General features: G+C 40.8%; 5 protein-coding genes and 1 long non-coding RNA gene across 12 annotated transcripts in view; 4 read left to right on the forward strand and 2 right to left on the reverse strand.

Moving 5' to 3' along the window:
- Nucleotides 1–15,582: 15,582 nt before the first annotated feature.
- Nucleotides 15,583–117,855, forward strand: dlgap4a (discs, large (Drosophila) homolog-associated protein 4a). 2 transcript variants are annotated; one of them, XM_034295916.1, is made up of 12 exons: nt 15,583–15,917; nt 91,440–92,728; nt 93,007–93,245; nt 93,641–93,727; nt 94,357–94,522; nt 96,862–97,078; nt 111,301–111,725; nt 111,833–111,924; nt 113,047–113,492; nt 113,914–114,005; nt 114,755–114,898; nt 115,054–117,855. In XM_034295916.1, exons 2-12 carry the CDS (start codon nt 91,520–91,522, stop codon nt 115,273–115,275), a joined length of 3,339 nt encoding a protein of 1,112 aa, XP_034151807.1. In that variant the 5' UTR covers nt 15,583–15,917; nt 91,440–91,519; the 3' UTR covers nt 115,276–117,855. The 2 variants fall into 2 exon arrangements, with proteins under 2 accessions (XP_034151807.1, XP_010889751.2); XM_010891449.4 differs by lacking the exon at nt 93,641–93,727 and having other exon boundaries at nt 15,584–15,917.
- LOC105022760 lies at nt 26,458–27,827 on the reverse strand. The gene is made up of 3 exons (XR_828920.1): nt 27,797–27,827; nt 26,787–26,909; nt 26,458–26,675 (listed from the first exon to the last, which is right to left on the reverse strand). It is a non-coding gene; the product is annotated as an uncharacterized LOC105022760 (long non-coding RNA).
- A 2,699-nt stretch (nt 117,856–120,554) lies between the features above and the next one.
- pfkfb2a (6-phosphofructo-2-kinase/fructose-2,6-biphosphatase 2a) lies at nt 120,555–145,711 on the forward strand. Of its 3 annotated transcripts, none has more exons than XM_010891448.4 (16): nt 120,555–120,817; nt 123,591–123,769; nt 124,397–124,522; nt 126,301–126,397; nt 129,155–129,221; nt 129,346–129,420; nt 129,529–129,585; nt 129,686–129,810; nt 135,098–135,305; nt 141,199–141,345; nt 141,457–141,561; nt 141,645–141,774; nt 143,561–143,623; nt 143,729–143,793; nt 144,387–144,587; nt 144,949–145,711. In XM_010891448.4, exons 2-16 carry the CDS (start codon nt 123,673–123,675, stop codon nt 144,997–144,999), a joined length of 1,614 nt encoding a protein of 537 aa, XP_010889750.1. In that variant the 5' UTR covers nt 120,555–120,817; nt 123,591–123,672; the 3' UTR covers nt 145,000–145,711. The 3 variants fall into 3 exon arrangements, with proteins under 3 accessions (XP_010889750.1, XP_010889749.1, XP_010889748.1); XM_010891447.5 differs by lacking the exon at nt 120,555–120,817 and adding an exon at nt 121,847–121,948; XM_010891446.5 differs by lacking the exon at nt 120,555–120,817 and adding an exon at nt 121,981–122,324.
- A 9,914-nt stretch (nt 145,712–155,625) lies between these two features.
- Nucleotides 155,626–162,066, forward strand: si:ch73-217n20.1 (CUB and sushi domain-containing protein 1). The gene is made up of 13 exons (XM_010891443.5): nt 155,626–155,780; nt 155,914–156,111; nt 157,456–157,552; nt 157,626–157,699; nt 157,966–158,187; nt 158,473–158,661; nt 158,770–158,943; nt 159,165–159,350; nt 159,665–159,761; nt 159,882–159,955; nt 160,565–160,744; nt 161,507–161,686; nt 161,813–162,066. Coding segments are annotated over exons 1-13 (1,728 nt in total). The 5' UTR covers nt 155,626–155,725; the 3' UTR covers nt 161,815–162,066.
- Nucleotides 162,067–178,935: 16,869 nt separating this feature from the next.
- Nucleotides 178,936–281,549, forward strand: scube3 (signal peptide, CUB domain, EGF-like 3). 4 transcript variants are annotated; one of them, XM_010891441.5, is made up of 23 exons: nt 178,936–179,393; nt 210,907–211,029; nt 218,691–218,816; nt 227,262–227,396; nt 240,642–240,788; nt 241,442–241,558; nt 246,744–246,791; nt 251,179–251,295; nt 254,375–254,497; nt 270,497–270,613; nt 273,646–273,768; nt 273,880–273,996; nt 274,090–274,185; nt 274,432–274,584; nt 274,879–275,040; nt 275,259–275,462; nt 275,733–275,894; nt 276,437–276,604; nt 276,719–276,880; nt 277,113–277,310; nt 277,630–277,782; nt 277,883–277,962; nt 278,109–281,549. In XM_010891441.5, the coding sequence occupies exons 1-23, from the start codon at nt 179,288–179,290 to the stop codon at nt 278,259–278,261; spliced, it is 3,090 nt and encodes a 1,029-aa protein (XP_010889743.3). In that variant the 5' UTR covers nt 178,936–179,287; the 3' UTR covers nt 278,262–281,549. The 4 variants fall into 4 exon arrangements, with proteins under 4 accessions (XP_010889743.3, XP_010889744.3, XP_019907462.2 ...); XM_010891442.5 differs by having other exon boundaries at nt 274,432–274,548; XM_020051903.3 differs by lacking the exon at nt 246,744–246,791.
- Nucleotides 280,468–288,358, reverse strand: part of LOC105022754 (specifically androgen-regulated gene protein) — a 14,506-nt gene continuing 6,615 nt past the window's right edge. The window contains exons 2-4 of the mRNA XM_010891439.3: nt 288,221–288,358; nt 285,587–285,764; nt 280,468–285,439 (exon numbers count right to left, since the gene is read on the reverse strand). The exon at nt 288,221–288,358 is cut by the window's right edge and continues 58 nt beyond it. Coding sequence (XP_010889741.2) covers nt 283,626–285,439; nt 285,587–285,764; nt 288,221–288,325 — 2,097 coding nt within the window. The 5' untranslated portion in view covers nt 288,326–288,358 and the 3' untranslated portion in view covers nt 280,468–283,625. The remainder of the gene's footprint in view (nt 285,440–285,586; nt 285,765–288,220) is intronic.

Below are 288,358 nucleotides of genomic sequence, written 5' to 3' on the forward strand. Positions count from 1 at the left end.
TGGCCAATATACCACAGCTAAGAACTGTTCTTAGTCTAAACACACAGCGCTTGGCAATATACCACAACCCCCAGAGATGCTCTTTTTGCATTGGTAACCTGTCTAACAAACTGGTTACCAACGCAATTAGAACAGCAAAAGGTTATGTCATACCTGTGGTATACATACACAACGTATTTAAACAGTTTACAGTACATCAGTGGGGATACATTTACAAAAGCTCAGGCAATGTATGGAACTAACAATGTGAAGAAAAATTGAAGTTAATCGTTGGTACCAATATCCATTTATGTTCGGTCCATACAGCAGCACATCATTAGAAGGTAGCCACTGTGAAGAATTCGATATTTGACCTGCAGACCAAAAATGATCCATCTCCACTCTGTTCACATGGTCTACCAAAGGCCATTGTCTCATTTACTGACTGCATGATTAATGCCTTTACTTTTCATGATGGATTCATTTTATTTCTGTGTAGGTGTTGATTTTTTCTTTTTTTCTTTTCAAAATGATTGATGTGGGTAATTAACATAATGAATTGTGTATACAGTTTTGTACATCAGGATTAAGGTCTTGAAGATAACCTATGCACCACATGCTCATTACTCCTCATGTTGCTGAGCAACTATTTTTTTTAAAATCATTTAATGAATAGACAGAGTAGCTTTTTCTGTCACACTTACAAAATAAATGCTACAATCCCATCAGCTGCTGGGTAAAACCCGAACCTCAAGATACTTTCTACAACTACAGAGACAGCACAGGTCATATCTAGACCACAGGGACAAATGGGCAGATGGGGAACAGGTTTTTTTTTTTTTTCCCAGCACGACCAAATCAGACACAGACATGAATGATAATTAAAAAGGCCATATCCTTGGATCATAGATCTGTATTTCACAGACATGATGGGACATGGTACAACTAATTCCTTGGAATGATTCAGGAAAACATAGCTGCACAATATTCATGTTGGTGAGATTGAGCGCCAATCTTAGTAAACATGCAATCTCAGTAAGCTAACTGTGACAATCCCTGCCCATCCTTATGAAACAGGAGGCCTATTTAATTAGGTTAAAAGATTCCCAATCTGAGTGAAAGAGCAATCAGTGAAAGGCAGATTATAGAGTCAGTCAGGGCCAGTGTGGCGTGGGCTCAGGTCTTCCCAGCCTAGCTAAATGCTACATGGCCTCTTTCCATATTTTATGTCTCTTCCTGTCAACCAATATCTTACATAATCATCTGTTCACTTCAATCTCTATCCCTTTCTCACTGGCATTTTGGCTGTTTTGAATGTTCCTGTGTCCGGTGGGCTGAGGTTGATCAGCTGGCCATCATGTTGTCCCTGTCTTTCCTTCACGGTTCCTGCATTACACTGGATTCCATGACAACATTTATTGTACCCATCTACCCTAACAACCTCTTGACAACTGCTTCTGGCTTCTCATCTCTGTCTTTTAATTAACTGTCTTACCTTGTGAAATTGTTCCAGGCGTTGTAAAATCTATCTGTGACCCTGGTAGCCCTGATCATTTGCTCCTGTTTTATAGTTTTGTATAGGGGTAAATGTTCCACAAACTACAGAATAGGTAATCAGCTTCTTCTTCTTCTATACGGTATTAAAGTAATTTGACAGTGAAAGCCTTTAGATTGCTTGCTACCACATGTTTAGCTCTAACACAAGTACAGCCAACTGGTAACAGGAAACATCAAATGTGTTTAAAATTAAATGCCCCCACTGGCAAAGGAGTGGGCGTCTTGATATTTGACAGAGTTGGGTTATAAGGTAAAATATCAGTTTGAAAATATCCAAAATTGAGCAGCAAAGAAGCTCAGGACTGCAACAATTCTGACACGGCAGCTCTGAGAGTGGAATAAATTGGTTGTGGCTCACATGCTCTGTGATGTCACAACAACCATGTCATGACTCTGGTAAGCCAACCCTATAGGGCCCACAGTGAGAGAAGACATGTGGCATGCCTGTCTGTCCACTGAGGAGCAGGAGATGATACGGAGACACTGTGGCTTCCTGCTCTTCTTTTAACAAACTCATCCACAAATAGGCTGCTCCCACAGAGACAGATAATTGGCGTGACATCTTGGGGGCACTAGCATGAGGAGGAGTCCATATTTTAATGCCAGCCCTCCACATGAAGAAGAGAGATACACGCCAATGGCACATTTTGTCCGGGCTGTGTTTAGAGGAACACTGAATCCAGTCAGGAATGAACTCAGAGGGGGTATCATTGTGGACTAAATGTCTCGATCTTTTATCAAAGGGTCTGATGTAAGGCTTGTTGACCCCTCTCCACATAAAGCTCTATTTTAGTCTCGTCATTATTACATTGTGGTGTTGTGGGTAGTCTAGCTAGGATATAAGGGCTTTTTGAGAGGTGTTTATCATATGAAAAATGAAGTATTGGCCGTAAAAAATAAATATTTTAAATACATTGCATTTATAAAATACATTTTACTGATTGATTGATCAATTAACTCCAGACTCTTCTCAACATCCCCTTAGTGAAATGATTGCATCCCGCTTTGACCAAGAGAACGTGGCCTTACTTATTCTACGCATGAATGTAGTATTTTATCATACTAACAGATATCCACAAGGGAGCATCATGGTGAAATGCAACCAGGCTCCAGGCTCTCCTGCCTTATTTCCATACTCCATGTGTGGCTGTGTCTCTGAACCAAAGCAAATCAATTCATTCTGACAGGCGAGGAAATCTAAGCTGGCACTTTGCAAATTACGTGACAGATTTTGCACACTTCGTCCTAGCTCCTCACAGATAGGACAGAAGGAATGGGGAGAGCTGGGTCAGCGTAATGGAATTGATGTTACACTATTTACAGTGCGTTGCCGTGACAGTCGGATGATCTGGAACTCCTACAAGGTCTCCAAAGTTGGATGATTTTTTTGATCAAAGTGGTGATATTAACTTTGCTGACCCGTCCCACCTCTGTTAATTCATTGTTCCAGTTCCTCAGTAGGTGTAGGGCAAGCGGGCAGTGCAGGTCAACTGTGACCAAAAAAATCCTGCCACGAAGAACAGTTTCTTTCCCTGTGCTGTAGCCCTCAGCACCCGGCCATCTGTTCAACAGAGACTAACAACACTGTGCATCAAGACACCTCCAGACTGTTAACTATATATCTGCACTAAACCGCACTCAAACCTCTGCTATCTACATGCATCTACAAATGTGCACATACTGGAACTGTAGATGTGTAAATTAGGATCAACAGTAAATTCATGTATATGATTTACCCATCCCCTCATATCCCGTTAGACCATAATGCTCATCACCTGCCGATGCTGTTTTTTTATTTATTTGTATGTCAACTTAATTGTAATTACATTTGCCTTCGTTGCACATCTATTCCACTTGTAACATACATAATACTTAATACTTGTTTTCTCTGACTCTGACACTGCTTGCTACATGTCTGGTTAGGACATTTTCAGTTGCTACATGTACACATCTACATCAGGAACCTCATTGCTTCTATTCCTGCATTTCAGTTGCACATGCACCTTCAATTTGCCTTCTTGCACATTTAGTATAGCCATTTGTACTTGCATTTGCCTTTATTTGCACATCTATACATCCCACTTGCAGCATACATTATACTGTCAAAGTGTTTGATTGTATACTTGTTATGTTAACCAAAGAACATCAGTTAATCCATTCACAGGAAGTCACATTCAGTCAAAGGGCGACAGTTGTCAACCAATGGGCTTGCAGTACTGTGTTGTGTATTCTGTCCTGCGATGTCTATAAAGTAGAGGGCAACCGGAAGTTTCTTTGAGATGAGATTGAAGTGTTTGCAAGACCGAGTAAGATCGACTCTGCAACATCATGAACAATAGACTATCAAATTCTACAATAAATAACTAAATGACTCTCTCCCTTGACGACCGGATACGTGATCATTATTTCACCACTATATAAACGGCTGATTTCTAACACTACTTAATACTTGTACATTTCGTCCCTCTTCCATTTGCACTTCTTTTGTTCAATGACAATAAAGTATTTTCTAATTTAATCTAACTTTGCTTATATGTATTATTTGCATATATGTATTATGTTTCCATATGTTGTCTATCACTACCAGCATCTGCTGAAATAAACAAACACATCTTCAGTACTGGCCTTTATCATTTTCTTACCAATTCTTCAATACTGTGTATGTGGTAGGGAGTGCTTGATTTTCAGTTTGTCAAATAAAGTACTGTGTCGTTAAAAAGGCAAACTATGATTGAAAACACAAAGTTGGTCACCAGAATGATGTTATACACCGATCAGGCATAACATTATGAAACGTGAAGTGAATAACATTGATTATCTTGTTATCATGGCACCTGTCAGTGGGTGGGAAATATTAGGCAGCAGTATTCTGTCCTCAAAGTAAATGTGTTAGAAGAAGGAAAAATGGGCAAGCGTAAGGATCTGAGCGACTTTGACAAGGGACAAATTGTGATGGCTAGATGACCATCAGAGCATCTCCAAAACTGCAGCCCTTGTGGGGTGTTCCTGGTCTGCAGGGGTCAGTACCTATCAAAAGTGGTCTAAGTAAGGAATAGTAGTGAACCGGTGACAGGGTCATGGGTGGCCAAGGCACATTGATGCCGTGATGAGTGAAGGCTGGCCCGTGTAGTCCGAACCAACAGACAAGCTACTGTAGCTCAAATTGCTGAAAAAGTTAAAGCTGGTACTGATAAAAAAAGTGTCAGAACACACAGTGCATCGCAGTTTGTTGTGTATGGGGCTGTATAGCTGCAGGCAACATGTCAGATGCTAGCTAGCAAATGGCGTCACTAGCCCACCACAACTACAGTGGATATAAAAAGTATGTGGTAAAATGCCAGGTTCTTGTGATGTAAAAGAACCTGACTTTTTATATTCACTGTATTCATCGTTCATGCACATGGGGGGCAACTTTTTGTCTTGCCACCCTACACCATAGCCCATTTCAAATAAGAGTACGGGAGATTGTTGTCACATGTAGCACACAGCCAGTACTTGCCAGAAATTCCTACAGTTCCTTTAATGTTGTTGTAGGCCTCTTGGAAGCCTCCCTGACCAGTTTTCTTCTAGTCTTTTCATCAATTTTGGAGGGAGATCCAGTTCTTGGTAATGTCTCTGTTGTGCCATATTTTCTCCACTTGATGATGACTGTCTTCACTGTGTTCCATGGTATATCTAATGCTTTGGAAATTATTTTGTACCCTTCTCCTGACTGATATTTTTCAACAATGAGATCCCTCTGATGCTTTGGAAGCTCTCTGCGAACCATGGCTTTTGCTCTGAGATGCAACTAAGAAAAGGTTCTGACATGATTTCTCTTTGTCTCATTCTTTTACATCACAAGAACCTGGCATTTTAACAGGGGTGTGTAGACTTTTATATCCACCGTATTATCACATAGTTGATAACAGAAATCACCCAAATGGCCCTGATCAAAAGTTTACATACCCTTGAATGTTTGGCCTTGTTACAGACACACAAGGTGACACACACAGGTGAAAATGGCAATTAAAGGTGAATTTCCCATGCCTGTGGCTTTTTAAATTGCAATCAGTGTATAAACAGTCAATGAGTTTGTTAGCTCTCACGTAGATGCACTGAGCAGGCTAGACACTGAGCTATGGGGAGCAGAAAAGAACTGTCAAAAGACCTGCATAACAAGGTAATGGAAAAGGATATAAAAAGATATCCAAAGCCTTGCAAATGCCAGTCAGCACTGTTCAATCACTTTCACAACCATAAGCACTATGTTTGGAGAGGGGTCAACAAGGCAGAATACCATCCCCACTGTGAAGCATGGTGGTGGCTCACTGATGTTTTGGGGGTGTGTGAGCTCTAAATGCACAGGGAATCTTGTGAAAATTGATTGCAAGATGAATGCAGCATGTTATCAAAACATACTGGCAGACAATATGCATTATTCTGCACGAAAGCTGCGCATGGTACGCTCTTGGACTTTCCAGCATGACAATGACCCTAAGTACAAGGCCAAGTTGACCCTCCAGTGGTTACAGCAGAAACATTTGAGGGTTCTGGGGTGACCATCACATTCTCCTGACCTTAATATCATTGAGACATTCTGGGGAGGCCGCAAACGTATGGTACATGCAAGACGATCAAAGCATGACCTGGAGGCATTTTGCCAAGACTATCCACCTGCAAGAATTTGGGGCCTCATAGACAACTATTACAAAAGACTGCACACTGTTATTGATGCTAATGGGGGCAATACACGGTATTAAGAACTAAGGGTATGCAGACTTTTGAACAGAGGTCAGTCCATTTTTTTCTTTGTTGCCATGTTTTGTTTTATGATTGTGCCATTCTGTTATGACCTACAGTTGAATGTGAATCCCATAAGTAATAAAAGACATGTGTTTTCCCTGCTCACTCATGTTTTCTTTACAAATGGTACATATATTACCAATTCTCCAAGGGTATGCAAACGTTTGAGCATGACTTTATGTTCGTTAGTCTTGCTACGCTATTACACATAGGGTGACAATATTCTGTTTTCTGTCCAACATTGGATTTCATTTCACACAGCTTCATCATAATCATGTCTGTAGCCTGCAGCAAAACGATTACAACTTAACCTAGCACATTATTGATTTGGATAACTTTCATTGAGGTGACATCATAAAGGTTTTCTGTGAATGTATTGACTAGGTCCTGTGCTGAGTAAGGGGAATTTCCAATGCTATAGGCTGACTTAAAAGATGTTTATATTATGCTGATATTTTGTATCTTTTGTGATATATTGACTCTTCTGAGGTGTCTTATGCCTATAATTTGCCAAGGAGGTTGTATTGTTCTTTTGGTTCCTATTCTGAAAGTTTGATCAATTGTGCATGAAGATTTAAATGTCTAACAAATGTATTTAGTGCTAACTTTATTGAAAAGTAATTTGTAATCTCTCATATTTTTACAGTTAAAAGTAAGCATCAAAGCTGTGCATCAACATAACAGAAGATTAACATTTGTTGGTCATATATCAAGTATATGCAAAATACATACATTGTAGTACAGTATATGCTTTACTATATTGTTTGTGGGCCTTCTGATAGACAGCTTATTAGTACTGGACTGGGTCCTGTATAAACTTATTAAGAAGTGCATAGAGGGAACAGCTTTTCAAAGACGAGAATGGCTAATTAGATTTTCTCAGAGCAGAATCTGGCAAGGAACAGGAACACAGCTTCTCCCCAGGTATTATGTCTCAACATCCTCCATTGTTCTCGTCTATCCTCAACTGTCCTAAAAATCCCTGTGTAGATGCACAAAACTTACAGTAAGAATGCACAGAGAATAATGTATCTTATCAAAAAAGACTATTGTGGAGAATAGAATATCTTGAGCAGTATATGTTAATCCAAAATGTTTTGACAAATTGACATAAGTTAAAGCTTCTGTTTAAGTGAGCCATAGCCATATTTATCAACATATCCAACAGTCTTCAACAATCACTTCAAAGCATATACAGCATGAAGCTTTTTAGAGTACATTGCAAAATTCTAGATGTGAGAATATTCTGGAATTTTAATGAATTACATGCTGCCTTATGAAGTAACTATGCTGAGAATGTTTGTGTTAGTAAGGCATTGGCAAGAAAAATGCAACAATGACTAATTTACTTTACAAACACTCAGGTATACTGAAGCATAAATCTATCTTGACTTTCAAAGGCTCTTGGTGCAATGTAATTAATGAGGGTCTGCTTGTCCCTTTGTAGGCATGTCAGGTCCACACTGGCTGCAGGTAGTTGTATAACTCCTATTGGAGAGGAAGATTCCTGGGATCAGTGCAAATAACCATTCCTCTATATCCTTTACAGTGTCTCACAAAAACACTGAGTGTTTTTGTGCTCAGGGAAAGGTCTTCAAAAAGCAGCCTAGCAAATCATTGCTTCTGTTAGTGAACAAGTGTAATAACTGTAGATCATTGACCACTAAAGGTTAATTAATCCTCAGTCATTTTGTAGAGGTAGGGCAGGCAATTGTAGAACCATGCAGTACGACTACTTAATTCTCTATGAACATGCGTGTCATGCCAGGGTTTCCTGAGCAACCAAAGGAGAGATTTGATAAGAGGAGAGATTTTGACCAGCGCTCAGCCATGGATAAAGATAAATCTATACTCATGTGCATAGCCAACTACTTCTTTGTATAGCCACTCAGATTGTGAGAGGGAGTTGGTCTGTTTAACAAGTTCAAGGTATCAGAAGGAGGGTTGTATTCTTTCTGTACATGACCCTGGGTGCACAAATCGGGATAATAAAGCCGTGGAGAGAAGCGGGCAGGCTACGCCATTCCTTGTCAAATTAGCCAACGTTCCGCATCACCCCTTTAAGGGAAAACAACTCTCCCTTTCTTATTCGCCAACTCGTCATCCCCAACATTATTAAAACAGTCATTTTTCCCCAACCAAAATGAGTGGTAACTGAACTGTTGAAGCCAAAAGTTGAAACCTTAACTATGTCGGACATCATCCTGAATCAGCGTCAGGCCAGTGCCCCAGGGAGAACCACCTGGCCCAGGGTTGCAAAATGGAGTGTCTGAACGCAGCCTGGATGCCAACCCTTGACAAGCCACACCTGCACCAAATCAGGCTTCATCTGCACCAAATCAGGGGAGGATAAAAGGGACCCAGAACAGCAGCTGTGTGTAGCAGAGAAAGAAGAAAGTGATGGCATACATGCAGAACCGCCGGCGGATGGTCACCCAGGTGATCCTGCCTCACCACTGGCTCTGGCAATGTATGAAGAAACTGGAAGTGTTGACCTATGATTGATTTTAGTGGCTACGGATGAAGGTTAAATAATAGAGAACCTACACAAATCAAGGGAGAAAATACGTTCTGTGTTTATTGGAATAATCCGGCAGAGTTGTCCTATTTCAATGACTGTCCAAAATGTTTTCACTGTAATGCTGGTTACAAGCTGATATATAGATTGAAGGGCGTGTCTACCTAGCAAAGATCCTGTTTCCAAGACGATAACCCCCCAGGCAGATGGTCAGTGTAAACATTCCTGTGGTCATCGGAACACAACCTACTGAAAGAGAGAATCTAAACACAGATGTTCCTGTTGCTCTCTTACCTAGGCTCATCTAACTTTCAATGAAACATACCTTCATAATACATTTAAAATATTTCATTATTATGCAGATTCCACACTTACTCGTTACTCTAAAAATGAGGCAAGGTATGAAGTGCTAGGAGATTAAAACAAGATCACCAGTTTGAGTTTTTTTTACTGGCCTCCCTTATTTTTTATTCTTTGAACCACCTCCTTTTCCAAGGATAACGACACTGAACCAGTTCTTCTCTGTATCATCCTGTGTGCCATCAGTCTAAATAAAGCATTGATTAGTGAAGTGGAATTCCACCAAATATATTCTCTATAAGCCCTTAATATATTTATGTTATAAACCATTTTCATGTTTTAACATCCATTAAAACCTTGCTTTATATAATACCCTTAAACCTGATCCAATCCCTAACCTTAACACTCAAACCTTTCCCTAATATTTGTTCTAAATCCAGCCCAAACCCTAAACTTAACCTTGGCAAGCATTTATTTGGTCTTTGATTGTGTGATGGTTGTATTACCCAGTCCAGGTGTTTACATTCAAATTTTACAGTGAAGCATACTGATCAGTCAGCATCACTGTTTATGCAAGCTGCTGAAACCTCCACCTCTCCTTCCCATCCTGACTCTGTAGGCCAGTAGTCCTTTGAAATGCTAATTGCATCCATCTACGATGTACAACTCAATTTTCAGAAGTCATGCAGAGATAATGTAGCAACAACATGGGACATGATGGACTAACATTCATGCAATTTTGCTACAGCTGTGCATGTGTCTACCTCTCTCACTAAAAGACTGCATCAATTATTCTCCAGCTATGCAGAAAGGGATAATAATGATGTGTCTTTATAAGGGATGTGGCAAAAATGTTTCTGATTACTCCTTAGTGCAAGTGAATCTTGTACAAAATGGTAGGTGTTTAACTTTAGCTATGGACTATCTGCTTTTTTGGCCAATCTACATCTACATTTACCCTAAGACTAGAAATGCTGAGATATTTGTCATGGTCTTATCCCATCAAGCATCATTAATGTTCCTCCCATTTCTCAGGAATGGACAGAAAGTTGTTTTTGTCAGTTCAATTTAAAACTGGAGATTACTCACACAGCAGGCAAATGGTGCAAGCTAACATTGCCCCTCTGTGTGTGTCAGGATTTATAAAACTGTTCAAAGCATGGAAAATGCAATCACATAAACAACCTATAAAACATTGATAAGTATTTCACTGAAAAATAATTTCACCTACATAGCATTTCCCAGGGACACAAAAAAGAATGATGCTTGACAGAAAACATAAAGTAACTTCTTTTTATGTAAGTGAAGGATTATTTGAAAATGGGCCATTGCAAGTTGTAGTAAACTTCGAATAGGTCAAATAAGTTATTGTCATTAGAACAATGGCCCACAGAGAGTGTCAGAACCTAAATGTTTTTTTGAAGCTAGGGTCAGGGTGACAGTGCAACAGGCTGTGTAGGTACGGTATGCCTTACATAAGGCCACATATGGGATTTGTGTTTTCAAACATATTGTGGAAACATGAAATATACCATAGAAAATTAAGGGGAGCACAAACTGCCCCAGATGATGAAAGGAAACATCTTTAGGCAGGGAATCCGGAACACACGCACACACAACACACACATCTGGCACCCCTAAGGCAAGCCTGCTGTTGCTTAATGAAACATGCCATCTTGTAACCCAGATTGTCCAGGGGACATTTCTTTTTCAGCCTAAATTCAATAAAACGACATAATAGAATCAGGAATGAATCAATGGCCTACATGTTGCAAATAATATTTGCATCTTCAAGGAGAAATGACCTGCTTACTGAGATATGTATGTAATAACTTTGAGAACTGACCACAGCAAAACAGCCAACTTTTATTAGATGCACCGTATAGGAAACAACAAGATGTCAGTGATTAGACCAGAAGAAATACAATTTCAGATATCTTGGATGCTTAAGTGCAATATCTGATTCCATGGCAGTTTTCAAATGCCTGCTTTTTGGATAACTGCCACCCTAGTGTGTAAAAGGTTAAATGTGCATTTTGTATTACAGCTGAACATCTATATTTAGATATGTTTTGTCTTTTTGTTAATGTATTGTTTCCTGATGAAGGCATTTCATAAAATGTTTATGTATCTCTGCTGGACATAATGCATTCCTATGGGATTTTACATAGTGACACGCAAAAGCCAAGTTTAAAGTTATATTTCTTAAAGGTTGCACAATATAACAGGGTTATTCGACTTTATATAGCATAAGAGTGAAATAGGGATAAATAAGAGTACAATAAGGCACATCACAAGCTACACACAATTTCCAGGTTTTTATTTTTTACCAAGGTGTCTTTGAGAGCTCTGCCCTGTATTACAACAATAAAAATACAAGAAATCACTTGTTCAAAAGAGGGAGCCAAAGCACATAGTACTGTTTAATCGGCATAAAAATTAAATGTACAATGTCTTACAGAGTTACAGATTTCATTACTATACAGTTTGAACAATATTGGACTGAAAAATGAATTCCATCAGTTCTAATTGCCTGGGTTCTGTCATTGTAATTTTGATACCAGAGGAAAGTTTCCTTGGCCAGGCCCAATGAAGACCACTAATTGTCAGTAAGATCCACTGTATTGAACACTTTCAACAGGTCAACAGAGCAACACTGCTTAATTTCTCACCCAAGAGAAGTTGCTATAATAGGACTGCGCCCTAGTCTGTATTTACAAATACCTTCAGGATTTTAGGAAGGAAACAGTTGATTGAGGTGTTTCCTCCACCATTTGAACAATCCTTCGCCGCGATGTTCCCTCAAGTTTATTCTTGTGGCCATATACACAGAAGTTGGCTTAACGTCTTTAACATTACTTGCAGTGCAAACAGGAAAAATAATGAATCTGGAGACAGACTTGGACTTGTATATGCTTGGCTATAATCTTGTGTCTGACAATTCATAGACAATTCTCTGTTTTCTTCCCCATTCTCATTCCGGGACAGACAGTAACACAAAATAAAATAATCAGTCCTTTTCTCTATTCAAACTGGTCACATTTGTGATGTTCATACTGCAAACAATTGCAACTCCTCACAGGTGAGTTAATTTACAACATTAAGATGAATCAACTGTGCAACAACAAATTCTAACTTTCTAGTAGGTGCCAATATTATTGGATTTTTAGGATTTCTTTGTGGAAATACCTAAGATTTAGTAAATAATTAGGATTTTGGGGTTTTGTTAAACTGCAAACCAAAGAAATGCATATAGTATGTGAATACAATTCAGTTTCAACAGTGTTCCAGAGGAAATAGTGCATTATTTGAATAGTGCCACTACTGTTTGCCATGACTATACTACTATAATTTTGTCAGGGAAAGCACTGTGTGTGTCTGCATATATAATAAAAGTTTTGCAAAGAAACAAAAAATAGCATGCACACAAACATAGTCAAAACCATTTAAAAACCATTCCCCTCACCCACAGCTTTTTGGTTGAATGCATTTATTGTTTTACAGTAAATATGCTGAAATTGATTTGAGAGTTGCCTTTCAGTCAGTATAACTTTATTCATGGAGTTGATCTGAAAGTGTAGATGTAGGACTACAACTTAACCAGTAGATGGCAAGGTGTAAGCCTGTTAAAATCACGGAAAATAAAATTATTTGATGTTGATACTGTGATTTTTGGATCTGATCCTGATTATTTTCTGACAAAAAAGTCTCATTAACAGCCAGATTGATATGATCCTGGGTAGCAAAATAAAAATTACAGGATCCAACTTATTCCCATCCCCAAAAGAGGACACCTGGACTTTGGAAGATTTGAATGAACTAATCATAAAAATTGGTTTATCTTTCAGGAATAAACACATCTTTCCATGCACATCCCAAATATATCATCATTCAGTATTTATGATGTTTATAGTAAAAAGAAGAGATCCTCTCTACTTTACATAAAGCACACCCATCTGTTTTTCTCTCACTCACACACGAGACCTAAACAAACACACATATATTTGTTTTAATATCCTAGTGTTTTTTTTCTCATAACCCTAAACCTACCCCTACTCTTACATTTAATCTAACCCTTATCTTGACTAAACCTTACCTGGTACTAATGCCTAACTATGATCCTAAATCTAAATCCTAATGCCTGAATCTAAAACCTACATCAATTCTAACTCTAATTGTCGCTTTTTAACCTCACTTCTAAACCAGAAAAAAAATACTTTTTGCTAGTGGCATCTAACTCTAAACCTTGTGGAGTGTCAGATTATACCATCTGTGTGGGACATTTGAGTGGTGTGTTCAGGAGTGTACCTCTGTGTATCTCTGCCAAGACAAAAAGAAATACAACAGCAACCCTGTGTTCAGTGCAGTGGTAACATACACAAGCAGAACTACTAAGAAGTCAATTTTCACCAACAACTAAAGGTATTCTATATTTAAATATCACTTGTTATATTCTCATATAAACACATAATAAATTCTCTCCCGTGTGTATATAATATATTGCCAAATGATGGTCATCGTATGGGCTACAGTTATTCCTGTGTGAAATACAGGTAGTCTTTGTTGTAAAGGACAGCCCACTCTTTATCAGGGACCTGTGTTACCCATGGCTGCATTGGTGTTTCTAGAATTTAAAGACACTTGGGGCTTAGCCAAGATGTAGCTGTACTCCTGACATGAAGAAATGAATCAAAATGCATTAATTTGTTGCACAGACCAGTGAAGGAATACATCTTTTTAGTTTGTTATTTTAAGATACATTTGTTTATGTATTCAGATTCATATAGGTACACTGAGTAGGAGATTCCAGTGAATAAAGCAATAAAACACATACTTGATCATTTAAGCCTCTCATATTGTAAATATGTATTTTATATAAGATACATTTAGTATTCAACAGATGTATTAAAGGTATTCTCTTAGTAGTAAAGTTGAAATATAGTAGTAATTTACTGCGTTAGTATACAATTTTAAAACTCTAAAATGACTGAAACAGGCAAAAATGACAATCATTGTATTGCATATACAAGACAAGATAAGTAAAGATTTTCTTAAGGTAACTCACATTGGCCCAACCCCAAGTTTGGGGACCCCTGGAATTGTTGCTTGCTTCTTGTTACTTCAGCTCTTCCTCAGCATGACAACAGAGTGCAACTCTATTGTCGGTCTTAGTACAAGACACCTCTCTGTAAAGCAAAGTATTAGGAACTTCTGGTAGCCACTTTTGGACATGGTGAAGTCCGGCTCTGTTTATGTTATTTTCTTAATTTCTTAATTCTTGCTGGCGAATATGGTCAGAGCACTTCCATGGGTTATTGCTATAGCAGTCTCTGCCAGCAGGTATGCTACCATGACATCTTATTATATGTGCTTACCAGCCTTGAATGGCGAAAAAAACAACAAATATTTCCACTTATCAAAAACTGTGTAATTTAGCCAACTGCAGGAAGGTGATAATAACTTGAGATTATATTCAATGTTTATAAACAATGCACTATTTTAATTTGCGTAATTTGCATAGTGTATATTAACCCCAAACCGTATCTCTTGAACTGTTTATAGAGATAAAATCAACTCTGGCTGACATGTTTAGGCTATCTCAAATTAAAATGATGAAACGTTTATGAACTCTGACTATAATAATTAGCCTAATTTGCATGATTAATGCTAATCATCCCTAAACGCCTATAACCGTTCAAGTTATTTCACATGTCAAGGCTATTCCCATCTTAAACTTGTTTTTCGAACATTTCTCTTAAACCTTTTTACGTAAAGAGAACAAACCAATTTTGTTCCAAATGTTTAGTGTATCCCAACTTATCCTTCTTAAACTTGTATGACAATGACTATGTTAATCACCGGTATTTGCATAATTACCGTTAATTTACCCTAAAACAGAATCTCTTGGGCCGTTGAAGCTAGAGGGATCAAACCAACACTGTTTCAAGTGGTTTGGCTATCCAAACTTCAAAGTAATACGCCTGGTTAATGTAAACAAGCAGGTAAGGACAACATTTACTTAGTAAACGTCTTTCTAGTTATTCGTGAACTGCTTCTCCAGTAGGGTTTTGCGTGTTTGGGAATTGACCACAGCAGGTGTCGCCATAACGTTTTTAAATAGCCGTTTGCTGGCATCCCGAAAAAACACCGCCAGCCATCCTTTTGTCGGCTGAGCCTCAATCCGAGCTGGGGTAGTTCGTTTCAGGTCTCACGTCAGGGTCTCTGACTGTGGGGCGACAGTGCTGATAAGTCCAGACCTCGGTGTCCTCATAGTAAAAACCCTGTCTGTAAGGCATAAATCATTACACAAACTCAAAATAAAAATAGTACATCAAAAACAGGGGCTATAGCCCCAGAAGCCCGGGCCTAACGACACCCCCACCTCTCATTTCATGTCTCAATGGACCAAACGCCGCAGCATCACCGCTCACCGGTTGCCACAGAACTGCATCTTCACTGCAAACGTGAATGAGCCACTGTAATGGGAAGTCTACGGCAGTGAGCCGGCGAGCTCCACTTTAGCCTCGTTTATCCTTCGACACTCAGGGGGAGGGGAAGGGGGGCAATACCGCGGACCAGTAAACGATGTTTATTCGATTCGTTTGAGAAGGACCTCCATTCTAAACCAGTGTGATATTTTAGACCAACGCGATTTTCTTCTTATCAGTCATATTACTGACTGACAAGATAAAACGGACATATCTTTCGGACATGTAGACCAACAGGATAGCAAGTATTGTGCGACCGACACCCATATAGAATTCAAGGATGAAATAAGGTAGGGTATTGAATGCTTGTCTCTATCTGTGTGAGAAATGTTCGATGTGCGAAATGTGGTCAATGTTGCAGTCGAGTTTAGCCTACATGGATTGACAGTGTGCTGGTTTTCTCATGTTCCGTTTAGTTGTCTACATTTCACGTAACTTTACGCTCCGTTAGGGAGTAATGTATGTTACCTGCAGTATGTAAATACATTTGCACGCCTGTACGTGTTGTCATTGCTTTTGTTGCCGAAACCATTCAGATCTTTACAATTGCCATGGATTTTGACGATTGATATGGTTAGGGTATACTGGAAGTGTGAGACAGTTGTGGTAATGGAGAGAGGTACTGACCTTTGGTGGTGATTATACAATTGTATCCAACTCAAGGCTATAACCTACTCAGGGAAATCATGAGAGTGTTTTTGTTTGGATGTCCTATAGCCTACAGTTATCACCGACGCCAGTTTGTCTCTACACTGATATATAAGTGCTTTGTAACACATAAACTAGTCGCAACTGAGCTGCCACCAACACTAAGGAGACAACATGTTAACATTGTCAGTGTTGAAGCATATTATCTTGAGCTATTTTAAAACATGTACATCATTTGCACATGCTACCCTACTCCAATTTGCTTGGATTGCAAATTCAGAATGCCATTGAGGATTGCTACAACTATTTATCTCACTTGTACATACATTATACCTAATACCTGTACATTTTCTGTACATTTGTGAATTTTCCACTGCACATTTAGAATTGCCATATGTAATGCATTTGCATTAAGTGCACACCTATACATTCCACTTGTACATACATATACTTAATACTTGTAAATACATATACTTAATACTTGTACATACATATACTTAATACTTGTAAATACATATACTTAATACTTGTACATACATATACTTAATACTTGTACATACATATACTTAATACTTACTACATTTTTCAGCACTTATATTTGCACTTCTGGTTAGATGCTAACTGCATTTCGTTGTACTGTACTTGTACTGTTCAATGACAATAAAGTTGAATCTAATCTAATAATTTTTTGTAATGTTAATAATTTGTTGTACAACACCTTACTGGGGGCATTTCTGGAAAAGGTTGAAGAATGTTTGATGTTTCAAGCTTTGATTATTGCAGAATTAGATACTTTCTCCTTTTGTGTTATTTTTTCTCTAAAGATTTCTGACACTTATGATGTTTCAAATTCTTACTAGTACAAAACATCTGGAGTATTTTAATCATGTTTGTAGAGTCGAAAAAACGAATTAAAAAACAATAAATTGAATGCAAACTATACATCAGTAGTACATTTAAAATATTATGTTTTCTTTGAGTGATTTTATTATTAATTAGTTTTACCATCTGAGTGCAATTAGTCCTTTGGCAGGATTGACTATTATGTGCAGGCAGGAAAATAGTTCATGCTTCAGATAGCATGTAGACAACATTTTACACTTGGAATGTATGTACATGCAACTGGCTAATGATATTAGGACAGTCAAGCCTCCATCAAGGTATTACGCCATAGCCTGGTTGCAGCTACTACTAGATTTGGTTTTAAAGAAAGTATCTTATTTGTTTGCTTAGCAGTCACAAAAAAATATTTAAAGCACACTTTTACAAGTCATACTCACATATGACAGCTCCAGTGAGTGTACAAGACGTGAACAAAAGCCTTGTAGAATCCCAACTCTTGAGTTTTCAGTTTCACGGGTAAGTGGCTGTAAGGTTACTGACTGAACAATCAAGGTTTATTTTTTGGTGATTTGTTCAATTTTACTAGTTTGTTGGACAGCCTGTCAGCAATGATTTATACAGCAAAGGTCTAGCGTTTTACCAATTATACTATGTATAATTACTATGTAGCAGACACTAGCTTAGTTGTTGGAGAATGAAATGTTGCCATATCAAATCCATAAACTGTCAAGGTAAAAAATTAAATGTTTTACTTTAAAAGCATTGGCACCTGTAAGGATTTGTACAATCAAAATCATAAAAACTTAAATCAGCATTCTGCAGTTTGGATTCAACTTTTTTTTATTACAGTACATCTCAGTCTTAAGGAACTGTATTATGGCCTTCCATGGCGTCCTGTTTTACTGGGGTATAGAAATGAAATAACACACATGTAAAATATTTTTTTCATCTACCATTGGAAAGGCGAATAAATCACAAATTAAATAAGACAAAATGTTGATGACATTCATAAGGCAGGCAGTGGGTACAATTAGATCAGCTCCATGCCAGCCGCCTATTTGGAAAGGTTGCCATAACAAGTCCTTAATTAAGAGCAACTGACAAAATTTAAGTCAATGGAGTGTGCTACATGGCATTGACACTTGGATTGGAATCAGGTACCATGCTCAGGAAATGAAAAATGTGCTCTTTGGCCATGCCCATGAGTGGTGGTTTTGGCACTGAAACTTGAGTAGGCAGAAAATAAGCTCATACCAACTGTACAGAATATTTGGTGGGGGTTCTGAATGTTATTGGACTGTTTACTTCCACTGGTCCTGAGTCCTTGTTTAGGCCTGCTGTATAACACATTCTTCAGTGTACCTGAAAACATTTGCCTCTGCCAGGTTGAAACTTGTGATACCAAGCACACATTGAAATCCCCAGAGAAATAATAGCCATCTCAGTCTCTGGACTTGAATGCATTGAATACCCAAATTGGATAGCCCATAAGCACAGAAGAAAAGATTTCAATGACCTGGAAAGATTATTTTTGAAGAAACAGTCTAAGATTCCTTCCAATATGTTCTCAAATTTAAACTAAAAAATATTAGGCTATTATCTTTGCAAGGGAGTGGTGCACCCAGTACGAAAAACAAGAGTGCCGATAATTTTGACATGCTATTTAACATCTCATGATTTGAGAAAAGTGTCATTTTCGATTATTCCCCTAAATTATTCAGATATATTTCACCTGTTGGAAAATTATAATACAGTTAATTACCAGTATACAGATGTATTTTGTGCACACTCTTAAACTAATACTTTGTTGAAGCACCTTTTAGTTTTTTTACAGCACTCAGTCTTTTTGGGTAGGAGTCTATTAGCATGGGACATCTCTTCTTTGCAAAAGTGCACCAAATCTGTCAGATTGCGAGGACATCTTCAGTGCACAGCCCTCTTCATATCACACCACAGAATACTTCTATATTTATACATTTTGTTGTGTTTTTAATTTTAGTGTTTTATCATTTATTTTTTATTATAAAATAAATGAGTATAATATACAGTAGACTTTCCTCAATGTGTTCACCTGACAGCGATGGTATTGAGGAGGTAACAGTGTGGCAGCCTAGTGGTGCTCAACTCTCCTCTGCACCCGGCTGGTGCTGGCAGGCCTTCGATGAGCTCTGGGCAACTGTTAGCCTTGATAGTTCTGGGACCACTAATCAGAGACCCGCTCTGACAACTCAGAAGGAAATGCGGCTTATGCATGTTTTAACTCTATGAAATAGTGCTGGCGTAATAACTGATTAATGTTTGAATGAATCGTTTGAACTTATTGTGAGTAGGTCATATCATGTCTGTAAGTCAGATAAAGAAGCTAGCTAAATTACCTCAATTACAATTGGGCTGAGCAATTTTCTAATTTGTTTTTCTTTCAACTACCGTACCTGCAGTTTCAGGCAAATGTAACATAAATCGAGCCAACACCATATACATAAAATGCTGTCTGTTGAGAAGTCACTGGAAGTTTGAAGGCTCCTCCATCAGGTTGAAGTGACACTAATTAAAACCTCCCTCTCTGCTGAAGGTTCTCTCTGCTTAGTCAGTGGAGTGCCAGTGTTCTATCTGCTGCCAGGGAGCCCACAGCACTGATGCAACTGCTAGTGGGCTTTAAGGAAACTTGAACTGGCGCTTAGCCAGAATGGTTATGATTATGAAACTGAGCTGGCTTGTATCCAGAAAGATGGGTGTTCTCTAGGCAGTTGTCTTTGGATGAATGCAGTTAAGAACAGTTTATTCCAAATAATGTTATCACTGACTCCTATGACTTTAGAGTGATAATTATAGGGACTAAGGTTTTATTAGCAATTGCTACATGTGACAGCATTGTTATTTACTATGAGATCCATGACCTTGAGTTTCACCTCTTTTCCTTCTGTTTATGGATATTCCATTCAACTTTATTGTGAGCTGCATTTAACCATAATGAATGAGCCTAGGGGCCATTTTTTAGAAATTGCAAAACAACTAAAAGCAAGGTTGCTATACAATAACGTGCCAGGACTTTCAAACAGAAGACAGAAAAAACTGTGTGTTGGGCTATCTACTTCTTAAGATACCCAGTCAAGTCTGTCAACGGTTGTTGAAGTGAAAAACAATTGTAATCCAATTTTTTCAACAAGGAAATGATGCATGAAAATATGGTGGGGCTGACTTCTGTTGACTGCGCTGCTTATTGGGGAAAGAGGAAAACAGAAGAGGAATGAGGGAACAGACACGGTCCCGATCTCAGTCTCACTAATGCAAAGAGCAAGTCATGTTCCTGTCTTCTCTCTCTGTCACATCATCCGGCAGACTCCCAACAGAGGGACTGTTTGCTAAGCTGCTGGGCAATCTAATTGTATCGAGAGACAGAGCAACGATGTCATGACTCACAAAGCGTTTAGCCTTGAACCGTGCACGGCCATGTATCTCTTCTCATGTCCTCTAACCAGAACTATTACATACAGTACAAGTGACAATCTTTATCCTGAACTTTGAAAAACAGATTTTATATGCATTTCTCCATGTGCTATATACTTAAATCAATGAATCAATGAATCCATTCGCCTTGATTTGAGTACTTTTTGCTGTATCTACAAATCTGAATATGTTTTTGCAATACCTACATATCTGGCTGCTTTCAGGAGTACAGTAACATTTATAGTGGGTGTTGGTGGGCTGATGGTACACAGGGGTTTGACAGGACAGAGCCTCTCTCCTCCTGTGGCCCTACATGGTGTCACTGGCTACGTCCACTGTTTGGCCTCGCCAAAGTTACTGTGTAATGTGACACTCGTATGGTCCCGGGATTGCTAAATTCTCTGCGCTGTTATGAATACTGATGCATGAAGCGCACTTCGTCATAACAAGGCTTGCCTGCCGTGTGGCGGCACCACCTCAATGCTTAACTCTTCAGGTCTTTTCTGGATGTCTTGACATAAACGTGTCCGACCATGAACATGTCTCTCACAACCTGCAGTTTCTAGACCCTTGATCCAATGTGTTTTTCCAGCAGTTTTTTGTTGTTCAACAAACGTTTGGAAGCCAATTGAAATTATGAATCTGTAGGAGGGAGAAGCACTGTGCTGGAGGATTGACAGGTCAGACTTTGAGGACATTCTCAGCTAAGATTCTTTATTTTTTCCGATGCGTTTCAGGGTCCCATCAGTTTTGTGCATTTCAATCACCTAATTTAATGGTTTGTTTGAGTCAATATCCTTGTCGGGAAAACTCCATGGTCATGCTATCTGTTTGCGCTGTCGCTCCTTCATTTTCAAGAAGACGGTCTCTTATCTAGCTATGCACCAGCGCTCCACTCCCTAAAACCATTGGATAAAGGAGACTCAAAAGTGGTGTAATTTAATCTTGGAGAGTTGTTCCCTCTGAAGCATGATGACCTTCCAGATGTCCCTGTCTATACGTCCCTTGTAAGAGCTGATGAAGTGGATGAGGCGAGGTGATTGAGGGCTGGGCTGCTCGCTCCGTTGACACTGTAGCACCCTGTCCCTGTGACGTTCTCTGCTGAGTCAATGACATCTCCTGCCAGCAGGGTAGTGGATAGTACAACAATCCTCTTGTCCTTCAGCATTCTGTTCACTTTCCGGCACTCTCCTCCATTCAAGACTCGGCAGTCTGTTCACTGCGTCAAAGAAATAGAAAAGAAAACGGCCTGGAAAAAATGGCATACTTAATACACTAGCTATCTGCTTGTCTCATTGTCAACTGCAAGTCACAGGGACCTCTACTTGTCGTTAACTCAGACCCTGTTTATTCATAGCTTTCTACTTTAAATTCAGTGTCTACTTTTTAACTTAAGTGGAAATAGCTTTCCTATGTCTTAGCTGTTATCTTGCCCGTTGTGTCCTGTCTGTCTCCAGTATGTCCCTGCTGCCTCTCTACTCTGGCAGAATGGGTCCTCTGACACAGATTTGCATGTTGAGTTGAACATCATTCACAAAGGACGATTAATCAGCAGCAGAGCAATTAATGAGTCTGTGTCCCTGGGTGATTCATTCACGTCTCCTGCATCCAACACTGCGAAGACACTGGACCAGCTGTTAGTTACATTTAGTGTGTATTCGTAATATTTACTCAACTTTGAATGAATAATTATGTTTTTCTGAGGCTGTACTTTACAATTTCATGCAAGCGGATTATAAAAATTATTATTTCAAATAGAACTGTTAGTTATTCATGCACTGGTTCACATTTTATTTAGTTAACTTATAGTCAGCCATATTAGAAAGTCTGCTAGGTAAATCATTTACAGTTACAGCACTGTTAAGGAAGCAAACGAACCAAGAGTGCAAACCCTCCAAGCAAAGCACTTCATTACATTATAGATATGTTGTTTGTTAGGAAGAGAGGCAGCAATAGTGGGAGAAAAAATCCAGTACTGTGGATGAGTTCTGCAGGGCTGTTTCCTACAGTTATTCTCTTTGATTTCTCCATTGCTGGGTGATTGTGTGTCTCTGGATCTTCTGCAGACAATATGTTGTTATAGAAAGCTGAAACACACGCACACACACAAAGTAACATTAATCAGTGACTTTAAACATGCTAAACAAGAAAAATTCCATATCCATGACTTCTTAGCAAAGACTACTTGTTTGAGGTAAACCACACAGGGGTTCTCAACCAGGCTTCTGTATATGTATATATCCCAGGGATTTACCTTGGACATGTACTGTATACAGACTTTCTCTGGGGCTCCCTTGCTGCGCTTGAGTTCACCAATACGTTCACTCAATACTAGCCTCTAATGCTGTGGATAGAATTCACCCCACATGATCAGTTAAGCGATGTCAGTCGATAAACACATACACTAGGTCTACAGTTCGATTTACCGAAATGAAAAACAATACGAGCCAAACAACTTGACACAAATTGTGAACTAGAAGCTTGGATAGAAAATGTTCTGCTCAAAAGGCATCTATTAACATTAAACAATATAGGCTGCTGAGTCCAGTGACATTCCATGAGGTCTGTGCACATCTCTTTACGTAGTGCTGGATGTGATATATTTCACTGGAGACTGGGCACAACTGAGTGAAATCACGAGGACCCATAGTGGTGGCATGCCTTTACATTTTCTGCGTACTTTCACACGTCATTTCAGCGCAGCTGGAATCCGTCAATAGAACAGGAAATTAGCAGCCAAGCCTCTTGGTAGGTTAACTTGACTTGTTACAAAATTACAGAAACAAGTTGGAAAAAAGTAAACTGACAAAAAATGTTGCTATGTTTAAAAACATTTTTATTCTCTGTTGAATTAAAGTAGGCCAATAAATATGAAAATGTTAAGGGGCTGGTTCAAGTATTACCTGAATGAAACATTTTCTGTTGGCCTAAATATCATACCATCCAATTAAAAATTATTTTGAGGTGTTTCTTATGTTTATTCTACTAAACATTTTAGTTGAGTAACTTAACAAAACATAGAGCTGTGGAATTAGCTATAATTTTATGTTGGGGCTACTAACAATACATTCTTAATTAGTCTAGTTAAAATTATCTTTGTCATCATAATTAAGATTCAACTACCTGAAGTATTTTTAATTTGCAACCAAACCAGTGCAATTATTTTATGTAATTGTGAGTAGTTTTTTTCATAATGCGGGAATTTTTCCACACAAGTGCTATGCACTTAATAAGTATTCTACACAAGTCTATGAACAAACAACAAAGATGACACATCCAGAAGATGTCCAGGGGCTTTCAACAACCAACATTTCAGATTAAGTTATCTTGTGCATGGGCCAACAGAAACTATATATAATTAGATGAGGCTACACACACAGACCAAAATGTATCTGTTCTTATTTGTTCTCTAGGTGTCTCATTACAGACCATTCACAGACAGTGTGTGTGACATATGCCATATGCCTTGTGTCTTCATTCTCAGGTCGCACCTGACTGCTGACATCAGATCCCTGGTGGAGTGCCAAGAACTGTATCAACCTTGTTTTGTCAAACACACCGTCTCTAATAGGGATTCAGTTAGATTAACTATGGTGGCTCTCAAAAGTATTCACTCCCCCTGGAGTTCAACACATTTTATTGTGTTTTTACAAGATTTAATTAGGAGGTTTTGCCACTGATCAGCAAAAAAGAATCCATAATGTCAAAGTGAAAAATGTAATCTACAAATTGTTCTAAATGAATGACAGACACAAACAAGATAATAATTGATTGCATAAGTACTCACCCCTTTCAGTTACATTTTGGTAGAGGCACCTTTGGCAGCAATTACAGCCATTAGTCTATTTCAATGTCTTCTGGTTTTACACATCTGGACACTAGAGTTTTTGCCCCTTCTTTTTGAAAAATTTATTATGCTCCGTCTAGTAGGATGAGGACCTTAACAGCAATTTTCAACTGTTTCCACATATTCTCAGTTGGACTGCAGTCTGGGCTTTGACTGGGCCACGCCAGGACTTTGATCTCTTTGTTTTTAAGCCGCTGTAGTGAGTTTTGGCTGTATAATTAGGGTCACTGTCTTGCTAGGAAAATAATCTCCCAATTCTAAGGTCTCAAGCAGACTTCAGCAGGGTTTCTTCCAGGATTTCTCTATACTTTGCTGCATCCATTTTGCCCTCTATCTTCACAGGCCCTGACACCGAGAAGCATCCTCATAGCATGTTGCGGCTACCACCATGGTCACAGCTTGCACCAAACATAGCACTTAGCATTAAGGTCAAAAAGCAATATTTTGTGCTCATCAGACTATATAATCTTATTCCATATCTCAGAGACTCCCACATGCCTTCTGGAAAACTCTTGTCAAGATTTAATATGAGTTGTTTTCTTTTTGTCATTCTGCAGTATATCCTACAGCAGGGGTATTCAAATCAGCTGGTTTTCGGTTCTACCTTATCATATATTGGACCCACCTGGTGTTTTAGGTCTGTATAAGTCCCTGATTACAGGGTTGCAATGAAAAAATGGAGTAGAACCTGCTTTCAATGGCCAGATTTGAATACCTCTGGCCTACCGTGTCTCCCAGCTCAGACTGTAACCAACCATTGGTAGCACCACAGCTCATTTAGGCGTGTCATAGCAAAGGGGGTGAATACTAATGCAAGCAATTTTTTTACACTAAAATGTGGAGAAGTCCAGTGGAGGTGAATACTTTTCAGTGTATAGTCATGCCACACTACAGTTGCACTTATTCATTGGAAAATTGGTTTTCATGAAAATTCTTAATGTCGGTTGCTTTATTCTTTGTATGTATCATCATTCTTGAATTGCGCCAGTTTATGATGTCCCTTGACTTCTGATTTAAAAATGTTTAAATAATAAACTATTATTTCTTACACAATATACCAGATATGTAAGACCTTGACACTCTAGTTGTATTCATTATAGAATTTCTCTTTTTTCCCTGTCTAACAATTTCTCATAGCTATTTCATTCACTGTATTTAAATGTACTGCACTATTTGTTGAAATCTTGTAGAAATGGGAAATATATTTAGCCTGAGAGCTGCAGTTAGCTAGCCCATGTTGGTTCATTCGAACCACTGTCACAGAATTGTTGGGTCAAAATTTTGAGTCTTGTATGGTGACATAAATTTACATGGCTATCTATTGTTTTTGCAGAGGAGGTTTTTTAATAGTTAATTAGTAATCATATGCTAAAATCTGATATTTCAAGGCAATGTGCGGTATAGTGGATTCACTACAAAAACAGGTGCACATTGATTTCTAGGGTACATTTTCCAATTGAAGTAATTAAGCTGTCATGCTTGTCTATCTAGAATGAGGAGATCTACTTTCAAACTGCCATCCCCAAGTGCAGGTGTTCTTTGAAAACAACCCATACCCTGGTGTAGTCTTAGTTCTACTGATAACACGTTACAATATTTCTACTCAACAGAGATCACCTTAAGAACCTACTTGGGAACATTGGTATGCCGTCGCCTTGATTTTCTCTTCTTATCCCTAATCCCAAAGCTCATCGAACTGAAAGTGCTTTGCATAGTGTAATTAAACAGGCAAGGAAAAGCCTATTTTACTCACACACAGTTCTCCCCGCTCAGTTAGAGAAGCGTTGGGTTGATCATTGTCCATGAAACCTATGGTGGAGTTTTTGACTAGGAGTCAAGAAATCCTCTTCCCCTTCCTGAACCACTAGATTAAGTCAAACTTGAGTATGAGGGTTGAAAATCACACCCAAAGCTTCAATTTGACTTAATCCTGTCTTTGAAGGACTTTAAGGTCTTACGCAATGAAATGAACATCAATGTGTTAGTTGAAGATACATTTTAATATGAATACATTTTCCATGAACAGTAAACTTTTGGAAGGCAGGAAGTGTCAGTATGAACTGTCCCAAAGAGTGACGGTGGCTCATGGAAATGTTCCCCGCTGCATTTACATCTCACTGGCTTTATGGGCTGTTGATTGATATACATTTGTAGAGTTATAGGTGTGATGTCGCTGCGAGACTCCAGATGATATTCATAGGTTGTCACTGAGGCCTCTCTGCATGTCCTGCTGCTTGAGATTGGATCAGGAGGCATGCAAAGGCTGAGGAAAGTCACTTACATGCTAACACAGCTGCAGCCTATGGAAAGCATTAAGACCCTTTGATTTCCTCCACATTTTGTTGTATGATTGATACATTTTTGAACTGCTTACATAAATATTGTTTGCTACCAATCTACACACGATACTCCATCATGACACAGTATCCCATCATGTGAAAACCCGCTTTAGAAAATGTCATCCTGGAGATGTCTCTTGTACTTGGTTGGAGTCCACCTGCGGCAAATTAAATTCCAGGACATGACACAAATCTAAGAAAAAGCAATCACTAAAGTCTAAGCAACTTTCTGTAGACCTCAGAGAACTGTGATGAGGCATAAACGGATGAAGGTTATAAAAAATTACAAAAGCAATTTTAGAAAGTTCCCAGGAATACATTGGTCTCCATCATGGTGAAATGGAAGAAGTCTGGAACCACCAAGAATCATCAAAATATTAGGCATTTGAAAGCGAAGTGCTACACCTGGCAAAAACAAGGTACCACTCAGCACCAGGCTAATACCATCCCTACAGTGAAGCATGGTGGTGGGAGAATCTTGCTTTGGGGATGCTCCTCAGTGGCAGAGACTGTTAGACTAGTCAGGATTGAGGGAAGGATGAACAAAGCAAAAGGTCCTTTTTGCCGAGAGGTCCTGGAAGATAACCCAATTCAGAAAGCACAGGATCTCAGACTTGGGCAAAGAGTCATCTTTGTAATGAACACCGAGACCGGAGTGGTGTGGATCCAATTGCAGAAGTGCAGGTAGTTTCAGTAACCAGGAGATCAGTCCTCGAAGGCGAAGGCACAGGCAGGAATTGACAGAGAGGAGAAAACAAGAAGCAGGCAGGCAGGTCAGGATTCCGGGTGATCAGTCCGGAAAGGCAACAGTACAGGCAGGGATAGACGATAAGAGAATCCAGGGGCAGGCAGATAGGTTGGAATTCCGGGTGATCAGTCCGCGAGGGCAACAATACAGGCAGGGTTAGGCGGGAGGAGAATCCAAGGGGCAGGTAGACAGGTCAGGACGCAGGTTTCTGGATAAGGTGATAGGACGGGAACGGGAAGGAAGAAAGAAAGAAAGAAAGAAAGAAAACAACAGGCTGGGAGTCAAAAAAGCAAATACCTACAAAGGCTTGGCAGGTCCACTACGAGCAATACCTCACACTGGAATGGAGGCAGAGCCCAGGTTAAATAGGGAAGGAAACTGGACACAGGTGTTTAGTATGCTGGTGATTGGGATCTGGATTGCTGGATGCGTTCATGCGTATCGGGGAGTGGGAGCGTAACGGTGGTAGGTGAGGAACGTGACGGGGAGGAGTTGGAACCGGAATGGCGTGAGAACCTCACAATTGTTCATCACAACAACCTGAAGAACATAGTAAAGACAACTCTTGATTGGCTTTGGGACCAGTCTGTGAATGTCCTTGAGTGGACCAACTACAACCCCACTGAACATCTGTCTTCAATCTGACTGAGTTTGAGATGATCTATAAGAATGGCAGAAACTCCCCAAATCCAGGTGTGCAAAGCCAGTTGCGGTAGACCTAAGATGACTCAAAGTTCACTGCCAAAAAATGATATTTTTTTAATTTCAATAAAATGACACATATTTTTAGAAATGTGTTTTAGCTTTGTCATTATGTGGTATTATGTTCAGATTTATTGTAAAATTAAATGTGAACATAAGAATTTAATCAATTAGAAATTAAGTCAATAACACAACAGAAGTTTAGGGGTCTGAATACATACCAAAGTTACAGTTAAATAATGAATATGGGCTTAATATGCAATCTCTTAGCTTTAATTTAAGGGTATTCACATCCAAATTGGAAGAAGGGTTATATAATTACAGCTCTTTAATATGTAGCTCCTTTTTTTTCAAGGGACCAAAAGTCATTAGACAATTGACTCAAAAGCTGTTTCATGAACAGGTGTGGGCTTTTCCTTCATTATTTCTTTATGAGTTAAGCAGGTAAAAGGTCTCGAGTTGATTCCAGGTGTGGCATTTGTATTTGGAAGCTGTTGCTGTGTACCCACAACATGCGGTCAAAGGAGCTCTCAGTGCAAGTGAAACAGGCCGTCCTTAGACTGCAAAAAAGAATCCATCAGCCAAATCAACAAAATATATCTGCCAAATCAACAGTTTGGTACATTCTGAGAATGAAATAACCCATTGGTGAGCACAAAATGGCCTGGACGTCCACGGAAGACAACAGTGGTGGATGATCGTAGGATATTTTCCATGGTAAAAAAAAAAAAACCTTCACAACATCCAGACAAGTGAAGAACACTCTCCAGTAGGTTGGTATATCATTATCCAAGTCTACCATGAAGAGAAGACTTCACGAGAGTAAAAACTGAGGGTTCTCTCTACAAGGTGCAAACCATTCATTAACGTCAAGAATAGAAATGCTAGATTAGACTTTGCCAAAAAAAAAGACAGCCAGGTTCTGGAGCAGTATTCTTGGACAGATGAAACTAAGACCAACATCTACCAGAATGATGGGAAGAGAAAAGTATGGCTTGGAACAGCTCATGATCTGCAGCATACCACATCATCTGTAAAACACGGTGGAGGCAGTGTGATGGCATGGGCATGCATGGCTTCCAATGGCACTGGGTCACTATTGTTTATTGATGATGTGACAGAAGACAGAAGCAGCCAGATGACTTCTGAAGTGTATAGGGATATGTTGTCTGCTCAGATTCAGCCACATTCAGCAAAGTTGATTGGACAGCACTTCATCTTACACACCCAAAACATACCGTGAATGCAACCCAGGAGTTTTAAGTGGAATCTTCTGCAATGGCCAAGTCAAAAACCTGATCTCAACCCAATCAAGCATGCATTTCAGTTGTTGAAGACAAAACTTAAGGCAGAAAGACCCACGAACAAACAACAACTGAAGACAACTGCAGTAAAGGCCTGTATCACAAAGGAGGAAACCCAACGTTTGGTGATATCCATGTTTTCCGGACTTCAAGCAGTCATTGCCTGCAAAGGATTCTCGACAAATTATAAAAAGTTTACATTTTATTTATGATTGTGTTAATCTTTCCAATTACCTTTGAGCCCCTGAAATAAGGGGACTGTGTAAGAAAATGGTTGCAATTCCTAAACGTTAAATATGCTATTTTTGTTCAACCCCTTGAATTAAAGCTGAAAGTCTTCACTTCAGTTGCTTCTTGGTTGTTTCATTTCAAATCCATTGTGGTGGCGTACAGAGCTAAAATAATAATAAAATAATAATAAAAATGTGATCAGTGCCCAAATATTTCGAGACCTAACTGTACGTATTGTATGTTTGACTGCTGAATTATTAATTAATTATTATTATGCCTACAGTGATATTCTCCAAAATGTGAGGTTCGATGCATTTCATAAACATGAGAGTGGGACAGATCCACCCCATGGATGTTTGATGTCTCAAGTGCTGTTAACTGAAACTGTACGATTGTTACTACCAGTCACTGGGCACCGCGGTTGGGTCGCCATTCCCAATAACTTACACACATAAATTCACGGGGAGGTTCAAAGAATAATAGCTTAGAATTATGGGTTTTACCCCTTTTGAAATGTATGTATGTACTGTATAATATTGCTTAATTTTCCATTTGGAATAGGACTGTATAATTGAGTATAGAATATAATTATTAGAATAGTATTACTGGTCCAAGGGCAGTACTGTTCAGATTGACCAATAGCACTGACCAGAATTTTAATAAGTAGGGTGGGGAAGTTTTACATATCACGCCCATATTGTGAACATCACTCTTTTGTTGGCAGAACCGAGTTCCGGATCTCAAGGCTTGCTGAGATTGAACAACTGCCTCAGTGGAGCAATAGATTGCAATGTTTATGGAACTATGCTTTCTAAGTAGAGCATGGGATTGCTTCTTGTCATGATATATATAGTACATTTGATTGTTTCTGCACTAAACTTATCTTAACATGTATGTTCATTTTAAATGTATGGAGTTTATTACAGTTAGGTCATTTTTAATGTATGTAGTATATTCATGTTCTCTTATTTTAAATGTGTCTAGTTCTGTCCTCGTACTGTGTTTGTCTTGATGTTCTGTGTTTTGTCTTGTTATATGCTGTGGGCCACCAGTTGGACACCAGTTGGACAATGGAATGATACGTTACATTTAAATCAATCAGATATGAACTGAATTTTAGTACATACAAGAGTGGCTGGTATGTTTATCCTGTTGATATATGACTTCTGTATTCCAAAGCACACATTGCTAAGATATTCTTTTACATCTCTCACTGCTCACTCAACCAGGATGTATTTCCCAGCACATCCACACTTGCTGGAGAATGCAGTCTCTGGTCAACAACCACAACTGAGCTTGCAGGCATCTGACCTAGCAAAGGGAGTGGCTGGAGAGCGAAATGGCAAGGCAGCATTGTCTGACATCTTATCTGTCCACACCCGACCATGCTGAGCCAATTTGTACGGTTCTCTGCTGGACTCATGGACACTGTCAGTATTTTATAGTGGTAGATGTTAGTGCAGCATTTCTTTCCAGACAAAGGAAATGCCCGTTCAGTGCACTCGTATCTCCGGAGAAGGTTTTCTGTCTGCATTTAAAAAGCTGGTGTGCTCTTGCTGATAAACAAATGTCATAAACTAAGCGATTTCAAGGCATTGTAGACTTTACTCTGACGGAGTGACGGACACTGCTACACCAACAAACTCTTATATGGTGCAGGTTCTGTATAATATGAGAGTTCATTACAAATGACACATAAAGTGATATTTACCCATTGGACACATATCGAATTGTTACTGCTTTTCAGTGTAATTACTTCAGTCCAATCCCAAATTCATCCCTAATCCCTACATTCTATGCACATTTTGAGATATGAGAGGATTTTACAGGATTAAGTAATCTGGTAATAGCTCCAGTTTGTTGTTGAATGTGCAAGGTACAACCGTGTTGGCGAAAACGTTGGGACGCTGTGTAAAATGGAAATAAAAACAGAATGCAAAGATGTGCGGTTCATTTAAACCCAATATTCAATTAAAATAGTACAAAGACAACTTATCAAATATTGAAACTGAGAAATATTCTTGTTCCTTCAAAAATATATCCCCACTATGAATTTGATGCCAACAACATGTTTTAGAAAAGCTGGGACATGGGCAACAAAATACTGGTAACATTGTGTAATAAAAGTAAATAAATAAAGATACAAGCATGTGTAGGAAAGACTGACCAGAGTAAAATGAAAAGCAGTCAACCCAACAAGATTTAAGTGGCAAGTGGATTTTGTGCAAGGACAGATCTTCTGGGTAAGTGGGGCTTGTACATTACTTGGGTTACAGTATCGTCTTTTGGCATGCTCCAAGGGCAGGTGCCTGTTTCTTTTCCAATTTGTGTTATAATGGGGATTTTCATCATGTCTGGCAAAAAAGTTAGTAAACCTGATATCAAGGGTCAAGCATGGCGATGGTAGTGTGTTGTTTTGAATATATCTTGCTGCCTCAGTACCTGGACAAATTGGCATCATTCAAAGAAAATGTATTTCTGCTGTATCAGGAGAAAGTCAGATCGTCCGTCCGTGATATGAAGCTGAAGCACTCCTGTGTCATCCAGCAAGACAATGATACACAAGCAAGTTTATATCAGAACACTAAACCCAGTTGAGAGGTTGTGACAGGACCTGTAATGAGCAGTTCAAATGAAAACAAATTATATTTATCGTGCAGTTTGTCAGAGTTATCTAAGATTAAGACATCCAGTGGAGAAACTTGATGTCACATTAAATAAATGACTTATAAAAATGTTGTATTATTTGTTCACTCAGGTTCCTTTATTTAATATAACATTTTGGGTCAAGATTTGACAACAGTCAATGTCAAAATATGCAAAGAAATTGAAAAAACAATTACACAGACAACATATTTTTTCACAGCCTTGTAGTTTGCATAGGAATTAGTTGTTATTTGGATTTCCACCAGTAACATGGATGTCTAATCATTCAAACCATAAAATTGTGAAGTTAGGTGATCCTACATAATGCGAATGGGTTATATAAATGGACTGCAGTATTTATTGATGCGCATTGATTTGCACCAAACAAGAAAATAAGTTGCAAGCAGAAATTAGTAGCACTTATAAATTCTCCCTAAGGATGTTTGTCTCTATTCTCTACTCAGTTATCGCTGTGGTTTATATAAATTTAATATGCTGTGAAAATACCCCATTAGAAGCTGAACATTTTTATGAAAGACCTCTCTCTGATCAAGTGCACAGACTGTTCTGTTTGTGAGAATATATTCTTCTTTCTGGAGGCTGTTTGAATTTGCTCTACAACAAAAACATTTTCTTTACTAATCCCTGAGGTAGAAGTCGTACAAAAATGTAGTGGATACAGTCACAGCACTAGCCAAGCTCACAGCCAGAGTTCTCTTGAGTTTTTGCAAGACTACAAAATGTCGTTTTATTGTCATATTTATAATGTCAATGAAAGCATTAGTACATAATTGCTTCCCCTACTTTTATGATACTATGGTACATTGTACATTCATTGTACATTTACAAGTACATTCATGCATACACACATACACACACACCTAGTAATACTGAAACAGAGAAAGCCTCTTAAAGTCATGGAAAGCATACTTTATCACATGCAAGCATCTGAACAACTCATGATTGCTCAGTCTTTATCATTTTGCACCACTGCATTGATAGAGATTGTAATTTATTTGCTCCGCTTAAAGATGTGGAATGCAAGTGGGAGCCACTAATCCAGTGAAAATGTTATGCTATACTGTACCTTTCATTCAATTAACATGTACCTCAACTCCATGGGATTGATAGTAATACATTGTGTTGTGTAATACATTAATACATTAACTCATGTAATATAGTTCTGTACTGATGTAAAGTGAAGTGCATTGTGTAATACACTAACTCATGTAATATTGTTCTGTACAGATCTAGTTCTGTACAGATCTATAGTAAAGGGAATCACTGCTTGACTTATTCCCTCTACACTGACACTTCTAATTTTTGAGGAACGGCTTATCGGTTCCTTTTTCTGTGAGGGAATTGTCCCAGATCTGTCCAGAGCACTGTACCGACACATCTATTTTTTAAGGCTACCAGCTCCTTGACTTAAAGTTATAAAATAGCTCTATGAAACACGTAGCCTATAATATCACCTGCCCAGTCAAAACAGGAAAAAAGGTTGCTTGAATTGGCACCAAGGCAGGGTCTGCAATGAAAAAACCCACTTCTTTAAAATCAGCCTTGACAGAGCTGCTGCTCTTCCTGGGGGAAGGCCCATCTGAAAGACGGCACCCTACAAATGGCAGTCTCTTCTTCACTGCTCTGGGGCATTGGGATTTGATCTATAAACATATGGCGCACTAACCAAGACTGACCCTGCTAAGTTACTGAAGCAAGCCAATAGGATCCAGGGTGGTATGCTGCTGACAGATCCGGCACCACTTTCCTCCCAGGTGGAGAACTGAAGGGCATGCTGTAATGCATCGACTAATGTAGCACTGCAGCGATACCTGCAACCAAGGAAAGGAAATCAGTTTTCCTCTACAGAAGAATTGTTTGGGTTGGCGCTGTTGAAAACATGGATTTATGAACACACAAACGCACACACACACACACACACACACACACGTGTCAGGCCGTCAGCTGAACTGTGTTGCACCACATTGTTCCATCTTCATGTGTACTCCCCGGACTTCCTCTGTTCACATGACCTTAGCCCGAGGTCAGCTTGAGTAATGACTGTTTGATATCCCTATCCACGGCAGGACAAGGAAGTCCAGACCCAGGCGTCCTTTGGGATTCGATGCACTTGTTTGTGTTTACCCAAGCAATACAATCTTTATTGTAACCAGAAAAACAGGTGTTGCATAATTCACGGTAAGAAGGAGCAACACAGCTGTTCCCTTCTTGAAACAGGCAGGTAATGGGACAGAACATTTGGGCTTTAGCCCCACTGATAAACTGATGGTTTTGTGAAGAGCAGGTAGTGCAAACATACAGACTCTACACACCCACCCCATGTCAGTTTCCTCAAATAGATTTTATGGCTGACTCTTAGACTGCAGCGCTGTATAAAATGTATTTCTTCTATAAAGTGATAAAATATATACGATTATCCCAGACTCTTATGCATAGTACTTCAAGTGTGTTTTTACCAGGGGGTGGAATCGGGAGTTAATTTGATAAATCAGCCAATGTCAGTCAATCAGTGGCTCCCTCCCTACATGGAAAGCATCTGTCTGTCATCATAAGGCAATGCTGCTCTTTATTAAACCGTTGGGGATTGTAATGAATTTCGTCTGGTGGTTTTCAAGGGCTCTCAAAGGTTGCTGACTGACTCACCTATTTGCATTTCTCACACATGTATGCACACGCACACATGCTGATAATTGCCAAAATGAGGACATCATAAATTATTTGAGAGCTGTCACTCAGGATTAAAGTTCAGGTCTTAGCTACATTGCAGGTTGCAATGAGCACCTACATTAGCTAGCTAGAAGAGGTATGATCTACAATCTAACATCCGGTGTTTTTCCCTGCGTCATCGGGGTTCATGAACATCATCTGTCGTAAGATCAGAGCACAGCGGTTGATCCATGGAAATGTCATTACAGTTTCTCAAGAAACTGATTGTAGCGGTGCAAATAGGTTGTTCTGAATGGCTGCGAGGAGGGATTTCATTTAGCGATAATGGCCGTCTCATAGAGATCTGATTGTTTTTGTGGTCATTGCTCCCATGCAATGTGGTGGGTCAGTGACCGTAGTGTCTGCTCATTAGTATGTCTGCCCATGCCTCTCCTCTGCTTCAGCTGGACCTGCCATGCCAGACCCTGTTACTGTAATGGAGCTACTGCTGCTGCCGCATTTGTCCCCGGACAGCCCCAACACACATCCTCTAGTCCCAAGGACATAAGAATCTGAGGTTGTGTGTGCGAGTGTGAGTGCATACTTCCATCCATGTGTGCTTTTCTGTGTGTGTGTGTGTGTGTGGATGTGTGTGTTTTCGTGCATGTGCGAGAAATGCTTCTGTCGACGTGTTTGAAGTTGGATCCGTTTTATGTTTACAGTACACTACGATTGGGCTGTCTACATTTCATATTGTTTGCCTGGATATTTACAAATGTTATGATTTTCAATACGGCCATACATAAAAATGTGTTATTTTAATTAAAATGAGTACTTTCATTAAAATGATACATTATGTTTGGAGATACAACTGCCAGAAAGTACGGTTTGGCCTGCGCCTCCAACAGGGTGCCATGGTGGCTTACTGGTTAGGGAATCTGACTAGTGTTGTATAGGTCCCAGGTTCTAACTCCCCTAACACGAAATCTATATTGTTCTGTCCTTGAGCAACACAGTTAATCTTAATAGCTTCTTCTCCTCCATAACATTCCCAACCTGTCGTTGCTGTAAATAACAATTAGTTCCTAACCAATTTGCCTGGTTAAATAACGGTAAAATGAAACAATAAAATGTAGGCCTAATCTTGGCACAGTTTAACTGGGTATAGCCCAGAAAGACATTTCACAGACATAATCATCTCTATTACAGTTCTATTTTAGTATTCCCAATAAGACAGTCATTAATAGTCATCAGCAAAACTTCCATTGAATTATTCAGATAATTGTCGCTGAGATAATTATTTTGCCAAATGCTTTTAGATCTCTGCCATGTTTATGGGCGATGCAATGCTTGTGCTGGCATTGCGTGCTAGTGTGCAGACAGAGTGGTCACATACAGAGTGGTCAGAGTTAACAAATGAATCCTGGATAATGAATATTGTTATGCAACTTTGCGTAGATTAGATTAGATTCAAATGTATTGTCATTGCACAGAGTACTTGGACAATGAAATGTAGTACATCATCTAACCCAGAAAGTTCAAATAGCTGTAATAGTCAATGCAAATACAATAATAGGCAGTGCAAATAGTCATCAACGGTGCATATTTTTTGCTGTAATTATAGCAAGAGTGCAAATAGAAGTGTAAGGTGCATATATGAGCATTAATAATTTAATATATACACACTGCTCAAAAAAATATGGGAATACATAATCATCACAGTATAACACCAAGTCAATAAAACTTTAGGGGTATCAATCTGTCCAGGAAGGATAAGTGATTGTGAATCAATGTCACCTGTTTTGGTGCAAATGAAAGTGACAACAGGTGCACTGAAGCAACAGCAAGACAAGCCCCAAAAAGGGAATGGTTTTGCAGGTGGTGGCCACAGACAATTACACTCTCCTTATCCTTCCTGACTGATTCCTCTTAAGTTTAGCATTTTGCTATTTTCCTTGTCACTACTGGTAGCATGAGGCGGTATCTGCTCCTTTGTGCGAGGAGGAACTCGCAGAGCCCTAAAAAATGACCTTCAGCGGGCTACTGGTGTGCATGTTTCTGACCAAACTTTCAGAAACAGACTCCATGAGGGTGGCGTGAGGGCCCGACGTCCTCAAGTGGGACCTGTGCTCCCAGCCCAGCACCGTGCAGCTCGATCGGCATTCACCAGAGAACACCAATTGGCAGGTCTGCCACTAGCTCCCCATTCTCTTCATAGATGAGGTTCACACTGAGCACATGTGACAGATGCAAAAGAGTCTGGAGACGCAGTGGTGAACGTTATGCTGCCTGCAACATCATCCAACATGACCGGTTTGGCGGTGGGTCAATCATGGCCTGGGGAGGCATATCCTGGGAGGGTTTCACAAACCTCCATGTAGTGGCAAAAGGTACCCTGACAGCTGTTAGGTCCCGGGATGAAATCTTCAGACCCATCGTCTGGTGCGGTGCAGAAAAAATTTGGTTTTCCTGCACCAGGTGTCCAGAGTGTGTAAGCAGTTCTTGGATGATGAAGGCATTGATGCCATTGACTGGCACTCACATTCCCCAGATCGGAATCCAATTGACAACCTCTGGGATGTGATGTATCAAGGCATCCATTGTCGCCAAGTCGCACCACAGTCTGTTCAATAACTCACTGATGCCCTGATGCAGGCCTGGATGAGATCCCCCAGGACATCATCTGCTGTCTGATCAGGAGCATACCCAGATGTTGTCGAGGAGTGCATAGAGGCACATGGGCTCCATAAACACTACTGAGTCACATTATGAGTTGCTGTGATGAAATTCATGCAAGCTGGAACAGCCTGTGATTTCAGTCGTTTACCTTGATTGTCATTGTGAGTTTGAATCGAAAATGATGAACAGCATCCTCACATACATACTGTTATTGTCCAGATGGGTCAGGGCAGAGTGTAATGCTATGGAGATGGCATCTTCTGTTGACCTGTACTGGCGGTAGGAAACTGATAGGGTTCCAGTGTGGGTGGTAGGCACACTGAGTTGGGCCAAGAACAGTGGTTGTGGGGGATATCTGTTTAGATTTGTAGCCTGTGATGGCCTGTATGCCAGGGGGATGGCTTTGTAAGCTTCTGCAATGTTTGTATAAACAACGTCCAATATTTTGTCTCCTCTAGTGGGGCACAAGACATTTTGGTGGAATTTAGGGAGAACAGTTTTTAGGTTTAAAAGGTTAAACTCTCCTGCCACTATACATGCTCCATCCGGGTGTACGATTTGTTATTTAGTTTAGCATTAGCATCCGGAGGAATGTAGACCTCAGTAAATGATTGATGAAAACTCCCTCGGCAGATAAAAGGACCTGCACTTAATCATAATGTATTCCAGATTGACAAGAGAAGGGACCCTTGGTATTTACAATATCAGTACACCAATCTTTATTTACATAGATGAACAGTCCACCGCCTTTAGTCTTACCAAAGCTAAAGACACTGCGCCCCATCCTAAAGACGCTGCGCCCCTCAGCGCTCAATGGCGTTGTCCAGAATGCTGTTGTTTAGTCACGATTCAGTCAAAGTCATGGACATTGCAGTCCAAAAACTGTTTTTGGGAAGTAATTCTTATCCAAACCTCATTCATTTTGTTAACCAAAGACAGAACTTTACAAGAAAGAGGCTTGATGGATATAGTCGGTGAGGTGTAACATTACCCTAGCCCAATGGTCACCTCGCTTCCCCTGTTTTTGTTTATGGTCCCGACACCAGCCACTTCCTGTCGGCTCAGCTGACTTGGTAAAGATTGGTGTTTTTTTTATCTTGTGTAGATCGTCAAATACACTATCTGTGCATTGAGCATTGATGTCTAGAAGTTCTTCAGCTGTATGAGATGTTTGCATGGATGTTTTGAATGAACGTACATGACAGGGGTAGCTAAATGACTACTATTTTGCATGTTCTAGACTGATGATAAGCCATGCAATGTGCATGCGCCGCCATGTTGGATATCAGCCATTGTTGACTTTGTCTACAATTCATCTATAGCTCAATGCACATATGCAGGTGGCTTAAGAACACACCTTGCTTAAAGCCTTATATGTAAATTGTTCTGTATACAGCCCAATCTTTTGAAATACATTTTAAAAGGTGGTAGTCCTGATTTCAGATACAGTGTCTTTCAGACCACACTGATTATATTGGAGGGGACTTCAACTGCCTGATAGAGTAATGCCTAGATAGATCCTAAACCCATCAGGCTCCTTCCAGTTGAAGTGAATTTTTAAATACTTATTCACCCTCTTTACTATGGAACATGCTTAACACATATGTGAGACGATTTGTAATATTACTCCATGTATCCATAAAGAAGGAAAGTAAGGTCAAATTAGTACTGCTGGACATTTATTGGACAGAGAAAACACCTATCACATCCAACTATTGAGAAACCTTCTGTTCAAAGCACACTCAACCATGCACAACAGAGGTTAAGTTAGGGGGGTAATACCATGTAAATGCAAGGTCTGTGTTTAGAATGTCATTGTATCACAGGTGTTTAGATAGGGATATATAGACACGTCTTGAAAAGGTCTCTTATTAAAATACATACATGGTATTTACTGTCAAATTTAGACCCCGCCTTCAATTTCTGCCTATTACCTGTTGTATTGCTGTATATGTAAAATTTCTCCAGTTTTGTTGCACAAAATAAAGCAGAAAAACAGCTCCCTCATGGCATAATTAAGACAGCTGGCTGGTCTTTGATCATGCCCTTTACTAACACCTCAGGTTTAGACTTGATGACAGTGCTGCCAGTTAAATCTGACATCTATTTGCCTTTTAAGCTGTTACTGTCCGATGACCATTTACTTTCACATTACTAAAGTCGCTTATCTGATTAAAGGATGTACTTTTAAATTAATGGAAAGATGGATGGATGGATGAGAGAATGGATGGATGGAATAATCGCCTGGGTAAAGTTAATGAGTGAGAGGAGTGTCATGTGTTCTCTCTCTGGGCAGGCTGATGCATCACTGTCTCCAAGGCTAGAGGATAAATCATCGTTCTTTCTCCCTTGCTTTCACCTATACTCTTTCTTTCTATTTCCTCATCCATGGCCTCTCTTCAATCAGCCCTTGTCTCCATGGCAATTGGATGAGGGTTCACTGCATTTTCGATGTCACCTCAGTGAAGAGCAGTGTCTTTTGTAAGCAGTTACAACAGTGGTTTATTTTTAGCCTGTATTTTCTATAATTATACAACCAGAGGCATTCACAAAACATTTCACTAGTAATTCAAATGCCACAGCATAAATTGGTATATGAACTCAATCACTACAAGCAAAGACTTATGTAACTAAGCCAAAATAGCCCCACTAGCAGTCATTTCCAAGGGATGACTTTTCCAATGGAAGGCAGATTGGGCAGTACCTAGAAAGGAAGCTGAGCTTGAGCATGTGAAATCCAGTTGGTCAATATTGATGCATTCTAGCATGTTCACTTAGGAAATGCCTATTCTGCGAAGTGCAAATGTGCTTTCATTCAATTTACTACGCAACCCAGTTGTTTTAAAGTTTAACAAAGTGAAACATAAAAAAAAAAAAATCCTAAAATATTATGCTTTAGGGTTTTCTGACATTCCATTGTACTGCAATCTCCTTACCCCATTCTTTTATCCCCAGTGCAATACTTATCTCCTATATCGCCTCCCAGGCAATACACAATGGCAATACACAATGCAATATATCACAATATAGGACTGAGAAACCAGACCTCCATCTTTTGTTGCTTACTCTGTTCATCCTGCACCACTGTTGCTATCCATCTTTCCTTCTCTGGTGGTCCTCCCTGTCTCCACCTCTTCTCGTTGTTCTCTGGGTTCATAGAACATTTTAGACATTTAGCAGATGCTATTAGTGCATGCACTTTAAGCTAGGTGGGGCAACCACACAACCAAGTAATAGTAACACCATTCTCAATAAAGTAGCTGTTAGCAATGTCAGTAATAAAAGAAAGAAAAATATGTACAAATTGCAATTTAAAAAAAATCTACATTCATGGCACATCCTTCCTTTCCTTCATGTCTCTCTCCTTGTTGGTCTATTGTTTTTAAATCCTGTTCTTTCTCTGATGCACTCTCTCTCTTTCTCTTTCATAGTACCCCTTTCTCCCTGTCTACTTTAATCCTTTGATCCCACTTAACTTTGATCAGAATTAAAACTAATATGTCCTTATTTCTGCTGATCCCATCCTTTTACCCCTCACCGCTGATGCATGGTGCTTAGGCAGAGATGAGAATGTATTGTTCAGATAGTTGCTGGGGACAGTCTCCTCACATGGGGCCATGCAGGGTCAGGGCCAGGGTCAGCTGCTCAGATCCTCAGAGGCAGACAGGTCAGGACAGGTTCATCTGTTACCAGCTGGAGCTCCATACCAGGGTTGAACAGGATGATACAGTGGATGGGACAAGGATGCAATATGAGGATACAGTGGGACGAATAAGGCTGGAGGAGGAGGAAGAGGGCAGACTACAGAGCATGCCAGACTACACAGGAAGGCTCTGTGGGAGTCATCATGATGATGATCAATGATACTACTCGCTTGGTTATTTCAGGCCAAGTTTATGCTTCTCTAAATTTGTAGTGACTGAAGCCTCTTTCTCTTTTTGTTGCTGGCCACAGCCTACCTGTTCCCACCTGTATTTATTGACCTACTGTTCATCACTGGTCATCTTGGTGAACGATGTGGCCTTAAAAGGTCATGTACTCTTATAATCTCCACACAGTTTTCTTAGCCACTGTGCTTAAAAATCGTATGGCTCCCTAAATACACTGCTCCAAAAAATTAAGGAAACACGTAATCATCACAGTATAATACCATATCCATTAAACTTTAGTGATATCAATCTGTCCAGTTAGGAAGGATAAGCGATTGTGAATCAATGTCACCTGTTTTGGTGACAACAGGTACAATGGAGAGGCAACAGCAAGACAACACCGAAAAAGGGAATGGTTTTTCAGGTGGTGGCCGCAGACAATTGCTCTGTCCTTATCTTCCTACTGTCCTTGTCACTACTGGTAGCATGAGGCGGTACCTGCAGTCCATTCAGGTTGCACAGGCAGTCCAGCTCCTCCAGGATGACACATACATACGTGCCATAGCAAGAAAGTTTACTGTGTCTTCCAGTACAGACTTACGAGCATGGAGGAGGCACCAGGAGATGGGCCGTTACATCAGGACAGCTGGACAGGGCCATAGAAGGGCATCAACCCAGCAACAGGACCAGTATCTGCTCCATTGTGCAAGGAGGAACAGGAGGAACACTGCCAGAGTCCTACACAATGACCTCCAGTGGGCTACTGGTGTGCATGTTTCTGACTAAACTGTCAGAAACAGACACCATGAGGGTGGCATGAGGGCCTCATGCTCATAGCCCAGCACTGTGCAGCTTGACTGACATTTGGCAGAGAACACTAGAATTGACAGGTCCGCCAGTGGTGCCCCATTCTCTTCACAGATGAGAGCAGGTTCACACTGAGCACATGTTACAGAAGTGAAAGAGTCTGGAGACTCTGTGGTGAACATTATGCAGCCTGCAACATCATCCAGCATGACCGGTTTGGTGGTAGGTCAGTGATGGGGAGGCATGTCCTTGGAGGGTTACACAGACCTCCATGTGTTAGCCAACTGTACCATGACTGCTGTTAGGTACCGGGATGAAATCCTCAGACACATCGTCAGACCTTACGCTGGTGCACTTGGCCCTGGGTTCCTCCTGGTGCAGGACAATGCCAGGCCTCATGTGGCCAGGGTGTGTAGGCAGTTCCTGGATGACGAAGGCATTGATGCCATTGACTGGCCCTCACATTCCCCAGACTTGAATCCAATTGAGAACCTCTGAGACGTTATGTATCTCCAAGTAGCGCCACAGATTGTTCAGGAGCTGACTCATGGCCTTATTTCACTTAATCCTCTTCATCCCCTTTAGGCCAATAACCAGGGAACTATAATCTTCTACTACTTGGCTATTCAAACTTATTATGATATTTATATGCCTCAAAATAGGCTGCTGAGAAAAGTTGAGAGGACTGAACATACTGTACTGTAAATCAGCCTTAGTTCTTTTGGGACATGTTCACTTCTATTAATTTTGCCAGGACACTTTATTCCACTGATCAAGACCTTCAAAGTGGTTAGAATTGACATACCCTGTTTCCTCATCCAAGTCTTTACGTGGGCATGGCATACTGGAACCAAAAACTGCTGATCTCTAACTATGACTCAGCCTTGAAAGAGAAAGTGTAATATGCATTATTTATGTGCTTAGTGTTTAGTATGCCAATAATGAGCTTTCTCTGTTCCCTTGACATATGGTCATATTCCCACAGGACAAAGAGGTGGAGGAATTACAGCTCATAAGGACCTCTAGCTGGTTGAAGAGTCATTGATACTGGAAGACAGTCATGGAGGACAAAAGGATACTTAGTGACACTCTTTGACCATAGTAGAAGTTAAGTCACCTTCCTAGACTACATACTTTTCATAATTTACTGTTTACTGTAACTGAATGTCCATGAAAGGTTGGCTGTCATTGCCAGGTGTCTTGTAAAGCAAAGCATTAGGGTTCTGTCTGGTCTATTTATACCACTTTGAAAAACACACTAAATGTAGTGTATGACTTTATAGCTTTGGCATGTTAACTGAAGAGACAGCTGTCAAATAAAATACAAGCCAGTCAGGCAAGAATGAGAGCAATTCATACAACCAAGTCACTGTGCAATTCAGTTGGAGCATGTTGGAGCGCTTGCGTAGCGGGGTGGAAGCTGTTGTATGTCACATTGCGATCGTCCCACTGAAACACATTATAAAAGTCAAAATATAAACAATAACTAATGACGGAGGCAGAGCACGGGCCCACCGCGGGCCCTGATGCATCCGCACCCCCTGCACCCCCCATAGCTACGTCAGTGTGTTGGAGTAATGCTCTTAAACTCAGGGACCTCTGCATTTGAGTTATCTTTGGCTTTATTCACTGTCATGTAAAATAGCAATGGAGTTCATATCAACAGGTTGTCATTAGTGCTGCAATTTGAATTTGGTGCGGATTTCATTTGGTGGCCTGACTTAAGTTACATATGATTGATTATTGCAGCCAAATGTATTTACAGTGGCTAATGAAATTATACACACCCTTTCCAAAATCTTCATGTTATTCTGACATAAAATGTAATTCAAAAGGGGAACAGTTTACTTCATACAAATCTGTAAAACCTACTTCTCATTCTCAAAGTAACCCATTTTCCAAATTATAAAAATAAATAAAACAAAGATGTCTTGATTGCTTGGTTGAACCTCGTTTGGCAGCTGTTACGGCTGTGCATCATTTTGAATACGAGTCTACAAACTTTGCACCACTGTTAGGGGAATCTATTGTTTTTGTCAAGATTGCTCAAACTCAGTAAATGTATACTCTTTTCAGAGCTACAATGTTGCTTTAGCAACGTGACGATGGCGGCAACAGATAACCATTCAGATCATTTAAAAGAGTGGCACAATAGAAGCGGTTGTCCCCTTTCAGACTTGAGAATTATTCTCAAGCAAAGAACATCACTATTTTTCCCCTTACAATGATAAATGTTGAAGATTGATGTGCTACATCAGTTTTTCATTTGTTTATGGTATGGTAGCAAGATGGCTTTTTTTTTTACTAAATGTTGCAAGTTATGTTACAACCGTAATGTACTTTTTTAAAGAGAGAGCGGTCTACACAAAGGCAGCAGACAGGCTGCGCTAGAGATTATTTGATTGACAATTCTGGTTGCCTAGTGACGAACATTATTCCCAGTTTAGGCCCGGCTTTTCTTTACATGCTATGCAAATGCTGGAACGGTAGCGGTTCGAAACCATCCCCAGTGAAGGATTGTTGCTGGTACACAAAAGCAGTAGTGTAGCCTTTCAGATATACTACTATGCCTTAATCAAAGCCCTTCCACTGCGGTATAAGTTAGGAGTAACTGATGAACAGCAACATTTAAAGCTTGTCTCTGCAAGTAATACTATGACTGAGACCACTCTGGAACATTCTAGTCCTTTTAGAAAGTTTTTATAGTTATTTGTCCTCATTAACTGTAAAAAACTCAGAAGAAGGTTTTCAGAAGATTGATACGTTTGAACTTCTTACATTCTATTTCTGCCTTGTTGTCATGTAGTATGACTTCATAGTCTTGCTTTAAACAGATTAAACAGATTAAAAAGATTAAAGAGTGTGAGATGTCTTAATAAACATTGTTTTCACATTTTCATAAGCTGTAGTATAATGTTTCTGGACCCATTTTATTGTAAAGTGGTTTACAAAATTGGTTTCTGTACTGTTCCCATCAATCTCCCTGTTTAGCGCTGGACTAAGTAACTCTCTGAGCATCCTTGTGAGGATTAGAGACAGGTCATGTTTTAATGCACTATAGCCTACAGCATTGATTGTCTGGGAGTGTACCTGTATTTCCAAATGAAAATATGACTTGTTGCCGGGAAGCCACGTCTCAGTTTAGGTCAAGAGCTGTGGAAATATTTTCTTGTGGATATGTGTGTCATGATTCAGGTCGAGAGTACATTGTACTGATTGCAGGTAGTGACCTGGGCGAAATAATGTGGAGAACAGTGGTATCTGATATCAGTGGTATCCGATATCCAACATTATACCCTGTTCTCTATTTATTGCTCTTTTTTTGACTAGAGCCCTATTTCTTCCTTCAAACAATAGTATAATTAATGGGTTTGAGAGGTGCAGCCATATCAATTCTGTAATCAACATTTACAAGTGTTTAGACCCTTTAATAAGACACTCAAAATTGAGCATCCTGTTTCTCCTTGAGATGTTTCTACAAAATGATTGGAATTTACTTGTGTTGCATTGGTCATGGAGGTGACCAAGAACTCGATGGTCTCTCTGACAGAGCTCTAGAGTTCCTGTGTGGGGATAAGAGGACCTTCCAGAAGGACAACCATGCAGCACTACACCAATCTGACCTTGATGGTGGAGACGTTCCCACTTTTCATTAAAGGCACATGAATAACTCACAGACCATGAGAAACAAGACGCTCTGGTCTGTTGCTGGTCTTGGCAACGGGCACACATCGTACGTCTGTAATAGTTTTACTTAAATACCTGGACAAATTTTGTTTAAATACTTGATTGATTTTCAGTGTTAGTTTGAGTTAACACAGCAACTGGTATCAAAGATGTCTGCTTCAAGCTAGCAAGTGGCACCAAGATATTGTCCCACATACACAACAGCAGTTTCGCCCTCAATGTCGCTGCCTACCGACATTCTTCACTTGGGAAAGAATATACCTCAAGGGTTGAGAAATTTTGCCTAACTAGCTATGGCGCCGGCACAAACATAGCAAAGGACATTGCATTAAATGTGTAGTTACAACCAATAGTTAATCGTTTTTTGACATGCACCTGCACCTTCAAATTGGAAGTTGTGTAGAATTTTTCAAAAACACTGAACTTTAACTAAATTTATATTCAGTTTAATACCACACTATGTCGGCTATGATCTAAATGTTTAAGTGAGATTATCTATGCTGTCGACACCCATGTTTGAAAATCGCAAATCAACTGTAATTGCAATGTTGGTCAAAGAAATCCTGATTGAATATTTTACCCACATTGTGCAGCTTTACATGTTTGTTTGAAGTTAGCATTCTAAATGTTATTCTCTATTATGTAACAGTACACTCATTATATTATGTATATATGATTAACTCAAATTATTAACAATAAAGATTAGCTAAAATTGCAAAAACTATTTAGTCAAACCTACAGTGACTCTCATGTATTCACCCTCTTTGACTTTTCCATATTTTACTGTTACAACACAATTTTTTTTAAATTTAATTAGGGGTTTTTGCTACCGATCAATGCAAAATCTACTATCAGAGTGAAAAATACAATCTAGAAATGTTCCTAAATTCGTTATAAATTACAAAATGGAAAATAATGTATCACTACGGAGCCCTGGAGGTGACATGGAGGCAAAGAAAATTGTAAAGCATGTGTTTTATAACTTGCACACACTTTACTAAGCTTATTGCAGTTCAATGCACCTAACAGCATTTCAGTGCTCAGTTAGCGCTTAGAATATTATACTTCTGTATTACATATTACAAATAAAGAATGTCTAGTCATCTAGCTATTATATTACACTTGTGAACTTTTTTACTCATTGAAAGTACCGAAAGCTTTGCAATTGACGTCTTACACATTTTTTGTCACCTCCGGGGCTCCATAGATTGCCTAAATAAGAAAATAAGAAAATACTTGGTTGATAATAATTGTGCACTTTGGGTCGACCACAACCTAAAGTGACAGCCAAGACAATGCTGGAGTGGCTTCAATACAAATCTGGGACAATGATTTAGTATGGCCCAGTCAAACCTCAAACTTGAACAGACCAAAATTCACAGTTCACCAATGCTCCCCATTCATTTTGACAAGGCTTGAAAGGATCTACAAGGAAGAATGTGAGAAACTGCCGAAATCCAGGGAAAGTTGGTAGAGACATACCCATACTCGCTTTTCCAGAGTAATTAATAAAGGGTCTGAACACTGAATAATTATGAGATATTTCCCTTCTTATTTTCAATAAATTGGCACCAATGTCTAAAACCTTGTTTTCGCTTTGTCATTATGGAGTAGATTTATTACCAAAAAAATTATAAATTACAATTAAAGTCACAACAATACAAAAATATGTGGAGAAATTGAAGGGGTTTGAATACTTTCCAAAGGAATGTCAGTTTTCATCAGCAGCAGAAATGGATTGCTCTTTTCTCTGCGCATGCATTGATTTACCATGTGATTATACTTTACCATACTCTAACCAACACAAAGTAAAGCAGTTTGAATGTTTTCCGTACATTCTCTCTGCCTCACTGTTGGCATGTTGTTACTGTCTCAGCCTTTTTGGGTTGGACATTTCTGCTGAAACTTTTCATTCTGATATTGACTTTAGGGTTAACATGTGGATACTATTTTTAATTAGCTAGCAACTGAGGTGAAAATGTACCTAGTCATTCAGAGCCTGTCTACTGCATGGGTTTTATAGTCAACATTAATCTGTCCAGATTTGTTGAATTTCACTTCTGGTTGCTGAGTTATTATAACACAGCACAGATTGTCTTGCTGGAAGATCCACTGCTGGCAGAGGGAACTAGATTTTAGGCTACAAATATCCTGGCTGGTACTGAGTAAAGTTCATGATGCTATTGATTTAACAAGGGCGCAAGGACCAATAGAAGCAAAATAGAATTAAATATATCACTATTTACTGTAGGGGAGGTCTCTTTTTCTGCCCATACATTTTAATTTTGACTGCAAACTTACAACTTAAACAAAAGCTTAACCAGGCCATAATGGATGGCATGGTTTGAAAGATGACTATCAGTCAATATAACATTTGTACAGTATATCACATAGCTTTTACAGTCCAACTGGATAACAGTGACTCTTATTTCTAATCGCTAATTATTGCTTCCATTGCTTCTAGGGCCCTTATTAAGACATAATTTTACTGTTCTAACCATACAGTTTGTTGATTTATTGCTGATAATAAGGGCAGAATGCTGCAATCTTAGAAAAGTTGGTTATAATGATCTGATTGTTATAATGAGGACATTTCAAACAGCTTTGCCCCGAAGAAAGTTGATTATGAATGGACAGTTTGTTTCAGAGCTTTTACATTTTAGATACAATTATGGAGGACAAAAATGAATTGCTGAACCTCTGTGGAAAGGTAATGAAAGTCTTGCGGGTTGCTACATTAATATGTTATTTTAGGATTATCTGTAGAAGGTGAGATTTAGTGTCCTTTATCAGAAATACTTCTTACCATCCCTTAACAGTGGGAGGCAGATTGTACAGTCAACCTTCCTTCAAGTACTTGACTATGGTGACACCATCTATCAGAATGCTGCAGCCACTGCTCTTAAACCCTTGGATGTGCAGTTTACCACAATGCTAGTCGCTTTATCACACACGACAGGTTTTATACTCATCCGTTAATCTTGTATCAGAAGGTCGACAGGACCTCACTAAAGTCCCATATATCTTTTCATTTTTCCCTTTTTGTTTGCAAAGCTCAGCTACACAAACTCCCACCATACCATACTTGCTGTCAAGGTCTACAAGTATGAAGAAAGAAAACATTGGCAGGGTTGATTAAATCCCTCTAGTACCTACTGATGTACATTGAGCTCCAAAAGTATTTGGGCAGTAACACGTTTTAGTGTTTTATGGACACTGGATTTATAATAATACAATGACTACAGGGTTCAAGTGCACAGACAGCTTTCATTTTAAGGTGTTTTCATCCAGAACTGATTAACAAATTTACCCATACAGTAGTCCCCCATTGTATTCAGGGCATTTTTGTCTTGTCTTTGTCTTGTCTTCAACATGTGCAAGGCAGTTAGATTTAGATCAGATGATTGACTTTGCCAGTCAAGAAAATAACATTTTTTGCCCTGAAAAACCCCTTTGCCAACAGTGTGTTTAGAGTCATTGTCCAGCATTTGGTTGTATATGAGCAGAAAAAATGTATCTGTACATCTCAGAATTAATGATGTTGCTGCCATCAGTAGTTATATAATCAATGAAGACAAGTGAGCCAGTCCCTTGGCAGCCATACATGTGCAAACATAACCCCCTTCAGCATATTTCACAGACAAGGTGGCATCCCAGTCGCTGCACTTTCCTCTTGCCATCAGTCTGGTACATGTTAATATTCATCTCATCTGTCTACGATACTTTTTTCCAAACTTCTGCAGGCCTCTTTTATGTACATTGTAAGTCAACATGTTTTGAGGTTGACTGTATGTTTTTGCACCTTGCAGTTCAGCTTCTCTACTTCGGCTATTGAATTCATCTGTGGTTGCTATTGTAGAAGGTTCCTGATCTGTCTGACATCAGCATTTTTGTATTTGTTATGTTAAGCATTCTTTTGTCATACACTATAGATGTCTTTCTTTGTCGGTCAGGTCTTTTGCTGTGCTCACCTATGCATGTTATGTCTATGATCATTTTATTCTCATTTACCTGCCTCATGATGATCAGCTTGACTTGTGTTGATGCTCCTGTGGAGATTGAGTGTGGAGATTTGGTGCGGTGTTAAGATTTTGATTGTAAATTAATTGTTGTGTTTTATATATACTTGGACACTTGATTAGGTCCTGGTCTTGATGCACCCCACCACAGTTTATATTATTTTTAGAAATACAGTAGTATTTGCTGATTCACTGTGTCATATATTAATTTTGCGTATTTTAATGGAGTAATTCTTGCCAGACTGCTGAGTCTGCTGTCCTCCTGTTTCTCCGGCTGGTGTGTCTGACAGGGAGAGTGTAACACGTCTTTAAGCTTCACCACAGTCTGTGACTCAGCCCTTGCCACTGGCCAACTACTACGTCAAGGAGAGGGAAAGGCGTTAAGTCATAAAATTGTTGCATGAATTCACGTGTTCAGCAGTGGATGGATTTGTGTCATTTAGTTTGATCACCCTCAGTTAGCTTCAGGAGTTGTAGCCAGATTGTGTATGGCTTCAAGCTGAGTTTTCTTTTCCTTGGTCCATGCCAACAGGGCCAGCTCCAGGCATAAGCGATATAAGCGCTCGCCTAGGGCCCCGACCGCCAGGGGGCCTACAACTTCTAGGGAGCCCCCGACCGTTGGGGAGAAGGGGCCCCAATTCAATTTTGCTTAGGGCCCCCAAAAGGCTAGAGCTTGCACTGCATGCCAAGAACGCCTAGTGAGATTTTCTTCCTATCTTGCTGCATCAGGACTCTGTGGCTGAGTCATACTTTGAGAAAAAGATACAATTTGAGAGTATTTCACTAGAGCTGTCACTTAAAAGAGAAAATAAATGAGAGTGCTTCTGCCTTCTGACTGGGTTAACCCAGTTGAATTCAAATGGAGACTGAAATCATTTAACTGCTGCACAAGATGCACACAAACACATGCGCACATACACACAGAACAAACAAGCAAACAAATCAATTTATTCTTACATTATTATTGTATTGGGAAGGTTTCAACACCAGTGCATATTACTCCCTGATTAACACCAGTGACGTTTCTTGCGTAGTTCACAATCATCACAGACATTTTAATCTCTCAGCTCCTCTCCCTGACGTATGCGTTTAGTGGTGTTTGGCAGTGCGATCTCCCCTCCTCTTGGTTCAGCTCACAGGGCCAAATGATTCAGATATTGCTACCGCCACATCACAGAGCGTAACAGGCAACATCACACCAAGGCTCTCCGTAAAAATGCACTGCAGCAAAGTGCTGTCTGCCTGGCAATACAAGGAGAGTGCTTTGTCACTTGATGGACTTTTATGCCAGTAATATATGCAGTATCCAATAGTGTTATGAAATCCTTAGCAATACTGTCTTAATGATTCTCTTCAGCCTCAAGAATATTGTTTGGGATGTGTTTAAGGAAATATATTATGTGCTTTATCTGGACCTCAAAAAACAAATATGCCGTAGTTTCCTTTTCCAAAGCTTAAGGGATGGCATGGTAGCCGAAGACGCAGATTTGCCTGGTCCTGCACAAATAAACTCAATGGAAAACTCCTTATCAGATGAATATGATGAAACGACTGTTTGAATCACATTACCAGGTGAGTGTTTCCCTCTTATTGTAATAATGCTGCGCCCTGCCGCTGCTAAAATGTGATGCACCGCCACAGAAAACCGGAAATATTTTTTTCTCCAAGCTGAGTGCAGTTTAACAATGCACGCGGTTTACTATCGCACGAGGATCAGAGCAGCGGAATACCGTCTTGCATCCGTCTTGTTGGGAGTATCAAGCCTTCTAAAGAGGTCAGAGAAATGTAACTGGCTGTGTCTGTGCACGCGCCCATTAAGTGTTGAACTGTCAGTAGGTGGCAGTCACATTGATTTTAAGAGGGTAGCCATCGTCTGAGCGACAACCAAAAGTAAGAAGCAAGCTAGCTAACTGACAGTCACAACATCGATAGCTACAATTGGCTAAAATAAATTAGCATCATGCAGGCAACATTAGAGATTCGGCAGCAACAATAAGACTTCCGGTTTTCATATTTTCCACCACTGTTGGGGAAAAAAGTAGGGGAAGCGCTGGTATTTTCATTCACACAGCAGGACAGAGTTCTTACAAAAACATGGGCATGGGGCATGCGGCAAGGGACATTTGATGACATTCATAAAATTTCAAATCTTTCAAATAATGTTTTTATGCAGTTATACTTTATAATATACTGGCAATTAATTTCCTTGAGACAGTAAGCTGATAATAAACTTAATCAGCCTAGTCAATCAGTCATGGGATGTCATGCCTGGACAAGCTTTGTAATATTAAACTCCCTGAAACAAACTGGAGAATCTTTAGTCTATATTTTGTTTTTATTATATCATTAATTTAATTTAAGTGAATAATCACATAATCATAAAAAACTAAAGGACAATGTCTCCAGCTTTTTATCATGCAATGGTAAGCAATGCTATAATCCACTTTTTGATGACACTGCACAGCCAGGCTCAGTTTATCCTGATTTCTACTACTGGTGTTTTCAAAGTATGCGGCTTATTTTGTGTAGCTTTAATCTGCCTCTTAATTTTTTTTTTTTGTTGCATCTTTAAAACTATTGAATAATTGTATTTTCAGAGAAACATTTTACAGTTCAGCAAGCCAATTATGCTATTTAAGTACCACTGGTATTTCCAACTACAGAATTAATCTGGTAATTATTAGCTAACTATGAAATTAGGATTTGCTAGAATTTACATTAGTGTAGAGCTCTTTGCCAGACTGACATTCCTTTACAGTGAGTCAACATCACTATCCATTTGTCTGTATGTGTCTCATCCAACGCACCACTGAACTTTGAAATTGGTGTTGGTCCATGATGATTTAAGGGTTCTTTTGTTCTCTTCTTTGTGTGTTGTGTGTAGTGACAATAATGTAATAATTAAGGTGTTGAAATGCCGGATGTAAATGACGAGCAAGCAACTTCTACATTTATATGGTCTAATAGACAAAGACAATATGCATACAGGAGATTGTAAATGTCCCCCCTTCAATATCTCACTGTGTTCCTTAAAAACAAATTATTTTGAACTGTTCTGCCTTTAACAGTTATCCTTTTCTTTAGTATGTAATACTGTCAATAAAGACACACACATTGAGTTCTGCCGGTTCACATGCGACCAGAAAGGGAACAAGACACCGTTCTTTAGCTTATATACATTATATTATCTATGTTTTTAACTTTTGTTTATCTTACTATTCTATATTTTATTAACACATAGATCTACAATATGTACTGTAGGTATATCCATATTCATCAAGGTATATTAGCTGTTTAAATTTTGAATAAGATAGGAATTCAACATGCTTTATTTCCTCTGTGATCTAAAAATATTGTTTGTCTACTTTAAGCTCTGACTTTCCTATACTACCAGTGTCTAAACTGTTCCCTTGATTGATTGTTGAGTGCTAAAAAACTAATTTTGCCTGATGTTATCTCTTTCTAAGATACACAAGGCATCAATTAATCAGTTATTTCTCACATTTTTTTTGAACCATTATCTGTTCATACTAGGGCAATAGCAAAACTTCCCTGAGATTCCTCAAGCATTGGGGGAATAAGATGGAGCTAAAACAATTATGGTTTTGGTTGTAAATAATCGTATAATATAGCATCAATGTACTTGTCACGGTGTAGGGGAAAAAGCCGAAGGCAGATGCAGGAACAAAATCACGTTTATTAGCCAAGGGTTAACATTCGTGGAAACACCACCAACACAAAGACTGTTAACAGGCTCTTCTACCTAAGCAGACAAAAAGAAGCTGGTACTCGGAAAAGGGGCATAAGGCCAAAATAGATATCGTAGTTGAACAGGTGCACAGCGATAGACGCGGCTAGAAACAAATGAACACTCTACCAGCTAACAGACAGCGTGACGTTGAGACAATACTAGATAATGAACTGGGGTGCTGAGGGAACATACATACATACACCCACTAATGGGGAACGGGAATCAGGTGTGTGTGATAGAACAAGACAGTCCGCTACATTCAAGAGCGACCCGTTGAGAGGGATAAAGAACGATGGTGACTAAAAGGCAGGTGACGTGGACCTGCGCAGGGGAGGCGGTGTTGGAGGCACATAAAGATGTACTGCACACAACCAAGTATGTTAAATTCACTCTAAACCACATTACAAAAAATGGTAGTAACACATAATATAGCAATCTATACAAAGACTGTAAATCTGTATATATGCTTACATAAATACAAATATACAGTATGTAAGTGCTGGCAAACAATCAAAATTATTAACCACCATTTATCGCAAAGAAACTTGTAGTTAATTGGTTAATTGCTATTTTAAAATGTGTTCAAATTTGTATAAATAAACGCTATTCTGTTTCGCATAAAGCAGTGCATTATGTTAAATACATTTTGTTTTATTGTACACTATGGACAGTGCTTGATTTGATATTAAATAAGTGCAGGAGCTTTTTTCAAGTTGGTCCATTAGAACAGTTTATATCACCGCCCTTAAATTTCTACCCGCAAATTACCACAATGACTGGCAGAATCAATTTGTAGCCCATGTAAATTGAAATACAAAGTTGCTGGTGTCTGATCCAGTAGCTCTACCATCTTCTACCATTGTGCTCTTGATCAAGGCACCAAGTACAATAATAATTATGTTAGGATTCTGTATAAAACACCCATCAGCCCCTCTGTCTAGAAAGCTGCAGGCATGTTATCCAACACTGAATCATACCTGTTTTTTTGTGGTTTTGGAGTGATTAATAAAAAATGCTTAAAACCCTTCATTTTCTTGTCACCATTAACAAACGTTTCTTGTTTGAGCCTCAGAATCATCCATAGTTTTTGCTTGACTTGGGCGGGAGCTTTCACTTGCTGATTTGCAACAATGTCCTGGTCACTTTATAGGCACTTGACTTGTGTTGGAGTTATCTAGAGCACTTCACATTAACTTTTTTCAATGCAACAATTGATAGTAGTCCAAGTTGTTGGAAACTGGAATATCTATGAGGACAGCCGTGCCACTTACAGATCTCTCCGGTTTATGTTTGTGGATAAACATCTCTAGCTACCTTGCCTCTCTTTTGCCTTTGCCAATTTAAGTAACCTATCTTATTGACAATTACACAGGGGCTTAGTAATTGAGTATTTTAAAAATGAGAACTTATAACATAACCTTATAACTCTGAAGTCATTAAAATCGACTATTTTCTTAACCCACCCCCCCACGTATTTGTCAAGCTCCCCCTTAGCCCCAGGAGAGAAAAGATCCTGGCGTAGTGCATGCCTTTTGCATTTGGTTGAATTGGGGATTTGTTTATTGCAAAACCATTCCGTTTGTATTGGTTGTCCTGCTGTTGCCTCTCCAGTGCACCTGTTGTCACTTTCATTTGCACCAAAACAGGTGACATTGATTCCCAATCGCTTATGCTTCCTAACTGGAAAAATGTATATCCCTTGAAGTTTAATTGACTTGGTGTTATACTGTGATGATTACGTGTTCCCTTAATTTTTTGGAGCAGTGTATGTGTGTTGACCTTTGTCCTTACAAGGAGAGCCGGTGCAACTTTATGAAATTCATGTAAATGTTTGAATAATGTCAAAAGCACTTCCAACTCTTTCTGTAGTCAAGGTATCGTCATGATGTTTCTATCTTGGTCGGGCCTTTAAATGAACAACCATCATTAATAAATAAAAGTCTATAGTGTGGGAATGCTGAATAGACAAGACAAGTCAGAACAAACTGTACTTATCAAAGCACCTAAACATTAAGTACTTTCTCTTATCAGTCAGTCCTCCTGGAGTTTGTAGCCTTGAAAGACCTCTGTTAGGTCAGTGCACTGAAGACACACCAGAACGTTCTGCTTTACAAGGAAGGACCTTCTGATATGATATCTTTTTCCGGTGACCCCTAATATTACAGGGAGTACCAAAAGAGGTCACTAGAGAATACCACTGTCAACTTAATGTGTATGTGTGTAATCTCAGCAGAATGTGTGCATGTGTGCGTGTATGTTTGGATGTGAATGTACTGCCTCAGTCTTTTCTACCACAGACCAGGAAAAAGATCATTGTCACCACTCAAGTGTATTCAGGCAGAGGGAATGACAGCCTGGTGCATTATGTACTTTAGTGAGTTCTTTTCCCTCCATTCATAAATACCATGCAAAATTAACCGGTCTGCTCCACAGAGGCGGCCAATGCAACAATTCATCATATTCATCTGCACGCCAACACACACATATACACACATGAACACACAAACACATAGTCTGTGCAGGTCCTCATCATGAATATGAATGGTAATGAGCTTTTCCTCTGTATCACTGGGTTCACGGCTGCTGTTAGGAGGAAGAAGAAGATTGTCCCTCATGGCAGCAAAGGCTCTGTCACCAAATGGGGATGTGCAGTCCATCTAAAATTTAATATCACAGAGGCAGGCTGGGATCCATAATTCATTATCTAAGTGAAGGCGTGACTCTCAAGAAGTGGATAAGATCGAAATGCTCATCAGGAGGTTATAAAACTATGGACCCCACATTTAAAACAGCTGCACAAATCACTTTTTAGTCTTTAATTCTCTGTTGTGCTTAAGGAATGGCCCCTCCTTTGCAAATGATAACTCTTGGCCAAAACCCACCGTGTGCTGCTTTTACACATGTTAATAATTGTATGTTCTTTTAGTACGTTTTCACATTCTAGACAAATTTGACTTTGTGCCTGTGGAATGTAGTAAATCACTTATCATCTGCACACGTTTTAAATCACTGTCCCAGTTTAAGCATTGCCTCTGTACAGTACCGATTCGTCCCAATAATGAATGACCCAAACCCAAAACCAAGAACTAATTCTCGGTGGGTCTTGATTCTCCCAATTAGATCTGTACATAAGAATCTGCCTGTGAGAGATTAGTATTTTACAGTTACCTCTGGAAGGTCAGTTTATGCCTCATTATGAGTTGCTTTTCACAGGTTTTTTTTGTCTCTCTTCTGAGGGCTACCCTCAACCTGCCATTCAGTATCTAATGCTTTGGCAAACGTTCCATTTGTGATTTCTGACAGTGCTACTCTAACTGTAAGCTTTACACTCTTTATAAGAATGTTCTCAGGAATGTATGAGAGTATAAAATATGCTCAATGACCTGTTTCCATCTGTATCAATATAGCTTGGAAACTATCCTAAATTTGTACTAATGAATTGAATTTAAAGCAGTCGCACTAAAAACGTGTGATTCATCAAACAGTCGTACACACCAGTAGGAGATCACTGTTGATGAATATCAGTTGTTCATTGGCTCAGATTCTCACATGGAGTTTGCTATTTGCATTTCCAAACAGCCCAAATTAACCATACATGGTCAAAATCTGTGGTGAATACACAGTGCCATAGCATAAAATACAAAAAAGTAATCAATGAATCAAAGAACATTATATTTCACATATTTAAATAAAGGTATGCATGTCATAATTTCACATGTGGAGTGCATGACAAAATAATTAATTTATCTCAATCTGTTGCTGCTCTTTTACTAACATTGCTAAATAGATGATAATTAGGACAACTGGAGAGAATTTAGCATTGGCAAAATATGTTTTTCTCAAAATATGCTTTTCTTAAATTGGTGTCAAACTATCACCAATAGGCTTCACATATTCAACACCAGTCTCAAGTAGCCACAGTACAAATGTCATTGTTGTGGTTCGGCAGTGAACAAGGCATTAGTTCAACCTGACACCATCACATTACGCAGTGTATCTTACACATCACATAAAACCTGCAAATTAACTGAATGGAAGGCTGTTATGTTCACATGGTCAAGAGGTGAGTTCTAATTATTATAATTTTTACGCCAATATGATAACTGCCCAGCTATCTTCTTTTCCTGAAAAAAATGCCTGTCTGTATTTTCTGCAAAAATCTGTCCCTATTAATGTCCTCTATAAAATACAGCTTGTGTTATTTTCATCTTCCATTGAATTATCAGCCATCTCCCATAACATTTCCAATTATCTCAGTCTGTTATATCCCACACTTCGCGTTGAAATGGTAGCATGCATGGTTTACGCACAGTTTTGTGCACACTTGATAAATCAGCCCCCATGAGTTTATTGACAGAATATTCATGACATGTCATTTATGAAGAATATGTCTAAATATTTGCTGTAAATGTGCTTATTTAATGTATCCTGTCACCCATTACTTTTCTGGCATTTGCTATTAGTTTTACAGAATGCATTCATCTTGTCAAATGATGAGGGTTTTTGGTAAAGTTTACATTAGCCAATCATGTCAACATCCTATTTAATGTGTTCATGATTGGCCTGTAATTCAGTAGTTATGAGTGTATGACTGTCATTCTGATAATTGTGCCTAACTTCCTTCTTAAAGCTGCAGCAGTGTAGCCACAGTTTACCCTCATCATGAATTATTCAGACAACATAAGACTGCTTTTCATTTAGATATTCAAAGCAGCTATTCTCAACATGTCATTCTTTTTTCAGACAGCAAATATTGTCATTTTCAGGTCATTTTGCGTTTCACTTAGAAGGAAAGGGAGAAAGGCAAATGGAGAGATCTGGCAGTACCAGGGCGTCGTTGAGATCAGTTTGAATCTTGATCGTAGCAAATTGACAATGTCTGGTGGGAATTGGCTGAGCACCTTACAGGCTGGGTGAGTTTGTGTTAGTAATGTGAGGAAGGGTTCTCTTATGGGTGATTGAGCTCGTTTGTGGTCTTTGGCTGGAGAATGTGCTGTCCTTCAAGCATATACAGTGGATATTAAAAGTCTAGACACCCCTGTTAAAATGCCAGGTTTTTGTGATGTAAAAGAATGAGACAAAGATAAATCATGTCAGAACTTTTTCCACTTTTAATGTAACCTATAACTTGAACAATTCAATTGAAAAACCAACTGAAATCTTCAAGGGGGAAAAATGAAAAATAAAAACCTTACAATAACCTGGTTGCATAAGTGTGCACACCCTACAACTAATACTTTGTTGAAGCACCTTTTGATTTTATTACAGCACTCAGTCTTTTTGGGTAGGAGTCTACGTTCATTAAAATAACGTTAAAGCAACCTTCCGCATCCCAGACCCACTGCTCCAGTGAGGAACCTGTAACCAGTGAAGGCAAGTGGTGGTGTCACAACATAAATATGTTTAAAGTGATTTTCTATGTAATCCTAACCCAAACCATAATCCTAACCTTAACCCCAGTGCTGTGATACCTAACCTTAACCCAAACCCTAACCTGAACCCTAGAGCTGTGAGACCTAACCCTAACCAAACCTTAACCTAACCTTTTTTGTTTCCTAACCGTAGCCCAAACCTTAACCCTAACCTTAACCCCAGTGCAGTGATGCCTATCGTTAACCTAACGTTAACGATAAAATGCTTTTATCACATATAATTGTGACTTTGGTGTTGCTGTTATTCATCCTAAATCTACATATCCAGTGTGGGGCAATGGGTAGGGAGACTGTGTTCGTAAGATATGTTACGTTTTAATAATTTTGTTATGTATCATACATTTTGGTGGCGGATTATAATGTAACCTAATGTAACGTCACATATAATACAGACCTAAGATGTTCTGATCGACTTTCCCAAAACAGGTGGGAGTTGATGGAACAAGGCATGGCTGTAATCACTTTTTAGAGGATATAAACAAGAAATCAAACCTTCATTTTTTGGGACTAGAAACTCCAATAGTGAGAGAGCACGATTGAGTTGCAACGCTTATGTTTTCACTTGGTGTTTTCTGTTTGTGTTTAGTTGTGTGTGCGTGTATGTATGTGTCTCTGTGTGTGCACGTAAACATATTGCTGTGTGTTCAGCAGTCCTCTTTATCTTTTCTACGCACATAGACGTTTCTCCCTCAGTTCCTTCAGTAGCATGCAAATGAACAGACAGAGGTGTGGCAAGAGCTGACAGAAACATGTTTCCCCACATGATGAAAGTGCTGCTGCAGTCTCTGCACCCGTCACTGTATGTAATTAACATAACTTCTCCTGTCCTGCTCTCCTCCCTGGAGTCGCATGCTGCAGTGTGATTGGCTGGGTGTAATTCACAGGGTCACCCACCGCTAAATTAGACCATTAATTATCCCCATTCTTTTTTTGTCCAAGTTAACTGATGTGTGCAGTCAAAGGTTCCATAACATCAACGGGATGTTGAATTAGGTTAAGTCTTTAATTAATAGAATTATGTTTATTTGTGACTGAATCATTCGACCTAGACATTATCGCTGTAATTTCTGAGAGTGACTGTTAAGGTGCTTTATAACTGGCAGTGCTACTGTCTCACCTAGGGAAGGTATGTTCTGATCCGCTCTCCTGCGCCCGGGGGGAGGTTTTGTGACGAGGCATGGCCATAATCACAAATTGGGACAACAGAAAATTGCAATGCGATGAAAATGGAGGTGAAATCACACCAAAAAGAATTTGCATGTAGAGAGAGCATGTCTGAGTTTGTGCATTTGTGCATCTACGGATGTGTTCAGCAGTCCTCTTATTTCTACCCACATAGAAGGTTCTACAACATCTCCCTCACTAGTTTCCATATCTAATACAGTGTTTCTCTTGGGGCCGTGGGTTGTTATAACACAAGGTGGCCTTGATAGATATCTAAAGGCAAATTTCATTTGACTCTGTGCTTACAAACAGAACAGGCTGAGCAACAAGGGATGCATGGGGTTGGCTAAGTAGCAGGACTATGGAGCCAGCCTGCCAGACAGACAGGCAGTGCGGACAGGCATTCCACTGTGAGCATTCACCTCACTGCAGGAAAACATCAGCCTCAGACTCAAAGCTCTAATTACCCAGAAACACAGCCCGCTGACTTGCTAGCCTGTCGATCAGCCCAGTAGGGGAAGATATGTTTGGGCAGCTTTTTCAGTGTTCATTCACTATGATCAAAGATGCCCATTGGTTTCTAATGCATCCAGATGGACTGTGGTTCACTCACTGCATTCAGGTAGGCAGGTCCTAGAAAAATGCTCCCCAGTCAAGTCCAGATGATGTCATGTCATTTGGTTTTCTACTATATTTTTGTTTCTGTGAACTAGTTACCTGTTATCATTATGCGTGACTCAAAGCAGGCCTTTTTGGGAGAAAATAAAACTGTGCGGAAAACCCAGCGCAAATGCACTTTTCGGTCAAATATACAGTACCTCAGTGACATGCTGTGGCCCTGGTTGTGCTTCTCACCACTCTGGTTTGGCTGTCCTCTCAGATCAACCTTCCATTCATCATTTACAGACACAAACATAACATAAAAAGAACGCACATCCATTGAATAATGGATGGCAAATTGCCTCGTTTGTCAGACAACAGAAATAGTCCAAAGCATGCTGGGTTAAGAAGTCCAAGGACGAAGGGTTTATCACAGGCTACTTTACTAAAGCGTTTATTCCTTTCTCTACTGCTGATCTATCTCAGTGCCCTCTGGATCAGATTGAAGCTGGCTGTCTGTCCAGCAGTTTTCATTGACACGTTAAAATGGAGGAATCTGGCACCGTTGCCCTCGGCCCTAGAATTCTAACAGGAGCATAACTGATGAGGTCCATCTCTGCTTCTGACCAGCGAGTCCTGATCCTGTCCAGAGCATGTGCGCTCAGCCCACCCAGTGTCCAAACAGCAGGGTCAGAGCGTCAGGCCAGATCTCCATACATACAGTGCACGTCTGCATCCTCTCCCTAGAGGTCAGCCTGTGCTTCTTCTTCTCACTGATTGAACTCTGACCATGCAACACGCAGGGGGCGGCCTCCATGTTGCTGTAGAATGCTGCGTAATGACAAAAAAAAGATGAGAAATACTGTAAATTACTTTTCTTATTACCATAATCTATCTTGTTAATGTGGTAATGCTTTCAATTTTGTTAGTACCAGTAGCAATCAGTGTCTGAGGAGGACAGTGCAGAGTGGACTTTCCTAAAGGCAAAGGAGCAGCACAATGTTTCCCAGCTTAACCAGGGTTTCCCACTCTACCACAGTTTCTGCCTCTTCCACTGTCTCTGTCTGTGTGCCACTCAGTGACCATGCAGGATGTTACCTTTCCCTGGCTCAGTGGGCAATTACATTTAAAGCGGAAGTATGTATGTTTTTTGCATTAAAACATCGCCATTCTATTAATCTGGATCGTGGATTAATTCCTACCATATCAGATGGTCCTGGGCCCGCACCCGAAAAAACCTCTGTATACGCTGTACTGCTCCTAAGGAAAAAAAGTGGTCGGCTCTCGCGCTGGCGGGAAATGTTATCCTGCGCACCGGAAGTGATGCGTTTGATGTATCAAGCAACGAGCTGAGGCTGGACAAAATAAGGAAGTGGCTACTCTCATTTTGTGGATCAAGCAGTGAGAGACGCTAGCCAATTTTAGAAAAAAATTCAGAATGTAACAGTACCAAACAAAATACGGTTTAGACCAAAGAAAGGAAATCTGGTAAAAGAGAGGCAGATAAACGTATTTCGGAGTGAACATTGGTGCAGCTGCCTATTCACCATGGATGGAACTCATGGAGCAAAATTATAAATGGAAAGAATTAAACTTCAACGCTGATGTAACAATTCTTCTGTTAAATAAGTAAGTAAAGTAAGCTAAAACGCTAGCTACGTAGTTAACCTCATGCTGTTGTTAATAATTTCCCTATTGGTGTTAATGTGGCTATCTATACAGACAGAGCAAACATGGCTATAGTTACTGACGGTGTCTATCCTGCAGACATTGTTCACAAGTTTTGCTACTACTACCAGCTTCTAATAACGTCAGCTTGCCTAGCATGACAATGTTAGCTGCCTAGAATAACCTCATACTGTTGTTAGTAATTGGCTATAACTAATTACCTGGCAAAAACGATTGGCCAATTTGGTTAACCAGCTAACTTTCTGTGAATAAAGAGGCGAGCTGCTGTCTGTACATGCTGTTTGTTTTGTTTATTAGCCCAGCTAGTAGTACTGTAATTGGAAAGCATTACCAGGGCGAGTTTAGACAAGTATGTTCAGTAGCTATTCTTACGTTTCCGTATGTATGCAACATCAGATACACTTCGCTTGATTCATTTTAATATACACTCACCTAAAGGATTATTAGGAACACCTGTTCAATTTCTCATTAATGCAATTATCTAATCAAACAATCACATGGCAGTTGCTTCAATGCATTTAGGGGTGTGGTCCTGGTCAAGACAATCTCCTGAACTCCAAACTTAATGTCAGAATGGGAAAGAAAGGTGATTTAAGCAATTTTGAGCGTGGCATGGTTGTTGGTGCCAGACGGGCCAGTCTGAGTATTTCACAATCTGCTCAGTTACTGGGATTTTCACGCACAACCATTTCTAGGGTTTACAAAGAATAGTGTGAAAAGGGAAAAACATCCAGTATGCAGCAGTCCTGTGGGCGAAAATGCCTTGTTGATGCTAGAGGTCAGAGGAGAATGGGCCGACTGATTCAAGCTGATAGAAGAGCAACTTTGACTGAAATAACCACTCGTTACAACCGAGGTATGCAACAAAGCATTTGTGAAGCCACAACACGCACAACTTTGAGGCGGATGGGCTAAAACAGCAGAAGACCCCACAAATAGGAAAAAGAGGCTACAATTTGCACGAGCTCACCAAAATTGGACAGTTGAAGACTGGAAGAATGTTGCTTGGTCTGATGTGTCTCGATTTCTGTTAAGACATTCAGATGGTAGAGTCAGAATTTGGCGTAAACAGAATGAGAACATGGATCCATCATGCCTTGTTACCACTGTGCAGGTTGGTGGTTGTGGTGTAATGGTGTGGGGGATGTTTTCTTGGCACACTTTAGGCCCCTTAGTGCCAATTGGGCATCGTTTAAATGCCACGGCCTACCTGAGCATTGTTTCTGATCATGTCCATCCCTTTATGACCACCATGTACCCATCCTCTGATGGCTACTTCCAGCAGGATAATGCACTATGTCACAAAGCTCGAATCATTTCAAATTGGTTTCTTGAACATGACAATGAGTTCACTGTACTGAAATGGCCCCCACAGTCACCAGATCTCAACCCAATAGAGCATCTTTGGGATGTGTGGAACGGGAGCTTCGTGCCCTGGATGTGCATCCCACAAATCTCCATCAACTGCAAGATGCTATCCTATCAATATGGGCCAACATTTCTAAAGAATGCTTTCAGCACCTTGTTGAATCAATGCCACGTAGAATTAAGGCAGTTCTGAAGACGAAAGGGGGTCAAACACAGTATTAGTATGGTGTTCCTAATAATCCTTTAGGTGACTGTATAATAAAAATAATCGTATGTCAACTCACCTGGCCGGATGAAGATTTTTTTATTTTTATGTGAGCAGAATAAAGTGTACATATAACTTGTGGGGCTTTAAGAGTGAATTGGCGTCACACCAGCGACTGCCGACATTTCTGGGAATATGAGGCGGAAATACTTCCTGTTTTGAAAGTTACGTCCTTCAGCTTTAACGTGTGCACCTCAACAACCATCGTGCTCTTGTTTCTGTGGTTCTGAACCCTCTCTTGTGGATCCCCAGCCATTCAATGCATTAGATGTATTCCAAAGCTAGCACACTAGAATTAACTAGTCTACTCCTTATCAAGCTGTTGATCAGTTGAGTAAGATGAGCTTGTTCAGGACCACAACAACGTTGGAATGTGACTGGGGGTCCCCAGTAGATGTTCAGGAACCCCTGCTGTGGTTAACCTGGCTCAGAGTTCAGCTAATTATGGTATGTCACACAGCTGGAATGTTTTCACATTTAGTGAAAACAGTCCATTTATAATGCTGATAAGCTATGTATACATGCTTTAGTTTGTATTTTATGAGGTGTCATTCTCAAATCTTAAAAGGCTGAATAAAATACACCCTGGATGTGAATTTTGTCGGTGTTTGTTGGTGAGAAAATTCCCTAGTGTTTCTAGATAATTGATTTGCAGTCTCATGCATAACCAACAGATTGCATCACCCACCCACTCGCTGATCAGTTATAATTTGATGCAATCATCATGCTTCTTTAGTCTGTTGTTCCCCCTCCCACATCTTTCTGTTATCGGGTGCCTTACATTATTATCTGTTATCAAGCAGAGAGAGAAATGGCGCTTAAAACCTGTGGAGCATTGTCGGCTCCTTGTAACAGTTGCCCTTTATGAAAGTCAAACTGTTTAGAAAACCGTTTCCATGGCATGACCCCACTCACAGACCCGTTGTGTCAGCCACAAATTGACACAATCAACTGTGTTAAATTTTTGGGGAGCTTTCTCAAATCAAAACCATTCTTCTGCATGAATTTATTATTTAACATTTTCTCTGGAATTTAGTAAAGTTACAAATCTCCTTAATTAGTTTCTTCATCTCGCTCCGGCCCAGATCTATTCTTTGAAGAAGGGTTGAATGGGAATGGCCTCCATTTCTCGGAGGCCTTTGAAACACTTTCACGTGGAGAGAAGTAATAAGCCCTGGCTCCCTGTCACAACCTGGGCTGTGCTCATTTTACTGCAAGGCTGAAAGCTGCTTTTATACACAGTAGTAGGCTATAATCCACTAGCCTACTCCCTGCCGTCTCCTCCTCACTCCTTTTAGTTTATGTTTAACTATACGGGGCTATGTTTAGAGATTGGTGTGCTACTTCTTTTATATAATTCCTTATCTCAACTGACTTGAATAATTCATTCTAGGATGGTTTGAGATTTGAGAGGAGCCACAGAGCTGTAGTTCTGGAGAGGGCTTAGGGTTGAAGGTCTGTATATTTCCTTTGTGTTTTGTGATATGTATTTGATGTGCAGTAAAAATGGATGTGAACACCAAACTGCCAATAACATCTTTAAAATTATTCTTTCCATTTATAGTAGAGATTATGTGATTTGTTAACCATTTTGAGTGAATATTTAGTTTTTTGCATCATTAGAAATGATTTAATCTATTTTAAGCTTGTTATGTAAACACAACTATGACACAGCCTCATGCACCTTTTTAAATCTCATTCTCTGTCTCTCATTCGTTATCTGTCTCACTGTTTTCTCTCACTCTGTCTCTCGCTCGCTCTCTCTGCTCTCCTCTGTTGTCTTGAAGGCAATCGATACTCCAATAGTGAGTTTTCTCAGTCTTAAAGTCAGGCGGGTTGATGGGGACTTTGGTTGAGATACTGAGGTGTTGATGACAGGAGGTCCATGGTGACAAATAACCAATTAATACCATTTAACTGACGAGTGTCATATGGTCAATATATGGTACACTTTATATCACAGTACATTATCATTATATCTCTTACAGTTTGAACAACAACAGACAGGCATGTCTGTTTTGTAAATCCATGTCTGTTGTATCTATGGCTTTGGACAGTAGTTGTGGAAGTTTGGAAATACAGCAGCGGAGGTGCCTGGCGTGCTAATGTTTTTATTTCATGAACAGTCATTTCAAGAGCTGCTTGAAGATTTATCACTGAGCCGTAACTTTTGTTAAAGTAAATATTGCAATTCAGATATTAAAATCTCATCACAAGAAAAAGGCCTGTATCATCAGGAGACTAGCCTACATTACATAACGATTTCTCTGTGTAGTATAAGCAACCCATTAGTTTATTAGTCAAATCAATAGACTCATTATTATTCATTAGTGAATCCATTTCAAAAGGTAATGGACGCCATGAGTGGACATAGTGTACTCCTCCTTGGCTATGTGATGAATTTTCTTCATCTCTGCTGACTAAAATTCTTAAAAATCTTCTTAGCACAGATTTCCTGAAACATTTCATAAAGATTCATATCTGAAGTGCTAGGCACAGAAAGGTGAAGATTTATGTCTGTAAAAAGTTATTTAGTGTGATGAAGTTGACTTCTGATCCACTGACAAAGATTAAAGGCAAGGCAAGGCAATTTTATTTATATAGCACATTTCATACACAATGGTCATTCAAAGTGCTTTACATAAAAACAATTTAAATATCCATTTGACAGAGGTACTGTTACAGAAATAAGAAAAAATAAAAACCATTAAGAATATAAAATCAAATACAGAACAGTGAAGAAATAAGAAAAATTAAAACCGTTAAGAATATAAAGTCAAATACAGTTTAGAATAAAAAATATAATAAAATAAAGGACAGTGAAAACAGTCGGACGGACAGTGGCACAGTGCTCATTCATTAAATGCAAAGTAAAATAGATGTGTTTTGAGTCTGGATTTGAATGTGACTACTGTAGGAGCACATCTGATCTCTTCTGGAAGCTGGTTCCAGCTGCGACTGGCATAATAGCTAAAAGCAGACTCTCCTTGCTTAGAGTGAACCCTTGGTATTTCTAGCTGATGTGATCCTAATGATCTGAGTGTTCGTTTGGGTTTATATTCATTGAGCATATCTGCAATGTATTGAGGTCCTAGGCCTTTGAACGATTTATATACCAGTAATAATACTTTAAAATCGATCCTATATGTAACTGGCAGCCAGTGTAAAGACCTGAGGACTGGTGTGATATGATCATATTAAATACATATCAACAATAAAGGATTAGTGGCACATCCAGGCCAAGAGGGCTGATCCCATAGAGTGCAGATCTACTGTATGCCCTCTAATACTAAACCTAAAAGCCCTACTGCTAGGCTGTGTGTTGAACTGACTGACTGCAGATTCATCTGGATCTGATACTCAGTAAAGCAGAATCAGATTGAGCAGCTGTGAGTTGAGAGTGCTGTCCAAGGACCTGTCCTCTGGTGCTGCTGAAGAGACAGCTGGATTCTCTATAGACAGCCTGGTGCTATGGCTCTGGGTCTATGGCTTGGCTTTGGGTCAATGGCTCAACTACTTTTTTGGGTGTGAGAAATATTTCTGGAAATGTTAAATTAATTTATGGGCGGAGGGTAAAGAAAAGGAAGAGAGGAAGTCATAGAAGATGGAGCTGCAGTGCTACAGAACAGAAGGAGAGGTTAGTGGAGAATTGAGGAAAGGAAAGGAGAGTGAAGAATAAAGGAGAGAGGAGAGGGGACTGGAGGATATTTGTGATGCTGCATTAAACCCTCCAATATGTAAAAGGTGATAAATTATACTGTAACTCCCAGGTGGAAATCAATGATGATTGCCTTCCTATTAATGGTCTTAGAGCAGAAGGACCATCTGTCCATGTAGAGGCAAGACCTCACAAACAGGATACTAGGTCTAATTTAGTACAAACTCAGTATCAGCTGATTCCTATTGCATCAGTCACAAGGGATTGTCTTAAAGCTACTCTTCCTTTACGAAGATATATATATATATAATTCACTGCTCAAAAAAATTAAGGGAACACGTAATCATCACAGTATAACATCAAGTCTATTAAACTTCAGGGATCTCAATCTGTCCATTTAGGAAGCATAAGTGATTGTGAATCAATATCACCTGTTTTGGTGCAAATGAAAGTGACAACAGGTACACTGGAGAGGCAACAGCACGACAACCCCGAAAAAGGGAATGGTTTTGCAGGTGGTGGCCGCAGACAATTGCTCTCTCCTTCCTGACTGATTCTTCTCTAGTTTTGCTAGAGTCCTTGTTACTACTGGTAGCATGAGGCGGTACCTGCAGCCCATTCAGGTGGCACAGGTAATCAAGCTCCTCCAGGATGACACATCCATACATGCCATCGCAAGGTCTGATTTGTTTTCCAGTACAGTCTCAAGGGCATGGAGGAGATACCAGGACATGGGCCGTTACACGAGGAGAGCTGGACAGGGCTGTAGAAGGGCGTCAACCCAGCAGCAGGACTAGTATCTTAAATAGGACTAGTATTCCCTTAAATATTTTGAACAGTGTATTTTGTTCATCAAGACCCATTGTGTGATTTAAATGTTCCCTTAATTTTTTTGAGCAGTGTATATAGTTGTGCATTTGGTATGATGGTACTGCCTCTTCCTTTTATCTCTGCTAAGTGACATTAACTGACATTAAGAAGGAGCAAGTAATAAATAAATTAATTCAGGCTATTTATTTCTTTTTCGTGTGGCCTACATACTGTGGAGCACAGAAAGGCCTGAATATTACAGTACATGTTACTATAGTACCTGGGTACTGTATTACAACCAGGCCCTAAGGGCGACAACATACAGTACGAGTCTGTCACTTCTCCCCATCCGTCAACTCTCACCCAGAGCACCGTCAGCCCCTAAAGGTCAAGGAGGCATTGAGCTCTGTGGCATTGAATACCAAGTCACTGGCACGCATGAGTCCTCCCCACCACCACCACCACTCACATCTCCTGGGGATTAAATGCATATGTCAGTGGCAATTTATGTTCAGCTCCTGGTGGCATTCTCACTTGAATAAGTTATGCATGTGGACACTGCATAGCATTTGTGTGTGTGTGTGTGTGTGTGTGTGTGTGGAGGGCGATCAGGTGTGGCAGACAAGGCCCAGAAGGTGGTCTTAAATTATGCATGGAATTAAAAAATTCCAGCTGATCTCTATTTTGATCTTTGTTGCTTTTCGAAAGGGTTGTTTGAAAATATTTGCAGAAATGTATTGCATAGGCCTACTATTACCTCCATAGTTTTGAGTGTTTACAAAGATCTGTCAATAATCAAGTCACTTAGATTCCATTAAAAAAGGCCTAACTCCCTGTGCTAACGGTGGTGTGCATGTCTTCTCTTTGGCTGTTATGCTTACTGATGAGCAGGTCTCAGCGCCTGGGGATGGGTGCAGAGCCAAGCGTCCTTTTGGAAGCAATCACAAGCCTTAGTTCGAGAGAGGGTAGAGAGAGAGAAGGTGGGGTGCCAATAAAGTGCCCCATCAATCTCATAAATGAGTGTCCTTCCTACCAGAAGGTACTCTGGGAAATGCTGCATGCTCCTTGTTCATCACTTTCTTTGTTGTGGTAAAGTATTGCATCTATGTTACACCCTAGCACAATCACATCATTAGAAAGGGACTTGGCTTGGATGTAACAATCAACTTAGGATTTAGGAAATGTATCTGCCATGCTTCACCTTGTCAACCCTCACAATAGTTGCTTGGTGATAGTAGAATTGATATTTGAAACTGAGTTTGTATAAGCGTCAATCATGGACAGGGGTTTTACGTTTTGCATGGAGTTTTATTGAAAGGAAGATGTCAGTCATTTCCACGGCTTCCTCAAATATATTTTTGTCATTACACAGGAGATTAAAATGTTCTTACAGTATGGCATTGGGCTCTTATTACTGAATGACATGGACCTAGCTTTAGTGGATTGGAATACAAGGTGTTAGCTTGGATATGAGTTGTTCAAACATTATGATGGAAAATTGCTATATTGAAGAACCAAACTGACAGTTATTGTTTTTTTTACCTTAATTTAATAAGGCAAGCTATTAACAAGTACTTTTTCACAGTATCAACCTGTGCATAAAATACAAATCGATAAACAAAAAAATATGATGAAAACACAAAAGTTATATATATATAGTAACCCTCCATTGTTAAGATTTCACAAGGCGGAAAATATGGTGTTCTCTTTTTGTCTCTGTCCAAGATGGTAGTTTGGAATCGTTAGTTAAAGGAATTTAAATGAATTAAAAGAAGAGCCCTGTTATCTGATCTACATGAAGTAGTTCACTCCCTGTTACCAGTATTTTTACTGTAGCCATTAGTCAGAATAAGAAATGCTGTTGTATGATTCTGCTCACTCTTTTAAAGTCAGTTGTATGCTGAAACAGAAGGAGCGCCAACACAAATGAAAAGGATTCCTGCTCTTGTGTACTGTCTGTCTCTTACCACTGCAGTCAGGATGACAACTCTGTTCAGTGTTTCTGGTACCAGCTGAAGTTTGCGGTATGTTCTACAGCAGAACTTCTATACAGTCTCTTCAGCGACTGTCTCTTATGCTCTCTTAGAGCTAGCTACAGTACCTGTGTCACAATTGTGTTCCTTCTAATCCGACTGGCCAGACAGGAGGAGGACAAGGCATGTTCCCTTAAGTCCTGAGTGACTTCCAACAGTATTGGAGGGAATGGAATAAAAAGGCTGTCATTACAAATCTGCGTCTCTGTGGTGACCTGTACTGATGTATGCTCTCTAAAGTGCAAGGAAGACCTTACAGTGAGAGAGGGGGACATCAAATTTATTATGCATTGCATTTTGACATCAGAGCTTAACATTGATAGGGCTGTCTCAGGTATTTTAAAATGTGAGTCAGATGCCTCCGCAATGTTCAGCACTCTCAGGATTGATAGATTGAATAATCATTTGGTATTTATTTACAGTTTGTTATTACTCTTGTGTAAAATTTGCACCATTCATCCGCTGTACCTTACATGTGCTGTGTTGGGGGGCATATTGTGACTATAATGGGGATAAAAGAGGAGTCAAGCTGTTAGATTGTCAGACAAAGCTTTGGTACAGTAGGGCTAAGCACAGTAATTGTGTGTGGGGAATTACTATTGGTGAGGATTATGGTGCAGGCAGGCTCTCCTCACTGCTGGGACTACTGATGCATGTCTCCAGTGGGGCCTTCATTATGGAACACATTATCATGCGAATTATGACAGAAGGTAGGTTTCTTAGTGTTTGCTTACCATTAGACTAAATAAGTGTGTTGTTCATCTATCTGATAATGGAGCGGATGACAACTTATTCCTGAGTGTTGATCACCTAACTGAAGGGTTGTTGGTTTGAATCCCAGAGACAAGTTTTTTTTGTGTGTGTGCTTTGCTACTCAACTGTAAATGTTAGGGTAAGAATTTCTGTACTGTCCAACTGAACTGGCTGGATTGTTTCTCCTTCCACAGCACCAAAAGCCACATCATGTTGTGCTGTAACTAGAAAACCGTGGTTGTTTATCTGTGCTGGGTAACAACAATATCTAAATCCAGACTCTGAAACCCCGGAAAAGGCTGCCGGTTATCAGCCTTTCTTTCACTGCATCAGGCTGTACAGAAAAACTGCTGGTGGCGTCCCAGTGTTGTTCAGTGTCTCTAAAGGTTAGTCTCCTCTTTTCAGACCAGCTGCTCTTTCCTCCTGCCTTCACTGGCACTGTCATTAATTGAAATCTTTGAGCATGATTTACTCTCAGGTCTCTCAGACATCTTCCGCTTGTATTTTACTACACTGAGGGGGGAAATGGTCCTGTGCAGTGTGCACATTTGCTAACTGTCTGTGAAAAGCAGGTGTTGGAACATTCTGTCCTCCCAGCTTTGGTAAGTGCTGTACACTCTGCCCTTGTCATGCACCTTTTGTTTGATGGTCATAGGAGGCAGCAGCATGTAGGTATGCTAATGGGAATGGTAATTCCTTGTAAACTGATAAACACTGGAAGTAATTTGGCATTGAAATAATTTTATGAATACTGTAAAATCCTTAATTTCCTTGTCATGTATCTGTATTATTTCTTTGACCATGATATAATTGTCCTGTCATAAGACACTGGCATCTTTGTGACTGAACATACAAAAAGACAGGACAGTCAGCACACCACTATGTCTGACCAGCTGTTAACCAGAGGTCCCTGCCCCTCCCATACTGGCTGCATGTATCCAGATATAATACACTAATCCCTTTGCACAAGAGGCAAGCAAAACGCCATATTAATTTCATCTCGTTTCCGCTGTCTGGGCCAATGGGACTGGGGTGGGACAGATGCTGTGGGGCGATACTGATCTGTGTTCTGGGATATACAGTGGGCTGGTCAGGATGATGCTGCCACTTCTGCTGCTGGGAAATCCACTTAATGGAAGACCCTGGACTGGGAGAGGTTATTACACTGTTACATACACGCTCCCTCCAGATTGAAAGCCTTTTAGGTAGCAATAAAACAGAGGTGCTTCTTGGTTGGATTTGGACCTGAGGGCTAATTACCCTGTTTTAGTATTTTGTTTTAAGTAAATGGTGTGTCAGTGGTCATATTAGCATTGCTAATCAGGCATAAGAGAGCGAGTAAATGGTAATGATGAAACAGACTGGTGTACTATGACTAGCTAGTACTCAGGATTTGCCTTAGTTAGCCATACATTTCAGCTCAGGCTTCATCCAAGTTACAAATGATTGAACAGGCTTGAATATGCACTCAAAGCAAAAATCTGCCAAAATCAAAGTACAATAAAATGTAACTTGCAAATGTAGCTCTCTTTGGTGTGACATTCTTAATTATGTTTTTTGTGTGGTTGGTGTGCCTTTTTTCCCAATCCTATGAATAGATTGTAAAGTGTCACATAAAAGCTTTGCGTGAAGTTGTAATGTTTTACTGGGGTTACATATGGAATGTGATATTAACATTACAATTTTTGACACAAAACAGATTGCAATTCTCATTTTAAGAGGATGATGAAACAATCTTTGCAAATGTTCAAGTGATGAAAACTGATCAAACTGGTCAACCTGTGCATCACAGTGCTGGATAAATACAACCAGCCCCGAGTTAACATGGCCTGGTTGGTTCTGAAGGATTGGTTGCCATGGAAACACACCTTGCAAGATTAAAAGTTATGCCAATTTGACCAACGTTACTTCACTTATTCCTGAAAAACCATTCCACCTCAGAACTGAAGGCGAATGTTTATATTTGACTTGGAAGAAGTCTAAACCAAAGGGCATGGCCAGTCAGAATTAGAAGTGATAAACAGCTCAATCTGTGGATAATCTGTGGACAAACCTAATCAGACCACGAATTAATGAATCTAAATTGTTTGGTAAAATGGGTCAGGGATGCAGAGGAACTCAATTAAGATGTTGTTGTGGCAGGGCAGTATTTAGTTCAGATCTGATTAAAAGTCTCAAAACTGTAGTATACATACAGACAAAACCTTTTTGCTTTGTCCTTTGCTTTCCCTTCTCTGCTCTACAGTAGATCCTGCTTGCTACTTTTATCTCCTGATTTTTCTTCTACTAAAAAAAATGAAGTGTTTTTTTTGTCTCTAAGCTCCAGCCCTTGGGACTTTTAAACTCCAAGGCACTGACAGCATTTTAAATGGATGCGGGCAGAGGATTCACACTGCCAACTACTAACCAATAGCATGCAATAGCTCCCCTGGGCGCAAAGGCCAGGCACGGATGGTGTAGGGATAGTAGAGGGTCTCAGGCCTGGCTTAACATGCCTCTCACAGCACAGTAGCACATTTCTCCATAGTTTAATACATGTGGTCTCTACCGAACAGGGTTAGTCTTGTTTCACCTTGATACCATTTGGGTTTAATTCAGTTAGTGTGGTGACTCCCTGCTCACAGCTCTTTCTCTCAGCACTCCTCTTCACTGTGTCTTGCCTGTTCTGCTGTTGGTCCAGACTGTGACAGTCCTTATTACATAGGTCCCAGAAACTACTGTAGAAATAGAGACTTTAACTTTGCTCCTGTGGAATTATCTTTACAGTTCTAATAGATGTACGCTTTGATCTCTGGCGATTGTGACCTCTACAATATTTGTGAATGCACGGTGTGAATGTTATAATGTAACATGAAACATCTTTACTCTGCCTGGCCTCGAGCCTCATCTGATTCTGTTCCTATTTTCTATTTGTTTTTCCATTTTCCATTGGTCCCACCAAATGTTAGCCCATACACACAATAGTGCTGTAGTAAGATTGGATCTTTGTAGTCAGGCAATGTTCAGTGGCTGCCATGAGATGACAGAATTAAAACAAGCAGTAGAAGAATGGGAAAAAAGCCTGCATCAGCCCAGTGAGCATTTTAAGTAACTTGCCATGGGGGAACACACAGCCTTTTCCTCTAATTATACTTCAGTGCATGTAATGCAATGCAAGGGAGATGGTAGAACTGCATGTGCATGTAAATAGCTTTAATGGGCAAAGCATTGGTGACCATTCTATGAACGGTCTATTGCTTGGAATATTGCAATATGGCCGTTGGATTTGAATGAAGAGCTATGTGCCACCGCATAGACCCCATAGTTTCTAATTTCAGTATGCAATTGCGTTATACCTTAAAGAAACAACCGAAGCCAGATTTGTAAAGTAACTTAAAATAACTCGTGCCAGTGAGTAGGTTGCCCTGGCTGGCTATCTTTCTGCACCGTTAATCAACTCTGTTGTTCTCTAACTGCCTATGTTTAGACAATATCTAGATATTCATGATGGGCCTTGAAGCCCTTTCACACTAACTTTATACAATCTATTAACTGCCATTGTCTTTAAGGAGTATCTGTACCATATGGGTAATGTTCTACCAGCCTGAGGGTCCTGTCCCACTATTTTAAATAATGTTTATGTTGATCCGTATACAGATTTCCAGTTCTTTCTAAAAGGGAGTGTACTTTGGTGAACAGCAAAGATTAAGCATCATGACAGCAAAGGACAATCTATTTTCACCGAAAAAGTCAACAAGCAGAGTCAAACAGAAACATCAGCTCACAAGTGACCAAAATAGCTAATATATACACCAATCAGCCATAACATTATGACCACTGACAGGTGAAGTGAATTACACTGATTATCTTGTTATCATGGCACCTGTCAGTGGGTGGGATATATTAGGCAGCAAGTGAACATTCGGTCCTCAAAGTTGATTTGTTAGAAGCAGGAAAAATGGGCAAGCGTAAGGATCTGAGCAAATTTGACAAGGGCCAAATCGTGATGGCTAGACGACTAGGTCAGAGCATCTCCAAAACTACACTCCTTGTGGGGTGTTCCCGGTCTGCAGTGGTCAGTACCTATCAAAAGTGGCCCAAGGAAGGAAAAGCGACAGGATCGTGGGCGGCCAAGGCTCAATGATGCACGTGGAGTGTGAAGGCTGGCCCGTATGGTCCGATCCAACAGACAAGCTACTGTAGCTCAAATTGCTGAAAATTTTTATTCTGGTACTGATAGAAAGGTGTCAGACAACACAGTGCATTGCAATTTTGAAAGTGTTGTCCGATTCTTACTTGATTTCAGCTGCTCAACAGTTCGGGTTCTCCTTTGCTGTATTTGTCATTTCATAATGATGATAAATGTCAATACGGGACAGGTCAGGATGGTTTAGCACCCAAACTCTTTTGCTACAGAGCCATGCTGTTGTGATACATACAGAATGTGGTTTGACATAGTCCTGCTGAAATAAGCAAGGCCTTCCCTGAAAGCATATGTTGCTCCATATATTGTTGAGCATTTAGGGTGCCTTCACAGAAGCCGAGGGTGCGGCGTCCATGATTCCCAAAAATAATCTAAAATGTTGATTTGTCAGACCACAGGATAATTTTCCCCTTCGCCTAAATCCATCTAAAATGTGCATGGGCCCAGAGAAGGTGCTTGCTGGATCTAATGTATGTTTTTTTCCTTTGCAGAGTAGAGTTTTAACTTGCATTTGTGGACGCTGTGACATACTGTCATTCAGATGTGTTCCTGAGCCCATGCAGTGATGTCCATTACAGAATCGTGTCTGTTTTTAATGCAGTGCCGCCTGAGGGCCTGAAGATCACAGCCATCCAATATTGGTTTTCATCCTTTTCCCTTGCGTATAGATTTCTCCAGATTCTCTGAATCTTTTAATGATATTGTGTACCACAGATGAGATCCCCAAACTCTTTGCAATTTTACGTTGTGATACGTTATCCTTGAATTGTGCCATTACTAGCCCGTGCAGTCCTTCAGAGAGTGGGGAACTTTCCCACTCACTTTGCAGAGCATAGTGCCAGAGAACCAATGGAAAGCAACAAACTACTAACTAACATTAGACAAGCCTGGGTATAACCCAGAGAAAAGCCTGGCATGACCTGCTTCACCTGCTAATTGATGGTATGGTGCCATGGGAGGGCGCAAGTAAGAATGCCCTCCCATGAGTAACAGTGCAAGCCCCCATGCATTGTCATTCACCTTCACAAACTCAACGCTTTGTCACTGCCTTCTAGGCAGCCTCGACTAGTCTTCAATCCAGGCCATCAACCATTGACTCAGCCCATCAGTCTTGATCCCCAACTACTGACCCAACTTATGACACCTCTGCAGCCTTTGACTTGCCTTGGATGCATCCTCCAAAGACACCTACCTGGTCCATGCTCCAACAGACCACAGGTATATACCATGTATTGCCTACATTGCTGAATCACCAAGCCTCTCCCAGAAGCCACTCTCCCAGTTTGGAAAAAAAACTAAATAAAACACTGTCTCAGTTCATGAAAAAGTGCTGTCTGCGGGTGGAAGCTGGGACATTGTAATAAAAATGTGTTGCTTTGTGCCATTTTCATCACCATCAACGACCCGTACCCCATGACACAGTCAGTAAAAAAGAAAAAACACTATCCAATATAATCCAAGGCAAGCTAGTTAATTACTTCTTGTATCTAATAGACTCAGTGCCAAACAAATAGTCAAGTGTAGCTTGTATACAGCTCCAATCTGAAATAGGTCTTCTAATCATCAAATCTGAGCTAGAGGTGCGGCTTGAATCATGCTAATGGTTGTCTTCTGATTAGCGTTGTCATCCTCAGCCTTATCTGGGTCTCTGCTGCTCTGTCAGCCCACCCTAGGGCATACAGCTTGGACTGATTCTAACAAAAGCAGGCAGTTGTGACATAACGGTTTTACAGAAACAGGCGACTGGGAGCTACTTGTCAGACAATGGGGCTAATGGCGTGTGTGCTGTATGTAAAGTGTCAATCCTGGGTGAACGCAGGCTTCAGTTATGGAAACATGATGCATTTTTAAGTGAAATGCGAATGTGTTTGTGTTAAGTTGTTGGTCTTTACATTCTCATGTAATTAAAGTATTGTATTTAACTGTAACTCGTAGCTAGTTGTTGTCAGTATTTTAAATAAAAACAGAAGTTGTTACCACCTTGTCCACTTAAGTCACAAACTAAGTTGTACTATGCTACAATCGAATAAATAAGAACTGATCAAAATATATCTCCAGTAAACATTGTTGCTAGAACTTACCCAGAATATTTAGTACTGACAACCTCATTGACATAATTCTGCAATACATTTTTAGTTTAAGTTTTCCCAATGTAGGCTGCTAACTTCAGCAATTGCATTTGAAATAATTATACTGCCAATTAGTGTACAGCATTAGCCTACACATTTTTTCAAAATGTACATGCACACGTGCACATAATTTTTCGGACATTTCAGGATAGTCTAAACAACACAACAAATTAAGTATTACCAGAGAGTCAGTTTAAATAAAAATACTTTGACAGCATGGCATAACAGCCAAATTAAAAACAGCCACATTTATGATGTAAATAAAGCCTTAGGCCTACTCACCAGAATGTCTACATAGGCCTAATTAAACACTCATTAGTAATCAGCTTGCCTCACACAGTGCAAAGTGGGCTTATAATTTTTGAATTATGTAAATAATTAAACAAAAACCTGAAATTTATTTTATTGATAGGGTAGTGGATAATGTTCGCAATTAAGAACAGATGCTGAATTTAGCTTGTTGTTTATGTGGTTGTCAGTGGTACACCACACACATACAGTGCATTTCTTATTCACATCCTTCTTATGATTATTATTCACTTGTATTGTAGCAGACTGTATATCAAGGTAAGTACAGGTAGGCCACATGCATATGTGGTAAGAAAATTGCAGGGAAGGCCCATTTAGCGAGAATTATTTTGGCACAAAAAAAGATTTTACTAATAAACATTTCATAATTGTTTCTGACATTGAAGTTTGCCAATGACCATCTGGATGATCCAGAGGAGGAATGGGAGAAGGTCATGCGGTCTAAACTCCACTCGCCGTGTTTGGAGGAAGAAGGATGAGTACTACCCCAAGAACACCATCCCAACCGTGAAGCATGGAGGTGGAAACATCATTCTTTGGGGATGTGTTTCTGCAAAGGGGACAGGACAACTGCACCGTATTGACGGGAGGATGGATGGGGCCATGTATCGTGATACCTTGGCCAACAACCTCCTTCCCTCAGTAAGAGCATTGAAGATGGGTCATGGCTGGGTCTTCCAGCATGACAACGACCTGAAACACACAGCCAGGACAACTAAGGAGTGGCTCTGTAAGAAGCATCTCAAGGTCCTGGAGTGGCCTAGCCAGTCTCCAGACCTGAACCCAATAGAAAATCTTTGGAGGGAGCTGAAAGTCCATATTGCCCAGCGGCAGCCCTGAAACCTGAAGGATCTGGAGAAGGTCTGTATGGAGGAGTGGACCAAAATCCCTGCTGCAGTGTGTGCAAACCTTGTCAAGAACTACAGGAAACGTATGATCTCTGTAATTGCAAACAAAGGTTTCTGTACCAAATATTAAGTTCTGCTTTTCTGATGTATCAAATACTTATATCATGCAATAAAATGCAAATAAATTATTTAAAAATCATACAATGTGATTTTCTAGATTTTTGTACCTATGATAAAAATTACAGACCTCTACATGCTTTGTAAGTAGGAAAACCTGCAAAATCGGCAGTGTATCAAATACTTGTTCTCCCCACTGTATTTGTTCCCTCAATTCATAAACAACAATTAGACTACACACTCCCAATCTGTGTGTAAGGAAATCACAATGCATTCCAGTCATTCACACACACACTATATGCTAATAACCTGCGAATGAGAAAGAAGGAAAGAGGAAGGCAAGTGATAGTTTCTGAAATGTTTTCTAAAGCTAGTGCCCAGCAGACTCCTGTATATTTACCCCTGAACAAGGAGCTGTCCCTGGATCAATACCATTCAGCCTGTGTTGAGGAGGACCGAGGAGGTGCACTGCCTTCGAGCACATTTATTACAGCCCTGGTTAATGGCACAGCACCTTGGGGTTTGGCTGGGCAGCCGGTCTTTGGATCCATAGGCTAATAGTCTCTCTGCAAAATAAAGGTAAATTCTTGTTTTATGTGTAACTTCCAAAAAATATATTGCCCTGAAATTTTGAATGAGGATTTTGTTGCTTAACTGCATGAACCAGGATAAATCAAAATGTTCTAAATACTCAGTAAGAATAAAACATATCATGGTTCTTTTAGTCCATCACCAAAATATAAGAACTCTATAACAACCATGTGGAAAGATGTCTCCAATTGTTAAGGCCAGTCTAATAGCCAATTTGCACTCTGCTAAGTCTGAGGAGCTGTATCTTTTGTTGAGGGCCAACCTTTTATTAACATCGTCAAAGGTGAGGACACAACATTTTACCTGACACAGAATTAGATCTAAAAATACACTTTAGGTATTATGTGAATTTTACATTTACTGTACATTTTGGTGCATTTGTTTTTTAGAATCAGTAAATATTCTGAGGTTTTTCAATAATGTAAAAATAAGAAAATGTGGAATAGTAGCAAACCAGTACAAGATCTTGTGTTTGAGTTTGATGTCTTCAAGTGGCCATACACCTCTCCAAAGTGGGTCCAATAATAAAATAAATTAAATGTATCTAATAATTATTTAAAAAATGATTTATCTAGAGGATGATTTTCAAAGCTATTTTAGCAGTGGCGTTAAAGAAATACAGCAAAAACACAGTAGTTATTTTATTTGGAACACAACCAAAGAACTGGGTTTCCAGTAGATTCCACCCCTACAAAGTACATACTTAATGTTTTAACCTTGAGTCTCTCTTTGGTGACTGTACAGTAACTTGTTTTCTCCAGTATCTTCAATGTCAGTCAATATTTTAGCATCTGTTATATTCAATTTTACGATATAATACCTTAAAATATTAAGGAACTATTAAAGTATGAGCCCAACAATGCCCATAAGGGAGGCTTTTCCCAAATGTTCCAAATGGCATCTTATGGAAACACACTGCTAAAGCATAGGGTATTGTGAAACATTTTAATGTTTAAAGTAGTACCTTTTTATGATCTGGCAAGGTTGACTCCCTTCCCCATCCAGTCCATTTATAATGGTCCCTTCAGTGTTCAGTATTATTAAGGGTAGGCTATATTTATGATAAAGTTTTGAGCCAATGCAGAATTTCAAAACGTTTTATATGTAGGAATGTAAATTATACAAGATCTCTCTTAAACAAAAATGTCCCCTGCCTTTTTCATGTTCTTTTTACAATTGTTCTGCACCAAAATAGCAACACCAACAGCACATACTCCTCTTCTTGGTTAATGTTTGTACTTTAAGACATGCATGTTTTTCCCACTTTAACTTGTCACTCCTGCACAGCCTGAAGAATTTCCACTAACATGAATGTCACCCAGGCACTTTTATCACTGGCACGCTCTGGGTGCTCACTGCATGTCCATTCTACCGTATTTCATATTGATTATTGTGCCTTTGGCTTACACCATAAAGACCTGCAAGATTTCATTCTTTCAACAGCCATAAATCAGCCATTATACAATGCATAAAGCACCATGCTATTAACTTAAAGTAATAAAATGTGAAATTCCCAAATGTCTTCACAGATGCTATACACTTCAGATCAGGATTTCCAATAGCAGCATCATTTCTATCAATTAGCAGTCAGACAGTTTAAAGGCTGCATAGAACATAGTCATGAGACATATGCTGGGGTCCTAACATAATAGTAAACAGGCTGGAAATAAGAGCTTTACTAACAGGTAAATGTCAGCCAGCGGTGGTTTGAAAGCTGCTGATTAGGTTTGGAACTGTCTCTGTTTTCATTATTGAAAACTCCACCGCTGAATAGTGTTACTTTCCACTATACCTGACTTTCATCCTTTACAAATAGACATAGCGAGTAAATTACACTAGCAAATTACTCTGATCAACATGTTTACTTACACACATGCCCATACAAACAGGTAAACTGTCGTGGTTTGGTGGCAGGATGCAAGGCACAGAGCAGAAGTATGAAGCCATTCCTTTTATTTTATTTTATATTCGCAAAACAAAGGCAAGCCCCCAACCACAAACTGAAAGCATATAGCACAAACAATAATGCACAACTTAGAAAAGAAAAAGGCAATTTAAATAGGATCCCCAATCAGAGACAGCACTTGGCAGCTGCCTCTAATTGGGGACCAACAAAACTAAACATAGAGATGCCTAGAGGGCATCCCTACAGTCAGGCCCTGACAGAACAGCTTGCTGATGAAGTCTTGTCACCGAGAGGACATGTTACATCTCTGTTAAAAGGCAGGCCATCGTTCCCATGCTAACGCTATGCCTGTGCCTCCCCACTGTGGGAGCTGGTGATGGGATTTAAAGCAGCCTCACCCCAGGGGATCCTTTACTTGATAGTTAACTCTGAGCGTGTGGTCCATGTTTCATAGCCAGACGGACTCAGGGAACAGAAGATGCATGTATCCAGAGAGGCTGCAGCATTTCTCACCATATCTCCATAGAGCACTGTGTGGGTGGGTGTTAACTTTGTTTTAGTTAACAACAACTGAAACTAAAATTGAAAAACTTAATCAAACTGAGATAAAGTGAAGAAAAACATTACAAAAACAAACTATTAAAGTAATATCTTGGTCTGCAAAAATGAATAAAAATGATCTTCAGTTTTAGTGTTTTCTTCTTCAAATCCTTGGGCAAACATCTGTTGTCAGTTGATGCCTATGTTTCAAATTGACCTTGATTGTGCATTGTTATCTCTAGCTATTGCCAGAGAGGAAGAGGTGAAGGGATTACTGATGCCCAGAATCTGTCCATGTGAAATAAGACAACTTTTTTCTTGGGTGTTTGTGAGAGTGAGTGTTGAACTGCAGCTTATTTGATCAAATCAAATTTAGGTTGTTACAAATGTACTGTTAGTTATAATGGGAACACACCTATCATTCGAGCTACTTTGAGAAAATACAGCATAGTTTTGCCTGTCAATTATCTGATCTCTCATCTGTCCCACTTGATCTGGAATCTTGTGTTGGACTAAGATAGGGAAAAACAATTAACATTCCTCTGAACAGCAGCCATGTAACATCATAAAACAAGGTTTCCCTGTATCACTATTCCTATTTATTACACCTACTGTAATGAATTGCTAACATTCAAGTGTGAAGCTAAAAATAACCTTGAGTGGTTTTATTGAAGATAGAGAGATTTTCTCCAGCTCCTCTGGACTTAAACCCAACTATGTTAAATGTACATTATAACAAAGCTCTAAAAGATACATATTTAAATGTTTCATGTACAACACTGTTTATCAAAAATGTGGGATGCTGCATAAAGTGCAAATAAAAGCTGACTGCAAATAATTTTATTCCTATATTTAATTGAAAGCAGTACAAAGACAACATATAATTTGTATTGAATATAGCATTTAAATGATTTGCACATCTTTGCATTCTGATGTCATTTCCATTTTACACATCAAATGTTGTAACTGCAAAGTTGCTGTGTTTGGCACATGCAATTTCTATGTTTCTGATAATCTAATATATTATATACAGCTACAATTAAGCGAAGGAGTCAAGACTGGCAGTGGCTGGCAAATCATAATAGTGGGGTGCCATTAGACCTGTGGACTATCCTGTTGGGGGACCCTGGGGGACCATCGTCAGACAATAGCAAACATTGTCATGCTTATGTGATTTTGAATGTTAGGAGGGAGATATGATACAGATAGGGAGGTTCAGTTCTCTTATGAGAAACCATTATAAAAGGGAGGAATGTTTTGGAAAAGTAAACAATAACTTGATGAAATATTTTGAAATACTACTTTTTTGGTGGAGTTAAGCATTTGGTTCTTATGTGTACCACTAGTTTCCATCCATCGTATTTCTTGCAGCGGTCCGTGTGCTTATACTTTTAAATTCAAGTTCTAAACAAAAACCTCTCACTATAAAGCGCCATAAGCTACTAGGAACACTTTTCTGATGACGGTCAACCAGATGATGTAACCCACGTCTATGCTTCATATTTCTGAACATCAGCAATAAAATGGCTGAAATAAAAACCCAGCAGCTGTTTCAAACAGCATTCCAAAAATAAATATATTGCCTTTGTTGTGTAGGCTGATAGAGGATGAAGGTTAAGACCTTCCTTCTCTTTGTTGTGAGGACATGAAGCATGGGTGCAATATAAACAGGACCATATCCATCATTGAGGACACCAAAGTCATTTTTTTAATGTAGTGAACAAAAAAAAATCTAGAGATGTTGTAGAATCGCGACACATGACCTCAGAGCGTCTGTAATGCTAGAGACGGCCTTAAATGTATACATTGTATTAGGGCAAACTAGTCTGTACACATGTAAGGTAATTGTGCTGCCAAAGTATAGGGTCAGGTTGCTGTAAAATAACTGTTATTTTCAAGCTAATCTCCTGTTTTGCCAGTGTTTGTTATGATGATAACATCATTTATAATTAAATCACTATTTACAATGTCTGGGTCTTGCATGTGGCTGATTAGCTGGCAGTTGGGGCAAAGGTCAATGGTCACCAAAGATCCTGCCCGGCAAATCTGTATGTAAATACTCATAGCATATTATAAGTTATATGTGGCATGCAAACATTTTGGCAAAGTGCCACAGGTGGATTCAAAAAGCATTTACTTACATTGTCCCAGTCACATTTGCAATCAAATGTTTTGTTTTCTTTATTATTACATTCTGTGAATTTGATTAGGCCTATACTTGCAAAGATGGTGTGACAGAAATTGGCGGTGAGCAAAAATGACCATAGATGGAAATTTGTGTAATGATTTAACTTGAAAGAAATTATCAGATTTTCGTTTAGAGTGCTTTCGCATAACTTAATTATTGCATGTAATATATATGTTTGAGGTATAGATTTATGATTTTGTCTGTTTTCTAAGGCCTGGTATTGGTACGTGTTTTAGATGTGTGGCCTTTATAAATGCATGCTGTTTGTTAGCACCATATTGAAGCTACTGTATATATAACACTGGTCTGAACGCACAGACTGCCCACTGCTCTTTTTCATATAGTTTCCTGATTAAAAGAGAATGGACTGTCTGCCTCTTTAGCCATTGTTAGCAATGAAGATAAAGACATTTCATTCAATCACTATATACGATGCCTATGTCTTTCTCATGTTTTATATGCAGCCTAAATATCTTGCCAAAATATATGGACTTCATTGCTGCTTTGGGGAGAAAGGAGAGAAACTAAATAAAAAGGTCAATAAAGTTACTGATTTTCAAATAAATATATATAAAACTAAAATAGCCTTGCATGTGAGTACATGTTGAAATGTGTGTTTGTGTGTATCTGTCTCTGTGTACGTGTGTGTTTCTGTCACCCATATGGTTGTATTGCCTGCTGTATTTGTTACAGCATTCAGTATTTGTTACTGTATTTGTTACTGATTCAGCTGAGAGACTGACTGAGATAAGTGATAACTGTCTTACAGCAGTGGGGGTACATAAGTTTAGATAAAGGAAATAAACCCCAAACTGGGATGTGAATGGCAATGCAGTTATTATGCATTCAATTGTGGAGTAACTACTCTAAGCAGCAGCTTACTTGGTAAGCGTTTTTTCTGACAGAAATGTTTTTATACATACAATATATGCACATATTTACAGTATGTAGGAATCTGCTCCTGCTTTAAGTCCTGTAAAAACATTTGATTAAAAAGTATATATTGTATATATACAGCTCCGGAAAACATGAAAAGACCACTGCACCTTTTTCTTTCCAAAAAAGTCGAAAAGGAAGGTTTTTAGTGAGGAACAGAAAGGTTAAAATTAAGAGACCACTGCAAATTGAAAGCTTGCATTCCTCACTCAAATGTTCCTTTTCAACTTTTTTGGAAAGGAAAGAAAAAGGTGCAGTGGTCTCTTAATTTTTTCCAGAGCTATATATACACATATACTTTTTAATTAAATGTTTTTCACAGTTCTTATAGGAGGAGCAGATTACACTGAGCTTGTGCCCACATACAGTTCCATCATCAGATTCTTCAGCATGCATTGTGCATCCTGCTGCATTTGGTTTCACCCATTATACCAGAGTTTTCTATTTGCCAGGCAGCTCTGTGATGTCAGAGGGACAAAGTCAAGCAGTAACTGAGTCACTCTCCTACTTTATTACAATTTGGGCCAATTCTTAATGCAGCTACTTGTTTAAATTTTCATGTAAAACACCTACACTCACCTAAAGGATTATTAGGAACACCTGTTCAATTTCTCATTAATGCAATTATCTAATCAAACAATCACAAGGCAGTTGCTTCAATGCATTTAGGGGTGTGGTCCTGGTCAAGACAATCTCCTGAACTCCAAACTGAATGTCAGAATGGGAAAGAAAGGTGATTTAAGCAATTTTGAGCATGGCATGGTTGTTGGTGCCAGATGGGCCGGTCTGAGTATTTCACAATCTGCTCAGTTACTGGGATTTTCACGCACAACCATTTCTAGGGTTTACAAAGAATGGTGTGAAAAGGGAAAAACATCCAGTATGCGGCAGTCCTGTGGGCGAAAATGCCTTGTTGATGCTAGAGGTCAGAGGAGAATGGCCCGACTGATTCAAGCTGATATAAGAGCAACTTTGACTGAAATAACCACTCGTTACAACCAAGGTATGCAGCAAAGCATTTGTGAAGCCACAACATGCACAACCTTGAGGCGGATGGGCTACAACAGCAGAAGACCCCACTGGGTACCACTCATCTCCACTACAAATAGGAAAAAGAGGCTACAATTTGCACAAGCTCACCAAAATTGGACAGTTGAAGACTGGAAGAATGTTGCCTGGTCTGATGAGTCTCGATTTCTGTTGAGACATTCAGATGGTAGAGTCAGAATTTGGCGTAAACAGAATGAGAACATGGATCCATCATGCCTTGTTACCACTGTGCAGGCTGGTGGTGGTGGTGTAATGGTGTGGGGGATGTTTTCTTGGCACACTTTGGGCCCCTTAGTGCCATTTGGGCATCGTTTAAATGCCACGGCCTACCTGAGCATTGTTTCTGACCATGTCCATCCCTTTATGACCACCATGTACCCATCCTCTGATGGCTACTTCCAGCAGGATAATGCACCATGTCACAAAGCTCGAATCATTTCAAATTGGTTTCTTGAACATGACAATGAGTTCACTGTACTGAAATGGCCCCCACAGTCACCAGATCTCAACCCAATAGAGCATATTTGGGATGTGTGGAACGGGAGCTTCGTGCCCTGGATGTGCATCCCACAAATCTCCATCAACTGCAAGATGCTATCCTATCAATATGGGCCAACATTTCTAAAGAATGCTTTCAGCACCTTGTTGAATCAATGCCACGTAGAATTAAGGCAGTTCTGAAGACGAAAGGGGGTCAAACACAGTATTAGTATGGTGTTCCTAATAATCCTTTAGGTGAGTGTATAAGCAGGGCATGTTAAAAAATACATTTATTGTAAGATCTTATTTGGTCAGGGTTATATTAACCAGGCAGTCCCAAAGCAAAAAGTCGTTGCTCTTTCATACTACCCTGCACAATTGAAATGAATCACATGCTGTTGGAACAAATGTCTGCCGGTTCTCATTGCCCACGTTCCATTGACAAGAAGCCATCTGCACTAATGTCAGCCTGCAAAGCACTCTTGGGACCAACAAACATCCGAGGCTAAAGCCCGGGTCTGGTGACGCCTCCCATAAATCTACATAACATGAGGTTCTTAAGGCATAATCCATTAACATAACAGTTTATCTGATTCAGCCAACACAGTGCTTGTGCTGGATGCTGTCCAGTTAAGAGCATTGGGCCAAGAACTAAAGGTTTGTTAATCAAATTTCAGTCATCAAAGGTGCCAATATCATCTGTTGTTCTGCCTTTGAGCAATGCAGCTAAGCTTTATTTTTTTCTGGGCACCCAATTTAGCCATTTTAAGGGGTCAAGTTAAAGGCATAACTGACATTTCTGTTGAACAAGAAGGTTTGGTACAAGAAAAGGTCACATAGATTCTGTGTTCATTAAATAAATAATGAAATAAAGTAAATTAGTGTACATGAAACTATGTACTAAAATGCTTTTTTATATTTACATGTTTTTAGAAAGATATTTATAAAAAGAAAAGCACTTCAGTTGATTTTCTGTAACTGAAGTGTACACATAACAGATATTCCACATGCCCAATTCCAAAGCTTGATTTACTAATTAAATCCATAAAATATTTACACACAAATATCTGTCATTTTTTAACACATTAAACTAAAAAGTTTTATAATGTATTAAAAATATTTCTGGAATTGGATTAAAAGACCCAGGACTCTTCCAAAAGGGCCCAGGGATGAAGCCCTGGCAGCCCAGGACCCAGAGTACTGCTAGTTTTAATTGTAACCATCTAATCATTGTATGACTGCTTTATATCTGCAACAGGAGGTAAATGCAATAAAACCAGGCCTGGTTTAAGAGGCTACCCTGACTCTAATCCATTGTATGGCCTCTGGGTTTCTGGTGGCCCATATTGGACTTCAGTGTGCCCCATGACATTGCCTCCTATTGCTTTTAGGATTTAACCATTTTATCAATCAATATGTACCCATTCGGAAAACTTGTGAAGAACACTGTTTTAGATACTAACCATGATGGTGTGAATTTGCCGAGAGGCATCAGGTCAAAATTCAGCAACCACATAGAAGCCTGGCCAGTGCTGCTTGTTGCTCTGGAAACCACAATCTGTATTGACTAGCAGGATACATGGGGCTTTAATTCCATGGCAGAGGAATACGAGTCACATTCATCAGAGCTTTAGGGCCCCCTGTCTCCTTCCACAGAGAGTTGATGTCACAACAGGCAACCAACAGAGAGAGCAGCCATCCGCTCTGCTTTACACTAATCCATGAGCACTCTATTCTAAACTTTGTTTATGATCAAGTAATGATAGCTAGGAGAGTTGAGGGTGGTCAAGAATACAGAATATGAAATTTCAGATTCCTCTCCTATTTTGGGACTATACTAGTTGTAGACATATTTTAAATTGTGGGGACAACAAGACTCTTTTATAGATGTTTGCTTTATGCCCCCAGTTAACCATTACAAACCTGAACCTCTGTTTCTTACTGTAGTTAACCTTCTATTTGTAATGGGTGGTTGCAACTAGAAAGGTTGCAATCCTATGCACCGATCTGCACAGGCAAACAGACAAAAGCCTAGACAGTGGATGACAGGGAAACACTCTAGGTTGTAAAAACCCATATACAGACTACATTTACATTCCCAAATAACCTTAATAAAATCATAATAATAAGTCAGTCAGACATTCATTAAGTGCTTAAATATGGAGGGACTGTTAAAAGATTGAGCACAGATGGTCAATTTGGATTTCATTTGGTCCTCATATAGAGATAATCAGGGCGTATTGATCCGTAGAGCATAAACCAGTATGTCCTAGGAAATTCTCTGTCTTGAGTTCAGCTGCGCCACACTGTTGTTTTCTAATCTTTGGGTTGGCTTGTCCTTTCCTGATCTAATGTAGCAGGTGCTCCAAAGAACGCCTGAAACTACTGCAGAGACTGATACTGTAGTGGTGGTTCTCTTCTACATCTATTAAACTGTAGTGATGGTTCTCTGATACATCTATTAAACTGTAGTGATGGTTCTCTGATACATCTATTAAACTGTAGTGGTGGTTCTCTGATACATCTATTAAACTGTAGTGATGGTTCTCTGATACATCTATTAAACAGTAGTGATGGTTCTCTGATACATCTATTAAACTGTAAAAATCAAAACCTTACAATAACCTGGTTGCATAAGTGTGCACACCCTCTTATAACTGGGGATGTGGCTGTGTTCAGAATTAACCAATCGCATTCAAACTCATGTTAAATATAAGTCATTACACACCTGCCATCATTTAAAGTGACTCTGATTAATCACATATAAAGTCCAGCAGTTCTAGTAGGACTTTCTAAGCCATGGTCCGCAGAGTGCTTCCAAAGCATCAGAGGGATCTCAATTTTGAAATATATCAGTCACGAGAAGGGTACAAAAGATTTTCTAAAGCATTAGATATACCATGGAACACAGTGAAGACAGTCATCATCAAGTGGAGAAAATATGGCACAACAGAGACATTACCAAGAACTGGACATCCCTCCACAATTGATGAAAAGACATGAAGAAAACTGGTCAGAGAGGCTTCCAAGAGACCTACAGCAACATTAAAGGAACTGCATTTCTGGCAAGTACTGGCTGTATGCTACATGTGACAACAATCTCCCATATTCTTCATATGAATGGGCTATGGGGTAGGGTGGCAAGACGGAAGCCTTTTCTTACAAAGAAAAACATCCAAGCCTGGCTGAAGTTTGCAAACACGTTGCAAAAAAAAGTCCCCCAAAAGCAAATGGGAAAATGTGTTATGGTCTGATGAAACCAAGGTTGAACTTTTTGGCCATAATTCCAAAAGGTATGTTTGGAGCAAAAACAACACTGCACATCATCCAAAGAACACCATACCCACAGTGGAGCATGGTGTTGGCAGCATCATGCTTTGGGGCTGTTTTTCTTCAGCTGGAACCAGGACCTTAGTCAGGGTGGAGGGAATAATGAACAGTTCCAAATACCAGGCAATTTTGGCACAAAACCTTCAGGCATCCATTAGAAAGCTGAAGAGGAAGTTCACCTTTTAGCACGACAACGACCCAAAGCACACATCCAAATCCAACCCGAAACCTGAAGGATCAGGAGAAGGTCTGTATGGAGGAGTGGGCCAAAATCCCTGCTGCAGTGTGTGCAAACCTTGTCAAGAACTACAGGAAATGTATGATCTCTGTAATTGCAAACAAAGGTTTCTGTACCAAATATTAAGTTCTGCTTTTCTGATGTATCAAATACTTATGTCATGCAATAAAATGCAAATTAATTATTTAAAAATCATACAATGTGATTTTCTGGATTTTTGTTTTAGATTCCGTCTCTCACAGTTGAAGTGTACCTATGATAAAAATTATCTGAAGAGGGCTGTGCACAGTAGATGTCCTCGCAATCTGAAAGCTTTGGAGGGCTTTTGCAAAGAAGAGTGGGCAAATGTAGCCACGTCAAGATGTGCCATGCTAATTGACTCATACCCAAAAAGACTGAGTGCTGTAATAAAAACAAAAGGTGCTTTAATAAAGTATTAGTTTAGGGATGTGCACACTTATGCGACCAGGATACTGTGAGTTATTTATTTTTTTTCTCAAAGATTTCAATTAGTTTTTCAATTGAATTTGAGTTATATGTCACATTAAAGGTGGAAAAGGTTCTGACATGATTTATCGTTGTCTTATTTTTTTTAAACACAAGAATCTGGCATTTTAGGGGGTGTGTAGACTTTTTATATCCACTGTATGTTATCAATTGTTCAGATGAGGATGTAAATATACAAAAATTAAAATGCAAGAGGCATCCCTAAACTAAAGACTTTAATACTTCATGGCCATGAAACAAACCCAGCAGTTCTCCAAGTGGGCACTGTACAACAATCACCCAACCAGCTGACAACATGCCATTATCAAGACACCTGGCCCTTGGGATCGAGTGGGGAAGCTTCTCCTGGCAGTGTTGAATATCTTTGACCTTGTTATTACTACATAACTCCATTGTTTCTTGTTTTGTTCTAACTAATATATACAATAACAGATGTCCTATTGGTCCCTTCTAGGATGAGCCCTCCAGGGCTGTAAATGAGCCCTAACAGGAGACATGTTCTGCGGACAGCAGTAGACCTGCACTGTGGCCATCATGAAAGGGTTAGGAGCCAATCGCAGCCGTAACCTGTCAGATTCCTGTGAGCCATCAGGGGGTCCCCAGAAGCCCCTGTACCCCTTGACATCTGACCCCCACGGTCCCTTCCTTCTGAGCCCTACCATAAACCACTACGGCACCATGGAACCCCATCAACTCTACCACTACCCGGCACCGAACCCTGAATCCCTACCTCCGGAGTGTCTAATGCCCCTCAACCAGATGTCCAATAGCAGCACCTTCCCTCGCCTTCATTTCACCTCCCAAACAGAACAGACAGATTACTCCCAGGAATACTCCCAGGGCTGCATGGTCCCAACCAGGGGTGAGGGTGGCCATGGGGCCAGCCGGGCGGGAACACTGTCCACTTCCATGTCCATGAGCCTAGGTCTGGGACTCAGTGGGGCCCCAATGATTACCAGTGGATCAGCTACCATCTCCTCCGCGGCAGCGGCCAAGATGAACCGGCTGCCATCAAACCTGCTGGACCAGCTGGAGAAGCACCTGCCACTGCAGAGGGATGGCTTCAGTACCCTGCAGTTCCACCGAGGCAGAGTGGCCAAACAGCGGAGCGAGAGCCCTGGACGCATACGCCATATCATGCACTCTGTCCAAAGACTCTTCAACAAGTCCCAGTCGCTGGAGGGCACCGCTGTAAAGGGCAACATGAACAGCAGTACAGGGGGAGCTGAGGATGGAACCCAGCAGACCCGCAGGAGTAAAAGTAAAGACAGGGCTAAGACTGAGACACTGAAGCATCGACCTAGCAGGCAGAACGCATTGGGGCTTTGGAGCTCAGATGACGCCCTGGACGCTGACACAACCAACAAAGCTGGAGCTGTCGCTGTGGGGTATCGTAACCCACTTAGCATGATGACACTGGGCAGGGCGGTGTCGGACAGCCAGGCCCCTCCTAGGCACCTCTCACAAGGCTACAACACCATCGCTGCCCACACACTAAAGAGTTCCAAGAGCAGCAGCGACCTCAAGTACCTCGCCTGCCCACAAGCGCTGGCCGGAACCAAGGGAGGGGAGCTGGAGGTAGGGGGAGGAGGCAGGCAGAGCACCTTGGTGAAGAGAGGCTCCTGGTCCACATTGACCCTGAGCCAGGCCAGGCAGGTGTTCCAGAAGGGTTCCGCCACAGTCAACAGGACCCTACTTAAATCCAAGTCGTGTCACCAGGACCTGACCTGTCAGTACCTCCAGGTAGGATTGTTGTTCACATCAGGCGCTAGCCTCCACTGCACACCTTAATCGCTCTTACAGCTTTTTCTTTTTAAACTTAATTAAACCGAATCCCTTTGTAAGTACTGCAGGAGCATAGTGACATTTACAGTCTGTAATTCCATTATTGAAATGCTTTAATAAATAACGCAAAGAAATTACATTCACCTGATACTTTCGAGGTCTGACATTATTATGAAGGCTTCCAGAGAGCAAAATTAGTCAATGTGGGTCGGTGTGTGGCTCCATAACGCCTGCAGGTTCCCCTGGGGGACTGGAGCACTACACTTGGGGGCCGCGGTCGGCCTGGTCACCTGGAGATCCCCTGCCGGAGGATGCGTAGCGGCAGTTATGTCAAAGCCATGGGGGAGGTGGACCAGGACAGTGAGGACTCGGAGGGAAGCCCCAAACCTTCGCCCAAAACTGCTGCCCGCCGCCAGAGCTACTTGAAGGCCACACATCAGTCCCTGAGTGAACAGCAAGCACCGTCATCACATAAGTAAGTGAGTCAGCCATAACAGGAAGAATTTACATAAATTGATACGCTATGACAAACTATGTAATGACAGAACCGATGACATTAGCTGTCTTGAGGAACTCATATTAATGCAGAGAAGAAGCTTCAGAACCCTGCACAGAAACTTGCCTGCTATGAGAGAATCAAATTAAACTGAATAAAACTAAAGTAGTCACCACAAACAGACACCAGAGGGCAGCATCTCGACACTAATGTGGAACATTCGGGGAACAAACTTGCAGACTGCAGCAGCTATATTGATTGATCTCATGAGCTGTTCCATTATAGCAAAGGGAACAACAACAGGCAACCAAGTAACCAGTTGAGGTAAAAACCGATGAAGTGTTTTGTCATGTTCCCCAAACTCACACTGGCAGGCCTCGCGGTTATGCTCTCAAACAAGAGGATAATGGAACACTGTGGTCTCCTCTACAGATTGCATGCTCAATGCAGCATTTGGCCAGGTCAGTGTTGTAGAGGAAGACACCTTGGTCAGATATTCCCACCACTGCTGTGATGTCTCTCTAACCAACCCAGTGCATTGTCCTGTGGCCCTGCACATGCCCCATCTATTACCAAGGGCTCTGAGCTGTGTGTTAGTATCCCAGTCGCAGCCGCAGCCAATCCCGTCACGTCTCTCATCATAAGCCACTGATCCCTCACATAAACCCCTTTGGCCCTGAGCCGCCTCCACTCCCCCACACATTCCCACTAACAAGTTTCTCTTCAATTGGCAACTCAGGACAGAGGAAACAAATTCTCTGTCTCTGCGGATTCCGTTAATGATTACGAAGGAACAAAAAAAAGACGTACAAATATTCAAATCTGGTCCCTTTAATTGTCTGATTACCAGCGTTTCCTCTGTGCTGTAAAATGGATACCCAGCTACCCTCTGCTGTCCACCTCACTGGTATTTGATATCACAAATTCACAAGACGTTTAGGGACGTTCAACACGTACACTCAAAATGGATGTTCCAGCACAGACAGTTTTCATCTACCCAAGAAATCATATATTCTGCCCACCCTTCATCCGGGGCTGTTCCTTACTGTTTACCAGTTGTCCCCAGCTAATTCTCCCCTCCACTCTTTAGCTGTCTCCCCTCCCTGAGAGAGCTCTCCACCAACCGGAGCCTAGACAACCTGGACTGCCTGGTGAGCTCTGGCGAGCCCCTGATGGCCATGCGGCACTGGGAAGACGGCAGGGACTACCACCAAGGCTTTGGTACTCTGGGCAGGGGCATGATGACCTGTGGTCAGGTACGTAAGTCCACGCTTTCCATCAGTCAGGACACTCAGGGTCCCAAACAGGCCTATCAGTGTTGCTGGAAATGATTTACACACAGAACAAGCCAGTGATGTCCCAAGCACGTTTGAAAGACCTTTATAATCAAGTCACAAGTTGAGCCACGTGTCAAGTTATGAGTCAAGCAACGACTCTTGAGTTCATTGGAGGGGTTATATTGTTCTCCAGTGTTCTTTTTTTTCTCATCACGTTGTTTTACATTTGTAAGACTAAGTATATTTTACAGCATTTGCTGCTGGGGCAAGGATGCTGATTTATGAACATTATAGATTTTTTAATTACAATGTCACAACTGGTGGAGTTTGAGTCACAACTGGTCAATACTGAGTCAAATCACAAGTAATTGAAATAGTGAATCGAGTCCGAGTCAAGTACAACATAGCAACAAACACAACATAAAAGTGTAATACATACATTTAGGTGTAATTTATTAATAAGGGTACTATGAGTCATTAAAATAGAACCCCCTTTGCCAAAATAAAAGACGTTTTCTATTTTTGTTGACAAGCCTCAAGCCTGAAACAGGGATGTTGACAGCATGCTGCATTGCGGAAGGAGCTGAATCCTGATCTGTGACTGCAGACAGGGATAGAACATTTCAGATTATGTGTGTGGTGAGAGTAGGGCGCTGGTTGATTAAACATCCAGTAAGCCAGAAGAGACAGGGACAGGAATGATGCTTGAAAGTAATTTTCGGAAGTTAAGACCGGGACATGAGCCTCCGTATAATCCTGAGGACGTTCTGTTTTTACCAAGACTCGCAGAATCTTTTCACATGGACCATCAGGCGCCACTTCTGCTCACGGCTTTCAAACGGCATCATATTTCAGATGGAATAACCCCAAATACCTCTTAGAAGACCTTTTTATATGATCAAATCATATCGGATTAATTGAATTTGTGATATGACAAAGAAAATCCATCTTTGGGACAAAAGCAAATATTTTATGAATGAACTGCAGCGTTTTATCAGGATTGATCTGATGGATTGCAGGAGAGGAGGCTGTGGTTCATGGAGGTAACTGAGCATACAATAAAATATAGATGTTACAACATTGATGCCTTTTCCATTAAGGCTTTGTTTGGTTATGACCAGGATTATAAACAGGATTACAATATCAGCTAACATGCAAAATTGATAGACCAGAAAGATGGTTTCAAGTTAAATTAACTATCCCAGACCATGGGGAAAATGATTACTACATTACTCCGGACCCGTAACAGATAAGAAGCAACTAAGGAAACGCTCTCATTTTTAAATAAAATGGAATGGTGTGAAGTGTCGTAATTGGATTTGAATAAAGTTTCAGGATGAGCTTTGAAAAATGACCATCCCTATTGCATCACCTTTCTTTCCTGAGGGCCACAGCAATATCCATATGCCAACTCTTGCACTAGCCTCCTCCTCACACTGCAATGAAAAGCAGGATGAACAAAGAGACTTCAACTCTGCTGCCAACATTATTAAAACCTCAAACATCACAGCAGCCTGGGATAGACACTGAGGTGTGAAAGGCCATCACCGTTTCTCCTTCTCCACTCTGAAAGTTTGAACTTTGATACAAATCCTTATCGTAGAGTGGACTGCTGATGTTGACTTAAGTAGCTTGTCTTTCTACAAAAAACCTCCTCCCTGTCCAGCCAAACACCAGCCCTGGTCTGTACATCTGCACTAAGATACATTCCTGCTGGTGAATCTGCTGTTGGAACTTGTCATGCTGTCCGTGCCAGAGACTGAAATTGTGCTGCACACAAAATTCCAGTCCTGTTTCATCAATACCATGGAAGAGCAACACCAGACAGCACCTGTACTACCACAGTCACTGTGATGTAGAGAGAATGGCCCACTTGTAACAGGAGGCTGCTAATGCCTCAGTCATAGAAATTGCATTAACTCCTGACATTAGGAGCAAAGTATATTCAATGAATAAACATGGTTCTGTGGTATTTTATATTTAATAAAATACTTTGGGGAAAGTGACTATCAGCGGGACATATTGAAATAATGAGATTACTGCATTAACTTACTTTTTATTAATTTCTTTCAGTAAGTAAATTGTCCACACTGTCAGTGCGTGATTTTCTTTGCCAAATTGAACAGTCCTTTTGATTGGGCTCTTGTGCTCTGGGGGAGACAAGACACCTCACATTCTCTAAACAGACACCAGCCCCATACTCCAGCAGCATGCCACGCCACCCAAGACTGGCACTGCTTTCACCCCACAGGCGGCGGAGGTTAAGCAGTCGCCTAAGTCCCCGCCCCCAGCATGTCAACCTACACGTGTCCTTTCAGGTGTGTGGGCAGGGCTGCGGCCGCTCGCTGTACTGTGAGGGGGAGTCCCAGGCGGTGGAGGCTCTGGACCTGCCCACGCCCACGTGCTTCCGCTCCCGCAGTCACAGCTACTTACGGGCTATCCAGGCCGGCTGTTCCCAGGACGAAGATACCGCCTCAGTGGACTCTGATACCCCTCCACCTACAGCCACAAGCTGCACTTACACCCCCTGCAACAGTGAGTAAATTGGAGGGGGGGGGGGGGGGGTTTAACTATTAATTTCTGAATTAATGTATTCATTCATTTTGAAATGTGAACAAAGGTTTGAAGTAAGTTGCTGCGCTAATGTTAGTGCAAGTTAACTCATCCATACTTATTACACACATTTGAGTAGAAATGTTGTTTGTTGATAGAATTGGTAAGTCTGCCCACCTGGATCACTAACACACACACACACACACACACAGGAAATGTAAACGTCTAGTTCATCCAAAAACATGTTAACCTGAACATTAGACCACTTTTTCAGATCACATATGTGACAATATAATTTTTCAGCCCATTGTCATAATGTGCATTCCGTTTTATAAAACTCTGGTGCGTTCGTGTTTGCAAGCAGACATTTCACTAAGTAAAGTTTGACTTAAATTATTATTTTTTTTAACATTTTATGTATTGAAAATAGATCTGTTTTTAATGAGAGACCTGTTTCTACCAAGACCGCAGTGACTTGCACATATGATGCAGATTTCCAGTAAATGATGAAAAACTAAACATTGCATAATTGCAGGAATCAGGAAGGAATAAGCAGGAAATCCAGAATGATATAACCTCGATATTGTGAAAATGAAATTTACTTTCAGACCTTTTGACCTTTCTGCTTAAATGACCAACATGTACATTTAGAGGCGTAATGCATACTGCCAGGGCGGGAAAAATCGTAGAGACAAAAACAGGCATAGATTTTATCCAATAGACGTTGAGCAATCCGCTGTCGTGTACCAAAAAGGCGGTCAAAAGTGATGTATTTGGTTGACGGGTCATTTAAACCAATCCTGGTGGTCTACAGTAAGATGGAGGATTATAGGCATCCAATGGTGTTGAAGAGTGTGCTTGTCTCGAAAAGTTGGACTCCAATCCCCATGTTCAAGGGCGTGTCTCATTCGATTCCTTTCTTCAAGGGAGGGATGCTGTGAACAATCAGAAAATGGCACGGTAGCGTCTGCACTCTCTATAAAACCAGCCACGAATGAATGAACAGAACAGACGGATTTGTTGACTCGCCTATATCAAAGTAAGTTTGAATTTATAACATACACGTGCCAGCACTGAGTTTTGAATCGATTGTCATTAAACGTCGTTAACAAATGCTAACGCGTTAGCTCACTACCCTGCCTTAGCTAACGTGGGAGAGGAATCGCCCAGATGATGTTAACCCTGTAAAGCGGTAGCTAGCAAAACGCTGTCCTGCTTGCTAGCGATGTTACGCTAGTTAACTAGGTAACGAGCTATACCAAAATGATATTAATATACACAAGGCGTACATATGTTTTCGACATTGAATTAATAACATTAGTGTGGCATGCTGATCAGTTCGATACTGTTATAAGCAGTTGACAGTTACGTTAATGTAGCAAATACATTCAGTACTATATCCATTGTTTCACGTCAGAGTGCGTCATCACGTAGGCGGAAGCGCATGCAGATTCGATGGTTTCTAAGCTGGTGTATTATAAAGATCGATGAAAATGGGTAGAAAGTTCAAGATGCGTGCAATAGAAGTCTCCGATCACCCTGGTTTCTGATGTCATGGCAACGTTTGCTATCAAAGCCCACGCGTAAAACGACGTAATCGAGTCTGTGGTGTCAAATCAAGCTGCGCATGTGCAAGCAATCAAAGGCACTCTGGTAAAAAGTTGTTTTTGATTAAATTTAAAACGTTTTAGTTGTTGATTTTAACGAGGTTGTAGAAACAGTTGAAGTGGAAATGCATTCGTTTACGAAGTATGGGTTCACTTTATAACCGTATGCAATCAAAAGCAATTTAAAACATACAATTTGCTAAATCTTGAATTTGTAAATAAAAACGTAAACATTCCTGCTTATCAATAGGACGCATCCATCTTGAAATCGTCAGGTCAGTGACAAGTGAAATTCATGTGATATTGACTGAAATAGTATGAGTCATAATCTTCATAAAATGTAGTGTAAAAATAAGAATGGAAGCTCTAAGTTATTCCTCCGTTCATTTGTGTTTTATTCAACTTGAGTTTCTTTTAGTTCTACAGCCCCTGTGAATTTTGATACCCAGGAAAATCTCATCAAGATTAGGTGACATGTGTCAATGTATTTGCATCAATTCACTATACAAAAAATAAAAGTTGTCATAGAGATTTGCAGTTGCCTTTACTGGCTTGCATCTGTATCTACCACAGTGGCTGGTAGACAGTTGTGTGCCTTGTGTGACAATTACTCATGCAGTGCATAGCTACTAGTTAGTAAAGCATGTGGCCACACACTCTAGGATAACCTTAAAAGCTAGTTCCATATAGTCATTTTTGCATAGATGACTATCTAGTGACATGCATTGTTCGCTTGTACAGCTCTGATCTGGGTGAAAGGCTACTTATGTTGTCTTGTTTTGCACTGCATGTGGATCCACAGCTGATTCAGTTTTTTGTCGTGTGTGACATCAAAGTGTTTACATGAATGAGGATTAAGTGCACACTGGTAGCATTGCCTTAACTGTCCACGGAGGCAGAAAATTAGGTTCTAATTTGCTGAAGTTTGCAGGCCTTTTAAGGCCAAAATAATTCTCTATCTCATGTGACAAGGAGGACATAGTATGTAGTTCCCTGGGTAAGATGTAACAAAGTGGGAGAGGTGTACTGCATGTTTTCTGGAAGGATACGCAAGCTAATCAAAATAGTTATAACTGACCCAGAAATAACTCACCCACCCATTACATTTGACATTTCTTATTGCGGTTTAGAGTAGTGAATGCATACATTTGAATACCTTTTGCATTCCAGCCCCCTGAGGGGAAACAAACCAGCAGCCATGGTGCTCATGCATTTACAATGTAAGCTACTTGGGGAGCCATAAACTCTATCTTCTTCCTCTTATGTTGTATTACTCCTGATGGACAGAAATTGGATTGATCATTTATATGCACTATTTATTTAAATTCAATGGACAAAGATGTGTGCTAGGAACACATCAACAAACCATTTAGTTGTTTTTGATACATAGCTAAATGCCAGTAAATTGAAAATGGATCCCATTTATGTCTGCAGTTAGAAGGTAGATCATTTTCCTTTCTGAGCATAGGCTAATAATTAACAGAAAACCATTAGCAGTTCATCCCATCAGTATTGTAACTTATGTTTAATAAGCACAGTAATTCAAATACAGTAATAATGCAATGGCTCAAGTAAATGGTTGTGTATTATTCAGCAATCTCGGCCTTACAGTTAACCAACGAGTGTGGTATACAGTGCATTTCCAATTGTCGCCGAGTTTCAGCCAAGGCCCTGGTATCCTACGCAAAAACCAAGGCAGTAATTCACTGCGGCGTGTCTGTTCTCTACAACATTCATAGAGCACGACTTCGCCACACACAGGAAGTGGTGTAATCTTTGTACACATCATTTCACGTCTGGACTACTGAAATTCACTGTGGGTTGGGATCCCTACTTATGCCATCAAACTTCTGAAAATTCTCTAGGATATTGCAGCTCCCGTGGTGTTCTACTTACCGAAGTTCACCCACTTCTCTGCACAGTCCTCTGATTTTCAGTGGAAGCTTGCACCCACTGTCCAACCTCTATGAGAAGGCAGCTCTTCCTTAGTGCATTCCAAACTCTTGGTTTAACCAACTGGTTTAACCAACTTTAACCAACTTTCACTTAAATCTCATCCCTTAGTTTTATACCCAAAGTTACTTTACAGCAACCTTTATATGATTAAATATGACTTCATACGTCATAATATTACTTAAAGATGCAGTCTGGGACCTCCTGAATAAATTTCTATTTTAAATATTACTTAACATTTTGACCATGATACCTGAAATTATTGTAATAATAATATACCTGTAATTATGTATTCCGTACTCCCTAATTTGCAAATGGAAAACATGTCATCCGTGGTTGAAAAGGTCTATCCTTGTGTTCCTTAGAAGTAACACCCTATGGTTCTTATGAATTCAATCGATCGGGTGAACCTATGGTCATAGGCATTCATCTGTTTCAATAATTTGAGAAGCAATCTATTTCATGGCTTTATTTCCGCTGCGTTTTATCTCTATAGACGTGTCAGTTTTGTTAATGTTCAACAAGTGCGCAGCTTCCGGCTTTGGACCTCTTTAAAGACGAGTCAATCTCTGCTCTGTATACCAGGAACCTGCCAAGTCTCACTGTCTCAGATTGGTCAGCTTCAAAGTTGTTGTAAGGCTGGGATCATTATCTCAGTACATGAATACACAGACACTGAGTCACATGCTCTGGTCGCACACGCTGTCTAACCACACACACATTGGAGGTCACTGTTGAGTCAGTGGGTGGAGAGATGGAGCCGCATCGTGGCGTGAAATGTGGAACATTTCAAACAGGGCTTCTAAAGGGATTAGTGGGTTGTAGACTGATGAGTAGTAAAATGAATCACTGTTGGGTTGTGCTGAAGGAAGATGAATGGCAAAACAGTACAGGGACGCAACCTTAGCCAGGGACTCAGTATTTGGGTTTTACTGGGTCTTTATCCCTGTCCAATTCAAGTGTCTTTTGGAATTGGGTCACAAGGAGGATTTCCTGCGCGGTGTCATAGTTCAATCTCAACAGCTCTGTCTGAGGAGTGGGGACGCTGTAATACTCATGTAGCTAGTCGCTATACAAGAATGTACAAATAACGGTTGGCCAATCCATGTGTGTTAGAAGGATAAGGAAAGTGTAATGCAGACTGGACAACCAAATGCTATATTAATTAATATGGGACAACATGCTCACACTTCTAGTCATATAATTATATTATGTCATTAACGTTTAGCATTGTATTTGTCTAGACAAACCTGTAGATAATTAAGCTAGAAATAGAGGTGTTTTCATGGTGACCTGTTTGAATGAGCTTAATGGGCTGGGTTTTGCTGCTAAGAGTCATTGTGACTGGTGTTGTAGAAGGATTTGTCCAGCTTTAGTAGGCCGGTACCCCGCCGCACGAGTCCGTGTTCACCCTGCATTTGTCATGTCAGGTGTCTTTACATCAGCTAGTTAGGCTTTCCACCAGGCTGACACCAATCCCACTCAGTGCCATTTGGAAACTCCACAGGATGTCAGGTGCATTTTAAGACCGTCCAGGAGTAACTTATAACTGCCATTGACTGGACTGGCCAGCTCTAGGAGCCCGCAACACTGCTGTTAGAGTAAAAGGTATTATATTTTTATTTGTCCTCCACCGGCAAAAAAAAAAGAGAGGTTGTAGTGCTTTTGTTTGAACCGTTTACCAGTCTCTTTGTAAATCACTGCTGTTGTTTGTGGTGTAAGTGGTTTCCTTTTCCTGTCACTGTGCTTTAGGCACCCCTGCCCAGTCCAGTCTTCCGGCCAGTTTCCATCAGTAGCACTACTCCCCATTAGCGCTGTGCAGACTGTGTGCCTTTCTGTCCCTCATCTGCTCTGTATGGTGCCCCAGTCTCCGGTCACCAGGCCAGACAGTCTGGCCTGTCAGCCTGCAGCTTGGTCACTATAATGCTGTTAATCTGGGGCTGATCTAACGCCTTGCCATGGATTGGGACCACAGAGGCTGCAAAACTCATTAGCACTTACATTAATCACTTTTTGATTTACGACTGCACCAGGCCTATATATACGAAACCTGGAATTACATTGAAACGTACAACAGTGCTTGGATGAAATTAAGTAATATTTTGTCGAAGGCAATAGATTTTTGTTACTGTAATTTCTCATGTGAAAACATTAATTTAATTGTATGCAATGTATTTGGCCACACAAAGCTGGGTAACAATCTGACTAATTGCTGTTTTCTTCCTCTACCTCATCATGCGATAAGTAGGCACAGTGAAATGTAGCCCACTGGAACATGCATTTCACAATCTGTGAAATGTGGCTCAAAAGGCTTGGAATGCCTAGCACTACTCTCCCTGCTCAGGCATGTAGTTTGCCAGAGAAATTGAATACAGCTGCTAGTAAAATTACTTACAAGCAAGTTCATACTACAAAAGATTGTTTAGCGGCTTAAGTATAATTTGATATCTTTCATAAAGGTGTAAAAAAAATCCTTTGTTTAGATGGGATGCAGCTCCGGGTGGTTCAGTCCAGTCCAGGGTTTTATTAAGCAGGATGTTGAATGTTTTGAGTGCTTAAAACACACCCTTTAGGTTGGGAAACAGTCAAATTTGTGCGGTGTCTCATCTCCCCACAGGCTCGTTTGCCTAATTAACATACATCCTATCTGGTAGGGTAAGGGGTTCTGCTAAATAAGACAAACATTAATTAAACCATCTGAATCCCATAGCAATCTCAGAAAATGTATGTCCCAAAATGTCAGAGTACATAAAACTGATTTTGAATCTGTTACAAATTATGTTGAAATAAGACTGGGTCACATTATTCATTCATTTAGCCAGCATTTAACTGGCTGCTGGCCCATTATTGGTAATCGGATACATCTCACATGCATGCAGGTAGAGCTAGTGTGTCCTTGAGCATTCACTGTGTTGCTTTTAACAAGTGATCCAATTTAGGTTAACTTGATGATCGTCAGCATGTTGACAGTGGTGTTACTGTTGTAATGGGTGGTAAGTGCTTTCAGAGTAGGAGAAACTCAATGACCCATACAGACATTATTTTGCCTACTGCCTAGTACAGAGGTATTCAAATCTTTTGTCATGTGGCCCCTTTTTTTGTTCCAAATCATTACATTTTGGTATTATATTTTATATATATATATATATTATTTTTATTTATTTTTTTTTTTTTTTACAATAACAGCCTGTACATAATACACAAAACATTTTAATGTCGGATCAAAGCTTAATACAAAATAAAATATATGTAGCGCTGTACTCAAAGGTTTTTTCAAGGCAAACACATTATACCTCATTACAATCACCAGATACCTTTTTCTTCAAGAAAGCATCCAGCAGTACTAATTTCATGCAAGGGTAAAAGGTGGTTCAAGTTTGAGATTATATCCGCAATAGTCAAAAGCAGACACAAGTGTCTTGGACTGTTTTTCTACTATCAAAAGTATCAGGGACTCCATTAATTAGAACACAACTCAATTGAGATGAAGAAAACAAAAAATGTTGTGATATTTATGCAAAGGAAATTAGTTTGATATCTTAAAATGAAGCTATTTCCATGTAATAGAGCAGATATGTTTTGTCTCGATTATATCACCTTTACATTTTATCCTTTTTGTGATTGACTACTGCCTTAGGCTACTACCTGGGCAATGATCATTATGAAACGTTGTTCAGGATTGATTTGTGTGTGTGTGTGTGTTCTTACTTGCTTATGACATGATAGGAAATGAGCTGACAGACCATTAAGATGCAGCACTGTTTTGCCGATAAAGCTACATGAGCGTAGAAAAAGGAGATTGCTTTGATTCCTAATATGGACATTTGGCGTATAACTTGATTAATCGCCCAGCTCTAATTGTGTGGTGTACTTCTGGAGTATCTTAAGCTGCTCCTCAACCAGAGAGGAGTAGGCCTATTAGTAAAGAGTTGGCTTCTGCCCAGGCTTTCAACACCATTCTTTCATTACAGTTCCTCCAGTTAGTATTTGAGAGATCTTTATTTGCCCAACAAATCTTTTTAGCAGAGATTTTATTTTATTTTTTAAGTTTTTGTAGTCGGTCTTTTTCTTTAATTTCATGGTCATTAGTGGCTGATACCATGACTATCTTATGGGGTGCAAAATCATGATAGGACTAGCGTTGACCTTGCTGAACCTAGTGAGCATGATGTTGGCCCCTACCGATGCTAGCTCTGGCTATCTGATACTGTGTGAAGCCATTGGCTGAGGTTCCAAGCAGCTTAGGTTACGTACTTCTTAATCACCTCTGGGCAGTCAGCCCATGGGGGAATGGAGGCCTACAGGGCAAGGATGGTGCAGTAGTACAAATCACAGCGGGACTGAACCGGAAGCCGTTGCTATGAGTGAAGTAGTACAAAGTAGTAGAATGCTTGAAAACAGCACTTTCTCTGTCACTGTAGTTCCTGAGTGATTATGATCTCATTATGGCCTTTCTGTCATATGCTTGGTGATTAAGTGGTCTGTGTACACATTTGTATGGTACACTAGCCTATGTGCCCGCTAGCCTCGTAGACATGGGATAAAGAGGCTTATGCTACTTAAGACGTGACAACACTTAACACGCCACATTAATTAACTTGTCCTCATCACTACGTTACCTGCGCTATTGCTTTTGTCTTGGGTATTTGAGGAATGTGCTGCTTTCTCAAGGCGTCATTTGTCCTTTTGTCCCCAGCTGGCACTGAGCCCAGAGCCGAGACAGTTGTTAATATTACAGAAATGTATGAGACAGCCCTACGTGGCTTGTGGCTACTGCTAGATTCCAAAGGCCTGTTACTCTGCATTGGTGGCATTTTAATGATTGATGAAATGAAGCAGCCTGTCGTGTGTGGTTGACAGAAGAACTTATCACTCTTGTCCACACTTCCATGTTGAAATAAACGGGATATTGAGGTTACTGTGATATTTATAACCTACAAGAATATAATTTAGAAAGACGATATGTCATGTGGACAGTCATTAGGATATTCATGTATCTGCTAGCTAGCCAATCACAAGTGAAAGCCAGCTTTAGTTTTTAATGTAAAAAAATATATATCCAGGAAGTGCCAGGCTAAATATCCAAGAAGTGCCAGGCTAATAAGTGAATTACATTTATGACCACAATGGCTGCACTGACCCCTTTCATTGGAGTGGCATTACTTCTAGAATGGCTAACATTACGGTGACTTTCAATGGAGGGCTATATTTAATATAGCATAGCATGCCATAAATGTACCTTTACAAAAATACAATGTTTTGTTTTTGCCAGTTAGAGTCCTAAAATGGTTTGGTGCATTCTTCATGTTGTCCTCCTCCCAAGTACTGTATTGGCCTGCTGGGACAATTAATTTTTCTTAAGTATATTTGTTTGCATAGTTTGTCAGTGTAATGAGAGTACATGGAGGGTAATCATTTGTAGAAGAAATAGGTCAAGTTAGCTTGGTGTGTTGCATATACAGCAGCCTAAATTTCCCTAAATCAGCCCTTCAAATGGAAGCAATGTTTAGGTGCACAAACAATCAATACCCTGACAAAAAATACATTTGTATACTATTCCTATACAAATTACTATTTAGACTGGATGTTAAATGTGGGTATGATGTCTGTGATTGAATACTATATTTTGGTATAAATCTTCATGGGTTGTTAAATGTTTGAGAATAAATAATAAACTTGAGATGGTTAAAAGATGTTGAACATGCACCAATGCAATCAGTTGTAAATGTTTGTTCCTCTCATATAGCTTCATATTAGCATCGTAGTCCTTATAAATGTCAATTTTTATTTGTATCTAGCAACAACATAAGCCCCGTCTGACCCAATTGATGGGCTTCGGATTGTCGCTATAGTAATTACCTATCTGCAACCCTCTAATCAACCACAGGAACAGGGGCCAGGTCCACCCTTAAGCACTAGGTTACAGTGAAATCCCCTGGTCTCTGAGCCAGACCTGTTATTTCTTTGGCTGGTAATTCCCACTTTGTCTCCTTGGAAATGTCTGTGGTAAGAGCAGTCCAGTGAATGTCTTATGATTGTTAGTCTATACCGACCACTTATTGCAACTTCTTTTCTAATATCATTCATTACGGTAAGTAAAGTCTATACTTTTACTCTATACTAGAATGGCTATATACAAGGAGATCCAGTACAAAGTCCAGGTAATTGAGGGTTAGGTCTTACTGAACGAATGGGGACAAAATGTCCCAATGAGTATAGTAAAACCAGAAAAAATGTACCTCATTGGGACCTTTTGCCGGTCCCCGTGAGGCGAAAGTCAATTTCCGGTTTAGGGTCAAACTTACAATTGATTTTATAGTTAGAATTGGGGTTCCTTTAAGGTCCAGGCATTGTTGGTTAAGGTTAGGCATTACATCTAGGTCATGTTTAGGCATAAATGTTACTTTATTGAGGTTAAGATTAGGGCAAGGGAGCATGCAATTTCTATTTTCTGGTCCCCATGAGGGTAGCTGTACAAACTTGTGTTTGTGTGAGTGATTCAGGGTCCATACAAATAATGTTCAGCCCCCTAGGGGGGAACAGTATGTACATGCTCTTCAAAAGTGTGTCTGTGTGTGGGGATTTATGGACGTGTATACCAAGGTACTTTAAGCTCTCAACCTGCTTCAGCCCTGTTCATGTTTATGCCTGGGTGTGCTCTTCCTTCTGGTTACTTTTCAAAATGTAGCAATTTTTATTTTATATCCAGGATCAGGTCATGCAGGCTGTTTCCTTTTAAAATAATCAGATACTAAAATATGTCACAGAATAAATGTTTCTTCAATATTAACATACCCATAACTTTCCATCTGTTAGACAGGTACTACTGGAAATAAACAATATTAATGAAGGTAGTCAGGCAGGCATGATCCATCTGACTAGACAAAGAACTGGTTTCAGGCTAAATAAAATAATGTTAATTTTATTAAAAATAGGAGAGGCAGCATATCACTTATCAGTAACTGAGCTTGATGTCTTTATTTGACATTTCTCAACTTATCAAGTAGCCATGCTCCAGTTGATTTCACATAATGAATCGCTTATTTTAGAATGGTTTTAACCCTCTTCACTTAAGTTGGTTGTAGTATGTTTTCTTAAAACTCCAAACCATGTGTAAATCAACCTACGATGCCTTAGTATACTAAAGGTCGTCATCCATCGTCAGAATCTGGGTAGAGCATGGTCTGTATCTCTCTCTGGAAATAAAGAAATATATGTATTTTATGAGAATTACCGAATCCATATCCCGTAGGTGGAGGATTTGAATCCCCTACTTAAAGTGTGTGTGAGAGCCTGAGCCCTTGTGAGGTTTGACAGTTTTAATAATCCAGATTTCTCATATCTTTTTCTTTGATACATGCTCACTAGGAAGCTACAGAATTCTGCTCTCCAGAATAATTATAATATAAAAACTCTGAGGGGTGCCTATAATTTTGACACTTTAGGGTGGAAATATTTTTACCTCAAAGGATATGTAGTGGAATATCTAGCAGGAAAACAATTAAATTTTTTTAATTGCTGTTGTTGCTAATCTTTACCAAGGGGTCCAATAAATCTGAAGGGCACTGTATACCAATTCAGGAAGTGGTCTAGTGGTTATAGTATGTGCTCCATAACCAAAAGGTTGCTAGATCAAATTTCCAAGATGGCTAAGTGAAATATTTTTTGTCCTTATGCAAGACAATTAACCGTAATTGCTCTGAGGTTGTTGCTGTTAATATTGCTTTTTTCCCTCAGGTTTTATAATTTTTTGGTAAGAAATATGAATAAAGTACAATGTTGCTGGGGCTTCTAATGAGGCCCCAGTTATGAGTAACTGTTGTTATTCAGCCTGCAATTAAACTTACACCATTTTAAACTAGAAATGTGGTTTAAACTTCTAAATGTGTAGACTGTTCCAGCATCTCTTCTAAACAACTTTTTTTAATCTTTTATATTTAAAACATATTGAACTTTGTATGCCTTTTAACACTTAAGACTTACCGGGGATTTCCTCAACATTCTAAAGCTCCAAATGTCAACACAAACCCGCTACTTTCACCACTTTACCAACTAGTTCGACAGGTTAGGAATAGGGTTGCACGATATTGGACATAACTGACGTTGCGATATTTAGTTTTTCTGGGATATATTGCGATATGAAAAAATACAGGATGTTTTCAGAAAGAGCTTTGGCTATCAACCTGAGAGTATGTATCCTTCATTCTTCCCCAGTCCCATCCTCTACAATAAACATTTATGAAACTCATGAAAATTGTTATATTTCAGAACAGGTTGCTAGGTAATTATATGTAATAGTAATGGGTATAGCAATAGCAACAGTAGTAAAATAGAATGCACAATTGGGCATAACTTACAAGATGCAGATGCATCTTGTAACTGCAGTCTGTGGCCAAAGCATTGCAATCTGGTCCACTTGTTCAGAGCGGCAGCCTTCACCATGTTCGCGGCCTTGTCTGTTATACAGACTAGACGACTCTCATCTAGGCCCCAATCTGCTAAAGCTTCTCTCATCCCTGTTGCGATGTTCTCACTTGTATGATCCTCTGGGAAAATGCATTTTGCAAAACATCATTAATAAAGTGAATGGTCAGACTTATAGGATTCCGTTGTCTGGTTGGACCACAAGTCTGTTGTTGCTGTATAATATTCCGCTTGTGACAGCTCAGTTTCAACTTCTGTCTTGCATTTCTCGTACAGCTCTGGGATGGCAACTTGAGAAAAATAGTTGCGTGACGGCATTACATACTGCTTGTCAAGTGACTGGATCGTGTTTTTAAAACCCTCTTTGGTAACCATGTTAATTGGTACCATGTCTTTGGCGATGTGAAATGTTCTGGAATCTGTGATTTCTCTCTGCCGTTTGTAACCTTTCTCGTATGGTGTAATACTGGCAAATGCATCTGAAATAGATTTTTGCTTTGGGGGGCCTTGAGATGCTTTGAACTCGTCATACGAAGATTTGTGGTGCCGCCTTAAATGATCGAACAAATTGGTCGGGTTGCCTTGTGTTGTGGCCACAATTACAAGGCACTCTCCACAACGTGCATGTTATGTATCCAATAACACATAAATCAAAGTAAATTACCTTATATCAGACAGATATAATCCTGGTTTTCCATTAGAAAAAAATATATATATTGCAGACTGATATATGTTTACCTTACTAAATCGCACGTTCTGCGATGTGACTATTGCGGTTGTGTACATCACAATGTCTATTCTGAAACGATATATCGTGCAGCCCTAGTTAGGAAGTTAAAAATTCTCCTTTGGACTTTGGTATTGATTATATGGTCAGTGTTTATACATAATGTTTTATCGTGATTGTGTGATAGACAGGAAATCTGAGATGTATTTACCCAGTACTTGATGGCTCTTGATGGCTAACATTTGTGTGACTGACCTCTTCATGGCTGAAGATTCACTGAATGAATATATTTTACTTGAAAGCAAGCAATGATAATATAATGTAATTTACCAAGGTGTTAATGTTGCTACTTATCCAAATATAATGAGTAACACTGATTGGCATTTGCGAGTGACCTTTTTAATGTTATGTTTAGAATAAAATCAATGAATATAGCTTTATTATCCCAGAGGTGTCAGTGAATGGATTACAGAGTAGTAAAAGCATGTGGTGTCGGTTATCGTTCATTGGCTCAGTAAATAGCATTATTTATTATCACAACCGCTGGTTCACTAACTATGAAAGTCTTCCAGGTCTAAATGAAGCGTGTGTTATTATTCGGTTTGGCGTTAACTATTCCAGAGGGAAAATGTGTACTGCCGGTAAGCAGTCTGTTTAGAACTACACTGTTATAATAGAATTTTTACTTTCCCCATCCAGGAATGTCAACAGTTTAGGCTGTGAAACTTTGATTGGTTCTCCTCAGTGAGTAACCTCCAAAGGTATGGCACTTGTAGAATGTAAATAATGCAGCTGCATTACTGCTCCATTCATATTAAGTGGTAGCGGATAGAATTTGGTCAAAAGTTTGAGGTCCATTGCAGAAATGATCATCTTGGTTACCGCAATTCCCTTTGTATACCTTTCATACAAAAAAGAATAACTGTATGATCTCATTTGCAGCCTTTAAGCTGTGTGTGATTTGACTAATTGCAAGATTCCTCTCCTCTGTTTCTCATGTCCGAAACTATAACACAAACATATACGGGAAAACATACATGGAAAACTACTCCCATTAAAAATAAACACACATACACAGGTACATTTCCATTGCGCACACAATTTCTAAAATGTCCAACCTTGTAGTCCCCTGAGAATTCTGATTGTATGTGTAAGCAGTGCTACTAGTTAAGGCAAGCGAGTCCCACAGGGAGAGACTGACTGACGTCAATGGAACTGAAACTGCAGGTTGACAGGAAACATGGAGGTGTTTTGTGTGTATTAGGCATGGGGAAAATATGTTTAGGAAAGGGCGTTTTTGCTTTTGTACCTGCTGGTCATGTTTCATTGCATTTGTCCGCGATAACCTTCTAGGGCTCAGGTTGTCTTTATCTGCCCAATTCTTTTACAGCTCCATTATCTACTGTGGTGTTTCAGTTGGCACTACTTTACCTTCCTGCATTTCCTGGTTCACGTTTCACCTAATGGCCCCTCCTCTGGTTCCTCTTTCCCAGGTACATGTGCAGACAGTTCCTACAAGACGGCCCCGCCACCGGTCCCTCCGCGCACCACCTCCAAGCCCTACCCTTCTGTGACCGTGCAGAGCAGCACTGAGTCGGCCCAGGACACATACCTGGACCAACAGGACCGCCGCAGCGAGGCCAATAGCCAATCGGAACGCAGTAACTCCTCCGACAGCCTCTGCAGCCTGCGTACCAGCAGCTTGGCCAAGGGCCCCAAGCCCCCGGCTCCAGCCCCTGTCCCTGCCCCGAGGGAATCCCACCTACCAGCCACCTCTAGCTCCACCACAAGTTCTGGCACCCAGTTTGAGCCCCAGAATGAAAGCCTAAACCCCGGCCCCAGCCTCACCCCAGACCAGTCCCTGACCCTCCCCGAGCCTGTGCCCACCAAGAGGAAGCTCTCGTCTATCGGTGTCCAGGTGAGCCCAGTCGTAGTCCAATCGTAGTTCATCTTAAGTCTATCTGATCCACTGTGATCTGTACAGAGGGTATTTATGACTCATCCCTTGTAATGGTTCACTCGTAGGTGGACTGTGTTCAGCCAATCCAGAGAGACGATCAGGCGCTCCCCTCGACCAAGTTCCAGTCTATTGGAGTGCAGGTGGTTAACGGCCGGCCGTAAGTCAAGCCTTACTAAGTCAAGATAATATCACACTTCTAATCCCAGTCAGTTGATTGATCAGAGGTACTTGTAGTTGTCATCATGTTCACATTTGAGACCTTGTCTTTTTAAGTTACATTTTGCTGACATTTTCTATATTTAGCTGCTCCACATTTCTGTATTTGTGGTCCTTCTGCTGTGGCCAGCTGTTCCTCATCTAGCCATCCATCCACGCCCTCTGATCAATGTTTTCCCTCCCTCCCCTCCCTGGCACGGCTTCAGCCTGTTTGGTCACAGTTGCCAAGGTCACTCAGCAGTCAATCTGAGCCGGCCCTTGCAGTTAGTAGCAGTGTTAGTGTAGCGCCTTTCTCTCTTTGACTGATGGCCTTTTTTTTTTTCTCTTGTTTTGGCTTCAGTGGAATGGGCAGAATGCTGTGAAGAACTGGCCTTTTTTGACAGCCTAGTGCAGAGTCGTTTCCCCCTAATCACATTGGTTGGACTGTGTTGCCCACTTCTTTCACTATCGCTGAAAGCTGTAATCCAGCTGCCTTTCATCTTGTCTCTCTCCCAGTCACTCAGTCTGTCTCTCTCCCACTCTCTCTGTGTCCTGCTTACTGTCTTTGGGGTGCTCTCTGTCACTCCTGTCTGTCTCTGACATTTTTTTCTCTCTCTAAAGTAAATGCCAGTAAAGCAATGTGCTTTCAGCTTCTGTGGTGTCCTATATATGTCATTCAAAGTTTACTTCATAAGGATGTCTTGCTGTTGTTTGGGGAGGAAGTCTGACCTCGCACGAATGGTTTTATAAAACATTTGTTCATGTGCGTTTGTGTGTGTGCTCAAAGATAGCGGAACAGCAGTCCTATAGTAATGAGACGATGCATACCAAAAGGGGGGGGGGGGGGGGAATATAATAGCAACATTTTGTAAAACACAGATGGCACTAATTGTCATCATGGTTTACTTTTCTTTTGCCTACATTATAAAGCAAAGTCAGCATTATGTTGTTACTGTGGAATTGCCTGGCAGTGATTCACGGTTGTCAGGGCCTCATGGTCAAACGGTTTCCGTCCACAATGAATCATCTCCGACCTGCTCCAGTTATAATGTGTGTGTGTGTGTGTGTGTGTCCCCGTGTCCAGACTCAGCCGGGCCAGCAGCATGGCATCCAGACAGAACACCGAGACCGAGGCTCAGGACTCTCAGCAGGACTCCCCTCCACCAGAGAACAACAGTAGGCCAAACTGCAACTGTAACAGCCAGCCGCTAGAACACCCCTCCGCCGCCTCTAACGGTGAGGGCAGAGGGGTGACACGGCAGTCCCCCAAACACGCTCCAGTGCCGGCCAGAGCGGCCCCGGCGGAGAGCCTGGATTCTGCCTTGGATCCGTCTTCCCTGCCCCCTCCGGACCCCAGTTTGGAGAGCGGCAACGGCAGTGTCTCGGCAGACACAGCCCAGCCTGCCCTGCACGCCTGCCTCCGGGACGGCAACTGGTTCCTTAAACTTCTACAGGCTGAGACTGCACGCATGGAGGGCTGGTGTCAACAGATGGAGCAGGAAACCAAAGACAAGGACATCTCAGAGGAGGGTAAGAGACAATACACAGGACCCCAGCGAGCTAAATGTGTACTTTCACTAATAGAGAGGCCCTCTCAGTCTCATGTGGAAGTGGCCTTGAAATGATTGCCCTGGCTGTTCCTTGAAGCCCTAAAACAGCACAGTCCTTATATTAGTCTGCTGTGGAGATGATGGGACAGAAGAGACTCATGAATTACCCCTGACAGGCTGATTTCTTTGATCATCCATGATTTGGATCAGGAAGGTAGATGGTTATATCTAAATTGTCTGTCAGGCGGGTAGATGATTTTCCTCCGTGTCAGGCGGGTGCATGATATTCCAGGCGGGCAGGTAATAACCGTACAATTATAATGGCCTTGGTGAGCTGAGGCTGTGTGGAAAACCTGGCGTGTTGTTCGGGTGGGTGGCTGACTGTCTGTTTTCCTCTGTAGTGATGGGGACGGTACGCAGTGCAGTGGGTAGTGCCCAGCTCCTCATTGCCCAGAAGTTCCAGCAGTTCAGAGGACTTTGTGAAGAGAACCTGGTGAGTTGTACTAACCGTGTAAAATAAACAAACAAAAAAGAATCCTTTCATCTTCTTTCAAGGCATCATTTTCACTGCCTGCATTCCGATTGGGTTGTTTTAGAGCTCCCCCTGTTGTCAAAACATATGAGACCCAGCTTTGAGCTATTTTTCTTTTATTACTATTTTAAGCTTGATGGCAACAAACAACAGATTTGATAGGTTTGAGACTGCATTGGCCTCATTGGGTAGTAGGTTAGCAAACAGCAGTCATATTAAACATTCAATTTACTGATACATGGCAACCAGTAGTGCTTGGGGAAATAGAATCAAATAGACTGGTCTACAATGGCAGTGCACATTAAGGTGCAGGCAAATTCAAGTTGATCTATATTCAAATCGGCCAATTATGAAGTCTTATATTTTTGCCATTTTCCTCAACTTAAAAGAGATTGTATGATAATGTCAGAAATTCAGAAAATGTCAAATTAGTTTTCATTCAGATGGGAGGCAGAGAAAGTGTTTTTAACACAGAATCCTATTAATGTAGCTCAAATTGTTATCAAAAAACCCGAGGTGCCATAATTAGTCTTCCCAATGCTACCGGTCTCTGAGGCCACTAGCCATCAGGGAAGAACATGCCAAACACACCAAGCCACTTTTCCCAACCAACGTGGCTCCAATCAGTGTTTCATTTACAATGCAATGTGTTATTTTAGAAAAAGTATGAAAGACAATGGTAAAATATTCTGTCACTTCCTGTCTGCTAGAATGTGAACGCCAAACCTCGGCCCACGGCTCAAGATCTGGCTGGATTCTGGGACCTGCTGCAGCTCTCTGTGGAGGACATCAGTGTCAAGTTTGACGAGCTCTGGCAACTCAAATCCAACAACTGGCAGCTGCCAGAGAAGAAGGTATTGGAATCATGCTTCACCTTATAGATTTTGATTACATGTGTTTGTCCTCCATGTTTTCTATAAAACAAAATAACATCCTGACTCTATGGGTTTGCATTGTTGTCTTTGCATCCTAAACATCACGTCTCTTAATTCAAGTCTGTTATCCTCAGGAGAAGAAGGCCGCACCCCTGTCTGTGCCAAAGAAGTCCTCCAAACCCAAGCTAACTGCTGGGAAGGACCAGAGTATGGACTCTGCAGTGGACAAGCAGCGGCAGGAGGCCAGAAAACGCCTGATGGCGGCCAAGCGAGCAGCATCAGTACGGCAGAACTCTGCAACGGAAAGCTCAGACAGCATTGAGATCTACGTACCTGAGGCCCAGACACGCCTCTGAGAACAGATGGCCACCGTTCTCCCCCATGAAGGAACACACAAACACGCTGCTCCAAATGTAGGAATAGTCTCCCACACACACACACAATCCACCCAGGGATATAGAGTCCCCAAACGGCAGCGCAGCATTCGATATAAGAACCCAAGAGATCACAGGACCATTATACCCATTAGAACAATGCAAAACCACTTCCTTCCGGGCTGCCATGGAGGAAAGGACTTCAACAGACATTTAATACTATTGTTATTACTATTAATATTATAAGTATCTCCTCTTGAAATATATCGAGACTGTCTTTAAATGTGGAAGTATCTCGGATAAAAGGACATCCTTTTGAGCTGAAGAATCTTTGTATCATGCATTTACTGTCTTCTCACCCCCTAACTACGTCTAGGTCTACAGGCTGGGCTAGTCCAAGCAGCCCTGGCGTTTACCAGTGATGTAACAAATACACAGACACACACACACACACACACACACACACTCAGGATACACACAGCTGTACTCACTGACTGACCACACAGTCTTCCTGTTCGCTCTCCAGATTAGGCTGCCACCATTGGGTGTGGACGATAAGCTTTACTGTGTATGGAATCTATGAGTTGATTGTGTTGTCCTGTGCTCAGAGGTAGAAGAAAGATCAGAGGAAGGCTGTAGCATCCTGTCTCACACTCTGGTTACTACCAAAAGGGTTCTTTTTCTAAATGTTCTTTACCAGATTGTTTGTTAGACAAGATCCAGTGTTCAGTACTAAGGTATTTTTTTTAATAGACCATGTACTCTCATGATGAGGATGATCTTCTCACATGATTCATTCACATTCACTCATGCTGTGTGTGTGCAGAATCATATTTTAAGTCTTATATTGGGGTGGGTGGGTACTATGGCCAGTTGATGTGTGCTACAGTAGGAATGTAATATGCATTGAAAATAACTTGATAACAGCACCTTCCACACTTGAAACATATATTTAGGTCAAGTTCTCTCTTCTGGTTCATTTTGACTGACTTTAACCATATTTGGTTCTGGGGACCATGAGGTGTTGCACACCACTTTTAAACATTCCCTGTTTCCCACTCACCCTCCATTACATTTGAAACAGGACACCTCCAAGTTCCTCTGTCTTGCCTGGTTACAAAAACTGGTTTATTTTCACCGGCATAAGCCAGAACTCACCCAGTGGTTTGGGGAGACAACTAGTATAAGCAATAATGAGAATGTTGATGTTTGAGCTAGCAATGTAACATCTATTCTAATGCCCATTCATAAATAAACGTTTTAGAACTGAAGGCAAGCGCTAGGTTAAAGTCAAATTTTATGTTTCAGCCTTGTCATAATCTGCTTTGAGGAGCTTCCACTATACTGTTTCCTCTTGTCTAGTTCTTAGACTAGGAGTTGTTTTCTGACTAGGCAAGATTTTTCAGGATGCCTGCTCAGTCACAAACAGTCTTACCATAACAGCACTTTGATCATCACGAACCATTAATAACCACTTTAATTGGTCAAAAGCCTTAACACCAACTGAAATGAATAATGATCCAAAAGAATACAAACATGCCATACATTTTCAGCTAAAGAAATGTTTGCAATGTCACTGATCAGTGCATTCAAAAAGCTTTAGTATCAAAACATTGGTTTAAGCACTATGCCTGGTTTGTTCCCATGTTTCAGACAATGCTCACGGTGAATTAATGTACTCCCATATGCCGTGTGGTGGGCTTCTTGATCTCTCATTCCTGTATACAGTGTATAGATTCAGGGACTACGATAAATTATTTTAAAACGTTTTTTACCAGAGATTTTTCTGTGGCCTGTTTGAATTAATCATGCAGTCAGCCAAAATGCAACTAATTTTGCCTGTGCCAAAATGGTTATATATATTGGTATTTGTCTGGGTTTGGATAGAATTGGTGGTGCTGCATAGCATTGGCCATTGTACAGGGATGGTGTAATGTGGAAAGTGTTCCAAGAGAAACCATTTCATTCACTGAGTAAGAGGATTATTCCCAATATCACACTACAGCATGTATGTATGTATATGAGATTTTAGCTTTGCATTTCTCATAAAAAGAAATTTATTTTTCTGAAATGAATCGTAATGTTTCATTAATTTGTTAAATTCCAAATTAACACCCTAGCCCAGCCACTCAGTGTGAAATTATTGGAGAGGTATTAACAATATGGTACTTGAAATTCTACCCAGGATCAGGAGTAAAGCTCTGATCAGAAGACTGTGATGTAAATACAATATTACCTAAAGTTATAAGGATTGATTTGGAATTTAGAAATTAATGATCTGCAACAAGTATCTGCAATTTCAGGATCTCAGTACTACATACCGCTTGCCAAGCTGGTTCTCCCCCTAAATGGATAATAGCTGCTTCACAATAGGCTAACCTAAAATACTGATGAAAGCCACAATTAGTTTTGTATTTTTATGTCAATATCAATGAGTTGGAGATTTAGAACTGGGCACGCAGCAGTGCTAGGATGTTATTTTGTTTTCATAATTCATCAACTGCGGACATGTACATTTCATTGTCCAAAGAAATCATTAAACATCCCTTTTACATCTTGTCACCCTTACTATAGTCTACTCGTTTTGTAATATTAACTCAGGTGTTAATATTACTGATGATATAATCACTCTTCAATTATATTTTGCTGTGTTTTATAATCTGAAAACATTAACCATCTCACCTCGAACAGTCTTCTTCATAGCTCAGAAAAGGAATCATGTTAAGATCACCAACTACTATGTCTTTTTCAGGGATGGAGACAATGGTATAGTCTCATTGTAGCTGAGTTTACACAAGCAACCCAGTTCTGATGTTTTCCACTCATTTGTATTTTGACAAATCACAGGTTTTTTTCCCTAGTGTTTATCTAATTGGTCAAAAGACAAATGAATGCTGGTTGAAAGATGATAATTGGGCTGGTTGTGCAAAAGCAGCCTGTCATTCAGGATGGGTGAATTTGGTTCATGTCTTCATCAATCATAGTTAGATCTGGTAAAAGACTGACGTCTGCCTGACAGTGGTATAGATTCCAGAATCAGGAGCCTGAAAGGGAGTAAACATTTATTCCCCCAATTCTTCAAGATAAAAGGGCCTGATCAGGGATCTTTAGGCAGTTTGTATGAAGTACTTCTAAAGTTATAAAGGGCTATAATGGATGTCTGACCGTGACAACCCCTCAATGCATATACCCTGTTGCAAAAGAGACTGTCATCTATTGGATTTAAAGAGCTGATGATCTGGACTGTATGAAAAATGTGTAACATTTTGCCAAGCATCTATTTCATTCAGGGAAATGATGGGACTCTTAAGAAAATCGCCTACAACATCTATTCTACATAGATTAGCTTTTTATATGGACAGAAACACTATAATCTCACTTAGCTGACTGTAGATATACCTCCTTAGGCTTGTGACTGGTGTTTACACTATCCCCAAGAACTCTGAGAGATGCAAATAGCAAAACGTGGATTAACAGAAAAGACTGGGGGGCCATTAACAGTGCCTTTGGAAAGTATTCCGACCTATTGACTTTCTCTACTGTTTGAACTCTTTGTCCTTTGAATCCACATTGAGATATCACTAGAACTTCATTGGGGTCCACATATGGCAAATTCAGTTAATTGGATATGGTTACGAAAGGCCCACACCTGTCTATACAAGGTCCCATGCTTCACAGTGCACGGCAGAGCAAAAGTCAAGCCACGAAGGAACTCGTTGTAGACCTCAGAGAGATAATTGTGTTAAAACAGATCTGGGGAAGGTTAGGAAAAACTTTCTGATGCATCAAAAGTTTCCATAAGCACAGTGGGTTCCATCATTGAGATAAGGAAGGAGTTTGGAACCAGCAAGACCCGATCCTTGAGCTGGCCTGTCAGCCAAATTAATAACCAGGATATGGTTATTAATTTGTCAGAAGAACAACTATCTCTGTAGCACTCCATTAATAAGGCCTTCATTGTAAACTGGAAGCCACCCCACCCTTAAAGGCATATGACATGGAAAAATATTATTTGGTTTGACGACGCCAAGATCAGACTTTGGTCAAAATGCAACAGGGACAAATTAAGGGTAGGATGGTACACAGGACCCTGGACTGGGGTGAAGATTCATCAACAACATCCTGACAAACCAGGGAATAGTCTGTGAATGTCCTTGAGTGGCCCAGCGAAAGCACAGACTTTAACCCGATTGAACATCTGTGAGGAGACTTAAAGATAGCAGTTTACTGACACTCCCCATACACTCTGACAGAGCTCGAAAGGATCTACAAGGATGGGAGACACTGCTCATATTGAGGTGTGCAACGTTGGTAGAGACATACCAAGAAGATTGAAAGCTGTGATCGCTGGCAAAGGTGCTTCCACAAAGTACTAAATAAAGGGTCTGAATGCTTATTTACATTAGATATTTCAAATATTGCTAAAAACTTGTTTTTGCTTTGTCGTTATTGGGTACTGTGTATAGATTGATGGCAATTTTTAAAGAGAAAACATAGGGGTCTGAATACTTTCTGAAATCAGTCACTGTAGATACAGTGGTCATAATTTACAAATCAAGCACATATTCTACTGATTCTGGTTGTTCATATGTTATAGTATACTAGATAGACACTGTGAGGGTTATTTCTTTTGAAAGAATAAATAATTGGGATAACCAATAAAATGTGTGCGTTTATTCACTTCCAGTATGCGTTAAAATCGTTAGAGTAAACAACACGATGCACCAAAGATGTACACTGCACTAAAGGGCTTCCCCTACTGGCTTCTATGGCTGTTTTACAACTGGGGTACGGAAGAATGTTTTCCCACTGAAAGTCAGCCAAGGCTGACTTCAAGAAATATCGACAAACATATTTTAACTTTTTTCCCCATTAAAAACGAAAGTAAAGCTCAAGTATAGAGGACAACTTGCTTCAACTTCAACCACTGAATGCTTGCGATACCTCAGTTCTACTCGTTTGTGTTAAGCCTCCATCAGACCTACAGCGTCAATGCGCTGTGATACACCGGAAGTTCATTCATTTTATGCGTTGGATATTTCCAACCTATGCCTCAAATTGTATTCGTGAAGCAGGGCGGAAGTAGTAGCAAGCGGTGAATGTCGGACTTTTTTTGCCCTTACAGCAAACTCTTTTTATATAAAATTGCCATATATGTTTTTGATAAATCACTAACTACAACATGAATAGTACACATTTCAGAAAATGTATTGTGCTAGCATATTACGACAACATATAATAATATAACCTCTAAAATTGAAAGCTGGGGGGTTATTACAACACTAAACAGCCAAGATCGTATTGATAGGTTCATTCAATAATGAGACCAACTGCAGAGATCGCGAAAACAGGTTCGGACTTCACCGACTAACTGAAAACCTTAGGCTTTTAGATTTCTTAGGTACTTTCGTCCGGACCTAGGCCAATACAATAAACTGTTCCAGATGGTAGGACCACGGCCCAAAATGGACACCAAATTGCGCGATTTCATTTGTCAAGTTGAATGACCGATCATTTGTCTCCGGTAAGAATAATATAATTGATTTGCAGTGTTTAATACCATGAATGGAATTAGGAAATAAACAATCTGTTATATAACTTGCACAATATTGATAGCTTTTTCATGAGAAATTGGACTGATAGAGGGATGAAAAGTTTACAAAGTCTGAAAACCATATGGTTATGTTAGCAAGCCGCTAGCTAGCCAACAATTGGTAGCCTACGTAGGTAGCTACTTGAAAATAAGTCTCTCGATTTTATAAAAAGCAGCAAGCAACATCGGTAGAGAATCAATGCGTTCTGTGTAATTGCGTAACTCCAGGAAAAGTACGCCGTAGACGTGATCGAGGTGTAAATAAGTTAGCGCTCTAACTTCACACCCCGCCCACGACCAGGTACACCTGACTTCTGTGTGCAGTTCATTTTAATTTAGTCATAGTTAAAACAAATTCTGTCAATTTTGTGATTATGTATGTCAATTAATCGTTTTTATATAACTAAGCCATACAGTATTTTAATTAAGTCTAGCTTGTTTTTTAGCAACATGAAAGGATAAGGATACAAAGTAATCAAATAGTCTACAGATCTGTGTATTAGTCTTTTAGCTAAAATGTATACACCAAAACAAGTACCACTATATTATTTGTTTATAATACATTTCATTGACAACGAAATAAAGCATTTCCGATACACTATCGGCAGGCAAGAAAATAATTTTTTTAAACAACAATGTATTTCTTATTTCTGTGCTTCTCTACCGTCGTACCGCCGCTTTTTCTGTGTCCAGCGATGATCGTTGCAGCTGTGTAAACTAAGTACAAGCCGTTGTGATAGTCTCTAAACTGGTTACGCACCAGATCATCCATTATCGCCCCCTCGTTTTAAATCTACGGCCCAAAACAGCAGCTGGGACAAGATGCTTATCTTAAAAGTACCGCGTGTAACGAGTGGAGGGGCGTGGCCACTGCGAAAGGTGTGTACAACTTTAAATTCACGCATGCAACGCAGAGTTTTGTAATTGTCTCAGCAATGCAATGGTGCTAAGCTAGCGCAGCGGCTCATTAGAAATGAATGAATGAACTTCCGGTCTACCAGAGCACATTGACGCTGCTGAAAAGACAACGCTTTGCATTTAGTTGGGTGGGATATCAGTCTGGTAAGTGAACTGAGTTCACTTTTCCCCTCAAGCTACATCAGGTGCCGAGAGGGCAGCTTTTGTAAATTGGATCGGCAGTCAAAACAAGCATCCGGTTTTGAAGTGACTAGGGCAAGTGCTTGGGCTTTTATTGCGAATACAGTACTCCTTCAACGGGTTTGCTCTCAAAACCTCAATGCTAGCAAGAGTAGTATGAACACGAGTTTTGTTTCTGGAGATAAACCTTTCAATAAAGTGACAGAGAATGAGAATGCGATTGGTCTAGTCTTTTTGGACATGGGCGTTATGCATTCTCCCAATTATTGACCCGACCGATGTCATTCACATCTCCTAACTAATTGTGCTAATATCTGTCTACTCACCTGTTGTCGTTTTGGTAAGTGCATGTACATGCTATCCTTTGTGTTGGGGTGAATATTTTGTTGAAGGGTATGACATTGCAATAAAAATAATGCTAAGACCTCCAGAAATTTTAGAAAACGACATGTCAATCATAATTAACATGATGTAGACATTATCAACCGGTCACTTTCAGATGAAGGCTGAAATATTTGTGCTTAGCTAGCTAACGTTTAGTACTGTATTAACACTGACAACTTTTGGCCGATGTGTCTGAGAACAAGTTAATGGAGGAAGACTGATTTAAAATATTGAAACGTGCGTCCCTGACCACCGCGTCGGTTCCGCCCACAAAACGTCGAGGGTAAAGAGAACCCTAATTCAAACTGATCCATGGCAGTGATAGTGTTGCGTTAACTTCAAAACACTAAAACGTTTTCTAATAACCAAGTTAATGTATGTCTTGTGGTGTGCATGCAATTACGTTGTAGCTATTTGAATCAGTGCGAAGCCATATTAATAGTAATATATACAGGCTATAATAGAATAACTTGAATACGTGTTTGTGCCACTGTATTGCACGAAAAAGGCTAGTTATAGAGCAAAGTTCTGCCAGTTGAAAAATATTTGCAGCTGTGTCAGTGTGTGATTTGAGAATGTTATTTGTTTATATTTAACCCGAATAGCTTATACGTTGTGCCTTGTTAGGCGAACAGTCCTTGGTCGTGTTATCCATATTACCATACTCACTTTTCAGTTGAAGGTCAATATCAGTGACACTGACGGTCAGACCTGGTTTGGTGTCGATAAAATTTAGGGTATTTGCAATTTGCTATGTCACACAAAGCTAACCAGCTAACCCCACCATTATCCCGATGGCTACATCTGTAGTCTCTTTGTTTGTTAATAATATTACTAGGTCAGATCAAACGGTTACATATTATTCCCCCAAACATAACTACTTCAGTACAGTACCTAACACATTTCAACGTTTTTGCACGTTATCTAGCTTCGACTAATCGAATTTACATTTAAGGAAGTTTTGCTATGCCCGTGAAGAGCCGGAAGCAGGAAGACAGTTCCCCTTTTGGGAGGCGTAACCCCGAGAGTGAATACGTTTGAAATGTTTTCATTCCTAGAACGTCTTTCCAGCCTAGTGTCCTTTTCTCTGTACCTTATTCATGAATACTGCATTGTCCCAGTGTATTATTGTTTTGTAAAGTAAAACACTTGACGTTGACTTGAATTCACTGATAAAAACACGTGAATTCACTGCTAAAAGATGATTACTTCACCCCGCTAGAATGACCAGTCTCCAGCCAAGCGAACCTAGCGTCTTAGGTTATTGGACAGCATAGTGGACGTGTGAAATTTCGACTAGCATCATGGCTTCCAGCCAGCAGAAAGCTCCTGCATTGCTGGATACCTCGGCAGAGGGGAAGCGAACAGAGCTCAGAACAAATGAAGTACAAAAAAAATGCTGTAAGTATAATATCTGTCAGCTCCGTATGTTCCAGTCAGCTCCCTTTCCTGTTAAATGCCATTGCCAGAACAATTATTTTTAGATATTGACTTTAAGCTTTCTCGTTTAGAATGTATAATATGTGTAGACATTTACAATAACAGTATTAATGCACTAAATCCGTTAAGTCCAAAGTAAAGTATTTGTCAGGAACTAGAGATATGTAAGATATTACACTCTCATCATGTTCACACAGATCTGCTAGCTCCTTGCTAAGATATTCATGCCAACAAGCTGGTTCTAGAAATGTGTATTTCATGCATGATCTTGTTTAGCATAGCTAGTGTTTATTTTCAATAGACTGGAGACCTGGCTTTGTTGAGTAACATAGGACAGAAAATAAACACTAATCAATGCCATGCTTTATTTTTAAATGTCTGTATTACAATAACACCACCTGTGGACAGGCAGTTACTAAGCAGCTACTAGTCATAATTTTTTAATGGAAAAGTAGTTAAACTCAACATATTTGCCTATTCTTTTGGACAATGTTAAGCTACTGTGATTTTGTTGTAACTTAGCATGCATTCTGTTGACATTTAAAAGACAGTATTTTGGTTGTTTAATGTTTCTCTGTCTGCGAACAGCATGGGCCTCTTACATGACCAACTCCCCCACTGTGATTGTAATGATTGGTCTTCCTGCCAGAGGGAAAACCTATATGTCCAAGAAGCTGACGCGCTACCTGAACTGGATAGGAGTGCCAACTAAGGGTTAGTAGTATATAGGCATCATTGTATGTACTATAGTCCAACCAGAAGAAACATAGGCAGAAACTTCTCTCATTCTTCAGCTAACAATATTCAATCCTAACAAATACTAAGTTGCCATTTTATTAGTTACACTTATCTAATATCATGTAGGACCCCCCCCCCCCCCCCCCACACACACACACACACACACACTCACTAATTGCCTCCAGAACACCCTGAATTATTTGTGGCATAAATTCAGAGGTGCTGGCAAAATCCCTTAGTTGTTTCAGTCTATGAGGACTTGAGAGAATCACTCATTCCCTGCAGATTTTGGCCACATATTCAAGCTGCAAACCTTCTGTTCCACCTCATCCCAAAGGTGCTGGCCATCAGGGTAAACTCAGGACATTGTCAGTATCGTGAAACTGACTTTAGAGGATGCATGCTTTGTGACAGAGTGCATTGCTATATCCATTTGAAGTGATGCACATTCTACACATCAATGCTGTGGTATTCAAATTATGAACAACTGTTTTATTAAGGGGCCTAATGTTTGCCAAGAAAATATTTCTCACACCATTTACCCCACCACAACAACTAGCCTATATTTTTGTTAAAAGTGAGCATGGGTTCTTGCAGTTTATTCCAAATTCTGACCCAACTGTCTGTGTGTTATAACAGAAATTAAGATTTTTCAGACTAGACAGTTTTTCCAGTCTTCAATTTTCCTGTTTTGGTGGTGACATTCCCACTGTAGCCTATCTTCCTGTTTTTAGCTGACTGGGCTAGAAACCGGTGTGGTCTTTTGCTGCTGTTGCCTTTCTGCTTCAGTGTTCAGCGCATTGTGAGTTCCGAGATGCGCTTTTGCCCACCACTGTTCTAAAGAGGGGTTATTTTTCTATTTGTGGCCTTTCTGTCTGCCTTAAGTGAGTCTGGCCATTCTCCTCTGACCTCTCATTAACAAGGTGTTTTTGCCCTTGGGACAGCGATTTCACTCTCCATTTGCTGTAAACTCTACAGCAGTGCTATTCAAATCTGGCCTTGATTAAGGGGTGCAATGTAAAAATCAATTGGAACTGGCTTTGAGGGACAGATGTGAATATCACTGCTTTAGAGACGGCAGTGTGTGAAAATTCAAGAATGTCAGCTCTTTCTGAGAACCACCTGGTCTGGTGCCAACAATCATACCACAGTCATTCATTTAGATCACCGATCTTCACTAGTCCAGTGACTAAACCTCTTGACCACATCTCTGATTTGTATATTGATTTGCAGCCTGATAGTGGCGACTGAATGTATATTCTAGACAGTGCGTAAACAAATTTCTTTGAATAGACCAGCTGTCGTTTTTGTGTGTAAATATTTATGGTGAAATATGTCATTTAACTGAAATGCTGTAGAACCAGTTTGTCGTCCTTCCACAGTTGGGTGACTCATCACAAAATTGGAAAAAAACAAACAATGATTTCCGTATATTCAGACGAGGCTGACTCTTTAACAATGCAGGTTAAGGCCAAGATGTCACAGTTACAATTTCAATGAGTTGTCCTTCATTCATTCTTGCACTAATGTTAAACATGTCAACGGTCCTTCCTCCTAAGGATGCCTTTATGGAAAAAGCTTTGGGAGCCTCCCCCTTCCCTCCTCACCCACACAAACAAAATGATCATGGTTTAGTTTTGTGAGGAAGTTTTCACCCACAACAATAAGATGTCACACCATCCTCTTCTGATTACAAAAACATGTTGTGCCTCTATGCTGGGGGCTTGTGATGATGGCCCTGCGTTGTGTTGCAGTGTTCAACCTGGGGGTCTACAGGCGAGAGGCTGTGAAAGCCTACAAGTCTTATGACTTCTTCAGACATGACAACGAGGAGGCCATGAAAATCAGGAAGTGAGTGTTGGTCCTGTCTTTGTGTTTTTAGACCTATAAGGGGGTTTTGATTACTTACTTTGTGTGTCCATCCATCATCTTCTGTTTATCCGGGGCCGGGTCGCGGGGGCAGCAGTCTAAGCAGGGATGCCCAGACTTCCCTCTCCCCAGACACTTCCTCTAGCTCTTCCGGGGGGACACCGAGGCGTTCCCAGGCCAGCCGGGAGACATAGTTCCTCCAGCGTGTCCTAGGTCTTCCCCGGGGTCTCCTCCCGGTGGGACGGGACCGGAACACCTTCCCAGGAAGGCGTTCTGGAGGCATCCGAAAAAGATGCCCAAGCCACCTCAGCTGACCCCTCTCGATGTGGAGGAGCAGCGGCTCTACTCTGAGCTCCTCCCGGGTGACCGAGCTTCTCACCCTATCTCTAAGGGATCGCCCAGCCACCCTGCGGAGAAAGCTCATTTCGGCCGCCTGTATCCGGGATCTTGTCCCTTCGCCTTACGGCTCAGCTCTTCTCCACGACAGACCGATACATCGACTGCATTACTGCAGAAGCTGCACCAATCCGTCTGTCAATCTCCCGTTCCATCCTTCCCTCACTCGTGAACAAGACCCCTAGATACTTAAACTCCTCCACTTGAGGCAGGCACTCTCCACCAACCTGAAGTGGGCAAGCCACCCTTTTCCGACTGAGGACCATGGCCTCGGATTTGGAGGTACTGATTCTCATCCCCACCGCTTCACACTCGGCTGCAAACCGTCCCAGTGCATGCTGAAGGTCCTGGTTTGAAGGGGCCAACACGACAACATCATCCGCAAAGAGCAGAGACGAAATTGTGTGGTCCCCAAACCTGACACCCTCCGGCCCCTGGCTGCGCCTAGAAATTCTGTCCATAAAAATTACGAACAGAACCGGCGACAAAGGGCAGCCCTGCCGGAGTCCAACATCCACTGGGAACAAGTCTGACTTACTGCCGGCAATGCGGACCAAGCTCCTGCTTCGGTCGTACAGGGACCTGACAGCCCTTAGCAAAGGACCCAGGACCCCATATTCCCGAAGCACTCTCCACAGGATGCCGCGAGGGACACAGTCGAATGCCTTCTCCAAATCCAAAAAACACATGTGGATTGGTTGGGCAAACTCCCCTGAGCCCTCCAACACCCCGTAGAGGGTATAGAGCTGGTCCAGTGTTCCACGGGCCGCCTCGACAGGCACCGGAGACCTTACGGCCACAGCTCAGAGTGGCCGCTTCGACAATGGCGGTGGAGAACATGGTCCACTCGGACTCAATATCTCCAGCCTCCCTCGGGATCCATTCGAAGCTCTGCCGGAGGTGGGAGTTAAAGATCTCTCTGACAGGAGACTCGGCCAGACGTTCCCAGCAGACCCTTACAGTACGCTTGGGCCTGCCGAGTCTGTCCAGCTTCCTCCCCCGCCATCGGATCCAACTCACCACCAGGTGGTGATCAGTTGACAGCTCCGCCCCTCTCTTCACCCGAGTGTCCAAGACATACGGCCGCAGGTCAGATGAGACGACAACAAAGTCGATCATCGACCTGCGGCCTAGGGTGTCCTGGTGCCACGTGCACTGATGGACACCCTTATGCTTGAACATGGTGTTCGTTATGGACAAACTGTGACTAGCACAGAAGTCCAATAACTGAACACCACTCGGGTTCAGATCAGGGGGGCCGTTCCTCCCAATCACGCCCCTCCAGGTGTCACTGTCGTTGCCCACGTGGGCGTTGAAATCCCCCAGTAGAACGATGGAGTCCCCAGTCTGAGCACTTTCCAGCACCCCTCCCAGAGACTCCAAGAAGGTTCGGGTACTCTGCACTGCCGTTCGGCCCGTAGGCACAAACAACAGTGAGAGACCTATCCCCGACCTGTAGGCGCAGGGAAACGACCCTCTCGTTCACCGGGGTAAACTCCAACACATGGTGGCAGAGCTGGGGAGCTATAAGCAAACCCACACCAGCCCGCCGCCTCTCACCATGGGCAACTCCAGAGTGGTGAAGAGTCCATCCTCCCTCAAGGAGTGTGGTTCCAGAGCCCAAGCCGTGCGTAGAGGTGATCCCGACTACCTCTAATCGGAACCTCTCAACCTCACGCACGATCTCAGGCTCCTTCCCCGCCAGCGAGGTGACGTTCCACGTCCCTAGAGCTAGTTTCCGTGTCCAGAGATCGGGTTGTCTAGGCCCCTGCCTTCGACTGCCGCCCGATCCTCTTCGCACTGGCCCCTTGTGGTCCCTCCTGTGGGTGGTGAGCCCACGGGAAGGCAGCCCCACGTCGCCCGTTCGGGCTGAGCCCGGCCAGGCCCCATGGGGAAAGGCCCGGCCACCAGGCGCTCGCATACAAGCCCCAACCCCGGGCCTGGCTCCAGGGTGGGGCCCTGGCTGCACAATACCGGGCGACGTCACGGAACTAAAAATTTTACGCATCATTAAGGGGGTTTTGAACTGCTCTCAGTCTGACCCGTCGCCTAAGACCTGTTTGCCTTGGGAGACCCTACCAGGGGCATATAGCCCCAGACAACATAGCTCCTAGGGTCACTCGGGTACTCAAACCCCTCCACCACGTTAAGGTGGCAGTTCATGGAGGGGTACTTTGTGTGTACTTTCCCCATTTTCTCCAACACCAGGCGAGTGTTTTCTTTGTTAAACAAAAAAAAGCTTTTTTCATGCAGATCAAAAACGATTTCCATCTGTTGTGAATTTAATGGAAATATAGCTGATATTGTGGGTCATTATTTACCTGGCTAATTGTGTTCTTTCAGACAGTGTGCTCTGGTGGCTTTGCGGGACGTCAAAGCATATCTGACTGAGGAGGGAGGCCAGATAGCTGTGAGTGTCTACTCTTTGCTCTTTCTGCTGTTTGGAGCACTTGGAACCAAAATATCGACATTAAACTAAAAACACGGGCTTCTTGTGAATTTGATATTTCCTTATTTCACATGTTGTGTTTTAGGTTTTTGATGCCACAAACACCACCAGAGCGAGGAGAGAATTAATACTTAGTTTTGCCAAGGAACATGCTTACAAGGTGTGTGTCACCTGTCTTGTTACAATGCTTAGCTATAGAAACCATACTCAATGATTTTTGTCAAAATGTTTTCAAGGGGTGTCCTAAGAGACTAATATTTCTTTGTAGGTGTTTTTTGTCGAGTCATTGTGTGATGACCCTGATGTCATTGCTGCTAATATTATGGTAAATATTTAAAAACATTTGGAACTAGTTATAATATTCTACAGTACTCTTAAATCTTTAGAAATACCTTTATTGTAATGCACCTCTTTTACCTCCCCAGGATGTGAAGGTGTCCAGTCCAGACTACCCAGAGAGAAATCGAGAAAGTGTGATGGAAGATTTTCTAAAAAGAATAGAATGTTATAAAGTCACATATCAACCATTAGATCCAGATGAACACGATAGGTAAGACATTCACTGTCTTTATGTTAATTACTTTGTTTGTACTTGTTTTTCATGCCTGATTTGTGTTTCTTGATGATGGACCTGGCTCATTGGATCAACTCCTTAGCAGGTTTGAGAGTTGACGATTGAGACTTAAGTTCATAGATGCACGTCTTACTAAGATATTCTGCTTGTCATCACACTGCTCATTCAACCAGGAAGTATTTTTACCTACTTGGAGGATAGCGCAACTAACTAACAACCACATGGTGCTGAACTAATTTGCAATCAATGTTAGAATACTGCAACCAAGATTTCAACTGTATAGCTAGGTAGTGAATTAAACCGCTGCGCAAATTGAGATCCACATGTTCAGTGTTTCTTAGAAGGGGTTGAATATTTTCCAGGGATTCACAATCACGGTCCTCGAGGACTCCCAACTTGGGATCAACCAATGCTGTTTTGAGTCTGCTATGATCTCTGATAATATTTCTGTCTGATTTGCCGATCACATTCCGATACTGATGTTTTTGTTTTAGAACGGTTTTAGGGTTTTGACTCTTGTTTTACTTTAGAAATCGGTCCTTCTGATTTGGCCAGTAGAAAGAGCAATAGGACAATCACCTGTTATAAGCAAATATTGTCCAACTTTAACTTTATTGGTGTATCACTAACAGCCCCTCCCTTCCATTTGTTGAGGCCCAGATAATAAGTTGACAAGTTAAATCAGGTGTGCTTGACCAGGGAAAATCTTACGCTTGAAAAGCTTTCAAATTTGTCCAATAGATGGAGACAACACTACTTATTATGGCCTGTTTTATGGCCAGGTTGACCATGCAGTAAATCATTAGGGTTCTCTGCAGTGTGTTGTGCAATCGCTCTGACATTATGTAGTGACTAATATACATACATTTATTTAACTGTAATGTTCTCTGGCCATGTGCTTGTGCGGAGGATATAAATTACAATTCATCGACTAACTTGAATAATTCTATTCATCATCACAGTGAAGCCAGAGAACATTGAGGGTCCTGGTTAAAAAAAAGAAACGCAGTCTCACATCAGAAAGCACAGCGGATCTAACATGGGAGTGAGATTAGCTGTACACAGACAACTCCCCTGTACTTCATTGAATGTTCCCAGGAGCGCAGTGTGTGCCATCATTGTAAAATTGAAGTTTGGATCTTCCAAGACTTTTCCTAGAGCTTGCGGTCTGTTCAAACTAAGCAACCTGACTAGAATGGCCTTGGTCAGAGAGGTGACCAATAACCCAATGGCCAAAATGTAACTATTAGACTTGAATGCAAAGTGCTGCATCTGGCAAAAAGTATGACTCATCACCTGGGTAATACCAACCTTTATGGTGTTTGGAGCATCATGCTAAAGAGGTTCTTCTCAGCAGCAGGGACTGGGAGATTGGTCCAGGTGGAGGGAAGGACAAACAGAGCAAATTACAGAGGTCCATGAAGAAAAACCCAGGAACTCAGACTGAGGTAACGATTAATCTTCCAGGACAACATTGACCCGACACCAAAGCCAAGACGACGCTGGAGTGGCTTTGAGAGAAGTCTGTGAATGTGCTGGATTGACCCTGACAAATCCTAGACTTGAACCCCATTGAACATATGGGGGACACCTGAAGATTGCTGTTCACTGGTCCTAATAGGCCAATCTTGAGAGGATGTACAAGGAACTATGAGCAACTCTGTCCAAATCCATATAAAGCAAGTAGAGGCATACCCAAGAAGGCTCGAAGCTGTGATGGCTGTCGAAGGCACTCCTACAAAGTACTGAATAAAGGGACTGAATACTATTTCAGTAAAAATACATACTTTTTTAATTTGTCACATTATCATTATGGGATTTTGTATGTAGATACATGGCAAACAAAATACATTTAATTATATCACACACACTTTTTTCTATGCTTTAATTGCATTATATTTTTGCATAACACTCGCTTGCTGCCTCCAAAGAAGAAAGTTGGCAGATTTGGTTACCTCCCAAAGACCGCAAGCAGAGCCTGCCTGACCCCATCACATGTTCTCACATCCAGAACGGTTCTCCCATCCAGACCTTGTCAGGTGGGGCTTTAGTAGAGCAGGTCGGATACAATGACAAAATAGAAGTAGAAGCATTGTTGAAGTGCTGTGGGTGACCTTAAAGGAGAATCCCTATAGCATGAGGTGGAGACAGAAGAGGAGGCTCCAGAAGGAAGGGCAACTCTAAGTCCCAACCATCACCAAGATGCCACACCAGAGTGGTTTGTGTTCTGTTCTTTATTTTTTTAGGGCTTTAAACCCCTGTCTTCCCTTTTTCCCCGTATTACCATATATTCTATGTAGATTATTGTCAGGGAAATTGCCTTCCTCTCTGAAAAAAAGAAATGACAAAAATGCATTGCATTTCACCTAACATGCTGTTGGAATGTATCGTGTATCTCAAATTCAACCTGATGTAATTTTCCCCTTCTGACATAAACAATATATCGACTGAGGACGAGAACAGTAACTTAGTGCTGTGTGCGAGAGGCCCGTATAACTAATTCCACATGATGTTGTTTTCGGTTAAGTTTAATTCGGTGCAAAGTCTTGCACTGTATGTATTAGATGTTTTTCCCGAGCATAAAACAAATCATATGGTCAATTTGTCCCACAGATCACACATTTTACTCATACTCTTACCCTATGAGGTACAGCACCTACTGGTTTTACCTCATCACTTACTGCACCCACCTGGTATCCCAGGTCTAAGTAAGTCCCTGATTAGAGGGTTTCAATTGGAACTGGCTTTGAGCTCCAGAGTTGAGTTTTAGGGCTCTAAGCGGTCAAATTATTGGCTGTCATTTTTATTCAAGTCTGTCTGCAGTGCTGTCCTTGTATAGCTATATTTGGAGTTTTCTGTGCTCAGTTCTACCTAAAATAAAGCTGATGTAGTGTTTGCTTCACTCAGCCCACCAACAGATTTTGCTTACCGTGGGTGGTTTGGGGCAGTTATGTATCTCCTTGAAGGATCTGATATTTGCTGATTTTAGAAAGTATATAAATACACAGAGAATGTACTGATAACAGGGTGAGAGTGGGTGGTATCTTGTGCTTGGTAAAAATGTTTTTTTTTTATATTCATGCATGTTTTTGTATGCTTTTGTTTGTTTTAAGATCGAGTTTGGGGGAGGGAGTTTTTGCCAGTAAGAAAATATGCATTTGTATATTTAAAATCAATGTCTAATAAAAGGAGAAAAATCCCTGATTTACTCAGAATTTTGTAGTTAACGGTACAAAATACAATTGTATTTCAAACATAAGCTGTCTTAATAGCCTGCTGGAAAATCTTAGTATTATTGAGACTCAGTGACCTAGTCTTTTATAAATGTCTGATAACTAATTGATTCCAACTGGGTTCTCTGACCAATCATGTAACTGCTTCACAGAGTTGATAGAATGGGGGATGGAGTGTTCCACCGCAAAATAAATTAGATGCATTGATATGAGTGGGGTGGGGGGTTCACTCCTTCCTACACGCACATCAAATATATTTTGCGTGCACAGCACCTTGTGGTAGGAAAGTCAAACTGCTAATACCGTCCACTAAATGGAGAAAGGACTGACATACCGGACCAAATCATAAACTATAAATACAAAAGATAATACATAAATAGTTTATTCATGTTTTACTTTTATAGACACGCTAATAATGGTTTTCTCAGGGTGCTATTGAATTCATATACATGAAACCATTTAAGCCTAATTGAATAGTTAAGTAAATTAGAAAGAGAATGAAATGTAAGTTTGGAGGCAATTTAGTTGACCCAGCTAAATAATATAAAAGGCAACATTGAGGCATTTCGACTTTTCCTAAATGGCAAATCGTGCATTGCTGGAGGGTCTGGCACAAGCTGCTTTACGCAAGGAGTGTGTTTTCAATTAATAATTTTTTGCTGCAAGCGACACTTAGCTTATTAGATTTCATTTTCTGATTTGTATTTATTTATTGTCAAAAAATACTATTTGGATGTGGTTCATGTCTGAATATGACTGTGAAACTAAAGCTTGACTTGCCATCAGTTAGTGTGTCTTGGTATTCCTTCAGGGTGTGGGAGAGGCTCCTCAGTGTCACCATCACGAACGATGAAGGATACTGAGGTCTGTCCCTTTATGCTGCCGATGCGTTGGTCCATAGCAGACCGTGAAGAGTTACTCTGCCCTTTTGTACTTAACCCCTTGGTGGGTTATGATATATATTTTTTCTTTGCATATGTATTCAAATCAAACCATTTATTTTATATTTCATTTTCTGTTCTGCACTCCGATGAGGCAGAATTTACCACAAGCTCTAACCTGCTCCCAAGCAATATTTGTTTTCTTATTTGTCAAGCCATTGCTGAGGGCTACAACAAGTATGGCTTGTTTTGCTTTCGCTTCGGTGATCAAAAGGTCTGTTTCTGCGGCAGAATTTGTTTCCCCCTTTGTCTTCTTTGATTTTTCCATGTTGGCGGACAGAAATTGGTGACATTTCTTGCAGCTTTAAAGGGACAGTTTAATTTTTTAATTTAGGGCAGTTCTTGATGTAAATGAATGTGCGCTAGTGCAGTATTTTAGTGTCTGTTTTATCATGGCAAAATACTTACAGGTGTGTGTAAATCATGTGTATGAGCAATTAATAAATACCAACCTTTTTGTACTTGCAAACATTCTAAGATTTCTTTGTACGAGTTAATTTTGAATCTTTTCTAAGCAACAATGAAAAATGAGGGCCCTGGAAATCTGTGTGCTGCACAGATCTAGTTCTGATAACATTTTTGAACTAGCCTTTTTGACCTATCAGACTTCAGCATTTATTGTGTTCACCTATTACACTGATGTGACACCATTCATCAAGTTAATGGTGCCATTTCAGGTATCGCTCGTGTTCTGCTAGTTTGAGATCTATTGATGGAGACACATGGTGAAATGTGGAGCCCCCGGAGATTGTGGAGCGATGCCTGTCACTGAAGCTTCAACCTACAAGAATTAAAACTTCAATTAATTGATATTTTCTTCTGGACATGCTAGACAAAATAATGGTCAAAATCGATTTAATGTGCCTGCCCATTTTTATACATGACCTAAAGCGTGTGGAAGTCTGGAAGGACCTGCTTTCAAGAAAATGTTTCGGTCAATTGTTATGTTTAAATTATTGAGAGTTTGCTGATTAGTACATTTTAATGTTTATCCTTATGTTCTTAAGTGATTTGTCTGCAGGAGATCAATATGCTGTCAGGTCACCGATTCAGTTGATCTTGACCTTCATTCTTGCCTCTGATCCCAAGGGACCTGTCCTTCATTCAGGTAATCAACGTTGGCCGGAGCTTTCTGGTTAACAAGGTGCAGGACTACATTCAGAGCAAGATTGTGTACTACCTCATGAACATCCATGTGCATTCCCACTCCATCTACTTGTGTCGGCACGGAGAGAGCAACCACAATGTGGAGGGACGCATTGGGGGCGATGCAATGCTGTCTGATCAAGGGAAAAAGGTACCTCAACTTTTCTTGACATGTACGGAAACTTACCTTCTGTTTTGTTGCCCTGTAATCAAATCAGTCATATTTTTTATCAAGCCCTTTTGTTTACATCACTAGTTGTCACAAAGTGCTTGTACAAATACCCAGCCTAGAAACCTCAGAGCAAGCAACAATAAGAAATTGATGCACAGGTGCTAGGAAAAACTCCCTAGAAAGGGGCTAGCCTCTGAGGGGTGGATAGTCTGTCATATTTTATACCCTTTTTGGGCCAAAAATGTTGCTGCCTACTGATGATGTACACTCTATATATAGTACATGCTAAAAGTTTGGACACACCTTCTCATTCAATGCATTTCCTTTATTTTCATGACTATTTACATTGTAGATTCTCACTGAAGGCATCAAAACTATGAATGAACACATGGAATTATGTACTTAACAAAAAAGTGTGAAATAACTGAAAACGTTATATTCCAGTTTCTTCAAAGTAGCCACCCTTTGCTCTAATTACTGCTTTGCACACTCTTGGCATTCTCTTGATGAGCTTCAAGAGGCAGTCACCTGAAATGGTTTTCCAACAGTCTTGAAGGAGTTCCCAGAGACGCTTACCACTTGTTGGCCCTTTTGCCTTCACTCTGGGGTCCAGCTCACCCCAAACCATCTCGACTGGGTTCAGGTCCAGTGACTGTGGAGGCCAGGTCATCTGGCGCAGCAATTTTCCAGACTGACTGACTTTCATTTGTTAAAGTAATGATGGCCACTCGTTTCTCTTTAGCTGATTGGCTCTTGCCATAATATGAAGTCTAACAGTTGTCCAATAGGGCTGTCGGCTGTGTATCAACCTGACTTCTGCACAACACAACTGATGGTCCCAACCCCATTAATAAGGGAAGAAATTCCACTAATTAACCCTGACAAGGCACACCTGTGAAGTGAACCATTTCAGGTGACTACCTCATGAAGCTCATTGAGAGAACACCAAGGGTTTGCAGCGCTATCAAAAAAGCAAAGGGTGGCTTCTTTGCAGAATCTAAAATATAACATGTTTTCAGTTATTTCACACTTTTTTGTTAAGTACATAGTTCCATGTGTGTTCATTCATAGTTTTCAGTGCCTTCAGTGAGAATCTACAATGTAAATAGTCAGGAAAATAAATAAAACTCATTGAATGAGACGGTGTCCAAACTTTTGGCTTGTACTGTGTATACACACACACACACACACACACAAGTTTGTACAGCTACCCTCATGGGAACCAGAAAATAGAAATTGCATGCTCCCTTGCCCTAAACTTAACCCTAAACCTAACCCTTACCCTGACCATAATCTAACCCTAACCTTAACCTCAAAGTAACATTTATGCCTAAACTTTACCTAGATGTAATGCCTAACCTTAACCCTAAACTTAACCAACAATGCCTGGACCTTAAAGAAACCCCAATTCTAACTATAAAATCAATTGTAAGTTTGACCCTAAACCTAAACCCTGAGCAGGAAATTGACTTTTGCCTCACGGGGACCGGCAAAAGGTCCCAATGAGGTCAGTTTTTTCTGGTTTTACTATACTCATTGGGACATTTGGTCCCCATTCGTTCAGTAAGACCTAACCACACACACACATTTGGGTCTGGAAATAATTGGACATTGACACAAATTCAAAAGCTGTTTCATAGACAGTTGTGGGTTATTCATTTTTATTACTTCATAAATTAAGAAGGTAAAAGTTCTGGAGTTGATTCCAGGTTTGGCATTCGCATGTGGAAGCTGTTGCTGTGAACCCTCAACATGCAGTCAAACGAGAGCTCAACGCAAGTGGAACAGGCTGTCCTTAGGCTGCAAAAAAAAATCCATTAGAGAAGGCAGGATAATTAGGAGTGGCCAAATCAACAGTTTGGGACAGTTTCTGAGAAAAAAAAAGAATGAGCTGTTGAGCTCTGTTACACAAAAAGGACTGGGCATCCACGAAAGACAACAGTGGTGGATGATCGTAGGATCCTATCCATGGTAAAGAAAAACCTGTTCAAAACATCCAGCCAAGTGAAGAAGACTCCAGAAGGTAAGCTTATAATTATCCAAGTCCACCATAAAGAGAAGACTTCACGGGAGCTAAGTCTGGCCAATAAAACGAAAAGATTAAGATTGGCAAAAAAAACTGTTAAGATTATGATTTGAGTGTCCAATACCATTCATTCTTAAAAAAGCCTATTTAAGTGGTATTTCATTTCACATGGTATACCTTGATTATTTTCATCATGTCCTGTCCATTGATTGCATTAAGAGAGACCAATTCTTTCTCTATCCTGATCAAAGTTATTTCCTATCCTGTTCATTAATTATCCAGATCAGGGAATGAATGTGTGCTAACCTAGGGTGTAGTCTTGAGTATAGTGTTATTTATATTTTGTTACCGGTAAATGTTTTCCTGGATATCAAGAGATACTTGATAAGCAAGACCAAGAGTTTAGTTTTGGGTCAAACAATTGACTAAATGTACATGTGGCAATGTCTGAATCTTTGTTTCATTGTTGGAGAAAACAAAGGAAGGTGGCCATAGCATTTGGTGCCAGTCCTCTGTTTTCACACCTATTGTAACAAAGATTAAACTTTTTGGTCAGGAGTATATAAAGCCCCCTGTAGCGATAAGTCTTGGAGCAACCCATTCTGCACTTAGTGTATTTTCTGATTCTGACATGCAATTGACTTGCTCCTGTGTAACCAAATAAATCGCCATAACCAACTGCTTGTTGCGTTTGAAGACTTGTGATTTTAAATTGTATTACTTCAAGGAATTTGTTGAGTTTCAACAGAACACAGACTCTGGACAGTGGAAGATTGGAAAAAAGAGTTATGAACAGAGTAATCTAAGTTTGAGGTGTTCCGATCGCAAAGAAAATAAAATGTGTCAGACGCCGACCTAATAAAAAGAGTGCTTGATGTGATCTGTCAAACATGGTGGAGGGTGCTTTGGAGGTGGTAAAGTGGGAGATTTGTACAGAGTGAAAGGGATCTTGAGGAAGGAAGGCTATCAATCCATTTCACAAGGCCATGCCATATGTCAAGTGGGTGGCACTTGATGTGAGCCAATTTCCTCCTAAAACAAGACAATGACTCAAAGCACAACTCCAAATTATGCAAGAACTATTTATGGAAGAATCAGTCAGTTGGTGTTCTTTCTATAATGGAGTGGCCAGCACAGTCACAGGACCTCAATCCTATCAAGCTTTTCTGGGAGCAGCCTGACTGTATGTTACGTAAGAAGTTCCGGTCAAGCCAGTCCAACTTGTGGAAGGTGTTTCAGGAAACATGGGATGGAATCTCTTCAGATTACTGTGACAAATTGACAGCTAGAATGCCAAATGTCTGCAAGGTTCGAATTGCTACAAATGGAGGATTCTTTGACAAAAGCGATGTTTAAAGGACACATTTATATCAATTAAAAATCATTATTTCTAACCTTATCAGTGAATATGGCAGGCTGCCTTTAGCAAACAGCAGATAGAACACCCAGATGGTGTTGTGTAGATTGCAAGAGATTTCAACCATTCAAATCTGAAAACTGTTTTTCCCAAATTCCACCAAAATGTGTCCTGCCCCACCAGAGGAGACAATACACTAGACCATGTATACACAAACATTCCGGAGGCTTACAAAGTAATTCCCTTCCCCCATCTGGGGCAATCTGACCATCTTTCACTATTTCTGATCCCCAAGTAATGAATTACCCTTCATCAAACATGTGAAACCTGGCCATGGTCTTTAACATGTCACTGGCCCAGGCGGTTGTCCCAACGTGCATCAAGACTGCAACCATTGTGCCAGTGCCGAAGCAGTCTTATGAGGTTCGGCCGGTTGCCCTTACCCCCACAATCATGAAGTGCTTCGAAAGACTAGTTCTGGCCAAACCTAAGTCCTGCCTCCCCCAAACACTGGATCCCTACCAGTTTGTCTACCGGTCGTGCAGGTCTACAGAGGACGCCATCTCCACAGCTATACACTCTGCTCTTGACACACCTGGACAAAACCAACAACTATGTGAGAATGCTATTCATAGACTTCAGCTCAGCATTCAACTCGTTCATCCCCTCTAAGCTGGTCATCAAACTCCATGATCTGGGGATCAGCCCCTCTCTCTGCAACTGGACTTTGGACTTCCTAACCAACAGACCACAGTATCAGGTTAGACAACTTCACCTCCTCCACCCTGATCCTGAACACTGGTGTTCCACAAGGCTGCATGCTGAGCTCTCTCCTGTACTCCCTCTTCACCCAAGACTGCGTTCCTGTACACAGTTTCAACACCATTGTCAATTTCACAGACACCAAGGTGGTAGGCCTGATTAGTGACAATGACGAGTCTGCCTACAGGGAAGAAGTCAAGTGCCTGGCGGCATGTTGCGCTGACAACAATCTCAACCTCAATGCAAAGAAAACCAAGGAGTTCGTGGTGGATTACAGGAAGTCTAAAGACTGCAGCCTCGCCCCAATCCTCATTCCTGGGTGTCCACATCTCCAAGGACCTCTCCTGGACCCTCAACACCTCATCCCTGGTCAAAAAGGTGCAGCAGCGCCTGTATTTTTTGAGGAGGCTGAAGAAAGCCTGCCTGTCCATTAAGATCCTCGTGAAATTATATCGCTGCACAATCGAGAGCATTCTGACAAACTGTTTCACCGTGTGGTTTAGCAGCTGCTCCATAGCTGACCGGAAGGCCCTGCAACGGGTGGTGAAAAATGCCCAGCAATGGTGCCAAGCTTCCTGCCATCTCCGACCTCCAGCGGAAGCGGTGTCTGCGCAGGGCACGTGGGATCATCAGGGACCCTTCAAATCCATGCCACCAACTGTTTGCCCTCCTTCCATCAGGCAGGCAGACAGGTCTCTTCGGTCCCGGACCAGCAGGCTCAGGAACAATTTCTTCCAATCCACTGTAACACTGCTGAACTCTGTGACCCAGAGAACTCTGACCCAGAGAACTCTGTGACCCATCACTTGCCATAACCCCCCCCCCCTCCCCACACACACACACACACACACACACACATCTCTCAGGGACCTTGTTGCACTACTCCCTTGTACTACTTTGCCTTGCTATGCCTGATTATGGCTGTTTTCAGTTGTTACAGGTACGTGTCTACCTCAGGAACCGCTGCTATCACTGCATTTCAGTTGCACATGCACCTTGTGCTTTCGATTTGCCTCTTTGCACATTGCCATTGTGCCTGCATTTTTTTTTTTTAACAGTTGTTACATGCATGTCTACCTCAGGACCTAATTGCTGCTATCTCTGCATCTCAGATGCACATGCTACCTTAATACATCACTCCTTCATTTGCCTCCTTCATTTGCCTCGTTTGCACGTCTTGAATGCCATTTCTAAATTGCCATTTGTACCCGAAAAACTATTATACCAGTTGTAACATACTTGTGAAATGTCTGCCCACCTCTATTTGCCTTATTGCACATTTAGTATTGCTCATCTACACATTCCACTGGTAATATACAGTATCTCGCAAAAGTGAGTACACCCCTCACATTTCTGTAAATATTTGAATATGTCACTTCACTGAAGAAATGTCACTTTGCTACAATGTAATATTAGGGAGTGTACTGCTTGTATAACAGTTTTTGCTATATTTCCTATTCAAACATAACTTAGTGACCCCAAACTTTCAATCATGGTGTATAATAGTGTTTCGTTTTTTATTCATTATCGACAATGCCAATACTATTGTATCCCACAGTACACTGTTTGAGTCATTTTCCATAAAGACTTAGAGTTGAACAGTGATGTACAACTTTGCAAAGTGCCACATGTTAAGTCTATCGTAAACTGACTCTACAATTATCTACGGTGCTCCTCCTGGCAGTCTACCGTTAAATGTTTGAATGCTTATTCTAATCCTCTCTTAGTTTGCTGGCGCACTGAAGGATTTTGTGGAGGAACATGGTCTGCCAGACCTTAAGGTGTGGACCAGCCAGCTGAGAAGGACCATCCAGACTGCTGAGGAGCTTGGCGTGCCCTACGAGCAATGGAAGATCCTCAACGAGATTGATGCTGTAAAATACCTTAGCGTCATAGTGCAGTAGAAACCCATATATTACATGTTTTATTTTTCTACATTGTTGAACAATGATTGTCTTTTCAAAATGATATATTGTATCTCTTAGGGGGTGTGTGAGGAGATGACCTATGAGAGAATTAAGGAAACCTTCCCAGAGGAGTTTGCCTTGAGAGACCGGGACAAGTACCATTACCGCTACCCAGGCGGAGAGGTATTATTACTCTTTCTCTCTACAAATGTCTGACTTGATCATTGAGTCTTTGAGCCCAGTTCGTACGTCTCCTCTCTCCACAGTCATACCAGGACCTTGTGCAGAGGTTAGAGCCTGTTATCATGGAGCTGGAGCGTCAGGGAAACGTGTTGGTCATCTGTCACCAAGCTGTGATGCGATGTCTGCTTGCCTACTTCCTGGATAAGAGTGCTGGTATGAACTCGCTTTAATAAATAGAAATGCACATTGACAGATGCCATGTGTTTCATACTCAGTGTCTTTAGCGAGGATATGTACGTCTTTGGCTTATTTCTGCATGTTTTAGTGGAAAAGCCCATGCTCATGTTTATCTATCATGAAACGAGACAATAATAGAAACAGAATGTCACATGGCCATCTTTAGTGTTCTGCCAACTCAGGAGTAAGTGGTTTGTGCCTAAAGCAGTATTTTAAAGGCTAGTAAAGCCACAGTCTGCCACAGCTCGCCTACACTGTGACTGGGCAGAACACTCCGGATTGTTTCCAGATGTCAGGGAAGGGAAGTAATGCAATCTGAGCTATGATATGATATCATATCTAAATATAACATTTTGTGAAATTACCGCCTGTTTATTGAAGAATTTAAATATTTATTAAGAACTGAAATATTTAATGTATGTACATTAGTATTTACATCCTTCATTCAATAGTTTGTAGAAGAGCATACTGCTTTGTCTTCACCAGCTTTGCACACACAAACTCTGTCAGACAGTCGAACTGTAATCTTCAGGTCTTCCCTCAGATGTTCAAAGGGGTCCCCATGCCACTTTAGCATTGTCTTGTCTGTGTTTGGTTCGCTGTCATCCTTGCCTAAATCCTGATCCTGTCCCTGCCGTTGAGAACCATCCCCATAGCATAATGCTGCCACCACCATGTTTCACATCGGTGTTCTCAGGATGGTGTGCAGTTTTAGGCATTCGTCAAACATAGTGCTTAGCGTTGAGAACCAACAAAACTACATTTTGGTCTAATCATACCATACTATTTTTTTACACTTGGTCTCAGAATCTCCCACAGTCCAAGATTTGATTTGAGTTATTAATTTTTTTCATCACCTTTTTTGCCACTGTAATGAAGGCCACTTAGGTGGACCCAACCAAATTATTTTCTCATAGCTCAGCCATGGACGACTCCTTTGGAGTTGCCATAGGCCACTTGTTGGCTTTCCTGACTAGTGCTCTTCTTGCTTAAATATAGTTTTTGAGGTTGACCTGTTGTAGACAGATTCACAGTCATTCCGTATTCTCTCCATTTCTTTATAATGGACGTTACACTCCGGGGAGATATTTAGTGCCTTGGAAATGTTCTTATATCATACCCTTGATTGAGGCTTTTGAAGAACCTTCTTCTGGATTTTGTTAGAACTTGTGCTACCCAACTGTGGAACCTCCCAGGGATGGGTGTATTTAACTTGAAACTTCTAATCTGAGATGTGGACTCCATTCATCTAATTGTGACTTTTAAAGACAGTTGTTTGCGCAACAGCACATTGTGTCATAGCAAAGGGAGTGAGTACTGAAGCAAACAATTATTTTCTGTATGTCTTTCTAATTTGTGCCTAAAACAACATGGCCACCATGAACAAAAAACAATGTGGGCGTTGTCTGGCACAAATCAATCTGTCAAGGAATGTTTGTGTCATAACAAAATTTTTCCCAAGGCATAAAATTCATATTGACCACATGATGGTGCAATAATGAACGGGTATTTCTTTGGATCTGTTTAACTTAGAATTATGGCAATTGGGAAACAGGCTCAGGGATATGAGTCTTTTTAACCACTGAAATATCTCAGACACCACTAACCCAATTTTGACAAAATTTGATTAATCACCTGTATTGTCATTGAGATTGTGGACACATTTACACTGAGTGGCCCAGGTGTATCATTTGTGGGGATGACATGTTTACTGTTGCCTTGTTCTGAGTTAATTGTGTCAAGTTTGTTTCTTTTCACACAGAGGACCTGCCCTACTTGAAGTGCCCCCTTCACATGGTTCTAAAGCTCACCCCTGTGGCCTATGGTAGGATATCTCTTCCAAGACAGCATGGTCTTAGATATCAGCTCCTCTCTCCTCCCTCTGTCAGGTTAACAAAGATGTTTTTTTTCCCTCTTTCCTCTCTACCAGGTTGTAAAGTAGAAATGTTTGACCTGAAAGTAGAGGCTGTGAACACGCACCAGGATAGACCATTAGTGAGTTCCTGTCCTTGCCTTATTACTGTTCAATCTCATGTGACTTCTTTAGTTGATGGGTGTATTTCCTATATCCCTCTCAAGTGGATAGTTATTTTATATAGCCCTCCCTTGGGATCAAGGTCTGACCACGGATCCAAGAACTTTCCCTCATGCGTCAGTTTGATAAACATAAAAAAAATAAACAGTAGTCATTACCATCTGGCTAATCTAGAGAGGTGAGATTTGATGAATTTCATTTAGTAGTGACCTTGTTCATAAGAAAACCAGAGCATCATGTCCCAACCAGAGCATATTTATTTAATTTAATCTAATCTGGAGATTGTCTTTGCCTTGATGATACTGTGGTATAAACAACTCAGTCTCTCACTGCATCCTAATGTGTGGAGCCAATTTCCCTGATGGTGTGGATGTGAGTCTCGTAAACAAGACCAGTTACCACACACTCATAAAATGACCAGTAACAGAGTTTCAATGAGCCAACACCCTGCTAAATGAAGAAAAAATAACTTTCATGGGACCCACACAGGCCAATCTACACACACTTACAAAAAAAACATCTTAGATCTCTTTGCTTTGTCCTATCTGACCAGGAAAAAATAGGTAATGACATGGTTCCCGTCACATTTCTTCGGAGGAATAGTTTCACCCCCCTGTCCAGTCACGACCAGGTGAAGCGGCCGCGTCTGTACAGCGCTGGTAACCCACCTCAATCCCGACGGCCCCTGGCCCCCTTTCTACCCAGCATGCAGTCCTCTGAGGACCCTGAGGTGGCAGAGATGACACAAAACCAGGTTAGTGTTGTCTTTCCACACATGATGTCCCTCTCTTTAAATGTGTTGCTTATGCCCTTAAACTGTTACTTAGCGTGACATTTGCCACAACAGTGTGATTATACTGCAATGCTGCTGCGAGGTGAAAGCTCCAGGAGCTAAACATTGACATCCTAGTTGTTGCTAAAGTCAGCTTGATTCCAACTTTCCTTTGAGATGAAAGTTGTGGAACATGGTTTAGTTTCCTCATTACCTAACGTCTAATGACAGAGCAAGGTGTGTCTTTTGATTGACCTCACCTTCCTCTGTCTGAGCTCATGTGTAGTCTTGGGCACAGCTTTGCCTGGGAGGTAACTTTTCCCCTTCTTTCTTCCTCCTAAAGGAGTCTAAGACCTTCAGCCAAGGGGACTCAGAAGAAGTTGTCCACAGTTGAAGATGACCGAGAAGGCGGTCCCCACTGCCACACATCCTTTCTGCCTTTAGACCTGGGTTCAAATACTACTTGAAAACCTTTAAATATATTTACCATTTCCTTTAGCTTGCCTTGAGCACCAGACAGACTGGTTCTAACTTGCATCTGTGAGTTCCATTGCAATAGGCAAGAGCTATAAAGCACAACTAAATTACTCCTAGTACTTCAACCCCGGTTCCCTCTGTATCTAGTGACTCCAGTTCTGAGGGAATAACCAACTAGTGCTCAGGCCTGCTTCATACCATGCCCTCCTTACAAGTTTGATTTTCAAGCACAACACCTATAACAACAAATGGTCATTGTTGTTCTAATGGCCAGAATGTTATACTGTTGTTCAATTCTGTTTTCAGAATTTTTTTGTGGTGTTTGTGGGTGAAGAAAAATGACAAAAACAGGCATACATGCCGTTTCAAACTTCCTGATTCAACATATAAAGTTTTACTTACTGTAAAGACAAATCTAGAATGTTTAAAAGTGGACATCCTATCGGATATTTTTGTAGATTTTAGTGTTTTAGTAGATTTTACATTAACTTCATGAAGAGGGTAGACGACACCTTAAAAAAAACTAAGCACTGACTACCACTGTACACTGTCTTACTTTTTTTTGTTAAATGCTATATATATATACATACATACGTATTTGATACAATGTCGATTTTGCAGGTTTTCCTACTTCCAAAGCATGCAGAGGTCTGTAATTTTTATCATAGGTACACTTCAACTGTGAGAGACGGAATCTAAAACAAAAAATCACATTGTATGATTTTTAAATAATTAATTAGCTTTTTATTGCATGATAAGTATTTGATCACCTACCAACCAGTAAGAATTCCGGCTCTCACAGACCTGTAAGTTTTTCTTTAAGAAGCCCTCCTGTTCTCCACTCTACCTGTATTAACTGCACCTGTTTGAACTTGTTACCTGTATAAAAGACACCTGTCCACACACTCAAAACAGACTCCAACCTCTCCACAATTGCCAAGACCAGAGATCTGTGTAAGGATATCAGGGATACAATTGTAGACCTGTACAAGGCTGAGATGGGCTACAGGACAATAGGCAAGCAGCTTGGCGAGAAGGCAACAACTGTTGGCGTAATTATTAGACAATGGAAGAAGTTCAAGATGATGGTCAGTCTCCCTCGGTCTGGGGCTCCATGCAAGATCTCACCTCGTGGGGCATCAATAATCATGAGGGAGGTGAGGGATCAGCCCAGAACTACACGGCAGGACCTGGTCAATGACCTGAAGAGAGCTGGGACCACAGTCTCAAAGAAAACCATTAGTAACACACAACGCCGTCATGGATTAAAATCCTGCTGCGCACGCAAGGCCCCCCTGCTGCAGTGTGTGCAAACCTGGTCAAGAACTACAGGAATTGTATGAATCTCTGTAATTGCAAACAAAGGTTTCTGTACCAAATATTAAGTTCTGCTTTTCTGATGTATCAAATACTTATGTTATGCAATAAAATGCAAATTAATTGCTTAAAAATCATACAATGTGATTTTTTTGGATTTTTGTTGAAGAAAAATTAAAGATAGGTAGGTACCCATCTGTTTTATACAGTATAATATATTTTTGAGCATTCCCAAACCACCATGAAGGATTGTACAGTTCAGCTCAGGAATTAATGTTGTTAATTAGTCAAATGTTACTGTCTGGAGTGGCAAAGCTACCAGTAATTTGCCAATTATATTGGAATCCTCTGTAATTTTGGTCCTTGATAAAATATATGGCAACCATGGTAATGTTGGGTATATTTCAAGTGTTTCTTTCATAAAATGTTGATGATTATAACCGACAACTAATGAAAATCCCAAATTCAGTATCTCCGAAAATAAGAATATTACTTAAGACCAATACAAAAAAAGGATTTTTAGAAATGTTGGCCAACTGAAAAGTATGAGCATGTACAGCGCTCAATACTTAGTTGGGGCTCCTTTTGCCTAAATTACTGCAGCAATGCGGCGTGGCATGGAGTCGACCAGGTGTTATGAGAGCCCAGGTTGCTCTGATAGTGGCCTTCAGCTCTTCTGCATTGTTGGGTCTGGCATATCGCATCTTCCTCTTCACATTACCCCAAAGATTTTCTATAGGGTTAAGGTCAGGCGAGATTGCTGGCCAATTAAGAACAGGGATACCATGGTCCTTAAACCAGGTACTGGTAGCTTTGGCACTGTGTGCAGGTGCCAAGTCCTGTTGGAAAATGAAATCTGCATCTCCATAAAGTTGGTCAGCAGCAGGAAGCATGAAGTGCTCTAAAACTTCCTGGTGGACGGCTGCGTTGACCTTGGACCTCAGAAAACACAGTGGACCAACACCAGCAGATGACATGGCACCCCAAACCATCACTGACTGTGGAAACATTACACTGGACTTCAAGCAACGTGGATTCTGTGCCTCTCCTTTCTTCCTCCAGACTCTGGGACCTTGATTTCCAAAGGAAATGCAAAATGTAGTTACATCAGAGAACATGTCTCAGCAGCAGTCCAGTCCTTTTTGTCTTTAGCCCAGGCGCTGTGTCTTGTTCAAGAGTGGCTTGACAAAAGGAATGCGACAGCTGAAACCCATGTCTTGCATACGTCTGTGCGTGGTGGTTCTTGAAGCAGTCCACTCTTTGTGAATCTCCCCCACATTTTTGAATGGGTTTTGTTTCACAATCCTCTCCAGGGTGCGGTTATCCCTATTGCTTATACACATTTTTCTACCAGATCTTTTCCTTCCCTTCACCTCTCTATTAATGCGCTTGGACACAGAGCTCTGTGAACAGCCAGCCTCTTTAGCAATGACCTTTTGTGTCTTGCCCTCCTTGTGCAAGGTGTCAATGGTCGTCTTTTGGACAGCTGTCAAGTCAGCAGTCTTCCCATGATAGTCTTGTTCTGTAGGCTACACAGAGAGACCATTTCAAGGCCTTTGCGGGTGTTTTGAGTTAATTAGCTGATTAGAGTGTGGCACCAGGTGTCTTCAATAATTAACCTTTTCACAATATTCAAATTTTCTGAGTTCCTGAATTTGAGGTTTTCATTAGTTGTCAGTTATAATCAAAATTTTAAGAAATAAACATATAAATATAACATATAAATATAAATATATCAGTCTGTGTGGAATGAATGTATAAAAAAGTTTCACTTTTTGAATGGAATTACTGAAATAAATCTACTTTTTGATGATATTCTAATTTTATGACCAGCACCTGTATTTGAATAATGTGAAACCTTATTAATATAGTAACTGTTTTGCATAACACTTAGTTGTCCTTGAAGGCCCCCAGTGTCATTTTTCACAACAAGCCATTATTCAGCTGGAATTAGCATTATTAGCATTGTCCAAATTCATGAATTGAAAATATGCATCTCAAGCAACAAAAGCTGCAATGCAAACAGAAACCTATTCCAAAATACTTCTATTAATCAAGGTCTAACTACCCTTCAATGGTTTGCAGAATTTGTCACCCTTCATCTTATTACTGATGTCCTTACAAAAAATATTACAGTATAACATAAATGACTGTGTCCATCTGTATTTGTCTGTCCGTATTGTTCTATGATTGCCTCATAGATTAACTGTAAATTTGAAGTGAAAATATTCACTAAATTGGTGTTTCACAGTTAATGTTCCCAAAAAGATGGTAGATTACTTGTAAATTGCTACAGTTTCCTGGAATATTCCCCCCCTTACAAATCCCCACCAAGATGGTAAAACTGAAGAATTTTATCGCTACAATGTTGTTGTTTTTTTTAGCTTGTCCCAAAAAGGATATCGCCTATTTTCTGCTTAGTTTTTAGGTTTAGGGTAAAATGTACTATTGGGTTTAGTATTAGAATAGGGGTTAGGCTTAAGAATTAGTGGTTATGGTATTGAGATGGCATTACATTTTAGGATCTATGATTTAGGGTTGTTTTTTTTGGTCTCTGTCTCTGTCTGTATAAAGATACCATTTCACCCCCTGTGTTATGAAGTACCAAATTCTTTGCATTATAGATGCATCTATTTCACTTCATATAAAATGGCAACAATATTTTTTTATAGAACTACTGTATTAGTACTGTAGTTATGTAATGCAATATGATTTTAATATTTATTGTTAAATATTTCTTCTATAATATCTGTGATTTTACCTAAAGAAAGATAGGTACCTTTATAGATAGTTTGCTGATAATGAAAGGGTAAATTCAGTGCTGCTCTTAAGTGCCTCTTTGCGTCTGTGTTTACACATTATTTTTAAGATTTTGTTAGGACTGTTATTTAGCTACTGCCAGAAACAGCAGCGTCACTTCCTGAGGACCACAAAAAATATGACAGAAAAATCCCCAACAAACCAGTACTGTAGTAAGACAGAATAATATACATTTAAAATTACATCAGCAGACTAATTACATGGAGTATTAACAATACATTAATGGAGTACATGCATATATTTAGACATACGGTTAAGATGATACATTGAATTCCTATGTTTTAGTTTGAATGCAAAATTCAATGGTCTATGATGATTTAGTGATCCAAGCCTGTGCCTCCAGTGCTTTGAATCCATTCCACTGCTCTTTCAGCAAAATTTCTTTCCACACTTTCCTGCACAGTAATGCATAAAAATGCCTGAAAATGTATATTTACTTCTTGTTTCATAAACATTGCAATCTGTTGCTCTGACAATCATGTCTAAGCAGGCCTTGATATTCCAAACTTTCATTGTTTTGCAAACAAAAGCAGTGGTGTTGACTATGGTCATGATACTCAACACCCCACCTACGAACATGGCTCCCTATCTCATGGAGTCAATCGTACTTGCCAGCACACTCCCCCTTGCCCTGGTCACAAATACTGCCCTGGTTCTCTGGATATGAAAGGGTACCCAAAGGCACACTTTTAAGGCTCTCACAAGACAATGTTCTCATATAAATAGGATTACAGGGTCCTGAATGATGTACTGGCATAGTGCTGTTAGATATATAACTGGAATGTTAATCTGGTGTCAAATGGTTGTTCATGGCACTTGGTTGTTTGTTATAAGGTTTTCATATGTGGGAGAGGACTTCCTGTTTTTTTGCTTTCAGCATGACTCACTGGGAAAATCTTAAGCTCACACTCCTTCGTTCCTCTCCTCGTTTCCATCTTACCACTCATTGGAGGAGAAAGTAAGAGGGGAGGGGCCACAGGCATTCTTATCCAATGGGTATGGAGGAGGAGATGAGGACATGGGAAGTAACTTAGGTACAATAATTACTCAGACCTACAACTTAAGCTTTTAGCTACCGAGAAGTCACGGTTGCTAAACCCCATCATCAAGATTGGTTAACTGTTGAGGTTCCCAGTTCGCCACTGAGTTGGGGTAAATCTGCAATTAGTTTTAAAGCACCAAATGGCTGGAACGTAGTGCAATACTTCTTGGCAATTTGACATGTTAATTGGGGACCTGTTTGCGAGGAAGAATCTAATGTTGTTTTCCTGGGTGACTTGTGATGTGTTTTACTGTATTTTTATTTTTAAATGTTGTATTCTTTGTCTATATTTTTTCTTAACCAGCATTTTCCAAGAACAGAAATTATTATGCATCTACCTTTCACACCCTTGTTTTTGTGTCGGTAGGCATCTTCCACAAGATTGCCAACGCCTGCATCATGCCACAACAGAAGACACCATTGACCTTAACCAATACTTCAAGGTGTGGAGACATTGTAATGGAATGTTATGAGTCACATAGAAACTTGCATTACTATATATGTAATTAGGAAAATACTCAGAAACTACTTGTTTTTACACTTTCAGAACCAGACAAACATTTGTACCATTCATATGGACATCAATTCTTTGATTGGAACATTACATTAAAACAGACGAATGGCAAGTGCACGCAAATTGTTAATCTCTACTAATGCAGTTAAAACTGTGTACTATAAACAAATGGATAGGGCTTTTCAACCATGAGTAAACTAGGTGGAACCTAGGTAGGTGGCACTGCCAGTGTCACCTCCATGTGGTGATTTGACAGTATCTTAACAATGCAGTGGCATGATCACTTACTTCACTGGTTTTCAATAGGCAGAGGTTAAGACATTTCTGATCCCACTAGGAGTGCTGCCTCTGTGGACCAGTAGGTAGCCTCCCTCCCTGGTTTGACTAGTTGGTGAGGTAACATGTCAACCACCAGTGCATCCAACTCAGCATGCAATCACAAAAGTGTGACTATAGTCAGGTGGAAACTCTTAGTCTTTGCTCTTAATTGTCAATTTCAATTAAACTGCCATGGAATTTTGTTTTGCTTCAAATTTATTTTTATTGAACAAAACCATAATGTGAAATAAGTTACAACCCCTGGAACGTATTTTTTGTTTTGTTTTTGTACACATTTGGATACATGAATATGTAATTTTCACTTCAACACTTCACTGATAAAGTTAAACTAATTTAACAAATGACCCAGTGATTATACTTTTCAATCGTTTATTCATAAAAGATCAACAGAAATGCATTTTGCAGAAAAAATAAGTACACCAACTTCAATAGCTGGTTATGCCCGCTTAGGCTGGAATCATTTCATTCATCCTTGTAACTCTTTATATTCGAGGGCTTTCTTGCATGCAAAGTCCCCCCATAGCATTTTGATAGAACTGAGATCAGGACTGAGATTGGACCGATCTGTTTTCTTCCATGTCTTCTTTAGTCATTCTACTGTAGCTTTGCTTGTGTGTTTTGGATCATAGTCCTGCTGCCATATCCGCGTTTGAGACTTCTATGAGAATATTTCAGACAGCTCGTGGTCTGAATTTGGTGGGTCCTATGTAGATTGGCAGTGCTCTGGAATTTTCTCCATTTGTAGGTGATCTGTCTGACAGTGGAATGATGAACTTTGAATTGCTTGGGAATGGCATTGAAATCCCTCCCAGACTCATGAGCATAAATACATTTTCCTGTGAAGGACTCAGACAGGACTTCTGATCTTGATGTGTTTCCACTCACCCATATGGTTGAAACAAAACCAGTCCAAGATTCTAATCCTTATGGAAGCCTGGACTCTCCCAAGTTACATTTTCAGGATTTTCAAAAAACTGTTTTGGTGCAGCTAGAATTTAGCCATTTTATGTGACATTAAAAGTAGAGTTGTGTTAACTTTTTCCGCATAAGGAAATTGCATTTCTGTTTAACTTTATACATTTGTTGGATTTGCAACCAGGATTGGGCTAAAATATAATCATGCCATTGATGAACAAAATCCCCATGTCCACTAGAAGCAAAACAGCCCCAAATCATCAATGATCCACCCCCATATTTTACTTTTAAAGAGCATGTCGACATGGAAGTGGCATCTAACATTTGATTTTGAGACTTGATGACTCCAAGATTCCATTAGACCTTATATTTTTCCTTGCCCCCATCACCATCTTCCTCACTGTGAATCGGGGCAATATGCACATGCATGTTACAGACTTGTAAAACGTTTTGATTATTGCCCTGGCTGTGCTTTGAATTTTCAACTGTTTATGTATTTTTTTGTCAAACTATTAAAATAATGAATCGCTAAACATCTGTAGTTAACCATGATTAATCACAATTTTCGAATGTTCAAATTTGTATAAGTAAACACTTTTGTGGGTCTGAGGATTGCATCCCGGTACCTACCCATATGGAAAATAAATATATTTCTGCAATGCAAAATGTATGTAGAATATAGGTCGAATACATTTAACTTACTTGACATTTATTTTGAATTATCAAAATGTATTTCATCTGTATTTAAAAATGTATAAATACATTTCAGCTATCAAAATATATTTCAGCTTTTATTCCGCTATCTATTTGAAAATGTATAAATACATTTCAGTTTTGTCCAAATGTAACAATGCTCTCATTACAATTGTAATGTATTATAGAAAATACATTACAAAATGTATTTTGAAGCCCATATTAAAATGCATTTTTCAGATCCTGTGAAATACTGACGTATTCATTATATCACATTTAGGTGAAACACATTTTATAGATATACGTTGCCAAAATATATTTCATGTTATAGTCACAAATATAGAGTAACATTTGGAATAGTGGTTAGTGCACCTAACTGTGGAACATAAGGTTGCAGTTTCAAACTGCCTGACTGATGGATATTCAAAAAATACATTAAATAAATGTTTTATAAATATATTTGAACGGCCAATATATCAAACATTTTGACATATATTTACCAAATGTATTCAAAAATATATATTTAAAATACATTTATTAACAGACGGATCGGTGCAGCTTCTGCAGTAATGCAGTCCATGTATCGGTCTGTCGTGGTGAAGAAAGAGCTGAGCCGCAAGGCGAAGCTCTCGATTTACCAGTCAATCTACGTTCCTACTCTCACCTATGGTCATGAGCTTTGGGTCATGACCGAAAGGACAAGATCCCGGATACAGGCGGCCGAAATGAGCTTTCTCCTCAGGGTGGCCGGGCAATCCCTTAGAGATAGGGTGAGAAGCTCGGTCACCCGGGAGGAGCTCAGAGTAGAGCCGCTGCTCCTCCACATCGAGAGGGGTCAGCTGAGGTGGCTTGGGCATCTTTTTCGGATGCCTCCGGAACGCCTTCCTGGGAAGGTGTTCCGGTCCCGTCCCACCGGGAGGAGACCCCGGGGAAGACCTAGGACACGCTGGAGGGACTATGTCTCCCGGCTGGCCTGGGAACGCCTCGGTGTCCCCCCGGAAGAGCTAGAGGAAGTGTCTGGGGAGAGGGAAGTCTGGGCATCCCTGCTTAGACTGCTGCCCCCGCGACCCGGCCCCGTATAAGCGGAAGAAGATGGATGGATGGAAAATACATTTATTTTCTGTATGGGTAAGAGCATTCAGGGTACTGCTGGATGATGTTGCAGGCAGCATAACATTCATCACGTCATCTCCAGGCTCTTTCACATCTGCCACGTGCTCAGTGTGAACTGGCGAAAATGCCAATGAAGCTGCACGGTGCTGGGCTGTGAACACAGGTCCCGCTAGAGGACGTCAGGCCCTCATGCCACCCTCATGGAGTCTGTTTCTGACAGTTTGGTCAGAAACATGCACACCAGTAGTCCGCTGGAGGTCATTTTGTATACCTCTGGCAGTGCTCCTCCTGTTCCTCCTCGCACAAAGGAGCAGATACCGGTCCTGCTGCTGGGTTGATGCCCTTCTACAGCCCTGCCCAGCTTTCCTCGTCTAAGGTCCGGTCTCCTGGTATCTCTTCCGTGCTCTTGAGACTGTATTGGAAGACACAGCATGCCTTCTCGTGACGGCGCATATGGATGTGCCGTCCTGGAGGAGCTGGACTACCTGTGCAACCTGAATGGGCTGCAGGTACTGCCTCATGCTACCAGTAATGCCAAGGGCCACTAGCAAATCAGTCAGGAAGGATAAGGAGAGCAACCACTGTGTTGCCACCACTTGCAAAACCATTCCCTTGTGGGGGGATGTCTTGCTGTTGCCTCTCCAGTACACCTGTTGTCACTTTCATTTGCACCAAAACAGGTGACAATGACTCTCAATCGCTTATGTTTCCTAACTGGACAAATTGATATCCCTGAAGAATAATTGACTTGGTGTAATACTGTGATGATTGTTCTTCCTTAAACTGTACACTGCTCAAAAAATGTTACAGACATTGTTGCATTTTTTTCTGATTGGTGCGAAATTGTTAAGAATAATATAAAACCTGTCTGCTCAGCACCAAGGTGAATTGGTTTAGTCTTGACTGTTGGTTGACAGTGCTGTGGATGGGTAACATATTGATGCTTGAGTGCCAAATCAACACATGGATAGGAAAAGGTCTACGCAATCTGGTGCTCAGTTTAGGAAAAACAGGAAAGAGAAATGCCCAAAAGAACACTTATTTTTGTTAGCCTATGTTGTTTGCTATGTTATCACACACAGGGCAACAATATTCAGTTTTCTGTCCCCGCTGTGCCCCTCCACTGAAAAAAGGTGCCAACAATTTAAGTTATTAATGAACTAATACAATTTTTAGATATTCGTCGTTACTCTCTTTTACTGTGCTACATCTACAAAAAAAATAATTAATCACAGATACAAAGCTGTATACGGTCTCATAACAACGGATATCAGCTATTCAGGATTCAAACCACCCGGTCAATAGGAAAGCAATAAGGCGCAAGGGAGTGTGGTATATTGTGCTCGGCGGAGTGTTGGCCATAATTCACAAACCCCCATGAGATGCCATATTGCTTTTATGGACCAGTTACCAATGCATTTTGACCAGTAAAAATGTATGTTCTGTCATACCGTGATACGGTCAAATGTAGCACGACTGTGAAGGATGACGTACCGCTAAATATAACATCTCCGCCTATCTCAAATGTCTGCTTACATTTAACTTTAAATTTAACCATGAACCCAATCACCATGTTAATCGCTTGATTTAGCCTACAACGTAACTGTGACTAGCAACAGAATTGTTTTCCCCTCATTTTGACGTGGCAGTGGAATCTGAATAGCAGATGTGGCTTAAGTTAATATAATTATTTGAAGAAAAGACGTAGGAAATGTTAGATTTTCTTATCTGCCGATTTCACCCAACACCAAGAGCTATGATCCAAGAGTAGTTGACGTACATAATGTTACGTAGGTTAGGCTACTATAGCCACCTCCCTCCAGCTATAAAAAAACAATTCACAGATAGTGTTTTTACAAGTACGATTTCACGTAAAACGCGGATGAAATTATGAATCTGGGATATAATATTGTGTTCTTTATATCTGTTGCCATACACGTCTCAGGTAAGATTGTATTTTATTCGTAAACAGAACAGTTCATAGTTTACTTTAAACACTGACAATAATGTGTAGGCTATCAACTGGACGCTGTGATTTAAATTGACACTGTTGGTGTTAATTATTGGTTTGTGAACAGCTGAAGCTTCATCAACATGTGGTGTGCCGCCGTCCTATCCACACACTAAAGTCGCGGATAAATACATTCAACTAAACAAATACAACCATGGAGAAAAAGTCATTTATAGATGCGCAGAGAGCTACACTGAGTCCAGAGGCATTCGTTCCATCATGTGTGACAATGGGAAATGGACACGGTTAAAACTGAAGTGTGAAAGTAAGCAATACTCTACATCTAAACATTATTATGCACAATAATGTGTTTAACCCTTGTGCGCCCCTCGGGAATTTCTGTAAAATGTTCTCATTTTTTTATTTAGTGATCATTTTGTCCGTGTTGCAGCTAGGGGCATGATTTTTTGGCAGAACTCTTATTTTTTGTTACGTTTTTTAAATCAAAGTTGTTTCAAGTTGTTTATGATTTATGAAAAATAAAGCTGAAAAAAATATGAATGTATAAAGTTTATCAGTATTGTACGTGCACATCTTTGTCCACGAAGGTGTCCAAAGGGTAGTAAATTTAAGGGGCGCACAAGGGTTAAATTCATTTCATGCCATTATATCATTATGGTTAATAATAACTGTCTCTGTCTGAATTTGATCTTACGGGTTTACATTGTGTGGATTGGGACCTGTTGTGGATGCATATGAAGAATGTAGCCTAAGGGAAAAACATCTACATTCACCCAGTAGGCCTACATTACCTTGGAAATAATGAACGATTAGCGGAGTTATGCAACGGAGGTGTTATCCTACACATACCACCTTATAACAGCAACATAAGCAAACATTTATTAGTAGAAATGTATTTTATATTTACCTGTTTTATTAATGAATTAATGTTTTTTTGTTGTTACAGATGCGACCTGCTCGTTCATTGTTTTTGTCCTGATTTATAGCTACTAAAGTTTCATAGCAGCCTAAACAGAATATAGTTTATTAAAGGGTCAATATTAAAGACAATATTAGTAGTAAATGGATGTTTATGTTGTGGTTTGTTCCTTTTAAAAATTGTCGCTGACCACCACAATATTACAGACAGGTCAATGTGACCCCCCTGGAAAAGAGTGAAAATCCTGGGATAAATTGACCCTGACCCCCCAATATACAATAAAAACATACACTGTTTGTTTAAGTACATCTTTGTTGCTGAGTCAATCTTTTATGATCTTCCAAATTGGAATCTCAGTTTATTCTGTGTAGTAATGCACTAACTGGTTGAGTAACAGAGAACTTTAAATTGCACTCTTCACTGTTGTAGAGTTGAGAATACAACAATTATTAATTTACAGGAGAGAATGCCTATGTTTTGTGTAGCTAACATTAAAAAGGGATGCATTGTACCTAAGAACAGCTCTTAGCCATGATATATTGGTCATATACCATACACCTCTATACCTTATTTCTTACAGATTAACTCTTATTCATCTCATCACTGACCTTTAAATTTCATTTAGTTTGACTGGGTTGCATTCTTCCCATTTAAGTGTTCTTTTTTTTGGCAGAAACACTCTGCTTTCCTTGGCTGCTCTGCTGTTCCCTAATGTGTCTTCTCTCTTAGAGAAAACGTGTGGATCTGCCGGGGACTTATTCAATGGATACTTTAATTATACAGGGTCTTTGTTTGGGGACAAGGCCTATGCCGTTTGCAATGAGGGGTGAGTGTCTTGAATGTAATTAAATACTCCTGTTGCCCAGGCTATGTTTTAATCCTTTCAAATACTGGCGCAGGTTTACACTGAAGGGGATGGAATACAGAACATGTAAGGACTCTGTCTGGACTGGAGAGATTCCCACATGTGAAGGTATGCAATATTTAAATAGAAATCATAAAGTAATATGCAGCAGTACGGTTCAACCCTTTTTAACTAAAACGTATAACACTTCCTGATCATTATTTAATTATATATTAAATACCAGACCAGCGTGGGAATGTGAGTATTACACCAAGATTATGCTGTTGAGGCTACACCATGTTGGCCTTGGACATTCTGTCTGTTTATTTTCCCATTATCACAAAATTAAGGTCATCATAGAAACAACAATAACATTTCAAATGTTCTGATTCTAGAGGGAAGGGAACCACAAATATCCCAAGCAGGAATCACTTGCCCTTATCCTTCAGTGGCTAACAGCATGAAGCTGGGGGAGGCTGTCTCAGTGTACAGGGTCAGAGACTCTGTAACCATTGTGTGTTCTGAGGGTTTCCTCCTGACTGGAGACGAGCAGATCACTTGTGGACCAGACGGCCAGTGGCAGACCCAGCTCCCACAATGTCTGCCTTCTGTCGAAGGTGAACTTCATCCTGTTTTACATGAAGATTGACAGTCCTAATGCCCAACATCTCTTAGGGTTGTCCACATTCTGTTATTCCAGGGGTGCCTTGATTATGGGGGTGCCTAGGCTTTCTTGATCCCGACTGTCATTACTATATCATTTCTGAGGCAACGTCCTTTTAGACTATAATATTCATTCGTAATTTGTATGAAGTGCTCTGTAAAGATAGGGTCAGGATGTCTGCCACATCTAGACCTGCGCCAACGTTATCTCCTCTCTCCTTGTTTTTTCTTTCTCGTAGACATCTCTTGCACTCCTCCCAAAACACAGGAAAGAAGTACATTCACAGTAATCAGTGGCCTTAAAGAAGTTTATAGACCTCAAGACTCTTTATCTTTTTCCTGCATTAATAATTATCATTTAAATGGTTCAAAAACTGTTACATGTGGGCTTGATGGAAAATGGAATCCTCCACTTCCCAATTGCACACGTATGTATCCTGACACAATTAGGAGAATTGATATACATTATACAGACATACCTACAGTAACTTTGTGGTAAAATGCCTCTGCTCTGTTTTACCTATTATCTTTTATAGAGATCAAGTGCCCTCCATTAAAAGTAGAAAATGGCAAGACATCCACCAACCACAGAAGACCTGGATCTGAGGTGATCATAACCTGCTATAAAGGACACATACCTAAAGGTGTGTCCCGCATAGTCTGTTCACCATTGGGGAGATGGATGGGGGAGATTCCATTGTGTGTGCCAGGTAAATGATCTCTCTTTTTCTCATTATGTAATATACTAGCTTATTCTTCTACTGTATGCTTTGTATTGGCTTGTACATCTTTCTCATGAAAATAAAATACAGACTCCTTAACTGAAATCCCAACCAACTTCTTCCATGTTCTAAGTCTCCCGATTCCATTCTAATTTTTAAACCAGATATAATTTTCTACTGTCAAAATGGTCCATATCCCTCTCCTTTAGGCACATGTGGCGTGCCACCGTTCTACCCCAACAGACATCTTTCTCAAAGCTATCTAACAAAGACAAACTTTAGTCTTGGTGACCGGGTCAGGTACAGTTGTGGCATTGGATACATGAGAGTGAGAGGAACTGTCTATAGTACCTGCGTCAGGGGAAATTGGACGCCGTTAACTCTGAGATGTGAACGTAAGAAACCATTCAAATCAATATTCATGATATTTCATGATATTATGAAAAGTATGTGTACAGTGTGTGTGAGAGAATAAAATAAAAAATTCAGCAGGTTGGAGTCATACATAACTTTGTTCCCAGTGTATTTGGACAGAAGTTGTCTGGGAGTGAGATTACATCATAAGTAGCTTGTTCAGAAAGTTACCCTTCCTTATTCAGGCGCTAGGTGGCAGCACAACCATAGTCTGTAATACTGTATCACTGATAGTGAAGGTTTATGCATTTCTGGGCCTTCAGAAAAGTATTTTTCATACGTTTCTTGTCCAAAGGCAAATCGTGTGGATCTGCTGGAGAGATAGATTTTGGTAATTTCGTCTACACTGGTGTGGAGTTTGGAGACACAGCCACTGGGGTTTGTAATGAAGGGTAAGTTCTATTTTGATAGGGTATCATTTCTGTCAAGGCTACTTTGAACTTCCACTGGTTACAGTATACAAATGGAAGGATGCATTGTCAGATTGAATCACTTTTATTTCATTTTACCAGGTTTCAGCTGGTTGGACAGAATGTAAGACATTGCATGAATGATGGCTGGGATGGGCGTGTTCCTGTGTGTGAACGTAGGCCATCATATTCCTTTTGCAGATAGGTTAATACACCACACAGTTTTATACCTGGCTTATAGTTACATTGCTGTCATTGGCTTTGCTTTAGTTTGTAACAGGTGTCAGTATCATCTGGTGCATTTGGTCAAAAAGACTGTAAAGTCACCAGTAATTCAACAAAACATTTTATTCAGAAAATTGGTTCAGTCATTTGGCAGATGCTTATATTCAGAGCAACCTACAGTAACAATTAGCGTTAAGTACTTTGCTTAAGGGCACGTCAACAACAGTAGTTCACCATGTCTGCCCCGAGATTCAAACCGGCTACCTTTCGGTAACTGGCCCAGTACTTTAAAGTCTGACTGTGTAGAATCCTGCTTGTAATGTCTACAAAGCAATTAAGGTAATTACTGCAGATGTCTTCTGGTCATTTGTACTTGGTCATTTGAAAAACATACATATTGTCCCTTAAACCAGAAAGCTGTCTGTCGCTCTTATGTAGGAGCCTTCCCCTGTTTTATAACATCACTGAACTTCTAGTGTTGTCACCATAATCCTTTCAAAATTAATGTAATGTGTATTGAATGCATGTGAATTGTGAGTGTTTGTGTTGGTGTCTTTCAGCGGTTCAGTGTGTTGATCCTCCTGAGGTCATAAATGGGGAGATGGATGGCAATTTGGAACCACCTCACATTTACAGAACTGTGATTAATTATCGGTGTCGTAAAGGGAAACTGATTGGAGCGAGTGAGATCTACTGTACCAAAGATGGAACATGGAGTGCCCCACCTCCTGAGTGCAAAGGTTCCAAATATTTGTTTTTGTCAAACCATAGTTACACAAAATGTACAATATGTTTGTTCCCTTTAAAAAACTTGTAACATCACTAAACTGTTGAGAATTTGAGCCTACAAAGGCCTAATTTACTGCAGCCTATTTTATCTGAATATTAATAATGTGGAATTGAGGTATCTAACTGTTATTTTGTTTAATGAAAATAGTCAAAAGAAACTACCAATTCTCAAGGAATACATTTTTAGGATTGTCTGGCAGTGGTCTAACAGACTAATTTAAATTGTCATAATGGGAGGGATATGTAACCTGAAAACTGTTATTGGCAGAGAGGTTTGAAAGAGAGCATTGTTATTCATTTATAACCTTTTACTGCCTGATGTCATTAGGTTGGCCAAAACATAATTCCACCAAAACTGGCAGAAATGTTTGTTCTTACACTTGAAAATGAATTATCATAATCAGCCTAAAAATACAGTGCCCTGCAGAATCAATGGCATTGTAGCTAAATATGACATATAATAATATAACATTATTATATTTTAAACAATATAGGGTGTGTAAAATATAACAAAAAGGCTGTCAACATGTTTTGTTGTTTATCAGTGTGATTTTAAACTAAAATAATCTTGAATCTAACTTTTAATTGAATGTAAATTGAGAATTGTTTTTTAATCAATAAATAATTATTGTTTTCAAAAATGTGCAAAGATAACAACCTGAGTTGTCTCCAATACCCTTTAAAAACCTAAAGACTGAAAACTTTGTTCACAGACATTAAATGCCCATATCCCAGAGTACCAAATGCTCGAAGAATAGGAGGAATAACGCAACCTCTTGTCTTGGGTGACACCTTGACATTTGTCTGTTATTCGGGCTTTGTCATGGAAGGACCAGACACTGTCAAATGTGGCCTGGATGGGACATGGATGCCTGCCCTTCCGACATGTAATTGTGAGTATCCTAAATGTCTAAATGTTCTATTCACTGAATATAAAACTGTTGAGGCTTGGATGATACATAACTGTGTTACAGAGTATAACATTCCTATATTTTTGTTTCTATCTTTTTTCATTTCAGAACTGGCAGTGACCTAAAACTGTCAAACACTTTACCATCGTAATTAAGCATACTCATTTCATTTTACTCTAATATAATTTCACCTGATGACAGATGAAAATGCAGTCATTGGGTAAATGCTTCTGCAAGTATCTGTGGAATTTGGCTCACATTCCTTGAGGGGCTTTGAGGTACATGTTGCTTCAATTAAAAAATGTATTCAAGCAGTCTCAAAGAAGGTTGTATTTTTAATAGTAATAAATAATAATATAATATGGAACTGGATGACAGACTCTTATGTGACTTACTATATTTAAGAGTGATCTGTTTTCGTGAACGGGTGCTACATTAGAGATTGTTTATTGTCCTGTAGCTGTAGTTTTTGGGTGCTCATGTCACATTATTCCTCAAAAACAACAGAATGTGAGAAACAGAAAGTTATTAAAATCTTAAGCATATGCAGCATATGCAGCATGTCTGGAACACTCTGAAGTGGATGGCTGGAGGGAAGGGGCCACCCTTGAGAATGCCCAATTGCTGGAGATTGAACCTGAGGATGCCATGGTGGAACAGTGAGCTCTGGGTTGGTAGAAGGTATGAGAGGTAAGCTATTTCCAAAAAATATGAGCCAAGTGGAGCCATAGAGGGCTCTTTGTTTTTTCTACACAGGGGAACCCTTTTTGGTTCTAGGTAGTTATTTTAAGAGGATTCTGCTCAGGACCCCCTTTAAATGGTTCTAACTAGAACCTACAATTAAGGGTTCTGTCTTAAAACCTTTATGATTTTCTCAGTTCTAAAAGGTTATACAACCCTGTTTCCAAAAAGGTTTGGACACTGCATAAAATGCAAATAAAAACAGAATGCAATGATGTGCAAATCATATATTCCTGTATTTAATTGAAAATAGTACAAAGACAACATATCACATGTTGAAACTGAGAAAGGATATTGTTTTAGGAAAAATACATGCAATACATTTTGATGCCAGCAACACATTTAATACCAGAAATAGAACTATGCCAGCCTAGTTAGAGGCCCATGCTTATAACAGACGAATGTTATTGTCCCTGGCTGGTTTCAATCCGAGGTTTGCTATGTGGCGGGTTGTGTCTTTAACCATTCCGCAGTTTAAACTGTGGGAATGTAACTTTTACGTCAGCCATCATTTTTTTTTGCTGAAATAACGTGGACAACGGAACTAAAGTGTACTCTTGCACAAAGATGAGGGAAATTGAATGGGTCGGAACCTTGTAGGTCGGGGATATTCTCACAAGACCACACAGCCTACTGGTATTCAGTTCAGCTCTGTATTGTCTTCAAATGTACATTTTACCCCAGCCATTGCATCATTTGCTGAAATAATGTGGGTAACAGAACGTTTATTAATGGAACTAGAGTGTACTCGTGTACAAAGATAACTGTAGACATGGCTAACTAATAGCTATACAGCCTAGCTATAACAAAAATAATGACTCCAATTACTCCATGGCTGGTTTTGTTTCTTTAGAAAACAATAACAGTATAAAAGGGTCATGTAATACAGTTATTCTCTTAAATATATGAGATTCATGTTATTACAGAGTCTATATATATTGTTGTGCGATGGCTGAAAGTACTGAGTTGAGGAATATTTCTGAGAGACAAAAATTGGAAGGTCTGAGAGGACGAATATTTCTGAGAGACAAAAATTTGAATGTCTGAAAGGGGAAATGAACCAGGGTGATAACATTGAAGGTCAGAGATGATCCCACAAGACCATAGGGATTGCTGATAGCCAGTCCACCTCTGTCTCCAAATGTAAATTTCACCCCAGTTATTACATTATTTACTGATATAATGTGGGCAACAGAACGTTTATTAATGGAACTAAAGTGTACTATTGTATAAAGATGACTGTAGATGGTCATCCATACAATAACAGTTGAATAGCTAATCTCTACGCCAGGGGTATTCAAACCAGGCCCTCGAAGACAATTCCACTAAATTTTTTATTGCACCCCTCTAGTCAGGGACTTACTCAGACTTAAGACACCAGGTGGGTGCAGTTAATGATGAGGTAGAACAGAAAACCAGCAGGCTCTGGTCCTCGTAGTGTAAGGTTTACACTACGCAATGCGAGCTACGAGAAAATCGAAAGCATCTGTAATTCTCAAATCGCAAAGTAGTTTAAACGCCTCCCTGAGAATATATAGGTAAAATATAACAAAATTATAACAAATCATTTGCTGAAATAAAACAAAAAACAAATAACAAAAGTTTAAGATATAGCCTAATATACGTAGTTTTTAGTTCTATAGCTAATTTCTTGAGCATATAATAGTCCTATCAATTGGCACTGATATTGAATTCCAATTGATGCTCAATTTTATTGGTTTCATGTTTTTAATTTAATACTTTTGCACGATTAACCAAACATATTTAAAAATAGTAATCAAAAGTGTACATATATAGGTATAAATATATACATTATACCTAGCTTTTTGCCTTTGGATATTGGAATGTGCAATATATGGTTAAAATTGGTTTTCTTAACTCCCTTAAATACTGCTATCAAGATTGAATTATTTTCAGTGGTATAGATTTCATTGATAGAATGATTTAGAGACCTAAATATGGAATTGGTGGTAAAAAAAAAAAAAAACAGGGGCATTTTACCCCATTGGGAGGGACATTTTGCCCCAATAGTGGGGTAAAATGCCCCATTTACATAGTTTGGCATTTGATTAAGTTGCAATCAAATAGAAACATTCTGACCAATATTTTCTTTGCTAATATATTTGTCTGACTCTAATCAATATGTTCATGTAAAAATTTGACCACACATTGCTTTTTTGAGTCAGAAAATACAGATTTCCCTTAAGGGGGGCATTTTCCCCCAAGTTACTTCACGTATTTCATGGATGATGATGAAGTACGTATTGTTTTATATATAGTAAACTAGTATGACAGTATTGGGACCGTTTGGGACATACTCCCTCATCAGAAAATTGCATATCGATGTTAGATCATTTTTTCATGCATTAACATCAGGCCAAGTTTAAATATTTACCAAGTCACCATTAACTATTGTGTTAAAATGACTAATGTTTCTTATTAAGTGGCAAAGATATTTCTTTTCATGGCACAACGTTAGTTTCATTCGTGAATGACATTGATACAGTAACTACAAATATAGGTGAAGATAACTGACTATTTCATTAAGTGAAAAGATGAGAGAATCGTGGAAACCCCTCCTATTTTACTGGGCAAGGGGTTGAGATCTATATTACCCCAAAAAGCATGCACAGATGCAATATAACCAAGTGTTTTATTTTAGGCTTACTATAACATAGTTACTGAAGGTTGTAGCCAGCAAAGTATTTGTCTATCCTGAACAAATTTGAATGCAGTAATTTACTTTGTCTGCAGTAAGGCTCAAACACAGGTTGCCTGCATGACAGGCCGCCTCTCTAACCACTACACTATTTAACAAAGGGTAGTTGGCATTTGCACTTCTTGGCTGGCTCTGCTTATGCGGTCTGGCAAAAAGTTGGGACAGGGGCATGTTAACCATTGTGTTGCATCACCTCTTCATTTAACAACACTCTGTAAACGTTTGGGTACTGAGGAGACCAGTTGGTGTAGTTTTGAAAGTGGAATGTTGTCCCATTCTTACTTGATACAGGACTGCAGCTGCCCAACAGTTTGGGGTCACCTTTGCAGTATTTGTCACTTCATAATGTGCCAACTGTTTTCAGTAGGGGTCAGGTCTGGACAGCAGGCAGGCCAGTTTAACACCTGGACTCTTGTACTACAGAGCCATGCTGTTGTAATACGTGCAGAATGTGGTTTGGCATTGTCCTGCTGAAATAAGCAAGGCCTTCCCTGAACTAGACATTGCCTGGATGGCAGCATATGTTGCTCCAAAACCTGTATATATTGTTTCGCATTTGTGGTGCCTTCACAGAAGTGCAAGTCACTCATGCCATTTGCACTAATGCCCCCCCATACCATCATGGATGCTGGCTTTTGAACTGTGCCCTGATAACAAGCCGGATGGTCACTCTCCTCTTAAGCCCGGAGCATGCGGCATCATTGATTCCCAAAAATAGTTGTACATTTAGATTTTTCAGACCACAGGACAGTTTTCCACTTTGCCTCAGTCCATCTAAAATGAGTTTGGGCCCCGAGAATGCGCTGCTGTTTCTGGATGTTGTTTATGTATGGTTTCTTCTTTGCATGGTAGAGTTTTGACTTGCATTTGTGGATGCTGCGGCATATTGTGTTCACAGACAATGGTTTTCGTAAGGACATGCAGTGATGTCCACTACACAGAATTGTATCTGTTTATAGTGCATTGCTGCGTGAAGGCCCATAGATCACGGCCATCCAATATTGGTTTTTGAGATGAAAGTGTCGACCAGACTAGTGCAGACCACTATCCTCTCTAGAACCGGAACATCCCCCCCCGCAAAATAAAAAGGTGAAAAATGGTTCCAGTTCAAAAAAAAAAGTTCAAAACCTACTGAAATGGTTCAAATGCAATAAACAATGTTTTCCAAAGTAAAAATTGTAGTGATCAATAAATTGCCATAAACGCCTAATGAATCAAATATGATTTTTTTGCATATATGTAAATTATATATATAAAATAATTGTGGTATTTTCTCAAAGGGTCCAATAAACACTTCAATTTTCAGTTTGATGTGTCAGGTTTCATAGAGCTAATACCCAATCATGTTACTGACCTGTTGCCAATTGACCTAATTAGTTGTGTGATATTCCACCAGGTTTAGTTTTTTTGCCTTACACAAAATTTAAATTCTTTGGTGCCTCTGTCACCGCTTTTTTGAAACATTTTGCTGGCATCAAATTCAATGTGAGCATGTACTTTAATATAATTTCTCAGTTTCAACATTTGATTTGCTGTCTTGGAACTATTTTATTTTGAATATAGGGTTCAAATGATTTGCACATCATTGCTTTCTGTTCTTCTTTAAATTTTAGACAGCATGACAACTTTTTTGTGAGGAAACAGGGTTGTACATAGAACCCTCTATGTAAAATGCTGCAAAGAACCCCTTTATCATTTAAGGGTTTCTGTCCATGTGTAGGGCACTTGCTAGAACAGTTATCTCAAAATAGTTCCCTCAAAAAGCCTGCGAAGTGTCCATCCAAACTACTGACATTTTTCAATTAATTCATACAAGCATAAACATCAAGTTTTTAAAATTGAAGTAGAATATTACATTTAGTTTATTTTATATATATAAAAGCATGTGATTTTGAAGTTTGAAAAGAAGAAAAAAATGTAGGCAACAATATTTAATTTCTAATCTATAAATAATGTTGGACCGTATTCCCATTTTGGACTGTTTCAAATGACATAGTAACTGACCGCTATTATTCCCAATGTTATTTAAATCCAACATACAAAAAAATCTGTTACTTCAATGAATAGACTAGAATCATTATTGAATGATTTCCCTTTTCCACACAGAACCGAAGGGAGGGTTCTTTTAAAAATGAAGGCAACAGCAAGATGTGCGCAGATGAAATGTCCTGAAGAAAGATAACAAAAAGTCCACATATCAACCAAAACAAACATACCCACAGTAGTTTTAAGAACATACATTTGTTCATTTTACAACCCCAAAAAGTTACTGACATGGCAGCACTGCTTCATTTCCCCTGGTGTGCCATCTGCAGGATATTTGCTCAGTTATGATTTTGCAGTGGGCCCCAATATGTAGACTTGCTCCACAGAAGCTGTGAGGAAGACTGAAAGTTTTATGCAAAAGTGCTACAGAAATACATGTACAATGTGTGCTTATATTCATCAAATTCCATTAATTACAAGGATCATCATTTCAGCTAAACAAACTGGAACCCAGGCTACAAAATACAATTAAAAGCATTGAAACAATGCGTAATATTAAGGGATATCTCTAATATTTTCTGTAGTTAGGGCATCCACCTCCATTCTTCTCTAGAATCTTGTCCTTCCCACTCACAAAACATTTATTCTGGGTGCAGCTTAATCATCATTTAAAATTCAAAACCAAAGCAAAAATAAATATACTAAACAAAAACATGTTGTACTCCTTAAGTGGTATCCCTACACAGGCTAAAGAGCCAGGGAGTGGGAACCTCTTCAATCAGTATTCCCTGTGGCACTTTGGCTGTAAAATCTTGAATATTCTAAAATCTGTTTTCCATATCTACTATTATTTCCAGTTTCTTTTGACATTGTATTTCTTTGTTCGATTCCATTGATCCCCGGCACTGTAAATACAATGTCCACTTTCTCCACAATTAATATTCCTGGATGGGAATCTACAACTATTACTTCATTTTGTTTGGTTCTACTTCAGATGTTCACTACCTCAGAATGTCAACTGTTGACAGCCCAGATCCTTGCTACTTTATCTTCCTTCACTCTAACGGCACTCAGGGGGGTGATTTCCACCACAATTGTAGAACTTTCCATCCTCCAGCTCTTTTACCACAATGTTTAGTTTACAAACACTTGCAACATGACCAAAGATCTAACATTCATGTCACTGCAAAAGTTTTTGCTAATATGCCAGCATAGTATATCTCATATGTTACAGATTTACACTGGTTGAAGAACACCCTACATTAAACATTAACAATGCAGTGACATGCATCAGTTTTTCAATATATTTTGTGCTTAAACCATTAAACTTCTATATCCAATGCTACTATATTCAATCTGAGTACACTTTTATGTGCAGCTAACTTTTGATTTGTAGCACATCTGTGTTGAAGTTTGCTGTTGTTGCACATAGAAAGGCCAGGTTCAGTTGCAAAATGTTCTCAAACATTGTAAATTCCATTAGCAAGCTGACACGATTCCTTATTCTTGATGTTGGCGAGGCATGATTATTCTACTTAGCGTATTTCATAGCATATCAATATGATCCAAAACCTTATATCCTGCTGAACATACCCCAGTCCCACATATCTGTCTGAATGATCGGTGGACTACACTGCACTACTGCAGGTCCACTATCAGAAAAATCTGAAACCTATCATTAAATCTGTATGCCAACCAATGTAAAGAGTGGGACAAAAGTTATTTTGAATCATGTTCTAGCTGTTACTTTAGTCTGACGTATTCCAGTTTGGTTTGTTGGTAAATACAGAATCTCAAGTTTAAGATTGGAGTTCAATTCCCACTTGATGGTGCGTAGCTGCTGGGATGAATGTGACAGAAATTTATTCAAATGGGTCTAAAAGTTACCGTATATTAGCCCTGCCAATTGAAGTTCTTTGTGTTTTGTCTGACGGTTAATATAACAGGGTTCTTACACAAAAGTCTGGTGTTTAATTCCCACAGGTTCTGCTGAACACTGAACATTTGTCTCAAACATTTTGTAATGAGGGAAGTTCAAAACATAGATTAATGTGTTTCTGGCTTTTTCTGATGTAAGTACAAAATGATTGAATTCCAAGTCAAATTGACAGCATGTTTAACACTTATTGTGTCAATCTGGTTTTATTAAACAATGTTTAATAAACATTTTTATTGAATTGTTAACTATCCGCAGTTTTTAGTATCATACAGGTTTTGCCTCATAAATTCTAGATGTTTAATAGATCAATTGAAGGAGAACAAGTCTTTATACCAATCAAAAAAAATGAAATAAAACATTGGAACACTTAACTTAATAAATGTATATTTTATTTGGAAGAGGTAGTCCCACACCTCACAGAACATACAAAAAAAATTAAGGTAATACTACTACACCATTTCCAAAAACATTGGGATGCTGTGTAAAATGTGAAGAACAAAATAAATAATTTAAACCCTATATTCAATAGAAAATAGCTGCTGGCATCAAATTCAAAGTGGGTATATATGTTTTTAGATACAATAACATTTCTCGGTTTCAACATTTCATATGTTGCCTTTGTACAATTTTCAATTAGATAGTAATAAATGATTTGGACATCATTGTATTCTGTTTATATTTGCATTTTATGCAGCATCCCAACTTTTTTGAACCAGGGTTGTATGTATATGTAAAACGATTTCCCTCTAGGAAAAGAAAAATGTAGAACATTTCTCACATATTTGAAACATTTAGACCCTGACATGAACACTAAGGCTTAGCATGAATGATAAACTCAAAAGGTTTACTCATATTTACAAGGGTTCTATGTAGAACCATACTTGTCTTCCGAATAATATTTATTGTCTTCCAAACAATCATCTTAACGATTCTTTGAATACAAGGTTTTACCTAGCTGTCTGCCTAACAAAGAACCCTTGTCTTCCAAAAGGTTTCTTCAGATTAAAATAGTTATTTGTAGAAATCCATCCATTTGCAAAGACAGGTGTTGCACCAATGCTGAGGGTGTGGTAAACAGCTCCGGTAGGGGTGGAATTTTTGCCTAGTTCAGTTGTATCACTGTTGAACTTAAGAATGCTTTGTTAGATCCCAGTGATTGCGGAGAGAAATTATTCAATCTGTATCCGTCAAGGTAAGAGATGGGTTGAGGAGATATTTGGTGCTGAGCTAGATGCATTTTTCACTGCATTGGCAGTCAAGGTTATAGTGAATCTGACCAAGGGGGTGGATGTTCTGTAGATGATGCAGAATAATGGGGCTAGTGGGAGCTGTGTTGCACCTACAATGTACGATGTGCTAAGATGTACGTCTGTAAAATAAGACTATTCACCAAAGTCACTAATGAACAGTGATGGTACACAGGAGATGTATATATCATCATCACAGCACTTTAAACCAGTGGGAAAGAGAAAGAGACAATAGAATCAGGTGCATAAACATTTAATTGGTATCATTGTTTGTTTTTATGAGCCAATAACAAGAGTATAGCATTTGTCCTAAACAGGTGGTCATTGACAGCATGTGTAGCACCACGCAGCCACAAGAGGGGAGACTGTAACCTAGTTTGTGATTATATATTTGGATGATTTATGAAATACTGTTTTGGTTGCCCATTAATTTGCAGCCTGGCTATGTTCATTGTAATAAAGCATTAGGAAGGACTCATAATGTTTCTAGTACAGTACAGTGTGTGCAGCACTACGCTCTCCTAAATGTGGAAGATGATCATCTGTACAAACAAAACACAAAAGCTGACAGGAAAACGTTCCGGACCCTCTCCGGCAGTCCAGTCCCAGACAGCTGCCAAGGCCTTCCCGCCATACCACATCACTCAACAACTGTGGCGTTGGAGCTGCCTGTTGTCATTGATAATGTATCGAGAAGCGTTGCTCACAGACCAAGCACACTTTTGGTGGACTTCACTGAATGCCCCTTTCATATAACCCCCTGTGGGATGTAGATAATGACCATGTTTTTTCAGATTGTTATGGAGAGAATTATGCTGCAAACGATTCAGATTTGAGGAGAATGTATATGTATTTTCTGTTGTTGTCAAGGACCAGTGCAATGTGAGCACTGTCAACCAAAGACAAAAGCTACCAGAGGATGAACCATGTGTAATGTTGCTCTCTGAAAATAAAAGATTTTCTGCTGTTTTTAATAAATAATATTTATACAATACTATTATACACTAAGTGGTCAGTTTATTGGGTACTCCAGTCCATGCATGAATATTTATTTCTGTTATAAACATCAGGTCAATTGGCTGTGGATTGCTATATTAAAGCAGGCAGACAGGCAAGGAGGCATTCAGTTACTGCTCGATTGAACCTTAGAATGGGCAAAAGGATTGAAGACCACACTGGGTTCAATCACCACAAATGAAGAGTGGAAAACATTTCCTGGTCCGAAAAATCCTAGCTGCTGTTGTGTTTGATTGAACAAGCTGTTTACAGCACGAATCCAATCCGTCCAATCTGCATCAGCAGTGTGATGCCATTGCAACAGCATAGACAAACACTTCTGTGGAATGTCTCTGATACCTGAATGCTGCAAGAAGAAAACATAATGCTCCAGTGAAGTTCTTCAGCGGAAGGCAAAGGAAGACCTGCCCAGTCTACAGTTTCCTGACCCTATGGGGTGAACAACATGTATTATTCTACATTGCATTGTTAAGTGATGCTTTCATTGATCACTGCTCAGGTTTCCTGAAAGTTTTGAGTGGCCTGCCATCATTATCCTGAGTGCATGGATAATGGTAGCTCAAAAACCAACTTCATCTGATTTTACAAGAACAGATAGTTAATCGCTAATGAACTGTGCTGTATACCTGTCTAGGGAGGACCTGCTAATCTTCCTCCTTGACCTCATCCATCCTCCCTTTGCTTCCTCATGAATGTCCTTATAGTTGGAGGCTTTAAACACTGAAAACTATGACTAAGAGTTTTAGTCCAGCACTACTTTTTCATTGCTGTTTTATTTATATTTTCTTGTTTTGCTTTAAAAATCACTCTATGATTCTGTCTAATGAAAAGTGATATAGAAGTTGATTCAATTATTAATTATTTGCAGGCACTCGAGCCATCTGAGAGAGTCACTAGAGCATGATGAGACCAGAAAAATCCCTGCTGACAATGCTCTCCCCACTGCTGGTTAATGAGAATTTGCATTGTCTGCGGGGTTTCCCATACACATTTAATGCTCAGCTTGGTGCTTTTATTTTATTATTATTATTTACACTACCATTTATTTATTAGTGTTATTTTGTGGCCCATCCACCTCTCTTTGAATAGCCGTGTTGTTCCAACCCTGAATGCTGATTAGCTGAAAACCATAGTATATGTAAGCATTAAGACACAAGAGGGTGTGTTGTATACAGTATCTCACAAAAGTGAGTACACCCCTCAAATTTTTGTAAATAATTGATTATATCTTTTCATGTGACAAAACTGAAGAAATGACACTTTGCTACAATGTAAAGCAGTGAGTGTACAGCTTGTATAACAATGTAAATTTGCTGTCCCCTCAAAATAATTGGGAGCAGGTGTGTTAAATTTGGTGTCATCGCTCTCACACTCCCTCATACTGGTCACTGGAAGTTCAACATGGCACCTCATGGCAAAGAACTCTCTGAGGATCTGAACAAAAATATTGTTGCTCTACATAAAGATGGCCTAGGCTATAAGAAGATTGCCAACACCCTGAAACTGAGCTGCAGCACGGTGGTCAAGACTATACAGCGGTTTAATAGGACAGGTTCCACTCAGAACAGGCCTCGCCATGGTCGACCAAAGAAGTTGAGTGCACATGCTCAGCGTCATATCCAGAGGTTGTCTTTGGGAAATAGACGTATGGGTGCTGCCAGCATTACTGCAGAGGTTGAAGGGGTGGGGGGTCAGCATGTCACTGCTCAGACCATACGCTGTATACTGCAACAAATTGGTCGGCATGGCTGTCGTCCCAGAAAGAAGCCTCTTCTAAAGATGATGCACAAGAAATCCCAACATGCCAACATGTACTGTGACATACTGAAGCAGAGCATGATCCCCTCCCTTCGGAGACAGGGCTGCAGGGCAGTATTCCAATATGATAACGACCCCAAACACACCTCCAAGATGACCACTGCCTTGATAAAGAAGCTGATGGTAAAGGTGATGGACTGGCCAACCATGTCTCCAGACCTAAACCGTATTGAGCATGGCTGTGTGTTGTGTTATTTTGAGGGGACAGCAAATGTACACTGTTATACAAGCTGTACACTCACTACTTTACATTGTAGCAAAGTGTCATTTCTTCGGTGTTGTCCCATGAAAAGATATTTACAAAAATGTGAGGGGCATACTCACTTTCGTGAGATACTGTACATGTACAATATACCACATCTAAGAGCTGTTCTTAGGCACTACATATGCCTGGACACAGCTCTTAGCCGTCGTATATTGGTAATATAACACAAAATCCAGAGATGCCTTATTGTTCTCATAAACCTGTTACCAAAGTAATTAGAGCAGTAAAAATCTTGTGACGTCATACCCATGGTATATCATCTTATGTCCTACGACTATCAGCCAATCAACTTTCAGGATTCCACCTAGCCTGTTAATATATGAGTAATAAGGTATGAGTGGGTTTTATGTAAGGCCAATATACCACGGTTAAGAACTGCTCTTTGACTAAAAAAGACACTAATAGTACAAACACTAATAGTACTCTCAATGTTTTCTGAGGTTTGAAAAATATTTTGGGTGTTATGTTTAAAGGCTTTTTTCTCAGATTTTTGCTTGTCAGTGTGAAGTTCTGGGAATCAGACAGTGAGGAGTGAATGAATATATTGAGGTGTATTTTCCCTATTTCAAATGGCTCCATGTACTCAAAAACATGATTTTCCTGTTTTATATACTGTATTTTTATACACTAGGGTTTTGAAATAATACTGTAAAATTGTGACAATCTTGCCTGCGTGGTGACTACGTCATAATTTTTTTGCCTGTATGGTGACATCACCAGGAACTCTTTTATATGCCTGTGAACTACACTCACCTAAAGGATTATTAGGAACACCTGTTCAGTATCTCATTAATGCAATTATCTAATCAACCAATCACATGGCAGTTGCTTCAATGCATTTAGGGGTGTGGTCCTGGTCAAGACAATCTCCTGAACTCCAAACTGAATGTCAGAATGGGAAAGAAAGGTGATTTAAGCAATTTTGAGCGTGGCATGGTTGTTGGTGCCAGACGGATCGGTCTGAGTATTTCACAATCTGCTCAGTTACTGGGATTTTCACGCACAACCATTTCTAGGGTTTACAAAGAATGGTGTGAAAAGGGAAAAACATCCAGTATGCGGCAGTCCTGTGGGCGAAAATGCCTTGTTGATGCTAGAGGTCAGAGGAGAATGGGCTGACTGATTCAAGCTGATAGAAGAGCAACTTTGACTGAAATAACCACTCGTTACAACCGAGGTATGCAGCAAAGCATTTGTGAAGCCACAACACGCACAACCTTGAGGCGTTGCCTGGTCTGAAGAGTCTCGATTTCTGTTGAGACATTCAGATGGTAGAGTCAGAATTTGGCGTAAACAGAATGAGAACATGGATCCATCATGCCTTGTTACCACTGTGCAGACTGTGGTGTAATGGTGTGGGGGATGTTTTCTTGGCACACTTTAGGCCCCTTAGTGCCAATTGGGCATTGTTTAAATGCCACGGCCTACCTGAGCATTTTCCATCCCTTTATGACCACCATGTACCCATCCTCTGATGGCCACTTCCAGCAGGATAATGCACCATGTCACAAAGCACGAATCATTTCAAATTGGTTTCTTGAACATGACAATGAGTTCACTGTACTGAAATGGCCCCCACAATCACCAGATCTCAACCCAATAGAGCATCTTTGGGATGTGGTGGAACGGGAGCTTCATGCCCTGGATGTGCATCCCACAAATCTCCATCAACAGCAAGATGCTATCCTATCAATATGGGCCAACATTTCTAAAGAATGCTTTCAGCACCTTGTTGAATCAATGCCACGTAGAATTAAGGCAGTTCTGAAGGCGAAAGGGGGTCAAACACAGTATTAGTAAGGTGTTCCTAATAATCCTTTAGGTGAGTGTATACTGCAAAGACAGTTCCAACCCTCTTTGAAAGTTAAAAAAATATATAAAACAATGTCCTCATTTAGCTTTTTTTAAATTGAAATGAATTTTTTTCAGTCCTCTAATTTTAAATGATCTTGTACGTATAGAAGTGCTTAATTTGAGCTGGATCCTGCCAGCCCAGAACAAGATCCATCACCTCTCAGATTTGTCTCAGTTTTTTCCAGCACGTTTTTTTTCGTATCTGCGCATTAGGCTATAGTTTTTTTGCACTTTTTTGCGTTACTGTTTGCGCTTTGAATTGTAAAAATTCTACTAAAAGCTTTCAGAGTTTGTAAGGTTGCCTATTCTAGAAGCCCTTTCATAGCCACAGCACCGCCTAAAGCTTGTGAAAGTTTTAGTTTTGTATTGTCTGCTATTGTGTTTACCAATGTGCTTCATTTTTTAATGTACGCCTAGTCAAAGGTTTCTCTATAAGTCAAGCGGTCCGAGCAGGTGAAAAGACATGTTCAGCACCCCCTGTCCTCGTTCTCCACCGGATCATTCTCAAACGCACGCCCCAATGTGTTCCTGCACCTCCCGATTTCCAAATGAAGCACTGATGCGTAGTAATATTGTAACGCTGTCGACTGTATCAGCAGACCAGCCAGATAAGTCTCTCTCATTCGCTTTCTCCGCTTTCTCCCCCTCCATCCCTCTCTCTTGGTACCAGTGCCTGGGTCTGCGGTTAGGTGAATTCCTGGGGCCAGCCCACAATATTCGTTGAGTTGCCAGTGCTGAAATGTGGTGTGCCCCCCGACCCCCACCGGCATGGTCCTTGCCCAGGGCCCCTGCTGTGTTGCCTGGAGGGGAAGAGAGTGGAAATTAGATGTGCACCACCCTGATCTTGTGTGGCTTGGTTGCTAGCATGGCGATTGGTGTTGTGGGTTTCTTTCCTTCTGGGTTTACTACCTGTATGAAACTGTAAGCAAGTACTATAAGACAATTTAGATACATGTAAAATGGTTTGGTAGGGTCTCATTGCCAAAGTATATGATGCCATTTAGTTACATAGTGGGTCTGTGTGCTTATCTAATAGGAGAAGCCTGTATTGCAGCCTGCAGCTGTATTTTCTCAGACTCTTTCTTTACCTTACCGGCATACTCATTGCTTTTCCTCCAGATTCACAGTGAAACTGAAGTCCTTTCATGATGACTAGGGTCATAAATTAAACATTACCTGGGCTTCCCCTATGCGTCTGTTCTAGTAAAAATATATCCGTTTGTGTGTAGAGCGATGCCCGTGCATACCACTTGGCCATTAATGAAGTAAGTGTTACTGTCGTACCCATATGAAAAACGATGCCGATGCTCGTGAATCACTTACAGCTCCCTGGCTTCCCTGTCACTCTGGTCTGACTTTCTCTGGCTCCACAGTGACTCTCAGCTCATTTAGTTATTCAAGTGATCACAATTACTTGGAGAATTAGGTTTGGGAAATTGGATTTTTTCATATTTCTCTGATGGATGTTATTATAATTACACACTATAATGGTCCTTCCATAAATCATTGTTGTCTATTCCATGCCTTGAGTATTTTTAATGGCATTTATTCTGTATATTGTCTGCTTATTTTATGCAACATTTAGTGATCATGCAACACAATGGTAATAATGAGTATTAGACATTGCCAGAAGATGTCTTCCAAGAAGCAAAGGCAAAAGAAAAGGTCAAATACCTGCATAATAAAAGGAAAGCTAAGAATGTCACTGTACTCTTGAACTCTATCAACCATAAATATCCATATTGTATCAGAATGCCTGCTATCAATTGCTCTTTGTTATCAGACTAAGCCTGTAATAACTAGAATTATACATATCTCCAAATACATTGTAATGCAATACATTTATTGCAACTTTGACTGAAAAAAGAAATATCCCAGAAGACCCAGAGCAGAAAATTACATAATGTAAACATAAATGTAAATATGCATTTTTTCTTTTTACAACTGATTATAAACTAGATGAAAGGAAATGTAATAGCAAATTATATTCTGTTTGAATAGATTTACCATGTTCCCAAAGGCCACGTGTAAAATGCGACTTAGCATAGTTTTTGAAGATTTTGTTCCAGGTAATGTGGTAAGAAAGGAACATATACTGTAGCTACTGTTTTGATTCATGCACATTTCAAGCCTGTGCTAACGGTGTATGAAACGGTGTGTGAAAAGGTGTTTTGCCAGATGGAGGAGAGTGGAAAAGAAACCTGTCTTATTTACCACTTTCAAGTTCAAAGGCACCCATGACGCACACACTGCAACAATGAAAGAACAGGCTTTTTCTTGTTTTACTTCCCTTTTGTTCGACTTTTATTGATTCTTGAAAAGAGAAAAGGTGGAGGTAGAGACTAGGTAACACAAATACATATTAACTGGACACACCCTTTAGAGGGTGCAAACAATAGGCCGGATCCGCTGTAACTGAAAAGGAAATGAATGATTGGTGCGATGTTACACTTTGGAACTTTAATCCCTTTTAAACATTTTGTGGTACACATTTGATTGTACCATTACATTTGTTTAGTTCCTCTGCCTCTGATGGAACCACAGTTGGTGTGACTACCTGGGTCTGAGCTAGAGTGGCTGTTAGGAGATTGATGCTGATTCCAAAGGGTCCTGGGTATTTTTTCACAGATCATCAAGCCTATAATGGACAATAATTTGTTTCTATGATGCTTATAAGCTACACTAGAGCTTTTAGAAGTTCTTCAACAGGATTATAGGAAATTCCAGGACAAAAGTGTCTATATAATACAGTATGGAGCTGTCAGAGACTCCAACTTCACACAGTTGTCACTAATTAGTGGGATCTATATTTTTGTCTGAAAGATTCCTGTATATTGTTTTAAGTAATTTCAGGATTAACAGGCTGCTTGGAGAAATCCCTTGATCGATTTTGGATGATGTGAAAACCTTTTTCTGAGCAGTGGAGGGGGAGGGGGAGTGCAGACAGAGCTAAAAACTCAATTTTAAAAGTATAGACTGGAAAAGTCGTCTTGAATAGTCCTATCCGTTTCATTGTAATATCTTACACTAAACGCTATTTGGGAGATTAATTATTACACTGAATCTCCGATTGCTCAGTAGCAAAACATGACAAGGTGTTTTCAAGTCATTGTGATCTGAATGCTTTTCATATTTCTTAGAATGTAGGGCAACCACTACTACAACACAAAATAGGCCTACGTTAGGAAATTTGATAGGGCTAGCATTGAATTAAATGCCATTTAATAAGCTACTGGAGAAAACATTTCAGAATGATTTAGTTGGCAAAAAGTATAATAATTAATTCCTGCGCAATCGATTTACAGCACATAGCCTACAGCAGAATACCTGTTTATATTATAACCTAATGATTGAGGTGATCGAGGTACAATGCTTATATTTGTCACTGTATGCGTCAGTTCAGTTGCAGATTTAGCTTTTACTCTTCTGACGCACACTACTCTTTTCTCTAGTCAATGAGAAAAGTGGCCTACTTGGTGCGTAGTCCTTTGATTGCACATGGTCCGGGAGTCTGACCTCTCCCCCACGGATGCCGTCTCCATGGCAACCCCCACTATGGTCTAACCAGCAGCTGATTGTAAATTCCTGCAGAAAAAGAAATCCTTGCAAGTACCCTAGTTGGGGATTCAGAGAGAGCGCGTGAGGGAGAGCGAGAGTAGGAGCAATGCGCGGATCCTCATATCTCCCCACCCCCTTCCTCCTCTTTGCTCCACTCCATCTCTCACAACACTCTCTCTTATATTGAAATTGGTCTGAGGCGAACATGATCACAGAATACCGCTTCTCTATTGCCGCACGTTGTGGGGCACTACGCAAAACCCGATCCCTTGAAATAGAATAACCGGACAGGCTTAAGGAAAGGGCTTCAGAGTCCCACAAGATACTTAGAAAGCTGGACACACGTTTTCTTAGAGGAAAAAAAACGTCTGTCTGTGCGTGTTAAGCGTTGCAAAGTAGCCTATGTGTTTTATTTAACTAACTACCGGATAAAGTAGCCATGTATCTGCACGTTATAATGCGCGCAAGCATTGGATTAGTCGGTTTCTGTCTCGTCGCCTTTGTCCAACAGCCAGCTCGCGCTTCTGGAGGTAAATCCACTCAAGGTAAGTTTTCCCATCAAAATACCTTTATTCCTTTAGGTAAATTTTTCAGAACCTGCTATATCCTAGCACAGGCTATCATGATTGAGTGCATATATCAATACTTAAATGTAGTTGGCTAATGTGTGACCAATTTCTGATTCAGTTTCAAGTAAGTTAAATGTTAAAGATTTCACAACACACTCCTACAACTTCAACATCTCACATTTAAAAAATAACAAAGTATGCCTAATTAGTGTTACTAAATATGTCATTGCATTTGAAACAACACTAATAAAATGTTAACCTCTTTAGTAGACTGATGAACAATTGATTTCGTTATTCTGTTATAATTCTCTGAAATTCTTTCATTCTGTTTAAATATCGTTTTGTCCTGGCATGTGTCAGACTACTGTTACAGAGATTTAAAGGAATCAGGGAATTTCACCAACTACAGTACTCATTTAATCTGTCGTTGCATGCCCTGACTAAATTTGTCTCCCCACAATGGTTAGTTAAGCTACTGCGGCACTTTTCCGATGCTATGGCACAACGATGGCAAAGTAACATGATGTATTGTTCTGGTTCACTACCGGTAAAGTGTAGGTAGCATTTGACGTAACCACATGTAGCAAGGTAACATATTTGTTAGCGTTTGAATATGGATCAAATGTCCCAATGCAAAGCTACATGTAAATGTTTTAATTTTAAAGTAATTGTATAAGACCAATCGGAATTCCAAACCATATAGAATTTTTTTTAGGGGTGAGATGCATAGAGAGAACTTAGTCATCCAGCCTTTATAAAATGCTAACTCTAACATACATGTCTTTAAATGTTTTGGCTAACTTAAAATTAAAGAGTGTGCAGTCATACGTAACTACTGGATTCAATACATTCTAATCCAATTTACATGTCAATAATATATTAATCAACTGTTACAAATCGGTGCTAGATTGCTATCCAACTAGCCTGCTATTCATGAATATTAGCGCTGCATGACGGAGCCACTGGCTTGCTAGCTCAACCATTTGCAGCTTCCTTAGCGAATTTAGCTACAATTCAACCAACATTTTGGAAGTAGCTTAACAACATATCTACGCTTTTATAAAAAGCAGTTTCCATTCATATTAAGCAGCAAGCTAGCCAGTACGCTAACATTAGCTATTTAGTCAACTAGGGAGTTAACTAACAGACCGAGAAAGAGGCACCTGAAGATGGAAGGCAATTAAGGCAGTGGTTCCAAATCTTTTTGACACTGGTACCCCATTAAGGATGGACAAATCAGTTGTGATCTAAATTGAGCCCAATATTACCGTTACCACTTATCACTGGTATTGAGAAATAGCGCTCAAGTGGCGCATTCAGTCACTTCCCAATAGAAACAATAACCACAGAGGAATATATATATATATATATATATATATATATATATATATATATATATATATATATATATGTGTGTGTGTATTGCATTTGACATCTGCGACTTTAATATTTTTTTTTTCATTGTGCGCGAGAATTCAACAAGTGCTTTTTTGTTTGTCATGCAATAATTTAGCTGCTAGTAGTTTATTTCCCTGTCTCTCTCTTCGGGAATAAGGTTGTATATTGAAATGACCGGTGGAGATCAAATTAGCTTTCGGACTGACAGTTGTTCACTACAACAGTTAAACAGTATTTAAAAATAAATAAATATATATTTATATTGAAAGGGAGCTTCAGTAGAGTAACAATGTGTGCAATACATTTTTTCATGGAACCAACTGAATAAATTCCACAGAAAGCTAGTTACGTTTTATTCAGATGACAGAAATGCAACACTATTTACTTAGTTGCCACACAACAGTATGTTACCTTACAATGGGCGAGTATGTATTTCTTGGTAAGACAAAGCATTGCAATCAGATTTCTTTTTTTCCAGAGAAAGACTGAAATCAGCTATATTTCCAAATGTTTGCTCAAAGTAAAAATTGCATTTTAGCATGCTATCCCATAATAGTGGGATAATCCAAAGTAGATAATTTTCAAAAATGTCTTGAGACACTGAAAAACTGCTCTGGGTGTGGGTGAACACTCAACAAGCATTCAACAAGAAGTCTCCTGGTATGTGGAGGTGATCACACATCACCACAGTTCAAGGCTAGTAACTAAAATTAGCCAGCTCGAGCTTGGTAGTGCAGGGTCTACTTATAACACAGACAATAGTGTGCTGTAGGTTGTTCTGAAGATATCTAAAAGTAAGTTCAAGACATAACAATTTTTTTAGTTATTGGTAACCAGATTATAACTACAACTAAGGTACTAAGTCTTTGATCCCACCACATTTACTAAAACCGTTTATATCAATGTCTAAATGCCCCTGATACAATTCTAGTTATGACGATTAACTTGTGACACTTCAAACAGCAGCAACACAGCGTGTTGCAAACTTCATGAGCAGATACGTTTTTAATAAAGAGAAACCACCAGGAGATATTTGTCACCACCGAGCCAAGTATTTGACACTACTCTGTAACACTCACATGGGTCCTCACTAGTCTCTGTCAAAGCATCCACTGAGCTAGGGTAATGTACTGCACCAAGGCTTGCCTTGCCTTCTCTGTTGAATACACTAACTGATTTTGCCTCAAGGCTTTAAGGTGCAAACTATAAATACTCATTTAGTTTTCAGGCTTCAGACAGATAATGATGGTTATTGGGATTAGGTCAATGTAAGCCAATGAAAATGCATGCATGATGCATGCCGTTGGATAGCATTTCACTTGTAGTTGTAAGTCATTCATCACAATAATAAATGTACTGAAACATGTTGCTGCCTGAGTACTTTTCTATCTATGAGTGATTGTGTGTATGTGCAAGTTTTGGCAACAATGATTGTGTTTGGTGATGTTTCACACACGGAGAGCAACACAAAAAGACATCCCTCGACCAGCCGGCAGGGACTGAGGGGGGGGGGGGGGGGGGGGATGTTTGACGAGACTATTTTGCATCCTGGGTGGTCTGCCCCCCTTGTGGGAAAACCCAATATTTACATTTTGCAATTAGAACTACTTTTTTCTCACTTCATTTTCCACAACATTGATTGCACACTCCCTTGTCACGTGGAATGCTGTGTTGTCACTTAGTAATGGCATGCACCTGTTTAGCTTAAAAGACAAGCAGCAGCACCACCATAGCCTGGCATTGGCTTTAGAAAAGCTTATCTATCCACTAACTACTGATAACATGGCACAGTACCGGCTAGGTATTGTGGCATAAGATGTCTGAAGCACAGCGAGGAATGTGTTAGTAAAGCATGTGCCAAAATAAGCGTGACTTGATAGTGATAATGTATGTCATGTTCATGGACATATATTTTTGATGGACTCTGGTGATTCACTATAATCTTTAAAGCAGTACAGTCACTGAAAAAAAATCAGTAATGAGAATGAACTCTGAAAACACAAGTCTTATCAGTTAGAGTGTAATCTGTTAATAATGTGCACTTAGTAATGTTTTTACAGCTTTTTATCTTTGGGCATTTAGAAATATGAGAGATGTGAGAGAGATGAGATTGAGAGGGAGAGAGATGCTGGACAATAAGAATTTGTCAGGTCAATATTTGTTTAACACAGATGTTGGCGACAAGCCTCTGTCCTTTATCATTGTCAGCTTAATTACAGGTCTGCCTTTTGGATGGGGGATCCATCGTTATCTCATCTGAATAGATAGATGGAACAAAGGACTGATGTGGAGGATGTGGTGACGAGTCAGGGAATAAAATGAAGATTGGAAATATGACAGATTAGAGTGGCAGGTGGAGAGAGCGAGTGACAGAATGAAAAAAGGGTGAGAGAAAGGGCCTTGAACAAGACTAGGCGCTGAGTGTTTGAGCGGAGCTCAAGTCAGAAGCTTCTGGCTAGTTAACACAGCACCAAGGCAACGGTTAGTGAGCTTCTGACATGCTGTGGTACGGTGCAGAGTGGTGGCTGTGTTGGTGTAACCTCTGCTCCTGGGCTTGGGAGTTTCACTGGCAGGCAGAGTACCGACTGTAGCTATAGAGAGAGAGAGAGAGAGTGAGCGAGAGAGAGGGGCAGCGGCCCTGAGCCCTGGATCTGGCCACAGTGTGGGAACCAACAAGCCCGTATCCTGGAGGAAGCGACATAGCAGAATGAGGCCTAAGTAGGAGTGAGGCCTACCTAGAAGTGATGTCTTCCATCAAGAAAGGGATGGAAGGAAGGCGAGAGGTACCCCCTCCTTTTCATTTTTCTCCCTCCTCTTCTTTGTTGGCTTTGTCTTCTTTTACTTTCCAAGTAGCCATGTCTTTTCCCAAAGTCTGTCAGAGGCTATGGGTGTGTCAGGCATACACAAACTTCCGTAAATGTGTCTCAGAATTCTCACGTTGTCTTTTATTTTAGAAATTTGTAAACCTGTCCTTTTATATTCCCTGTGGTTGAAGGTCAGTATGGTGATACATTTGATTTGCTTTTCCTCAGCAAAGGTTTCAGGCAATTACCACTGTACAATTAATGATATTAAATACAGACACCTGGTGATCTTTTACTAATAGGTCCTGGTTACCACACAAAGCCACATGGAAAGATCTGTTTAAATTGTCCCTGTCTTCCTAGTCACATTTCTGGAATTGGACCACCCTAAGAACACCACAGGTGAACAATGTAACTCTTGTAACTTCCTTTTTTTCTGATCATCGTAGCCAACACTTTGGCACTCTCATTCATTGCTAGACAGCAGTGTTAGGCCTATTTGTTGTGCTCTTAGACTGCAGTCTACTCACAGCGTGAGTGAGTGCACACTGAGGCTAGTCCCTTTCCGTTTACCAAGGTATTAGGAACTCAAATGTTTTGGCATATCCCCAGGTTGTAGCTCTGGGTCATGTATTCAACTATATGTATTACATTCAGTTTACATTCCCTAAAATGTCTAAAGATATGTGCTGCTGTTGTGTGTTCCTTTTTGCTGTCCTTGTTCATCTATACATCGCCGCCCCTGTGGAAGCCTCTTATGGGGCATTTGATGTTCATGAGTGTAGATTAGGAAATCAATTACACTGTTTGCCACCCAGAGAATGGATGCTCTGCAAAAATCTGCTTGAGAAGTGGTGCTACACTACCACTGTACATATTCTTATGGAGCCGTTGAATGAAAAGAGAGATAATCATCTTTGCTGTGTGGTTAAGTGGTTGAAACCATTGATGACCGTTCTGTCCAAGACAAATAGCCTATATGGTCTGAGTAGCGAAAAGCTTTTTTATCTTTAAAGGACTAATGAACTATTTTACCGCTCAATGTTAGTTGGTTCCTAGCTCTGAAAGTACTCTAATAACCAGAGGAAAGTAATCCATGGTTCAGTTTTCATTAAATAGACAATTTCTTTCTTTCCTTTTTGTTAAAGCACCTGTTGGACAAAGTTAAATGCGCTTCGGCCTGTGGGATGTGTTTTGCCCACACTCGGTGAATCCAGACCAGTTTAAAGTGTCAACGGGCCAGTTTCTTTGGATTTCTCTGTGTCATTGTGTGCTGAGACTGCGAATGGTTTGGGCTCAGTTCAATCAAACCTGCAGTGTTTACGCAGTAGCTCTTTCCACAATGGTGAAATTTACTCACAAACTGGTCTTAGAAGCTGAATTAAAACCTACAACTACCAGAATGACCCCCCATGCAAGGATACTTGCACCTGTCAGAGTTAAATGTCGGCACAGCGTAAATAATGTAAATGAAGACACAGCGTAAACCTTGCTACAAGGAATCCCATCCTTAAATATTCTGCTAACACAGTAAATAACCAGTAGTCTATTTGACAGTGTGGATCTGTAGTCTACAGTATTGCTGTGTGATTGAACAATTTCATAGCCCCTTCCATACATGAATGTATAGTAGGCCTAATGGCAATGACCGAATCATCTATAGGCACACTTTTTGGTATTTTCAAACAGATGTTTAATGGAATGAGTGATCACAGCACGGTTTCTGTTTGGATGCCGGAATCATTTTAGAGAAGATGAATTGGTTCAGGTGGCCTATTATTTGAAATGTTTCGTTTGACAATCATGTTAAACAGCCAGTTGTTACAACATGAAATAATTATAATAATGAAGCAAGTGCTTGGTATTCAAAAGGATGAATAAGCCTTTTAATGAATAACCTAAGGGGAATGCAATCCTATTTTTCCTGGATTCTAAGTGAGCCTGTTGAGTCATTATTTTTTTCAATGATTCCCGTCGGACGAAGGAAACCAGCGAATGGAATCACTGCTGTTTTTCTGTTACTAAACCACTCCTGTTATTAAAGAAGGAATGTCAGAAGTGTTCATGTCAAATTGACAGATGTTTCTTTGGTGAGGTAGGTTACATCCATCTGACCCTCTGGGTAACATGTTGTGGTTTTTGTTTTGTTGAGCTCAAGAAAAACAAAGGCTGTGTCTCTCTGGTGCATGTTATGCAAGGTTGTTAAAAAAACAATGCCTGTGAAGAATCTGTGGTGTAGTGGTAGATATATATAACCTGGGTTAAACGCCCCACTCCAACTCATCAACCTGTATCTCTCTCCTATCTTTATCACCTCTGTGATTTCATGCTGTCTCAGCAGTGTCAAAATAACCCCCAAATATCAGTAAAACAGTGCTCGGGTTTAAGCCAATTAAAACAAGAATCCCTTGCTGCTGCCTTGCTATCTGAGCGTTTTTCCTGCTATTTCATGTTGAGCCTGTAGGTTTGGGTGAACATGGGGTGTTCAGGACCTGCCTATGGCTGTAGGCAGTGTACATCTATGCCATGTCTCCAGGGGAAACAATCAGCCATTTTACACGCCTCAAACCTCTGTCATGGCACTTTTTCTTCTCATCTGGAGCGGAGAAACCACTATATCAGCACACAGCAGAGGAATCGTCCAGCGCTCCTAGGCTCAATTAGGGTTGTCCTAATGCTGACAGAGGAGGTAGCGTCCACACGGACAAGACAGTGAGCGTTTGTCCCAACATACACACTCGCCCTCCCTCTTGTGTACACACGTAGATGAACATGTGAAGACTCCAGCATTATTGAGACGATTACACACAACACGCACACAAAGAAACACGTGTCCAAACAATGAGGCCAGACTCAAGCTGTTCCTCGCCATGACTTAGACCCCTAGGACTCCAAAGACCTTTTCTTTTTTCGGCCATGATGTTAGCAGCATGCGTCCACTGAGGCCGGTAATCATTTTCCACGACGGTGTGGTAACTTTCTATCTATTTCAGGTAGCACATTTGGTTCCTTGGAAGTTGTAGGAACGTATGTTTTTGGTTTTATATTCGTCCGGAAAACACGTTTATTTTTCCTTATGGCATGGCATTAGTGAGATTTAAACCTATGACCCTCGGTGCTCCAGGGAATTAGTCCACTGTACTACCAGTATAAAGCTAGCATACTATGTTTTATTCAGACACATACAAAGCTCATCGTTTTAGTGTATTAATACTGACCAAATTTTAAAGTAAACCAAGCCCAACACACCTAAACACTTAAGACGGGATACAGAGAAATTTGTTGATGCTGAGAACTGAACGTATGTTTTCCAAATAACATTCTTAGAATGTTCTCAGAACAATTTATTTTGCTTGGTAAAGCTCCACCATCTTTCCAATCATGGGTATTTCTTTCTGAGCCAGATCTCAAAAGAAAGATTCATAACTTCCTCAAGTTTCCTTAAAATCGGGACTGTGGCATCACGTTACGTTTGATGTATACATGTACACATGGAAGTGTGGAGACAGATTCGGAGTCCACTCCCAAATTCTTTGTAGTGGACGATTAAATGTAACCGTGTTTAGATTTAACCATGTCTTTAAGTAATGAAATCCCTAGGAAATTGTTTATTTATTTATTTTGTGCAGAGAATGTTCAAAGCCGAGTGACTATCATGCAACATTACCAGAATGTAGTGGGAGGGTTGGATTCAAAACCTCCACAGGACAACCACACTCTCACTACACTCTAAGAAAGAAAGAAGTGCTCCTCTGAATGTTTTGTTCAAGCTGGGCTTTTTTTCCCTCCGTCTTTCTCTGTCTTTACTCTGTCATTCTTTCTCCTCCACTATCTCTCTCCTTTACTGTCTACGTGGATGCAGAGGTGCTGACAGTGTCGTCATCAGTTGGTGGTGGGATAGAGAGCAGAATTGATGGTACAGTGAACCCCGGCCCTGAGCCCCTTAAAGTGCTGATGGCTCCGGCGAGGAGAGCTTCCAAGGGACCAGAGCGCCGGGCCTGTCCGTCCGCCGTTAGGAGCCAACAGCTGGGGCTGTTCTCAGATCATTAATCTCCACATTAGTTTTTCTGTTCCATGACTCACTGATTGGCAATGGTGTGATCCAGGAGTGAACGTCTGCTCTGTAGGATTGTCTGAGTTAGTCCTCTCTGCACTACTGAGGCTTGAGTTGGGAGGTTGGAGTGGAGAAGAGAGGAGATCCTAGCTGCTATTGTTCCCGACTGTTCCACCTCCCCCTAACACCAATCCCTCCTGAGACCCCTTTGGCCTATTAATGTGGCCGTGCCTCTCTTTTTGGGGTCAGTGAGGGACGTCATTAGGCTGGTCTGTGGTGGTCAGTCAGTGGGGGGGCCAGATAGAACCTTGTTTACAGACTGCTTGTGTTTACATTCCTGGAGGCTAGCGCCAGCTTTGGGGGGACTGCTGTAAATAAAGGGAAATGCTCTTATTAGTAATGGAAAAATCCAACACATCAAGGAATGTTTCGGGCAGAGAAAAAAACAAACTAATTTATTTGGGTTGGGCTAATGCTTTTTGGGGCTGAATCTAAGGTGGGGATGTTACTTATGAAACTGATACTTCCTCTATGAGAGGAGTCATGGACGAGTCATATCCCGTTCCCTTAAGAACATTTTTTTTTTTTAACCGAACAGAAAGAGTAAAAGTACTCACATAATTTTTTGTGACGATGACTGTACTTATTTGTGTTCAATAACACATAATTGACACTAAAATAACAACTTATTTGCATTTACACTTAAGCATAATTGATTGCATTTGCATAGAATTACCCTCTAGCCTACTAGCATATTTTTATAGAACCACCCTAATCCTAACAGTCATTGAATCTCCTGTAGTGTTCACTTTCTCTTATACTCATTGTTTTAAAAAAATTAACTGTCTTCATGCATATTGGAACAGTAGGTGGTGACTATGTTTACCCCAATGTTTTATAATCTAAACTTGTTGCTCTAGTATTTATCAATGCACAAATACTGTAATGTGCAAGATCAAAACCCCTATTTATGAGATTTGGCTGTTCATTTGCTGGTGATCTTCCACTGCAGGTGAGTTACTTTGCAAACATTTCAGTTAAATGTAATCTTAACTTTATTCTTTCTTAATCTTAAGTTTTTTTCTTTTTACCCAATTTTTCTCCCTTCCCCAATATCATCATATCCAATTGTATCAACGCCTTTGTCTCATCAACTCAACACCCCAATGGATTTGAGAGAGTGGAAAATCGTAGCAAGCACTCTTCAAAGGCATCTAGGCTAAGCTCTTTAGTTTTTTTTCCCACACTGCTTTTCCAACCAGGAAGTAATCGCTTGTTGCTACACTCGGCTACACTGCGTCACCTGGGAGGCCCCGCTTCTTCTATCTTTAAGGGGACAAGTGTGGCCGTTGTGAAATGCCTGGCCAGTTACTGGTCAGCACTGGTGGCATTTCAATCAGCTATATCATTCGCTTCAAGTACTTGAATTTGTGGTTCCCTCTCGCTTTGCAAGAGCTGTGGCTTTTGTGGCGCGGTGGTAACGTTGCTCGGTCTGTGACAGCTGACATGTTCAGAGAAGTGCTGGTTCTCACCCAGTGTGGGACGGTGTCGTGGGAAGCAGGGGTGCTGGGAGTGCTGCAACCCCGAACAAGATCCTGAATGTCACTTTTAGCTTTGTATTATCTGCAGTTCCCGCTACGGAGGGCTTTCATTCTCAAGTCGCGCTGTCAGAAACCGTGAGCTGTGCTCACAAACCAAGCGTGGTGCGTTATTGGGATGTTTTTTCCGGATTTATAGTTTTGCCTTAATACATGATGTGTCTGGCAAAAGAGCCCGCATTTAATACATTCTTTTCAAATAGACCAGTCCAACTACCATGTGAAAAAAATAAAAAAACATCTGCTAATCAAAATGAACATGGGACAGCAACATGAACAGAATGTGTGTGTGTGTTTGGAGTTCTTTTGTGTAAGTGTGAATGAGAGAGACTGTGTGTATGTGTGTGTCCCTGGAGAGTGTGTGATTGATTATGTGCCAGTTGAGGTTGCATGAATGAGCTGGTCTGTGTTATCTATGTGACTGTGCAAAAGGGTTCTAAGCTGCAGATTAGAGTGCACGGCAGACAGGTAGTTTAACATTTGGATGGCCTGGGGATAGAAGTTTTTTTCCAGCCTCCTGCTTATAATGCTTATGAATCATCTCTGTTTGCTAGATGGTAGCACCACCGCCAGCCCATAACTCAGGTATGAGGTTCTGTAAGGCAGGGTACATGATGGTGCATTGGGCTGATCTCACCACCCTCCAAAGAGACATGATTGCAGGCACTGGGCGGTGCGTCTTTCATGTCAAGCGGTGATGCATCCTGGTAAGAGTTCTAAGTGTTTTGAGGAGAAGCCAGATGGACTGTCTGACATTGCAGTGCTCTTCATGTGAAACAGAGATGTGTAATGAATGGCAGTCACACATCAAAATCAAACATCAAGGAACGCCTTAAAGCGTGTCTCTAATGATGCTTTTATGATGTTGTTAGAAGTATCTCAGCGCGTTCTACTAGTAAACAATGTTTTCCCCTCAGCTGGCAGTACCTATTTGAGCTTTATATTTCAGATAAGAACTGCAATGGTCTATTCTGCAACTCTCTCACACACACAGAGCCATTCACTTTCTACCTCAGAGTTTGACAGGAAGCAGCTAAAAATATCAGACTAACACTTCGGCTGTAATTGCTATGTTGCCCCCTTTATAGTTAGTAGTACTGTATCTTGCTAAAGCAGCCGCAAATGAATGTAATTGCTGTGTGCACAGGGAAAAGTGTCATGTCAGTTAGCTCTGACTGAATAAATATAAGGTATAACAGCACTAAGTGCCACCCTCCTTCCCTCCTTATATATAAAATCAGATGTTATGTTGTAAAGCTACAGGCCAAGAAAACGTTAAAAGTTTGTAAATTAAGAACATTTGCCAAGATTAAAGAAACACCTCTTCCAAGGGGCATTATGTAGACTTTTTTAATTTTAATGTAACAAAATGTTCATTATACATCTTCAGTAATCGGGGAGTACTTTTGTTGTTTTCTGGTTTTTATCATTCTACGTAGTTAACTCAATGTTTGGTCAAGCGAGAATAGCACCAAAGTATATAGAGTATCATAGAGCCATTTAAATCAATTAAAAAACATGAACATAAAAAAATAACTGCCTTTACAGCTTTCATAAGCTGCTTGAACAAAATTTTAAATAAACCAGAGTAAATGAGTTGGCTTGAATTCGCTGTTGCTGTTGCTGTTCTGCTCATGTCCTCAGTGTGGATTGGAAAAAAAAAAGTTAACCGTTTAAATTAGTTTATTCTATTTTAAAACAGCACATCCTTTGATGTAATGTTTGCAAAAGTTCTGAAAATATTTCTGTAATAATATAGCATTATAATGTTACCCAGGCCCTCTGAAAGAGTGTCAAGGCTAATTCCTAAATAGTTTTTTCGGTAATATATTGTAGGAGAGACCATTAGTGATAGACCAGTATTCCAATCACCCAAGGCAAAGCCATTCATACTAATTCAATGGGCACAGACCTTTGACTGAGATACAGAAAATATGAATTATAGCAATTCTCTATGCATATATTGTCCCCTAAATCAGTATGTTACACTGTAAACTATAGTTCATTATAAAAGTTGGTATGAACATGTTACCACTTATAGATATACCGTGCTCAAACAAATTAAGGGAACTTGTAGTCATCACAGTGTAGCACCAAGTCATTTAAACTTCAGGGATATCAAGTTCAGTTGTTAAGTTAGGAAGCATAACTTGTTCTGTTAGAAAACATAAGCAATTATGAATCAATGTCACCTGTTTTTGGTGCAAATGAAAGTGACAACAGGTGCATTGGAGAGGCAACAGCAAGACAACCCCCAAAAAGGGAATGGTTTTGCAGGTGGTGTCCACAGACAATTGCTCTCTCCTTATCCTTCCTACTGATCCTACTCTAGTTTTGCGTTTTGCTAGTGACCATGTCACTACTGGTAGCATGAGGTGGTTCCAGCAGCCCATTCAGGTTGCACAGGTAGTCCAGCTCCTCCAGGATGGCACATCCATTCATGCCGTCGCAAGATGGTTTGCTGCGTCTCTCAATACAATCTCAAGAGCAAGAAAGAGATACCAGGAGACAGGCTGTTACACGAGGAGAGCTGGACAGGGCAGTAGAAGGGCATCAACCCAGCAGCAGGAACAGTATCTGCTTCTTTGTGCGAGGAGGACGAGGAGGAGCTCTGCCAGAGCCGTACAAAATGACCTTCAGCGGGCTACTGGTGTGCATGTTTCTGACCAAACTTTCAGACTCCATGAGGGTGGCATGAGGGTTCGACGTCCTCTAGTGGGACCTGTGCTCACAGCCCAGCACCGTGCAGCTCGATCAGCATTCACCAGAGAACACCAGAATTGGCACGTCTGCCACTGGCGCCCCGTTCTCTTCAGAGATGAGAGCAGGTTCACACTGAGCACATGTGACAGACATGAAAGAGTCTGGAGACGCAGTGGTGAATGTTATGCTGCCTGCAACATCATCCAGCATGACCGGTTTGGCGGTGGGTCAGTGATGGTCTGGAGAGGCATACACTTGTAGGGTCGTACAATTGGCTAGCACCTGAACAGTCCTCCACGTGCTAGCCAATTGTACCCTGACTGCAGTTAGGTACCGGGATGAAATCCTCACACCCATCATCAGAACTGGTGCAGTGGGCCCTGGTGCAGGACAATGCCCGTCTTCATGGCCAGAGTGTGTAGGCAGTTCCTGGATGACGAAGCCATTGATGTTATTGACTGGCCCTCACATTCTCCAGACCTGAATCCAAAATGCACCAATCCAACATTATGTATTGGTGCATCCAACACTGCCAAGTAGCGCCACAGACCAGGAGCTCACTGATCCCCTGAACCAGGTTTGGGAGGAGATCCCCCAGGACACCATCCACCGTCTCATTAGGAACATGCCCAGACGTTGTTGGGTGTGAATACAGGCACGTGGGGGCCATACACACTGCTGAGTCACATTATGAGTTGACGTGTTGAAATTCACACAAGTTGGAGCAGGCTCTGATTTCAATTGTTTACTTTGATTTTTGGTGTGAGTTTGAATGCAGCCTTCAATCGGTTGGTGATTTTGGTTTCCTTTGACCGTTGTTACATCTTTTATTTCTCCACGAATTACACAATTTACAGCAAAGACCTGATCGAGACCTGATGTGTGATTTAAGTGTTCCCCAAAACATTTTGAGCAGTGAATAACAAACAGGCAATTATAATAAGGAGTGCCCACAATAATTATTGTACCCCTTAGTAAAGATAAGACAAAAATGCACTGTATTTCAAAATAATAATATTCACAGTTAAATACATAACAAATGTAATTTATCACTGCATGCCAGTTAAACACATATTCCTGAAGGTTATATATCAAAGATTGGTTCATGTTATTTCAGTTTTCATTATTTCATATTTTTCATATAAAACAACACACATTTGGCTGGGAATGTCAAATCATCTTTCTCAAAGTTACTCTGAAGTCGAAGTGAAGTGTCTTAACATCAGTGACCTGCAGCATATGCATCCAATGGATTAAATTGAGCTAAAAGTAATACTTCTCTGCCTTTTCTGTTGATTGCCCCAACTGTTCCTTTTAGTCAGTTTTACTTGCTAACCCCTTTTCATGATTTTTGTCATTGTGGTTGAGAATACATTTTCTAAATCTGCTGAAGGTCCACCTGAACTGTAAATTGTACCATACAATTAAATAGTCTAATGCTTTCATTTAAAACACTGAAACTCCAAATTAATTATTGCAAAGTGACACGGTTTTTATGTTGACAAATATTTGAGGTAAAAAGTCAAGAATTCAACCCCATATGCTGTGCAAGCTCCAGGTTTTCCCATTTTAAGGATAAAATCTGACTTTTGAAGGGTAATTGGTCAGGCTGTGAATTTTAAGCACAATGAAGACCAAAGATCAGTCTACCAATGTTAGAGATAAACCAATACAGATGCATAGATTAGGAAAAGTATTTGGATATCCCAGTAAACACATATGGATCAATAATCAAGATGTGGAAGCTGTATCACTACACAGGCACTGTCAAGGAAAGGCGGCACCACACAAAGCTCAAGCTCATACACAAAGGAGACTTATAAGAGAATCCACACAGAAGCCTACAATTACTTTGAAGGAGATACAACGTTTAGTGGCTGGTGGAGGATGGCAAGAAAGAAAATGTTTTTTTCGTAAAGCAAGACAGCTGCCCAGGTGTGAAATGGGAAAAGATTTTTGGTAAACTGATCTCTCAACTAGTCGACTAGTTGAAATTTAGTATAATTTAGAATAATAGTATAATACTTATGAAAAATTAAGTATACACTATGTTTTGAAAACCAAGTTATTTGAAGCTATAATAACAAACTAATAAATAAGTCAAGTGGGGTATTGACAAGACAACCAAAAACGTAAAAAAGTTTCCCGGCCTGACTCACCTCAACTGTTGGCTTTCCCAGATTCAGCCGCTATAACATATCTTCCAGTGTTTGTCCTGATGTTGCCAAATGCAGGTTGACAACAAAAAGTGCTTTGTAATTATATGAGACCTGAAATCAAATTACAAATGAACAATGGTGTTTAACCTGCACATGAGCATGCGTCAATTTAACAGTGCATGTTGGAAAGTGGTCTTTTTTTTCAGAACCGCAGACAGCGACTTATCCACTGCGGGAAAATGCTCTTTAAAGTTCATCATGTTGGAGAAAGCACACGTACCACACCTGACAGACCAGTGAGGAACAGTGTGCTAATGAGACAGAAACGTTTGGCATGGTAGAGGGCTGCCAGACAAAAGAATGCCTCTAGATTTATTTTAACCTATACAACCTTAACATTTTACATTTTAATATAGGGAAAGAACCTTGCTTCAATTCTCTGATAATACACCACAGGACAATGCTTTCTGACTCCTTTCATGTGTCCCCATTCCTTGTCCTGCCTCTGTGCGCAATGAATGCTTGTATATATGTATGTACCAGTCCGATGTGTACACCCTGGCATTTTGTATTCGTCAGCAACTTCTCCAAATCTATGTGCATTGTTTGCTGTGGTGTGATTCTCTTGAATTGGTTTCGTCTCCAGCACAAGAAATTTCTGTTGCCAGGCCTCGGTAGTGAAAAATAATGTAGGCTTGTTTTCAAGTGGTACCCAAACCAATGTTTGCTGGGTTTTCATTAAACTTGTTTTGCCGGTCTTGTCGACTGTATTGGGTCAGCCCTAGTGCTCAGAGATCAAAATATAGCTTTTTGGATAAAACTAAAATCCTATATATGGTGCAAACCTAACTCTACCCTGGAGTATGGGGGTGGCATAATCATGCTGTGCAGATGCATATAAGCACTGGACTGGGCATCTTGTTAAAATTGAAGGAAGGGTTTATGCAACAAAATACAGGGAAATACTGCAAAACAACCTGCTTCTATTTGCCAATATTCTGAAGCTTGGGAGGACATTTCCCTTTAAAAGGACGATGATCTCAACAGCACAAGGCCAAAGCAACATTGGCTCATGAAAGAAAAGGTAAATGTCCCACCGTGACCAAGTCCTGATCTCAATCCCACTGAACAACCTATAGCAAATCTGTGAGGAACAATAGACCAAAATTACTGCAAACCTGGGTACATAGCTTCCCCAAATATATTTAAAGTTAGTGCAGCAAAAGTCATATTTCCATTTGAATTTTCTGACAAATATTTCCCAACTTAACATTGCAAATGAGCTGCTGCTGTTGTTGGTAATAGACACAACTGAAGGATGGACAGCCTTCCCTTTTCATGATTATTTCATTGTGGTATTAACATATTTGCAAGAAAACATTAATGAGAGTTTGCTGGCTTTTGTGAATGCCTTCAAATGTTCATAAGGGATGCTGTGGCAGCTACTGTATCTCCAAAGTTCAGTTCAAAGTGAACCATTGCTTATTTCAATGTTTGCCTGCTGTAGCTCTGAATGAATATGGCACACTATTATCTGTAGTCCAGGCCTGTGTTTCTCCCATTGGACTGTGGATTTGTAGAGTCCAGGCCTGTGTCTCTCCCAGTGGACTGTGGATCTGTAGAGTCCAGGCCTGTGTCTCTCCCAGTGGACTGTGGATCTGTAGAGTCCAGGCCTGTGTCTCTCCCAGTGGACTGTGGATCTGTAGAGTCCAGGTCTGTTTCAGTCCCATCGGCATGTGAATCTGTAGCGTCCTGGCCTGTGTGTCTTTCCGTGGAAATCATGAGTGTATGCTATACCATCTCAACAAGATATGAGCTCCATCAGTCCACTGTGAGGCAAATAATGGAGAGCATTTAGCATATAACATGACAGCAACTTAGCCTCGTTCTGGACACTCTTCCAAAATATCCCCAAGGGCCACAAGAAAAATTATAAATCAGGTAAATGCCAACCCACACAAAACATCTGAATTTGCAGACCTCCCTTGCTGTATTTCAGGTTATTGTGCATGCTTCAGCAATAAGAACAATCAATCAAAGTGACATTCATGGGAGTGATGCTAGGAAGACTCCACATAAAAAAAATGTCCATCTTAACTTTGCAAGAGACAGCCCAGACAAACCTGAAGGTTTCTGTAAGTCCATTCTCTGGTCAGATGACCCCAAAATATAGGTTTTTGCTCAAAATTACAACCATAATATTTGGCCAAAACCCAACACTGCCCACCCGAAAAACAGTCAATCGTGGTGGTGGGAATTTCAAGATCTGGGCCTGCTTTTCTCCCCAGGACCTGGTCGATTGCACATCATTAAGAGAACGATGAATTCTGAGGTAGACCTTGAGATTCTTGAACATCAGGCCATTAGTCAATTAGATAAAGCTAGCTAAAAAATTGGTTTTCCAATTGTTAACAAGATAACAACCCATGTCAGAATCAAAACAAGCATTCCGGCAAATCTACCAAGAAATGGCTCAGGAGAAAGAAGTTTTCTGTTTTGGATTGGCCAAGTCAAAATTCTGACCTTAATCCAATCAAGATGCTGTTGCAGGACCTGAAGTGGGCTGTACATGCCAGACACCCCTCAAACCTCACTCAATTGGCTGAGTTTTGTAAGGAGGAGTGTCCTAAATCAAGGTCAGAGTTTGATTAAATAAAAAATAAAAGTATATTATATGTTTTAGTTTTTTCTTATTTTGGCTGTATTATGAATTTGGGTTTATAAAAGGATTTTGAGTTTATTTCAAGATTTTATACAAAAATAATCCCTATAGGGTTTACAAACTTTCAATCAGCACTGTATGTTTTCGTTTCCTTTCACAATATATTGGAATTTTAAAACATCTGGTCACTACTATTCTTCCACTTTTTAAGATATAAACACTATTCAAACTCTTAGTATGCAGATATGCAAAGTTTTAAACACAGCATTTAAATTTCCTTTTCAAGTTTTTCCTTATATAAAGCCATTCATATGGCACCAAATTTAACCATATGAACATTATGAGCTCTCCCACGGTGAGGGAAAAAAGTTTAGATTTTTACGTTTTCCCACTGACAAAGAAATGATCAGTCTAGAATTTTACTGGTAAAATAAAATCCAGAAAAACGTCAAAGATTTTATAAATGTATTTGCACTTTAATTAAATAAGTATTTGATCCCCTCTCAATCAGAAAGATTTCTGACTCCCAGGTATCTTAGATACAGGTAACGTTCTGAGATTAGGAGCACACACTCAAAGGAAATGCTACTAATCTCAGCTTGTTACCTGTATAAAAGACACCTGTCCACAGAAGCAATCAATCAGATTCCAAACCCTCCCCCATAGCCAAGATCAAAGAGCTGTCTAAGCAAGTCAGGGACAAGATTGTAGACCTGCACAAGGAGGAGGAATGCTGCCTATGACCCCAAGAACACCCATCCCCACCGTCAAATATGGAGGTGGAAACATTATGCTTTGGGGTGTTTTTCTGCTAAGGGGACAGGACAACTTCACTGCATCAAAGGGACGATGGACGAGGCCATGTACCGTCAAATCTTGGGTGAGAACCTCCTTCCCTCAGCCAGGGCATTGAAAATGGATCGTGGATGGGTATTCCAGCATGACAATGACTCAAAACACACATGGCCAAGGCAACAAAGGAGTGTCTCAAGAAGAAGCACGTTAAGGTCCTGGAGTGGCCTAGCCAGTCTCCAGACCTTAATCCCATATTAAATCTGTTTAGGGAGCTGAAGGTTCGAGTTGCCAAACGTCAGCCTCAAAACCTTAATGACTTGGAGAAGATCTGCAAAGAGGAGTGGGACAAAATCCCTCCTGAGATGTGTGCAAACCTGGTGGCCAACTACAAGAAACGTCTGACCTCTGTGATTGCCAACAAGGGTTTTGCCACCAAGTACAAAGTCATGTTTTGCAGAGGGGTCGAATACTTATTTCACTCATTAAAATGCAAATCAATTCATAGTTTTTTTTGCCTTTTTCTGGATTTTTCTGTTGTTATTGTATCTCTCACTGTTCAAATAAACGTACCATTAAAATTATAGACTGATCATTTGTTTGTCAGTGGACAAACGTACAGAATCAGCAGGGGATCAAATACTTTTTTCCCTCATTGTAAGTGATTAATCAATGGCAGAAACGGAAGTTAACGGATTATACCAGTTGAATAAGTCAAATTACTCAAATTATCTTTGCAGCAGATAGTATTGAACATCAGAAAGTATTCTGGCACCAGCTGTACATCTTGTTTCATTCAGTTTAATTACATCAGACATCAGGGATGTGATGTTTGATGTTAAAAACAGGTTGACATTCCAAGGAGAATTCTGCAATACTGCAATCGCAATTCAATATTGCAACCTGAATTTGTCAACACACAGTTCTATTACAGTGGTACATCATAACACCATTGTATTGTGCTATATTATCCCTTTGATATAATTAATAATAATAATAAATACAATCCAACATAATTAATTGAATAATGACACAATTCTCTCATTAGTTTTCAGTGGTTTAATGACATGTATTCAAAGGGCACAAGGGAATCACACCCGCATAGCCTGTTTCACACCTGTATAATGGAAGTCTGAATACCAGATACTGTGACGTGGTTAGAAATAGTGTTCATAGGAGCCGTACATTTTTAAGTTGGAATCAGGCCCTTAAAGTGTGTGAAGGACAGCTGTAAATAGCTCAAATGGAAGCAGTTGATATTTTTATTCACAACTTTTAAAAGCTTTGCCGGACGTCAAACAGTGTATCCCTTCATTAGCTGGAGGGGATTTGGGTGGGAGCGGGGGAGGACTAAAAAATTTGCACTAATGTTGATGTCTGCATTTCATCAAACCCTATTTTGGACCACCAGACTCATGCCCTAGTCGGCCTAATAACCCATGAGACGAGCTGTGAGCTGCTGAAAAACTATCTCAGTGTTCTATTAAGTGCTATGTGCGCTACGCTGCTATGATCCATGTGCATAATGCTGCTATGAGCTGTGCCTTGAGCTGTGTAAGCTGTGTGCTGCGATCGGCGGGCTGTGAGCTGCTGTGAGCTTTGTTCTGCTGTGAGCTGTGGCCTGCTGTGAGTTATGTTCTGTGAGCTATGTGCTGTGGGCTACTGTGTGCTATATGTGCGGCTGTGACAGCCTGTCAGGACTCACCTTCACACCCTCACTTCTTTAGTACTGTTGGACGTGACCAATCCTCCTCCTCTCTTATTAGGGGTCAGGGGTCAACTACTAGTGTAGATCAAAAAAGGTGTTGATGTACGGATGGTGTCCTCCCCCCAAGTCCCGTCAATACTGCCACCGCTGTCGTAGTTATTATTTGTCTTGAGTGAGCCATCCTGTTCAATGTCTTGGTGTCTCTCAAACTACTATGACCTGGCGGGTTTTTACTGTACGACTCAAATGGTTTTGGATTCAGCATTTTAGTCTCAGACTTGACATTTCTCTTGAACTGATGTACTAATACAGTATATTTGTTCTGATGTATTGGTCAGCCTACACTGGCCTGGTTACGTTACTGTAATGTTTGCCTTAACCCCTGTGTGTCATTCTGTTCTGCCGTAGGTCTGCCCTAGGGTGTCCCAGTGTTTTGCATTATATTTCTGTGGCGTGAGGAAGAAGGGGGATGGGCCTGCATAGGGCAGAGGGCGGTCTAGGGGGCTCAAGCAAACAGGGAGTGTCTCAACACACAAAGTAAACATTGCCCTGTGTTTGAACTGTACACCTTGGGTCCGGCATGTCTCCCACACACTCACTCTCCCTCTTCCCTCAGCCCTATTCCCACTCACCCCCCCTTCCCATCAGCCGACTGGCCCAGCTAAATATGCCGCTTATTCCTGGACCTGCCCATAAATCAGGGGAAAGCACCTCTGACAACATCTCACCTCTACCACCAACAGCCCTTATTGCAGCTCTCTCTGACTCACATGTGGGAAGTGCTTTAAAACATGGCTACATTGGACTCAGACAGTTGGACGGTTGTTATTTTCCCAATATCCCAAAAATCTATTTGACGTATATCTGTGTTGGCATTCACATACCCCGTTCAGACCAAGTTTGAACACTTACAATTTGACATTTTCTAGAAATATATGCAAGCAAGCAGGTTTATTTATATAGCACAATTCATACATCGAAGCAATTCAATGTGCTTTACAATGAAAAATGTATGAAAGTACAATAACATAAAAACAAATACTCAAATTAAAACATCAAAACAAATGAAAACATCATAATAAGAAAAAAATAGAATAAGAAAACATGTAAAGATTAAAAATGGGATGAAAACATATGATGCCTTAAGGCTAAACAGTGTGGTTAAGTTTAAGTGCTCAGTCATAGGCACGTGAGAAGAGAAGTGTTTTTAACCTGGATTTAAAAATTGATACGTTTGGGGCATGTCTAAGAACTTCTGTACACCATAAGTGCTAAACGCAGCTTCTCCATGTTTAGTTTGGAAGGCACAGTGAAGGTGCCCATGAAAAGTGCAGTGGTAAAAGGCTGCGCAATTTGCCAGCAATGTCTGTGTTTGGTGGGTTAGTAATGAAATATATCTGCCTTGTTTCATCATATTCTAGCAACTCCTTGTGGCAGCTTGGGCGCATGTGAGCTCAGTCATGTAAAAGGCCAGCAAGTGCATTCCTTCTGGCACGTAAGGATTCTGGTGTACATTTCCTGGTTGAGCAAGCGATGTAACAAGAACGAGAACTGTTCATATTTCAACATCGACAAATATTAGCCAACACTACCAGGCTTTCAGTGATTTTGCTGACACTCAAAAAGCGTAACTAACTACAAACCTAACATAAAACTGCAATAGTACGTGTCATTTATGACACTAGTGATTTAGTTATCAGACAGCAGTAGAAAGTTCACAAAACTAAGCCAGTTTGGCTCTAAACATAGTTTAATCAAAGTTTATCTTCCTCATTTCTGCATAGCTGTCTAACTAGTTAAGTTAATAGGAATAATAATGCATGATGTTATCAAGCCAACACGTAACCTACACCAGTAGACCCACATTGGGTTATATCACAGAATAAATATCGTAACCTCTTAGAATTCCTGCACAATATCTGAATAAGACTGTTAAGTCACGGTGCTTATCAGCTTCATTTATTCAACTAGCTATTTCCCTTTCTGAACTTAAGGCCACATTTTGTTCATTTAAAACAAGGGCATCCAAAGGCACATATTCTGATTGATAGGCTAAAGATATTGAAAGCCTAAACCATGGAATTAAAAGCAACCAGCTACACCAGCCCAGCTCTAAAGGGGAGAGACTACTTATGTACCTTATTACAGGCTTACTATTCAAAGTTCTCTAGCCTACAAGTCTTCCTAGGATATCCAGCCCTCAGATTCCAGAAGATTGGGCAAAGAAAATAATGTATTTCTGGGCTAAACACTAAACTGCTTTTTCTACATGAGAACTGAAGCAACAGCAACAATTAAGAAGGACACACATTCATTCCACTGAGAGAATTGGGTAAATGTCTAAACATTTCCCCCCTAAAAAATTCTTTCGTTTTGTTGTTTTGACTTTGTTTATTCATCCTTGTCTCAAATCACTGACTTCAACCTCTGCTGCCTTAACTTGTTCCCAACAACTTTGATACATCAGTGGCAAACAAAAAAAGCAAAATACACGGACGGCCTGAAAAAGCAAAGCTTTTCATCTGAAGCTGAGTCAATTAGGAGGGCAGCGTTACTGAATGCATTCTGCAACTTTGTTTTTAAATGTTCAGAGGAATGTCCTCTGGACTGAACCGTAGGACCTATTGATTCTGACATGTTTATTTTCACTGGAGAAATTGCCTTTTGGATTTCTAACAACTCCAGCACATTTTCAGCTTTTGTCGTGCATGTGTTGGAGTGAATGCACCCCATGCCCCAGACTGGTGCCTTTTTATCCTAACAACCAACCCAGCATATGACATGGGTTCTGTTTAAATGGCTGAGATTCTATTTTTGCGTTAAGTGCCACTTTATTGAACTGCTCCTGGCGTTTGAGTGACTAACCCGACATTTTTATGAGGCGTTTCAAAAAGGACAGTTTATGTAAACAAGAAATTAACTGAAGTAGATAAAAAAAAGACATATATTACTCTCCACCCTGACCTAATCTGACAGCTCATGAGCTCACAGTGTTGGCATAATTATCCACTTTCCTCTCTTGTTTTTGATAATGAGGGGACACATTGCTGTCATTATCAAGAACTCTTAGATCTAGCAATGTTGTACTTGTTTCATGGTAGTCAGACATGTATCAGGAGTTTAGGGGTCTATAGGGGTTTATCAAAGTGAAAGCTACATACATTGGTATATATTTGGAGCAAAATAAAGGATAATATTATCTTGATTGATTGCACAAATGTTTATGTTGGAGAGCCTTGGCCTTGCACAGCAAACACTGAGCTTTGCTCTTCCCTGTTTTTAATTGTTAAGGAGAGGGTTGTTCAGTGTTAGTGAATAGAGTTGTCCAGATCTGGGGACATATACAAATCTGTATAAAGTATGGCTTTGCTTGTTGAAATGTTGAGCTTGGCTTCAGCCAATGTAGTTAGAAGATTAGTTTGTGTAGGCTTGGCTTAGAAGTTAGTTCCCCACACACTCTTGTGCGTTGTGAATTATGCTTGCTTGAGATGGCTGGGTTTGCTGATATAGGTACTGTTGAGGATGTTGATCTTTGCTGGCATTGGCAGTAAGATTGGAGATACAAGAACGAATAGAACGTTGAGAAATGTCCCCTGCTTATTGAGGATGTTTTCTAGAATGTGATTTTAATTATATATTGCAACCATTATATAAAAGCCCAGTGCAGTTAAAACGTGACTTTCCGGTTATAATAAAAATATATATTCACACTACGAGGTCAAAATAATGCTGAATTGTCAACTGTGTAGTGTGAGTGATTTATTAGACATGCTACAATTCTATAGCCCCAGAACTTTAATGATGCTCTCCATTTTACATAAATTCAGCAACAAGTTCTGAAAGTAGCACTCACGAGTGTAAACTGGTCTGTCATAGCATGGACTATGTAATTTCATATTAAATATCCTACAAACATTTTGAAGTCTGCATTCTGCTATAGAAATAAATGGGGTTAAATGGGAGATTTTTTAGAATTACAGTGTTTCACTGTGTTCTGATTGGTTGTGATAACTGCCTATTGATTAGATAAAAGGGACAAATTCTATACTGTTCTGCAAATCTTTTTGTTAGAATGGTGTTTATAGCTTAAATTGTTAAATTACTTACCCTGCAATTCTCCCAAATCACTAAGATTTCTGGGATATATATATACATTCTGATTTAAGGAAAATAAAGCGGTAGTGTAAAAAATATGACCAGTTCAAAGTTATTTTCAAGTATATGGACCAAGGTCACACTTTAAAGTTATTTTTGTATTGCCAACTTTTGCGATTCTGGCTGTACAGATGCCAGCAACTATTAATATGTAAAAAAAAAAAAAAAATATGAATATGATATTGCCCTCTTAGCTCGTTTAGGAAAAGGAAATATTTGCACACTGCCTAACCAACATTTGGCTTCTTCATTTAATCCAATCACTTTTTAATGGAGAGGTTCCGAAGAACTGCAACAACAAAGGCACTGGGAGTAGTTAGTATTTACTGCCTTGCTCAGTTTTGGCTTTGTTAGCTCGGAATTCAGTTATTTTGTTCAAAGTTAGACTTTTTTTCTTTATTACGACAGCTACATACAGTAAAATTTTAAATAGGGGCCTGGTTGAGGATATATGTTGTGCTCAGAGAAGCAAATCCAGCAATGTAATTCAAGTAAGACTTTGTGCGACATCTTGGTGCTGTGATCTGTGTCTTCTCTAATAATCTTATGTTTAACTCTTATCTTATGATGAACCACTAATTGTTTTCTGGCTGAAGCAATTACATTTCCGTCTTACTTCTGTCTTACTGAAAGAGTAACCCTTACTTTTGATCTTTTTAATAGTTTTAGCTTTATTCCTGATTAATTGCTTCCTTGACTTTCATTGACACCTCTTTGGTCTTTCAGAATGCAAAAGCAAACAGAGCAGAAAACAGGACAAAATGCTTCTTAGTCCCGATAATTACAGAGGACACTATTATTCCTTAGGTGTGTTGACTCAATACATATAGTATTTTTCATGTTAAAAATGTTTTCATCAAAAACATTAAGAGGGCCATGACAAAAATATCAATCAACATCATACTGCACGTTTATACTGAATAGAAAAAAATATTTGAGAGACATTCAAACCCATGTTATTGTGGACATAACAGGTAATGTGGAATATGCAGTGTTTGTGTTTTTTCACTGGTTATTTGGACAAATCATATTTTAATATTGGTGTTAGCATCTTTCAGCAACAAACAAAACACCAACAAACATGGATATGGCGTGGTTTGGTAAATCCATGAGGGTCTGAGAAAGTGAGATGTAATTTATGTTTGTCCAGTTTTTTGTAACTCCTATGTTTGTTTTTGTTTTCTCATTGTCTTTACTTGTCTTTTTTGTTTTGATTGTTGTCTAATAAGTCCTTGCATAGTCATGTCTACTCTTGTGTAATAAATATATCACCATAGTGTTTTGAATAAACCAGATTAAGATGTTAATTAGTTTTTATGTCAAATGTTGTTTGCTCGACTATTGTAGAACATTTACATGTCTGTTCCTTTATTCTTGTGTATAGTCAGTGAGGAGAGAAAAGCCTGTGTTTCTATTCCAGAGGATTCCCTTTGTTACCAATTTATATAAATCAATAAGGAGAAATGAACAGCTATGAGCCTTTGGGACTTGCCGTAAGACAGAGAAAAATATCTTATTGTGATCCATTAGTTAGCTTTGCTTGGGACGGGGACAGAGAGTCTAACCAAACTATGGCAGATGTAGATGAATACATTAGTCTTGTTGTTCCTGAGTGTAAAAATGTGTAGTTGGCCCTGCAGACTAATTTGTGACAGGAAAGAAAATGCTTCTCTAAGGTTTTATGTGACCTCACCTCTCCCAAAAACAGCTTTGTGTTTTCTAATGTCATTGTCCTCTCTGGTTAGTCCCATGGAAGCTAAGTGTAATGGCTCCCAGAGTAGATGCTAAGCTAACAAGGTTCAAATTGCTGGCAGTGTTCCCCTGGGATCGGTCCCCTGGGCCTCTGAAGAGGGAGGACTTGTGATAAGGGTTGATATTGGAACCTGTGTAAACCTTGTTAAGCTTTTCCCCCTGCAAGCGGGGGATAATCCAAAACACCTGGGCTGGTTAACTGGGATCAAGTGGGATTAAGGAGGAGGGTACTATTGAGCCCACTCAGTCCCAGTCCAATCTCCAGTCCCCTCTTTTCATCCATCGCTTCCTTTTCCACATCTCACTTAGTCAATAATTTCCTTATCTGCAGTCAGGTCTGTAATTATTGGTACCCATGATATAGATGAGCAAAGAAGTATGAGAAATGCATAGCAGTGGTGGGTTTGGTATCTAGGAAAGATGCATGTGAAGACAAAAACCCAACATCTACAGTAATATGGTGATGGATATTTTATGCTATGCTATGCTATATTTGCTTGTCTATTTTGGTTGCACTAGTCCTGATCTTTCTCCGAAAAACTCAATAATTTTCTATTTTTCTAATAGTCCGGTGTTCTAAATTATTGTTGCTGAGTATGTGTGAAGACTTAAAGTTTAAGAAAATGAATACATGTAATGAGAATGCCTTCAGAAAATATTCAGACCTCATCTCCACATTTTGTTGTGTTATGGAAATGTCATTTATAATTGATAAATTTTTTTTTGCCATCAATCAATGTTTATGTAAGAGCAAAACCCAAGCCATTAGGGACAAGGAACTCTTTAAAGACCTCAGAGATTGCTTAAGCATTTAAAGTTCCATGAAGCACAGTATGCTCCATCATTGTGATGGCTCCGTCCAGCCAAACTAAATAAAAGGTAAAGAATTGCCTTGGTCAGGGAGGTGACAAAGAACCCAATGGCCATTCTACCAGAGCTTCAGAGTTTCTTTTCAGAGATTGGAGAATCTGCCAAAAGGACATCCATCTTTGCAGCTCTCCATCAATCAGGCCTTTATGGTAGGGGCTGGACGAAAGCCACACCTGACTAAAAGGCATATGACATGCTGTCTGGTGTTTGCCAAATGGCACTTAAAGGGATGGTTCACCCAAATTGGTACATTGTTGTCCCTACCCTGCAAACGGTCTAAGAAAGAAGTATGACAGGAATACATGCTCTGATATAGTTTCCCCGGCAATTCTTTTAAATGCTAGCATTTCGGGCACAAATCCAGAGACCTATATTTCTGGCACAAAGTTGAGAGACCTATATTAGCATTTTTTTTGTCAAGTTGGTTTGGTCTCTGTAGTTGAAACGGTTCAGAAGATGCTATTTAGGGTTAACAAATGCTAATTATGCAAATGCTAAAATGTGACTTTGGCAAGCACACCTAATAATAATAATAAAACAATGAAAGCTAACTACTGTTTTGCTATGCATTTGGCAAGCACACATAATAATCCAGAAATGACAAAAGGAACTGGATGTGGCGAACACAACACCTCAGTTTATGCCTTATGTCATTCCTTATTTTAGTCTCCTTTATTTTTTCTTTACAGCTGAGTATTCTATTGTGTAGCCTCTAAAAGTACATTTGAGGTGGTACCCATGTTATCTAGGAAGAAGTTGGTTATAAATTCCTTGTCGTCATGTAACAGGCTGTGATTACATTTCCGGTAGCCGTGTCCCCTTGGAAATAATGTGGATGCCAATCAAAATGATGATCAGGGCGCATTCTTTCTTCTATAACTACTATTTTCGGGACAGGCTAGAATGAGACAAAAAAGTAATCCAAACGGCTCACTGGAGTAAGCCTTCTTCACGTATACATCACTAGGCCTGGGTTTTTTAGTCTTCATATGTCTAGTAAATCTTGTGATCATGATATTAGTGATATAATGAAGTGCCAGTGGGTTATAATTTGTGGTATGAGGTCCTTTATGAGAAATCAAATAATATTAAAGGGTAGTTGGCAGTATTGTAATCTCCTAATATAATGATATGGTCATTACCAGCCTTTAATTAATTCAATTATAGATGTTTACAAAAAATTTGGTTAATCTATTTGGGCCACAGAGATTAACCTGCCAGATCTGTTTAAATTTTAAAATGATCCATCTTCCGTGAGCGTGCTTGAGGACAGTCTGTACATGATAGCCTATTCATAAACATTTCTGTTAATCAGTATCATCACACATTTTGAATTCCTTTGGCCATGACAGAATTGTATGTCCACTTATTCCTTTTCATACCCAGCTTTCATCAGACAATGTACAATGAGTTTCCTGTAAACAATAAATATTGTATTCCTTTTAACCATATGAATCCAGACAATTGTAGCTTGCTTTACTAACGTCACAGTTCACCACACAGGGGGGAGCACATTTAGTGTAATTAATGTATTTAACACTAAAAAAACATTAAGGCCCATGAATTACCAAATATCCTATATTGCATATACTTGCTGTCATTTACTGTATATATAATGTATATTTTGTTATTAGTGTTATTAGTAGAGCCAAGGTGTAGTTTTGTTTTTGCAGAAAACCTGCCCGAGTATAATTTATCGACGATGATGTATGTTTGTTTTCTGTCTGCTGGTTCCTTTTTTTTAATGGGATATGGGCTACTTCCGCAGATCGTTAATCTTTGCAACAATCGGCTGCGGTTGAGCTATTACGTGCTCTGATTAGTTGCACTTTTTGAAAGATATTTATATTTTGACAGTCTCAGGCCGTAACTTTAAGAAGATTTGCCTTAAATCTTTAACCAGAAGTTACGGATTTTCTGCGGTGTGGTTTTCATTCCTGAGAAAATTTTACTTCCCTATGATTGCACAAACCCTTTTCCAGAAAAAGTGCAAATCATTTCAACCCTATATTCAATAGAAAATAGTATAAAGACAACATATCAAATGTTGAAAGTGAGACGTTTTATTGTTTCTTGAAAAGTACATAATCCCATTAAAAGATTCAGAGAATCCGGATAAATCTCTGTATGCAAGGGACAATATAAAAAAATACTATATTGGATGGCCGTGATTTTGGGACCTCAGGCGGCACTGCCTTAAAGACAGATACGATTCTGTAGTGGTAATCACTGCATTCGCTCAGGAACACCTCCAAAACCCCTAGTACGTCACTGCATCCACAAATGCAAGTTAAAACTCTACCACGCAAAGAAGAAACCACATAAAAACATGATCCAGAACCGCCGCCGCCTTCTCAGGGCCCAAGCTCATTTAAGATGGACTGAGGCGAAGTGCAAAACTAAAGAGGAGAGGGACCATCTGGCTGGGTATAAGCGCACAGTTCAAAAGCAAGCATCCATGGTATGGGGGTGCATTAGTGCACATGGCATGGGTGTCTTGCACATCTGGGAAGGCACCCTTAATGCTGAACAATATAGAGGGGCAACATATGTTGCCATCCAGATTACTTTTTCAGGGAAGGGCTTGACAACGTTTCAAAACTAGCTTGTTCTCCTCAGTTCCCAAAATGCTTACAGAGTATTTTTAGAAAGAGAGGTGATGCAACACCCATGTCCCAACTTTTTGAAATGTGTTGCTGGCATCAAATTCAAAATGGGCATGTATTTTTTCCCAAAACAATAAAAAAGTTTCGACATTTGACATGTTGTCTTTGTACTATTTTCAATTGAATATAGGGATCAATGATTTTGCACATCATTGCATTCATTTTTTACGCAGCTTCCAAACTCTTTTGTAAGTAAAATAATGATTATTTTAACCAATACCATCCCTGTGTTGGAGCTTACTAAGCTCGGCTTGTTTGTAGTCCATTCACCTCCTCACGATTGTTGCATGGTTTCTGGCCAAATAACTACCATTGACTTCACGAACAGGTAGATCTTCGATATCTATACATGAGTCTTTCTTCCTTTTTTGAGCAGGTTTGTGTCTTTAAGTTTGGCATCAGGTGTACTTCAGAGTTGTTGTTGATCCATTTCATATCAGTGGTGGAGGCTGGTGATAAATTCAGATGTCTCATTGGTACAGTATCCAGTTTGCCGTTCAACAAACAGTGAACCCTGTTCGTGTGTGTTTTTCTTCAAAAGGTTTATATTTTGTAGATTCTAATCGCTTACCAGCAAGATGTCCCTCACACTTGATTTACATGGCTTTCCTGCACAGGTTACGTCACCACTCTGCGTTGTTACTTTGATGAACACTCCTGCCAACTACCCTTTAATGTGAATTCATTTTATACACTACATTTGCCTCATATTAATCAAGGTTGCCAAACTGTTTGTAGAAGACTGTATGTGGGTAATTTTGTTATGATAATAATCAAGAAATTCATTACGTATTGAAAGTGATATTACTCCAATATCTTATTGTTCTTCAGTTTATTTGATTTCCTGATTAAATCCCTAATTATATGTTTCTGGATTTCATATTGCTGTCTTACTTTGGTCCGTTACCAAAGCATAGGGCTATGAAAACATTGGCTTCTAACTCAATTTCCTGACCCATGTGTTGGAGGGGCAGATTGCCAACAGCCAGTCTAACAGGGCTTCACAGGTCAACCAATTGTTGCTGTTTATGTACTCTTTATAGTTATTACTAAACTGCTTATTTATTGTAATGAAATAATAGTTTTTTAAGCGCATTAATTAACTGTTTCTGAGAAATATTAAGCTATCAAACATGCCAAAGGGGTTTATTGAGTTGACTTGTTTTGTCTTCTATCCCGAGTGTCTGCTTGTGTTCTCATGGTGTGCTGTCTGTCAGGCCAGGTACAGTCGATTGTACTTTTCAGCGGCTATGTTCCTCCCTTACTGTTCACGAGCCACCAGGGGCAAGGACGGATCTACATTCTATGAGGCCCCTGGGCACAAGTGTCTTTGGAGGCCCCCTCCACACACGAACGTCCCCCCCATGTAAAACCGCTCCTTGTCTTCCTAGGTTTTTAGGTTGTTAATGGAACAATTTTGAAGTTACTGGGACATTTACTTATCAGAATGCTTTCATTGGATTAACAAAAACATTTTGTTTTTTATATAACAGCGGACTACAATTTTCTACCAGTATAAGTTCTTCACAATTTTCCTGGTGTTAGGATATGTACAAATTCTTTCAAATCATAATAATCTTGTTTAAGCATTGATCTAGCCTAAGTGCAACTGTACAACTACAAACCTACAAAATATGCTCTAAACACCAAAAATAATAATCCACATACATTATTGATTATTATCATTAGCTCACATTCATGGAAATATCTAGTGTAAATATACTGTATAATATGAAATATTTAATCAATAATATTAAATAGATCAAATATCTAGGTGCTGGTAGTTAGAGGCCCTGGTATTGGTCTGGACCCCGATGGACCCTGGTTTGGGTTGTGGAGGAGGGACCTTATTATGGTTTGTGGACGAGTACTGGTAAGGGTGGAGGTGGAGCCTGGGGGGCCCTTGTATGGGTTGTGGAAGGGCCCTGGTATGGGTTGAACCCTGGTAGTCAGGTTGTACTTGATGGGCTGAAGGATCCACATATTCTTTCGGTCTAGCGATCTACATTTTACATTATCTGCACATTATCCCAGGGGCCTCTGACCAGTGGGGGCCTCGGTGTGCCTTGTAGCTTGGGGCCCCTAATGGTCAAAGGCCCCTGGGCAACATTTTTAAGTGTTGTTGACCAAAAATCTGACTGTTCCCTCCATCTCTCCTTCTCTGTTAGATGTGGATGAGTGTGCAGAGCAAATTGACAACTGCAGTATCGATGCCATCTGCCAGAATACCCTCAAATCATACAAATGTATCTGCAAGTCTGGCTACAAAGGGGATGGCAAGCACTGTGAAGGTAAGGTCTCTTAGACACACTCACGTGCACCCACACACACACAATGAGAAAACAATATACATTTAATTCCCTTATTTCATTCCCTTTTAAAATCTAATGCTCACTCAAAGAAAGTCAGAGATGTGTGAAAATGGGGAGAGAAATAGACAGGTTCAGTTTAGTTTTTAAAAATCTAAGACTGATTTAAGCGGTCATGGTAAATAAAACCAGAAAAGGAACCAGGCAAGCCTAGTTCAGCCGGCCTACGATTAGAAGGTATGAATGTTGTTGTCACTGGCTGGTTTTGATCCACAGTTTTCTATGGGGCAACCATTAAATTTTTGCTGAAATAACCTGGACATCAGAACGTTTATTAACGTAACAAAAGTGTACTCTTGTACAAGGACTACTGTAGAGGGCTTGCTAAAAGCAATACAGTACCTATAATGAAAACAATGACTCCAATAATTCCATGGTTGGTTCATTTCTTTAGAAAACAATAAAATATTAAAGCTGCAAGCAGCATTTATCGGGGTTCAAGCTGTTAAGGCCTTTAAGCACCCAAACATCAAAAGACATTACGTTTTATTTAGAAAGCATTTAACCACTGAAATAATAAATGGAAAAGTCCATTCACAGCCAATACAGGCATTGTAGCATTGGAAATGTACGTTTTTCAAAGCTTTTTGACAGTTATAGTTGCACCTATTGTCTGATCTCCACAAAACTGCATGCTTCTTCACTATGTTATGACACATATGCTCATCTATTTTTGTGAAGTTTGGGGTTTTTCTATGGGATTTATTGGCTTTTGAGTGTATTTTGTCCTGCCACTTGAATAAATTATCCTGTTACAGCCAGGCAAATGGATTCTCTAGAGAGTCCAGAGAATCATCGTAGACCGAATTGGTTCCGAAAGGCCGAAAGTCCAGGTACTAGTTCGCGAAAGTAGGTTTTTAACATATTCGCGAATATTAAATGAACAGTTTGATTGACAGTAGTGGTTCTTGAGGCAAAGTTTTTCAGCATGAGGAGATCTATCAAGTGATATTCATTTTTTGACGAAATTTGTAACAACACGTGATTAGAGAGCCTTAAAACTCGTTAGCGCCAACTAGTGGCCGATTTCTTTCAAAATTCTTACAGACCTCTAGGACCTTGTGCCAAACATGCCCACCAAGTTTCTTTCTGATCAGAGTATGTCAACCTGGTTTAATAGGTGCTCAAATCTCATTGGCCAATGGCGGCCATGTTTTTTGAGATACGCCAATATCCTCTTAGGCATACATGGCCCCTTGGGCAAAGACACTGCATACCAAATTTCAAGTAATTTGGACAAACGGTCAGGTGTCTATACGTTTTTCGTATTATTTTTCGTATTATAGCGCCACCATGTGGCCAATCGATGCAGTTTTTTTACTGTGACCTCAGACTGACTTCTAACACATGTATACCAAGGTTGGTGAAGTTTACTTAACTACTTCTTGAGTTATAGCCTTTTTAGTAAAATAGGCTCCTCCCACAATTTTGCGCCCCCTAGCGACCATGAATCGAAATTTAAACTTTTTTTTCAGACTCCATAGAACATTTCTACACTGGTTTGGTTCCGATCGGGCGAAAATCCAGGGACTAGTTCGCAAAAGTAGGTTTTTGACAAAATTCAAAATGGCGGAAAATCTATCATGGCGGAAATGAAATCGGAGATATACGTTTTGTTCGTCTTGAGCCAAGGATTACAGGGATATAAGACACTTGAGTCTACGACATACTGTCTAGGAGTTATGACCACTTTCGCGCTTTAGGTCGCTATAGCGCCACCTATGGGCCAATCGGGCTCATATTTTGATAACCTCTCCTCGATTTTTGTACTACCATATGCCAAAGTTTCAAAGCTCCAGCTCTTACGGTTTGGGCTGCACGATGCGTTTTACCGCAGAAGAATAATAATAAAAATCTGTACAATAACAATAGGGTTTCAGCACTTCGTGCTTGAACCCCTAATAAAAGGGTAATCTAACAAACATTATACTTTTAAATATATGAGATTCATGGTATTACCGATTGGATATATACTTTTGTGTGACAGCTGAAAAGAACAGAGTGGATAAATATTTCTGAGAGACAAAAATTGGAACGTCTGAGAGGGGAATCGAACCGTATCGTCATCGCCATCCTTACGTACACTCACTGCTTGAGCCAGCTAGCTAGGCTCAAGCAAGAGCAAACAAGATAAGGCTTGCTATTGGCTCTGAATCAGTGATGCATACTTAGGCCCTCTAGAGGGCCTTGAGGCATCATACAGTCGTCCTACATATTACAAGACAATATGTGGTTGGTTGATTTTACTGTCATTCCAAAATGCTGCTCTAATTGAAATCAATGTCAATGACGTTGGCTGGTGTCTTCTATTCAAAGCCTGAGTGCCTAGCAAATGAGCGTTGAGCACAGCTAGATAATTTCTAACAATTATTTTCTCTTGGATAAATACCCTTCTTTTTGCCGGAGCGCATAAGCAGAGCCGGCCTAGAAGAGCGAATGTCTTTTACTGACTGAGTGAGTAATTGCCTGACTGACTGTCTACCCCTTGTAAAATAGCCTAGTGGTTAGTGACGCAGACTCCCGTCACAGTCAAGGCACATTATGCCTTAGTATTTGTTCAAGACAGACAAAAACTTCGCTGCCTACACGATTCTCTTGTCTTTTCACGTGAGTTATTGTCACCTATATTGATAGTTACTGTAACAATGTCGTTTACAAATGGCTAATAAGCTCTTAAAATGGCAAGTGGCAAATGAGGATTTGTTCAGGATAGACAAAAACTTTGCTGGCTACAACCTTCAGTAGCTATCTTATAAGAAGCCTAAAATAAAATTGTTAACCTTTATAATGTGACTATTTCTGGTGGGTTTTCGATTTATGTATTAGGATTTGTTCAGGGTAGACAGAAACATTGCTGGCTACACGATTCTCTCGTATTTTCACTTGACGATAAAGTCTGTTTTCATCACCTGCACCTATATTGATAGATATTGTATCAGTATCAATCCCAAATCACGAATAAGCTTATAAAAAGGCCATTGGCAAAAGCCATACAGGTCATTGATGCAATTTGTGGTGGAGGTAAACTTAATAAGAAACGTTACTCAGTTTAACACAATTCCTAATGGTGTCTAGCGACATATTCAGACTCGGCATGATGGTAATGCGTGCCAAGATGATCTAATGTTGAAATGCCATCTCAACTCTCAACAGATGTGTTGCTCTGTGGCGTTGTGGTTAAAGACTCTGCCTCTTACGTGGGAGACCTGCGTTTGAATCGAGGCGAGGGCGACAATGAAGTTCGCCTTTTAGTTTGGGCTGGCTGAACTAGGCTTGCCTGGTTTCTTATTTCAACATTAACTGAAGAAATCCAATTGGAAGATCATTACAATTAAGACAAAAAAATATTAAATCAGAGAAAATGGCAAATTGTAATATGTAAAAATGTATAACGATTTGTATCCATCCTCCCTGAAGGTGTGGAGGGCCCTGACGGTTCCAAAAAGGATTGTAGGTAACAGAACCCCCTCTGATTGCAAAGGGCCAGCAGGGCACAGTCCACACCCTCACTTAAGAGGGCAATAGTAAAAAAGTAAGGCACAGAAATATTTATTCTCCACTTTTCTCAGTGGGTAGGGTTTCCGCTGCCACATAGGAATTTGCTGCACATTTGCTTGAGGAGAATGCTTTTCCTAGCCTACAACCACAACTAAGTTGTGTGACATTTGGTTGGATCTGAGCAGACAAGATGTTTCTGTGTACTTCAGAAGAATTCATTCTACTGTTGCCGTCTGATGTAACATCAGTGAAGAGTGGTGAGCTAAATCCAGTGGTGGTCATTTTAGAGGCAAGGCCATTTGGCCTTCTGTGTCATAAAAATGTTTAGGCACAAATGGCACTGAGTGAGATAAGAGGATTTGGAGCCTAGAAATAAATAACTTGAATTTCTGCCAAGATAAAATAACATGCATGACATCATATTGACTGTTAAGCAATGCAATGTTAACATTACCTCAGTTACACAAAAGTAAACCTGGAAGTATCCTTTAACATCTCAATCACCTGCGCTAATGAGTATAACCTAAATTAATAAAAATAGTGACTTCAAAAACCAAGTTATTTCTGTTTTTTAATCTTTCACCCGAAACGCATCAATGTCGAGTGATGTCAAACCTAACGACTTTACTTCTCTGCGCTCTCAAAAATGTTTTAGGTTTATTCTCCAACTTGGAGGTCGGAGCTTTCCCACTTCCCAGTTGGTCATGAATGCACCTTCCAATGCAGAGAGGTTTGATTCAGTTAAGCACTAAATAAGTCAGCTGTCTATCGATCGATAACTACCTCGCTTCCTTGCCTGCATGTAAAACTTTTAACAAACAAACCGACTGGTGACCGTGAGATTTTGACAATAGCTGGGGCAGAAGGGCCGTAGGACATGCAACGATTTTTGGGGCATCATGGCCAGAGCAAGGGGCCGTGGTGAAATTCCTGCCCTGGCAGCCAAACATGCCCAAAACACGTTACCCCCACAGCCTTATTTCACTGATGATTTGGGATGCCAGTTCTTTTACTCTCCACGCTTTCTTCTTGCCGTAACCTGGTTGCATGTTAATTTTGGTTTCATCTGTCCACACTACCTTTTTCCAGATATCCGCTAGCTTTTATTGGTATTCTTTATGCCATCCTGTTTTTGAGGGAAACTAGTGTTTTTGCACTTTGCAGTCCAGCCTCTATAGTTCATGTGAAGTCTTTTGCAAATGGAAGTAACAGACACATCAGCGCCTTCTTCCTGGAGAGTTTTCCGTTTGGACAGTTCTTTGTTGTTGTTTTTTCTCCATTATGATGAACGTTCTTTAATCATCCAGATCTTCCTTGATCTAGCAGGCCATGTACCATTGCATAGCTATTCATTTTACTTGTTTATGGCATGCCTAATGTTTTGGCTATGTCTCAGATCGATGTGTTCTGATTTATCTGCATCATGATGGCCAGCTTGACTTGTATTCATACTTCTTTGGTCCTTGTGTTGTCAGACACCAGTAACTGACAAATTCTAATGAAAAGCCTAGGATCAAGACTACACTCTATGTGCAAGCGGTTATAATGCAAACAAACACAACCAGCCAATAACACAAAGCTTGGAAGCTAAATTTCCAAACACTTTTTGTATTATGTACTTCACTATAGGTGTTGAACGCATTTACCTAGCAGACCGCCACCATTCTTGGCAGGTCAGTGTAAGCTGATTGGTCATGTTCATTGTGGTGATACAAAACAAACTACTAAAAGGAATTTTCAACTTAAGTTCACTAACACAAAACAAACAAAGGTCAGCTGAGAGTCTTATGTTCGAGCATGTCGGATGAGGCTCGCTGAGTACCTCTTCACTGAGAAAATGCTTTACCAACATATCAGTCCATAGACAAGTCAGTCTCGCATTTGAATGCTTGCCTATATCGGATTTAGTAAATCCACATGAAATATGTTATTTAGCTTATTCCGTCTTTGATGTGTTTTGGTGTATGCACAGTTACCTAATTTACCCCTCCTACTGATAAAAAAATAGTGTATAATCATACAAAACAAACTTTTTATGAACTTACAAATGGATAGTTTCATGACAAATACATGGCAGGAAGATGATTTAGTTGGTCCTCAACTTGAGACTCAGTCATCTATGGAGACAGTTAGCTGTGGGTTATACCATGTTTATGTTTTAATTCAAAGTGTGTGTTAAGATGTGCTACTGTAGGTTTTTGATCTAGATTTTTCTGGTTGTGTGAGCATTGTAATAAGAACCAGAATGACTTCGGAAGACACACATCTCGAAATTCTGTATGCCCGCTGGGCCTTATATTCTGTCAGAAATATCCGTGTTTCCCTGTTTCAGCTAGCATGTGAACACAGATTTCGTATGATCGGTTTAATCTCCAGTTAATCTCAGCTGGCCAACGTTACCTAGCCAACTCCTCAGTATGGTTTTGTAGCATAGGTCTCTGCCCTCTCCTCTCTCTCCCAGACTGACAATCACCTTAACTGGCCGCAGTTGAAAAATGAACCAAGCTTCCTGAACAGTACCCTTGAGCATTCTAACCCTGCCACCAGGTAGATGGAGTGCAGAAGTGTATCCTGGACTGGAGTGTTAACAGTCTACTACCCTAACCTACAGTACACACTGCATAACAAAGCTGTGGCCATTCAGCCTGTTCTGTATTCTCCATCTGATGTCAGTTACTGGATGAGGATCATTTGTCTGGGAGGCTGAAGAAATGCAGTGTGTTTTGAGACATTTGGTTTATGATTCCGATGACTGGCACACACATCAGACAGTCTCTTTCTCCATTACCCTCTCGCTCACGCATGCACACACACACACACACACACACACACACACAGTACGTTAACTTATACAAACACGACACATGCCCTACACATAGGCACACTTCACAAACACACAGTCCAGAGTAGACTGTAGGTAATGCTTGGATATACCACATTGTATGTTTCCTGTCTTCTCTACATGTTTCAACTAAGGTTAAGCATTCTGTACTCAAAATTAGGGTTCAGTTTTTTTTTGGGGGGGGGGGCTCCTGAGTGGTGCGGCTGTCTTTTTTGGTTGTGGCAGTACTGTGTCCCTCAAAGGGCTGTGCAGATTGGCTCAGCGCCCTCCGTGTTGAAGTTAGGGATGGTTGGACGAGGTCGCCTTACATCCTGTGGATCTTTGCCAACTGTGGTCTTTAGCCACAGACTCTCACTTTCTATTTTCCCTGACAACTGGAAAAACAATGATCTCTGACCCCACAGAGGGTGTGGCGTGTTCAGTGTGTATGAGTCAAATGTATCAGGCTGGACCGTGAGCAGACTGAACAATGGAGTCAAGTGGGTAATGTAATGTTAATCTTGACACGGCAGTTAAGAAAAGCTCCTTTGGTTTGACAGGGTAAAAGACGCTCGTAGCAGTGCAGGGCCCAGGCTAGATGAGACTGCTGCTGGCATGTCTCCTGCATGACATCACTGGTCGCAGCAGCAGAACACCGTGGCGACAGGCATCTCTGGGAGTTGGACGGAGAGTGCACTTGTCCTGGCGCGGCGCACTGCTGTCAGTTTAAATCAAGCACTGAGTCTTCAGTCCCAGGCAACTGAAACACTCTTCATAGTTGGCCCTTAATGGCTCAGAAAATGGGGCAGCAGGGCGCATCTCCGGGTCTGCCTTTCATATGTCAGCTGTTATTACCTGTGCTTATGGCCACACTTCAAACCAACAGTACCTTGGCACGGCTGAGGGGCGCCTCGCCGTACCCACTTCATCTGCTTAACCTTTTAGACAACTTGGCTGACCTTGTGCGCGGAGCTCGATTCATACGGTAGCCCGGCGCCGGTGGTACGACCGACTTCCCCGGCACGCGCGCTCTCGTTTCACACCCGGTCACTCGCGTCGAACCCCATTGATTTATTCTCCTCCCTAGGACAGTAACTCTGGTGCAGACTGCACGTTCCCATTCTCATGTACAATATGTGTTTAGTGTTCGCGCGCGAAATCGTTGTATCCGACAAACAAGTTGGACGATCCCCTCCCCACATACCCATTTCATAACCTGTCTTTCTGTCCCCCCCCCCCCCTCTCCCCCTCTCCCCCCCTGCAGATCTAGACGAGTGTGCGAGTGAGTACACCGGTGGCTGTGTCCATGACTGCATAAACATTCCCGGGAACTACAGGTGCACGTGCTACGATGGCTTCCGCCTGGCTCACGACGGACACAACTGCCTCGGTGAGTGTGCGAACACGGGTCTTGCAATATTAATGGGGACAATCATTCGACCAAACTGAGGCTAAATCAGGAGAACGTGACATGTTAGGTATTGCGTGAATGTTCCAATTTGGGTTGGGGTTAGATTTACAGGAGGGTCTGTCTGTCTCCCTCTGTGTGCGTGCGTGTGCGTGTGTGCGTGTGTACGTGCGTGCATACATGAGTGTGTGTCGAAGTGACTTCTTATTGATGAGTGGTTATTGTTACCGGCCCTTTGCTGGACAGCCCTGAGGAGTGAACATAAATGTTGTAGCTTACAGAAGGTTCCTGAGTTGGAAGAGCCTGGTGCAGATTCAACTGCTCGTGTGCAAGTCTTAAATATTGAACCTGACATAATTCATGTTGTTGCATGAATTAATCCTCCATACTGGATGTCTATTAAACCTCAGAAAATAGCTTTTGGGGTGGGATAATTTATTTGTCAGGGCTAACGTGTGATTTTTAGACTACTGTAGTTCACTTCTGGCAGACATTTCCTGGTTCCACATAGTTTGTAGACTATATGACTCTCACAACTTCAGTTTTCCACACAATAAGACCTCTATTTTTTTTTGACAAGTCTGGGTAAAAAGGTTGAATTTATGAAGAGCTTGACCCTGGTCTCTGAGTGAGCTGTCAGTGGACCATACTTTCCCATGGTTTAATATTACACCAGTGTGCCGTTCATATTAGCCCCTTGGAGTACACATTCAACTTAAAAGGTTACAAAATTAAGGGAAAGTAATTTGGTTCAGCTGCTAAACACACCCACCCTCTCTTTCCCTTTCTCACTCCCCCTCACTTCTCTCTCTCTCTTTACCCCTCTCTTCTACCTCTTTCTCCACCTTTCCTCTCCCTTTTCCCATCTCCTTTCTTTCCTTCTCCCCCAATCTTCTAGAGGCTTCCTTTCCCTGCTCAAACCTGGCTGCTCCTCAGACAGAAACATTGATTCGAACAATCATGAAACATTTAAACCTTTTATGTTGTTTGTTGCTGTGAGTTGTCCTTAAATGAGAATAGCAACTAGTGTGATTTGCTGTAGCTATTCTCATCTGTCATATCCAGGTTATGTGTTGACAGATGTCTCTTTTTCTTCTGTTTGAGGATCATGTACAGTGTCTTTGGGGATTATCTTTGGGTATATATTCTTACACGCTAACATGAACAGGAGATAAACTATTTATCAGCACTTAACCTAAAAGTGTACTTATCAACATTGTATACATACCATGACCATGAAAAGTCAACAACTACTCATGTCTATTTGGCGTGCCCTTACAGAACTGGAAGTGTTTCCGTGGAGACTGATGAACATGTACAGGCTTGAGAGGGCCAATGTCTGCCTTGCTTTGTTTAACCCCAAAAAAATTTACTTAGATTTTTTGTACACTCTTTACTCTCTCCCCTCTCACTTGGAACACACACACATGCAACATGCACTCTCTGAAGTAAGGTTATTTTCTAAGTCATTAAGCAAGGCTTAATGAGGCATATGTTGTGGATTGTTTGCTATGGTGTGGATGAGCTCTTGCCTTCTAGGTATCTGTGGTTGGGGGCCCAAATCCACTTAAAGGAAAATATGACGGCACATGCGGACACAATCCACAAAAATCCATGATTTACTTATTGCTACAGCTTAGAGCATAATTTGTATTGAAACGATGTCATCAAATCTTCACTCCAAGCCAAACTTCCTTAAAAGTAATAAGAGCATTCAGAAAAGAAAGCATTGACAAATTATTTGCTAATATCCACACCACGAAGTGGTTATAAGTGTTTTGAGAAAGTATCAGATTTCAGTGTAGCTTTCCTAACATTGGTTCGCAAGTTTTAACTGATGAGGTCAGAGAATGCTAATATGCTAACTCCAGGGTTTACCCAGAAGTAAATGATGGATTCTTGTGGTTTCTGTAATCACAGGCACTCAGACATAACTCAAGGTATGGGTAAACTGACCCAAATATAGATTTTGGATGAACTATCCCTTTAAGGCCATGCTTCCATCAATCATTCTGATATACAGTAATTCCATCTTACCAGCCATGTACATGTTTTAGGTCCAGGCACAAACATGAGTGGATATAAACTCACATACACATACAAACATACTTGAATCAAGTATGTGTGTGTGCCTGCGTGGTGTGTGTCCGTGTGTCCGTGTGTCCGTGTGTGTGTGTCAGAGGATGTGGTATGTTCGTATCATCCTGTTAATCTTTCTGCCACGGTTATTTTTCAGTGTTCTTCACAGATGACCTGTTGGCCAGTAGGCGGAGAAACCATGTCTAAAGGATTTAGATGTTGAAATATTGTCCTTGTTTTTCTGCATTACATATTGATTTACTGGTAATTGTGCTCTCGCAAGTTCCCGCACTTCTGTGGATGAATCATCTGTGAATCACTGAATTGTTTTATCTCCAATATAAACAATGCAATAGCAATCCCAAATATGTTTTTGCATAAAATCAACGATTAACAAAAGAAATAAGAAAGTAGGTATTTACTTTTTGTATAACATATTTTTATTTGTGCTGAAAGGATTTCTGTCCTTCAAGTGCAGTCTATTTTTTCCTAGCAGTTACCTTAGCCTAACCATATGGCGCGCTTTCAGCTTTGAGGATTTGAGAAGTGAACCATCTTATATGTATCTACAGGATCAGGAGAGGAAGAGGCATTGATCGGGATTCAATGTCAGCTTCCTACTACAGTTTTAAGCACCTTTTGCCCGCTTCAATACGATTACTGTACTTCCATTGGCCTGTACCTGAAATGGCTGTTCTGTTGGTGCCCAGAGGACCTAAAACCTAATACAAACTTTGCTCTGGCTTGGAAAGCACTTTAACAGCCGGATAGGACAGACGAATCACTGTAATCAGTAAGTGACTCACCTAGATCCACATGATCTGATCCTCCAAATTTCCCCCAGAGGCCAGGCCCTTTCGCCCTTACCCAATGAAAAGCCATTGTAGAACACATCAGGCTGATGATGCTTTGGTACACTCCCTCCTCTCCTGCGCTCCAAACCAGCATGGTTTTCTGTGTCTGCTGGTCTGGCCGGGGGCCGGGTTTGGCTAGGCAAGAGTTTCTAACGAGCCTTTTTCCTGGCCCTCTCCCATTGGCCCGCACCACATGACCCCTGGTAATTGGCCACTCTAACAGTGTTAATGGCCCTGGGCAGCAGGCGGCGGACGACACAGGCCTCTCTGGGACCTTAGCATTTCCCTGGCCTTCGACTACTTCCCAGAATGCCTTGCACACGTACTCCGAAAGGCATCAGGAAGGCAGGAATTTGTGCGGAAGCAATGCGATTGTCACTGATGAGCAGAGGTTACATCATGATGCGCTCATCTAGCCAACGATGTCTCCACATCTCTCCAGTGTAGTGAAAACGGGAAACAATGTAATTCCGTTCGTTGTAAGTTAAATAGCTTACATTTTTGACGTTCTTAGCTGAATACCTACACACAGTTCATTATGGTGTCAGAATAGATATTTAGACCCTTGAAAGTAGCTTATAGAGATTTTTTTTCCTATTCAATCCAACATACATATTCACATAACAATCAAAAGCAGATGCACGATTTCCATTATTCCCTGTGAAGGTACGAATGTCCTCTCTATGAGCTATGTGTTTTCATTGAGGTCCTCTAGAAACCCAAATTCCTTTTTATCATTGTTACGAGACATTGAAATTGCTCAAGTAGGTCTATGTGGTGCCAAATATCATGAACATCTGTGCAAATACACCCAGATGGATTTATAGCTGGCAAACTGCAAATCACATCTTCACTAACCTTTGGCTTTGGTAGCAAAACACTATAGGGGATCACATTACTGATAGTCAGTCAGTCAACCGGGACCAGGTCAGAGAGAGCACAGGACGGATGTGGATAAGTAGAACCAACTCTGCAAACGAAAAGAAGTCGTTCGAGGTCTATGTCGTGGTCCGCTGGACGTCCTCACTACGCCTGGTCGCTCTGTTCTGTGAATGGAAGAAGCTCTGCCAAAACATTGCTGCCCCTGCCATCAGCACCACCACAGTGTGACCACTTCCTACAGAGAAACTGTGCTAGACCCAGACTAGAAGCACAGGCTGTGGATGGACGTGTGGCAGGCCGTGGTGTCTCTAGAGCAGGACGTGCGGTAATGATTCAGTCCTGTCCTGGGGACTTCATCTCCCCCTCTTTCTGTCTCTCTCCCTCCCTGTCTCTGAATCTCTCTGTATCTTATTCTCTTATGATAATCCAATTCCCATGGCAACAGCCCCTCATACTAAGTGGAGAAGCTTTGTTTTCTCCCCAATCTTGTGTGACAGCTTTGAGTGATTGCTTCATTGAGTCTTTGTGCGTTTAATCTCCACGGATCTTGTTTTAAGGCAGGCTAATCAAATGGCCAGATTTGGCCTGATGTATTATTGAACAGCAGGCCAATGGGAAAGTGCAGTGATCTGAGCGTTTAATATTGATTCACCCCAGTTTGACTTTTTGAAGCAAGCAATGCTAACATCTTTTAAGTGCATTTGTTGCCTTGACAATCTCAGCATATTAGATCATATCAGATTATCCCTCTGAGATTACACTCTGTATGCCCCCACATCATCATGTGGGTCAATCTGTTGGCGCCCAAGAGGCCCAGTGTAAACGCTGTCAGTCTGGTCTCACCCGGGGAAATCCCTACGTAAAGGTTCTTTGGGAGCTGAGCAATAATCCTGCTCTCCTCTGGACCACCTCTTCATTGGAGAGGCAGACGGCTAGAGCCTTCTTGTCAGATGCCTTCCTTTCCCCAGAGTGCATGGATTTTGCTGTTGTTGTGACATGCACAGAGCAGGTTCAGGCAGTCCAGGTCGGGGAGATGGAGAGTGGAGTGATGAGTTGTATGGGAGGAGGGCCATTTGGGTTTAGTGCATTGGCTGGCTCCTGAAGACTGTATCAACACTCTGTCTCCCTCGGGATTGTTCGTTCCCGTCCACCTTGAAATTAACAGCTCCAGCTGAGGCGGCTGGCAGGGCTTGGGGGGCGGAACACGAGCCTGGGATTGGGCTTTATGGATTCAAGCAACCAGCGGACAGCAAGCCTTCTAGCTGTGTACGTCAAGGCCTCTCGTCTACTTGGCAAAAGCCCGTCCACCCAAACACACATCCTGGGGTTTGTTTTTAAAATACTTCCAGACTTGTTTTGCAGGAACAGAGAAATACCATTTGGTATGACCAAAGCTCATTTTTCATTTATGGAATAACCAAGTCAGGCAGTGGAGGTTCAGACTCTTTGTGTATATTTACCAAAAACGGTTACCTGAGCGACAGTGCATCGTTGGAGGCTGGATTTCAATCAAAGCAACATTCGATTTGTTTATATAGTGTTAGTATGACAACAAGCTGCTCCACTGAAGAAAAATGACAATGCAGCCTTAGCTGAAAGTGTGTGTCCAGGCAACACATCACCTTGTTCAACGCCCTGTTGACATGTGCCTGATTACGGCTGAGTGTTTGTTTACACAGGGCCAGTGTCTGTGTGCACTCTCCGTGCTGCTCTCAGAGCGGGCCGAGTCGACTGAAACTTGGCGCCTTGGTCACTGTTCAGTTAAGAGGGTAGAAAGAACGAGCTGTGTCATTAAACTCCAGGAGCGACGGGGAGGAAAGAGGAAATCCCCTAATCCTGTTTAAAAAAGAAAGGATCTTGTTTTAATTTGTGAATAGCTCTCTATTCTCATATCCCCTGCCTCTGTCCTCCCACCTACTGATGCTCAGCAAAGCCAAAGGGATGTTTATCCTTATAATGTGTCGCTCACCTACTGGAGCAGCGCGCTATTTGTGTACTGCCTGCAGCCAAGCCTAGTCCTTATTTGCTGCCTTAGTAGAGAGTGTGTGTTTCCTAAACCCATGTAAATGAAAAGCACAAACAGAGCAAATGGCCGGCCTCTGTCTCACCTCATTTCTCTGGGGCACATGCCCTGGAACAAAAAGACATGTGTCTGTACGTCTGTTTGCATGTATGTCTGAGGAGACACCGCTGTTGGTCAGCACTGAGGAGAAGACGCCGTTTTTCCCCCCTTCAGAACTCTGATGCTGGGTCAGCAATAAATGCCCCGAGAGTCACTAAGCCCTTTAACACATGAGCAAGTCTCCAAAATAAGGGTTGAGGATGGTTGAGGAGTAACTCAACCGCCATGTTTACACGGCTCCGAAGCTGAGCACAAGGCCAAATGTTATATATACAGTCAAGCCTATCTGAGAAACCAGCGGACATGGCCTCAGCAAACACAGCCAATCTCTTAATCTGCCTTCGTTTGAACCTTCCCTCTTTCCCTTCTCCTCGTAGCAGAGTGAGGGATAGAGGGGAAAGATGTCTTATTTTTCCAAACTGAGGCAGCCCTTTTAACTTGATTAAGACATTTTTCCATCCTCTCAAGAGAATTAAAAAAAAATGTTTAAGTCCAAAAAACATGAGCACTCCTGGCCATGCCAGAATCTCTTTCCGTTTAGAAATATTTGCTTTGGACGCTGGCTTTGCCTAGCACACAACATAGGCAATAATCTGAGCTATTTGAACGGGAGAGATCTACTGACAGGCGACGCCTCATTTGGAAAGGATGAAGGGATCAGGAAATGAAACCTTCATTGATGCACTGGAGGTTTGGAAAGAGAAATCTATGGGGCATTTTGAGGCTGACTGCGTATTTGGTGTTTACTGGTGCATGTGTCACAAATGTGTATTTGTGCATGCATTCTTGTGTGTGCGCGCGTGTGTGAGTATGTGTGTGTGTGTATATGTGTGAGGACACTTGAGTTTTTTGTTCATTTGGGAGTGTGTCCTGGGGGTTGGTGCTCAGCTTTACAGTTTATCTGTAAAGGGGCAGCTTCGGGTTTCTTGCAGCTAAGCAGAAAGGTGTTAGCCATGCTACTCTCCCCCTCTCGCCGTGTAAAAACAGACTCTGTCAAGTCAAAGCCAGAACAGACGCCGAGGCTGCAGCTGGATTGTAGGTTTTCTCAAATTGTTCAAACTTCACTGCAACATGTCTCATCTTCAACCTTCATAGACCTACCAGTCTGTTCTCCAACTAACTTTATTTAGCATCTCCTTTCAGTGATCCAAGGACATACACATCAGTTCAATCCATAACTGTATTGGAATGAGAATCCCCCAGATTGGAAACTTAATCCAGAGGCTTTCACAAGTAGACAAAAACATTTGTTTTCGGGTGATGGTTTATAAAAATCCTTGTGTATTCCTCTGATTGTTGATGTGTTGAACAGGAGGATGGATAAGACTCTAGCGATGTTGGTTGTGAGGTGCGAAACACAGGTCTGCGAAAGAGGAGGAGGTCTGGGAGGATCTCTAGAGTCACTGTCACTCATAGGGGCATTGGGCTGGCTGGTAACTTGATTAAAATCTAATGCCATAGACCGGTCTCTCTTGGGCAAAATAGAATATATTATCCACAATATTCAAAAGGGCTGAGCAAGACCTTCGGAAAGGGCATTCAGTATTAAATGGAAGTCTCCAAAGGTCCTTATTCGGATATGGTAAAGTGTTCCTACAGTATGTCATACATTTTAAAGACTTAACCTGGTTGCTCTATGACCCAGTACCCCACGTAGTTACTGAACAGTCATTGACATCTCGTGGGATTAAATGCTATGTGTTAGTTGCTACTCAGTACTCTATGGTCTGTCAGTAGTATGACATAGCCTCAGAAGAAACTCTATCTCTGTACATGCACTCACCTTCCTCCCCTCCCTGCTCCACTCCTTCACCACTCCCCCTCCCGCCCTTCTCCCCTCCTTCTCCCCCTCTCTACCCCCTTCCTCTGCCCTAATTCACCTTCTCCTCCCCTCTCCTTCTCCCCCTCTCTACCCCCTTCCTCTGCCCTCCTCTGCCCCCCTCTGTCCTAATTCACCTCCTCCTCCCCTCTCCTCGTGCTCCTCCCTCTCCTTCTTTTCGCCCTCCTTGCATTCCTTTAAGTGGAGAGGCTGACAGACGCTTGTCATCCGCGGGTACCCAGGTGGATCAGGTTACCTCAGGTTGCCGTAGGATTGTGCTGCTCAGGCACTTCGAGAGCTTAATGCTGCACAGTTGGATGCTTTCCACCTAAGAGCCCTCTGCACGGCCTGCTGCCAGATGACTGTGAACTGAGGCACAGACACCTCCAGACGACCCCCTCTGGCTACTCATCACTTTGTCTCGTGTCTCCGCCCTCACATCGTGACCTTAGCAGCCTGAGCAGCTGAAAATCTCTCTGCCAGTTGTGTTGCACTGATATGATTGTTATTTGGCCCCGTATACGATTCGAAATTTTACTGTCGTTTTATGTTTTTTTTTCTCGTGTTTTTAATGTCGCAGACATTATTTACATATTCAGTTTCCTTTGAGAGAATCAAAATGCAAAAGGAGATCCCTTGATTGTAATGGTTGTTCTTTTTTCCTGTTGCAGACGTGGATGAGTGCTCGGAGGGGAACGGTGGATGCCAGCAGATCTGTGTCAACATGATGGGAAGCTATGAGTGTCGATGCAGAGAAGGGTTTTTCCTGAGTGACAACCAGCACACCTGCATCCAAAGGCCCAAAGGTTAGCACGTTTAACATGAACCCACACACATACCAGGGAAGGAACCGCGCCAGATTTATGGTCCAGGAGAGGACCGGTAGGAGCTCATTAGTCCTGCTATCTGATCTGACGGTGGACTGTAAACTGCTGGGGTCAGGACTTCATTATGCTCCCATTCATGGGAAGTATCATTTACGGTGCAGATGGTGCATTTTCCAAAGCCTTGTTTAAGATTTACTACAAGTGATGGGAAATAGGCTCTTTCTTATATGCTTCCCAATACCCTATATATTTGCTAGCCACATTCAACCCTGCATCCCACTGCTGGTTTTCCTATTAAGCTGAGCAGGGTCTGTTCTGGTTGGTACCTGCATGGGTGACCAGTGAAGGAAACATGGCCCTGTCTGGGGTGCAGTACTAAGGATGGGATGTTAAACGGATCCAATCTGCCTCTCATACCAACATGGCTACCAAATTATGTATTTCCAATTGGCTGATCCGTCCTCTCTGATTGTTCAGATTCAAAGTCAACTTACTTTACCTGTTAACTATTAACATGATAAAGGTAAAGGAAATGGTAAAAGAAGATAGAAATCACTGCTCTGGTAGTGCACCGTTTTGAACCCACTGATACTTTGGCGATATTGCAGGTCTACTAGGATGTCTTCTGTAACCTGATATGATAGGGAATCAAACCGGGTCTCAGCAAAATCAGCCCTAACAGGCCTGCCCTGCAACAAGGTGAGCAGGTAATATTATGAGTGGTTAGAAGGTGCCGGAGCTGTGAACAAAGCTGTGATTTTTTTTTTTAATTCAGCCTGGCAGCTTTCATAAAGCATCAGTGATATGAATAGCTTGAGGGGGGCTGAGAGAAAAGCAAACGATTCAACGTGTAGCCAGGAGTGGGAACAGCACTTGTTTTTGCAGCATTCCTGTGGGATTGGGATGTGTCAGAGAAGAAAAGGTGTTTGGCGCAAATCGGTTCATAGTCATACATGCAGTGTAGAGTGCTTTCCCCATGCTCGATGCTAAAAAAGTAGAGAAAAGGACAAACACAAATGAATCAAAACATAACCTAATTCAAGGGATAGATAGACTAGACATTAAAAGGTATCTTGAATAGCAAATTCTTTGGTTATTTTATATGTTTTGTTTAAAAATGGACAGAGTACTCTAGAGCTGAGAGGGCACATATGAGAGAGCCCTGTGTAGCCGCTACATGTTGGTGGTTGGTGTGCACAGGTTGTGTCCGATGTTTTCTTGTATGTTTACATGGGGAGCCTAAATGGTGAGGAGCAGTGTTGTACATATCTTATTTTGTATTGAACAGTCAGCATGTCACAAGGGCAAGCTTCTTATCTGCAGTGGACAGCATGGCCAGATTTAAACCATGTTATGCCAGTGGAAAATTCTCTCTTAATCATGATCAAAATTATTTTTTGATGTTGCGGATGTGTGCTGGAGGCTGGAGTAAAACAAAACACAATGATTAGGAGCTGTAGGGAAGCTGTCATGGTGTTATCATCCAGAAAGGGACAAAGTGCAAATCATTATATTTCATTTTATTTTTTCACCTCATTTCAACCCCTAAAACAAGGTTTTTTCAATCAGAATCACAAAAACAATTTTTGTCAACAAAAATCATAAATGTTGATATCCCATCATAGTAAATTCTCGCATTCATAGCTCTGTCTATGAATTTCCGAGAATTGTTACATTAGTCCGGCCCCATCTATTAGTTAACTGCTATTATATCCTATTGTATTTGTATTGTATTAGAATCACTTAACCAGAAAAGCCCAGATGTCAGGATCTGAGTAAAACAGTCAGTTCAGGTTCCAGGGAAGGCGAGGTCACAGCTAGGCAAATTATAGTATCTACACTTGCAGCCGCGTAGTTCCACGCTCCACGCTCTTTGTCTAGTTCCAGTGTGTGAGCTGTTCTAAAGTGCTTTGTCTTTTCCCCTCTGCTCTCCCTGAAGTCTTTCTGTCCACATCGTGTTGCCTTCTATATTGTCCGGGACAGCGACAGTGAAGTCACTAGAGGATCTCGTTTCAGTATCATGTAGCCTGCTTTATGAGATCAGTCTGGCCGAGTGAACTGCCAGTGTTTACGTTTCATAAACACACTGTTGTTTGAGTGTAGCAAAAGACTGGGTTGTATGTTTCAAAGGGAAATGACTGCCCCCTGAGCCCAGTTTTCTGTCTGTCTGTCTTTAAGACATCTAACACTGTCTCGTCTGCCCCTTTCTCTCGTCTCTCGTCTGTCTCTCGCTCTCTCTCTCGATAACGTACCATGTTAATGTTCAATTATTCATGTTAATATTGGTTTTATTGCTTCCAGATGAGCTCCATTTGAAAGAGACATTAAAGCTACCATACATCTACAAACTCACTTCACTTAACAGATAATGCCCTGTAATTTTTTCATTATTCTAGAAAAAAAATATTTGGAACAACAGCAAGCATCTGCTTATTATTATTGCTATTATTGCAACAATGTGTGTGCGAAGAAAAAAGGGAAATGAAGGGGGAAGCCAGTTCGCCGGACGATAACCCTGACTCATCCACAACATTACCATTCAGCGCTTATTGAAAAATGATGTCTAAGTGACAAAGGCTATGCTCAAAGTCACAGAGAGAAAATATGTCATTCCATTTGAATTATTCTCCAGTGTCTTTGCCTGGAGTCTGGAGATCCTCAATACTCTAAAAAAGTACTTCTACTTAAATGTGGTAAGCCTGGGCTGCAGTTAGCTCATAAGGTTTAACACACTCATTAGAAAGACGCCAGCTTGTAATTCCTCCGATAGATCAGGTGTTTCCTGAGTGAGTTAGAGGAGGTGGAAATCTGATGAGGGACATTACTGATGGTACTGAGCTGGGGCTAGGCTGGGGTTGGGCAGGGCTAGGCTGGGACTGGGCTGGGGTTGGGCAGTGCTAGGGTTAGGCTGGGACTGGGCTGGGGTTGGGCTGGGTTTGCGAAGGCATAGGGCTAGGCTGGAACTGGGCTGGGCTTGGGCTGTGCTGACACTACCAGGCTATTCCCCTGCTGGCTGAGGCAGCCTTCTTAATAGTGAGCTTGGCCAATTAGGCAGCAGGGGGCTTCCAGCCTGCACAGCTAATGACAAGGTGTCTGCTGCTGGGCTGTGTCTTATTAGACCTGCTGCCTGCCTCCCTAAAAAAGGAAAGAACAAACCTCCCTTCAAATGGAGAATTCCCATCATTTCCGTGGGCAGAATGTAACAGTTCATTTAGTCGTCGCCCCCCCCCAAAAAAAAAAAAAAGGTTGCAGACAAGACATAAAGCCTTTGAAAGACCAGCCAAGGTTACTGAGTGGTTGATAGGAATGCCATTCAGGTCAGCAAGGTTTCCACCTCTTTGCATTTGATTTCTTTTTTTCTTTTTTTGGTGTGTTGGGGGCATAACAGGGTCCCTGCCAGCCATAGGCAGTGTGTGCGTGAGATTGAGCTGGGCTGACTGGAATGTCTCCCTTAGGAAGTCCATACTACTCAGTCAACTCAGAAATCTATACTTCTAGTACATTTTTAAATATCCGTTGTGGCAGTACCTGTGGTGTACACTGATGGGCTGTTACGTAAGTTTATATATTCCCTTTCAGAATAGACTTGTTCAACTGGCAAACCGCAGAGTTTTCTACATTCATTCTGGAGAAAAAGATATTTTCTCGAAAATATTTTCTCTGTAGTTATTGTTAATTAAACAAGTAGTATACCGTACACTGTCTAGACACCTTCAGCAGTGGTTCCACAGCCACCTACATAGGTAACCATAATGTCCCACACCAGTTATTCTATGGGGACTCACTAGTGACAAGAATAGAGACCAATGTTTAACACACAATCAGACTAAATGACAGTCGCTTCATGGCATGACACCATGGCAAGGCAAGACACAGTGCCAGGTGGTTTAGTGTGACTGTAAAAATAGGATTGTCATGACAGTCACACTTGCTCACTAGACTCGAAACATCCATTTACTAGACTCAACGCAGCCGTTTTACTGAGCTCATATATAGATGGCCTTGGGCTGTGCGGCGTACCATACATAAATCCATGTATACTGTGTGTAGTGACTGACCGGTGTCCTTCAAACACACTGAAAAAGAAATGCCACCCATTTATGTAAAAGATGTCGTAAGAAAAAAGTGCAGAATTAGCCTTTTTTTTTTATTAAGGCATAAACGTTTTTTCTCAATATCTGTCTTTTTACAGTTTATGTTTTTAATATTGGGATCAACATTTGGAAAATAACAGGATAAAAAAAAATTATACCCAGTAGCTTCTTAATGTTTTTTAATGTGAAAAGTGCCTTTTTTACAGCAATATATTTATAAAGATATACCTGTTGTAGCAACTTTCCCCAGTTACATGGTTCTAAATACATGCAGACCAAGATGGATGATCCAACTCCAACAACACCAGGAAACATGCCATACAAAAATAAATATTTCTATTTTCATACATAAAGGATCAAAGTATGAATGGAACAAAAGACAATTCTTGTGTATTCTTGTTATAGATATTCTCTAATTATTTTAAAGGACAAATAATTAATGTTGGTTTATCTTTGAAATATCAGCAGCCTCCTTACATTATTCTGAAGTACAGAAAATAACTTAAAAATGTTATATTTTGAACAAATGATTCTAAAATAAAATAAATGTACAGTGCATGGTTACTATGTATTGATGGAGCTGAGAATAATACTAAAATACACTGAACATTTACTGCTAAATTCATTTCCAATAAGTTCTCATCTGACAATGGGGTTGACTAATGAATTCCTAATAATCTCTTCCCTTTACTTCAGAACATGACTATACTTGCCATTCCTGGAAATGTTTACTTTGTCATTGAAAGCCACTTCCTGTGTTTGGAGCTTTCATTAGCTTCCCAGTGGGGATGCTGCCACTTGTGCAATGAGTCTCATCTATCACACATACACACTCATATACGTCCACTTACACACATACGGTACACACAGGCGCATGCGCATGCGCACAAACACCCACAACCACCTACAACGCGTGAGTGCAGACACGCACAGGATTACGTTTACACACAATCATTTTTGGATTTACTTTAGCTATTTTGAGACACTTTCTATTATAGCATATACATGCAGAATTAATTTTGATCATTTTAGCAGTCTACGGGAATGTTTCAATAAATGGGATCCAATCAATTTCCCATGGTGCCAACACATAATACTCAGTTTGTTCTTTTTCACTTAGGATAGCTATATTCTGTCAGTATGAGAGAAGATAAGATAAGTGCCTGTGATCCCTGACTTTGAACTAAGTAGTAACTAATTATCCCTAATGTATATAATACATAACTCATTAATCTGTTTGTAGTTACTAATGGCTGATGCACTGTTACTGTTGTGCTAGTTTTCTTTAATGTCTGGTTCATACATTCTTTATATTCTTAAAGGCAAGGGTGTTGGTTTGGTTTGAACATGGTGGAGACACTATTCTAATCATCATATTTGCTATGTATCAGATCAGAGTTGTACTAGAGAACGCTGAACGTCTTGAGTTAGTCAGCTGCAAAAGACTTGTGGTCAATCTGGTCAAATCTGAGAAAGAAGTAGTCTCTACACATCAGACTAATCACTGTAAATGTTTTGCATGATTGCCATGGCTCTCTTCAAACATAATCCAGTTGTGACTGTCTCCAGGGTTTTTAGAAATAACAAATATACATTGATATATGCTTTGGCTCCATACCAGATGTGACAATGCTGGAATAAACTGAATAGATCAACTGATGTCAACTGAAAGATCATTAACATTAGGAGGAGAATTCAATGAGCAACATGTTTTAATTGGTGAGCAACAGCATTCTATGTATACAGGTGCATGGTTCAATCCCGCCTAGAAAATCACAGAAATATATTCCCTTTGTTGGTTAGAATAAAACATTTACAGGACCTTAACTTAAACAATTTCTTCACAAGCTTACATTAGCTTACTTACGGCTGTTAAAACTTTGTAACACTTCACATTTATAATTAATTTGTTGTTGATTACATTATAATTACTTTATAAATAACTTTGATTGATTGATTGATTGAATGCCTCTGGACTGCTGCTTTAAACAAATGGCACTTCAGTTCATTCGTCTGTTAAATTATAAATAGTTGAATGCAGTGGTAAAGTATATAGCTGCTTTATTTCTAAAGGATTCCTATATTTTCTGTGAGAATCATTATAAACTGTGTGTAGACTAGCAAGCTCTTTCTATGCTTTGGCATAGAAAGAGCTTGTGTTTATGACAACCCTTCTCGTTTGTGTGCCATGTTGCTGTCGTCTAAAACACATTAGTGTAAGCAATTAGCTAAGGTCAAGCTAGCTACTGTCTGAAAATATTATCACAGATGTGAGTTAGGCAGCTATGACTTTTGGATGAAAATAGTATTGTCCTTTTTTCATCATTGTTAGTTGCCATTGCTAACATTAGCTGTAGTACTCCTCTTGCCGTACACCAGGACAATTCTGATTAAATATCTAGACATTGTTTTGAAACAGCATTTCTTGGACTATGGACCACATAAAACAAGGACACCACTGGATTAAAATTCCACTTTAAGTTTTCCACCATGGTTGGGTGTAGTGTGAAAAGAGAATACTTTTTCTTCCTGCCTGGAGCCACTTCTGTCGAGAACTTGTATCGTTTCTTGGAGCTACAAGTTCAGGAGCTGGATCTCAGCGTGCCTGCCTGCCTGCCTGGGTCTACGCTGGCCTCAGAGCTGTTTTTACAAGTGCAGGAGTGGCTGCTCCATTGCTCTGCAGCCCAACCGTATAACTAGGCTTTTTTCCTATTCCAGGGAAGTGGAGCGAGGGGGACGTCCCGCAATCCCAAGGCTACCTATTAAGTCTCCCCATTAGTCCGGCATCAAATACTGGATCTCTAGGAGACTTTTGGGACACTCCCCCATCTCCATTCTCTATCTTCATTTCTCTCTCTCCCCTTGTTCTCTTGCTCTCTCGTGCTCTTTACCGGCAATCCATTTCCTCATCTTTTCTCCTTTTTCCTTCTTTCTCTCTCACTTTCCCTGCCGTCTCCTTAATCCCACATTCCTTCTGTCTCCTTCCATCTCTTCCTCTGCTTCTCTTTCTCTCCCTGCTCCTTCCCCCTGTCACATTCTCCTCTCGCTAGCTCTACTTCTCCCTCTCCATCACCCTCTGTCACTCCGTCTCACTCCCTCTCTCCCCCTCTCATTCTCATCTCTCAATTACCTTCAGTTGCTATACCCTCTTTGTCTAGACGGGGCTTTCATAGGCCCCATGGTTCCCCACGCTTGAACAAATATATACATCACTGGCTCGGTCTCTGGGAAATGTTGGCTTCACTACTGCTGAATCCTCCATACTTCTTTTGTGGCGGACTTCCCTTTTCGTAATGCGGGTTTGTTGAAGGCCATCTCTGAGCTTGCCGGGCCAGCATGCTGTAGCGGACTGCTTTAGTGCCAGTGGGATTTTTCCACTAACACTTTTTCTGTCATTGCTGTAACCCAGAGGGCCAGCCCGAATCCTCACTCCCTCTTCAGTCAGAAACATTGACAGCTGCTTTAATATGGCACTGAAATATCAACTCTTTTGATTGAAGCGAAAGCGTAGTTCTTTGTGCGGGCGTTCATGTAAGCCTTTGGTGTGGTGGATCTATGTTGTTCAGTGTCCCGCTGTGTTGGGGGGGGGGGGGGGGGGGGGGGTAATGAATTGCTTGGTCCACTGGGAGAGGGAGAGCAGAGGTGACCTTGACGTGATGAGAGGAGGTGGGATGGGGTGGAGTGATGACAGGAGGAGAGATGGGGAGAGGGTCACATCCCAGAGCAGGTGCTGGAAAACAGACACACATAGATGGATGCAGTCACAAACACACATGGGTACACATGGCAGTACATCACTCACACACACACACACACACACAGTACCAGTGTATCATAACTATTGTGTTCACACACATACGTACACAAAAACGTATACACCCTCAGGTAAAGAGACTATGACAAAATCCTTCAAAAACATGTTTCCTTTATCAAAGGTATTTAAAGTACCCACTGTAGATTCCCCTTGGATAGGATCATTAGGAAACTCTGCAAATACTTTTCTGGAAAGAATGCCATAGCGTCTAAATAATAGTTTTTGGATTTGGTAGACAGATGACTGTCGTCCCCAACAACAGACATGAACATGTATTCAGTGGTGAAACATCCCATATATTCCACATTACAGTTTTTTTACAATGGCTAACAAGCATTTTTCAATACTGCAGATGAATGTGCGGAACTCTAAATACAGTTATCAAAACAACATGCGACTTGGCAATGCACATCTTACGTGTCTCAAAAGCAATTATATCTACCAAATGAAAGCTAACAGTCTCTCACGACATGCACGCTTTGTCCTTCATTTTATGATGACCTTCAAAACTCAATAAATGGCTACCACTTGAGAATGTGTCTCTTTGTCTTTAATATCATCTTTTTTTATTAACCAACAGTCATTTTTACAAAAGAAGAGTGGCAAACCTGTACTGTGTAGAATTTTCTGCAAGATATGTAAAGAAATAAAGCAGAAAGGCCGCAATATGCTTCAATACAACTTACTTACAATACAACTTACAAACTACTGTATTTTGCTTTTTGCACAAAAATAAATAATTCCATTCCTGTTAAACAAGGAAAACGTGTATACACATAATGAATATGCAAATCATATTGTCTAAATGAAACAGATATTTAACAATGCTGGTCAACCCTGTCTGTTGCATCTCACCACAGCACACCGCTTGGCCTGAAAAGGTCTTCAGTTACATAATGTAGAATGAAAATCAGCTGTGAATAATTAGAGAATAATTATTTTATTGCCAAATTTCTGTTTTGCTTTTACTCTAGATGTAAAAAATGTCATTCTATTTCAATTTTGAGTAGCTTTTGAACTTAAGTTTAACAATTTTGATCTAAACATTTGCAAAATGGTCTGTTGATACATAGAGTTTTGTTGGTAAATGTGGTTTTGTGAGACAAGTATTGTCATAAAATGCATTTTGTGTCAAAGCAATTAAAAATGTTCCGCCGGTTGCCACATAGAGTGTCGTTGTGAACTGTGTTTAGAGTTTTGCACATGTATCCACAGCATTGACCAATGCTTGTTAGCAATTGTAAAAAACTGTAAACTCCCACTTTCCCCAGCTGTGATGGGTTTCCTAGTATGTGAATGTTGTTTCTGCAACAAGACTTTGGGAGGACCCAACAGCTGGCAAAAGGGCCCAAACAGTAGCCCTTTGCTCTGAGGGCAGACTCTGCCACCTCTCTGATGGCTTGCTGTCAGGACGTAGATCCCCTGGTCTCCTTGTAGGACCACAGGCCCATCTGCACCCCGTCCCAGTCCTGGCTTCCTCCTCAGCTCTGCCTTTTCCACGCACTGACATTTTTATTCTCCTGTTAAAAGTTTAATGGCCTATTATCTAGGGGAAAGGAATGCTGGTTTAATTGCCTGGTGGCTCCATGTTTCGGTCCTTGTCCCCTAGCAACCGGTGGCACTCTTCTCCGTATGGGTCTTCCCTCTCCCCTCCAGAGTTTTCTGTCCTGTGTGACCAGGTTTTGATGGAGTTTGGGCTCTTATGTACCACAAGCCTTCCTTTCACCATCCAAAACACCTATGCCAATAAAACCCCAGCATGTCCTACCACTTTACAATCTATTATGTGGGACTCTCCAAAGCCAAGCGCTACATTTTCACTGAGCAGGCTCTTATGTTGTTGGGGAGCTCAGGTGAAGAGGCTCCCATGATAGGGCTTTGTTCCAGAAGTCTAACTGGCTTCGCCTCAGTGAGAATTCGGGACTATATAATGTGTTTTCTTCTGATTGGCTGAGTGCCACTTCCCATGTTCAACATGCTGCCTTAGTTACCAGGTTGGGGCATTGCAGGTTTACCTGTTAGGTACAGTGCCTAGAAAATCATTCTGCATCCTTCATAATGCCATACGAGTACCAGGGTGTGATTGATTCCAATTCGGTTTATCAAATTTTTGTATAATAAAGGTGGTAATAACAATTTAAATGTCAATGTCAGACTTCTGAAAGCGTCACAGGTTATTGTAGCATAACTCACATGCTTTAAGCTCTGGATAAACCTAGAAATGATACGCTTCAATCTTACCTTGTTGTCACATAAGGATTCATAGAGATCTCATCCTTAGGTATTGCCCATCACAGTGGCCTTAAGTGCCATTCAGGGAACTGCCATTCAGACAGATTTAAAGCTGTGTTCTGTGTTATACATCGATATGACAACCAGGAATGATTGGACAGAATCAAATTTCTAATCACTACAGAATTGAAGTGTCCATTAGGCCTTGTTTTGCTCCTGTTAACATGTTCCCCTGCACTTTAAAGACCTTAGCCTTGACACTGAATACAATTGTGTGTGGACTTGGAGCTCGGAGGGAGAGAGAGGTTAAAGATAGCATTACTTTAGCTTTGGCCTCCTGTGGTTCACTGCAGGACAGTAGTCCCTGGGTTACTGGCCTGTGCAGAGTGTCTGTTATATGGGTCATGACCTATCTTGTTTGGAGCCTACTGTGATGTCGATTCTGGCGGGGGAGTGGGCGGGGGTCTACCTCCCTGATGCTGGTATTTGCTCTAATTGCCATACTTTTCCAGTGCAGTCAATGTATTTTGATGATTGTTGTTTGTGTTCAATAGTGAACCAATGTCCAGTCTTTCAACCGGTAGCAACTTGGAAGACTCTTTTCTGGCTCAACGGCTTTAATCCATATTGCTTACACAGTACAGTGCACAAAGATATATTTGATTGGTTTCCACATATAGACTTGTGTTTTATTGGTCACAGGCTTGTTTTAGAGGACTGGCAGTGTTTGCAATCCATACATACATTTTTGTCACTTTTCCCAGCTCTTAGACCCATTGTCCTCTCGCATCCCTGTTGTTTGTATGTATTGCATTTCTCAACAACAGACCCAACGGAAATGATAATAGCTGTAGTAGTAATGATTAAAACTGTAGTCATTTGGCAGCCAATTGGAGGAAAACCGCAGCGGTTGGTTCCGTAGCTTGGCCAGGGGGAGAAGGGCCATTGTGTCAGCACTTAGGCTTTTATAGCCCCACTGAGAGAGCAGGGCCCAGGTTCTGGCCCTGTCCCGACCTGCCATTGATGGATGGATCTGCGGTATTATGAGAGAGGGATCTCATAGAGCTCTCAAATAGGTGGGGAGAGAACGTGTTGTGACCCTGGTAAGTGATCTTGGGTCTCTCAGGGCCTGCCAAGTGGGAAACTTTATCCCTCTCTGTGTTCACAGACCTCTTTCCCCCTCAGACGGACACGGAGCAGTGGGAAAGGACAGTTGAATTCCAAGTCCTGCTTAAGTTTCCCTCCACCCTGACCTCCTGAGGTTAGCTGCAACTTAAAGAGGGTGTGTTGTTTTATGGTCAGTGGACTTCCATCATCGACCCTGTACTTACTGTGTCTCTACCGCTGTTGTGGTCAAACAGGGTTTTTGTTCTGAGCCCATCCTCTGTCCTCTGGCTGTTTTTGCAGTCAGTGTCTTGATTGCTCAGCCTCTCCCATCATTCTGCCTTCTCCATCACCCCTTTTTATGGATCAGGAAATCCCGAGCAGGGAAGCCTGACAGAAGGCCCGAAGTCTCACATCCTAACACTTCTTAACTAACACTTCTTAGGTGACGGACAGCGCTAATGCAAGAGATTAACATCACCCAGAATTCGTGCTTCCTTAGTGAGACAAAACGTGGAGGGAGGAATATACTGTATGCTGTAGAAGTCTCTCTGACATCAGCCCTAACTACGTGGAACTTAATAAAAGGGCCAGTTCAGTTTGTTGGCAGAATACGTGGAAAACAAGAGGGTGTCATTAAAGGAAGGCTATGAAAGAAGGCGTTAAAGTACATAAATAAGTCATTAAGGATGGAACTAGGCTCAACCCTGTCTCTTTGCCATGGGTTGTCGGCACATGTAAACTTATTAATAACACTTTCCCATCATCTCATTCCTACACAGGAAAGGCACATGAAAACAGTATGATAATTATCCATGTAATATAATTATTGTAATTATACCGATCATAATAAATGCAATCTAGTAGATACCTTTTTCTGTATGGTTTTGCCTGTAAGACTTTTGGCTCTTGTGCTATGAGATGTATTTACAGCCATATACCCGTGCTAAAGAAAAATGAATTCAAATATGAATGTTGGAATTTACGGTATACATCAGGACATTCGACCAAAACCCAATGGATACATCCCAATGGAGACATATTCTCGCCTGTGTTGAAACCCAAATATGCTATTGCCTACAGGCCATGGCACAAAGTAGTGCACTAAAGAGGGAGTAAGGTGCCATTTGGAAGTCCTCCTCAGTGTCTGCTCACCACATACTGTAGAGTGCTTGGTTGTTAATGAAACAATAGGTTTGAGGCTTGTCACTGCATCCGTAATGGAGGCGTTGTCCCACATCGCATGGAGTCAACTCTGCCTGCCTGGGATCCCTGAAGATGTTATCCATAATACATAGACAAAAAAATAACAGATGTGCCCCAGGCTCATGTTATCATTTATAACAGAACGGAGACCTAGAATAGAGTCACAGAATGTGTTAAATAAATGACTTTCATACATTTATACATAAGATCAAAATTAAATATCTAAATGGCACTTTGATTGCAGTTTTGAACAGTTAACACACTCAGATACGCTATTGCAAAAAGGCTTTATATAATGGGGGCCAACAAAAGCATCCCTTTGCTGTGTTTGGACTCACAACGTATCCATGCATCCACAGGAACGTGACCCATTTGAACTTAACCAAAGCATTGTGGTTAGAATGTGGTTAACCTCCGAAAATAGATGTGTTATTTAGGCCTGTGCTCTCCAACCGAGTCTTGCCTCAGAGCTTGAAGAATTTGGCTGAGTGTGAAAATATCTCCTTAATGTGCCTCTTAGTCACATCTCGTTTCTGTTGGGGATTACCTCAGTTAAGCTTGCAGGATGGCAGGATAAACTCCTGGTGGGGGTTCGATCCTTTCTTCAGGCCGGATCATTTTTATAGCCTGACAAAATGCAGTGTGCTAACCGGGTACCACACACCCTAGAGATTTTAATGGTATCTACCGTATTCGATTTGGTTTTCAGCGGGTGGCTTAGGGAAGGGTAGCACTGCATATTCACCTTCGACTCTGTCTTTCTCTTCCCGGCAGCGCGGTCAGAGGGCACCAAGGAGGGCCCCACCTGCATGGACAAGAACCATGGCTGTGCTCACATCTGCCGGGAGACACCAAAGGGAGGCATCGCTTGTGAGTGCAGACCTGGCTTCCAGCTCACCAGGAACATGAGGGACTGCAAGTGTAAGTGTGATCACAGTCTCACGGTATCAGAAGCACATTTTCCAAAGTCTCCAAAAATGCTGCCAGTTCATCCCATTTATATTGTCTAATAATAAAAACAACCAGAGTGGTTCAGAGGGCGAGCAGCGGGTTTCTGAGCCCTTATGACGGACAGCACACACTTCCTGTTGCCTTGGATCATCCTGCCAGGTCTGGGCCGGGCCGGGGGGGATTTGCCTGGATGTTTGAATGAGGATTGGAGAAGTGTTATTCTAATCAGGGAAAGGGCACAAGGCGTGGGGGTGGTGGGGGTGGAGGCAGGATGGCGGTGGAAGCCATGGCTCTCATGCTTTGTCCGTCTGTCATCACAGGTGTATTTAGAGTGCGATACGCTCGACACACCACAAACCCACAAGCACACACTCGCACACACCCAAACAAACTGACACCCAGACGCAGGTTTTTAACCTTGCAAACGTTCCCATAGTCACTCCGAAGAAACAGTATTCTTATTTCAGTGTGGGACTAGAGTCCTGTTCCATTCAGCAAGGGATGGTTCAGTCGTGAATGGAAGGAGAATATAAACAATGGACTCACACTGACAATGTCACAGCCCACCTACAGCGCACGTGACTGTACAGCATATTCACACCGCTCTGTGCGCTCTTCTACAGTGACCTGTAACTATGGCAACGGGGGTTGCCAGCACATCTGTGAGGAGACGGACCAAGGCCCCAGATGTTCATGTCACATGAAGTTTGCCCTGCACGCCGACGGAAAGACATGTGTAGGTGAGTCTGCACACATTTTGACAGGGTTATGGAGAATAACCTAGCAAAAGATGTATCGTTCATCTCCACCAGCGTATTTACACGTATTACCTACTACTCCAGAGGAAATGTTGAGATTGAACTTTGTACAACTCCTTTCCCCTTCACAAGTAGATTCACAAGTAACTGTGTTATGTCTTGACTGCTGCTGCTTTTCTCACATACAAAGACACATTTTCTGCTGGTGCTGCTCAAGTGGACAGCTTTTCCCTGTATGTCTATCTCTCTCGCTTCATGGATGCATTTGCTTTGCTCTGTTCTCTCTCTTTCTGCTTTCCTGAACGGTGTGATTCTCCAGCTTCTGCTTACTACCCTACACAGGCACACACAGCTCCTCTAATCTCTGAGGCCTTGGGTCAACCCCGCAACAATGTAGCTGTGAAAACAGGCCTATTCAAACCCAGCCTTAAGCCAATTTAATATTTTTTAATATTATGTGCTTTGGTTAATATGCACTAAATAGAGGTTGTGTAGATTGACCCATGGAAGAAGAGCCAGTTCCTAAGGGCCTGTTCCAGACTTTTTTACACACACTTAAATGTAACTTTATTACATTATTTTTATGCACTTTCATCTCTGTGTATTCTGGCCTTGATCTTAAGGATCAAGTAACATACGTTTAAGAGAACTGTTCGTTTGGGGTTGAAGAAATGTAATTGTGAAGGTATGCTTTAAAATATGCCATATTCTGACCTCAACTTAATCCTTTCATAATTCCACCAGATTTATACCAGAGGAATTAATGAATATATTTTTATTCCCCAAAACACCATTCTCTGTACACAGTAATTGACACATTTAAAAGAACTGGTGATGAGAGGTGGATAAATGAGTAATCTGTTAAGATTAGGGGATTCGAAATATACATTTGTCCTACATTTGTTAATCTGAAGCATATCAACAGATACATTTCAAATAGTGACATAGATGACATTGTGTGCAATTGGGCATACATTTAAATCACCTTTGGGCACTATCCAGTGTTTTCATTATATACCCCAACTTTCTTTGTATCCATATTTATTTTGTGCAAATTGGTGCTGAAAAGTCGACTGGCTGTATTTAGGTGGCTTCTTTCATTAATCAGTCATTTTAAAACTGTTCTCTAGAATTATTCTTGTGTTTTGACAAAATTGTAATTCAGTGTACACAAAATTAAAGGGATGACTTCAGATAAAAAACTAAAACATTATTGAATAAAAAATCGTTTTTCAGTGGTTTAGTTGCATTTATTCAGTGCGCGGAATGTAGTCACACCTGTAGAATGTCATGAGGCTCTGTAAGGTAAGTCTGAATACCAATGACTGGGAAGTGCATAGCAAAGGTGTGCTTTGGTTTCCCTTGAATTTCGAAGTCAGAATCTTCCACATATCAAATCAGACTGATGGGCATTTTCTGTAAAGAGGATATACCGTAGATATAGGCTTTTTGTAGGCCGGTTGATTCGTTTAGTTAGGTGATTGATTGATTGGTTCAGGCTGTTAGTTTGGGTGGCTGTTTGACTGGTTTGGCTGGCTGGTCTGTTGGTGTTTGTTAACTGCTTTGGGTCGGATGTTCACTGCTTTTGATGGGCTTTTTGACAGTTGTTGACAGCTAGTCAGCTGATTTCAGTGGGCCTGCCTACTCAAACTCTTCATCCTGGAAAAAAGCAATGCCAAACCTTCTTTGCATGGAGTTTGGAGTGAGTTTCCCAAAGAATGCAGAAGCAATTGAACAATTCTGAATGGTCGCAGATACCGATAAGTTGAGCCAAAGCCAGATCACATGTAGGTGTAGCAGCAAATTGAAATTTTGTATCTGTTTTGACACTGCATTTTATACAACTACAAGTGGCTTAAACAATTGGGGTCTTAGGCTGAAGTACATCTCCGGAAAGAATTAAGAGACCACCTTTTTCTTTCCTTTCCAAAAAAGTCGAAAAGGAAGGTTTTGAGTGAGGAACATAAGGGTTCAAATTAAGAGACCACTGCAAATTTAACGTTTCTGATCCTCACTCAAAACTTTCCTTTTCAACTTTTTTTGAAAGGAAAGAAAAAGGTGCAGTGGACTCAATTCTTTTCCAGAGCACTATGTTGCTTTTGGGAGCTCCTCGAAGCATCAGGAAACAACACTCTCAACCAAACAACACTCTCAACCAAGTCTCAACCAAAACTTTTCAATGGACAGTTTAGTCAATAGTGGAGCTTATTCGTGGGGCAATAACCCACCATTTTGTCAGGTGAATGTAGAGAATGTTAGAGCCGGGAAGAGTTCAGTTTGAGTCTTCAACCAACGTTTTAGTGGCTGTTTGGCTAGTTCGGAGGCAAGTTGTCTGATGTAGGTGGCTGCTTGGCTGGCTCAGGTTGCCTGCTTCCCTCTTCTCCACCACGGTGTTGATGAAATCCAGGACCATGTCAAGTCCTGGTCAGCCAGCCTATCATTACCGCCATACGCTAGATTGTCTGCCGTGGCCAAATTGCATGTCTGAGCCACCATTACCAAGACCGGAGAGATGTGCGTCTGTTGTGACAGATTAGAGAGCACTCAGGCAGCTGGGGTCTTGGGTTTTCCTCCGCAGGCTCTGGGGTTAGGGTGGGTTTGGGGGGAGACCAAGGGAAAAGGGAGTGGTGGTAGCAGCTCCAGTCCTTCCAGAGCCTCTAATAGTTAATAAAACTTAAACAAAATAAACATACCACCAAACGATCTCCTGACTGGCAGGATGACTGACAGGATGATTGGGTCTGCTTCAGACAGACAGAACCGACTGTGAGAGAAGACAAAGACTCCCGGTGAAAATGAATTTCCTCAGTAAAAATGTGATGTGAGAGATTATAATAATAAGTAATGGAGGATGATTCGAAGCTGAAAATAATGAGAAGAAAATTGTAATGCAAGTTAGCCGAGTCCCAGCTACTTATATATAATCATCTGAAACCTCTTCAAAGACTGTACGTACAAACTACTGTAGCTACTGTGTCCACATCTGTGATATGAGGATACATTTGGCAGTCAAATTTAGCATATAATTAGAAATCCGATTGTAAACATCTCTTTTGAGTCATAGATGTTGCCATTAGCAAGATCATTGACTAATACATATGCTAGAAAGCTATCAAGATAATAATCTTCACTCTTTTATTAGCTATGTATATGGTGATATAGGCGTGTTGCTCAACACAAGTGTTAGAACTGCACTAGGCCTCAGTATCAGAAGCTTGGCTTTGCCCATCTTTTGCAGGAGGTTCACTTTAGAAGCAATTTAAGTAAGGCATCTCAGTCTGTGTTATCCTCCTTTTCCACTGGCACTTTGCTGATATTTTATGGATAAAAGTACGTTTTATGACATGTGGTTGTCTTAAATAGCTATCTTAAGATGGTTGCCACTAATGGTCCCTCTGGGTCAGAGTTTCTGCTATATGACTAAAATGTAAATGCATATTAGGTTTATTTTCTCCCCACCATGTTATTTGTAAGTAATCTCGAGTGGCGTTTCTTGTGCACTGTACCACATCTTTCATTATAGTCGTTCTGCCCAAACTAATTCGCTATTCAACAGTAATGGGCAATGTGCAGCCCTGCTTCACATGAAATGGTTACCCTTTTTATTTTTGTTATCTGTCACTTTTAGTGCATTGTGGGAGGTTTCGAGTTCAAGTCTCAACACATTTTCTTGTGGTACATTTCGTATTACCCAAGCGTCTATATACTCAGGAAAACAGACATCAAATTAGAATAATGCAGCTTATCTGAATATATGGCTTCCGTAATACTGTCACTGTCACATACACATTCAGTAATCTACTGTAAGATTAGATTTCCCATACAGGAAACAGATACCAAATCAAAGGTTTAATTATAGTCGGATTAACACACTGAAACACTCCCACTTTAACTGTTCTTCCATGTATTTGTACATGGGTACGTTTCTATAAAGCAAGAAACTTACAAAAACTTAAAGACGCAGCCATCATGTGGAAATATTCAAGCTGTTAGTACAGCAAATCATGAACATCCCCAAATAGCAGGCAGATGCAGACATGTTCAGGAGCACCAGTCATCTGAGGAGCCGGTGAAACTCCATGCACAAACACACACATGTATATGGGAACTCCTCATCGTAAACGGATCCATTCACAAGGAGGTGCACATACTCCACTTGCTGAAATGGACACATTCGCATCCAGACATTTTAGATGGTCCATCATTTATATCTATTTGTATGATACTGTGGTTGTAAGTTTGATTGATTTTGACGGTGCGTTTCATCTACTGAGTCTTCTGGGGTTATGGCCTGGATGCATTGTTGTTGCTTAGGGAGTCTTGGGGTGCAGTCATGCCGGGGAATCAGTGGCAACAGTGGCCGTAAACAGTGCATGTTGAATATGACATCTTGTCTCTGAAGTAAATAATGCTGATTAGTTCTTGTGTCTTTCAATTAAAACAGGACATGGAACCGTCTTCATTTTACCGAATGACATCACATGAATAGGAAATCTTAAGCACTTTGAGGAGAGGAGTGTGTCAAACAACGACAACGACATTACCGCCGTTCTGTGTCGCAATGTCAAATCTTTTACCTCAAACGCCTGCCAGCAGAGCATGAGGGTTAATCTGGCTGTCCCTGTCTTCTCCTACTAACCACTAACAAGTCTGACTCTTGCTGAAATGGCTTGCATTGCCTGCACCTGGCTTTACCTAAGTCTGCCCCCGCCCTACAGCTCTGGTAATAATGTGGCTATTGTATTCTATATGCATGATAGCTTGGTGTGGAGGTCTGCCTTCGTCTGCCTGTGTCATTAGTGGTTACCTCTTTGTTCTGGAGAATTATCTATCACAGCCATTTTCTGGGTTGAGTTAAGTAGAAAGCACACACAATTGTTTGGTCAGCCATAGTTAATAGTGACATGTATGGATAGATTCCCCCTTGTGAAAAATCTATGGTTTTCTGCAACTCCTCTCGGCATTGATTCTGGTAGAGATGGATTGCCTATACTGTATATTAATATGCATGTTTGTCAAAGCAGGGAAAAAAATCCAGAAAACGGTACTCCACTACAGCACGGTATCATATACGTCCAGGATTATTCTGATAATGACATCACAGATGATGGTCCTGTTTGCAGGACTAAAGCAGTGTTTTTTGCAATGTATTTGTATGTGTGTGCAGGGGAGAGGAGTGTCCAGAACCAGGCTGCCCCACAGCTGTTCCCCAATGGTAAATATGTCTGTTCCTCTGGCTCCTCTCTGGGGGCTCCGCTGACCCCCTGACTCCTGACTGCGCCCCTCCGTCTGCCCATCCCAAAGGGGCGTCATCCCTTTCTGACCCCTGACCTTTGACACCTTCCCACCTTCCTCTTCCTTCTGTGAATGCCCTTTCAATAACAGTGGTGACTGCCCATCTCAAACCACGCCTTTTCAAAACACAGCTGCTATATGAGGATGAAGCCTGTAACTAAAATTAAAGACAGAAAAGTTAAACATTATATGGGATGTATTGAATAGTACAATATATATGCTTTAGAATGGACAGTTATCATCAAGCCTCCCTTTCTTACCTAGAGTTAATCCCTGGCCAATCTGTTCTGTCAGACCCTTTCATAAACTTTCTATGCTCCCTTTGAAAGCTGTAAGTGGATGTGCTGGCAGAAGCTGGGCTGAGTGAATGGCCTGCCTCAAAGTCCTCAGCCTCTCTCTTCCAATTACTGTGATGGCTCTTTAGAAACAAGCCAAACCAAGGGCCCCAAGGTTTATTTGTGTTTTGATACAACTGCTATGAAGGGAATTAAACCCTGTGCTGTGCCGAGCACCTATCCGTGGCCGGTTCTGGAAGGCTATCACAGAGTATTAATGCTTCAGAGGGAGCCAGAGGCATGTCCATTACTTGACACTCAATGGACCAGGCATTCCCAAACTGCTTTGGCCTTTGACCGCATCTTTTAGAAATGAAATGTTTTGTGACCCAATCAAAATGTGATGTTTTCAAACACTGTTTAATTGGACAGATTGGACTGGTTTGTCATGATCTTTCAGTCTGAAGGAATGTTTTAAATGAATCAAGGAAGATCAGGGAAAAAGTGTGAATTATTTTCTTTGTTGGAAAGAACATTGTCATTGATGGGGTTTCTGCTCCCAAAATTGATTTGCTCCCTGGTCCTGTCCACGCTTTCCTGAAAGAAACAGGAAATTCACATGTTTCTGAGTCTCTCATATGTCTGGAATGGGGTCATAATATATTAGTGTATACTGTTAAAAAGTAACCCCCAGATGGATAAACACTGTAATAGACAAAACACAGACTGCCTCTTACATAGGCCTAAATAATCAAACTTTGTGGATGCAAAAGATTACAAAATTTGAAAGTAATTATGTTATGTAAATGTATGCATAGTGTGGAGGCTATATTTGGAGTGTATACTTCCACTTGGAGAAAGTTAAAAGTTGCATAAATATTTTTTTTCATGATTCCTCTTAACATTTAAGACGGGGTGCATAGTATATATATAAGTCACTCTTTGCCCATCAAGCCTGATATTAGGATCAATTGAACTGAGGGAAAAAACAATGAATTATTAATGCATAAATTATACTGTTATGACCTGACAGAAATGACATGATATAAATCACATTAATTTATGAATGTATAAATTCATCAGACCAGTGTATATCACAGAGATTTATGAATTAATTACAAAGCTCTGAATGCATGCAGAAGAGAAAGTAGGAAAGAGACAGAGTGATTTAGAGAAATCATTAATTTACTTAGTAGCTTCAGTCTCAAGGTCTTTAAAGATAAATAAAGTAGCTGTGCCTAAACTAGTAAAAGGAAGTCGTTTCCGTGGTTGTTCATGCTATCGGCCCAGATTTCAGTGAGCAGTTACAGGGAACAAAGACTTCCCCTAAAACTGAGCCCAGAAATCAATACAACGAATCTGACAATAGCTTGTTCTCGGAATTGCTTTCAAAGGTGCAGTAGTGGAAGATATTTACAGACCATTTTCAGGGATTGTTATAATCTTGTGTTTTTTATTATTGAAAAAGCATTCACTCCATAATTTCCTTCTTTCTGAATAGCAGTGTGCTTTTTTCTAAATAACCCAATTCTAACTGCATGTCCGCTGCTAGGTTAAACTGTCAGTCTTTATTTAAGTGCATTTACACATACCCGGAAGTTTCCCCGGCGTGAGGCTGCTGCTTGTGGCAGACAACATATAGGGACAGAATACAGAAAATCTCTGTGAAGTTGATTTCTATGAATAAACCATGGGTGCTGAGCATCACTGGACATGAGTGCTGAATATATCCCATACCTGATATAGTTGATATACCTGACTTTACAGTTGATATACCTTAATATACCAGACTTTTATATTTGATATACCTTATTATACCTGACTTTACAGTTGATATATCTGACTACACCTGACTTTACAGTACATGTTTTTACATTTACAGTCCAAGTATATGCATCTATCTAGAAGCAGGGAGATGTTTAGCGGTAATAGTTTGTTGGTGGCTCTGTGTGGCTAGCATGGTCATGTTAATCTCTGTGGGCCAGATGGCCAGTTACCCAATGCCACAGCATGTGGAAATATACTGCTCAGGTTGTGTGATATTTGTGTCTTAGACCTGCACTTCCCACCTGCGCTCAGTCTGGCAAGTGCGGGATGTTGAACAAAGGGGCGGGTGTGTCTGTGTGTTGGTTGGCTTATTCTCATTTGTCTTTTGTTCAAATGTCCCAATGGTGGGCATTGACTGAAATGTCGCTTTGTACTTGTGGTCTATGTCCACCCAAGCTCAAATTTATTTTTTTGGGGAGCCAGTAAGAGGTATGTTGCCCCTTTGCTAATAACCCAAGTTTATCACTACATTGGCGTAATTTGTCACACAAAAAGCTTTGTTATTGCTTCAGAAAAGCGGGGAACTGTATATACAATACATTACATCAACAACCACAACTGATTAAAAAAACACTGCACAGATCAGAGCCTTCATATTGTGAATATTTCCAACAGTTTGCTCACAGTTCATTTTGGGCTATAACCGAATCCTCTGACTGGCAACGTGGCTGGTCTGCATCCAGAAAACACAACCCACACACATACCAGAGCCTGTCTCCCTTTTTTCTTTTTTGGCAAGCCGTAATTGTCATAAATATTTCTTTACCCTCTTAACACATGATCATTACTGTTTGGTGTGATTACTGCCTCACTAAGCGTTTCAGAGGCATGTCGTGACAGTAATGCATCCCCCTCCCTGCCAACTCTCTGTGCCTCGCAGACACTGAGCAGTTTGGGAGACACTCTGGCTGTGCCACTCACCCCCACTCAGTCCCACCGTGATTCACTAGGAATGCTCTCCCTCTCTCTCGCCCTCTCTCTCTCTCTCTCCCTCTCTCTCTCTCTCTCTCTCTCTCTCTCCCTCTCTCTCTCTCTCGCTCTCTATACTCCTGGACTTTCACTGGGTCATCTTCCTGTCGCGTTCCTGTCCCCGGGGTCCACCGCGTTGTCACCGCAGTCACCGCCGAGATAGCGCTCCTCCAGCTACGACTCGAGTCGGCGTGTAATCACGCAGATTTGGTCTGCCTCCCCCGTGCAGCACAGTGTCTTGTTGGCCTCGGTATTCCCCCTCAGAGGTCGCTTCTCCATTAAGACGCGGGGTTGCGCTGAGGCACATGGTCAGTCCAGCTGTTCTGGTCTACTTTATGAGATAGGCTCTTGGGTCTTTAATAGACCTAGTTGGTGAATTAACTGCCAGGGAGGAAGTGATGCTCCGTGTGAGCGTCTACTCGCCCTTGGAGCGAGGTGTTGTAATTTCCACGAGCACGTGTGATTCTGTTTTTTTTTTCTCGATTCGGTTATTTTACCAGGGTGCTTAAAGCTGTTTTGCGAGCCCTGCCAAAAGATTGTGATGGGCAGTAAGCCCACTTTAATGTGCAATCAAATTTCTTCTGCTGTCATTTGAGTCTGTTCTGTTTCACTGTGTTGCTGTCTAGAGATGTGGGCATGAAGCACGGCCGGACAGCCAATCTTCCCTCTCTCCCCAGTCTGCCTGCCCTCGTCCTCAAATCAATCTTTCTAACGCACGGACAGGCCTGATGAAATTGCTTTTTTATCCCCAAAATGCCTGGAAGCTCTTGACAAAGCCAGGGCAATATTTTTTTTATTTTGACCGCAACTGTCTGGAGGAAGAGCTGCCCTGTCCTCATGAGGAAGTGTGAGGAAGATGGGAAAGGAATGAGGGTGGGGAGTGTTTTAACTCACCTTGTCCTAAGACCAGCCAGGCATGCACAGCTGCTTCTCTTGCCTTGACGCTCTCAGGACTCTTATCCGCTGTTTTCCGTAGTGTGTTTAACTGCTGCATTAACTAATGTTGTGTTACCTTGTCCACCTTCTTTGTTCCACATGAGCAAACTGCTAGATCACTTTCCGGATTCATCTCTGTCTATTTCACATCCACATAGAAACTACACTAACAGGCGTCTTTTAAAAATGGTCTTTGAAAATAAAATTAGCTTTGGTTTTAGGAATATTTCCTGAAACTCCAAAATCCCTGTGTGTGTGTGTGTGTGTGTGTCTGACTGTGATGTGCGTTTTTCTCTGCAGAGACGTGCTCCGTGAACAATGGTGGCTGTGACAGTACGTGTCATGACGCTGTGACTGGAGTTCGTTGCAGCTGTCCTGTAGGCTTCACTCTACAGCCAGACCGCAAGACCTGTAAAGGTAAACTAACACATACACACACACACACACACACACACACAGAGCCTCTCACCTCAGCCACTCAAAAAACAACTATACACCTGTCAGTCAGGCAGTGTCTCAACCTCACACCTGTCAGTCACATGCAAAGTGTCATCACTACTTGACTTCAACCACACTTCATCCTCCATGTTTATCTAAACCCTATTATTCTGTCAGTCTTCTCCGCCCTTCTACAGTACCAGCCCTTCATGCACATTATGTCGACACGCACGCACAAACAAACAAACTCAACACACACTTTCCATGGGGAGCGGGGACCTGACAGGCTCTAATCAGCGAGCCATTTTGGGCTTGTTGAGGCGTCTAGGACTCCTGCCGTCTAGTTCCCCAGGCGTGGCTCTCCTGACATCGCCTTGCCATCCTCCTCAGTCTCTCTCCTCTGCCGTGCCTCGTCTCCTCTGTGTCAAACACTGCATCTGCCTGCAAGACCGAGCTCACAAATTAGGATTCTAGAAAGAGCTCAGGTCTTATTAGGATTGCAACACATTAACACTGCACAGTATATATTTCACGATACCAAAACTCTGCTTTTCTGGGTATTGCTCTGGCAACACATCATTTTGCCAGGATACCCATATGCTGTTGCTATTTTCAAATACATATTGAATAATTAATTAAAAAGCTTTTTTTTTACCATCAAGTAAAAATTGTGGAAGTAAAAATAGTTTTAATTAGAAACACAAATATATATATATATATATATATATATATATATATATATATATATATATATATATATATATATATACACACTACCGTTCCAAAGTTTGGTGTCACTTAGAAATGACTTAGAAATACATGAAATGAGTTTGAATAGGATATACAGCAAAGTGAAAAGGAACTATAGTCATTGACAAGGTTAAAAATAATGATTATTAAGTTGAATAATAATTTTGTCCTTTAAACTTTTCATTTGTCAAAGAATCCTCCATTTGTATCAATTACAGCTTTGCAGATCTTTGGCGTTCTAGTTCTGAATTTGTTGAGGTAATCTGAATACATTTCCACCCATGCTTCCTGAAGCACCTCCCACAAGTTGGATTGGCTTGATGGGCACTTCTTACTTACAATATGGTCAAGCTGCTCCCACATCAGCTCAGTAGGGTTGAGCTAAGGTGACTGTGCTGTTCATTCCATTATAGACAGAATACCAGCTGACTGCTTCTTTTCTAAATTGTTCTTGCATAGTTTGGAGCTGTGCTTTGAGTCATTTTCCTGTTGTAGGAGGAAATTGGCTCCAATCAAGAGTCATCCACAAGGTATTGCAAAATGCTGTGATAGCCTTCCTTCTTCATAAAAAAGATCCCTTTTACCCTGCACACATTTCCCACTTTACCACCACCAAAGCACCCCCAGAACATCACATTGCTTGACAGATGACGTTAAGCACTCCTTCAGCATCTTTTCATTTGGTCTGCGTCTGACAAATGTTCTTCTTTGTGATCTGAACACCTCAAACTTATATTCATCTGTCCGTACCACTTTTTCCCCCAATCTTCTTCTGTCCAGTGTCTGTTTTCTTTTGCCAATCTTAATATTTTATTTTTATTGGCCAGTCTGAGGTATGGCTTTTTCTTTGCAATTCTGCCTAGAATGCCAGCATCCCGGAGTCACCACTATGGATGCTGAGCCAGGTGTTTTGGGGGAACTATTTAATGATGCTGCCATTTGAGGACATGTGAGGCATCAGACACTCTAATGTATTTGTCTTCTTGCTCATTTGTGCATTGGGGCCTCCTACTCCTCTTTCTATTCTGGTTAGAGCCAGTTTACACTGTTCTGTGAAGGGAGTAGTACACAGCTTTGTACAATATCTTCAGTTTATTGGCAATTTATTGCCTGGAATAGCCTACATTGTTCAGAACAAGAGTTGGCTGATGAAGAATGTTGGTTTCAGAAGAATGTTCTTTGTGTCTGGCCATTTTGTACCTGTAATCAAACCCACAATTGCTGATGCATTTTCAGATGCGCTAACATAATTGCAAAAGGGTTTTGTAATGATCAGTCAGCCTTAACTTGGATTAACTTGGATTAGCAAACACAATGTGCCATTGGAACACAGGACTGATGGTTGCTGATAATGGGCCTCTGTACGTCTATGTAGATATTCCATTCAAAATCTGCCGTTTCCAGCTACAATAGTCATTTACAATAATAAAATGTCTACACTGTATTTCTGATAATTTTGATGTTATTTTAATGGACAATTTCTTTTGCTAAAACTAGGATTTTTGTAAGAGACCACAAACTTTTGAACAGTAGTGTATTTAAGATAGACAGAGAAGAACTATGTAGGAGAAACTCAAGACTGTTAATGCTGCCAAGTAGCCAGGAATAGGAGTCGGCTTCCCCTCCAGTGCTCATAACGTTACGCTAACAACTCTGATAAAAGTACATTGGATTTTATTAGTTTGGTTTGAGAGGAAACAAAAGTAAAACAACCCCAGACAGTACTGGCACGAGAAGACAGGGGCCCGCTACGGGCAAGAATCCTCTCAGGGGGGAGAGACCCCGCAAGAGAGGAGAGTGTTATTATTTTATTCTGTTTTCTGAGGCATTTATTTTAACCAGATGATGCACTGAACTCTTGTTCTGACGCCTCATTTACAACCATGATTCAGAGTTAATCTGAAACATTACCCAACCGCCCAGGCCAAGTCCCGATCAAAGCCTGGGTGAGCCATACGATGTGTAGATTAATGGTTAGGGTTAATGATGATTAACAGAATGGTCAAGCTGTTTGTCAGGATATGCTGCTGAGACATAGCTGTCTCTGTTGGCTGTTCTAACTGAATTGAGACCCAGATCACACCTGTCTTAATTCAGGCCCCAGGGGGAAAACTCTGATCCTCTCTCACTGGTATGGATCCCCACTAAGCCGTCCTCTCCCCAACACCCTGTTTAGTTCTGCTGCCTGGGCCTTAGACATCATCACACATGCATTTTGGCCCTCCATCTTCTCTCTCCCTCTACATCTCTTGTCCCTTCTTGTGCTTTAAAGTGCATGTTCTGTACAATTTTTGTTTCCTGTCGACAGACATTGACGAGTGTCGCCTGAACAACGGGGGGTGTGACCACGTGTGTCGGAACACAGTGGGCAGCTTTGAGTGCAGCTGCAAGAAGGGCTACAAGCTGTTGACCAATGAGAGGACTTGCCAAGGTAGGAGCCCATTCCTCAACGAATCAGTGTTCTGAAAAAAAGCCCTAACAAAACCATTTCATAGTGCTTCAGTGTCCCAGTGTTTATTACCTGTTCTGTGTGCCCCTTATATATTAACACATATTTAGACTGATATTAGGCATGTTGCTTATTGACCCTGTTCCTTATATGAATTCACCAGTCGCGAAGCTCACCACAGAATGTTGGGTAACCAATCACAGCATTTCAATGGATAGCAACAGTCATCCAATTGGACAGCAGCACATACAAGCTATGTTTCAAAGTGGTGAAAGCCAGTTAATCTATTGAAAACCTGACAGCCATTGTTTAAAATGGCTAAATAAAAATGCATCAGATGTATATGCAACAGTGATACCTGGTTAATGCAAGATTTTTCAAATTCATTTGGGATAATCAGCCTTCTCCTTAATTGGTTTTGTCTTCAGCCAGCTTAGGGGAGCTGCCAAACCAGGCCTGTCCCTGGCTAACTGGAGCTCTGTGGGCAATCCAATAAAAGAACAAACAAAGACCATGCCATCCAGGCCTTCAACTACAGGTGTGGAGGTTTAGAACTAAAACACCTCCGGGTCTTGATTTGAGTAAATCATCCTCTTTCCAACCTTCTGGCACTGTTGGGAAGAGAAATCAAAGCATGAAGTAGGGAACTATGAAACTGAGTAAACATGAGACATTGTGAGTGGAAAAACACATGATGTGCTTTTAATTTTCTGTAATGAGGTCAATCGGTATCAAGACTGGTTCAATCTGGACTGGGCTCAAGATTGAAATACCTCATCCTGAACATACGTTCTATCATTATGGACATTCAAAATGCTTCCTATCCAACGCATCGTTTAGAGAGACCACCTGTTTCTGTAATTGAACTTTGAAACTCGTGAAGGTACAACAACCTGCCTTTTGGACAGATCTTTTGCTCCTGATTTGGAGTCTTTCTAGATAATGTAGTCATTTAGAAGATGCTTTGACAAATGTCTGCCAAACTAAGAGGGCAATGTTGTGAATGTGAGAGGAGGTACTTGGGAACAGTGTTGCTATTGTTTGGAACAGTTTGTTTTGTCTGCAGAGAAGGGGTGCTGATAAAGCGGGCCTCCTGGTGAGTAATGTGTTGTCAGGCTGACATGCTCTGCTTCACCTATGTGCTACATCACACCACATCACACCTCACCATGCTGGCTACAGAATCATCTGTTTTGGGTTCCCCACCTCCTTATACCTATCCCTCAACAACTCAAAAGAATGAAAAATAGAGCACAGTCAACAATAAAAGCGTAATTTCTCAATATTGCTGCCAATACAGTGACTGACTGACAAACTGCCTGGCTGAAAGCTAGTAGTTTTGCTGTCTGGGACATAAGTCATACATTTCTTAAGTTCTATAGTGTGATTTTAGTTTAACGTTTGCTTTACAGTATGTTTGCAGAGATTACACTTATATAGTCTGACATGATCTTAGTAGTGTTTCCATGATAGATAACGCGTGTGTTTGCAGCCAAGTTATTGAGCTCCGTTCCAGGCATTTAGCATTTGTTCAGGGACGAAGTTGTCTTCCAGTATATGCAGCTGACCTACACTAAGACATAACATCAGACACACATCATACCACCACAAGTTTGTGGGTCTATATTGTAGACACCACCTGAGTGAACAAATAGATGTATACGTATTTTATATTTTTTTATGAACAAGCAATGCGCCATTGTGAAAACTGGGTATGTGCAATGACTTGCAATTAAACGCGTTAATACTATGAATTTTATTTTGTTATCTTTTCCATGCCGAAATGCTTCAACTCAGCAACATTTGTAGGTCCTACCATAATATCTCTGTTAGGTTTAGGACATCGACTAGGCCAATCCAAAAAAAATCAAGTATTGATTATCCGCCATTCTATTTGGAATTTGCATGTCTGTTTTTGATTATTGTTTTTCTGCTTTACCCAGGTGCGTTTTAGATTCTGCTCGCTGGCGGATTGCCTGACATCATACTACCTCCCCCATGCTTGACCTTTGATATGGGGTCAGTACTGTGGAATGCAGTGTTTGGTTTTTGCTAGACATAACAGGACCCATGTCACTAAAACCGCTCCACTTTAGAGTCATCTGTCCTTAGAACATTCTTCATGGAATCTTAACAAGTCTTCACAGGTGCTTCCATGTGTGTTTTGGCCAGCTTGAGGTTACTTTTTGATGGGTCCCGTTATGTCTTGTGAAAACCAAACAATGCATTCCGCAGTATTGACCCTATATCAAAGGACGAGCCTGGTGGTGGAAGTGTGAAGTTGTTTTCATATGACTTGTTGCATAAGGACTTGGAAGATTGGCCATCATTGAATCTTTTTTACTGGAGAATTCTAATAGAGAATGTCAGGTGAGCTGAATCTGAAGTCTAACTGGGTCATACAGCAAGACAATTATTCAAAACAAACAAGCAAGTTTAAATCAGAATGGCTGAAAAGGAAAACATTTAATGTTTTCCTAGAGCCCCAGAATTATTCCACAGCATTGTAAAATCCAGATTAACAGCTACAGGAAAAATGTGTTTGCAGTCATTGGCACAACTAGTTGAGTGTAAGGAGGCAATTCTTCAGAAAGGGGCTTTGGGTGTTGCATAACTGTTCATTAAAATAATAAAATAAGATTTCATTCAGGTTCCATTTATTCAATATTTGGTTTTGGTTGGAGATCTAAGAAATTCATAAAACTATGCAAAAAAAAAACTTTGTAACATTGCTATGGAATCTCTTGAGTGTTTTTGGCATTCTCTTAACCAGATTATAGGAAGGCTTTCTTGAGTAATAGCTTTGTTCTTGGCATCTTACCATAATGGACAGATTGGTGGAATGCTCAAAGGGATGTTTAATAACAGATAATACTAATGCTTTACGATCCTAATGATTGTTTCTTTCCATTTATAGCTTTTTCCATTTTTCCATTTACAATTTCGTCATTTAGCAGACGCTCTTATCCAGAGAGATTTACAGTGAGTGCATACATTTTAAAAGAGCAAGGTGAAACAGCCACACAGTTATGTAGTTAGTGCATTCTTATCAATGAATGTGTTATTGGCAAAGGTAATTACTGGAAAGAACATACCTAATAATGATAGTAATACTACTAAATTCTTTGGACAACTCCTTGTTGCTCATGGTTTAGCATTTTCTTTGCCTTTCACTACCCAACAAAAATGACTTATAGATACTGACAAATTCATGCTAAAATCATGTAATCCACTTCAATTCAACTCCGGTAGAAGCCTGTGAAGTTGATGTGTGATATTGAAGGCGATTGGTGACAGATGAAGATTTGATTTTGTATACTCATTTCATTTCACAATAACAAAACTCCCAACAATTAAATGTAGATTATAGTATATAGGCAATTGTAAAAAAACGTTTGGCAGTGACCAAACATATTTTGAACGGTATTTGCACGGTACATGTGTAAGCCGATTTAATATAATTTAGGCCTTAAATGTATATATAAATAATGAAAGGTTTATACAAATATTGGCACATTAAATTCAAGCTTTTTTTTTACTTTGGCAAGTCAAATACAAGTACGGTTTAATTGCAGTATTGAGGATTGCAACATTTACGACATATATTTTGAAATGCGTTCAAATTTGGCTCTGAGTAAACTTTTTTTTAAAGAAGCAGAAGGAGATAAAAAGTTATGACTGATTTCCTTCGGTCATAATTCCAGACATTAACTTTAACTCCCACCATGTGCATGTCTGTCTTTCCATTGCACCTGTCTGTAAAATAATTTTTTGCTGGCAACCATTTTATGCTTCATTGGACAGGAAAGTGGTGAAAGATAATCATAGTGTATGTGTTCAGGGTGTAGTAGTGTATGTGTTCAGGGGGTAGTAGTGTATGTGTTCAGGGGGTAGTAGTGTATGTGTTCCGGGGGTAGTAGTGTATGTGTTCCGGGGATAGTAGTGTATGTGTTCAGGGGGTAGTAGTGTATGTGTTCAGGGGGCAGTAGTGTATGTGTTCAGGGGGTAGTAGTGTATGTGTTCAGGGGGTAGTAGTGTATGTGTTCAGGGGGTAGTAGTGTATGTGTTCAGGGGGTAGTAGCGTATGTGTTCAGGGGGCAGTAGTGTATGTGTTCAGGGGGTAGTAGTGTATGTGTTCAGGGGGTAGTAGTGTATGTGTTCAGGGGGCAGTAGTGTATGTGTTCAGGGGGCAGTAGTGTATGTGTTCAGGGGGTAGTAGTGTATGTGTGTTCAGGGGGTAGTAGTGTATGTGTTCAGGGGGCAGTAGTGTATGTGTTCAGGGGGTAGTAGTGTATGTGTTCAGGGGGTAGTAGTGTATGTGTTCAGGGGGCAGTAGTGTATGAGTTCAGGGGGTAGTAGTGTATGTGTGTTCAGGGGGTAGTAGTGTATGTGTTCAGGGGGTAGTAGTGTATGTGTTCAGGGGGCAGTAGTGTATGTGTTCAGGGGGCAGTAGTGTATGTGTTCCGGGGGCAGCAGTGTATGTGTTCTAGGTTAGACCGCTGGACCCCCCGAGGCCACATGTCTAAATATAAATGCAATTGTTTCACAGTAATTATAGTTTTACAAGGTAATGCTGTCTCAGTTGTTATTGATCCCAAAAGGTTCCCACCAAAATCATGAATTTGTGTAAGCAACCTGCATCAGTCTAAACAATAATTTGTGGGCGAGAACACTTCTAATTATTGAGAACACTGATATGGATGAATATACTCTTAAATTATAGCTGACAGTCATCACCTTAACCTCATAGTCGTTGTATAATTTGTGATGGATTACAGAGCCCCCCAAAAAATGTTTACTATCTAAATACTGTACTTTTGGACCTCACTGTATAAACTGAACTCCACAGCGTTTGTCTTGGATTGAAAAGTAACAGTGTATCTAAGCTGTCAGCGGCCCACAGCCCATCATTGAAAGTGACATGTCTGGCCCAGTCCAGGGCCTGGAGGCATTCCTCTCCCTTTTCACTGCTAATCCCCCTATCCCCCACCATCCCCTGCTAATCCCAATGAGTGCATTGTGGGAGTGCCCTTATCTCATCCTACTGCATCTTCCCCAGAAGAAGCATCACTTATAAAGGCCTTATGTGTAAACAGCCTTGGCTAGCATTATTTGGTTTTTTCTATTTTTAAAACAATGATGTGCTCTGGGGGACTGTTATTTAAGTGAGAAGAGAAGCTGATGTGAATGGGTGAGTTGTATGACAATCTGGCTACAGAGAAGGATTCACAAAAGAAACTTGTGGACTTTATTTCAAAATGTTTACATCTTTCTCTCGTTATTCTTCCACAATAGGGGCAATATGCCTGACACCCCATAAATATCACACTTACAGAAATGTGAGATTGTTCAGATTGCAGGGGCGAGACATGGGTATTTCTGTCTGTGTTCAAAAGCAGCCACTGTTTCTTCAGTTTGTCCCTCATCTCGTGGCCTCTTGCACGTACACAGACCTCCAGCCCTGCTTACCTCTACATACTTCACCTTACCTACTGGTAAACAACTACCGGAGTTGCCAGGCATCCTGATACATCCAAGCTTATCCCCATACTATATAACACTGTAGGTTACTTACTACCATTTAATCGTAGCTAAGTCCAACATGTCTCCAGCAACAAAGCACATTATTTGAGAGATCACAATTTTAACCAATCTTGTAGCGCAATATAGGGTCCGCTTAAAAGAGGGATCACGATTTCAACCACTGTTACTACAAAAAAGGCATACTTATCAAACCACACATCAAACATTTCCTCCTCTCAGCATGTGAAAAGGATGGTTGATGGCTGACAGATTACCATAGACAGGTTGTCTGAGCACGTCCCTGGATCCCCTGTGCTGAGTCAGAGGAGCGTGTATGAATGCTTCATTGCAGTACATTGATTTATTGCAACCAGCAGTGACTAAATTATGAATCTCGAGTCATTAAAAAATAATGAATCATTTGTGAACTGCACTACACACTACCAAAGATTGTCCTGCTGTAGTTTCAATCATGGTGATCTGCCATGGCTGGAGTGGCTGTACTGTCTCTCTGTTCACATACTTTGCTGATTCAAAGTGACTTCCTCTTGTGCACAGAACAATTGCCATATAAAACATTTGGAGATTTTGTCATGGCTTTAGATGTAATCTTTGTTGGTAGATTAGATATATTTCTCTATTATATACACATTTGAAGTTGGAGGTTTACATACACCTTAGCCAAATATGTTTAAACTCAGTTGTTCACAATTCCTGACACTTAATCCTAGTAAAACTACCTGTCTTAGGTCAGTTAGAATCGCCATTTTATTTTAATAATGTGAAATGTCAGAATTATAGTAGAGAGAATGATTTATTTCAGCTTTTCTTTTTTTCATCACAGTCCCAGTGGGTCAGAAGTTCACATATGCTCAATTAGTATTTGGTAACATTGCCTTTATATTGTTTGACTTGGGTCAAACATTTTGGGTTACCTTCCACAAGCTTCCCACATAATGTTGGGTGAATGTTGGCTAATTCCTCCTGACATGGGCCATTCCTGCTGACTTGAGTCAGGTTTGTAAGTCTCCTTGCTCCCACATGCTTTTTCAGTTCTGCCCACAAATCCTCTATAGGATTGAGGTCATGGCTTTGTGATGGCCACTCCAATACCTTGACTTTGTTGTCTTTAAGCCATTTTACCACAACTTTGGAAGAATGCTTGCCGTCATTTTCCATTTGGAAGACTCATTGGCAACCAAGCCTTAACTTCCTGACAGATGTCTTGTGTTATTGTTTCAATATATACATTTTCAATATATACATTTTCCTTCCTCATGATGCCATCTATTTTGTGAAGTGCATCAGTCCCTCCAGCAGCAAAGCACCCCAACAATGTCACACCACAGTTGGCATGGTTCTTCGGCTTGCAAGCCAATGAGTCCTCCAAAACATATCGATGGTCATTGTGGCCAAACAGTAAAAAATGTGTTTCATCAGAAAACATTTCTCAAAAAAGTATGATCTTTGTCCCCATTTGCAAACCATAGTCTGGCTTTTTTTTGGCTGTTTTGGAGCAGTGGCTTCTTTTCTGCTGTGCGGCCTTTCAGATTATGTCGATATAGGACTCGTTTTACTGGTGGATACAGATACTTTTGTGACTGTTTCCACTAACATCTTCACAAGGTCCTTTGCTGTTTTTCTGGGATTGATTTGCACTTTTTGCACCTAAGTACCTTCAACTCTGTGAGACAGTACGAGTCTCCTTCCCGGGCATTGTAATCGCTGCGTGGTCCCATGGTGTTTATTCTTGAGTACTCTTGTTTGTACAGATTAATGTGGTATCTTCAGGTGTTTGGAAATTGCTCCCAAGGATGAACCAGACTTGTGGAGGTCTACAGGTTTTTTCTGAGGTCTTGGTTGATTTCTTTTGATTTTCCCATGATGTCTAGCAAAGAGGCACTGCGTTTGAAGGTAGGCCTCGAAATTCATCCACAGGTACACCTCCAGTTGACTTAAATTATGTCAATTAGCCTGTCAGAAGCTTCTAAAGCCATGACATCATTTTCTGGAATTTTGTGGTTGAAAAATGAGTTTTAATGACTTCAACCTAAGTGTATGTAAACTTCTGACTTCAACTGTATATACACTGCTCAGAAAATGAAGGGATCACTTAACCCTCCTATTATGTTGCGGGTCAATTTGACCCATTTCCACTTTTGCGTTGTCTAAAATACTAGTTAACCACAATTTTTTGCCATGAAATTACATGACTTTTCCTCATTTAGGGTCATGAACATAACTGCAAAATGTGGACACACTGATGTGTTGTGGAATGTCTGTGTAGATCTTGTATACAAACATGATGTTGTGGGTCATTTTGACCCGGAGGCTTTCATGTGTATATATATTTGCACAGGTGCAAAATAAAAAAAGTGTCTTTGATTTATTTTGTTTTGACTGGTCCTGGTTGCACTTATAGAATTGTGTTTGGGTGTTCCCAAGCTTCTCCTCAATGTGAGAGTACCAGGTCACTGACACAGACACTCAAAAATGACCTCCAAAAGATTTTCAATCAATGAAGTCTTATCACATATTCTGGACTTTGACAGTGAAAAATAAGAGGTTTCAGAGACAGAACATTTCAGAAATAGATGACAATGCTGTTGATGATCCAGATTTTGTCTTCAGTGAAGAGGATTCAGAGGAGGAGTCTGCCGTACCATCCCCTCCATCAGATGAGAGAGAGAGCATGCAACAACCATCATCAAGAGAAGAGAAGATATGGAAGTCTAAAGATGGTCATATTGAATGGTCACCGTCACCACAACGAAGTCAAGGTAGACTCAGCTTCCAATGTAATAAATATGGTTCCAGGACCTACACGATTTGCTGTCACTTGAGTCGATTACATACAATCAGCTTTTGAGCTCTTTTTACCCCTAGCAATAGAGAAGATTGTACTGGACATGACCAACTTGGAGGGGAGTCGTGTGTTTCAAGAGAACTGGAAGCCACTGGATCGGATCATTCCTCTAAATTAGCTTTCTCTGAAAACGCAACTGTTGTTTCATACTGCCCAACGAAGAACAAGAATGTTCTTGTAATGAGCACAATGCACAAAGATGCATCGCTGAGCGCAAGAGAGGACATCAAGCCACAAATCATACTGGACTACAATTCCACCAAAGGAGGAGTTGACAATTTGGATAAAGTCACAGCAACATATAGTTGTCAGCGCATGACTGCCTGCTGGTCTTTGGTGATTTTCTACAACATTGTGGATGTGTCTGCTTACAATGCCTATGTCCTGTGGACTGAAATCAACCAGCAATGAAATGGTGGCAAATTGTACTGACGACGGCTTTTCCTAGAGGAGCTTGGCAAAGCTCGCATCACTCCCAAGATCCAGAGGAGAGTCCGGCCTCCTCGGTCAACAGCAGCTGCATCTGCCATCCAGAAAGTTCTAGCTGGACCATCAAGACATGCCTCCAATCAACCAGAAATGGATCCAGTGGATACAGGCAGTGGCAAGAAACGGAAAAGATGCCAGCTCTGCCCCCCTCGACAAGACAGTAAAACAAGCACCACTTGGGTAGAATGCAATAAATACATCTGCAGAAAGCACACACACATATTGTGTTCAACATGTGGAGAGAAAGACTGAAGGGATAATATTGACCAATAGGGGGGAAAAAGCCTACTTGGGGAAACTGAAAAATCTTGTTTGTGAGAAAGGAAATATGTTTAACAAATAGTTCTTAAATATTTTTTTTTTAATTAAATGTCTTGTATTTCTACTTTCTGAAATTTCTGATAAGACAAAATAAAGTTGTTGCTGTATTTACTTAATTATTTGACTGTCTTGAGTGTGTTTAAACTGTGCGGGTCAATTTGACCCATAACATAATGGATGTAATTTTTTTTTAGCATAATAGGAGGGTTAAGTCATGCATGCTGGATGATGTTGCAGGCAGCATAACGTTCACCACAGCGTCTCCAGACTCTTTCACATCTGTCACATGTGCTCAGTGTGAACCTGCTCATCTGTGAAGAGAACGGGGCGCCAAAGGCAGACCTGACAATTGGTGAATGCCAATTGAGCTCCACTGTGTTGGGTTGTGAGCACAGGTCCCACTATAGGACGTTGGGGCCTCATGCCACCCTCATTGTGTCTATTTATGACAGTTTGGTCAGAAACATGCTCACCAGTAGCGTGCTGCATGTCATTTTGTAGGGTCCTGCTTCTGGGTTGATGCCCTTCTATGGCCCTGTCCAGCTCTCCTCATGTAACAGCACATCTCCTGGTATCTCTTCCTTGCTCTTGAAACAGTCCTGGGAGACACAACAAACCTTGCTCTGATGGCATGTATGGATGTTATATACTGTATATAAAATTATAGTTCTCCAGAAACAGCTTTCTTACTGTGGCTTCCTGTTTAGACCCTCTTGTTGACCCTCTACGCCACCTTTAGTGAACTAATCGCCCCATAGCTGTCCTCAGAGTATGTTATTGGGCTATTTAAACTGGGACACGCTCAATACGCCTTCTCCCATTCAGGTACAAATGGATGCCCTAAATCTTTTCCAGATGCAACCTCAGGTTTATTAAGAGCCCTCTCCGTGATGTCATCTTCAGTACAATGCTTGCCATATTAGTGAAAAAGACAGTTTTCCGCAGACTGTAATGATCATTATGCCATTGCCTGTCTCTGCAACAGTGCCACGGTCAAACACCCTTCCCTCATCAAATGTTCCATAAAAATACTAATGAGCTGGAATACCGAAGGCAAAACTATGGCTTCCACACATCGGCATGGAATCTGCCTTTTCCCAGTGTTGAGGACACCTGGTTCTATTTATAAAATCCTTTCCTCCCTATCCTTAATAAACAAGCAAGATAAAAAGAAAAATATCTCTACAGCCCGTGATTTACTAGCAAAATGGTTGTGCTTATCCCACTCAAACACACTCCGGCATTTAGCAATATCTTCAGGGAAACTAGGAACCTGTGCGCGCCATCAATTAGGAAAACAAAGGCAGATTTCTACTATCAAAAATGTGTTGCTTTTGGCTCTAAAACTATAATGTTATGGGACACTGTTGAGAATATAAACGTTTCACTTTTGCCGACAGCACTAAAAGTTAAAAACACAGTTATGTCTGACAAAGCCAGAATGATTGAGAACTTAAGTAACCACTGCTTTATGGCTGGCCAGACATTAAAGTCTGGTATGCCTACACCTGCTGCCAGCACTGCTGCTCCTGTTCTGTTCAGAGCTTTCTTCCCTAGAACCCACCCCCTTTCTTATTCCTCCCCATGACTCCCTATTTCTCTGTCCTTCACAAGACCACCCCCATTTCGGTTTCCTTCCCGGGACCCCCCCTGTTTCTCCTCTCATCCAGTTCAGGTGATTGAGGTTTGTAAATATCTCCCAAATGTTGACTTATCTGAAGCTATCCACCTCTGTTATTATAGCTCCTGCTTGTTCAACCTCTCTCCACAAATGTCAGAAATTGACCGGAAAGCTGTTGCAGTCATTCTCCTCTTCAGTGGGGTTGACAAGCTGGACCCAAACGGTTCTTCAGTTCTACCTCAGTGGTTTATGGTGCCTTACGGTGGAAAATGTCTGGACTCTCATGCAGCAGAATTAATAGGAGCTGCAAAATCCCTACATGCTCTATTTACGAAATGTAAACACTTTCACAACATCTATATCTTTAAACTTCTCCCATCCTTTTCTTTTGAGTGAAATGTGTCTAGGGCAATGTGGTGGTACTTATCCTATCATATTCATAGTATTATGCTATTCGAGAAATAGGAATATATAAAGATTGCAGTCTGGGAATAAAGTTTTTAAACTCACATTTTGAGCTTGGTGTGTAACTTGTTTTTATTGATAAGGAGAATCACTATGATTCCTCAGAAAATATTGAAATTCCCAGTGTAAAAAGACAAGTGGTTTTGATGACATGGGGCCCATACAGACAGGTGGCAAATTAAAGGAACGGCCAACCAGTGTCTCAGTAAAGTATTGCGCCACCATGAGCTGCCAGAACAGCTTCGGTGAGTCATGGCTTAGAGTCCACAAGCCTCTGGAACTCTACCGGAGGGATGGAACACCACTGTTCTATAATTTGGTGTTTTGATGAAGGTGGTGCAGAGCGCTATCTATCACATCGGTCTTCCATAGGCGTTCAGCTGGGTTGAGACCTGGTGACTTGCGATGGCCGTAGCATATGACCCACATTATGTTCATACTCATCAAACCATTCAGTGAACTCTACTGCCCAGTGGATGGGGGCATTTTCATCCTGGAAGAACCCCAATAATGAGCCCTCTTTCAAAGACACACATCCTTTCCTCTTTCCATCTTGTTCCAAAATCTAGGTCAAATGGGCCTTCTCTACATTTTTAGATGCCTCAGAGCATGATACATGATACTTTAGTATTTTAATTGCTTAATTGTATCATGCATTAGAACTGTATGGAAGCATCTTCATTTGTTGTGTTCCTTCACTCATTTATTGAAGTTTCTCCTTTAACATTCTTGGGGAATTGTTTTGGCTCGACAGTGTCACTTTTACTACCAGTGGCCAAAACACTCGGGAGGCATTTTGACAATTTTGTGATCTGCATGGCTGATTTTAATAAAACACTGCTCAGGGCCCCATCCATGTTCACCTGAAGACAAAATGCAAACATGGTTGTCTACAATTATAGCCAACATAGGGAAATTATTTAGGAATAAATTACACAACAAATTCAAAATGTAATCACTGTAAATGTCTGCTTTTCATAACTCAAAACAGGTTGCACAATATTATTTTAAATATTCTTTCTAGGACTAATCCCCACTTAGGTTTTTCATGCAAAAATTTCAAAATGAAGGAAATTATAAGTAATACTAAATATTGTTATAATTGTGATGTGGCCAGATTAACTGTACATATAGAATAACTTTAGCTGGGGACTGGAATTTATCTAAAGCTGGCATTGGGAAATAGTTTTTATATACTTTAATCTCTCCAAGTACAATATAATAAATCATGGCAAAAGTTGTTGTTGTCCGCTCTTGATGTGGCCATGACTGTTGTCCGTTGTTGTTGTGACGACAACGCATTCCCTTTACAGCAAAATAGGATGTTGCACATTTATAATGACACATAATATGTTATGAAGGGCGTGTATGCTGCTCATTGATCTGTAAATGAATGGTGCTGGCGCTGCTCTGCTGTCCTTACAGAGCTACCTCAGACTGCAGTGCTCTCCCTACACACACACACACACACACACACACACACACACACACACACACACACACACACACACACACACACACACACACACACACACACACACACACACACACACACACACCTCTGTCCGTCCCCTCACTCCCTACAGTTCACTCACTCAGTAACCTGGTCCCCAGGCTATAGCACACACTATATGTAATGCTATATAAACAGGTTTCATCATTCGGTATGCGTTTCGGTATTGCTTTTCGGCATGCTTTTCGGTGCGCTGCTTGTCTCCCGACTAGATCACTGTGCATGAGGTGTGTCTGGTCCGTTAGTCTGGTCCAAATTCTGTGTCCATTTACAGGATAGCGACGACAACGCTACTCAGTATCTTTAACTGTTAAGTACAAAATATACATTTGGGATTTTTATAATGTATTCATTAGCTTGTCGCTGCCCTCTAAACACGTAGTTCGTTGAAGCTACACATCAGCACTTCCTTCCGCAGTTTACCTGCATGCTACTGCAATGCAAAGCACACGTTGAAAATAGTCCAGCACATGCAACAATGTGGGCTCAGCAACCTGAAGATGGTGGTGTCGATTATTGCTCTCCGATGAAATGAATGGACATCTGCCCCAATGCATAGCGTTGGACTCAAGCTGGTTGCACACAGCCTGACTGCCTTGAGTCAGCACTGCATATTGAAACAGCACCGCTGGGCTCACTGTCCAAAAACAAAATGGAGCAATTCGTGCTTGGGTTCACAAGACATGTGGGGATGATTTGTTTGTTGAATAATGCCGATCACAGCAGGACTTTCTCACAACTTTCTTATTGCTAAATGAAAGCCAAGTTTGGGCCTTCTAGAAGAACTACATATTTTTCCTCTAAATGGTCCCACCCATTGCAAGTAAAATTGTAATTGCTTGATTCTACTGTAATGTCAAAATTCACTAATGTAGTTGAATAACAGATGCCTATTCTAAATGCCTAGATTCTAAATGCCTAGCAAATAGAGCTGAGCTGGCTAGATTCATTTCTAAAGACAAGTAAATAAAAATTGGATTTAGGGCATTGGTATTAATCCTTCTTTCAACCCAGACTAAGATCTGAAGATTATTACAATTACTGAAAAAAAATAAAAACAGCTAAAAGGCACTGACTGTTAACCACTGGGTCACGTAGTCAAATGATACCATACCATTCTGCATGGTAGATGGCTGTGAATTGTGGTGTAGCTTCTAAGGACCTATGGGTTTTCTTCAAGGTTGGTTTGGATGAGTGACATGCCGCCTCGCTCAGGCTTTTAACCTGCTGGGTAACCTGCTGGCTCTGAGAAGTAAAGTTTTTGGTTGCATGTCAGATGCTCTAAATTCTTGGCTACTTACCACTTCTAAACACTTTCATTAACGTTTTTCAGAAATAGTTTGGTCTTAGATCAGATTTTGTGTTAGTAAATTACATACTTTTCTTTTTATGTTTCTGTCAGTCTAATGTGTCAAGAAATTAGTTCATGCTGCAAGATAGAGGTGTAAACTCTGGTTCTAGTGGTACAACAGTTGAGCACATATTACCTTTTTTACTTTATATAAAATGAACATGATGTAAAGAACCACAACAAAATAAAACCAATAAGTTTTTCTCCCATAATAATTTCATGAAGTCCGTTTTTCCTCATCACGTCAACTCCCAACTGGCTGTGAAGAGGTCAAAACATCCAAAGCACATTTTGTCACACCGTTCTGCTTCTGGGTTCTACTGGAAAGGAGTGGTATTCACAAGTGAATGTTCAGTTTGAAAGCGTACAGCAGATCTTCATGTTGGAATAAGATATGAGGATAACAGTTGCCTTCATTTCAAAGATGCTAATAGTGCTGAGAAAAAAGAAGTGCGACAACCGTCCCCAGGCCTCTTCTTAAAAATCACTTCCACTTTACCTGGATGAATGTCACAACTTAATGCCAAACTGTGGTAATAAATAAACTCTGTTCCTACTGAAGCACAGAAGACATCCTGTCTACTCTTTTGAAAACTGATCACATAATTGGCCTTTAATCTCAACCCAATCTCATCTCTTTATTTGGAGGTGTTCTCACGAGGCTTGTCAAGTAGAAAACCGATTTTATTTGGTCTCAAATGGCACCCTACTTAGTGCTCTACTTTTGAACAGAAACGTGGGGCGATGCGTGGAGAATACTGTGCCATTTGTGACGCGTCCCTACACAAAATAAAATAACTAGTTGACTTCAATCTCACGGCTGGACAAAGTTCAAGGGCATAAGAGATTAGGCCTCATGTATGAACATTTGGGGATGTCCACTGAGCTAAAAGATGAAAAGGGGAAGAAAACTCCCTATATTGCATCTGGCAAAGTTAAGATCCCTGCTGGTAACCCAGTATTTTTTAGTTTAGCAGTAATCTCTATAATTGCCGTGTAATGTATACTATCAAAACCATTATCATCCTTTTGATGTCAGGCTGACATTGCCTCAGAGCCAAGTAAGACAAAGTTCAGGAAATAGACTAGGATATGCTTGGCAACCTCCCTTTATTTTCTATCCTTTTCAATTAAGCTAATTAAATCTCCAGTAAAGATGTAACTAGGCCCTGTTTACCAGTTCTCTTTTTAGTTCCCAGACGTCTTTTCTGTAGATGCTGCCTGTACACGATCTAAGTGCAGGCCTTTTAACATGATGTCAGACGTCCTGCACCTCCTTACTGTACTTCTGTATTAATGTAGCGGTCTCAGCCATAGCTTCATTGTTTTAACAGAAGTGACATGAATGAGATTCCAGCTGTGTTGTAACAATGGATGGGAAGATATGATATTGCCGTTGCATTGCCACGTACAACGAATATGTCCTGGAGAGGTATGATCCAGCTTCTTCAGATTCAGGACTCTCCGGTTTCATGTTACACCACTAACTGTAAATATGCACTGCTTCACAGACAAATTATTTTTGCTTAAATTAGTGAGACTGAAGAAAGGTTTGTTATTTTTGTTGACTACACAAAATAATACAATGGGAAAATCATTGACAGGTTGATTTGAAATAAGGTCCAGAGTTACTGGTCTGTTTGTGAAACTTAGACCAAAGATAAATTATGTTCAGTTAAATGGCTGGGTCCCATTGCAATTTATAAATAATCCAATAACTGTTATAAATAGCTTTTTCCGCATAAACAAAATCGCAAATGAGTTTTGAGCTGTTTTCAAAGTGAATGACTTAAACTCATGTCTGTCTCTCTTCTTATTCCCTCTCCTCCCAGACATTGATGAGTGTTCTTTCGACCGGGCATGTGACCATTCCTGTGTCAACTCCCCTGGCAGCTTCCAGTGCTTCTGCCATAAAGGCTATGTTCTCTACGGTCTGGCACATTGTGGAGGTGAGATGACATTTCCCCCCCCATTTCCAGACCTTTGTACACTGTTACTCACTTTGTCTAGATCTCACACCTCCCTGATAAGGTATCCCTAGTAACTTATGATCATTATAATGAATTCAGCTGGCTTCTATGCCAGCCCATTCCTTGGCCCATACTGCTCACCAGACCATTCCCTTTAAGAATGCTACCTGTTGCTCTGAAACCCTACACGGGGCGCTTTGTGCTTGACGCTGAGATGAGTCGAAGTTGGTCTATTCCAGTATGGTGGAGATGGAGGAGACAGCCTCTCATCCTGGCGGGGTGGTGTGTGCCAAATCTGCAGGGCAGAGGGAGACAGACCCGTTCGAGCGCATCAGGGCTGTTTCCACGGCCCTTTGATGGTCTCTGTATCACAACTGTGAATCTGCTCCTGTCTCCAGAGCCTGAGGGCCTCTCAGAGGAGGTCTGAGAGAGAGAGAGAGAGAGAGGCTATGTACACACACAAAACACATTGATTTGCAATTATTTCTTCTCCATTCTTGTTCGTTTTGACAGGTCTACCAATTACAAGAATGTTGTGGTAGCATATTTCCAGGACATGGAATGTTGTAATATGTACTCTTCTGGTACTCTCCAGTCACCAAGGTTCTGGTATTTTCCAGTCATCAAGGTTCTGGTATTCTCCATTCACCAAGGTTCTGGTATTTTCCAGTCATCAAGGTTCTGGTATTCTCCATTCACCAAGGTTCTGGTACTCTCCAGTCACCAAGGGTCTGGTATTCTCCAGTCACAAATGTTGTGGAACTCTCCAGTCACCAAGGTACTGGTTCTCTCCAGTCACCAAGATTGTGGTACTCTCCACCATAGCTCATCTGTTGAAATATAGCATCCTAAGAGACTGATATTCAGTGCTTAACAAGGCACTCACCCCATACAACCTCTATTTTGTCAGTGTCCTACTGTCAAGGAAAGTTTGGCGACCTGTCATCACTGGCTTTAGATGACGTAATAAGACCTCCCTGAGAGTTCACATTCCCAGCAGCTGGCAAGCCTTCTTTTGTTATTTTAATTACAGGGTCAAAATGCATTAGCATAAAAAAATTGGCCAAAAGAATGTAGATTTATTTGACTAAAGTGACGGGCTGTTTAGCTTCTCTATTGTAAAACTGTTTGTCAGACCTCAAGTGTACAATGTGAACTTGAATCAAAACATTAAAAAAAACTTCACAGGTCTGATGAAATCATGAGGGCTGTGACCAGGTTTAAAAAGCAGGGGGGAAAAATCTAGAAAAAAAAAAGCTACAGTGCTAAAAAGTTACACATTGTATTACAAAAAACGGAAAACCATTTACTCATGGGCGTGGTCCTTGATAAGAGTGTGGATGTGAATGACAATCCACACCTAGCCGTTGTTGCAAGAACTAATCCATAGAGTGCCTTTAATTCAAAGTTATTCAGCTCCTAAAATAGTGACATCAAAATAACCCATGCATTAAACAAAATATTGCCAGATCTACACACTTGTTTTACCCAACAACCCCCGATCTACGTTCTAATAAACTACTGTACTTTAGCAAGTGGTCAAGAGAGACCTCAGAGCTTTTCCCTTTTCTGAACTGATGTCTGTACCCCTGAACATTGTAGCCAACTGTGCTGAGGGAGGTACGCTGCAGATCCTGTGCTTTCTACCTACTGTTGAATTTCACAGTGAATGGTGATTAGCCTATTCTGCAGCTTCTGTATAATGTGTCTGCATGCCGGGCAGATGACAGGCTGAAGTCTATTGAAGAAAGCAAGAGCAACTGGGGGGAGCTAGATCAATTTTGTGTTTCTTTTTGCTCCCCGCTGGAGTTGGAGTAATGTCGTTGACACTAGTGGATGAAAGAAGCCACAGAGAATTGTTGATCCGTGAGGTCAGCATGCATGTCAATCTTAAATCTTTTTCTTCTCTATTTGACCGGCTCCTTATGTTGCCATCCTATATTGGCCTCTGGGATGAATTCTTTGATTTCCTCAAAGCATGCAGAAACAGAGAAAGCTAGCTTTAGAGTAGGGTTGACAAAGGTTTCTGAAAGTCTATTCACATTTGAAGATTCACATAAAAAAAAAAAAATAGAACATCTAAAAAACATTGGTTGGCAGTCAGTCCCTTTTCTCTATTTCTATGATTTAGGTGGAGTTCTTCAACGTTTAAGGTCATACTATTTCAGACAAGCAGACAGGCAGATCTGGCACCGCTCAAAGCAGAACACCAGCCCTACGCTCATGATAAAGTCATCATCTTCATCATGGGAGAAAGCACAGGAGGCCTGCAGCGTGATTTTTATTCACACTGAAGAACAGAATGGGGCAGGGAGGACAATTTTCTATCAGCAGGCCACATCATCAATCACTGACATTATGTGTGTTGCTCCCCTGGTGTCCCTGTCACTTAGCCTGGCTGGGCTCAGCCCCGAGCCACACTCTGACTTGACTTGCCATCATCTCACTAATAAAGTCATTTTCTGTCTGGGCTCCCTGACAACCTCCATCTGGTTTCTTTATGGTTTGAGTGGTTTTGGTTTGTGTGTTCAAAAGTGATTATACTTTACTCCTCTCTGGCTCTGCAAAGTCTGAGTATTCATCTTCCCAGATAGAGAGATAGTTTTAAGGGGGAGGAGAAGTTGAAGTTGTGACCGACCGGGAAAGGCTTAGCAGTGACATCACATGTCCTGGTTTTGACTTTAATTGAGCAATCAGCCGAGTATACCAAAACACATTCATCTTCTGTACAAGTTATCATTGACAGTAGAACTGACCTCACAGAAACTGTTCATTTGCAGCTGTCAGAACAGATCCTGTTTCTTTGGTTTTCTCGCCCTCATCTCTGCATGTTAGCTCAGTTTACTGATGCTATTTTGTCATGCAACCATAAATACTGACTGACTGAACTGCATGAGTGAGTGACTGTTTTTGAATATGCATTTATTTAATTGATGCCTTGAGGATTTCCACAACTGTGTCTATTGGACTCTTCATCTAGACATACATGGTCATAATTGTCCTTTTCTCAGATATTGATGAGTGCAGTATAAACCATGGCGGCTGTAAATATGGCTGTGTCAACACTTTGGGCAGCTACGAATGTACCTGTCCACCTGGATACAAGCTGCACTGGAATAAGAAAGACTGCATTGGTATGTAACAACACTGCCACCCAGTGGTCAAACATAGAAACAACATTGTGGTTTGGTTCCAGTTCATTGTAGGTGTAGTGTTTGTGTCATGTTGTTTCTTTGTTCATCCAGAGATGGTGAAATGTCTACCTGGCCTAGTAGCACCCAAGACCACTCTGAGTTGCAGTAAAACAGGCAAGAAAGAGAGCTGCTCTCTCACCTGTGCTTCCAAGGCTCATTATCTGGCAGGTAGAGACATTCATACACCTTTTTTCTCTTCTTTCAAACCATTTCGATGACTTTATGAGGCAAGCTGTGACATTTCTGTCTTCCTCTTCACAGAATCAGACAGCAGCTACACAGTGAGCTGTGGCATCCCAATCCTACGAGGCAAAACCCCAGCCAGACTTAACACAAGCAGCAGTCAGAGCTGCGTAGGTAAGCTGCCCGGCACGATCATTTTAATGATTCAGCAGAAGGTCGCGGCTGGAGGTCGCGGCTGGAGGTCGCGGCTGGAGGTCGCGGCTGGAGGTCGCGGCTGGAGGTCGGGTTAGGGCGGCACCGGGACCTGTATATGATTTCTATCAGTGCCGCCGCGTATATGGAGCCATGGTGGACTGAATGGTTCTATTGTAGCGTAATAGTTCTCTACTGTCACCCACCCACCACTCTGTTGGCCTGTAGAGACAGGGGCCCCTCCAGTGAAGCAGACAGCCTCTTTCAAGATCAAAGACGCCAAGTGCCACCTCCATCCCAAGCTGACGGGTCGGGCTGAGGACAGGGGCCGAGCACTGGGGCCAGGTGAGGGTCCTCATCCGGCCTACATACCAGACTTTGGTAATGACGGCCTTACAGAAAGAGTGTATTTGTATACTTCGTATGTCTCATTCAGGGTTTTACATTACAACTGTAGCTGTGTGTAATTGTATGCCAGGCAACTATTGGGGGGAGGTGAGATTGGGGTGTTTATGCTACGCAGCAGCCATCATTGTGTTAACTGACAAATAACTGTGTGAAGCCACTTATTTGTCTAACATTCGCTGTTGTTACCAGACCAACGCTAACGCCCTTAATTAACCCATGAAAGACCCACAGTGGATCCAGACTTGTGACAGATGTTCATCTTCCTAGGAGGTGGGCACCCCTGCAATAACTGCCTGGTGACATTTGTCAACCTTAAATGTGACTCCTCCAAAAAGGCCAAAGGGCGTCGTGCACGCAACCCCAACAACAAGGAAGTCACCCGTATCACTCTGGAGCTAGAGGCAGAGGTCAAGCCCGGGGACACCACGGGTCAGTCAGTCGACACCTGTACTAGAACTTAGAACATGTCCACTTTGACATGTTCTTCTGTTTGCTTTTGTTAGGATAATTAAGGGATGGGGGTTAGGTTTAAGCACTTGATGTGATAAGGATGTTCTAAATATACTGGATTGATTGGTAAACACTGTAGGTTGACCGTCTTTACAGATCATAGTACCCTGCCTTGTATGATTCTCTCTCCCCCACAGGGAGCTGTAACCTAAGTTGCCTGCGCCAGCGTATGGAGAAGCAAGTGAAGACTTACATCAAGGCCCTGAAGAAGTCGATCAACCAGGAGCGCTTCCTGATACGCGTGGCTGGGCTGGAGTACGAGCTAGCCCAGAAGCTGCCCCAGGTTGCCACCAGCCAGGAGAACTGTGGGCCAGGACGTGAGAAGGACAGTGGGCGCTGTGGTAAGAAAGACCAGTTAGTCGTCTATCTGCTGTCACCAATCACCAGACATGAAACTGATGTAAAAATGCTATAAAATATTTGAGAAACAGTCGAGAGTTTATAATCCCTCCGTAATCTACAGCTGACCTCAGCTCTCCAGACTGTAGTGACCATCTCTGTGGTCTCCAGAGCTGTGGTGTGTACAATATGTTGGTTCAGAGCATGTTTGCTGTCAGTGTGTATTGTTCGGTGTAGCTCTCTCACCAGAGGCCCCCTGCCTATTCTCTCAGTCAGATGCTTGCCTGGATCGTACTACCATGGGGAACAGGAGCGCTGCGTCCAGTGTCCACCTGGCACCTTCCAGGAGAGGGAGGGGCAGCTGGCCTGTGACCTGTGCCCGGGCAGTGATGGGCACGGACCTGCTGGGGCACGCAACATCTCCTCCTGTGCAGGTACGTACACACCCCTCCTCCTGTGCAGGTACGTACACACCCCTCCTCCTGTGCAGGTACGTACACACCCCTCCTCCTGTGCAGGTACGTACACACCCCTCCTCCTGTGCAGGTAGGTACACACCCCTCCTCCTGTGCAGGTACGTACACACCCCTCCTCCTGTGCAGGTACGTACACACCCCTCCTCCTGTGCAGGTACGTACACACCCCTCCTCCTGTGCAGGTACGTACACACCCCTGAGAGTAGAACACAGTAATGTGGATTATAGGGGATTTATAAACTGGATGGAAACCTGAATGCCACTGTAAATGAGAGTGTTTACCACAGGCAGGACATCGCATTACGTTTGCTGTTTGTAATTCTGTTGGTAGCCAGTTGATAATGGCAGTAAGGCACCTCAGGAGTTTGTTGTCTTTGGCTAACACACGCGCCACGCCTGAGAACAGCCCCCGGCCGTGCTATAATTGGCCATAATACCACAACACCCGTGACTCGACGAAGCTCAGAGGTCTTTACCGGGTAAATGTTTTCTATATCAAGGTCAGTGTCCTACGGGCTACTACGCCAGTGACGGGTTTAAACCATGCCAGCCATGCCCGTTAGGCTCCTACCAGCCGGACCTGGGACGGACCCTGTGCTTTCCATGCGGCGGGGGGCTGAGCACCAAGCGGGAGGGGGCCAGCTCTTTTCATGACTGCGAGGTCAAAGGTCAGTGTGTCGTCGTCGTCGTGCCCCGGGTCACGTGGTGTTAGCATCTTCACATCTGTGTTATAGAGTTAATCTGACCTCACCTGAGATTTGATGTGTCCCCTGTGTCTGCAGTCCAGTGTTCCCCCGGTCACTATTACAACACCACGGTTCACCGGTGCATTCGCTGCCCCCTGGGCACCTACCAGACAGAGTTCAGACAGAACTACTGCATCACCTGTCCCGGCAACACCACTACAGACTTTGATGGGGCCACCAGTGTCTCTCAGTGCAAAAGTAAGTTCCTAATTGTATATAATCTTTTCATGTAGCCTTGAAAATAAATATATTATTCTAAATACGGTATACATAAACTACACCAAATAAAATCAGTCCATAGCTCACTAATTGAGGAAAATAGAATATCCTAATGTAAATGTTTTTGTTTAATTTTGTCTCTCTTTTCCAAAGTCCAGACTCACTCGTATTTTTTGTCTTATTTTTTGTCTTATGTGTGTGTGAACGGTAGACCGAGAATGCGGAGGAGAGATGGGCGAGTTCACGGGTTACATCGAGTCCCCCAACTACCCAGGGAACTACCCAGCTAACGTGGAATGCATCTGGAACATCAACCCGCCTAGCAAGCGCAAGATTCTCATTGTGGTGCCTGAGATCTTCCTGCCTTCTGAGGATGAGTGTGGCGATGTACTGGTCATGAGGAAGAACTGTAAGCACCGGTTGTATAACCAAGCCCAAGTACCATTCCATTCGCTCTTCCTCAGCCACCACAAAGCCGCCGTTGCGTCACCAGTCTCCTCTCAACCCAGTGCAGTGTTCCACAAGCACAGTATCAGTTCGCTCTATAGAGATTGGGTCTAGCTAGGTTTCAATAAACACTGAGTGTTCAATAAACATAGAGTTTGCGGTGTTTCCTTGAGAAGCTTTCAAGTTGTGGACATTCTTGAAAGGGCAGTTTGGAGATTGAAGCTGTCAAAACCTCAGTGGACCCAATGTGCCCCGTCTTCTTCCTCTCTCTGTTCCTCCAGGGTCAGCCACCTCCATCACCACCTATGAGACGTGCCAGACTTATGAGCGTCCCATAGCCTTCACCGCCCGCTCACGCAGACTCTGGATAAACTTTAAGTCGAATGAGGCCAACAGCGCCCGAGGCTTCCAGATTCCTTATGTTACCTACGACGGTAAACTCGTCCACTGCATAGACACTCACTAAAGCTAGAGATGGGCCAAGTCCTCCGATTTCTGGTGTTTATCGTGCCATGTGTTTTTGTGTATTCTCAGAGGATTATGAACAGCTTGTAGAGGACATTGTCAGAGATGGAAGACTCTATGCCTCTGAAAACCATCAAGAAATCCTAAAGGTTAGTGCCTGCTGCTGGGATACCTACTATATTATAGCGTCCCTCAGGATTTCATGTTCAGTGTTTTCTGAAGAAATACTGGAATACGGTTGCTGTGCGACGGTTGCTGTGTGACGGTTGTTGTGTTGTTGTTTTCTTCCTGTTAGGATAAGAAGCTGATTAAAACTCTCTTTGACGTGCTGGCCCACCCAAACAACTACTTCAAGTACACCACCCGGGAGTCCAACGAGATGCTGCCCCGCTCCTTCATACGCCTCATAAGCAGCAAAGTATCCGCCTTCTTACGACCATATAAGTAGTGTTCAAGTCAACCCCTTCACCTCCTGCCCCAGACACCGCCCCTTTCAAACATGTAACTCAAACAGGACTTCTAAGTTGATAAAAATAACTCTTTTTTTCATATAGTAGGCTTTGAAGACACAGTTCACTATGCAGTCTCATATGTAAAATTATTTTCGTATCTGTATGCCATTTACTTCCTTCCAAAACCATGTAGTCTCTGAAGTCAACCAACTTAGGTCAAAATAATTCCTAACAGGTTTTCTTGCTCAGCTCTTTTTAATATTTAACACAACTGGTTTTGTTTTTGTTGTTGTCATTCTTGTTGATACTATTATATAGCATAGTTGGCCTTGTCTGTCATTTTCACAGCAATCTATAGTGAGAAGGATGTGTGTGTGTTCTGGATTTCACGTGACACATGTTAAGTCTTTCAGTTGGACAAGAGGTGCGTTTGTGTCAGACAGGAAGACGGTTGATGAAAGTGCCATAAGGTTGTCACATTTGTTTTAAGAAGGAATTAGAAAATCGGAAACCTGCTTTAATCAGCAGGTTTCACTTGAGTTACAGCTGCAGATTTGACCGTGCCAGGACAAGTCTGTTTCGATAACTGTATAAACTTTTCTATATCCATATACTCCATGAGCACTCGTCAAGGAGAAGGACCTGTCCGTTTCATGTCATAGTTACATTCCACAACATTCAAAGCCTTACTATATTTGAGCTCTTAGAGCAACTTCTTATTACGGTATTACTGTTAAAACAGTTTTTTGTTTTGTTTTCTTCTGTCCAGATTGTATAACTGTCTGTTACCTACCCTCACATATGTTCAGTTATTCTATATCCAAGTTAACTTAAAGTGTATAAAATTTAGTTTCTATTTTCTTTCCAAAACGTGGACATTTTGGAATGAAATAGAAAACTTGTTTTGTGAGAGCCACAAGAAAGAGACAGAGAAAAGTGTTTATGTCTCTGTGGACCATGACAGGGAGAGACACAGTGATGTCTTAGCTAAGGGACAAGCCTCTGTGATACAGACAATGTCTTTGTTGGACACAACTCTGTGAGAGGAAGACAGAGAAATGTCTTTGAGAAACATATGTTTGCTGCTTCTTTTAAAAAGGTCACTTTAATTCTTCAATCTCAAGTCCTGTTTCTGGTGTTTTCTTGACCTCACGTCACACTAATTGTCAATTGCTTTAATATAAAAGAAAGTTGAGTGTTCAGAGAGATGCATCATAAGTATATATACAACTCTACCACCTATACTCATGTAAGTTGATAGTCACATAACATTTGTCTTTCCAGATCCATGGACTACCAACCAATTTTATTGTCTGTCTTTCAATCTTGTAAATAATGAAAATAAATTAGACGAGGGTTGAATCCTTTTAATCCAAATTCATTTGAGCTTAAATAGAGTCCTTAAAATGTCCTTTTCACCCTCTACCTAATCCAAAGAGCGCACCCCTTTCCCAATACCTTTTAGATTCTGTCCTATTAACATCAGCTCATCCAAAGACTACCCACACAGGCAGGCCAAGTGATCATGGTGTGCACTAGAGCGACAGCCTGTCATCTTACCTTTGTTGTGTAAGTGCAATGAATTAAGTATCCATAGTCATCTTTATCTCTCTGTATCCTGAGAAATTCAAACAGTTAAAAGACAGACTCAGCAAAATGACACATAGATTCAGAGACAGAACAGCATTGTAGGTCAGTTTCTGCAACAATAGTATATAGTTAAATCTTAGCTTCTTTGTTGGTGCTGTGGCTACCACACTGTTACATTGTGGAGCAAACCTGAGCATATTTGCAGATATTTTCCTACATTGTGCTGCTGTTGTCTCTTTTTAGAAGTGCCAATACAGAACAAAAGATTGACTTTTTTTGGACAAATTTAAACAGTGCAGTGAATGGGTTGTGAATGAAGGTACTGCATTTATCTTTTCACTGCAATAATTTTGAAAAGGAAATTTAGTTGATCAGTACTCTTATCAATACAATAATTGTGATTGAATGAATGCGACAATTGCATTCTGTGTAAAAGCTTCTGACGATGACAACGAGCAGTCTTAACACACACAAAATCTTTGTTGAAAAGATAAATGTTAGCTACTGCTAAATATCATAGAGATTTCCCTCAGAAGTGTATGTTTTTTTTAAAAGTAAATACATGCAGACCTCATACTAAGAAACAACTGTTGAGTAAAATGTCACACAGAATATCTGCCAAATCTGTATTAATTTAAATGTAAAAAAAAAAAAGGTGTAGCTACATGTATGGTTGTCTTAATGTACCATTCATTTTCATATTGCCCTCTTTTTGATCCCAACATTTGAATGTCCATAGCAACACTTCATAGCACACACTGCTTCCACCCAGAGACATCTATTGAGCTGTTGACACTCCATAAAAGCAAAGGTTCCTGGAGGATCATTTGTAGTTTCTTAAAACAAAACATTTGTGAGAACCTCTAATTAGTCCTCAAAAAACCCTTCTAATGGTTCAGCATATTACTTTTTTGAATAACCAATGGAACCCCTAAAGGTTATTCAGAGGGCAGCAGATGGCCTAACCTAGCAGTTAGGAGTGTTGGGCCAGTAACCCAAAGGCATGATCGAACAAATCTCAGAGCTGTCAGGGTGAAATACAACTAAATATATTATAAAAGGTTATTTGAGGAAACATTAAAAGGGGATTCTCCAGGAACTTGTTCTTTTTAGTGTTCCACCCATCTTGGCTCAATATTCCCTCACTCCATATTCCTCCCTCTCTCCCTGCAGTCTGAAAACATCCCAGATCAACATTCCCTCTCTCCATATTCCTCCCTCTCTCCCTGCAGTCTGAAAACATCTCAGATCAACATTCCCTCCCTCCATATTCCTCCCTCTCTCCCTGCAGTCTGAACACATCCCAGATCAACATTCCCTCACTCCATATTCCTCCCTCTCTCCCTATTGTCTGAACACATCCCAGATCAACATTCCCTCCCCCCATATTCCTCCCTCTCTCCCTGCAGTCTGAAAACATCCCAGATCAACATTCCCTCTCTCCATATTCCTCCCTCTCTCCCTGCAGTCTGAACACATCCCAGATCAACATTCCCTCCCCCCATATTCCTCCCTCTCTCCCTGCAGTCTGAACACATCAGATGTTGGTATTTGTAGCTTTTTTTTTAAACATGAGTTTGCTATGATGTATCATAGAGTTGATAATGGTATTTGCACTTGAAAATTGTTATTGCTCATGTAAAAATGTCTGGATTTTGTATTGTCTTTTTAAATGAATGGAATTGGTGTTCTTACATTTCTTGTAGCTCTCGTTTCTTTTACAATTGCTCACCAACTGACAGAGACACACACACACACACACACAGTGCATATGTACAGAGGCAAAATGAAACAAGAGCATGAGTTTGTTTCTGTAAAAGACAACAATACTGTACAAAAAATAATAATACTCTAATTCAAATGAATTATTATTTGATGTCAACAGCCATCTTCTGTAATTGTTTTCATTAGACTGTTGAGAACATCCAAGACAACAACATACTCCTAAAAAGACAAAATAAGTGGCGTTTCAGGTAGTACTTCATGTCCTTGTCTTAGAAACTGTCAGTGTTATCCCACATTATATTGAGACTGAAAAATGTATTCTACAGCACTGGACACATCGAAACATTTAGATGGGCAGATATGTTATCTAGCCCTTTAAAGCAAGGTTATGAAACTTTAAGTCACAACATTTTATAAATCATGAACTATTAAATTAGCTAGACTGATCTTGATCATTAATATCTATAGGCTGCTGCAGCACACAAGGGTTAATATAAGCTATTGAATAGGTTCCTCAAGTTTTTTTTTTGTCGCATAAAACAATGCAGACACTGCAGCTGAGACATCAGTGTGTTGACAGTGTACATGTTGACAAGACAAACCGGAGCTTGCATATGGGACTTCATTTTGACACCATGCAGCAGACAGATAAAGGAACAAGACGTCGTTCTGCTTTGAAGGGCACATATCACCAGTGTGTGAGACATCTGTTCAGCCTGTATCTCTAAACCCTTACAGATTGCTTCACCAAAATATTTAAAGAATTTTTCAGACGAGTCAATGTGTTTACCATGACTGTGATCTAACATGGGAAAATGGCCTTGTAATTGTACCCATTCTGTAAACGCTGATTACTCTACCTGTAACCTGGAATTGTTCAATCCTTTACATGACAAAATCTATTACAACTGTTTCATAATAATAAAAGTATTACTTCATATTCATATAAAGAGGGTATCAAATTCTATTCAATATTAACTAAACTAACCACTGACATGGTTTATAAAGTCCTTCAATGGGTAACACTCCAATTCAGTGCAACACTTCATCTTTTTGATTGTGTCAAATTATGACAAATAATAATAATAATGAGTTATCAACCCAACCTGATGTCATTTTAGAAGATTATACAACCTTAGTAACCATCAGGAAGTAGAAAAGAGGAACCGTCTCTTAGCCAGACAAGATTCTTTCATTATCTCATTCTTGCCACTCACAGACAGTACATACAGTACGATAAATGGGAAACTGCCGTTGCTTCTCAGTAAACACTTTGAATGAGTTTTAATGTACGTCACACGTACAACCACGCTAACCACATGTTTCAGATTCATATCACAGACTGGCCACTGAAGCTTCCATTTATATGCTGTATTGTCCATCTAGTCTTGCTTCTAAATTGATAGAACTCATCAGTCAGGTGGCAAATCAGCTACATATTTTACAGGTCATTATTGTTCCCATTTTTAGATTTGTGGTGAAGTTAGAGGAACTTCAGGACAAGTTAAAACAATTGTATCAATGTTCTCGTCAAATGTTTACATGAGAGAAGTTAAAAAGGGCCTTGCTAAACATAACAATACAATCAGGTTTATTCTGAACACAGCTTGTGTAAGCCTAGTATTTTTGATAAGAGCATGGCCTATACTTTCATTACACACAAACATCCCTATATCCATTTTATCTTGCAAATGTTATATATAAATCGTTTGCAATTTTACTAAGAATGGAAACCCTGTACTGCAAAATGTAGTCAGTGAAATCTCTCATAATAGTATGATACTGTAATATTCATGAAAGGCAGCCTTGAGGTACACAGCATTTAAAAGACACTCCTATATTTACATTTCCTGTATGCCCAAGCAATCGCACATCACAGAGTGCTCCCTGCTACACCAAAGCAGGCCTTATCATTGAAAGCGCAACCTTCCCCTAAATTTCAATGTCCCATTGACCTAAGACCAGAGGTGGGATTAGTACGAAATACACACAGTATTAACAACAGTTTAAACACCTCATGTGGGTTCTGCAGTGGTGCAATTCTATCAGTCCCTCAGCAATCCTAGCTTCTTCAGTGCCTCCCTCCGGTCCTCCCCGTTCTTACTGTTGGGGCTAATAAGCACACTGATGCCTTGGGAACGGGGCAGCTTGTTCTGGGCCTCCCTGTGACATGGCTGGGGTTGGGAGGCCTCACCCAGAACATTCACAAAGTCTTTTCCAGCACCCAGGGAGGCAGGGCGACGTCTGGAGCTCCGTAGGTCGCCGGGGGACACTGAGCTACTGGGACATTGGTTGGTTTTGAGGAAGGTATTGCCGGCCATGTAGCTGCTCAGGCCCATGCCAGAGCGCTCCAGACTGGCTGATTTGAACCCCACAAGAGGAGGAATATGTTTGGGCGCCGTAGGAGGAGCAGCAAGGGTTTTGGCATTGTCGCTGAATTCAGCCGGAGCTGGGACTGGAATAGGGGTAGTGTGTGAGACTCGGGTAGAGGCTGGAGTTGAGGTAAAGGGTGGGGCTCGTGCAGAGGTTGGGGCTTGGGTAGTGTGTGGGGTTGGGGCTGGGGTAGTGGGTGGAGCTGGAACAGTGGGTGTGTTTCGGGTAGTGATTTGACCTGGGGCAGTATGTGGGGCCGGCGTTGATGCTGGAGCAGGGACTGCAGGAGGGAGTGCGGTAGTGGCCGAATTAGGGACATGGGCTGGGGCTTGGGTCCGGTCGGCAGCTGGGCTGTGAGGAGGGGGTGGCACCCATGCCTTCCGGGGTTTCACTGATACTACAGTTCCTGAGTCTTCTTCATCACATTTCAGAAGGCCAAGCTTCCGCAGGGCCTCCAAGCGCACAATCTGGGGGTCAGTCGATGACCGGTCAATGGGTGAGTGCTGGTGGGATCCCGAGGGACTATCCGACTTGTGGGACTTAATGACGATGTTGGGGGGAATCCTCTTGGGCTTGGGGGCCACAGCGGGTGGGCTCTTTGGTTCCAAGGCCGCAGGACTTGTGATGGTTGAAGCCAAGGCCTGGGGACTGGAGATGGTTGAGGCCAAGTGAGAGGGTGTTGAGTCGGCACTGACTTTTACAGGCAGATCAACAGGCAGTTTAGAATGTATTGCCTCTTGGGCTCCAGGGAAGACAGTCGAAGTTCTCTTCATGGAGACCTTGTTACGTAGTTGCTCCAGTTCACTGTAGGTTAGTGGACCTCTGAGTTCTGTAGCCGATGGACGATCCTTCTCTGGCTCATCATCCCTAAAATCTGAGGGAGGGGGAATCAGTTTCATATCCTGCTCAATAGGGACACCGGCATGTTGCTTTGAATGCTTGCTGTCTACCGAGACACCTTTAGGCATGTTGTCCATAAACTCATCTACAGGCAAACATGAGGTGGCCGAGGATCGGGCTGTGTCCAACCCAGCCACTTGTAGATGAATGGCAGGTTCAGAGGGCTTGTGGTCCGCAGCCAACTCTAAGGGCTTGGGCACAGTTCCTACCTCTGGCAATGTGGGCTCAGAGACTGCCCCTTGGGGTTTTGGATAAGTGACTGCCCCTGGAGTTCTGGCCTGGACTGCTACAATAGTGGCTTTGGGCTCCACTGCTCCTGCTAGAGCAGTGGGCTTGAGAGCTGTGGCTTTTGGTTCAGAGACTAGGGCACAGGGCCGAGCAGCTCCCCTTGAGGCTTTGAATTCGGCCGCTGCCGCTGGGGCCTTGAGATGGGTGGTGGCCCCTGGGTCCTTGAGAGGGGTGGTGGCCCCTGGGGCTTTGAGCTGCATACTGGCAAGGCCATTTGCCAGATGGGGTGATGGCACTCCAGCGTTCAAAAAGGACTTCTGGTCTATTCCAGAGTTGTGATTCTGGAGATTTGATACATCTGGAAGGCAAGTAGAAACAGCAGGATTTATTTGTCACAGGTTCCAAAGCTTTTCTTTAACAACCTTGAACCAAAACCTGGACGTGTTTTTCCTCCTGCACGATAATTCTGCTAGAGCAACTGCAGAGATATTTTTGTTGTACTCACCCTCCAGTCTAGTCTGTCCCATTGACTGGTGGCCATGTTTGGTTCCCAAGTTGCTAGGGTCTGATCCATCACTGGACAGACCACTGTCCTCCTCCATCTCCAGGGACTCAATGGTTGACTCCAGAAACATAAGGCACGCCCGCTCTTCAGGGGAGAGGTACTCCAGACTGTCATCATTCTGCATCAATCCAACACCCCCCCCCCCCCGCCCACACACACACACACACACACAAATAAACATTAACAGGAAACAAACAATAAGACAAAACGTGAAAGTAATTCAGACTAAGAAACATTGTAAACATAAAAACTGAGACCAAGAATATTCAGAATAAATTAAAGCAATTTCTGTGTTACCCTTTTATCAGGATTGCATAGCTTTGAAAAACTTTTATCCAGGAATGTCTATGTACAATATAATACTGTATAACATTAAGGGAGACCTTGTTAATACTCTGTTTTTTAAGTCTCTCTGTTGCTTTCAGCTAGGCTGAAGAGTACATTGAGGCCCAGTCAGACTGAAGACAGACGGATCAAAGTTACTGTATGTTTACCTTTCACACAGCACCGTTGGAATGACAAATTACCCCTTCTTGCTTCCAGCTAGCTTTCATCATAAAGTGAAGTGCCAGAGGAATGTATTTGCAGTGGATTTCAGTGAGGGACTTCTAAACATCCTTGAACTGAACAGACTGGCTTCTGATCATCCTAAAAACAGTCTCTCATTCTGTGGAGCCTCTTAAAGAAAGACCCTCTCTGATCAAACATCTGAATCTTTCAACCACAACATAAAACAAACCTAGCATTTTTAGGCTTGTTTTATAGACACAGGCTCTAACACTGTTTTAAAATGTTTTGCAAGCCACATAAAAAAGAGAATTAGAAATGCAGATGGAATTGGTGTCATTTTTTTAATTTAAGAAAACGAACATGAAGACAACACTAACAACAAAAAACAAAGTACAGACACCACAACACAAATCCCCCTTACCAAAAGACAAACCAAACGTCTTGAGCAGCACTCTAACTATCCCCCAACCACGCTTATTCCCTGCTCCCCCTCCTACTGCACAAGTGACGAGCCAACACATGCGAAATGCAAAATTGTTAGTTTGGCTGATTATTTCAAACATAGGTAATGTCCGAATAAATGTAATTATTTGTAAATGTCGCGTATTTCCTAATATAGAGGAAAACTGTCATTTTTTGTTGTTGTATTGTATTGAATTGTTGGTGAAGCCTGGTCAGTCATTCTGAGACTCCCAAGATGGGTTCTGTGTTGAGCAGGACCTCAGAGAAATAAAAACCTTACAATAACCTGGTTGCATAAGTGTGCACACCCTCTTATAACTGGGGATGTGGCAGTGTAAAAAATTAACCAATCACATTCAAACTTAATAGAAGTCATTACACGCCTGTCATCGTTTGAAGCGACAAAGTTCAGCTGTTCTAGTAGGATTTGCCTGACATTTTCTTAGTTGCATCTCAGAGCAAAAGCCATGGTCAGCAGAGAGCTTCCAAAGCAACAGAGGGATCTCATTGTTGAAAGATCTCAGTAAGGAAAAGGGTACAAAATAATTTCCAAAGCATTAGATATACCATGGAACACATTGAAGACAGTCATCATCAAGTGGAGAAAATATGGCACAACAGAAACATTACCAAGAAACTGGACTGGTCTGATGAAACCAAGGTTGAACTTTTTGGCCATAATTCCAAAAGGTATGTTTGGCACAAAAACAACACTGCACATCACCCAAAGGACACCATACCCACAGTGAAGCGTGGTGGTGGCAGCATCATGCCTTGGGGTTGTTTTTCTTCAGCTGGAACCGGGGCCTTAGTCAGGGTAGAGTGAATTATGAACAGTTCCAAATACCAGGCAATTTTGGCACAAAAACTTCAGGCATCCATTACAAAGCTGAAGATGAAGAGGAAGTTCACCTTTCAGCTCAATAACGACCCAAAGCACACATCCAAATCCACAAAAGCATGGATTCACCAGAAGAAGATGAACATTTTGGAATGGCTCAGCCAGAGCCCAGACCTGAATCCAATTGAACATATGTGGGGTGATCTGAAGAGGGCTATGCACAGGAGATGTCCTCGCAATCTGACAGATTTGGAGCACTTTTGCAAAGAAGAGTGGGCAAATATTGCCAAGTCAAGATATGCCATGCTAATAGACTCCTACCCAAAAAGACTGAGTGCTGTAATAAAATCAAAAGGTGCTTCAACAAAGTATTAGTTTAAGGGTGTGCACACTTATGCAACCAGGTTATTGTGAGTTTTCCCCCTCAAAGATTTCAGTTTGTTTTTCAATTGAATTGTTCACGTTATTGGTTACATTAAAGGTGGAAAAAGTTCTGACATTATTTATTTTTGTCTTATTCTTTTACATCACAAGAACCTGGCATTTTAACAGGGGTGTGTAGACTTTTTATATCCACAGTATGTTGCAGTGTGGCCTCAAAGCTTGACAATTTTCTTGCATGGTTCAGGGACCAGGGAGTTAATTAAAAACAAATGAAACCAGAAATTGATGAAAACAGGATCTGTCTTATCCTCCAGAAATATTCCCCTACTTGGGTTGGTGGGAAAAGGGCAGAGCCACAGGGCTGTTAAAGCACTCACATAGCTAGAGTTCATGCTGACCACACTGTCACAGCTCCCAGCCTTGTCGTTATTGATCAAGGGTTCCATGGCAACACAGCCTGGCCACGTGTCACTCTTCGGCATGGCACTGGGATGGAGAACGGGAGGAGCCAGGGC

The sequence above is a fragment of the Esox lucius genome, chromosome 12 (assembly GCF_011004845.1).
Source record: "Esox lucius isolate fEsoLuc1 chromosome 12, fEsoLuc1.pri, whole genome shotgun sequence".
Lineage (NCBI taxonomy): Eukaryota > Metazoa > Chordata > Actinopteri > Esociformes > Esocidae > Esox > Esox lucius.

Bases quoted from the DNA above. Each gene is read 5' to 3' on its own strand.
- dlgap4a (XM_034295916.1), top strand. From the start codon at position 91,520: ATGAAAGGGTTAGGAGCCAATCGCAGCCGTAACCTGTCAGATTCCTGT. The intron at 92,729-93,006 runs GTAGGATTGTTG...TAACGCCTGCAG, and splicing joins TGACCTGTCAGTACCTCCAG to GTTCCCCTGGGGGACTGGAG. The intron at 94,523-96,861 runs GTACGTAAGTCC...GTGTCCTTTCAG, and splicing joins GCATGATGACCTGTGGTCAG to GTGTGTGGGCAGGGCTGCGG.
- pfkfb2a (XM_010891448.4), top strand. From the start codon at position 123,673: ATGGCTTCCAGCCAGCAGAAAGCTCCTGCATTGCTGGATACCTCGGCA. The intron at 129,222-129,345 runs GTGAGTGTCTAC...GTTGTGTTTTAG, and splicing joins AGGAGGGAGGCCAGATAGCT to GTTTTTGATGCCACAAACAC. The intron at 129,586-129,685 runs GTAAATATTTAA...TTACCTCCCCAG, and splicing joins TCATTGCTGCTAATATTATG to GATGTGAAGGTGTCCAGTCC.
- si:ch73-217n20.1 (XM_010891443.5), top strand. From the start codon at position 155,726: ATGAATCTGGGATATAATATTGTGTTCTTTATATCTGTTGCCATACAC. The intron at 158,188-158,472 runs GTGAACTTCATC...TCTTTCTCGTAG, and splicing joins ATGTCTGCCTTCTGTCGAAG to ACATCTCTTGCACTCCTCCC. The intron at 159,956-160,564 runs GTAGGCCATCAT...GGTGTCTTTCAG, and splicing joins GCGTGTTCCTGTGTGTGAAC to CGGTTCAGTGTGTTGATCCT.
- scube3 (XM_010891441.5), top strand. From the start codon at position 179,288: ATGTATCTGCACGTTATAATGCGCGCAAGCATTGGATTAGTCGGTTTC. The intron at 273,997-274,089 runs GTAGAGACATTC...TCCTCTTCACAG, and splicing joins CAAGGCTCATTATCTGGCAG to AATCAGACAGCAGCTACACA. The intron at 274,585-274,878 runs GTAATGACGGCC...TCATCTTCCTAG, and splicing joins GGCCTACATACCAGACTTTG to GAGGTGGGCACCCCTGCAAT.